At 34.7% G+C, this 279,432-nt stretch overlaps 22 protein-coding genes, 1 long non-coding RNA gene, 2 other non-coding genes and 1 pseudogene across 45 annotated transcripts; 13 read left to right on the plus strand and 13 right to left on the minus strand.

Annotated features, from left to right (window-relative positions):
- The first annotated feature begins 59,709 nt into the window (after positions 1–59,709).
- On the plus strand, positions 59,710–60,449 carry LOC140886459 (histone H2AX). The gene is made up of 2 exons (XM_073293039.1): positions 59,710–59,981; positions 60,081–60,449. Exons 1-2 carry the CDS (start codon positions 59,778–59,780, stop codon positions 60,300–60,302), a joined length of 426 nt encoding a protein of 141 aa, XP_073149140.1. The 5' UTR covers positions 59,710–59,777; the 3' UTR covers positions 60,303–60,449.
- Positions 60,450–61,543: 1,094 nt separating this feature from the next.
- Positions 61,544–61,616, plus strand: TRNAA-UGC (transfer RNA alanine (anticodon UGC)). Its single transcript has one exon. It is a non-coding gene; the product is annotated as a tRNA-Ala (tRNA).
- A 144-nt stretch (positions 61,617–61,760) lies between these two features.
- Positions 61,761–65,570, plus strand: LOC140875140 (uncharacterized). Of its 2 annotated transcripts, none has more exons than XM_073278699.1 (12): positions 61,761–61,838; positions 61,917–62,016; positions 62,094–62,202; positions 62,469–62,557; positions 62,712–62,768; positions 62,910–63,018; positions 63,091–63,192; positions 63,306–63,370; positions 63,723–63,826; positions 63,900–63,964; positions 64,319–64,373; positions 65,135–65,570. In XM_073278699.1, the coding sequence occupies exons 1-12, from the start codon at positions 61,781–61,783 to the stop codon at positions 65,248–65,250; spliced, it is 1,029 nt and encodes a 342-aa protein (XP_073134800.1). In that variant the 5' UTR covers positions 61,761–61,780; the 3' UTR covers positions 65,251–65,570. The 2 variants fall into 2 exon arrangements, with proteins under 2 accessions (XP_073134800.1, XP_073134799.1); XM_073278698.1 differs by having other exon boundaries at positions 65,140–65,570.
- A 1,565-nt stretch (positions 65,571–67,135) lies between these two features.
- Positions 67,136–76,958, plus strand: LOC140877934 (serine/threonine-protein phosphatase BSL1-like). Of its 4 annotated transcripts, none has more exons than XM_073281549.1 (21): positions 67,136–67,653; positions 67,791–67,851; positions 67,953–68,031; positions 68,122–68,201; positions 68,273–68,400; positions 69,084–69,183; positions 69,899–69,968; positions 70,633–70,734; positions 71,056–71,137; positions 71,311–71,478; positions 72,227–72,419; positions 72,504–72,702; positions 72,783–72,950; positions 73,056–73,294; positions 75,030–75,114; positions 75,220–75,318; positions 75,399–75,598; positions 75,673–75,748; positions 76,004–76,139; positions 76,234–76,373; positions 76,552–76,958. In XM_073281549.1, the coding sequence occupies exons 1-21, from the start codon at positions 67,452–67,454 to the stop codon at positions 76,633–76,635; spliced, it is 2,691 nt and encodes an 896-aa protein (XP_073137650.1). In that variant the 5' UTR covers positions 67,136–67,451; the 3' UTR covers positions 76,636–76,958. The 4 variants fall into 4 exon arrangements, with proteins under 4 accessions (XP_073137650.1, XP_073137688.1, XP_073137727.1 ...); XM_073281587.1 differs by having other exon boundaries at positions 68,306–68,400; XM_073281671.1 differs by lacking the exons at positions 67,136–67,653; positions 67,791–67,851; positions 67,953–68,031 and having other exon boundaries at positions 68,148–68,201; positions 68,306–68,400; positions 69,074–69,183.
- A 175-nt stretch (positions 76,959–77,133) lies between these two features.
- LOC140877719 (nodulin homeobox) lies at positions 77,134–86,219 on the minus strand. 5 transcript variants are annotated; one of them, XM_073281400.1, is made up of 19 exons: positions 85,993–86,219; positions 85,358–85,442; positions 84,776–84,901; positions 84,532–84,690; positions 83,896–83,979; positions 83,688–83,819; positions 82,991–83,209; positions 82,385–82,516; positions 82,161–82,256; positions 81,521–81,682; positions 81,342–81,442; positions 81,156–81,247; positions 80,945–81,067; positions 80,799–80,868; positions 80,525–80,588; positions 78,774–79,262; positions 78,627–78,661; positions 77,657–78,228; positions 77,134–77,587 (listed from the first exon to the last, which is right to left on the minus strand). In XM_073281400.1, the coding sequence occupies exons 2-18, from the start codon at positions 85,430–85,432 to the stop codon at positions 77,691–77,693; spliced, it is 2,697 nt and encodes an 898-aa protein (XP_073137501.1). In that variant the 5' UTR covers positions 85,433–85,442; positions 85,993–86,219; the 3' UTR covers positions 77,134–77,587; positions 77,657–77,690. The 5 variants fall into 5 exon arrangements, with proteins under 5 accessions (XP_073137501.1, XP_073137455.1, XP_073137406.1 ...); XM_073281354.1 differs by having other exon boundaries at positions 77,134–78,228; positions 86,002–86,219; XM_073281305.1 differs by having other exon boundaries at positions 77,134–78,228.
- Positions 86,220–92,388: 6,169 nt separating this feature from the next.
- On the plus strand, positions 92,389–94,966 carry LOC140874862 (rho GTPase-activating protein 2-like). The gene is made up of 4 exons (XM_073278317.1): positions 92,389–92,781; positions 93,431–93,551; positions 93,648–93,998; positions 94,212–94,966. The coding sequence occupies exons 1-4, from the start codon at positions 92,426–92,428 to the stop codon at positions 94,749–94,751; spliced, it is 1,368 nt and encodes a 455-aa protein (XP_073134418.1). The 5' UTR covers positions 92,389–92,425; the 3' UTR covers positions 94,752–94,966.
- Positions 94,967–95,873: 907 nt separating this feature from the next.
- On the plus strand, positions 95,874–99,100 carry LOC140863049 (U1 small nuclear ribonucleoprotein C). The gene is made up of 6 exons (XM_073266167.1): positions 95,874–95,978; positions 96,111–96,148; positions 96,249–96,291; positions 97,813–97,854; positions 97,949–98,186; positions 98,456–99,100. Exons 2-6 carry the CDS (start codon positions 96,141–96,143, stop codon positions 98,713–98,715), a joined length of 591 nt encoding a protein of 196 aa, XP_073122268.1. The 5' UTR covers positions 95,874–95,978; positions 96,111–96,140; the 3' UTR covers positions 98,716–99,100.
- Positions 99,101–100,738: 1,638 nt separating this feature from the next.
- On the plus strand, positions 100,739–101,167 carry LOC140874255 (classical arabinogalactan protein 26-like). The gene has a single exon (XM_073277531.1). The coding sequence runs from the start codon at positions 100,739–100,741 to the stop codon at positions 101,165–101,167; it is 429 nt and encodes a 142-aa protein (XP_073133632.1).
- A 507-nt stretch (positions 101,168–101,674) lies between these two features.
- On the minus strand, positions 101,675–104,210 carry LOC140875611 (protein NETWORKED 3C-like). Of its 3 annotated transcripts, none has more exons than XM_073279337.1 (3): positions 104,077–104,210; positions 103,278–103,389; positions 101,675–102,484 (listed from the first exon to the last, which is right to left on the minus strand). In XM_073279337.1, exons 2-3 carry the CDS (start codon positions 103,378–103,380, stop codon positions 101,802–101,804), a joined length of 786 nt encoding a protein of 261 aa, XP_073135438.1. In that variant the 5' UTR covers positions 103,381–103,389; positions 104,077–104,210; the 3' UTR covers positions 101,675–101,801. The 3 variants fall into 3 exon arrangements, with proteins under 3 accessions (XP_073135438.1, XP_073135437.1, XP_073135439.1); XM_073279336.1 differs by lacking the exon at positions 104,077–104,210 and adding an exon at positions 103,898–104,058; XM_073279338.1 differs by lacking the exon at positions 104,077–104,210 and adding an exon at positions 103,898–104,057 and having other exon boundaries at positions 103,278–103,385.
- Positions 104,211–106,936: 2,726 nt separating this feature from the next.
- On the plus strand, positions 106,937–110,446 carry LOC140863425 (tubby-like F-box protein 3). 2 transcript variants are annotated; one of them, XM_073266894.1, is made up of 6 exons: positions 106,937–107,990; positions 108,247–108,334; positions 108,551–108,680; positions 108,755–108,934; positions 109,170–109,661; positions 110,104–110,446. In XM_073266894.1, the coding sequence occupies exons 1-5, from the start codon at positions 107,640–107,642 to the stop codon at positions 109,645–109,647; spliced, it is 1,227 nt and encodes a 408-aa protein (XP_073122995.1). In that variant the 5' UTR covers positions 106,937–107,639; the 3' UTR covers positions 109,648–109,661; positions 110,104–110,446. The 2 variants fall into 2 exon arrangements, with proteins under 2 accessions (XP_073122995.1, XP_073123069.1); XM_073266968.1 differs by having other exon boundaries at positions 109,170–109,653.
- Positions 110,447–111,226: 780 nt separating this feature from the next.
- Positions 111,227–113,575, minus strand: LOC140875340 (membrane-anchored ubiquitin-fold protein 3-like). 3 transcript variants are annotated; one of them, XM_073279003.1, is made up of 6 exons: positions 113,435–113,571; positions 113,240–113,331; positions 112,956–113,086; positions 112,616–112,837; positions 111,927–112,097; positions 111,227–111,601 (listed from the first exon to the last, which is right to left on the minus strand). In XM_073279003.1, exons 4-6 carry the CDS (start codon positions 112,746–112,748, stop codon positions 111,546–111,548), a joined length of 360 nt encoding a protein of 119 aa, XP_073135104.1. In that variant the 5' UTR covers positions 112,749–112,837; positions 112,956–113,086; positions 113,240–113,331; positions 113,435–113,571; the 3' UTR covers positions 111,227–111,545. The 3 variants fall into 3 exon arrangements, with proteins under 3 accessions (XP_073135104.1, XP_073135103.1, XP_073135105.1); XM_073279002.1 differs by lacking the exon at positions 113,240–113,331 and having other exon boundaries at positions 113,435–113,575; XM_073279004.1 differs by lacking the exon at positions 113,240–113,331 and having other exon boundaries at positions 112,956–113,113; positions 113,435–113,561.
- A 5,198-nt stretch (positions 113,576–118,773) lies between these two features.
- Positions 118,774–119,357, minus strand: LOC140876017 (glutaredoxin-C11-like). The gene has a single exon (XM_073279861.1). The coding sequence runs from the start codon at positions 119,290–119,292 to the stop codon at positions 118,984–118,986; it is 309 nt and encodes a 102-aa protein (XP_073135962.1). The 5' UTR covers positions 119,293–119,357; the 3' UTR covers positions 118,774–118,983.
- Positions 119,358–120,826: 1,469 nt separating this feature from the next.
- Positions 120,827–124,757, minus strand: LOC140875501 (uncharacterized). 2 transcript variants are annotated; one of them, XM_073279203.1, is made up of 3 exons: positions 124,615–124,757; positions 122,447–122,692; positions 120,827–121,571 (listed from the first exon to the last, which is right to left on the minus strand). In XM_073279203.1, exons 1-2 carry the CDS (start codon positions 124,668–124,670, stop codon positions 122,491–122,493), a joined length of 258 nt encoding a protein of 85 aa, XP_073135304.1. In that variant the 5' UTR covers positions 124,671–124,757; the 3' UTR covers positions 120,827–121,571; positions 122,447–122,490. The 2 variants fall into 2 exon arrangements, with proteins under 2 accessions (XP_073135304.1, XP_073135303.1); XM_073279202.1 differs by having other exon boundaries at positions 121,111–121,571; positions 122,495–122,692.
- A 640-nt stretch (positions 124,758–125,397) lies between these two features.
- Positions 125,398–128,167, minus strand: LOC140890818 (transcription termination factor MTERF8, chloroplastic-like). 2 transcript variants are annotated; one of them, XR_012152330.1, is made up of 2 exons: positions 126,371–128,167; positions 125,398–126,146 (listed from the first exon to the last, which is right to left on the minus strand). XR_012152330.1 is itself a non-coding variant. In XM_073298924.1 (2 exons), exons 1-2 carry the CDS (start codon positions 127,959–127,961, stop codon positions 126,139–126,141), a joined length of 1,128 nt encoding a protein of 375 aa, XP_073155025.1. In that variant the 5' UTR covers positions 127,962–128,167; the 3' UTR covers positions 125,398–126,138. The 2 variants fall into 2 exon arrangements, 1 of the variants encoding a protein (XP_073155025.1); XM_073298924.1 differs by having other exon boundaries at positions 126,842–128,167.
- Positions 128,168–129,449: 1,282 nt separating this feature from the next.
- Positions 129,450–137,132, minus strand: LOC140874256 (transcription termination factor MTERF15, mitochondrial-like). The gene is made up of 3 exons (XM_073277532.1): positions 136,676–137,132; positions 129,891–130,170; positions 129,450–129,813 (listed from the first exon to the last, which is right to left on the minus strand). Exons 1-3 carry the CDS (start codon positions 137,130–137,132, stop codon positions 129,450–129,452), a joined length of 1,101 nt encoding a protein of 366 aa, XP_073133633.1.
- Positions 137,133–147,927: 10,795 nt separating this feature from the next.
- LOC140891350 (transcription termination factor MTERF8, chloroplastic-like) lies at positions 147,928–149,581 on the minus strand. The gene has a single exon (XM_073299808.1). It carries the CDS (start codon positions 149,446–149,448, stop codon positions 148,195–148,197), a length of 1,254 nt encoding a protein of 417 aa, XP_073155909.1. The 5' UTR covers positions 149,449–149,581; the 3' UTR covers positions 147,928–148,194.
- A 2,583-nt stretch (positions 149,582–152,164) lies between these two features.
- LOC140891358 (peptide chain release factor APG3, chloroplastic) lies at positions 152,165–157,310 on the minus strand. Of its 2 annotated transcripts, none has more exons than XM_073299825.1 (15): positions 157,121–157,310; positions 156,911–156,967; positions 156,467–156,547; positions 156,298–156,355; positions 156,080–156,183; positions 155,930–155,981; positions 155,530–155,579; positions 155,298–155,363; positions 155,050–155,118; positions 154,704–154,776; positions 154,409–154,541; positions 154,122–154,179; positions 153,855–153,902; positions 152,626–152,709; positions 152,165–152,545 (listed from the first exon to the last, which is right to left on the minus strand). In XM_073299825.1, the coding sequence occupies exons 1-15, from the start codon at positions 157,250–157,252 to the stop codon at positions 152,474–152,476; spliced, it is 1,137 nt and encodes a 378-aa protein (XP_073155926.1). In that variant the 5' UTR covers positions 157,253–157,310; the 3' UTR covers positions 152,165–152,473. The 2 variants fall into 2 exon arrangements, with proteins under 2 accessions (XP_073155926.1, XP_073155918.1); XM_073299817.1 differs by having other exon boundaries at positions 155,050–155,214.
- Positions 157,311–158,369: 1,059 nt separating this feature from the next.
- Positions 158,370–163,477, plus strand: LOC140879501 (metal tolerance protein 2). The gene is made up of 12 exons (XM_073283245.1): positions 158,370–158,818; positions 158,982–159,051; positions 160,119–160,216; positions 160,297–160,451; positions 160,661–160,776; positions 161,293–161,389; positions 161,861–161,945; positions 162,258–162,320; positions 162,450–162,555; positions 162,634–162,779; positions 163,010–163,101; positions 163,188–163,477. Exons 1-12 carry the CDS (start codon positions 158,441–158,443, stop codon positions 163,303–163,305), a joined length of 1,524 nt encoding a protein of 507 aa, XP_073139346.1. The 5' UTR covers positions 158,370–158,440; the 3' UTR covers positions 163,306–163,477.
- Positions 163,478–164,534: 1,057 nt separating this feature from the next.
- On the plus strand, positions 164,535–168,606 carry LOC140889053 (autophagy-related protein 18a-like). Its single transcript, XM_073296756.1, has 4 exons — positions 164,535–165,427; positions 167,331–167,538; positions 167,956–168,082; positions 168,298–168,606. Exons 1-4 carry the CDS (start codon positions 164,609–164,611, stop codon positions 168,386–168,388), a joined length of 1,245 nt encoding a protein of 414 aa, XP_073152857.1. The 5' UTR covers positions 164,535–164,608; the 3' UTR covers positions 168,389–168,606.
- On the minus strand, positions 165,899–167,319 carry LOC140889059 (uncharacterized). The gene is made up of 2 exons (XR_012152104.1): positions 167,035–167,319; positions 165,899–166,277 (listed from the first exon to the last, which is right to left on the minus strand). It is a non-coding gene; the product is annotated as an uncharacterized lncRNA (long non-coding RNA).
- A 2,561-nt stretch (positions 168,607–171,167) lies between the features above and the next one.
- Positions 171,168–171,238, minus strand: TRNAG-CCC (transfer RNA glycine (anticodon CCC)). Its single transcript has one exon. It is a non-coding gene; the product is annotated as a tRNA-Gly (tRNA).
- A 7,336-nt stretch (positions 171,239–178,574) lies between these two features.
- Positions 178,575–186,977, plus strand: LOC140875217 (dephospho-CoA kinase). 4 transcript variants are annotated; one of them, XM_073278831.1, is made up of 4 exons: positions 178,575–178,631; positions 179,040–179,231; positions 179,428–179,573; positions 186,388–186,977. In XM_073278831.1, exons 2-4 carry the CDS (start codon positions 179,124–179,126, stop codon positions 186,830–186,832), a joined length of 699 nt encoding a protein of 232 aa, XP_073134932.1. In that variant the 5' UTR covers positions 178,575–178,631; positions 179,040–179,123; the 3' UTR covers positions 186,833–186,977. The 4 variants fall into 4 exon arrangements, with proteins under 4 accessions (XP_073134932.1, XP_073134933.1, XP_073134931.1 ...); XM_073278832.1 differs by having other exon boundaries at positions 178,617–178,620; XM_073278830.1 differs by lacking the exon at positions 178,575–178,631 and adding an exon at positions 178,716–178,937.
- Positions 186,978–187,639: 662 nt separating this feature from the next.
- Positions 187,640–190,707, plus strand: LOC140893717 (protein LOW PSII ACCUMULATION 1, chloroplastic). 2 transcript variants are annotated; one of them, XM_073302732.1, is made up of 9 exons: positions 187,640–188,001; positions 188,322–188,425; positions 188,665–188,800; positions 188,903–189,134; positions 189,257–189,414; positions 189,655–189,843; positions 190,066–190,166; positions 190,286–190,382; positions 190,553–190,707. In XM_073302732.1, the coding sequence occupies exons 1-9, from the start codon at positions 187,714–187,716 to the stop codon at positions 190,625–190,627; spliced, it is 1,380 nt and encodes a 459-aa protein (XP_073158833.1). In that variant the 5' UTR covers positions 187,640–187,713; the 3' UTR covers positions 190,628–190,707. The 2 variants fall into 2 exon arrangements, with proteins under 2 accessions (XP_073158833.1, XP_073158831.1); XM_073302730.1 differs by having other exon boundaries at positions 188,665–189,134.
- Positions 190,708–219,777: 29,070 nt separating this feature from the next.
- Positions 219,778–227,535, minus strand: LOC140875869 (uncharacterized; annotated as a pseudogene).
- An 18,258-nt stretch (positions 227,536–245,793) lies between these two features.
- Positions 245,794–247,100, plus strand: LOC140865164 (translocator protein homolog). Its single transcript, XM_073269743.1, has 2 exons — positions 245,794–246,357; positions 246,704–247,100. Exon 1 carries the CDS (start codon positions 245,840–245,842, stop codon positions 246,335–246,337), a length of 498 nt encoding a protein of 165 aa, XP_073125844.1. The 5' UTR covers positions 245,794–245,839; the 3' UTR covers positions 246,338–246,357; positions 246,704–247,100.
- Positions 247,101–247,260: 160 nt separating this feature from the next.
- Positions 247,261–251,891, minus strand: LOC140865087 (translocase of chloroplast 159, chloroplastic). Its single transcript, XM_073269626.1, has one exon. The coding sequence runs from the start codon at positions 251,700–251,702 to the stop codon at positions 247,413–247,415; it is 4,290 nt and encodes a 1,429-aa protein (XP_073125727.1). The 5' UTR covers positions 251,703–251,891; the 3' UTR covers positions 247,261–247,412.
- Positions 251,892–279,432: the final 27,541 nt, after the last annotated feature.

Raw genomic sequence — 279,432 nt, forward strand, 5'->3', positions numbered from 1 at the left:
AAAAAATATCGTGTTGGAGATCAAACTATAAGTTTTGATGATAATAGATCAAATAAAACCAAGTACTGAAATAAGATCTTAAGGACAAACGATCAGATCAACCAAAATAAAAGGATACATACAGATCGAACTTAACAAAGCTGTCCAGATTGAGTTTCAGGCGAAATTGAAGTTCTGGATAAATCAAGAATTTGATCTAGGTTTTACTTGAACAGATCAAATGACCATATTCTAGAAGAAGAACCCACATCAGATCAAAGTATCGAATGGAAGCACCAGTTGCCGAAGTTGTTGAGCTAGAAGACAAACTTATTTAATGAAGATTTTAAACACTGGCTAGCTTTTTTCAAAGTCAAAGAATTGTGAGCTAATTTATGAGATATGTTGGCGTATCATTCTTAGAATATGTTTGCGGTTCACTGGCTAGTTTTTGAAGGTTATAAATACGTGATAATTCAAAGATTCAAGAAGCAGAGTGAACAACACAAAAATCTCGAATTCAAAGATTGTTTTCTAATTCATCCGAAAAGCCAAAAAGCCTTTACTCTATATTTTAAATCAGAAATTTATCTTACCAGATCAAAAGTTTCGAAACTCTGAGTTAGAGAATATTTCAAGATCGATCGAGCTCAAAGAAATATATATCACATCTAGAGCGATTCAGATCAAAGCCATTTATAGCTTTCCAGATCAAAGTCTCGAAGCACATTTTGTGGCTTCCCTTGTAACTCAAGCAGAGTGTTTGATCTGTTTCGAGAGAATGTGTTGCTAGGAGTTCTTGTCAAATGGTTGATTGGATTGGATTGGATTTGTACAAAGTGTTGTATAAATCAAAGTCTTCTAGAGAAATCCTTTTGAAAACAGAAGACGGGGTGACGTATGAGATTAAGCTCCGAACATCAATAAAAATCCTTTGTCCCTTTTACTTACTACACTTACGATATTTTATCGACCTTAGATTTTATAGTTCAAATCTGCAAGGAAGATTCTTTCGCCTGTCTTTATCAGATTTTTCGAGCAGAACAAAGTTTTAAGCAATCAAAACTTATGTCTGGTTTTCACAAATCAAATCGAAGTATCATTAAAATTTTAAAAAATAGTGTATTCATGTTGTGAAAATTCCTCGCAAGCGTACGAGTGTCAAGTTTTAATATAGTGAATAATTCAGATATCGATCCCATAGGGAGTAAAATGAAAATAATCAGTGCTTGTAATTAAAATAGTCTAAACTTTATCTAAAAAATAAAAATTTGAGAATTTTGCAGAATAATAAAATAATCAATGATTTTTGATTAGCACGCACACAACTTTCAGAAAAATCAATCAGAGAAAAATGGTCTAGAGGTATAGATTTCACCTGGTTTCAACAACAATCAATCCTAATTAATTTAGTTTCATGAATTCCAGTAAATTAATATCCAATAACACTTAAGTTTATTATTTCCCTCTTCCGAGCGACAAATAATGTTTATAAACTACAATTAAATTTCAATATCCCTATTAAGAATTTATCGCAGTGATCTATCACAAAACAATGTTCTTTTTAAAAGCTCTGTTAAAATTATACACTCTCCCGAGCTGTATAAATAATTAACAGTGTATTTTCCAATGGTCCTATTCAAAATCCCCTCTCCCGAGCAATGATTTCAAATAAATATAACAAATCAATTATTGATCAGATAATTGAAAATACAATCAATTCTAGAAAAAACAATTAATCTAGAAACAAAACTCAATTCAATAAAATCAAAAATTCATGAAAGTGTCTACACCATGTTCCATCCGACCTCTAGACTCTAAAAAATTAGTTCATAATAAAATTCTGAATAAAACAAAACATGTTCAAAAATCCAACATAAATTCAGAATTAAACAAAAGGATAAGAAACAAATCCGTCGTCGATGCCGTGTCCGGTCTATCGAACTCCGTCTTCGTTCTTCAATTAAGCTCCAGAATTCTTCCAAAGTTCACGATCAAACTCTCTCTCTGATATGTGTGTGTGATTGTGGCGGCTCTCCTAAATTGGTCTGATAAGAAATCCTTTTATATCGCATGAAAAAGCCCACTCCAAAGCCCAATAGAATAATTGCCCAAAATAATAAAAACATTCCAAACGGCAACGGAGAGGGCGCGCTATAGACGGCGCGGGCGCGCCTTTGTCTCGAAATTCTAATTCTCCCAGAAACATAGCAGCATCGCGATAGCTCTTATTTGAGCACTAAAAAGAAGCGCTGATGTTAAGGCCCATTAACAAAGCCCAACACTATTCCTCTTCTTTTCTTCTCTTCTCTGTACGTTTCTTTCCTTCTTTTCTTTTTTCCTTTCTTTTATTCTTTCCTCTTCTAAATTTCAAATAAATTCAATAATTCTTCTTTTCTCCACAAAATTCCATAATTCACTGTAAACACAAATACAACAAAATACCCACATAAATTCGCTCGAAACAAACAATTAATAATTAAAATCATATATAAATTAAGTGTATAAAATACACTTATCAAATACCCCCAAACTTAGACTTTTGCTAGTCCCGAGCAAAACTATTCAAAACAATAAATTCTAAAAACTCAAATCATCTAACCCATACGAATAGCCAAGAAATATTATGGAACAATGGCCTCAGCAATGATTTCAAAAAAATTTCAAATCCAATCATATCACACCCAACTAACACTTGAAAGTTTCAGTCAATAACAAAATAACCGCATAAACTCACAATCTCCGCAACTCACATTTCAAAACACTCTTATCCAAGTTCAATTCAAACATTCATAGATCATGAGGACTTTTCAAGGTAGCATGGGATCAAAATATAGGATATAAAATCAAAAACACTCACAAATAAGTAAATTCAAAGAATAATAGTGTGTGCGTATTTCGATTAAAATTCATAATCATTAAAAGTATCAATCAACAGTCCATAGGCTAAATTCTCGCAACTCTTCTCCACTAGTATATTGGGCAACTAAAACTCGGTCAATAGGACTTAGTCAGCTTGTAGTGTAAGGCCTGGCTTATGGCTACAAATGAAGGATAAGAATTCAAATATGGAGTAATTTATTTATGCTCAAATTACGACTCATTTTCATTCACAATTTCACATTCTTTTTTTTCACTTCATTGAATTTTTCAACTTTTCACACTTTCTTTCACAACTTTTTTCAACTCTTTCACAACTTTTTCAACCACATTTTTCAACTTTTTTTTTTCTACTACCTCTTTTCATATTTTCAATTCATCCACCACACCATTCCATTTTTCACAAATAAAACTAGGAGAATATAACATTTTAGCATTCAAATTACTCCCTTAAAGGTAGGAAATAGTGTATAAGCTATTCAGGTAGTCAATGTAGGACCTTGAAATAATGACAAATGGGGGTTTAATCACACGTTTACACGCATGCCATTCGATTTTCAATAAGCTCAAATAAGATAATAGGGATAACAAATAATTAGGTAGCTTGAAAGGCTCAAACGAATTCAAAAAAATCGCCTAAATCATTCCTAATCACAGTATTGCCCGTATTTCTCCTCGAAGAGTGTTCGAACTAGTTCTAGACAAGTCTCAATCCACAATTAATTCATACAAATATCCAATCAGTGCAGAAAAGAATAATCATCAGCAGTAAATGATGATTTTCACAAATTCAGATTTTTCGTACCTCACTGTACTCATATATACGTGTAGGCTCAAATGACAAATAAGGATAAATTAATTCAATGAAAATCAGGCCCAAAAATTCAAACAATGCCTCAATCATATCTATGTCTGTATGTCTCAAAAAATCAGATTCAAGTATTAATCATAGAGTATATAGGAAATTGTTCATTCAATTGATTCCATTTTTTCAAAAATATTTGTCAGATAGGTAGACAATCATGGACTTCAGTTATAGCACAAAATTTTTTTCTATCATCATTGGCCATGCATCCACTTCTTTCTTTCTTTCTTTTCAACTCAACTCTCAACTAACACAACAAATAAATTCAACAAAAATTTTATCTATGACGCACACAGTAAAACTCAACTATCAACCTCACAATTAATTCAACTAAACAACAAGATCAGGCACTGATTCACCCCCCAAACTTAATGTAATCATTGTCCCTAATGATTAAAAACAAGAAAACAGACAAATGACTCATACCTTCGACATCCATCGAGCATCAGTACTCGATGTGATTAAAATGTCCAGTAAAATAACTTGCAACCGCAACCGCAGCCATTGGAGAGAAGGTGGTGGAGATATACGAATTAGCATCCAATTCAACCTGGAAAGAAGACATGCACACGATTAAAACACAAACGTAAAGCCCAAAGCAAGCAAAATACAACTCGTAATGTATAGGGAAAAAGAGGAAGTGCGCATAGATGAGCCATGAGAGTCGATGGAGAGGTGTGATTGCTCATTAAAATGCATCAGCTGGGAGATCGTTGGCTCAAGGAGTTGCTGTTGTTGTAGAGCTGTATAATGAAGTGGAAGACGAGTAGTACTAAAATGGGTGCTCCCGTTAGCGCAAGGTATGAGCAGTATATATTCCAGAATAGCATCCGGCAGACGAGACTTAGTTTCACAAGGGTTTGCGCTGTTGGGATGCATGTGGAGCGCGTTAATGCTGGCTCGTTGTGCGGATTGGGGAGGCTGGGATGCGCGATAGCGCTTGGTGGTAGTGCAGAAGATTAGCGCGTTAGCGCTGGACTGAAGCGCAGATGGGGAGCGCAGATGAGGGGTGGGGAGCGCGATAGCACAAGGGTCTAACGCTGTTGATGGGTGGCTGCGCGATAGCGCGATGGTGAGCGTCGTTGATGAGCGCGATAGCGCAAGGAGTAGCGCAGTTCGTGCATCAGTGAAACGAAGGGTAGGCGCGGGCGCTCGAATGGAGTAGCGGGCGCGCCTATTGCTCGCAAATTTCTTCAGGGAATGGCGCGGGCGCTCCGATAAATGGGGCGGGCGCGCCGCTTGCTCGAATTTAAGATTTCTGGAGCTTGAAAAAAAATTGAAAATTAAGAAAAATTAAGCTCAAAAAATTAAAATAAAAAATACTTAAAACAATTAAATAACAAAAATTAAATAACTGAAAATAAAAGCAAATAAAATAAAAGAAAATAAAATGCTCGGGTTGCCTCCCGAGTAGCGCTTGGTTTAGAGTCGTCAGCCCGACTTTCACCGGTGTTAGATCTTCCCTTTCTCTTTAACTCGCCAAATCAATTCCAAGAACCGCCTTTTAAATTTTGCTTTCTTCTTCTTCGCGGTTTTTTTCGTCGATAAATTTGGCGCTTTACTCTTTGATTCAACCTCAACATTAGCTCTTGGACAGCTCTCCAACTTCACAACCGGTTCAATTAAGCACAATTCTTCAATGGGTGGAGTGGGTGCTTTCGTGAATAAGTTGAAGACCACTCGTTCGTACTCCACCCCCATCGATAATTCACCCTTCTTGACATCTATTTTGGCATCAGCAGTAGCCAAAAACGGGCGTCCAAAAATCAGCGGAGCACCATGATCCGCTTCAATATCCAAGATCACGAAATCCGCTGGGAAGATAAATTTATCCACCTTGACTAGAACATCTTCAACAATTCCTAGTGGATATGTAATGCTCCGATCCGCCAATTGCAATGAAATCTTAGTCGATTTCATGTCTCCCAACTCCAAGGCCCTGTAAATAGATAATGACATTAAGTTAATACTGGCCCCTAAATCACAAAGTGCATTATTAAAATGAGAACCACCAATAGAACAAGAAATAGTAAAACTCCCTGGATCCTTAAGCTTTTGTGGCATCTTCTTTTGAAGCACCGCACTGCACTCTTCATTCAAATTCACCACCTCGTTCTCTAGCAGTCTCCTTTTCTTAGACATCATCTCCTTGATGAATTTTTCATAATTTGGCATTTGCTCCAAAGCATCAGCAAAGGGGATGTTGATGTGAATTTTCTTGAAAATCTCCAAAAATTTGGAGAACTGCTCATCCAATGCTTTCTTCTTGAACCTCTGCGGGTAGGGAAGTGGAGGTTTGTACATCGGTTTTGGCTCAGGTTTAGACTCCTTCTCTTCGAATTTTTCCTCAGATTTCTCCTCTTCAACAACAAGTTCTTGGACTCCAACTTCTTTTCCCCTTCTCAACTCTATGGCATTGCACTTTTCCTTAGGATTCACCTCAGTATTGCTAGGGAACTGGCCGCGGTTGTTGTCTTTCAGTGCGTTTGCCAACTGCCCAATGCTAGTCTCCATGGATTGCAATACCGCGCCCATGTTGGTCATGTGCGTCTCCAAGCTGTCAAGGCGAGACTCAGTTCTGGCCATCCTCTTACCTGATTCCTGCACAAAAGTACTAACCACATCCTCCAAAGACGGCTTACCCTCACTCTTATTTGTCATGAACCCCGAAGGATTCAACACATTATTATTGTTAGCATAAGAAAAATTTTCATGATTTCGCAAGCTAGGATGGTAAGTATTAGGGACAGGGTTACCTCTATAAGCTCCATAACCTCGGTAGCCATTAGGAGTGATATAATTAACTTCCTCTAGGGCGTGTGATCCTTCAACTCCAGTTGAATCTGCAACATTAATCTTATTCAAAGAAGCTGCCTGTGTAGTCAGTGCAGATAATTGAGCGGTGATGGATGTGAGAGGATCCACTGCATACACTCCAGCTGGCTTCTTGACTCCCATACGCTCAGATGGTCATTGAAAACTATTAACCATCATCTGTTCCAGCATATCGTAGGCCTGTACGGGGTCCTTTGCAAAAATAGTTCCTCCAGAAGCAGAATCCACGTTCATCCTTGTAGGCGCATTCAGTCCGTTGTAAAACCACTCGATCTGTTCCCAATCTGCAAAATTGTGGTTAGGACAACGTCTAAGTAATTCTTTGTACCTTTCCCACGCCTCGTATAGATGTTAAGTGTCCAACTGCTGGAATATGCTGATCTCTATCTTCAGTTGGGTGGATTTGGCAGGTGGAAAATATTTCGCAAGAAATTTTTCTGTCATTCTCTCCCAAGTAGTGATGCTTCCTAGCGGCAGTGATTGCAACCAACTTCTGGCTTGATCCCTGAGAGAAAAAGGAAACAAGCGTAAGCGAATAATATCCTCAGACACACCATTAATTTTTATCGTATCAGTTATCTCCAAGAAGGTGCGTAGGTGTAGGTGAGGATCAGCAGTGGCGCTCCCATTAAATTGGTTCTGTTGAACCATGTTGATCAAAGCAGGTTTCAGCTCAAAATTGTTGGCGTTGATAGTTCCTCGAGCGATTCCAGAATAGTGAGCCTGGATCGTCGGCTTGAAGTGATCTCTAATTGGCACCAGGGGAGCTTGTTGTGCTTCTTGTTCAGCCATTCTCTCAATTTCTTCTCTTTCAATTCTTCTTAATGCACGTGCAGTGCGCTCGATCTCCGGATCAAAGAGTAGAGAATTCGCACTTTGAGATCGCCGCATATACTGCAATTAAAAATAAGAAGAAATTAATTAGTACTTAAAATAAAATAAAATAAAAACTCTAAATTAAAATCTAGACTAATTGGTAACAAGACTAAAAAATAATCAAAATTTACTTCCCCGGCAACGGCGCCAAAAACTTATTGTGAAAATTCCTCGCAAGCGTACGAGTGTCAAGTTTTAATATAGTGAATAATTCAGATATCGATCCCACAGGGAGTAAAATGAAAATAATCAGTGCTTGTAATTAAAATAGTCTAAACTTTATCTAGGAAATCAAAATTTGAGAATTTTGCAGAATAATAAAATAATCAATGAGTTTTGATTAGCACGCACACAACTTTCAGAAAAATCAATCAGAGAAAAATGGTCTAGAGGTATAGATTTCACCTGGTTTCAACAACAATCAATCCTAATTAATTTAGTTTCATGAATTCCAGCCAATTAATAGCCAATAACACTTAAGTTTATTATTTCCCTCTCCCGAGCAACAAATAATGTTTATCAACTACAATTAAATTCCAATATCCCTATTAAGAATTTATCGCAGTGATCTATCACAAAACAATGTTCTTTTTAAAAGCTCTGTTAAAATTATACACTCTCCCGAGCTGTATAAATAATTAACAGTGTATTTTCCAATGGTCCTATTCAAAATCCGCTCTCCCGGGCAATGATTTCAAATAAATATAACAAATCAATTATTGATCAGATAATTGAAAAGACAATCAATTCTAAAAAAAACAATTAATCTAGAAACAAAACTCAATTCAATAAAATCAAAAATTCATGAAAGTGTCTACACCAGGTTCCATCCGACCTCTATTCTCTAAAAAAATAGTTCATAAGAAAATTCTGAATAAAACAAAACATGTTCAAAAATCCAACATAAATTCAGAATTAAATAAAAGGATAAGAAACAAATCCGTCGTCGATGCCGCGTCCGGTCTATCGAACTCCGTCTTCGTTCTTCAATTAAGCACCAGAATTCTTCCAAAGTTCACGATCAAACTCTCTCTCTGATATGTGTGTGTGATTGTGGCGGCTCTCCTAATTGGTCTGATAAGAAATCCTTTTATATCGCATGAAAAAGCCCACTCCAAAGCCCAATAGAATAATTTCCCGAAATAATAAAAACATTCCAAACAGCAACGGAGCGGGCGCGCCTTTGTCTCGAAATTCCAATTCTCCCAGAAACATAGCAGCAGCGCGATAGCTCTTATTTGAGCGCTAAAAAGAAGCGCTGATGTTTAGGCCCATTAACAAAGCCCAACACTATTCCTCTTCTTTTCTTCTCTTCTCTGTACGTTTTTTTCCTTCTTTTCTTTTTTTCTTTCTTTTATTCTTTCCTCTTCCAAATAAATTCAATAATTATTCTTTTCTTCACAAAATTCCATAATTCACTGTAAACACAAATACAACAAAATACCCACATAAATCCGCTCGAAACAAACAATTAATAATTAAAATCATATATAAATTAAGTGTATAAAATACACTTATCAATTCACCCCCTCTACATATATTTAGATCCTAACATATCGCAACCAATAAAAATTATTATTTTAAATAAAATACTATATATAAAAATTTTAATAAGTATATATATTTTTTCTCAATTTATCAAAATAAATAACAAAATATGTGTATAGATTAATATTAATAATTTATAAGTTTACGTAACATAAATGCGCTTCAAATAATAGTTTTATGTTATAAAAAAAGTATGTTATCATAAGCAGATATACTATATAAAATACATAAAAATTATATAAACTAAAGAACAGTAATATTTTTAATTTTAAAAAAAATTGATAAATAAAATATGTGTACACTTTATTATTATTATTATTATTATTATTATTATTATTATTATTATTATTATTATTATTATTATTATTATTATTATTATTATTATTATTATTATTATTATTATTATTATTATTATTATTATTATTATCATCATCATCATCATCATCATCATCATCATCATCATCATCATCATCGGGGAGGGTTCGGAAATGGGAAAAGCATCCTCATACCAGTCCCAATATATTGAAAAATTTTTAAAAATCCACGAACCCGAACTCATACACAAATATTCATCCCCGATCCCGCCCCGTTTCAGGTTTTTTCCCCGGGGACCCGAACCCGCGAGAAAAATTGTCATCCCTAGCACTTACCGAATCAAATTATTCCAAGCACTGACTAATTGCTATTGTTGTAAATAAAAAGAGATATTGCACCGATCGAATGCAAGAGCTGAACAATATTTTGAGATTAATGTCAACCAATCACAAAACAAGATCCCGGTAGCATGTGTTTGCATGGAAGGACCCGGGCTACATGGGTATAGGTGGATTTAAGAAATGACTAGAAGACAACAAAAAACTGAAGAAAAAAAAAGTACACTACGACATGAAGATTTCTTAATTGAATTTGTTGTGTTTCTAAAAAATATATAAAGTAAAAGGAATAAAAATGCAATGAATTCCAATCATAAAACAAATCTTATAAATCAAGATACAAAAAAACATGATTAAGGCAGAACCTAATGCACTAAAATCTGTATGATACCGATATGACTTCCTCATTAGGTTGTCGGCGACTCCATAAACGAACGAGTGCTACACGAATAATTTTTTTTTCAGACATATGCAGCTCTTCAATGGATATCAATAATATAATAACAAAACATCATTTAACATTTACACACATATATGTCAAAAAAATATGTAAATACTTAAAATAACAAGACGTGAAATAGATTCCGAATCTTTCTGGTCTCTTCAGAAACCGTAGAAGAGAATTCACATAACAGAAGAATCACCTACGTTGACTTACAGTCCACCTAATTGTGTTTCTCCTAAATTTCAAGAGTAACATGTCTTATCGTCTTTTAATTCTTTTCGGTAATCTCAATGATTTCCTTGCTGGTTCTAAGAACGCTGCAAGTTTTCGAAATAATAAAATAAAATAAAACTTTGGTATGTAGAGAAAAAAACCAATTTAAAGGTACTTTACTACTTTCAACTGTGGGTTGCATATTCCTTCTTCTTAGAGCCATCAATATCTGGAAAAAAAAAAGAAGAAAAAGGAATCATTGGTGTAAATAAAAAGATATACTTAATGAATCCAAGTGTTGACTAATTTTCATTGTTGTAAATAAAAAGAAATATTCCACTTAATAGGGATGACAATGGGGCGGGGTGAGGACGGGGATGAGGATGCCTTTCCAATCCCCGTCCCTGAATTCAAACCCCGTCCCCATCCCCGTAGACCCGAAAATATATATTATTAAAAAAAGTTATAATATATATATATATAATAGTAAATTTTATTATACAAGAATAAAAAATTATTATATAATTTTATGATAAAATATATAAAATATTTTGGGTAAAAATTTTGAATAATATTATTTTATAAAATCAATCAAAATATTTTAAATAAAAAATATCGCAACCTATAAAAATAATTATTTTAAATAAAATACTATATATTAAAATTTTATTAAGTATATATTGTTTTAAAATTTATTAAAATAAAATAGAAAATATATGTATAGATTAATATTAATAATTTGTATGTTTACGTAACATGAATAAGATTCAAATAATATATTTATGTTATAAAATATGTTAATATAAGCGGATATACTATATATAATACATAAACATTATATAAACTAAAGAATAGTAATATTTTTAATTTTTATTTTTATAAAAAACTTGGTAAATAAAATATTTGTACACTTTATTATTATTATTGTTGTTATTATTATTATTATTATTATTATTATTATTATTATTATTATTATTATTATTATTATTATTATTATTATTATTATTATTATTATTATTATTATTATTATTATTATTATTATTATTATTATTATTATTATTATTATTTTTATTATTATTATCGGTGAGGATTCGGGGATGGAGATAGCAGCCTCATACTTGTCCCAATATATTGAGAAAATTTTTAAAAATTCCCGAACCCGAATATTCAGCCCCAATACCGCCCCGTTTCAGATTTTTCCCGCGGGAAAATTGTCATCCCTAGCACATAACGAATCAAATTATTCCAAGCACTGACTAATTGCTATTGTTGTAAATAAAAAGAGATACTGCACCGATCGAATGCAAGAACTTAACAATATTTTGAGATTAATGTCAGTCTCTCACAAAACAAGATCCAAATAGCATGTGTTTGCATGGAAGAACCCGGGATACATGGGTATCGATGGATTTAAGAAATGATGTGAAGACAACAAAAAACTGAGAAAAAAGTACACTACGACACAAAGATTGATTAATTGGATTTGTTCTGTGTCTAAAAAACATTAGAAAGTAAAAGAAATAAAAATGCAATGAATTCCAATCATAAAACAAATCTTATAGATCAAGATACCAAAAAATATGATTAAGACAGAACCTAATGCACTAAAATCTATATGATACCGATACGACTTCCTCATTATGTTGCCGACGACTCCATACACGAACGAGTTGTGGGGCCTCGGGTTGCTAATCTTAAATCTTAAGGGGCAATTAATGAATACGCATCATTAATCTAATAAGGAAAGAATAAGGATCAAGAAATTTTTATTATTTTTTTTTTCAAAAGTGGGTGGGCTCGGGCGGTCAAAAACTACCGCCCGGGCGTCCCTGATTTTTCCAAAACAGAAGGCTCGCGCTCGGGCTGCTAAAAACTGCAGCTCGGGCGCTTCCTGGGCAGAATTTCACCCTGTTTTTCAGCAGCCATTATTGATCCTTTCCATCCATTCCAAGCTATCAAATTCAAGTCTAAAACATGTTATAAAATCTAAAAACATGCATACATTCATATATCAAGTTCCTAACATCAAATCATGCATTTATTACATCAAATAAATAACTCAAAAGGCATGAAACTACAAGCTACACCAAGTCTCAAAAGTGAGCTTCTAAAACATAAGTTTCATGTCAAGTTTTTTAACTTAAAACCCGAGTCCACACTTGCTAAATCTCGCTCCGATCCCGAGCTATCAACGTCCTCTCAGACTAGCTCCTGCCCCATCTGTTGCAATGCACACATACAAAACAAAGCAACAACCGGATAAAATCCGGTGAGAAATCATCTCAGTATAAGCAACATATCAAAAGCGTTAAATAAATCATATCGACTCTATTTAACTCGACTCAACAAATAGAGTAAATAACGCTTCTTTCGATCGATCGAGAATTGATTCATTCAACTTCATTGCCATCAAGATTCGTATCCGATCTTGACATGAATATTCATCTAACGTAGACATTCTGGGCTAGAAAATAAGGTTAACCGCAACCTTGGCATAGAATCAATTCAATATAGTCTCGTATCATAATCATATCGACTCAAATCAAAGATCCACTACTTGGGATGGATCGACAACATCAAAATCAAATCAAAACAATAAATACGTATGTGATTTTGGCGGGATAACTCAAGAATAGTAGTTCTTGAGTTTCAAAGTCCCTGACTCGCGATGTCGTCATTATACCTTCGTATTTCTTCTGTTTTGAACGCTTCAAATCTCAACGTCTTCTTCTTCGATACAACTCGGAGCCGTGAGTCGTTAGCCTTCGAAACTCATCTGAAACTGAGAAATAAAAATGCTATATCATCGATAAAATTTCAAAGAAGGTCTTATCTCAGTCATTGGCTATCAAAACGGCTTCAAAACATCAATCGACGGCGTAGCGATTAAATATCGATAATCGACAAAATATCGAATTCGACGTTAACTTCTTTAATTTCATAAACGTGTGATATATCATCACTATAACCTCATACACCAGCATATTAAACACAACCAGCTGATATAACTCCTTATATACATGCTGGAAATCATGACAAGTTCATTCAACATCAAATCATCGATTCAGTTTCAATATCGGAATGAATGAACATGCATGAACACAAAACTAACATCAAGTTCTGATCTCTGCTCATAACTGATTTCGAAATCTATCAAACATATCATAATACTTACATAAAATTGAAGTTCTCGTCGCAAGGATTCCAGAACATCTTTCGGAATTGAAATCGGACGAGCGGATCAAAAGTTACGAGGATTTGAAAACAAGAACTCAAAAGAAAATGAAGAGGGTTCGGCCTCTGTTCGATTTTCTCCCTTTCCTTTTCTGAATTTCCTATGCTACAAACACGTTTCATGCTGATAATCTAATGTACAATCAGATATGTATTGCATATTTGCATTTTAGTCCCTCAAGTCTTCTTTAATTGCAATTCAGTCCTCGGCCTTCGTTTTAATTCAATTTCAATCCAAAATAATTTAAGAATATTAGAATTTAAACCAAAACTCTAAATATTCCCAAATTAAATATACTCGGATTAAAATTAAATAAATTCGGATTAAATCAATAATCTCGGCCTATTGCTCTTTAGTCCTCGAATCTTCAATATTCTCAAATCAGTCCCTGATTGGGTTGTATCTTCAAAATTAATCTTCTTTAATTCCCAAAATATGGAATTTAATCTTAAATTTCATAAATATTCAAATCGAATATTTATTCTTTTCATTTAAGAATTCTCGAAATTTAAATCTCAAAATCCGTAAATTCTCAAATTAAATATTTTCGGCTCGGAAATTAAATCTATCATTTCCATAACTTCTCAAATCAATATTAGCCCATAATATGGAATTTAATTCTCAAATCCCATAATTAATAATTTAATATTTTCGAGCCTTACAATTCCTCCCCTCTAAGAAATGATTTTGTCCTCGAAATCAAATTCAATCGAACTATTCAATCTAATAGACTGAATAATTATCTGAAGTTATCACTTCAATCATATAGCTCTGAACTTCGTATCTCATCTCTTCATCTCTTATCAGATTCTTTCTTCGAATCTGCTTCTAGTCTCTTGTATTCGATATCTATTCAGTTGTACTTTAAATAATTGAAAAGAAATCTTTCAGAGATGTCTTTTTCCCAAATCAAGGATATGTCGAATAATCGACTTAACTCAGAATCTTTTCAATATCTAACTAATCTGATTAAAGTACATGGGAAGAATCTAACTGACACTTCCGTATACTAGATACATGGAACAACCTGATCCTTCATATCAAATTGGAAAGAATAATTCATTCAATAAAATCATCAATTCTGTCCGACATCTCATTCAGTGAAATTCAGTTTCAGTGACGACTTGTTTCTTTTTCTATATCATTCTATGCTCTGCATAGAAGATATATCAAGTCTATACTGTCATTCTATTCATCGCTTCAAGATCAGTATTCAACTTCATATTCTGAATCTGTAAATTAACCTCTGCTCTTTCTCAATTCTGAATTGAATAATGTAGCAAGAATAACTTTTCCGCTTAACTAATCAGTTTCAGCTTCAAAAGTTATATCTATCTTTCAATTACTAATTCTGTCTTCTTCTCTGTTCTCACTTCGTACAGATTCATATTCATCATCTTTGTGTGTCTTAAATCAAATCTGATCTGATATTGATAAATCATGTCTGATCTGATGTCATATACTTCAGTAGTATCATTTCAACACAAAGAAAACGGATTTTATTTCATCATATCCTTATAGCATTATCTCAAAATCGGCTCAATAGCTGTTACAGGAATTAAATTCATCCAGTGGCAATACATCAATTCAATTAATACCGAATCAGGTATTAACGTTCTGAGAATATTCTCAACATCTGGAAAATCAACTCAGATAATCCATCAATCGAAGAATGGTATAATGTAATCACATATAACCAACTTTCAGAACATCAATCAATCAATCAATGCCACATTCTGTAGAATAAATCTAAAGTCTTAATCCTGACTATAGATTTTAATCATTCCTGTAATTTCATCATATCTCTATCTTCTTCACAGATCTGAATAGATAGCTGTTATTCACATCTCAGACAGTATATTCTGCAAAATCTGATTAGTCTATTCGGACTATTCATTAATCAAATTATAATCTGCTGTATCCACAGACTTCAAATTATTCAGAGTTGTTGATAATCGGTATCATGTCAGATAAAGTTCAGTCTCAAAAATTCGATTCATCTGCTCTGACTATTCTTTAATTCAAGAATAACATCTCGTACTTTTACATCCAAAAATTACTCAGAGCCTTCTGATTGTCTGCATTACAATTCACTAGTAAACCTAATGTCTCAACTGAAACAATAATTCTTGGCTTACTGTGACATCTCACACTGTTCTAATCACGGATCAGTGATTCATTCGTACAGACAAATCACCTTAGTCAGTAACTTCAGTCAATTTAATCATAACTACCACATGTTTACCTCATATATACTACTTCCTCATGGTAGTTTCACAAAATTATTCTTTCAAATCATAATCTCGTTTCAATTTCTGGAGTTTCTAAACTATCACTGAACTCATCTAGTCAATGATTTTCAACCTCTTCAGAAACTCTCTATACGTTTAACTTAGAAACGTACTAATTCTGTTACATCTGTTTGCTTTATCTTCTGATAAAACAATTAGTGAACAAATATTGAATTCATTGTTGTGCAATTCTTCAAATTCTGATATCTCTTTTCGAAAATATCAAGCACAATCAGATAATCAAGTATAATAAAATTCATCCATTCTGGTCTGAGACTTTAATTCATATCTCAATATGACATTTTTTACTGAATTCTCATCGCTTCAGTTTACTTTCTGTGTTTCTTTCATATTCTGAACAGTTCTGGCTTACTTCCAATAAAAAATCATTCTGATTGGTGATATATTCGTCTGAATATTCAAATCAGAATACACAGAAATCTGGAATCAATTCATCAAATGTCTATCTCATTCCTCATTCCTATTTCTCAATCGAATTCTAATCACGTGATTTCATCTCCATATGCTTTAATCTTTCCCAATCAATTCTAACTGAGCTTGAATTACAGTAATTCTTCTTGTGTAAGTATCTATCTCGACACTCAAGCACATAAATCAAAGATTAATCAATCAAATATTCATCTCGTCTCTTCGTTCTATTTTCCAATTCTTAGCAAATTATATCATCAACTCAAAATTTTTCCGATAATCAGAATTGGAAATTCTATCAGTTACGAGCCAAAACATCAAAATATACTGAATGTATACATCAAACAATCAACAATTCTTGAAATTCATAATCAAAGGAACTCACTCAAGTTAAGGTCATCCAAAGAACAATAGTATGAATGACAATCTGCTAAGTGAAAACAACTCACTAGCATCTCAACTCAAGACGAGTAAAACAAGTCAGACTCTACCAAAGAATAAGAGTTCATCAAAATCAATTGAGATCGAATACAAAACCTCAGAATCGATATCAAGAATTTCAAAATCATGATCTTATGATGTAATAACTTCAGTAATATCAGAAAAGACTCATTTGTAACTGATTTTTCATATCATCATCTATTCTATAAACCTCAAAAGCAGCATTCAATTCATCAATTCATCAAGTCGCTATACAATTCCAATTCACAACTTAAACTAAAGTCGAATTCTTATTGGAATATATCTGTCATCTCTATTCATTGACATATCTATCAATGCTGATTTAGATCTTGAACATATCTAGTGCATCGAATATACTGATTTTGGAATATTTCTGTAATCAAACATCATATATCAAACCGAAATCACAGAATCTTAATTCGAGATTCTATTTCATATCATCATATTCATATGCACATTATGTTCTTGCTGATCTAATTTTATAGCTTCTTATCCTCAATTCTTCTGCTCATCTGTATTCTATTAGTGCATCATCATCTATCATGCAGCATAAACAGATATTTCAATATGAACACAATCATGTTCAGTTTCAGTTCATCGAAGCAATAGTTCCATTCTTCAGTTCAATTCACAAATTCTCTTTTCTGATACAGAGATCATCATATAATAAGCTTTCCGCTATCATATATCTCTTACACCATTTAACATAAACAGGTTAAAACAAAATAAATCTGTTACCTGCAATTTCATTCTCAGGTGCATTTTCATTCTCTTACTCTGTATATTTCTGGAACTGTTCTTCATTCAAATCAACTTAAAACCTGATTTGCTTCAAATATAATCTACCACATCTGCTTGTCCAGATAACTCCCTCTACAATGTATGTTATCTGTATCGGTCTACTAGAGGTAAAGAACTACTTTCATATCTTTTGTGGAAGGAAAATTGCAGCCAATGGTGATTATCTCATACACTGTGGCATATCTACAATTTCATTCATTCTACTTCATCAGTCAATTTCAGTTCTCTTAGTCCTGTCTATGTCTTTCATAAAATGTTTCAGTTGTCAACATTTAATCAGACATAATCTTCAAATTCAAGCCATTAATTACTTCACTCAATCTTGAGCTTTTTCATCATTTACAATTCAAAGAATTATAGTAGGCTTGAAAATTCTAATAAAACATTCTTCAATATTCAAAATATTCAACTTCGAGATGGTATATTTTTCTTTCTCATCATTTCTATCTGTTGTGGCAAAGAACTATAAACAAAAATCATGTTCTAAGCACTTACCAACAAATTAATATACCTCTGTTCTTTCATCATTTTCTCCGTCAAAATCTATCAGCTGGTTGCTAGGTCTTGAAGTTGGTAGACAGTCGATCTGATACGTCATTCATCTGTATCTTTCAGGTATTTGATGTAACGCCCGGAATTATTTAATTTTGATCCAAGAATATTTAATTTGGGAATATTTGGAGTTTTGATTTAAATTCTAATATTCTTAAATTATTTAGGATTGAAATTGAATGAAATGAGAAGCTGAGGACCAAATTGCAATTTTTGAATAATTGAGGGGCCAAAGTGCAAAATCCTTATTTTGGTCTGGATACTTGTTATGGAAAATTGATATTCACGTGTGAAACAACACATATTCCTATCAGATATTAAGAGGAAGGAATCGAGAGAAAGGAACAAAGAACTCCAAGCTTCTTCTTTATTTTCAAATTGAGATATCTTGAGTTTCGGGTATCCGTTTTCGATTCCGAAAGATGTTCTGGAATCCTCGCAACAAAACCTTCAAATTGATGTAAGTTTTCTCTTAGTTCATCAAGGTTTGAGAATTCGAAATGGACAGATATCAGACTTGTGTTTGAATTGTTGTTGATGAGCTTCTATATCTTGTTTTATTAAAGTTGGGTTGAGGATTGATTGTTGTATCATGTTCTTATGATTTTCCAGCTATGATTCGACTTTTATACCTGCTGATATGTTGGGTTTGAGTTGATATACAACTGATATGAATGTTAGGAATGTTATAGATGTGTTCGGAATCGTCGAGTTATACCGATATGCCGTCGAACTCATGATTTGAAGTGATTTGCTATTGTTCTTGGACTAAGAAGTGGCTGAATTATTAGCTGATGATTCCTTGCTTGTTATGCTATGATTTCAGTGTGTAAACAGGGCATTTCAACTCATTGATCTTGACTCCAAAATCGATACAAGAACGCACAAGGTTGGTAGCATTTTGCTTTGACGTTTGGGTTGAAACTTGAGCAGATTTTGAGATAGGTTTGGTGGGTAACTTGTACAGATTTGTACAAGTTAAAAGACATCCTAAACATCACATTTGAAAGGTAAAATGGACTACTATTTGATTGGGATTACAACTCGAGATGGTTTGTATCGAGTTCCCCTAAATCACATACTTGTTTGCTTAATTGCTCTTATGTGCTTTCCTTTGAGTTGTTGAATAATTCTTGATGTTAATGAATGTGGTTTGAATGATATATATTGCATTCATCTTGTAAGACTTGTTCTTTGATTTCGAAATGAACGAAAATGTTCGAATAGACGATTTGAGGGATTGTATATGTATGGCCTGAGTGGTTGTTTAGTCTAGCGTCTGATTTACATATATAATGGCTTCAAAGTCTAGAGAAGTGAGATAAGTAGCCCCACCTCGATCGGGAGAGTCGGTGGATTATTTATGATATCTAATTCTCGGGATCCCAACCGATGAAGGAAGAGATGAACCTTGTTTTAAAACATGCATTGAAGTTATGTTCTTTATATCATGATCTTGATATATGTTTGGATGCATGTTTAGTTGCTTTTACTGGGAAATCTATTTCTCACCGGAATTATCCGGCTATTGTTTTGTTGTATGTGTCATTGCAATAGGAGGGAGTGGAACTGGGCAAAAGCGAACGTGAAGAACAAAGGATAAGAAGATAGCGTGATGATCCGAGTGTAGATGGTTGTGTGAGCTGTCATGATGTTAGAGTTGAATCCAAAACCATGAGCATGTCATAGCTACTTGTTCCAAGACTTGTAGTGGATCTAGTTGTTGTCTTGTTGATGTTTATAGGATTTGAGATGTATGTAAATCCTTGAGACAATATAATGTAGCTTGATCTTGAATATATAACATTGATTTTTGCATGCTTTGTGGGCTTTTTGATTATGTTTATAAGGCCTTGTGATGATTCAATTCTATCAATTATATCATGTTAGAATGCATGTTAGATGTGGCTATGGAATAAATCATGCATGACCTAAAGCTAGATGAACATACTTGAATGATCTTAGTTTGACAGCAAAATGCAGTTTCTGTTCTGCTTCTGAACCTGTGCTCGCTCGATCGGGCAATTCTTACCGATCGAGCGAGGCTTTAAAATCAGGAACAGAACCATGAATATGTTGGGCTCGCTCGATCGGTGATATACTGCGGATCGAGCGAGGCCAACATAAGTTGCACCCGAGAGTTTGAGCATTGTGCTCGCTCGATCGGTAGATGTTTACCGATCGAGCGAGGTGCTCCCATTTAAAAAAAAAAAAAAATTTATCTTGTTTCGACATTGATTATTGTCTATTCTATTTGATGATTTGATTATCGAGAGATTAGGACTCGGGTCGTCACATTTGAACAACTGGTCAAGTTCTTCAGGCCAACTTCTACCTGCAATAACATCTATTCATTCGCTGATATTTTGTTCTGTTCAATCAGAGATACTTCTTTCAGCTGAGCAATATTGTTCTGTTCAATCTGACCATACCAATCTGTTTCGTCTGGCCATACTATTCTGTCAGTCTGGGGTGCTTACGTCACCCAAAGAACAATGTTCTCTTCGATTCTGGGTGCTTACATCACCCAAGAAAAATCTTATAACAAAATCAGTAAGAAATTCAAAAATTTACAAATCAGTAAATCAGGCAGTTGAATTTCAAAGATAGATCACGCTCACATGCAATTTATCAAATCATTAAATCAAGTAATGCACAATCATGCAATACTATAAATGCATGTGACTCAATCTACCCCGCTCAGCTTCTATCTCAGTCCAAAAAACTTACGCTCTGATACCACCTGTTGTGGGGCCTCGGGTTGCTAATCTTAAATCTTAAGGGACAATTAATGAATACGCATCATTAATCTAATAAGGAAAGAATAAGGATCAAGAAATTTTTTTTTTTTTTCAAAAGTGGGTGGGCTCGGGCGGTCAAAAACTACCGCCCGGGCGCCCCTGATTTTTCCAAAACAGAAGGCTCGCGCTCGGGCTGCTAAAAACTGCAGCTCGGGCGCTTCCTGGGCAAAATTTCACCCTGTTTTTCAGCAGCCATTCTTGATCCTTTCCATCCATTCCAAGCTATCAAATTCAAGTCTAAAACATGTTATAAAATCTAAAAACATGCATACATTCATATATCAAGTTCCTAACATCAAATCATGCATTTATTACATCAAATAAATAACTCAAAAGGCATGAAACTACAAGCTACACCAAGTCTCAAAAGTGAGCTTCTAAAACATAAGTTTCATGTCAAGTTTTTCAACTTAAAACTCGAGTCCACACTTGCTAAATCTCGCTCCCGAGCTATCAACGTCCTCTCAGACTAGCTCCTGCCCCATCTGTTGCAATGCACACATACAAAACAAAGCAACAGCTGGATAAACTCCGGTGAGAAATCATCTCAGTATAAGCAACATATCAAAAGCGTTAAATAAATCATATCGATTCTATTTAACTCGACTCAACAAATAGAGTAAATAACGCTTCTTTCGATCGATCGAGAATTGATTCATTCAAATTCATTGCCATCAAGATTCGTATCCAATCTTGACATGAATATTCATCTAACGTAGCCATTCTGGGCTAGAAAATAAGGTTAACCTCAACCTTGACATAGAATCAATTCAATATAGTCTCATATCATAATCATATCGACTCAAATCAAAGATCCACTACCTGGGATGGATCGACAACATCAAAATCAAATCAAAACAATAAATACGTATGTGATTTTGGCGGGATAACTCAAGAATAGTCGTTCTTGAGTTTCAAAGTCCCTGACTCGCGATGTCGTCATTATACCTTCGTATTTCTTCTGTTTTGAACGCTTCAAATCTCAACGTCTTCTTCTTCGATACAACTCGGAGTCGTGAGTCGTTAGCCTTCGAAACTCATCTAAAACTGAGAAATAAAAATGCTATATCATCGATAACATTTCAAAGAAGGTCTTATCTCAGTCATTGGCTATCAAAACGGCTTCAAAACATCAATCGACGGCGTAGCGATTAAATATCGATAACCGACGAAATATCGAATTCGACGTTAACTTCTTTAATTTCATAAACGTGTGATATATCATCACTATAACCTCATACACCAGCATATTAAACACAATCAGCTGATATAACTCCTTATATACATTCTGGAAATCATGACAAGTTCATTCAACATCAAATCGTCGATTCGGTTTCAATATCGGAATGAATGAACATGCATGAACACAAAACTAACATCAAGTTCTGATCTCTGCTCATAACTGATTTCGAAATCTATCAAACATATCATAATACTTACATCAAATTGAAGTTCTCGTCGCAAGGATTCCAGAACATCTTTCGGAATTGAAATCGGACGAGCGGATCAAAAGTTACGAGGATTTGAAAACAAGAACTCAAAAGAAAATGAAGAGGGTTCGGCCTCTGTTCGATTTTCTCCCTTTCCTTTTCTGAATTTCCTATGCTACAAACACGTTTCATGCTGATAATCTAATGTACAATCAGATATGTATTACATATTTGCAATTTAGTCCCTCAAGTCTTTTTTAATTGCAATTCAGTCCTCGGCCTTCGTTTTAATTCAATTTCAATCCAAAATAATTTAAGAATATTAGAATTTAAACCGAAACTCTAAATATTCCCAAATTAAATATACTCGGATTAAAATTAAATAAATTTGGATTAAATCAATAATCCCGGCCTATTGCTCTTTAGTCCTCGAATCTTCGATATTCTCAAATCAATCTCTGATCGGGTTGTATCTTCAAAATTAATCTTCTTTAATTCCCGAAATATGGAATTTAATCTTAAATTCCATAAATATTCAAATCGAATATTTATTCTTTTCATTTAAGAATTCTCGGAATTTAAATCTCAAAATCCGTAAATTCTCAAATTAAATATTTTCGGCTCGGAAATTAAATCTATCATTTCCATAACTTCTCAAATCAATATTAGCCCATAATATGGATTTAATTCTTAAATCTCATAATTAATAATTTAATATTTCCGGGCCTTACACGAGTGCTACACGAATAATTTTTTTTTCAGACATATGCAGCTCTACAATGGATATCAATAATACAACAACAAAACATCATTTAACATTTACACACATATATGTCGAAAAAATATGTAAATACTTAAAATAACAAGACGTGAAATAGATTCATAATCTTTGTGGTCTCTTCAGAGACCGTAGAAGACAATTCACATGACAGAAGAATCACCTACGGTGACTTACCGTCCACCTAATTGTGTTTCTCCTAAATTTCGAGAGTAGCATGTCGTATCATCTTTTTATTCTTTTCGATAATCTCAATGATTTCCTTGTTGTTTTCTAAGAACGCTGAAGTTTTCGAAATAAAAAAATAAAATAAAATTTTGGTATGTAAGGAAAAAAACAAATTTAAAGGTACTTTACTACTTTCAACTAAAAACAAATTTAAAGGTACTTTACTACTTTCAACTGTGGGTTGCATATTCCTTCTTCTTAAAGCCATCAATATCTGAAAAAAGGAATCATTGATGTAAATAAAAAGATATACTTAACAAATACAAGTGTTGACTAATTTTATTGTTTTAAATAAAAAAAATATTCCACTTAATAGGGATGACAATGGGGCGGGACGGGGACGGGGATGGGGATGCATTCCCGATCCCCGTCCCTGAATTCAAACCCCGTCCCAATCCCCGTAGACCCGAAAATATATATTATTAATAAATTTTATAATATTTATATATATATCGATATATATATATTATATAATAGTAAATTTTATTATACAAGAATAAAAAACTATTATTCAATTTTATGATAAATACATAAAATATTTGGTAAAAATTTTGAATATAATATTATTTATATGTATAGATTAATATTAATAATTTATATATTTACGTAACATTAATGCGATTCAAATAATATATTTATGTTATAAAAAAATATTTTAACATAAGCGGATATACTATATATAATACATAAAAATTATATAAACTAAAGAATAGTAATATTTTTAATTTTTAATTTTATAAAAAATTGTTAAATAAAATATTTGTACACCTTATTATTATTATTATTATTAATTGTTAAATAAAATATTTGTACACCTTATTATTATTATTATTATTATTATTATTATTATTATTATTATTATTATTATTATTATTATTATTATTATTATTATTATTATTATTATTATTATTATTATTATTATAGAAGAGGATTCGGGGATGAGCATAGCAGCCTCATACCAGTCCCAATATATTGAGAAAGTTTTTAAAAATTCCCGAACCCGAATATTGATCCCCGATCCTGCCCGGTTTCAAGTTTTACCCGCGGGGACCAAAACCCGCGGGAAAAATTGTCATCCCTAGCACGTAACGAATAATATTATTCCAAACACAGACTAATTGCTATTGTTGTAAATAAAAAGAGATACTGCACCGATCGAATGCAAGAGCTGGACAATATTTTGATATTAATGCAAGTCTCTCACAAAACAAGATCCAAATAGCATGTGTTTGCATGGAAAAACCCGGGATACATGGGTATCGATGGATTTAAGAAATGACGTGAAGACAACAAAAAACTGAGAAAAACGTATACTACGACACGAAGATTTCTTAATTGAATTCGTTATGTGTCTAAAAAAAATTTAGAAAGTAAAATAAATAAAAATGAAATGAATTCCAATCATAAAACAAATCTTATAGATCAAGATGCCAAAAAATATGATTAAGGCAGAACCTAATACACTAAAATTCATATGACACCGATATGACATCCTCATTATGTTGTCGGCGACTCCATACACGAACGAGTGCTACACGTATTAATTTTTTTTCCACAGGCATATGAAAATCTACAATGGATTATGGATATCAATATTACAATAACAAAACCTCATTTAACATTTACACACATATATGTCGAAAAAATATGTAAAGACTTAAAATAACAAGACGTTAAATAGATTTCGAATCGTTTTGGTCTCTGCAGAGACCGTAGAAGACAATTTACATGACAGAAGAACCATCTCCGGTGACTTACAGTCCACCTAATTGTGTTTCTCCTAAATTTCAACATAAACATGTCGTATCGTCTTTTTTTATTTTAGGAAATCTCAATGATTTCCTCGCTGGTTTCTAAGAACACTACAAGTTTTTGGAATAAGAAAATAAAAAAAAAAATTTGGTTTGTAAGAGAAAAAAACAAATTTGAAGTTACTTTGCTACTTTCAACGTTGGGTTGCATATTCCCTCTAAAAAAAAGAATCATTGGTGTAAATAAAAAGATATACTTAACGAATCCAAGTGTTGACTAATTGTCATTGTTGTAAATAAAAAAAAATTCCACTCAATCAAATTATTTTAAATAAAAAATATCAAAACCAATAAAATTATTATTTTAAATAAAATACTATATATCACAAATTTATTAAGTATATATATTTTTCAAATTTGTCAAAATAAATAACAAAATATATGTATAGATTAATATTTATAATTTATATGTATACGTAAAATGAATGAGATTCAAATAATAGATTGATGTTATAAAAAAAAGTATGTTAACATAAGCGGATATACTATATATAATACATAAAAATTATATAAACTAAAGAATAGTAATATTTTTAATTTTTATTTTTATAAAACAATTGATAAATAAAATATATGTACTCTTTATTATTATTATTATTATTATTATTATTATTATTATTATTATTATTATTATTATTATTATTATTATTATTATTATTATTATTATTATTATTATTATTATTATTATTATTATTATTATTATTATTATCGGAGAGGATTCGGGGATGGGGATAGCAACCTCATACCCATCCCAACATATTGAGAAAATTTTTAAAAATCCCCGAACCCAAATATTCAGCCCCGATCCCGCATTGTTTCAGGTTTTCCCCACAGGGACTAGAACACGCGGGGAAAATTGTCACCCCTAACACTTAATGAATCAAATTATTTCAAGCACTGACTAATTGCGCGCTATTGTTGTAAATAAAAAGAGATATTGCACCGATCGAATGCAAGAGCTGAACAATATTTTGAGATTAATGTTAGTCTCTCACAAAACAAGATCCAGATAGCATGGGTTTGCATGAAAGAACTTGGGCAACATATATGGGTATCGATGGATTTAAGAAATGGCGTGAAGACAACAAAAAACTGAGAAAAAAGTACACTACGCACGAAGATTGTTTAATTGAATTCGTTCTGTTTCTAAAAAAAATTTATAAAGTGAAATGAATAAATGCAATGAATTCCAATCATAAAACAAATCTTATAGATCAAGATGCCAAAAAATATGATTAAAGCAGAATCTAATACACTAAAATCCGTATGATACCGATATGACTTCCTCATTATATTGTCGGCGACTCCATACACGAAGGTGTGCTACACGAATTAACTATTTTTTTGGAGGCATATGCAGCTCTACAATGGATATCAATAATACAATAACAAAATCTCATTTAACATTTACACACATATATATCGAAAAAATATGTAAATACTTAAAATAACAAGACGTGAAATAGATTACAAATCTTTCTAGTCTCTTTAGAGACCGTAGAAGATAATTCACATGGCAGAAGAACCATCTGCGGTGACTTACAGTCCACCTAATTGTGTTTCTCCTAAATTTCGACAGAAACATGTCGTACCGTCTTTTTTCTGTTAGATAATCTCAATGATTTCCTCGCTGGTTTCTAAGTACACTACAAGTTTTTGGAATAAAAAAATAAAATAAATATTTTGGTATGTAAGAAAAAAAAAACAATTTGAAGGTTTTTTACACCTTTCAACGTTGGGTTGCATATTCCCTCTAAAAAAAGAAATCATTGGTGTAAATAAAATGATATATTTAACGAATCCAAGTGTTGACTAATTGTCATTGTTGTAAATAAAAAAAAATATTCCACTTAATATGGATGACAATGGTGCGGGGAGGGTCCCGATCTCCGTCCCTGAATTCAAACCCCGTCCCCATCCCCGTATATCCGAAATTTTATAATATATATATATATATATATATATATATATATATATTAGTAAATTATATTATACAAAAATAAAAAATTATTATTCAATTTTATGATAAAATATATAAAAAATTTGGTAAAAAATTTTGATTATAATATTATCTTATAAAATCAATCAAAATATTTTAAATAAAAAATATCGCAACGAATAAAAATTATTATTTTAAATAAAAAACTATATATAAAAAATTTATTAAGTATATATTTTTTTCTAAATTTTTCAAAATAAATAACAAAATATATGTATCGATTAATATTAATAATTTGTATGTTTATGTAACATGAATGCGATTTAAATAATAGATTTATGTTATAAAAAAGTATGTTAACATAAGCGGATATACTATATATAATACATAAAAATTATATAAACTAAAGAATAGTAATATTTTTAATTTTTATTTTTATAAAAAATTGATAAATAAAATATTTTTACACCTTATTATTATTATTATTATTATTATTATTATTAATATTATTATTATTATTATTATTATTATTATTATTATTATTATTATTATTATTATTATAGAAGAGGATTCGGGGATGAGCATAGCCTCATACAAGTCCCAATATATTGAGAAAATTTTTAAAAATTCCCGAACCCGAATAATCAGCCCCGATCCCGCCCCGTTTCAGGTTTTCCCCGCGGAGACCAAAACCCCAGGGAAAATTGTCATCCATAGCACATAACGAATAATAGTATTCCAAGCACAGACTAATTGTTATTGTTGTAAATAAAAAGAGATATTGCACCGATCGAATGCAAAAGCTAAGCAATATTTTGAGATTAATGCAAGTCTCTCACAAAACAAGATCCAAATAGCATGTGTTTGCATGGAAGAACCCGGGATACATGGGTATCGATGGATTTAAGAAATGACGTGAAGACAACAAAAAACTGAGAATAAAGTACACTACGACACGAAGATTGCTTAATTGAATTCGTTCTATGTCTAAAAAAAATTAGAAAGTAAAAGAAATAAAAATGAAATGAATTCCAACCATAAAACAAATCTTATAGATCAAATGCCAAAAAATATGATTAAGGCAGAACCTAATACACTAAAATCCATATGACACCGATATGACTTCCTCATTATGTTGTCGGCGACTCCATACACGAACGAGTGCTACACATATTAATTTTTTTTCCCAGACATATGCAACTCTACAATGGATATCAATAATACAATAACAAAATCCCATTTAACATTTATACACATATATGTCAAAAAAAATATGTAAAGACTTAAAATAACAAGACGTGAAATAGATTCCGAATCGTTTTGGTCTCTTCAGAGACCGTAGAGGACAATTCACATGACATAAGAACCATATGCGGTGAATTACAGTCCACCTAATTGTGTTTCTCCTAAATTTCGATAGAAACATGTCATATCCTCTTTTTTTTCTTTTAGGTAATCTCAATGATTTCCTCGCTGGTTTCTAAGAACGCTACAAGTTTTTGGACTAAAAAAATAAAATAAAAATTTTGGTATGTATGAGAAAAAAACCAATTTGAAGGTACTTTACTACTTTCAATGTTGGGTTGCATATTCACTCTAAAAAAAGGAATCATTGGTTTAAATAAAAATATATACTTAACGAATCCAAGTGTTGACTAATTGTCATTGTTGTACATAAAAGAAATATTCCATTTAATATGGATGACATTGGGGCGCGGCGAGGACGGGGATGGGGATGCCTTCCTGATCCCCGTCCCTGAATTCAAACCCCGTCCCCATCCCCGTATACCCGAAAATATATATTATTAATAAATTTTATAATTTATATATATATATATATTATAATAGTAAATTTTATTATACAATAATAAAAAATTATTATTCAATTTTATGATAACATACATTAAATATTTTGGGTAAAAATTTTGATTATAATATTATCTTATAAAATCAATCAAATTATTTTAAATAAAAAATATCAAAAACAATAAAAATTATTATTTTAAATAAAATACTATATATAAAAAATTTATTAAGTATACATTTTTTTTCCTAAATTTGTCAAAATAAATAACAAAATATATGTATAGATTAATATTAAAAATTTATATGTTTACGTAACATGAATGCGATTCAAATAATAGATTTATGTTATAAAAAAAGTATGTTAACATATGCGGATATACTATATATAATACATAAAAATTATATAAACTAAATAAAATTAATATTTTTATTTTTATGTTTATAAAAAAATTGATAAATAAAATATTTGTACACCTTATTATTATTATTATTATTATTATTATTATTATTATTATTATTATTATTATTATTATTATTATTATTATCCGAGAGGCTCCGGGGATGGGGATAGCAGCCTCATACCAGTCCCAATATATTGAAAAAATTTTAAACATCCCCGAACCCGAATATTCAGCCCCGATCCCACACTGTTTCAGGTTTTCCCCGCGTGGACCAGAACCCGCGGGGAAAATTGTCACCCCTGGCACTTAACGAATCAAATTATTCCAAGAACTGACTAATTGCTATTGCTGTAAATAAAAAGAGATACTTCACCGATCGAATGCAAGAGCTGAACAATATTTTGAGATTAATGTCAGTCTCTCACAAAACAAGATCCAGATAGCATGTGTTTTCATGGAAGAACCCGAGCTACATGGTATCGATGGATTTAAGAAATGACGTGAAGACAACAAAAAATTGAGAAAAAATTACACTCGACACGAAGATTGCTTAATTGAATTCGTTATGTTTCTAAAAACAATTATAAAGTAAAAGGAATAAAAATGCAATAAATTTCAATCATAAAACAAATCTTATAGATCAAGATGCCAAAACATATGATTAAGGCAGAACCTAATACACTAAAATCCTTAAGATACCGATATGACTTCATCATTATGTTGTCGGCGACTCCTTACCCGAATGTGATACACGAATTAATTTTTTTTTTCCAGGCATATGCAGCTCTACAATGGATATCAATAATACAATAACAAAACCTCATTTAACATTTATACACATATATGTCAAAAAAATATGTAAAGACTTAAAATATCAAGGCGTGAAATAGATTCTTAATCTTTCTGGTCTCTTCAGAGATCATAGAGGACAATTCACATGACAGAAGAACCATCTGCGGTGACTTATAGTCCACCTAATTGTGTTTCTCCTAAATTTTTACAGAAACATGTTGTATCGTCTTTTTTTCTTTTAGGAAATCTCAATGATTTCCTCGCTGGTTACTAAAATGCTACAAGTTTTTGGAATAAAAAAATAAAATAAAAATTTTGGTATGTAAGAAAAAAAAACCAATTTGAAGGTGAAAGTAGCAAATATATATTATTAATAAATTTTATAATATATATACATAATATATTTGTAAATTTTATTATATAAAAATAAAAAAATATTGTTCAATTTTATGAGAAAATACATAAAATATATTGGGTAAAAATTTTGATTATAATATTATCTTATAAAATCAATCAAAATATTTTAAATAAAAAATATCGCAAACAATAAAAATTATTATTTTAAAGAAAATACTATATATCTAAAATTTATTGAGTATATATATATATATTTTAAATTTATCAAAATAAATAACAAAATATATGTATAGATTAATATTAATAATTTATATGTTTACGTAACATGATTGAGATTCAAATAATAGTTTTATATTATAAAAAAAGTATGTTATCATAAATGATATACTATATATAATACATAAAAATTATATAAACCAAAGAATAGTAATGTTTTTAATTTTTATTTTTATAACATTTTAAAATTAAAAAATTGATAAATAAAATATTTGTAGACTTTATTATTATTATTATTATTATTATTATTATTATTATTATTATTATTATTATTATTATTATTATTATTATGATTATTATTATTATTATTATTATTATTATTATCGGAGATGATTCGGAGATGGGGATAGCATCCTTATACCAGCCCCAATATATTGCAAAGATTTTTAAAAATCCCCGAACCCGAATATTTAGCCCCTATCCGGCCCCGTTTCAGGTTTTTTTCGCGGGGACCCAAACCCACGGAAAAAATTTTCATCCCTAGAACTTAACGAATCAAATTATTCCAAACACTGACTAATTGCTATTGTTGTAATAAAAAGAGATACTGCACCGATCGAATGTAAGAGCTGAACAATATTTTGAAATTAATGTCACTCTCTTACAAAACGAGATCCAGATAGCATGTGTTTGCATGGAAGGACCCGAGCTACATGGGTATCGATGGATTTAAGAAATGACGAGAAAAAAACAAAAAACTGAGAAAAAAGTACACTACGACACGAAGATTGCTTAATTGAATTCGTTATGTTTCTAAAAAAAATTATAATGTAAAAGGAATAAAAATGCAATGAATTCCAATCATAAAACAAATCTTATAGATCAAGATGCCAAAAAATATGATTAAGGCAGAACCTAATGCACTAAAATCCGTATGATACCGATATGACTTCCTCATTATGTTGTCGGCGACTCCATACACGAACGTGCTACACGAATTAATTTTTTTTTTCAAACATATGCAGCTCTACCATGGATATCAATAATGTAATAACAAAACATCATTTAAAATTTACACACATATGCCAAAAATATATGTTAAGACTTAAAATAACAAGGCGTGTAATAGATTCCTAATCTTTTTGGTCTCTTCAGAAACCGTATAAGACAATTCACATGACAGAAAAACCACTTGCGGTGACTTACAGTCCACCTAATTGTGTTTCTCCTAAATTTCGACAGAAACATGTTGTTAGAACCTAATGGGGGGGGGGGGGGGATTTAGGTTCTATTGGCAACTTTAGCAATTTAAAGCGATTATGCAAGTACGCAAGCGGAAGACTTAAGCAATCAAATAATAAGTGCGGTAAATAAATGCGTAATGTAAATAAAGCAGTAAAAGGGATAAGAGATGTTTATGGAAGTTCGACGATTAATCGTCTACGTCTCCCCTTCTTGGTTAAGTCGATTAACCAAGGATCCACTAGAACTTCGAACGTCTTGGTCTTGATGGCTCCAAGGATAGCCTTACAACTTGACACGATCACCGCGCCGATACAACTCAACACTCTTGGCCTTAAGGGCTCCAAGGATAGCCTCAACACTCGTAAAATACACTTGGCTTCACACACAAGTGTTTACAAAACCGAGCAACCAACTCACAAACAAACAACCCTCGATTTTACAACCCCGTATACAACTCGATATGTGAATATATTTTGAACACTCAAAAGGGGCTACAAATTTCTCAACAAATGGCTTGAATAATGCTTGAGAGGATTGAGAGACTTGAAGATGTTGGGATATGTTGAATGGCCTCGGAATGCCTCCTTTTATAGCTGAAAATTCGGCATCGATCGGAACTTCCGATCCCTGCATCGGAGCTTCCGAAATTTGAATTCTGAGACACGCGGGTGTACTGGATCGGAACGTCCGATCCACTTCGGAGCTTCCGATCGGCGCAATAAATGTGTTGTCGAGCAAAAGTCTTCCGGACAAGATTATCAGGCGGCCGTTCAAGATCGGAACGTCCGATCACGTTCGGTGCTTTCGATCTGCTTCACTTCGTTGCCTCCGATCTGCTTCCGAACAATATACTATTCTTAGAAAATGATCGGACCTTCCGATCATAGATCGGAGCTTCCTAACTTGTTCTTCGTAGCTTCCGTTCTTCATTCCAAACAATATAAAACTCCCTGAAATAGATCGGAGCTTCCGAACCCTGATCGGAGCTTCCGATCTACCCTTAGCTTTCGAAGACGCTTCTGATCATGATCGGAGGTTCCGATCTCCAATCGGAGCTTCCGATCCCATAGCAGTATACTTCTTCGAATTTTGTTTCTGATCTTGAGTATGAATTTAGTCTTAATTCATCTTGAAAATTTTAACTCTGTAATAAGCTCAATGTAAAGATTAGTAACATTTTAACCTAGTTTTGTTAATCATCAAAACATAAAGAAATAAGACTTGTTAATGCATTAAAAATATTAATCTCATAATTCGATATTTATATGCGTTTAAGGCGTAACAATCTCCCCCTTTTTGATGATCACAAAACTTGGTTAAAAACAGGAGATAAAATATACGATAATCATAAACAATTTTTTTTATAAGTAACAGAGTTTAACGGATAAACAAATTTTATCAGATAAACAAATTGTATCCCAATTAATATTTTAACCATTAATTCTTCCCCTTTGTGATAAGCAAAAAGTAATGAAACATAGAATTAAAAAATACGCAACAATTTCATTACAATAATAATTTTTTTAATACAAAGCAAGAGAAAAATTACAAATAAAAATAAAATAAAAATCTAAGAGTCATCATCATGCTGCGGAGGAGGATAGCGAGCGGCGAAGTCATCAAATCGAGTCTCCAGAGAGGCAACTCTAGCAGTCAACTCGGTAAAATGAGTGTGCATACTCATCTCAATGCGATGAAGAGTCTCGAAGAGTCGGTCGCTAGGAAATTGGTTTATTGGTGTAGGAGGAACCTCAGGAGCCTGGAAAGGAAGATCACCAATGGTAGATGCAAAGGCCTCAAAACTGGAAGAGGATGGAATATCAGTGTTGGGCAGACCAGTCGGAAAACCTTTGGTTTGGATAGAGTGAGGAAGAGAGGAAAAGTCTCGATGAAAATTAGAAATAGGAGAAAATCTAGAAAAAGCTCGACTAGGATCATCAACCCATCGAGAATACACAGGATTCCAAGATAAATCCATCCTGATAATAGACTGATGGTTGATGATATGACTCGGCTGGATTTCAAGAGAAGGGATCCCCTCAAAATCAATATCAAAACGACTCAAAATCCGGTTAATAAACCGGGCAAAAGGAAAGGAAACCTTTTTAGCCGTCATTGTCGTGTGATGCATAGTCTGCATAACAAGGCGCGGAAGGTTAAAAGGTCGAGAGGAGATGATATGAAAAAGGATATACAAATCCAGATATTTGCAAGTGGAGAGGTCTCCACTGCGGGGAACTATGGATGTGGTAATGAGTTTTTGAATGATTTGGAAATCAGGACAAAGACTCTTGAGATGGATTCGATCGTCAGCAGCAGTGGCTTGTCGACCGAGAATAGTAGTAAGAAAGAGATTACGATCAAAGTTTGGATCATTTTGTGGCCAAGTTTGGGAAAGTATTCAACGGGTCCATTCCTGGGAAGATCAAACCAGGAGGATAGATGAGCAGAAGAAAAGATGATATGCCTTCCTTGAACGATCGTGGCAATGGTGATATCACCATGCCCTAATTCGAGTTCAAGGTTTGCATAGAACTCGTGAATCAGTGGAGGAAAGATTCGGTCGGGGACAGATGGCTGAAAAAAGGATTCCCAATGTTGAGCATTGATTAAGTTCAACAGTAGTAGATGGGATTGGGCCAAGTAGGTAGTATCTAATATACGACCTGGATGAATATGACGATGCAAATAATCATCAAGAATGGGCCTAGAAACAGCTGGTTGGGTAGGATCGCGGATAATAATAGGGCGACTAGAACTCGCTTGATCGCGACGGCGTTTGACAGGAATTTTATAGGTTGGAATCGGATGAAATAGAGAAAAGAGAAGAAATTTAGGTGCAAGAAATCGGACTGAGCGATCTGATATTTATAGGGGTTGGAACGATCGGAAGCTCCGATCCAGATCGGTCGTTCCGATCGTGCGGTCCACTGAGGTAAGGCCACGTGTCGATCGGAAGCTCCGAACAGGCTTCGGACGTTCCGATCCTGAGGCGGTAATTAAAGATAAGGCGGTGAAAAGTAATTTGAAAAGACGGATCAGATGGGGATCGGACTTTTCGATCGTGATCGGTGGTTCCGATCCTCATCTTGGAGGGAAAATTTACCGCGCAAGTTGAAAATGGTGGGATACAGATCGGAAGTTCCGATCTGGATCGGTGGTTCCGATCTGCCTTAGGAAGAAAGCATGATTTCGACTCTTTAAAATTTATTTTATTTAACATTTAAGCAAATAATTCACATAAAAATGTGAGCTTCTTAATTTTGAATAAATACAATTGATTTGTATTATCCAAAATTAATTTGCTCGAATTTAATATTAAGCTCCCCCTTAATATGACATTAAATTTAATTTATGCCTACAAGTGATTACAACTCAATCATGCCAAGTTCACCACGCAAACGAATAAAAGTATTTTCATCTAGTGGTTTTGTAAAAATATCGGCAATTTGATTTGACGTGTCAACATATTGAAGTTCAACTTCATTTCGTTCGATGTGGTCACGAATAAAATGATGACGAATGTCAATATGTTTGGTGCGCGAATGCTGAATCGGATTCTTTGTAAGACAAATGGCGCTAGTGTTGTCACAAAAAATAGGGATTTTTGAAAAAGAGACGCCATAGTCGAGCAATTGATGCTTCATCCAAAGAATTTGCGCACAACAACTACCGGCAGCCATATATTCGGCTTCGATTGTTGACAACGCAACACAGTTTTGCTTTTTGGAAAACCAAGAAACTAAACAGTTTCTTAAAAAGAAACAGGTTCCACTAGTGCTTTTCCTGTCCACCTTATATCCACCAAAGTCGGCATCACAGTATGCTTTTAAATCAAAGAAAGAATTTTTTGAATACCACAAGCCGAGATTTGGAGTATTTGAAAGATATTTGAAAATGCGTTTTAAGGCGAACAAATGTGATTCCTTTGGACATGATTGAAATCGTGCACACAAGCAAACACTAAACATAATGTCCGGTCTACTAGCAGTAGCATAAAGTAAGGAGCCAATCATACTATGAAAGGAAGATTGATCTACAGTTTTACCATTTTCATCCTTGTCGAGTCTGATTGCTGTGCTCATCGGTGTAGATGATGATTTTGTGTTCTCCATTCCAAACTTCTTTAGAATCTCCTTGATGTATTTGCTTTGGTTCACAAAGAACCCATCCTTGCACTGTTTGATTTGTAATCCGAGGAAATAGTTAAGTTCCCTCATCATACTCATCTCGAAGTGTTCCTGCATCAACTTAGAGAATTCTTGACAAAGAGTTTCATTAGTAGAACCAAAAATTATGTCATCAACATAAATTTGCACAATTAATAAATCATCTTTGTCATGTTTGGTAAACAAAGTAATATCAATCTTTCCTCTTGAAAAATCATTTGAAATAAGGAAAGTTGATAGTTTTTCATACCAAGCTCGAGGAGCTTGTTTCAAACCATACAATGCTTTGTTTAGTCTAAGCACATGATCAGGCAAAGAAATATCAACAAAGCCATCAGGTTGCTCAATATAAACCTCTTCTTTCAATTCACCATTAAGAAAGGCACTTTTGACATCCATTTGAAATAACTTAAAATTTCTAGAGCAAGCAAAAGCAAGTAGCATGCGAATAGATTCTAGTCTAGCAACAGGCGCATAAGTTTCATCATAATCTATGCCTTCTTCTTGACTATATCCTTTAGCAACAAGCCTAGCTTTATTTCTAGTGATAGTGCCATGCTCGTCAAGTTTATTCCTAAACACCCATTTAGTACCAATGGTAGATCTATCATGCGGCCAAGGAACAAGAAACCAAACATCATTGCGTTTAAACTCATTCAACTCATCTTGCATCGCAATTATCCATGCATAATCTAACAAAGCATCATCTATGCATTTAGGTTCAACATGCGAAACAAAGGCAAGATGATTACAAATATTATTAAGAGAAGAACGAGTGGCTACTCCCTTAGAAGGACTTCCGATGATAAGATCCATTGGGTGATCTTTGTGAAGCGTCCAATCCTTCGGAAGTGGTGTTTTCTCAACGGAAACATCTATATCATTTAGGCTTGAGGAAGCCAACTCTTCTTCGAGTAGTTCTACATCATCAATGTTAGTGCGAACAATAGTAGACATAGATTCATCAAAAATAACATGCATAGATTCTTCAACAAGTAAAGTGCGTTTATTAAAAACTCTAAAGGCCTTACTTGAGGTAGAATATCCGAGAAAGATACCTTTGTCGGATTTGGCATCAAATTTGCCAAGGTTGTCCTTACCATTGTTATGTATGTAGCATTTGGAACCGAAAGCTTGAAAGTAAAAAATGTTAGGCTTTCTCCCTCTCTATAATTCATATGGAGTTTTCTTGAGAATTGGCCTTATTGATACGCGATTGATAATGTAACAGGCAGTGTTCATTGCTTCAGCCCAAAAATATTTTGGTAGAGAATGCTCACATATCATGGTCCTCGCAATCTCCACAAGTTTCCTATTTTTCCTCTCAACGACCCCGTTTTGTTGAGGAGTCCTAGGACAAGAAAAATTATGACCGATGCCTTTCTCTTCACAAAAGTTTGAAAAGCTCTCATTTTGAAATTCAGTTCCGTGGTCACTACGGATCTGCTTTATTGAAAGATTTTTCTCATTCTCAACACATTTCACAAAAGTTTTAAAATAATCAAAGGCATCATTTTTGTGGGCTAAAAACAATGTCCACGTGAATCGTGAGAAATCATCCGCAATGACAAATGCATAAAGCTTTCCTCCTATGCTAGTGTTCCTCAAGGGACCACATAGATCTAGGTGAAGAAGTTCAAGGGGCATAGAAGTTGATATAAAATTTTTGCTTTTAAAAGATTCCCTTGTATGTTTGCCAAGTTGACATGCATCACAAATATAATCTAATTTTAAATTGAGTTTTGGCATACCAACAACTAAATCAAGTTTAAAAAGTTTTTCTATGGTACTAGGACCAACATGACCTAGTCGTCTATGCCGAATGTTGTCATCAACATTCAAAGATACAAGGCTTTTAATATTTGATAAAGATAAATTATTTAAAGAAACCTTGTATACATTTTCACTTCTATAACCTTTGAAATTTATGGATTTGTCAGTCATGAGTGATATGGTGCAGTGTTGGGGAGTGAATTTGACTTCATAACCTCTATCGCACAATTGACTTATGCTTAGTAGATTATGTTTAAGCCCATTCACTAGGAGTACATCATCAATCAAGCAAGATTCAGATATACCTATTGAGCTGATTCCTTCGAAAACTCCTTTGTTGTTGTCTCCAAAGGTGACAGTTCCCTTCTCCTTTGGTTTGATGGATTGTAGAAGCTCCTTGTTTCCCGTCATATGTCTAGAACATCCACTGTCTAGATACCATATGCTAGGGAGAACATTTTTCCTATTTCCCTACAAAAAATTTATTTTGGTACCCTTTAGTTCTTTTGGGTCCACAGTGTTAGAAAAGAGAGATACAAAATAGACTTCTTAGAGTTCAGTCTCTCATAGCAACATCATCGCCACTTTCTAAGAGTGCTCCCAGTAGTAGGTAGGGCTATGCCTCTTTAAAAACCTATTTTCTTGGACAGAGCAGCATTCATCAGGAAGACCAGTCGCATCAAGGCAATTTAAACCGGTCTATGATGAACTCCCTTAGATCATGATCTCATAATGCCAACTAATGAGTTGTTAAGTACTCTTAGGCCTCCATTTCATATAGCTCTTTTGATTATATTGAAATCTTAAAGATCTACATTTATGTCTAACATGTCCTATTTTACAACAATAAGAGCATGTAGGGGGTAATCTCATTTTTGCCTTTGCAATTAGGCTAGTAAAGTCAATTGATTTCTTACCATACCCTATTCCACCTTTATCAAAACTACATTTCTGCATGCTAAGTAAGTTACTCAATTTATTACTACTAATATTGAACTTATCAAATAATTTTTCTAAGTGAGCTATGTCATCCTTTAATCTTAGGTTTTCATGCTTCTTAGAATCTAATTCATTTTTAAGAAGTTTATTTTCTTTTCTAAGGGTTTTAGCCATATCAAACATAAGTTTATATTCTTGAAGTATTTCATCATAAGATGGTACCTCATCATTGTCGTCGGAGGTGATGTCATCATCTTTGGCCATGAGACAAAGGTTGGCTTCCTCATCGTCGTCATCGCTATCGCTCCAAGTGGCTATGAGTGCTTTCTTCTTACCTTTGTCATATTTCTTCTTGAAAGGGCACTCATTTGCATAATGCCCTTGTTGTTGACAATTGTAGCAAGTAACTTCCTTATCCGTCTTCTTTTTGAAGTTGTTTCCTCGCATGAATTTTTTGAATTTTCTTGCGAAGAGAGCCATATCATCATCTTCTTCTTTGACTTGGGTGGATAAGGCAATCCCCTTTGCCTTGGTTTTCTCATCCTCCTTCTTTGACTCTTTTCTTGTAGCCACTTCCAACTCATGGGTTTTTAGTGTCCCATGTAGTTGATCAAGATCGTATGATGCGTTGTCACCTTTGTTGGACTCAATGATGGCCGTCCTCTTGGCATCCCACTCCTTGGATAGGGCGCGTAGAGCTCTTCTCCAAACTTGCTTGGATGGATACTTTTCTCCAAGTTGGGCTAACTCATTGATGATTTGAGTAAGCCTTCGGAACATTGTGTCGACGTCCTCATTGGTTTCCATCTCAAATGTTTCGTATTTGAGTTGGAGTAGATCGATCTTCGTCTCTTTGACTTGATTAGTCCCTTCATGGAATATCTCCAACTTGTCCCATATTTCTTTAGCAGATGAGCACATCGAGATCCGGTTGTACTCGTTCATATCTAAGGAACAATGAAGAATATTCATGGCTTTAGCATTTTGAGATATAAGTTTCATATCCTCCTTGGAAAAGTCGTCCATTCCCTTAGGAATTTTGACACCCTCAACCTCTTTAGTAGGTATGTAGGGACCTTTCACAGTAACCTTCCAAAGGTCATAGTCTACGGATTGGATATATAGGGACATTCGGTTTTTCCAATACCCGTAGTTTATGCCATTGAAAAGAGGAGGATGATTTGTTGATTGCCCTTGAGCATAGTCGCTCGCTAGATTTACCATAGAGCCTTTTTGAAAATATTTTGTAAAAAGGTGGCTCTGATACCACTTGTTAGAACCTAATGGGGGGGGGGGATTTAGGTTCTATTGGCAACTTTAGCAATTTAAAGCGATTATGCAAGTACGCAAGCGAAAGACTTAAGCAATCAAATAATAAGTGCGGTAAATAAATGCGTAATGTAAATAAAGCAGTAAAAGGGATAAGAGATGTTTATGGAAGTTCGACGATAAATCGTCTACGTCTCCCCTTCTTGGTTAAGTCGATTAACCAAGGATCCACTAGAACTTCGAACGTCTTGGTCTTGATGGCTCCAAGGATAGCCTTACAACTTGACACGATCACCGCGCCGATACAACTCAACACTCTTGGCCTTAAGGGCTCCAAGGATAGCCTCAACACTCGTAAAATACACTTGGCTTCACACACAAGTGTTTACAAAACCGAGCAACCAACTCACAAACAAACAACCCTCGATTTTACAACCCCGTATACAACTCGATATGTGAATATATTTTGAACACTCAAAAGGGGCTACAAATTGCTCAACAAATGGCTTGAATAATGCTTGAGAGGATTGAGAGACTTGAAGATGTTGGGATATGTTGAATGGCCTCGGAATGCCTCCTTTTATAGCTGAAAATTCGGCATCGATCGGAACTTCCGATCCCTGCATCGGAGCTTCCGAAATTTGAATTCTGAGACACGCGGGTGTACTGGATCGGAACGTCCGATCCACTTCGGAGCTTCCGATCGGCGCAATAAATGTGTTGTCGAGCAAAAGTCTTCCGGACAAGATTATCAGGCGGCCGTTCAAGATCGAAACGTCCGATCACGTTCGATGCTTCCGATCTGCTTCACTTTGTTGCCTCCGATCTGCTTCCGAACAATATAATATTCTTAGAAAATGATCGGACCTTCGATCATAGATCGGAGCTTCCGAACTTGTTCTTCGTAGCTTCCGTTCTTCATTCCGAATAATATAAAACTCCCTGAAATAGATCGGAGCTTCCGAACCCTGATCGGAGCTTCCGATCTACCCTTAGCTTCCGAAGACGCTTCTGATCATGATCGGAGGTTCCGATCTCCAATCGGAGCTTCCGATCCCATAGCAGTATACTTCTTCGAATTTTGTTTCTGATCTTGAGTATGAATTTAGTCTTAATTCATCTTGAAAATTTTAACTCTGTAATAAGCTCAATGTAAAGATTAGTAACATTTTAACCTAGTTTTGTTAATCATCAAAACATAGAGAAATAAGACTTGTTAATGCATTAAAAACATTAATCTCATAATTCGAGATTTATATGCGTTTAAGGCGTAACACATGTCGTATCTTCTTTTTTCTTTTAGGTAATATCAATGATTTCCTCACTGGTTTCTAAGAATGCTGCAAGTTTTTGGAATAAAAAAATAAAATAAAATTTTGGTATGTAAGAAAAAAAAACCAATTTGAAGGTACTTTCTACTTTCAACGTTGAGTTGTATATTCCCTCTAAAAAAAAGGAATCATTGGTGTAAATAAAAAGATATACTTAACAAATCCAAGTGTTGACTAATTGTCATTGTTGTAAATAAAAAGAATTATTCCACTTAATAGAGATGACAATGGGGCTGGGGCGGGGGCGGGGGCGGGGATGGGCATGTCTTCCCGATCCCCGTCCCTGAATTGAAACTCTGTCCCCATCTTCGTATACCCGTAAATATATATTATTAATAAATTTTATAATATATATATAAGATATTAGTAAATTTTATTATCTAAGAATAAAAAAAATATTATTCAATTTTATGATAAAAATAATAAAATATTTTGAGTAAAATTTTTGATTATAATATTATCTTATAAAATCAATCAAAATATTTTAAATAAAAAATATCGCAACCAATAAAAATTATAATTTTAAATAAAATACTATATATAAAAAAATTGTTAAGTATGTATTTTTTTTCTAAATTTATCAAAATTTATGTATAGATTAATATTAATAATTTATATGTTTACGTAACATGAATGCGATTCAAATAATAGTTTATGTTATAAAAAAATATGTTATCATAAGTGGATATAATATATATAATACATAAAAATTATATAAACTAAAGAATAGTAATATTTTTAATTTTAATTTTTATAAAATTTTTAAAATTAAAAAAATTGATAAATCATTATCGGAGAGAATTCGGGGATGGGATAGCATCCTTATACCAGCCCCAATATATTGCGAAATATTTTAAAAATACCCGAATCCGAACTCGAACCAAAATCCGAATATTCAGCCACGATCCCGCCCCGTTTCAGGTTTTTCCCGCAGAGACCCGAACACGCGGGGAAAATTGTCATCCCTAACACTTAACGAATAAAATTCCAAGCACTGACTAATTGTTATTGTTGTAAATAAAAAGAGATACTGCACCGATCGAATGCAAGAGCTGAACAATATTTTGAAATTAATGTCACTCTCTCACAAAACAAGATCCAGATAGCATGTGTTTGCATGGAAGGACCCGGGCTACATATATGGGTATCGATGGATTTAAAAAATGGCGAGAAGACAACAAAAAACTGAGAAAAAAGTACCCTAAGACATGAAGATTGCTTAATTGAATTCGTCGTGTTTCTAAAAATAAATTAAAAAGTAAAAAGGAATAAAATGCAATGAATTTCAATCATAAAAAAAATCTTGTAGATCAAGATGCCAAAAAATATGATTAAAGCATAACCTAATCCACTAAAATCAGTATGATACCGATATGACTTCCTCATTATGTTGTCGGCGACTCCATACACGAACGAGTGCTACACGAATTAATTTTTTTTTTCTATACAATGGATATCAATAATACAATAACAAAATATCATTTAACATTTACACACATATGTCAAAAAAATATGTAAAGACTAAAAAAGACAAGACGTGAAATAGATTCCTAATATTTCTTGTCTATTCAGAGACCGTAAAAGACAATTCACATGACAGAAGAACCACCTGTGGTGACTTACAGTCCACCTAATTGTGTTTCTCCTAAATTTTGACAGTAACATGTCGTATCGTCTTTTTTTTCTTTTCGGTCATCTCAATGATTTTCTCGCTGGTTTCCAAGAACGCTGCAAGTTTTCGGAATAAAAAAATAAAATAAAAATTTTGTTATCTAAGGAAAAAAATCAATTTGAAGGTATTTGCTACTTTCAACGGTGGGTTGCATATTCCCTCTTCTTAGAGCCATCAATATCTGAAAAAAGGAATCATTGTTGTAAATAAAAAGAAATATTCCACTTAATAGGGACGATAATGGGGCGGGGGTGAAGGCATCCCCGTCCCCGAATTCAAACCCGGTCTTCATCCCCGTATACCCGAGAATATATATTATTAAAAAATTATAATATATATATATAAGATATTCGTAAATTTTATTATATTTAAATAAAAATTATTATTCAATTTTTTGATAAAATACATAAAATATTTTGGGTAAAAATTTTGATTATAAAAATAACTTTTAAAATCAGTCAAAATATTTTAAATAACAAATATCGCTACCAATAAAAGTTATTATTTAAAATAAAATACTACATATAAAAAATTTATTAAGAATATATTTTTATCTAAATTTGTCAAAATAAATAACAAAATATATACAAAGATTAAAATTATTAATTTACATGTCTACGTAACACGAAAGAGATTCGAATAATATTTTTATTTTATAAAAAAAATGTTATCATAAGCGGATGTACTATATATAATACATAAAAATTATATATTTATAAAAATTTTAAGATTTAATAAAATTTGATAAATAAAATATGTGTACACTTTATTATTATTATTATTATTATTATTATTATTATTATTATTATTATTATTATTATTATTATTATTATTATTATTATTATTATTATCGGGGAGGGTTCGGGGCTGAGGATAGCATGCATCCTCATACCCGCCCAATATATTGCGAGGTTTTTTTAAAATCCCCGAACCCGAACCCATACCCGAACATTCAGCCCCGTTTTGTGTTTTTCCCACGGTAAAAATTGCAATTCCTAGCACTTAACGAATCAAACTATTCCAAACACTGACTAATTGTTATTGCTGTAAATAAAAAGATATACTGCACCGATCGGATCAAAATTTTCCCAATCATCTTCACAAATTAAGACTGCCAAGTAAAAATTCACAAATATAAAATTGTTTACCGATTTCAATAGTCGATTGCCGAATCTACGTAGTGAGTAGCAACTAGCGAGAGAGTCGGAGACGTGAGAACTTCCATCGACAACGACGATGGTGAATGTCTAGGGTTTCATTATTTGCGGGTGCCAACGAAGTGTGGCCCAAGCACAATAGTTGTGTACGGCCTTGATGGATGTCTATCGGATGAGATGAACGCTCGGCATTCGCTCTCTTCCAATTTAAAAAAGCACTTTTTAAAGTCAAAATTAGAGCTTTTTTAAAAGCCAAAATTTATAGCTTCAAAAAACACTTTTTTTTAAAAAAAAAATGTCTACCAAATTCAAACGGGGCCAAAGACTCAGAGAATGATAAGCAAGCAAAGCCAAAATAGTTTGTCCATCGGGTTTATTTATTATTATTTTTAGATATTAGGCTATATATAATCGATAAATTGCTAAAAAAATCTCATTCAAAAACATGAGTAATTGACCAGTCCATGTGTCAGTTTTTTTTTTCGGCAGTCCTCATTTACAAAGATTCTTTATTTTTAGCTCACTGATACAAGAAAATGACTAAAGTGACTTTTTTCACCATTTTCTTAACTATTTTCAACATTAAACCCATCAACGGTAAATGTATAAGATATATATGTGTTAAATCGATAATTATAAGTGATATTCATATTTTATATAAATATTTATTATTTATGAAATAAAAATTTATAATGATTTTTATATTTTTCTTTATTTACTTTTATTTTTGTGAGCCGACCTGCGAGCGGTCCACCTAACCCACAACACCTTGGATTGAGGATTTCCAGCCACCGGGATGTTGGGTCGGCTCGCTCCTTGTTCTCTCAAACAACGGATTTTTGGTGGGCCGTCACAACCCATCATGGGCTGGTCCGTTTGAAAGCTCTATATATGTGTAACGACATGATTGTGGAAAAGAAGCCCATCAGAAGACCAGTGAGAACATGAACTCAAATATGCATTTTTATTGGCAATCCTAGTTCCTAGGCTTTTCGGGAACCATGATTATCCTATGTTGGAACTACCGAGGACTCGGCCAGCCTCGAGCAGTTACTGCTCTATGTGAGTTGGTATAATACTAACAAAGTCGAGCCCTCTAAGATAAGGTCAATTGGATGTAGGATGTATATTCGAACCACTCTAAAATATCGGTGTTAATCCCTTGTTTAATTTCTTGATATTCTTGATTATGATTGTTGTTATTGTTTGTTGAGTTTGGCTAAAATTCTTATTGGTTCTTGCGTTTTATCACTACAAAAACATGACTTTCAAAGAATGGAAATGTCGTCTTCCAATGGGACTGATCAAAGAAGATGACAAGCAAGAGCTGAACAATATTTTGGGATTAATGCAGTCCCTCACAAAACAAGATCTAGATAGCATGTGTTTGCATGGAAGGACCCGAGCAACACGAGTATCGATGGATTTAAAAAAATGACAAGAAGACAACAAAAAAACTGAGAAAAATTACACCACGAAACGAAGATTGCTTGATCGAATTCATTGTGTTTCTAAAAAAAATTATAAAGCGAAGTGAATGAAAATGCAATGAATTCCAATCATAAAACAAATCTTATAGATCAAGATGCCAAAAAATATGATTAAGTCAGAACCTAATGCACTAAAATCTGTATGATACCGATATAACTACCTCATTATCTATCGGCGACTCCATACACGATCGAGTGCTACACGAATTAATTCTTTATTTCTAGACATATACAGCTCTTCAATGGATATCAATAATACAATAGCAAAACATAATTTAACATTTACACACCTATATGTTGAAATAATATGTAAATTCTTAAAATAACAAGACTTTAAATAACTACCTAATCTTTATGATCTCTTCGGAGACCGTAAAAGACAATTCGCATGACAGCAGAACCGTATGCGGTGACTTACAGTCCACCTAATTGTGTTTCTCCTAAATTTCAACTGTAACATATTGTATCACCTTTTTTTTATTTCGGTCATCTCAATGATTTTCTCGCAGGTTTCTAAGAATGCTGCAAATTGTTGATATAAAAATATAAAATGAAAATTTTGGTATGTAAGCAAAAAAAAAAAAACCAAATTGAAGGTACTTGACTACTTTCAACGGTGGGTTGCATATTCCCTCTTCTTAGAGTCATCAATATCTGGAAAACGAAATCATTGTTGTAAATAAAAATATATAATGCACTTAACGGATACAATGGGGCGGGCGGGACGGGGATACCTTCCCCGTCCCAGTCCCAGTCCCTATCTCCGTATACCCGATAATATATATTATTAATAAATTTTATAATATATATAAGATATTAGTAAATTTTATTATATAAGAATAAAAAATTATTATTAAATTTTATGATAAATAAATAAAATATTTTGGGTAAAATTTTTTATTATAATATTAACTTTTAAAATAAATAAAAATATTTTAAATAACAAATATCGCTACCAATAAAAATTATTATTTTAAATAGAATTCTATATATAAAAAATTTATTAAGAATATTTTTTTAAATTTATCAAAATAAATAACAAAATATATATATAGATTAATATTAATAATTTATATGTCTACAAAACATGAATGATATTCCAATAATATTTTAATTTTCTAAAAAAAATATTTTATCATAAGAGGATATATTATATACTATCATAAGAGGATATACTATCATAAGATTATCCTTGTGTTTCATGATTCTATTGGCATAGGGACTAATACAAGAGCGGAACTTTGTGACATTCTTAAGGGGCTGTATATCTGCAAGTTGTATAACTTGTTTTCTTTATGGCTTGAAGTTGATTCTATGGCTGCTCTAGCCATTATTGAGGTGGATAACTCTAGTTGGGCACTTAGCTCAATTTTGACGCAGATTCAAGTGATCTTACAGTCCTCGATGGTGCGGAAATCTCATGTCTTCAGGGAAGCTAATGTTGCGGCAGATGAACTAGCAAATATGGGATTGATTAAGGGATCGGCTATTTTAGGTCCGAATGATATTCTTGGACAACTTAAGGGGATTTGCAGATTAGATAGTTCTGGATTTCCTTATATTCGTATTTCTTATTAGTTTTCTTTGTTTTCGAATTTTTGATTGTTAATTTATTGCGATTATTCTTGTAACTTCTTGAGAAGTCTTGGCCTAGTCCCCCTCTCATGTAATTTCTTTTTTTTTTTCTAATAAACGGGTAGGGGTCCGCCTAACCCCCCACAAAAACAGGCGGCTTTTTTTTTTAAAAAAAAAGAGGATATACTATATATAATGCATAAAAATTATATAAACTAAAGAATAGTAATACTTTTAATTTTAATTTTTATAAAAAAATTTAGATTATTATTATAATTATTATCATCATGATCATCATCATCGGGGCGGGTTCAGGGATGTGGATAGCATCCCCATACCCGCCCCAATATATTGCGAGGATGAGATGAACGCTCGGCCATCGCCCTCTTCCAGCCTTTCTCACTGGATCTCCATTAAAAGTATTCATGGAAAAAGGAATGATGGGACAAAACAAAGACTCGGAGACTAATAAGCAAGCAAAGCCAAAATAGTCTGTCGTTAGGTTTATTTTTTTTATTTTAGATATTAAGCTATATATAATCGGTAAATGGCTAAAAAAATCTCTTTCTAAAACATTAGTTATTGACCAGTCCCTCTGTCAGTTTTTTTTAGTTGTCAATCCCCATTTACAAAGATTATTTAGTTTTAGCTCCCTGATACCAGGAAATTACTAAAGTGACATATTTTTCACCATTTTCTTAACTATTTTTGACATTCAACCCACCAACAGTAAATGTATAAGATATATATGTGTTAAATTGATAATTATAAATGTTATTCATATTTTTTTAATAAATATTTATTATTTATGAAATAAAATTTTATAATGACTTTTCTATTTTTATTTATTTACTTTTATTTTTGCGAAACAACCTGCGGGTTTGTCCACCTAACCCACAACACCTTGGATTGAGGATTTCCAGTCGCGGGGATGTTGTCACAGCTCGCTCCTCGTCCTCTCAAATGACAGATTTTTGGTGGACCGTCCCACGCCGTCATGGGTTGGTCCGTCTAACTGCTCTATATATGTGTAACGATGAAGGAAAAGAAGCCCATCAGAAGACCAGTAAGAACGTAAACCCAAATCTTCATTTTAATTGGAAATCCTAGTTCTTAGGCTTGTCGAGAACCATGATTATCCTAAGTTGGAATTACCAAGGGCTTGGCCAGCCTCGAGCAGGTCCTGTTCTATGTGAGTTGGTCTATACTAACAAAGTCGAGGTTTTTTTCCAACTGAAAATTTGGTTATTTTTGCTATAATTGAAGAAATAAGAGCAAGGCTTGGATTTTCTAGTGCTTTATCTGTAGATAGGGTGGACGCAACTGAGGTTTGGATTTCTTACGGCGACAGAAGGATATACTGTAGTACAAAAAACTTTTTCGAAAATCGTATCAATGTCGAAATTAATGAAGATGATCAACCACCTTGGAGACTCATAGGCTTTTATAGTTTTCGTGATACATGATGTAGAAGGGACTCATGGAATCTCACCATGACTACACATCTAATCTAATCTACCGTGGTGATGTATAGATGACTTTAATGGCATGTTAAGTCCTAAAGATAAAAGAGGAAGTGTAGATCATCCTTCATGGCTCATAAATGGTTTTCCAGAAATAGTTGTCACTTGTGGATTGTTTGATTTAGCTCTAGTAGGTTACCTCTATGCGTGGACAAAGAGCCAGGGAACCACAAACGTTGTCGAATAAAGAATTGACATGGCCCTTGTTAATACGAGTTGGGCCACTTTATTTCACCATGTCAGACTTTCTAAATACACTACACCAGTATCAGATCGTATTTCAATCCTCCTTGCTACTGAGAATGAAATTCAAATGGCGAAATGCAGAGAATTCTGATTTGAAAATAAATGGTTTTGTGATGGATGGCTCTCTGACCTAGTACGAGAAAGGTGGGAGAACTCCTCAGCCACTCTTCTTTATGATAAACTACAACATATTTTCTGAAAATCTGCGAAGGTGGGAAAAAGTGTTTTGAGAAAGTTCGGAATGATATTGATCGGTGGCAAAATAAAATAGAACAAATTCGTTTCAGAATAGATTTCAAATCAGTGCATCAAGTTTAAGAGCTAAACTCAGAACTAATTTCATCATTATCATGGGAGAAGACCTTGTTGAAGTAGTGCAAAAAAAATTTGTCTTAAGGATGGTTATAAGAACTCCAAAATTTTCCACAAGACAACCACAACTCACAGAGAGGCGAATAAGATGAAAAAACCAATGGATGAGAATGGTAATTCTTATGAGCACATAGAAGATTTATCCGATTTTTTTAAAACAATATTATGTTGATCTTTATTGTCTCATACTTTGGAAAATTGTGACTTGGTCATTTCAAAAGTCAATCCAGTGGTATCTGAATCTGAAAATAATGATCTCTTTGCACCTTTTCGGATCGTAGAAGTTAAAACTTACATACTTCAAATGAAAATATAACACATGCCATAATTATACAATAAAACATTATCATATTAGTATATGCAAAACATATTATTTAAAATTTCTATTCCACCAGTACATTGATCATTTTCAGATAAATCATTCAGAAAATCTGCAGCACAAAATGTTTTGAATCACTCAAACGGTCACTATGTTCAATGAAGTTGGTCTTTTTTTTTCCTTTATTTATTTCTTATAGAGCTTACAAAGGTGCTCAAGAGCTCGGCAAACACGAGACCAATGTCATTTAGTACCGCATTTAAAACAAGAACAATCAAATCGTTTTGAGTGATTTTCATTAATACTCATGTTCCATTTATGCCTCTTTAGTGGGTGGTTCGTGACGTCCTTTTGAGATGAGTTATAGAAGTAACTACCTCGATTGTTTTCAAAACCACGACCGCGACCATGACCATGACCACTTCTACATCCACATCCGCGTCCATGACCTCGAACTCAGTCACGACCAAAATCTTGTCTGCGAATTTGATTTTGGTTTCCAAGTTTAAATTCATTTTTACTTACGACTGTTGAAGTATGCTTCTATCAGATTGAATGGGAATAGAGAAGAGATCGGATCGAATAGAACAGATCAGATGAGCTCGGTGATCAGATGAGTTCATGGCCAGATCGTATACTGGGGTCAGATCGATGTGATGGTCAGACGAGTCTTCGGATGAGTTCATGCAGATAGATTTCTCGAGTATTGTGACTTGGTTAGGAGTCAGATGAAGTGTCCAAGAAGCTATACGCTTGCAGGGAGATCGATGCAGATCGAAATACAAGGGCAGATCAAACTGATGAATGAAGACTTATCGGGCTGGACCATGTTGATTTTATAATTGGGTCATAAGTTACTGTTGACCTAAAGCCCAAGATGAAAGTCGGTCTAATTCTCTATATAAGCAGATGGAAGCTGGCCGCAACGAGAATAACAGAAAATCAAAATTCTTCAGAATATATTGAGAGAGAAGAAGGAGAGATTTTGGAGGAGAAAACTAAGCGTAGATTGTGACGGGAAGATTCAAGAATCCATAGCTTGAATCGTGTCTGTATCTAGCTTGATAGTTTGTCTGAGTCCATCTCTGTAATAAGCTATGTTCTTGAGCTTGGGTTGTTCTGTTGGGTGATTAATAAAAGTGTTGTGTTGCTCTCCCATGGACGTAGGCAAATCTTTGTCGAACCACGTAAATACTTGTGTTGTTTAATCGCTTTCGCGTGAGTTGGTTGATTGATTTGTGTGCGTTGGTTTCATTTGCTTTCTGGGATTATTGTTCTTATCTGTGTTTCATTTTGCTTGGTGAATTTTCGATCTTCAAATTTTGGATTGATTCCTAACAAGTGGCGCCGTCTGTGGAAAACCAAGCAAAGATGGTGGGATCAATGAAGTTTGATATTGAGAAGTTTACGGGCAAGAACGATTTCTCACTCTGGAGGATTAAGATGTGTGCAATCTTGATACAACAAGGATTGGTGGAGGCTCTTAAGAAGAAGGAGGAGATGTCCGATGAGATAAAGAACAAGGATGAATTGCTCGAGAAAGCACACAGTGCAATTATTCTCTGTCTGGGAGATAGACCTCTTCGGGAGGTGGCCAGAGAAGAATCTGCAGCGGCGGTGTGGCTCAAACTCGAAAATTTATACATGACGAAATCACTGGCTAATCGTCTGTACATGAAACAGAGATTGAATTCCTTTGTGATTAAGGATGAGAAGAACCTTGAAGACCAGATCGAAGAATTCACCAAGATATTGGATGACTTGGAGAATATTGAAGTAAAGCTTGAGGATGAAGATCGAGCTTTGATACTTCTGAATGCTCTTCCTAAAGCATATGAAAACTTCAGGGATGCTTTGCTATATGGAAGAGAACAGACGATAACATTGGAAGAAGTTATGTCTGCTATTCAATCCAAGGAACTTCAGAGAAAATCGAACACAAATACTGAATCACATGGAGAAGGTCTTACGGCGAGGGGCAGAAGTGATAAGAGGACATCCAGTGGGAAATACAGGCCAAAGTCCAGATCGAAGAGTCAAGGAAGATACCAGAACAGAAACTTGGGTAATATGAAATGCTATGCCTGTCAGAAGGTTGGACATCTGCGAAGAGATTGTCCTGTAAAGAAAGGGAAGCAACAGGAAAAACCCAAGGATGATGGTACTCTGGCCATAGCTACAGATGGATATGACTCAGCAGAAGTATTGGTGGTTTCTAAAGGTGATCAAAACCACGAGTGGATACGATTCAGGATGCTCCTTTTACATGTGTCCTATAAGAACCTGGTTTGAAAAATTGGAGGAATCGGATCAGGGCATGGTACTGTTAGGGAATAATCAATCATGTAGGATAAAGGGCTCTGGAAATATCAGAATAAGGATGCATGATGGGATCGACAGAGTACTCACCAAGGTGAGGTATGTGCCCGAGTTGAAGAGAAACTTGATATCATTGGGAACGCTTGATGCTCAGGGATATTCATTCAAATCAGGAGCAGGCAGTATCTCAGTGTCTAAAGGATCTCTGATTGTGAAACCTCCTGTATGTACTACAAGGTAAAATGATTATTGAAAGTACAGCAAGTATTCAGGAACAGCAAGACAGAACCAAGCTATGGCATCTGAGGCTTGGACATGTAAGTGAGAATGGATTACATGAGCTGTCTAAACAGGGTTTGTTAGGTGGAGATAAGATTGAATCACTGGAGTTATGTGATAGTTGTGCTCTTGGGAAATCAAAAAGAGTATTGTTTGGTCAAGGAAGTCACACAACTGAGCAACCATTGGACTACATTCATTCAGATCTATGGGGTCCTTCTCGGACAGAAACTCATGGTGGAGGCAGATACTTCATGTCTTTGATAGATGATTACTCAAGGAGAGTATGGATATTCATCTTAAAGACTAAGGATGAAGCATATGACAAGTTCAGAGAATGGCTGCTGGCAGTTGAGAACAAGAGTGATCGAAGAGTTAAACACATGAGAACAGATAACGGGCTGGAATACTTATCAAATAAGTTTGTCAAGCTATGCAAGGAGAAAGGCATTACCAGACACATAACAGTGGCAGGAACGCCACAGCAAAATGGCCTGGCAGAGAGAATGAACAGAACTCTTCTGGAAAGGGTCAGATGTATGTTGATCAATGCTTCTCTACCTAAGTCCTTCTGGGGAGAAGCGTTATCTACTGCGTGCTACTTGGTCAATAGGTGTCCATCCAGTGCGATTGGTTTCAAGACACCAATGGAAAAGTGGAGTGGAACACCAGCAGACTACTCAAACTTGAGGGTATTCGGATGTCTAACATATGCTCATCTGAAACCGGACAAGTTGGAAGCAAGGGCAGTCAGATGTATATTCATTGGGTATCCGAATGGTGTGAAGGGTTATAAGGTTTGGAACCTGGAGTCAAGAGGTCCAAAGTGCTTCAACACCAGGGATGTGAAGTTTGATGAATCCAAACTGGGATATAAAATGAATACAGATGGAAAGGACAGTCAGATCAGTGTGAATGATAAACTACCGATTGAGGTGGAGTCTTCTGTGCCAGATGAAGAGGCAGATGAGATGCAAGATGATGATATGACAGCGAGTGATCCAAAAGAGTACTTAAGAACTTATAATCTTGCAAGGGACAGAACCAAAAGGGAGATCAGAGCTCCTAAGAGGTTTGGTGAAGCTGATCTGGCTTGGTATGCACTGACAGTAGCTGAGGAGGTGGAGTATTCAGAGCCAAATACTTATGATGAAGCTATGGCGAGTAAACAAAAAAACAAGTGGATTGAAGCTATGAATGAAGAGATGAACTCACTTGAGAAGAATCAAACCTGGAAGCTAGTAGACAGACCGAAGCATCAAAAGACATTGGGATGCAAGTGGATCTATAAACAAAAGGAAGGAACTCCTGGTACAGATCAGATCAAGTATAAAGCAAGATTGGTTGCAAAAGGGTTTTGGTCAAGTGGAAGGGATAGATTTTAATGAGGTCTATTCTCCAGTGGTCAAACATTGTTCCATCCAGATTATGTTAGCACTGGTGAACCAGCTCAACTTGGAGCTTGAGCAGATGGATGTGAAAACTGCGTTTCTACACAGTGACCTGGAAGAAACCATTTATATGGAACAACCAAAGGGCTTCATACATTAGAAAACCCAGAACAAAGTCTGCTTACTGAGAAAATCATTGTATGGGCTAAAGCAGAGTCCTAGGCAGTGGAACAAGAGGTTTGATGAGTTCATGATTGATATTGGTTTTGTGAGAAGCCAATATGACAGATGTGTCTATCTGAAGAAGGATGATGGGCAGGTTATCTTGTACCTACTGATTTACGTTGATGATATCTTGATTGCAAGTAAAAGTAGGACAGAGATATCATCCTTGAAACAACAGCTCAACACAGAGTTTGAGATGAAAGATCTAGGTGAAGCGAAGAGAATTCTGGGCATGGACATAGTGAGAAACAGGAAAAGACAGGAGATTCATCTGAGTCAGAAGAACTATTTGAAGAAGGTTGTTCTGCGGTATAATATGAATCATGCAAAATCTGTCTTGACCCCTCTGGGACAACATTTGAAGCTATCTGCGAATCAGTCACCTGAATGTGAGGAAGACAAGATGAAGATGGCTGGTATTCCATATGCTAGTGGAGTGGGGAGTCTCATTTATGGAATGGTGTGTAGTAGGCCTGATCTGGCATACGCAATCAGTGTAGTGTCAAGATTTATGGCTAATCCGGGAACATATCATTGGAAAGCTTTGAAGTGGATTCTCCGATATCTCATAAACACAACTGAGCTGGGATTGAAGTTTGAGAAACAGCAAGATGGGATTGATCCGGTAGTTGGATATGTGGATTCAGATTTTGCTGGGAACTTAGACACGAGAAAGTCGTTGAATGGTTATGTGTTCACCTTTTATGGCACAGCGATCACCTGGAAGTCTAATTTATAGTCAGTGGTTGCTCTTTCTACCACTGAGGCAGAATTCATAGCTGTGACTGAGGCCATAAAGGAAGGATTGTGGTTAAAAGGGATGATATCGGAGTTGGGTGTAAAACAAGATCAAGTTGTAGTACACTGTGACAATCAAAGTGCAATACACTTGACGAAACACCAAGTCTATCATGAACGATCGAAACACATAGACGTGAAAATGCATTTTGTGAGAGATGTAATTGAAAAAGGAGATGTGATCCTTGTGAAGATAGCATCAGAAGAAAACCCTGCAGATGCTATGACTAAGTCACTGCCGTATGCTAAGTTCAAGAAATGTTTGGACTTAGTTAATGCGGTGATTGGAAATTAGCCAAGACGGCTAGGATGGAGAGCAGCATTCCTTCTGAAAGAATCAAGGTGGAGATTGTTGAAGTATGCTTCTATCAGATTGAATGAAAATAGAGAAGAGATCGGATCGGATAGTACAGATCAGATGAGCTCGGTGATCAGATGAGTTCATGGCCAGATCGTATACTGGGGTCAGATCGATGTGATGGTCAGACGAGTCTTTGGATGAGTTCATTCAGATAGATTGCTCGAGTATTGTGACTTGGTTAGGAGTCAGATGAAGTGTCCAAGAAGCTATACGCTTGCAGGCAGATCGATGCAGATCGAAATACAAGGGCAGATCAAACTGATGAATGAAGACTTATCGGGCTGGACCATGTTGACTTTATAATTGGGTCATAAGTTACTGTTGACCTAAAGCCCAAGATGAAAGTCGGTCTAATTCTCTATATAAGCAGATGGAAGCTGGCCGCAACGAGAATAACAGAAAATCAAAATTCTTTAGAATATATTGAGAGAGAAGAAGGAGAGATTTCGGAGGAGAAAACTAAGCGTAGATTGTGACGGGAAGATTCAAGAATCCATAGCTTGAATCGTGTCTGTATCTAGTTTGATACTTTTTCTGAGTCCATCTCTGTAATAAGCTCTGTTCTTGAGCTTGGGTTGTTCTGTTGGGTGATTAATAAAAGTGTTGTGTTGCTCTTCCATGGACGTAGGCAAATCTTTGCCGAACCACGTAAATACTTGTGTTGTTTAATCGCTTTCGCGTGAGTTGGTTGATTGATTTGTGTGCATTGGTTTCATCTGCTTTTTGGGATTATTGTTTTTATCTGTGTTTCGTTTTGCTTGGTGAATTCTCGATCTTCAAATTTCGGATTGATTCCTAACAACGACATTTACTTTTGGAAATGTCGTTGATCCAGGAGGTCGAGATTGATGATTTCTCATTAGCAGCTCGTTGTTCTTTCCGCCATTAGAAGGCATGCTATAAGTTCAGAATATCTTGCAAATCCACCCACTCTATGTTGTTGTTGTAGAGTTATATTTGATGTGTGAAAAGTGAAAAATATTTTCTCAAGCATTTTCGATGCCGTAACCTCATGTCCACAAAATTTTAATTGCGAGATTATTTGATATATTGTCGAGTTATAATAATTGAATTACCTAAAATCTTGGAATCTTAACGTATTACATTCATCACGGGCGATCAGAAGTAGAATTTTCCTTATATATATGTTCAAATCTCTCCTTTAATCCTTTTCATTCAACCATGGGGTCTTCTTCAATGAGATATTCACATTTTAATCCTTCATCAAGATGTCGACGTAAGAATATTATAGCTTTTGATTTATCATGTGATGATGTGAGATATTATTATTTTTTAATGGTCTCATTTAGACCCAATGACTCAAGATGCATTTTTACATCGAGAGTTTATGACATATAATTTTTTTCCATAATGTCAAGCGCAACGAATTCAATCTTTCTCAAATTTGACATGGTGGTACTAGAAAAAATAACAATGCATTTTATTTGTTAAATTCTAAATCTATTAATATGACAATATAAAATAATGGATAAAATATAAGTACAAGCATATTTAAAAATAAAGAAAAAACGTGAGGCGAATATTCTCCAATAAATATAAGGCTAGTGAGTATAATAACCAAAATAATTATAAAAAAATAACCTTGAAAGAATATTATTATTATTATTATTATTATTATTATTATTATTCTTCTTCTTTATCTAGAGAGAGAAAAATTGATAAAGAATAATTTTTTGGGAGGAAGAGTAAGTTTGGAGTGATTGAATGTGTTTGAGAAATCATATTTATAGTGTAAAAACTTACCATTTTTATGACCGTTTATAATAGATACACATACAAAAGTTTATGATAGTTTAAAATTTAATTTGTTTATATTAAGTAAAAATTTACGGTAATAATACAATGCATATAATGTTAATCATAGTTAAATAATTATGTATATCACACCACATTATAAAAATGAGGTGTCAGTGACTCATTTTATATAAATAGTGATATGAATCCTTATATGTACGAAAAGCAAACACGATTATAAATGAATCGCACCCTCAATTCAATAACAAAAAAAAATCAAAGAACTTTTTCCGATCTTTGAAACAAGTAAAATTTGAATATTCACCTCTATTTTTGAAAAAAAAAACTAGCAATAAATAATCACGATAGAACAATTGTTATTCAAAGAAACTTTCAAAGAACTTGTCTTTGAGAATCCACGATGAAAACAATCGACAAACGCCACAAAATTAATAAACTTTGATAAGTTTGATTTGAAAAACAAAGCAAAGCTTTGGGTACATAAAATTCTAGAGAGAATTTTGGTTGATAAATGATAATAATCAATAATAATTTGAATTTCATTGAATAATGAATCATATAACGTTATATATTGTTTACAACTTTAAAAGGTAAAATACAATGCAAAAGATACTTTCCTAACGCCTTTCAAACTCTCAAAAATAGAAAAAATAGCAAAAATCCACAGAAACACACACAAACACGCCGAACTATATGTATGCACACATCTTGGATGAGGGTCCGGACATAAGTCTGTGTGTCCACGGCGATTCGACTTGAATTTTGACGATGACGTCCTCTCAAGGCACAGACCTCGTGTTGGGTCCATGCCAGGGTTCGTGCACCACACAGATATGGCACGGACCCTGGGCCTGGTTCCAGGCTCCTCCGCGAGCTGATTCCGGGCGGTTCCGAGCACACCTTCTCTTCTTGATCTTCATGCACTCGAATCATGTTAAAACATCTTCTAACTTGATTATCATGTTTTGCAACTCCTTCAAGACTCAGTACCACACTTGCAAACATTTCTTGAAGTGCTTCCTTGAATCACTTGCTTTGACCTCTAGTCATCGGCCCTTGTGGCAGGTCCAACGGATCCCTTGCGTGCTTAGCCACTTGATCATCATGCGAGCCAACTATGTTCGCATCAAACAATGTGACATTATACAGATAAGGTTAATAACTAGGAAAATATTGTATATCACATCACATTATTATAACGAGGTGACCGTGACTCCTTCTATACAATAGTGTGACATTATACAGATATATAATTATTATATAACACGATATTATATATTAAAATATATACATAATAAAAATATATAAACATTGATATATAATATAATTATATCACGTTATTATAATGAGGTGTCAGTGACTCATTTTATATAATAACATGATATTATATATTAAAATATATACACAATAAAAATATACAAACAGTAATATATAATATAATCATATTATTTTATTATAATGAGATGTCAGCGACTTTTTTTATATAATAATATGATATTATATTTTAAAATATATACACAGTAAATATATATAAACAGTAAAAAAAAATATTCTTATTTGTTGAATATTCTTACCATTTCCTTGTGTTTTGGAGCTTGGAAAATTATGGAGAACCTTAGAGTGATCGTGTCTTTTCTTGTGTTTTGGAGCTTGAAAAATTATGGAGAACCTTAGAGTGATCGTGCTGATAACGTGTTGTAAAAAAGTAAAAATTTACGGTTAAAAATAAAAATCTTAAAATATATCAAATTTCACACTTTATAAAAAAAAATTCACTCAATTGAGTCATTCTTCATAAATGAAGAGATCTATTTACATAACTGCAAATTGCTCAAAAATCATCAATGCAAACATGTTTTGCTCTGCACTCCCTAGCCACTTTTTTGTACCATAATTTTTGTTAATTTGTACCACATCTTGTATGGTTTTGTACCACATATTGTATTGTTTTGTACCACATTTTATGACTAGGGACCCCAAAGCAAAATATGTTTGCATATGAGGATTTTTGAGCAAATTGTCATTTATATAACCTTATTTGAGAAGAGTCTAAAAATACATATTTAATAATTTTACTATTTAATTTGACTTTTACTACACATGTTAATCATCACATACTTATTTTCAATATTTTCAGCTCTTATTTTAAACAATTTCAACATATTTGTTTGTTTTTTTCTCAAAGCCTGAATATCAATTATTTTCAAAAAATGATTGTACTTTTGAATCATATTCGAGATACCATCGTCATCATTCAAAATCACATGCATTTTTTTCGTGAAAATCTACGTTTTTTTTAAAAAAAAAAATTGCTTATAAATCCTCAATTAAGGATATAAAGTACAAAAAATGCTTATTATTTTTTAAAAAAATGTATTTTTACCGTTTTTAGTGTGTTTGGATTGATCTTGTAAAAAATTTAAAAACACATAATTAAACTAAATAAGTGTTTTTCCTAAAATCCAAATTTATAGTTTTTCAATCTTGTTCAAATACCTGAATTTTTTTTAAAAAATATATGTTTACATATTTATCTAACAGTAAAATTATTACAATTTTTACTAAAAAACTTTCAAAATAAAATCTCGTTATTTAATAGTTAATTCTTATAATTAAATCAATAAAAATGACTATTATATTATATATTTGTCAAATATAAAACTAGTCTGTATATTATATTCACGCGCGCCAAAAATTGTTCGATCGGCGCAAAAAATTCAAACCTTTTTGCCAAGTACGCTACTAGAATACCTCTGCCAGCGTGGCGATCCGAGTCTCGTTACATCAACCAATGGGATTCCATTATTCTGCTTTCCCCTCTTGTATATTTAAATCCCTTGTATCGCCAACAAATCCACCGCTTCGAATTTCTTCGCCTCCGAATCAGAACACAATTGTTGGGAAGTTTTAGGGTTCCTGAATCCGATGAGTTCTACGGCAGCAGCCACCAGCAAGGGCGGCCGGGGCAAGCCCAAGGCCTCCAAGTCCGTCTCCCGTTCATCGAAAGCCGGGCTCCAGTTCCCCGTCGGCAGAATCGCTAGGTTTCTCAAGGCTGGGAAGTACGCCGAGCGTGTCGGCGCCGGTGCTCCCGTTTATCTCTCCGCCGTGCTCGAATACCTAGCTGCTGAGGTAGCGATTTTGATTTCTATTCAATTTTTATAATTCATTTTGGTATTTGAGTTTGGTTTGTAGATCGATTGACGGATTTTGGTTTTCCTTTCGGTCTAGGTTTTGGAACTTGCGGGGAATGCAGCGAGGGACAACAAGAAGAATAGGATTGTTCCGAGGCACATACAATTGGCTGTCAGAAATGACGAGGAATTGAGCAAGCTTCTGGGGAGTGTGACCATTGCCAACGGCGGTGTTTTGCCCAATATTCATCAGAATCTCTTGCCGAAGAAGGCTGGAGGACGAGACAAAGAGATTGGGTCGGCGTCTCAAGAATTTTAGGGCTTTTTTTTTTTTTTTTGCGCATTAGGGTGTTTAAGAGTGGGATATACATTTCTTTATGTAATCTGGATCCATGGTTTTGTCTGTGAAATTGGGTCCATGCAGGGCCTCAACTTTTGTTTTGTTTTAATATAATGTTAATGCTATTCTGGGTATATGTGTCAATTTACTTTTGAATGGGATTTGTTGAAACTGGGTATCTGTTAATTTGCTTTTAAATTGAATTGGATTTGTTGAAAATATTTGTTTGATCTACCTTTCGTTGTGTGATTGTGAAGTTGGATGTTGGATGCCAGTATAAAATCTTTCAAATTGTAAGATAACTTGTTTTGAGTTATATAATTCAAATTTAAGATTTTTGATCGGAAAGTTTGTATTTTTTTCCAAGATTTAACCATGTTCGTATGAATTTTGTATAGCATTTGTGAAACTTGTTGATGGATGATGCCATGACATCTATTTTTGTCAAATTTAGTAGCCATTTGTTGCTGCTGCGTGGAACTATCCACTATTGTGCCGATACCGCATGAAATGGTTGTTTGAAATGTCCCATACATTGATGTGAAGACATACAGAAAACGAAGCTATTTTCAGTGAGATGATGATTTATGTTATTTGTGCATTGTAAGGGCTTGTGATTGTAATTTTTTACAACAAAACTGCTCAATTAGAACGAGATGATTTTGACTAATATGTAGTTAAATTCTGCATATTAGGAGTGTGAACTTGATATTCTGTTTACAAATCTAACGATTCAGAAATGTTTTACTTGGAACTTCAGTTAAAGTTTGCATCTTGAAAAAACATAACTGGTAGAATAACATGACAGAAAAGCACAGAGAAAACCAGTTAGTAAGGGTGGTGTGTGCGTAAGCAAGAGAAGCATTGTTACCAAAGAGGAACATATGTGGCTCATGAAAAGCTTCGATTGGAAATAGAGTCAGATGGACGGACACACATTGATAGGCTATTTGAACGAGAAAGTTCATCATGTATGACATTGTTCCATTTGTTTCCATCCATTTCAGTGTTCAGATTCAGATTCTTCGGTGTGAATAGTGATGAGAGGCAGTCGAGGAATTATAGCACTTTTGCACCATCGTAGGTAGCTCGTGGACTCGTGGTGTTGTATAGTCTACCATGATATGAGAAATAAGAATGGGTGTGTGGGCGTGTAGGTGTGTAACAATATCGGACTAAATTAGAAATAAATATAGTAGAAACAAACTTTAACTTCTAAAGGGGATGTAGCTCAAATGGTAGAGCGCTCGCTTTGCATGCGAGAGGCACGGGGTTCGATCCCCCGCATCTCCAAAGATAGCATTTTTCCCTTTTTCATTTTTTAAAATTTCAATCAAATTTCATAGTGACGCAATTCCTAAAAGCGCGAGTCCAAGAATGCGACTTTTACATAATATAAATCTCGAGTGATTATGATACAGTGGGGGTGGAGTGGAGAGCTTCAGAGAAGTCTATCAATGGCGGTTCCTCTTTTCAATCTAACTCCCGACTTGATTGTTTCCAGACTCTGCTTAGGTTTCGTATCATCTCAAAAATTCTGACTTGTTGCTTCCAAGAATTGTTTATATCTTCGTTTTTGTGGTGCTGCTTCAGGGACGATGACTTTTGGTGAGCAGAACTCATTGCCGCAGTCTTTTCAACTTCTGGACAAAGCCTTTCATTCTGGGATCAATTTCTTTGATTCAGCCGAAATGTACCTCTGCTTTCAATATTTCCACATTCGCACCTTTCCTGTTCGTTTACTGTTTCAATTGCCTTTCCTTGTCCAAGGTATCCGGTTCCGCAGCGGGCAGAAACTCAGGGGAGAAGTGAGGAATATCTCGGCCGTTGGATTCGAACCCGGAAAATCCCTCGCCATCAAGTTGTACTCGCCACAAAGGTTTCGTAACCCAATTTGCTGTTGGACCTCACTTTGTTTGATCAAATAGCTAAATGATTAAGATTATATGTGAAGAAAAACTCTTGTGATTAAGCTCAAATTTTGGATTGTGGGCTTCGTTCAAATGCTGATTTGGCTTTTTCAATGGGATGGTGCAAAATTCTGTGCTGATATTATTGATAAAATAAAAGTAACCAAATTGGTATATATCACTGAGTTTTGCTGCCTGGACAAACTTTGCTAAATATTGAACTGTGTGGAGACAGGTTAGCGGCCCATCAGGACAAATGACTTGGATTCGAGATGGACCAGCAAGTCTTGATAACTGGAATATAACTGAAGCCATTGACGGCAGGTCTCCCCGGATTCATCCTTTCATTTTTATTCCACTCCATCGTTAAATTTTAACCAAAATTTTTCTTTCGTCACCTCTGTACTTTTTCGTGCTGGCTTCATCTTGCACTTGAATGTTTAATGTTGTTGCCTGACAAGATAACGTGCTTTTACAGTTTGACACGCTTACAAAGTGACTACATTGATTTGTATCAAATTCATTGGCCTGATCGGTTAGTATATTAGCTCTATTTTATACTGTGATCCAAATTAAGATATGCCATGCCTTAACATGGAGCTTCTTTTCCACAAGAAACACAAAACCAATTTACTTATCAATTTTGTTGTCGTTGACACGATTTTTTTTTTTCCAGCTATGTGCCAATGTTTGGAGAAATTGAGTACGATCCCACTAGAAATTTTTCTTCTGTTAGTATAGAGGAACAACTTACTGCCCTACAAAAAGCTGTTGATGCTGGTAAGGTTGGTGGTTATGTTACCGCAAACCTTTTTGAAGCCATGTTCTTTTTAATGGAGTTAACATGTCACTTGCAGATAAGATATGTTGGGCTTAGCAATGAAACACCTTACGGTCTCATGAAGTTCCTTCATGTTGCTGAACGTATTTCTATCCGTGTTAGAATAGTATCTTTGCAGGTATTGTATGATTCAATAGCAGTGAGGATTATTTTCTTTTTTCTTCACCATTACCCCCTCCTCTTTCTCATATTTGATTGTAACTGAACAATCTAGGACATTTTTGTTTTCAGAACAGTTATAATCTTCTTTGCCGCAATTTTGATTCAGGGTTGGCAGAATGCTGTAGCCATGAAAGGTGTGTTCGCACAATTTGATGACAATTTAATCATACAGTTCATCCAAATATTTCTTTAGCTTGAAATAATCCATTTCCTTCAGTTCATTATTCTTATAACAAAGTATATGCTGTATATAGCTTCATGGTATTGGTACCACAATTTTTCATCAATAGTTCATGTGTAATGAGATTTTATCTTGGGATTGATTTCCTTTTGATTTCATCAAATTTTTATTTTTGAACCTCATGTTTGACCTCTGCAGATTCAGTACTATTTCGATATGCCACAAGAAACAAACATAATATAGCCTTATCAGAGATGGGGCAGTATTTAAAATGGTTAGCAATTTTTTTGTGACTTATTCTTTAGGGTATGCTTACTGGCATACAGCCCTTTGGCTATGGGCATTCTGTCTGGGAAGTATCTCTCTCTTGATGGAGGTCCAGCTGAAGCTCGTCTGAATCTTTTCAGAGGTTTGTTTCCTACCTTTTTTGTGGGATTGTGTAACTGATAATTTTTTTTCTGATAAAATTGTGTCTCACTTAGGGAGGTATGCCGAAGGGGAGTCAAGATACAGCCTTTCACATTCTTCTGTACAAAAAGCTACCGATGTGAGTAAAATTTGACAGATTGCTTCCTCATTCACATGGAAAAACACGAGCTAAAAAATATTTCCGCATTCATGCTACAAATTTGGCTGGGATTTCACTTCGTTTTCTGTCCACTTTCAAAAAATAAGAATCATCAAGGGTGGGGTTTTCTACAATGGGCTTGCAATTTTCATTATATTTTTCGGCAAATACTAAATGTTCAATAAATATCAAAAGGGTCGAACAGGGATACTGCAGGAGTTTCCTACAGACTTCATTGTAGAGCAATCATTATTTTCCTTAAATAGTCTTTTAATAGCGTCTGCAAAGATTTCCACGAGTCCCTACTGATTGAAATCTCGGACTGTGTCGCAGCGGTATGTCAACATCGCCAAGAAATATGGCATTCATCCTGTCTCTCTAGCAATAGGTAAGTAATATTATTAGTATGACACTATGACATTTGTATGGCATTTTATATGGTTCTTATAATTATCTCATTACTTGTACACTTAACACAATAACATTTACTCATTGTACTTCTTCCACCATTATATGTTGGCTTTTCTTGAATATAAGAACTATCATTGGCAGATGAATTTGCATCCTTTTGAGTTCCACAGATCTTTAATGTTATAACCAAGTGTCCTTTTTACTCTGTAAACGGTCGACTTGTTTGTTAGATTTTGATGTTAATGCTTAAAAACATAGAAGAACAGTTACGAGAACACTAGGGTAAGTGAGGGTCCTGATGGTAAACCATCAGGAGAAAAGGTAAATATAGTTGATGGAGTGAAACGTCGGGGATCAATTTTTGGGGCTTGGAAGCAATGAAAGTTGGTGCAAATAAATTTTTATTATTTTGGAAGGCAATTAAAATTTTTGTAGAACTGAACGCATACCCATATTTTAAAAATAGTACAACTGTTAATAACGTGTGAATTTAATATTTTTAACACAAGTATTTCCAATTTTTTTGCTGTGCAACATGTCTAGAGACTTTTCCAATTTATGGTGGAGAAACTGTACTCCCCAATTAATTCGAATTGAGTAGTCGTGTCAATATGCATGCTATGCACATACTAGCAGCTTGTTTCCTATTTCATTATTTGTTGATAAATGATAATCTTGTCCTAGAATCGTTGTAGACTTGTATACGCCCACACTGAATTCTAACGTTTAAAGAATCAGTGCAGCCTTTGTTTTGCGGCACCCTCTCGTGGGCAGCGCTGTATTTGGTGCCACTAAGCTCTGGCAACTCGAAGAAGTACTCGACGGTTGCAAGGTGGATCTTATTCCAGAAATAGTTACCGAAATCAACAGGGTTCATTCGGCATTTCCAAATCCATGTCCATGAAAGACGTCTAATCTTTTTTGGACCATCAACCCCATTTTTCGGATTTCCCCCACTTCCATCATCCATTGTCACATGGCCACGAAACGAGGGGAGAAAGATCTCCGAATTTCATTTAATGAGCCAAGACGACGAGTTGTTGGTGGCCGAATGCAATTATGCAAAGCAGGAATTTAATGCCTAGAGTCATCTTGTGTTCAAGTTTTAACAATACAGCGTTACTGCCAATAAAAGCTCGCAGTTATTGAAGGGATAACGTTTTGGTTACCTACAATCAACCAACCAACCAATATATATATATATATATATATATATATATATATATATATGAAGTTGTAATGATTTTCTAGCTATACAATACCCATTGAATTGATGGGTTCCTACTAGTGTGTTCTAAAAAACGGCAGGCGAGTTCTGCCTGGTTTTTCTAAGCCTAAATATTTAACTTGTTATTTTTTGTATATATTTGTATTAGTGGAATTTAAACTCAAAATTTATGACATATTTCTCATTTACATCCGCTATAAATTGATATACAAACAAGTCAAATATTAATTTTTATTTTAAAAAATAAATTATGTATTAATCAAGGTGGTTATAATGAATATCGGTTCGTGTACCATGGTCGATTTATACGTCGCATGGTGCAAAATATGCATAGTCAGATTCAAATTGTTGAATTATCGTAAATATGGATAATACTTAATAGAAATGATATATAGTAAACGACATAAAATGTAATTTCTTGGAATAAGATTGAGTTTTGAACAATTGGGTAGTTTTGTTGACTTTTCTATGTAGGGACTTATGACCCAAGTTGTTTATTTGACATGATTGAATTTCTGCAGTCAAATTCTTATATACGACTTGTAGACTCTTGACCATTCATTCTTTTCCATGACTCAAAACAGAAGAATTAGGAAATGATATTGGAATAGATCTAGAATTATTTCATCACAAGTTCAATTAATTCTCAAATATGTAGCAGTATACAATTTAGCTTTTAAACCTTATTGACTAAAATCTCCATTTTAAAGAAAAAAAAATATGTTTATGTAATTTTTCGTAATTGTTTAACAAGACAGTCTCCCATCTTAATTAATTTAATATTTGACATTTTGGCCGTGGCCATCTGAGGTGAGGCCGTTGACTATGGAAATATATTTTTTAAAATTAGTTTAAATCAAAATGTAAGGAAATGAATCTAGTCATTTAATATTCTTGGTTCGAACTTCGAAGCACATTTTGATGAGAAATTATATTAGAGATATTTAATTGGATATAAGAAAAGAATTTTGAAATGAATGCAAAGTAAATTCATAAGCTATGAAAAAATCTTTGGTAAAAGTTTTGTAAAAAAGTATAAAGATTCTCAAAAAGTTGGGTCACATAATAACATTAATTAATTTATTCTTTAAGATATTATTTTATTATGTTCTAAAGAAAACGTAAAAATGTCCCCACAAATTTATTGTTGGCAAATTTAAATTTATAGATCCCGAAATATATATTTGAAAGATTTCTCACAGTCTTATCCCATTTATTTATTTATTTAAAATAGCGAAGTCATTAATATTTTTGAATTTTATTATCTAATTTTGAACAATTTATTTTTTAAATAAGATTTTAGGTTCCACAATTCATTGGTTGAGCTCATCGAAAAGTATATAAAACTCAAGAACTTATAACTTATTATAATTTTTTTGTATTTGATAATTGTTCAAAAAATATATAGATAAAGTGTTTACTTAAAATAAATTTAGTTTGCAAATAAAATAAAATAAAATATTTTACAAGGACAATGGTTAGGTAGTTCTTACGAGGAAATGATTCATAAATTCACCAGTGGATATTCAAACAACCGTTTCTTTTCTTTGTTCAATGTAGAAATCATCCCAAGGTAAAAAAACCTCTGAAAAATCCCATTTTCATTTCCATTCTGGCATCCACTTCTGGAGCAGAAGGCTCCACCAACAGCTGAATCCCACTCTGTATTTCTTGGAAGAATCATTTCTGAGTTGTTTGGTTCCTTTTTCTCAAGTTTTTTTTAGTGTTTTTCATCGAAATCTCTGCCAATTTGGAGAAATTAAGGTCCTTTACTTGCAAGCGTTGTTGGGATTTCGAGCAAATTTTCTGTGAGTGGTGGGTTTTTGAATGGGATCCAAGCCGTGGCTGCATCCGGCTCCCATCTACCGACCCTTAGAAACTTACTGGGAGAGTGATGAAGACGCGCCTGGGCCGCGTTGTGGACACACGCTCACCGCTGTAGCTGCCACCAAGACTCATGGCCCGCGCCTCATCCTATTCGGAGGCGCTACCGCCGTCGAGGACGGCAATGGAGGCGCCGCTGGCATCCGTAATTCTATTTCTCCCTTTTGTTTTTGTTTGGTTTCTGTTCACTATTTAGGCAGTGTTTGGGAGAGCACTTCTCAGCTTTTCTGAATTTTGGATTTGATGACTGTGGTCTTTTTCTGATCATTTGGGTTTTTTCAGGATTAGCTGGAGTGACGAATTCCATTCATTCTTATGATGTTCTTACAAGAAAATGGACAAGGCATTTCTTCGGTCTCACAAATTCTACTGTTTGCCACTTTGATTCGATTGGTGAATGCTGATTACTTTGCTTTTAATTTCTTGTTACCATGGTTGGAGCAGACTTCGGCCAGCCGGAGAACCGCCGTCGCCTAGGGCTGCACATGCAGCTGCTGCCGTAGGCACAATGGTTGTGTTTCAGGTAATTAGTGTGTTCTCAAAATGGAATAAAGATTTGGTTTTTGTTGTTTTTAAGCAAGATCAATTAGATGGATGAATGCTGCTTTCCCAGGGTGGGATAGGCCCCGCTGGGCATTCAACCGATGACCTATACGTGCTGGATATGGCTAATGACAAGTTCAAGTGGCATCGGTATGCTCCTAGAAATTGCATTTGCACATCCTTGTTTCTTTTGTGGTTTCTATGATTTTGCTTAGTTTCAGCTTGGCTGTGTCTTTTTTTCTTTTGGAGCTCAGGGTTGTAGTTCAAGGGCAAGGTCCAGGGCCTAGATATGGCCATGCCATGGACTTAGTTGCACAAAGATATCTTGTTTCTGTTAGTGGCAATGATGGTGAGAGTAATTCTTAGAGCTCTTTCTTTCTTTCTTTCTTTTCTTTTTTTTTTTTAAAAAAAATAATAACGAAATGCTTTTATTTACAAGTGGGAGGTACCATGTGAAGTACTGTTTTGAAATTAATTGCTACATTGGTAGAATGTCACGGCCAAAGAAAGGGAAGTCTTGTGTAAGTTGAAAGAGTCAATAGAAGTCTTGATCACATTTGTGGCGTATACGATGCCAGCTGTAATAACTGGATGTGTTATATTTGCATGAAGGTAGTTTATGTGCCATGGCTTTCAATTTACGGTGTGAAATGGTTGTTTCTTCCTTAAACATTTTAACTTTTCCCCAGCCGTATCCTTTTTTTTTAATTTTATAAAATGAAGTTCTATGTGGAACAATTTGTTTTGTATTTGGGTCTTTGTTGGAGAGATGGTTTGGTTAATTGTATTTAAACTGAATTCTATAAGTAAACAGTGCTAACTCCCAAATGGCCCTTTTGTACTGTTGCAATAGCTTGATTTCCATTTTATCATAGAATACTGGTTTGTGTTGGAAGTTTTCTTAGCTGATTGCAGTAGCTGCTTTTCTGCCTCATCAGTACGACCGTGGGACTAGTTTTTATATAAATTCATATTCAATGATATCGGTGCCTTGTACTTGGCCCTACTTGAGAGGAAACTAGTTTTCTGCAGGTAAAAGAGTGCTATCAGATGCTTGGGCTTTGGATACTGCACAGAAACCGTATGCATGGCAGAAGCTTAATCCAGAAGGTGACAAACCTTCTGCTAGAATGTGAGCAACATTAACCATTTTAATTAGGATTGTTAGTTTTTTCGAGAATTACTTCCCATATTCACCAAGCAGAAGCATGTTCCCCATAGGGAACTCTTTTCTTTGTCGTTGAACTTCGTTTGTAGATAATGTAATAAGTATTATAGGAAAAATTATTAACTTTTTTTGTCCGTCATATCTTCTATGTTGAGTTCTTTCATCTTTCGCATGCAAGATGGAATCATTCTTGTTCTATAATGATGGCAACTATCTCATCACTTATGAGAGGCTGTATGCTTGTATTCAAGCTAATGTGCTATCATACTAATTAGTCAAAGTCAGTTGTTTCTATACTCCCAGTTCGTTAGACGAAGTAGTCGTTTAATTTTGTTGAATCATGAATTTTTCTTCGTGCGGGTAATTTATCTTTCAGATAGGTTCAAGTGGTCTACAGACCAGCCTCACTGCCTCACTCCCTGCCCCAAAATTTATCTTTTTGCTTTGTCCTTGTGTTGATGCATCTTTTCTCCTTGTCAGTGTAAGAACTTGATCGCTGATGGTGGTTTAATGATATCCCACGAATCTTACTTTAAATAATTTGCACTCGAATGCTCGAGTGCCCTTGAGAAAAACTCCGTCATGAAATTCATTGCTTGGAAGTCCTGAAATTTTGGGTCCATCAAAATTTTTGTTTGTTCATTACACATTGACGAGAAACGCGTTGTCATTTTTGCAGGTATGCAACAGCTAGTGCCCGGTCTGATGGCATGCTTTTGCTTTGTGGTGGAAGAGACACTTCAGGAACGGTATGATTTAACCTTTCTCGTAGAGTTCAAATATTCAAATAAGGCCCGCATTTCATGTAGCCATTGATCTTGTTATACAAAAGGGACTCCGATTGAGCTGCTAGATTCTACAAAGTGAAATGTTTCTTGCCAGTGGATGTACTGATTTGTTTCCCTCCTTAATTTGTTTTGGACTTGATTTTTGAAGTTGAGGATAAGATGCTTACCATTTGTTTCTAAAGTTCATAGAAAGTGAAGGTAATGATGCAAAAGATGCCATGATACGGGATATTTATGTAATAGGTTAAATTTATAAAACCATCGTCAAGAAAATGACCAATTCTCACAAGAAGAACGTCCCCTAGAGCAGAAAATATTCATCACAGAACATCTTCCCTCTCCCATAGCATTGGCTAGCAAATACCATCATAAAATTCAATAACTCCCCTAAATACTACTCCTACCCCATTTTATTATGAACACGTACAAAAGAACTCACCCTATTTGGATCTAGCCCACTATTACCCCTAAAACATAGCCCACTATTACTCATAAGTCCATGCCCGTAACAATTTGCAATTAATTATTTGCCTCGCCTTTTTTCACACGCTTTGAACTATTTCAATTGGGGCCTATCTTTAGGGAATGTCTGGTTAATGAAATTATTTGACGCTCCCTTCTGTAGCCACTAGCTGATGCCTATGGATTACTCATGCATCGGAATGGCCAGTGGGAATGGACTCTTGCACCAGGAGTGTCACCTTCACCAAGATATCAGCATGCTGCTGTAAGTGGTAGATTCAAAGATGGATTCCTTCCCCAGATGTTGCCTTTAATTTGTTTTCTTATCATACCTGTTAAGTAGTTGTGTTTTCTACACTTGATTGTTTTTCTTTGCATCCAAGCGTATATATTTAAATTATGATGGGGTTTTTTGAATTATCTTGTTAGTATTTGTTTTTATTATTGTATTGCCTCTCTGTAAAATGAATCTGGGACGTGAATAATAATGAAAATTTATTGTCTTATATTGGGGTTGGGACTCTTGGGAGTCTCATTTCTCGTTGCTGTGTACTCTTAAAGAATTTCAGCGTTTGTCATCTATCAGGTTTTTGTAGGCGCGAGATTGCATGTGACTGGGGGTGCAATTAGGGGTGGGAGAGCAATTGAAGCTGAAGGAGCAATTTCAGGTAGCTTCTACAGTTGTTTACCGGTTCAATATTTTGTATTCATCAAAGAATTTTCTTCCCCTTTTTTGTCTTTTTTGGCCTCTTGATGTACCCTGCATTGGATGTGATGGATTATACTTACCTTTTGAAATCAATATTCAAATAACACATTTTATGTTGTTTTCCTTTTTAAGTACTGGATACTGCGGCAGGAGTTTGGCTGGACAGAAATGGACTGGTTACTTCACGTGGCAACAAAGGGCAAACCGATTCTGATCTCTTTTTGGAGCCTATGCGTCGATGTCGTCATGCGGCTGCATCCGTCGGTGTCCGGATTTATATTTTTGGGGGTTTAAAAGGAGGTAAAATATTCATTACCATGCATAATCCTATCTTGTTTTCACTCCTTTAGCTTCATCAAGCCCGCCCAATTTTGACAATAATATACACTTGGATGGTATAAAGTTCTCATTGGGAGTTAATTTTCGCCATGACCGTGTCGTAGATTGCAATACATCTCTCTGAGAGATGGTTTTTGAATTCTTAGCTTCTCAAAAAATAAAATAATATGAAAGTTCTATTGAGCAAGTGAAAGACATGAAGTAATGAGAACCAGACAAAGTAGCACATAATTATCCACATTCGTATCTCCTCTGGCATACAATTTAATGCGTGGAGTATGTGAATATAACTATATCCTCTGGCATAAAATTTCTGTTTCTGGCCGGACTTACCTAAATCCATTCACACTATTTAAGTTTAAGATCACACTTGTTATTTTCTGCACTCTTCCCATGATTTAATGTTAATGCTTGAGAAAATTCTCAATTTGTCGTGTCTGCTAGCATACTTTCTGAAACTACTACTTATGCCCTTGAAGAGCTCATGATGACTGAATTATTCATGTCTAGCATCAATCATCCATCATACATCAAATCATTTCTGATATCCAAAAGCAAGCCTTTTGGGAGCTATTGAGTATCTGTCTGCTTATATCGGTCTAACAACATTATAAACTGAATACTCATAAAACCTGTTCGCAAATTTGAATATTCTGTTTTCTAATTTTTGTTGCTGCTACTCTCAAGGTCTAAACTTTTTGTGTTGCAGATTTTTTGTTAGATGACTTTTTGGTCGCAGAAAACTCTCAGTTTCAATCTGACATCAATTCTCAAGTTTCACCATCAGAGAGAGACTTTGCAATTCCTAGTCCAAGAACAAACACTTCTAATATGACATCATATTCTCCTACGTCACCATCAGATGGAGGACTTGAAACATCCTTATCTGCTGGTGGTTTAAGGTATGATACCTAGGCTTCTGTTTACTTATGTGTGCTTCATTGGCCATCGCTATATAATGATGAAATCATTTTTTCCCATTCTAGTATGGATAAAAAATCAATGGATAAACTCACTGAGGCATCTGCTGCTGAAGCTGAGGTTGCTAATGCTGTTTGGCAAGCAGCCCAAGCAGCATCGGCCATCCCGGAAGAAACATCAGTCTCAGATGATAATTCACAAGCTGCTGAGACTATTTCTGAGGGTAGTGACACAGAGGCGGATGTTCGACTTCACCCCAGAGCGGTGGAATTCTACTCCTTTGAGTTTGTGTATAGAACTTTGTATTAACTCGGTCATTTAAGATACTTATGTCCATATTACAGGTTGTAGTTGCAAGAGAGACTGTGGGGAGCTTGGGGGGAATGGTTAGGCAGTTGTCGTTGGATCAGTTCGAAAATGAGAGCAGACGAATGATTCCATTGCATAATGATCTCTCAAATCCGACAAAGAAGTTTACAAGGCAGAGATCTCCTCAAGGCTTGCATAAGAAGGTAAGTTTTTGTATATATTTTGTGTATATAAAGACGAAAAGAGGGGGTACTGGAAATTGGAGACTGGCATTTGGTTGGTTATGTCATTCTCTTTTTTGTGTGCAGATCATATCAACTTTGCTCAGGCCTCGAAATTGGAAGCCTCCTACCAACAGAAAATTCTTTCTGGATTCCTATGAAATTGGTGAGCTTTGTTATGCTGCTGAGCAGATCTTCATGCATGAGCCGACAGTTCTTCAACTTAAAGCACCTATAAAATTGTTTGGCGATCTTCATGGACAGTTTGGTGATCTGATGCGGCTGTTTGATGAGTATGGATATCCTTCCACTGCAGGAGACATAACGTAAGTTTGTCCCATCTTGTGAAATACGCTTAAAGTGCATTTTGGGCCTGTGTTTTTTATAAATGGCTAAAAACCTCCATAAGAAAATATGAATATGGTTAAAGCACTCTGTAATTTTAAAAATATTGGCAAAAACATCCTAAATCATTGACGGATAGGGGGTTTTAAACGTGCTAATTCATGGATAGATGAGGGGTTTTTACACTATTTGTTTTTCTTAGGAGGTTTTTAGATAATCCTCAGACAGATTTCACAAGTTTCTCTGATGTCTGCAGCCATGGCTGCATCTAAGGGCTCCCACAATAAATGAGACATTTCTCCCAAATATTTGTGGGCCCAGCATGCGACATCATCTATGTCCAGCGGCCAGTTCTCTATTAATTTACCTTCTTCTTTGCCTACTCCCATGAGAACTTTCCATCAGCTCAGCTGATATACGATGTTGTTGCAGTACCGTCATAAATAATGCTTCACCAGGATTAGGGGTGCAAACGAATCGAATCGAGCCGAATAATGGTAAAATTTTAAGGTTCGAATTCGGCTCGATAAGAGTATATCGAGCTCGATTCGAAGTTCGATAATTTCAAATATTTGGGCTCGAACTCGGCTCGAAATGAAGTTCGAGTTCGAGTTCGGTTCGAAATATTCTAATCTATTCGTGAACTATTCGAATATTATGGTTCGAAAAGCTCGAAATATATATATTTATTATATAATTATATTATATTAATTAAATATTAAGGTTCGCGAACTATCGAACAAAGTAATTTCCGCTCGAGCTCGGCTCGAAAAAAAGTTCGAACATGTTCGAATTCGGCTCGAGTTCGATAAGATCGAATACGAATCAAATATTTATCGAGCGGGCTCGTAAAGCTCACGAATATGTTCACTTCATTTGCACCCCTAACCAGGATCATCCGGTGTTGTATGGCGATTTGTTGTGGCTTCAGGAATATTTTCTGTGTAGGATTGACTAGGATTTTCAGACATTTTGAAACAAGTGAAATGTTTAGTGTGAGATGGAAGAGAGTAGATATGGACACCCGCTGCACATGCTCACGCGCGCGCGCATTATTGCTGCAGGCGTGCAGCTTAAAAAAACAAATATAAATTATTATCTTTTTAGTGTAATGTCCGAAAACAAATTTGTGTCCGGACATTACACATAGGCAAGAAATGTTCTACCCACGGGTGAAAATTTCTTGTCGGGGACATTTGGTGGGAAATGTCCCACCAAATGTCCCTGATTGTGGGTGCCCTAATGGGAGGCAGAGTGATTTGAGAAATAAATGCTTGATGGTGAAGTTTTGAATTTTAGAACCCGATGAATTGTTATGAAGGCAGTTTGACTTCTAGTTTTGCATAGATAGTGCTTTTGTGTTGTTTCTCATTTAGCCATTATTTGGTTTTGCTTGTGAGTATGGGTTCTATTTTAAAGAACTTCTCATGAGCAAACCAAATGAGTGTGTTGATTTTTCATCCGTTCTTAGAGGTCAGCATATGCCAGTGGAATGTTTGTATATATATGTTGCAGACCTTTACAAGTTAAGGAAGATATGAACCTGGTTCTGTCTTTATGGGTTCAGTTAAAGTTCTTATGCTTGGCAAGCAAGTGTAACCATGAATTTCTTTTGTGGGTGGTACCTCAATTAGCCTTCAACATTCTCGTCTTCAGATCTGCATGAACGAGTGTTGTGTTTCACAAGTCTTTTGACCCTTGTTTTTCTCATTTCAGTTACATTGACTATTTATTTCTGGGAGACTATGTCGATCGAGGACAGCACAGCTTAGAGACCATCACTTTACTTCTTGCTCTCAAGGCTAGCTTCTTAACTAATAGAACATTGCTTTTTTTTTTTCCTTCTTTTTTAATATAGACATGGCTTTCTATTTGTGCTGATAGTCTTTTTGATTGTGGACCTCAGATTGAGTACCCAGAGAATGTTCACTTGATACGTGGGAACCATGAAGCTGCTGATATCAATGCACTTTTTGGTTTTCGCATTGAATGCATTGAAAGAATGGTATTGGTTATTTAAGTAGGCAGATATAGTTATCTTCTCAAATTTCCGGGTTCCTAATGCAGGCATTAACATTCGCGCAGGGAGAAAATGATGGTATCTGGGCTTGGGCGCGTTTTAATCAGTTATTTAATTACCTTCCACTTGCTGCATTAATAGAAAAGAAAATCATCTGCATGCACGGTGGCATCGGGAGGTCGATAAATTCTGTAGAACAGATAGAGAAACTAGAGAGGCCCATAACAATGGATGCTGGATCGATTGTGCTGATGGATTTGTTATGGTGTGTCATATGTGTACTTCTGCAAGTTGACTCATATCCAATGCCTTCTTATCCCCTTAATGTTTTTTATTCAGGTCCGACCCAACTGAAAATGATAGTGTGGAGGGTTTGAGACCAAATGCTAGAGGGCCTGGCCTTGTCACTTTCGGGGTATGCATATCTTGAACCATTTCACATTATTAGGATTGAGATGATGGTTTCTGCTCTCAGATACTTGAAAAACAAATTGAAATTTTGCATAAAATATTTTCAAAAGCAAATTGAATTTTTTCCACTCAATGGTTCTTCAATCATATAACAAGTTACTGGACGTGTAACTAAATATTGGTCAGATCCTCTCCGAGCTTTGCCAAAGTAAAATGATGAGATTCCATGCATACTCACAGCATTGTTGTTTCCCTTCAGCCCGATCGGGTGACAGATTTCTGTAAGAGGAACAAACTGCAACTAATCATAAGAGCTCATGAATGTGTTATGGATGGATTTGAACGATTCGCACAGGGGCAGTTGATCACTCTTTTTTCCGCTACCAACTATTGTGGTATGGTGCATTTCAGGACTCCACTCTATCCACTTTCTTTTACCTATTTGGATTCAAATCTAATCAAGTTAAAGCACCCTTACATGCATTAAAGGAACCGCAAACAATGCCGGGGCAATATTGGTTGTTGGCAGAGGTTTGGTCATCGTTCCAAAACTGATCCATCCCCTGCCGCCTCCGATCCAATCTCCAGAGACTTCTCCTGAACGTGTGAAAGAGGAAACCTGGATGCAGGTAATATTGTACTTATTTTTCTGGCTCATACTCTTGAGGCGGATTCAGGCATAACTACATGTAATAAGTTTCCCACCACAAAAAATCATTTCTTGCCTCGACTCATCTTCCCATCATTCTTGAACAATTCCTTTGAATAATTCTTATACCGAATATCGTGTCTTTGTTTGTATTGTAGGAGCTCAACATTCAAAGACCACCTACTCCTACAAGGGGTCGCCCTCAACCCAACCATGATCGAAGTTCACTTGCCTACATATGATATGGATTTTCATCTGATAGGTAGTGTGCAGGATAATTCACCTTATGGTCTTCACAAGGGTTATTTTAGGTGTACACAGGTCGGTGATCCACGATCGGAAATGATTGAAGAGTGTCATCACAAGTGAAGAAGATTGTTGGAATTTGTGTTAAACGTAGAAAATTTTAGAGCAATTTTTAGTTCTGGTTATAGAAAGATCGATTCATATAGTTGTATAGAGTTTGTTTGTGTACTAATATGATAAATTAGAAAAGATGAGTTACCATATGCTATTTAGGGAAATATGTTACATTAATGGCGTGCTTTGAAACCATAATCTTTTCCAGCCTTTCCATCAGAAGTCACTTTTTTTATTAAAATATTTTACATTCAATATAATTTCTCAAAAAATTGAAATTATTCGGAAAAAGGTAAATTAAAACATGCCGAGAGAGCCCTTAAGCAATGGCTTGTTTTAATTAAAATTGTGGGAAAATAATCGATTGTAACTCACACATATACAACAGTATCAAAGGTGTTCTTCGTTCCACTTTTGGTAATAGCCATTTTGTTAAACAGCAGGTCTGGTCTGAACTGTTGAATTTGGATCTAAAGCATAAAAGTTACAATTGCATACGGTGTAATCGGAAAATCAGGGAAATCCAGAAAATGAGGGGAGAATCTACCATTTTATAACGCATGTAAGGGGAAAAAAATTAGACTTCAGCAGTCAATTTCTCACCATATTTTCGACCACGCCGATCCCTTGATAGTTCATCTGTAGCCTTCTACAACCTCAACCTCTTCCCAGCCACCATGTGAACTACACTACACGAACCACATTTCAGCTAGACTGTGTTCCAAGCAGGCACCAAATGCAAGTTGTGTCTAAAAGTTACATCAAATTCCGCATTCCGCTAGAGCAAATCATGTCTTCAATCGAGAAACCGTGCACTTAAGATTCAATCCGTGCCTTCAGAAAATGAAGCCAACAAATTAGACCAGTCAGGAGGGAATCTATCTTAAGGGGGAATTCTCTTACATTGCTGCTCCCAGATAGATTGTGCACAATATCTTCACGGAGTTGGATGCGGAAAAAGCTTCTTAAAATCCCAAAGAACCCGCATAGAGCCAAATCTTTTTTCAGCCTGATCAAAAGTAGTGCAGGTAATTTCCATCGGATGAAGAATCTTGGAAAACCTATCAACTGTTAGCTCAATTACGTCGATAACACACCCCCCGGATTCCTCCAAGTTCCATCCAAACCATTGGCCACCCATCTGAAACACTTTACCCTTCCCAATCTCCTCTGCTTTTTCACCCATGATTGTTACGTACTGCCCGAGCTCCAAAGGCGTACTTGGTAAGATAACATCCCTAGTAGCTGCAAGCGAAGTCCCAACGTGTTCGTCAATGCTGACTCTAGGCGTACAATCAATAACTTCACTGCCAAAATTCCCTCTGGAAGCAGATGGGACAAAAGAACTGTCGATGGGACTGTGAGGCGAGTGAAGCATAATTCCAGACCCACCTTGTTTGTCAAGATTGTCCCCTTCACATGGTGCACGACCATCTTTAGCAGCACGAGCAAGCTTCGCCTTTCGGTTATTGAGCCTGTCGACAATAGGGAACAAGGACAAAAAACGTCATGAACAGGTAGCAAGATGGTTTTGAAACCTTAACAACACTAAGTGATCAAAATTGATCAGCAGCTGACACCATTAATCAACTTCTTTATCAGCATTTTCTGTCTAATATATCAACTGGCCACAATGGAATGCTCGTGATCAAAGAGATGTGTACTTCTATACTTACCAGTTTAGTTCCTGTTTCCATTTCAATTATTTTATGGTTCCTCATGTTTAACATAATCGATCAACTTCTTTTATCAACATTTTCTCTCATAAATCAACAAAAAATTAATTTAACCATCAATATCTCCAATATCTCCCGACTTCAAATAGTGCTAACACCTGAAGAGAATAAAATATGAAAAATTACAGTTCTCTCACCAATTTTTGAGCCTTGAAGTAGTCACCTCCGCGCCCTAGAGAGGATACAAAAGGGAAAATTTGAAATTATAACTGAAAAACTCATGGATAATGCAGTTCATGTCGAACGTTCGATGAGAAAAAACCATATAAGAATCTGATACTCACATAAAAACTTAATTTTTCGGCCCAATGTTGTAACATAGCTGAATTACGATGCATGTCTGGTTCATCTACAATAGCAGACTCAATTAGTGTTATCTGTCTATCATTCATCACAGTTCGCTTGCGTTTCCTTTGCAGCTTCTCATCAGAATGTAGAGCTTCGACCTTTGAATCGTCCTGAGTTTCTCCAAACACACCTCCCTTGATCTGATCAACATCCATCTGATCCATATGATTTTTTCCTCGGGTGGGGCTAGAATCAGAACCACTTGTTTCAAATGTCCTACTGTCCCTTTCGACTTCTCCCAAATTTACAGAGATACCACTTGGTTTTCCCTGTTCTGTAATCCCACATTTCCTTTCCCCGTCAGTAGATTGTTCATTTCCATTCCCCTTGGCATCTATTCGGTCTACCTCTAGGGTTGTGACATTCTTCACCATGCATTCGTTCATGTCACTGCTACCATTGCCATGATTCAGAGACACTTTGCACTGTGAGAATAAAGAGCATATCATTGTTGTTTGAGCACCTTAGAGGAAACAAATGTAACATCAACCAATGGAGTGTTACGATTATAGACAAATGCACAGGCGAAATGGAACCAAGAAACAAGCCAGTGAAAGGGCAAGATCTATCAGATAGGGATCCTGGATTCCTATATTTCTAGAACTCTAGGTTGTTTCTGTTTTAATAAAAGATTTCCCATACTAATTATTATCCCACATGGGATAATCTCTAGGATTTAAAATTCTTCTTTGTAAGCTCTAGCATTTAGGGCAGAAAGGAATGAATAAAATCGTTATAAATATTCTCTCAACAAAAGAGTGAGAGACCCGAGGTTCTCTCTATAATTCAAGCCTCAAACAAAGTAATAACAAGGGACTGTAAAGGACCATATAATTGCCCTGACCTGAAACAATTGCCCTTAATTACCCCATAACAAGATCCAAAACCCAGGACCATATATCAATACCAGGTTGTTCCTATTAAATTATGAATAAACTGCACCAAGTGTACTGTGTCATATTGAGTGTACAACATTACAAAAATCCGAGACATGCTATACAAGTATGAAGTATCACACAAATCCTTGAAACATACCACCACAGAAGTCAAAACTCCATATTATTTTTTCTTCAAAATCTTAGACTAAGGTTACTTGATCCCATCTCTGTCCATTTTCATCTCACGTCTTTTACCACCATTTTCCCCTCACCTTACAAAATCTCATTTGAATCTCCAACCAAATCAATTCATCACTATCATTAATAATTTTTACAAATTTCAAATCCAAGCAAGAGAAGTTTGCTCCATAAAACCTTAAAAATCTGGTATGCATGATGTTTACTCAAATCAACCATGTTGCTGCTATTTGTGTGTTATTTTGGGTAAAACAAGGTGCCCCTGGACCCCCTTACTGTATCTTTCATTTTTGGATAAACTATGTGATGTTAAAGAATTTTATCACTTCCACAAACTGGCATCTGTATGTAGAAGAATACAACTTTAGGTTCCCATCTTCCCAAATAGATTAAACTAAACCAAAATTCACCTCAAGCCTATAACTAAGTTGCTGGTCCCAAGATACGGATTTGCAAGATTTGCTTCCCGAAATTTCTCCAGTTGACACAAAACAACAATTTTACCATGACTACTAAAGGAAGGGAAAACTTGTTTTCATTGCAAAGATTGTGTAAAAAAACTAGCAAAAAATGCTAAAAAAAATTAGTACACAAGGGAAGAAAGGTTTTACTTGGACCTGATTATCTTCACATGAAGCAGGAAGAATCAAAGATTCAAACTGACGGATAAAGAACCTACAAAAGATAATTTGACTCAGGATATAACCCCACAATAATTAGTCAGGGGATTCATGCATATTAACAGTGAAGCAAATAGCAGATTCAAAGACAGCAAAGTAAAATCTCAACAATCAGAACTGAGAACAATTTCAAGAAAAAATTCTGATAATTGAAATATGTCCCAAGAAACATAAAACATGAACATATCCATTCCATAAAAATCACCTTAAAAGCTGCACATCATCTTCATTTAAAAATCGAGGAACTAATGATTCTGCATGACTCAGCAGTGAACCTACATGCAAAACAATTGTTGGAGCACGGACGCATCTAATTCGATAAATTGTAGGGTATTGGCGATAGGTTGTTACATAAGTTCTTGGTGACAGTTGTAGTTTTTTCAGCATCAAATGCATATGAGCATCCATTGGATAGATTCTGGCTTTCCTTTTGAAAGAACTGAACAAACTTGTTGAGAAAGAGACCCTTCTCATCTGGAGATGACACAGAAAGTTTAATACTAATATATCAGTCAAACACGAAAGTTATCTGAATCAGATGTGAAATGAAATACATTTTTACCTTGACACACATCCGGAACATAACAATGAAGATTTGCGATCATTTTGATCAACAAGGATGTCCTCTGATGCGCATAAGATGCCCGAGGTACACTGAAAGGAATAAATGAAATTTGAAACCACTGAGTTTAACAAGTTTAAAGAGGAATAAATTCTTAACCATCCAGCAGCTGTAAACTAGACATACTCTAGAGTCACATCATCTTCACAAACTGGGAGATCAGATGAACACCAGCTAGATAAAAATTCTCCATGTGAGAATAAAAAGATTGCTGCCAATGCTTCAGTCTGAATAAACACGGTGTAAGAACTAAAGCAAGTAGATTGTGTAAAACACATATCAACTATATTTCAGAAGAGACTTACAAAGTTTATCATAATGAAAGATCGGAAATTTGAATCGTCGGAAAAGACATCTGCCAGGCGCATGGCATTCAGTTCCAGTTGCCCTTTCGGGTATATTTTCTCAGAGGAAACATTTGACTTATCATGATCAATACCAAATAATTTCTTCAGTAACTCAAGAACCTAAAAATTAAGTGCCCGACATCATTCAGTGAGGACCGAATCAGCCCACGGATTACCAAATAAGTATAATCACAAGCTAGATGACAAGAATAAACAAGGAGGAAGAATCAATTATAACTGAAATGTAGAAGAATAAAAAAAAATGACAACAGGTACATTTAATCCAAAATAAATAAAAATCCACCACTATTTGCTTCCACCAACCTCCAATGCAATTGAAACTCCATAAACTATTGAAGTGAACAAAAAATAAATAGGTTCAAATTAAGCCAGACAGAAATCAATGAAGTGGCAGCACTTTTTGTTAACATAAGCTCCAGTGATATTTCAACTTTCAAGGTAAGTCAGCAGAAGCTTATCATAAGTTGAATAATCATGCATGAAATATTCTGGAAATCTTCATTTTAAATGGACATGATAAATTATCCAAGATAAATAGCCAAGTTGTATAAGATAAGATTTTCCTCATGCAACTGACCTGTAATGCAATAGACTTCGCCAAATCCTGACTTCTAGGAGTGCTGGCAACCTCGTCCAGGTAAGACACACTTTCTGCTTCACAAAGGTGCAAGAGCTGGAAAAAAGTCACAACTATTTATTGAATAGCAATTTCACGCATGTGCTAACATACATATGCATTCGCTTCTCGAGGAGATCATGTGCTGCACCGTGCATTTAAGGAACCGTGACATTGTAACTTACAATAGATAGAGCTTTAGACTTCAAGCGAGAGACCGAAGTCATATAAGAGGAGAATGTGTCATACAATGATGATATGTTTAAGCTCATTACAGCCTGAGCTAGCACAAGAACACCTCCGTTGCCACATAACTCCTGGAGTTATTCAACAGAAAATGAAAAATATCAGGAAGAACGCAAATGCTAATACCAACAAGATTGATATTTCAATTTAATAAATAACAGGGATCATAAGGGAGAAAAAATACTAACGAAACTTCAATTTCCCCAAAATAAAACGTTTTATGGCAAGAAGACAAAAACAAGTATCTTCATGGGGAGAAAACCGAGCTTCTTTCTCAATTCAGTGTAAGTTTAAAGAATGGGGATGTCAACCGTATTACATAGAACTTTGATGATGTCCAGAGGAAATTCATAGAGCTTCAATACGGTATTCAAATGATTACCCTGAAACACATATTGCGACATGGCATTGTCGTTCACGAATATCCTTTTAACACAATGTTAAAGGGTATAATGATTTTTAGAACAGTCCAGTGTATAAATCTACAGTTGGTTGAAATCAAACACCTACTATTGCTTGATGTTCAAGTGATTAAGCTTACAAACCTTGTTCTTAACAAGGCGCTCGCGAAACAACTTTTGTTGACATAAAGACTGCAAAAATTGGAGAGAGGAGTCACACTGTTGGCAAAGATGATTCAATGTCTCTTCCGCTGTGGGGGAAGTGTTTGCAGAGGACTCAACATGTTCAGCAGACAGCCTGGACTGAAGAAATTTGACATCTTTATGAACTGCAGTAAATGTGGCTTCCATAAACACATCAACCTGCACAATGTACCATGATCAGAAACAAAAGTAAGGGAAACATATTAATATGTTGTCACAGTCTCAGATATGTTGGGCCTAGAAAGCCCATAAGATCCTAATTTTCCAAAATATTTTAAACTGGGTAACTGCTTGGAAGCGGGAAACAGGACACATATCAGATTAGAGTTGCTTAGAGGGGCATGGGCATTCAAGTTTTTTTTCCCTGCTTTGCCAGCTACCCTAGTAAGAGGAGAGCATTGTGTTGTCTCTCGTAAAGGAATTGTTTCCTTGGCTTGGTAGCACTAGCCAGATTGCGAATTGATCTATTTCAATCAAAATATTACAATGATTTTGTAGCCCTTCTTGTTGTTTTTTAAGTGTCCAGAAAATATAATCCTAACATATATGAACACCTCTGATTTAAATGAAATGATAGAGAAATCATCTAGATTTCAAAAAACCAAGATTCAATATACCGTAACACATCATAAACTACCTTGTAATATGAAGTCAAGACTTGAGCAACCTCTTGGTATTGTGGAGAAACTATCACTGTTAACAATTTCAAACTGCAAGCAACAAGGGCTGAGTGCAAGAGGACCATGTCATTGGGGGCGTCGCGATTGTCCTAAAAAGAAAATTCCTTCCTTTATGCACATCAACAAGAAAGAAAAATTGAGAAGTACAAAAAATGAGAACAGAACCTTTTTGTAAGCACCAAGGACAACTAGTAGATAAAAGACCAGATCAATTAGCTGTTCTGATACTTTCACATCGTCAAGCAGTATCTGCAACAAAAAATTAGAGAATATGAAAATATATATGTGATTATCACAACTGACAACACCACTGAGGGTGGAGGAGAGGGGAAGAATATTGTATCAAAAAATCGATGAAAGATGAAGAAATGAAATGTGTGGTGAAGAAGAGAATAGATTTCGTGTTAACAAAATGGTACAAACATGTGGTTCGTCAAATTCAACAAGTGTTTTTGATGTGACGGTTATAGGAGAGAGCTTGGCAATAGCTCCCACCCGCGAATGTGTAACTACATGCTTTATGGCTTCTACATGCTCAACTCGCCGAATTTGATCACCAAGCTTTATTTTTGTAGGATAAACGAAAATTACCTGGAGGAAAGTACACATAGCAGACTGGTTGTTCTAGGTTAAATTCAATAGGTACATATCTTCCATTTTCTTGGTTTTTCAAGGTTTCCTTGACGTGTTAATTAGCTCAATTATATATTTATAACCACCCCAAGCGCATGTCAATTGAAATAAAACATATTAGTATTTGTCGCTTGATAAAAAGAATCTCGTCATAAAACTTTGGTCAACCTGTTCAATCTTAGGCACTCGGGATGCAAGATCACACATGGAATGTAGCAGAAGAATACCACATAACAAGTACTTGAAAGTGGACTTGTCCCTTTCCCAAGCCATAATCACTGCAATAAGGTGCAAAGGAAGATATCTTGCAAATTTTTCCGCATCAATCTGCAGACCAAAGTAACACCAATCAAAGTTTCATGGCAGAAACTTAAGGTTAATAATAAAACATAACTTTGTAATTCCTTCTAACCTGAAACTGTGATCCATCTTCAGCAACATATCGGATAATACTGTTCCCGGAATCCTTTATCAGTTTGCTAAGCTGTTGAGCGCTAAGCTCGTGAAGTGTATTTACAGCAGCAACTAAATCAAGAACCTTTACAAAGATATACCATAGAAAATTATCATGCAAGTTGATGAAACTTTGCAACATATAACCATGCCTCAAAAATTATATGTTGAGAGAAAAATCAGCCTCCTCACGTTATTTTAGAGAAAACAAGTTTTGGAATGAAAAAATGGTAGTTTTGACTTGAATAAATGCATTGTTTTATCGCTTGAAAACAGAGTGTGGAGAAGAAAAAATGGATAGGCGATAAAAATTGCATCGAGCAAAAGTCCTGCAGTTCTCCATTCAAGGGTCAGTCAAATGAGGTCATCTACTGAAACTCTTGGGCTATGCTCAAGTTCTCCTAATGATAACTGGATAAAATGTAATATATATTAATGAAAAAAGCTGTATATAACCTGCACTTTCATGCATACACCATAAACAAGTAACAAAAAATGAAAAGCCTTGCAGATCATAACAAATTTCTGAGCACAAACTCACTGGCTCAGCTCGTCCTCTGGACGGAGTGTTTATCAGCTCAGTGCTGGTGGAAGCTTCATCCCTCGATGATCTCATGTTTAAATATCTGAAAAGAAGAAGAAATACAATTTTGAAATTTTCAACATATATTTTACATAGAAAAACTGGGAAAAAAAATTTAAATAATAACCACCACCAATATATCACATAAGAATGTGTGTCACGCACACACGCTCTTTCTTCAGCAAAATGTATAGAGATATTTCAAGAAAACATAAAAGGTATAACCAAAATATATCACTCATGAATACGTCACCAATCCATCACTCAAAATCTAAATAAAATTTATCGAGAAAAAAAATAAACGAACAAACATTCGGATAGAAAGTAAGCCGACACGTAGGAACAAACAAGGAAATAGAACATGAATAAACATGCACGCATGGTTAAAAATAACCATAAATGCACTCACTCCGCCCAAAAGCTCGTCTACGTGCAAGATTCCACGCGGTTCCAAGCTCTTGTTATGCACATGAAGATAAGCAGTATACACGATAGATAACGCAGAAAATCATACAAATCAAACCCCCCAAAGTAACCCTAAACAAACATCAAACTAAAATGAAAAACAGAGAATAAATGGAAACAAAAAGTACCGGAATTACCGCCTTCGAAACTGGAACAGGGTTGCAGGAATTTGAATTAAAAGGGAAAAGTGGAGGAAGAAATTGAGCAAGATTCAGACGAAGCAGAGAACAGTGCCAGACTCCTCGTTCGTATTTTATTTTATTTTATTTATTTTATTTTCTTGTGTGTGTTTTTTTTTTTCTGGTCTTAAATAGTGCTTCTGATTGGGGTCCTCAATGCTAATGTGCGCCGTAGGGGCGTTTTGAGGTCTCTTGCTCTTGCAACTAACCAGTGTTACTTAAAAAAACGCGATTATGATAAAATGTTTTATACGTCTATGCATGAAACGCGTTTTAAAAGTTTCGTTTTAGTCCAAAACGTGTTCAACTACATTAACATCAATCTGTTTTTTTTAAAAACGCAATTACGATTAAATGCGTCGAAGTATGAAACGTACTTTAAAAGTTTTGTTTTAGTAAAAAAACGAGTTCAATTACAGGCTTTACAGCACCACTAACTAGTATTCTAAAAAACGCAATTATAATTAAATGCATCGAGTTGTGAAACATACTTTGGAATGTTTTACTTTAGCTAAAAACGCGTTCAATTTTTTTGCAGATCTTGCAAATGTTGTCATGTATTTATTAAAATGTAAAATTTAGTTACGTGTGTTTAATCCAATTGATTGATGAGTTCAAACTTATGCGGGAAAAATCACTCGTTATGGACTTTTGATTTTTCCTGAGTTTAGCGAATCAATTAACATTTGATTTATATGTCTCTCTCTTAAAACTAATGCACGAACTCATTTTATTGTTTGCACATAGGATTTTCAATCGATGCATGCTCTTTCGCATGCAATACGTGAACACGTATTAAATTTAATTTTGTTTAAATAATTTTTGTATGAAAAGTTAGAGATTTGTTAAAATTAAAAAAGTAAAAATAATTTATTCTAAGATTTTTTTTATGTTTTGGATGATATGTTCATTTAAAAAAAACCCAAAATATAAACAAATTAAGATAAAATATTTTATTTGAATAAGGTATTTATATATGATATATAAATTTATCAAAATGAAATCGAGCTCTATTGTATGCTTAATTAGGAGTGAGCGTTAGTGTCGGGTATCGGATATCCGACCCGATCCGATCGGGTAAAACCCGATTGGGTCGGTTAATTTTAAAAAAATCGGGTTCGGGTTATTATGATTTTCGGGTTGGTGTCGGGTAGTAGAATTACTACCCCCGATCGGGTTTGGGTACCCGACAATTATTTTTATTTTTATTTTTTTTTGCAAATTCAATATATATTAGTATGTACTATCCAAGCTCATATCCTCTCTATTTTTATTCTATTGCTCTCAACAAAAATGACCGTTCATTTTTTTTTGGATTGGGTATACATACATCACTTGAGAAATGATGATTATTTTTTTACATATCTCGATTATTTAATTGTTTGATAGAGTTGATAAATTTCTTTTAAAACTTGTTAAAATAAGTAAATATCAAAGGGTTAAAGTAGCTCACAACCACAAATATATGGATTGATTTTAATTTTTACATTCAATGAATTTGCACAAAAAAAAAAAAAAAAAGGTACCCGCAGTCGGGTACCCGATCTTACCCGAAAAAATCGGGTACCCGACAGTCGGATACACGATTATTTCGGATCGGGACCCGACATGTCGGTTACCCGACTCGACAAAACTCAAACCCGGTAAAACCCGACTCGCGCCCACCCTTATGCTTAATGAGCCGAGTCGAGCCAAACTCGTTAAATTAATTTGATAAATTAGCTTTTAATGAACCGAATTCAAACTATTAATTGTGAACTTAATAATTTCAAAACAATTCAAACTCAAACCTCATGATAAAACTCGAATCGAGATCAAGCGTATATATAAATCTTAAATAAGTCGAGCTCGAATCTCGTACTCTTCATCGCGGTCCGCAGATTGATTCGTTTAAATCTCTGTTTGTCATTAATCAACGACATATATGCTCAATTTGTGGCCAAATCTAATTAACGCTTTTTAAAATTTTTCTATCGTTATTAACATAAAAATTAATCGTGTTCGTAATTTGTAAATAACCCTTTTTTTGTGGTGTATGCGCATGCATGATTAAAATTTGAGGTTTCAACAACTCAGAGCCAAGTTTGCAACGTTGACCAAAATTACTAATTATAGATTTCAACAAAAAATTATTAATTATAAATTTAAATTTTTTTTACTAATTATAGCATAAATCAGAGCGATATCAATTAATTTGCAAGTCTCATATATAACGGAACCAAAAACATGCGCGCGGGATTTCATATTAAAGTTTGCCTTCCGATCCTTTTTTTTTTTTTTCGATAAAAGCTTGTAACTTTATTTCATAGATCGCAAGTCATTAGTTACAAGTCCAGCCAGCCAGGAAGGCAAATTCCCAGGTACCCAAAAAACAGGTACAGGGGAAGAAATAACAAACTTTGCAATAGAATCAGCTACAACGTTAGCTGTTCACCTAACATGAAAAAAATCAACAATAGCTAAATCCGAAAGCAAGGATTTAATCTCTGAAGCCCATAAACCAGAATAACTCAAATCACTCAAAGGCTCAGTGACTGCTTGCACCGCCAAGAGTGAGTTTGAAGAAATAATTACTCTCTGAAATCCTTTTTCTTTAATAACCCGAAGTCCTTCCCAAATAGCCAACAATTCCCCAAGCACCACCGATTCCGTATTTGCCAATTGCTTTCCAAACGCAGCAACCACACGACCCTCATGATTTCGGATTACTCCTCCCACTCCACACATATTAACAGAACCATCAATTATCTATCCTTAATTTTAGTTTAATTTAAAAAATTAAAAAATAAAGTTATATTATACGTAACTTTATATCTTGTTCATAATTAATTATCTATGCTTAACATATATACTATGGGGGAAGTTCTATGCTGCTCTTGGAGTTGCTAACCCAATGACAGATCAATGGTCCAGATTGATCTGCAGATCAATTGATTTGATCTGCAAATCATCTAAGAACCATTGATTTAGGCAGATGAGCGCCAACATAGAACTTCTCATACGGTGGCTGCAACGGTAGCTTCTTTCCCAACTTAAAAGTTGGGAAAGAAGCTGAATCCGCAGGCTGCTGCGTTGCAGCTTGCAGATTTAATTTACGAAGCAGAAGTTGGCGTCTCAAATTGGACGTCAGCTTCAACATTCATTTTCTTATTAAAAATAAAAATAATTTTTTTTAAAATTTTATTTGTGGTTGAACGCACCCGTTTAAAATTTTATTTGTAAAATTAATACTTTATTTAAAACCCTATTATAATTTTTATTTTTTTTACTATTTGAAAAATTAAAATATTTTATTTTAAAAAACACGGAATTGTTTTAATTTTTTAAAGTTTTTATTTTACTTGTCTTTAATGTACATTAATTTGCTCTATTTTTATTATGATTGAAGTGATTTTAAGATTTGAGATTTTAGAGTTTTTGGTAGTCAATAATTTCATTATTTTTTTAAAATCAAGATTAATAAATTTTTGGTTTTTCTTAACATCAAAATTGGCTCAGTACCAATGTTTTCAAAACCTGACCGGAGTACCGACCGGTTCGACCGAGAACCGGTCACTGATCCGGTTCGGAACACCCCAAAAACCGTTTTAATGGTTCAACCGGTCAAGAACCGGTCAAAACCGGTCTAACCGGCCAAGAACCGGTCCCAAGAACCGGCCAAAAAACCGGTCGAACCGGTTTTTCGATTTTTTTTAAAAAAATTGTGTTTTTTAATTTTAAATTTTAAATTTAATTTATATATATATATATATACATGATTATTTGGAATTTGTACTTCATTAAAAATTTTATTTTAGTACAATTATAGTTTTTTTAATTTATTTATTTATTTTTAAAAATATATGTATAAATATAATTAATATTTTGAATATACTTATATAGTTATTTATTTTTTAAATTATGATAAATATAATTTTGTCTATTTATATACATCTTTTGGGTTTTTAAAATTTAAAAGATATTATTAATTATATTATATTATATAAACAGTTTTTCGATACGATCGTCCAGTTAAAAAGGTCGGACCGATTGGACCGTTTTTTTACGGTAGACCGGTTTGATCATCGGTCCGATTATGAAAACATTGCTCAGTACGTGATTGATAATTTTTTATTTAGTCACGTAACTTCTGTTAATTTTTCGTTTTTTTGTTTTGTATTATTATTAATTTTATTTATTTTTATTGACATCTTGATTGATGATCTTGTTTTTCTTGCAATTTGCAATATTCTTTTAATGAAAATTTACTCATCGACTTGCACCAAAAACAAATTCTTATCCGCTTGTGTCTCCAAAATTATATATATTATAAAATTTATGCATTATAATACTTTATGCATGCTTATTTGAATTAATGTTTTAGCATGTTATTTTTACGATCGAATCATATTTTAAATACGTTATTATTTTGAGATTGTATATTTTATAATTTCGAGTTGCATGTAAGAAGAGGTTCAGGTGTTCCTGTATACATTAGTATCATTTTGTTCAAAGAGATTTTAAACAAGTTTTGAGTCATATGATTTTTGACTCGTTGATTGAACCTAATTTTATGTGTGGTATTTTATACCTACGAACACAACACATTTTTTAGAAAATCAAAAAATTATTCCGCATTTCATATTTTCATAAGCATCAATCAAATATACGAGACATCACAATATTTATTTTTTTATTTACTGTATTCTTGTTATTGAAAGTTATATATTAACATATAATAATTATTTTTGATATTGTGTATACTGACACGGCCTCTCCTGATATAGCATCCTAGATCCGCCCCTAGCCAAGCTCTCAGGTCAACTAGACTCTCATGTCGGTTGGACTCCCAAGTTGACCCAATTCTCAGGCCGGCCACTCTCATATCGGCCGAGCTAGCTCTCAGGTCGGCCATACTCCAACATCCAGGGACGGAGCCAAAAATAAAGTAAGAGGTGGCTAAATTTTTTGAAATATCAATATATTTATAAAATTTATATAATATATCAAAAATAATAAATCAATATGAGCTGAGCTATAATCAATTTGGGGTAAAAACCTAAAAAAATTTGGTTTAAAAAACAAGATATATATCTACATGGGCCGAAGCAGGCTTGAGCTGTACACCTCCATAATTCGGCACATGAAAATATACTATATGTCAAAAACATTACTTTTCGCCATAAGTATGGAATGAAAAAATACACATCTCACGAATATAGATCCGTGAATGTGAAACCGTTTCATAGAAAACTTATTCATAAAAAAATATATCCAATCAGTTGCCACCGATTTTTTTTTCCATAAAAAGTATACCTGATTATTTATTCTCAATTATATTAACCAAAATATATTTATGTATATACCAATTTTTTTTTACTGGAAACTAAATATCAATCGACATTTGTGACAAAGAGCAAGCTAGATCTTCACGTTGTCTATTGTTATTGCATAAATAATAAATTTTGAAAGGTTAAATAATATATATTTATATTAACATCAAAAAATGTCATCTCAATCAGACTCAATGTCACAAAAAGCATTAAGTTTTTGGAGATCCAAACTTTTACCAACGGTCTTCTACCATTCAAATGCAGCTGTTATTCTCAAATTTACCCTTCAACTTTGTGCAAAAATCCAAATGTTTTGAAAAAAAATACTATGCTAATTTTTTTTTTTAAAAAAACATATCTACATATTTATGCGCATAAATTGTTAAAAAAAAAATCAAAAAATAGTAATTTTTTAATATATAAATAAAGCAAAATTAGAAAAAACTCCGAATCCATAATTAACTAAACACATATAGGAGATTAGGTAAACACGTGGAGTGGGCTAACCAACCACATCCACTTCATTAATTTAACAAGATATTTAAATTTTTAATGAAGGAATGATTTATCATATCAAAAAATAAATGAAATCTTTCTATTTCTAGAAAACATACTTATTTAAATTGTTCTGACTTGATTCGATAAAATATCTAAAATAATAAAAAAATTAATTTAAAAACTTATGTTCATACTATCATTTTCGAAATATATATTTAAAAAAAAAAAAAACAAAACATAATTTTCTTTGTTTTTGAAATGGCAAAAAAAAAAAAAAAAAAAACTAAGGTGGCCAAATTTGTAATTTTGTAGATTCGGTGAGTGGCAAAATGGAAATATTCACCCAAACGCAGGGCTCTTATGGTCATGTAAAAGGATAAAGCAGCAGCACAAAATTTGAAACGAGTGGCCGTTTGAATAAACAGTGATAAAAAAAATAATTTAATATTATTTTTTACTTCAAACTTCAAAAGCCCACCAGTTCTTGAATGCAATCACTCTAACAGCTCAAAATCTTGAGAGAGATTGAGAGAGAGCCAAGAAAATCTGAGCTCCTTATAGAGACAGATAACATGGTTGGAATGGTTATGGTGACGAGGGGCGGCGGCTGCGGCGGCGGAGGCGGTGGTGGGTACGGGAGGAGCTCGAAATCTGCATTGATATTGGAGGCGCAGGATGAGCAGCAAGAAGATCAGAACCACCAGCAGCTCTCCTTGATGGATTTCATCTTGGTAGCTCTGAGGAAATCCATGGTTTCTTGCCGTATGGACTGTAAATCCGAGGTAATCTCCGCCGTCCATCACATGGATATCGGTTTCCCAACGAATGTGCAGCACATAGCCCATGTGACATTCGATCGGTTCAATGGGTTTTCGGGGCTTCCCGTTGAGTTTGAGGTGGAGATTCCATGCAAGGTCCCCAGTGCAAGGTATGTAAAAGAAGTTGAAAAGTTTTAAGCTTTTTTCTTGCTTCGAATTCAACTTCTTCTTCTTTTGTGTTTCTTTTTCACCGTAAAGTAGTCGAAAAGGTATTTCATTTGTGGGTTCATTTCTTCCTTATTTTTGTTAAACATCTGATGCATATCTACCAAATATTGCTTCTTTTTATAAATCTTGTTTGAGATTTTGGAGTTAGATTAATGAACCATTGATTAGTGTAAAAAAATAAACTTTTCGTACTTGGTCGGAAGAATCTGGATTTACTCAACAAATTTTAAAGCCTAACATCGTTCATTTACTTGAAAAAGTCATTTATATGCCAACATTTATTACTTCTGTAGGAGTCACCTAAACGCAAAAACCTGGCTTGTCTCCAGATTGAGGGTATTTAAATGAAAAAGACTGCCATTTTTTTTCAAAATCTCTGGCATTTAGTGGATTGCAAGACTAAATTTTCTTAGAAGTTTCGAGGTTTGTTCGAAAATAAATCAAGTTTCGCCTTGAATTTTTGTCTTTTCTTTTACAAGATTAGATCTTGATCAGATTTAGTTACTTTTTTGTATCAAATAAATAAAAAAAATAAATTGCTACCTAGTTTTACAATGGATGTGACTGACATTTTCTTATGAATTATCAAAGTGTCAGCGTATTTGGCGTATCAGCAGATTCGATGCAGTGTTCCTACGACACAAGAGGCAATAGTGTCCCCACTATTCTGTTACTAATGCAGGAAAGATTATATGCTCAAGGTGGTCTAAAGGTGAGAAAGATTTGGCAATTGGCATCATTTTATATGTGCAAGAATTGGTGCCTTTGAGGCATCTCTCTTAACTCTATTCACCTGGTTTTTTGTTAGGCGGAAGGAATTTTTCGGATAAATCCCGAGAATAGTCAAGAAGAACAGGTAAGGGGACAGCTCAACAGCGGCGTTGTTCCAGATGACATTGATGTGCATTGCTTGGCAGGTCTGATCAAAGCATGGTTCCGTGAGCTCCCGTCTGGCGTGCTCGACGGGCTTCTACCCGAACAAGTGTTGCAGTGCAGCACCGAAGAGGAATCCGTCGAGCTAATCGATCAGCTGAAACCAACAGAGAGTGCGTTGCTCAATTGGGCCGTCAATCTAATGGCCGATGTTGTCGAGTATGAAGAATTCAACAAAATGAATCCCAGAAACATTGCTATGGTTTTCGCACCAAACATGACTCAGGTGAATTAGGACACTGCCATGTTTTCATCTATGATTTGGTGCCAATCAATGTTCAGAGCTATGGGGGTGATTCCTCCGAAGAAAGACTAAATTCTCCCCCCCCCCCTCCATAAAAAAAATCTATTCTTGAATGTTTATATCTTACCCTGGTGTTATTGTCATGATGTGATTCTTGGCTTAATGATGCTATCCGTTTTTTGCTGTTTGCGCTAGATGTCGGATCCGTTGACAGCCCTTATGCACGCCGTGCAAGTATTGAACTTATTGAAGACACTGATCACGAAAACGCTACGAGAACGTGATGAGGAGGAATCCAGAGGAGGGTATTCTCCCATTTCATCTGGTTCCTTCGACATACAATCTGATGAGGAATATGACAGCCAACAAGAGATGGATACTAGCTGCGAATCGACCGTATCTGCCTCGGATGATGATGATGATCAAGCACTAGGTGGTGGTAGTAGCCCTGTTGGCAAGGACAAATACGAGGTGGAGTCACTGAGTGAGATAGAACAATGCTTCTTAAGGCAACTGGATGAGAACGAGACTGCCAAAAACGACTTCCGGAAACAACTCGAGGGCATACTGTGCAGAGAACAACACGCTAGTAGCCCCAAAAGTAACCAAGATTCAGGTTTCCTGTTCTCCGATAGCAAGATGGGAAGTTCATGCCTCAGCACAAGCGATGGCGAGGACTCGGGAGCAAGTTTGGTGGCTCTAGGCCGTGAGATGGCGGAGAGTGTGGCGGTGTAGAGTCATCCATGAGCAAGCTTGAATGCTGCTGCAACCAATAGTAATGCAACCATCTAGGGGAAAAGAGTTTTATTTTGATTGTAATGCACTGTTCAGTTCAGGGCTGAACTTCTAGTGGCATATGGTTTGTTGTATCGGCTAAGTGATTCTAACTAGGAACAAACTTAGTTTCCCACGAAGGAAAGGGAAAGGAATTAGAAGAATCGCTCCTCTCTTCCTTTTCCTTGTGTGTAAGAATTGTTTGTTAGACGGAGACTTTCTAACAAAGATTTTAAAATTGTGTATTGGTTTCTTTTAATAATGTCTATTTTGATGTGTCCACAATAATGAAAATGAAGCCATTTTTTGGGATACATGAAGGTTTTTTTTTTTTTTTTAAAAAGAAAAATTAAATTTTTTTTTTTATATTGACAGTACAAATTAAACAAAAAAATACAAGAGCTAAACTAATGTTTCAAGAATGAGTTTTCTTGTTTTTCATTATTACTCACAAATTTGGCGGAATTTGGGTTTAACTCAAAAGGTTTTTTTGGAAAATTGCATTTTTGATATATTTTTTTCCCTTTACGATTTTAATTATTTATATTATATTGTCAAGTTTCAGGATTAATCGGTCGTCTTTGTTTTTCATATTTTTTTACGCGACACCGATACGACAATGGTCTCATTTGGTATCAAAAGTCATACCAAAAAAATATTTTTTTTTTAAAAAATGCTTTTTTAGCTAATAAAGTGTTTGGATGACCAAATAAGTGCTTAAAAAGCAATTTTTAAGTAGAAAAAAGAGTTTTTTCAGAAGCCAAAATTTATAGCTTAAAAAACACTTATTTTAAAAAATTACTACGAAATCCAAACAAGCTCAAAAACACGATATTGCCTGACTAAAATTATAAAAAACAATAACGGAAAATAACGAAACAAAAACTAAAATTTAAATACGCAACTGACAAAATCAAAAATAAACAAATATGTAACACCAAAATTCTAATTTTCTACTTCAATTTAGAAGTGCAGATTTGAAGCTATGTATAACTTGGATCCGACCCACGAACAGGTCCGAATTGGAACGGATATCCCCCAATATATATATATATTTTTGTAAAAGCGTTGTACAGTATCAACGCTTATTACTCCGTATATTCACACTCGACTCTCCAGATTCAATACCCCCTTAGGGTTTTTCTCTGCTTTGGTTTTTCCTCAGTTTCAACGAGCTGCAATTTGATTGTAAGCCTATATGATTTTCGCTCAGAATAGTTTAATGCGTGCATGAAAGCATTTTCTCTGGCTAATTTGAAGTTGTTTTCGTATGATCTAGGATTATATGTTAGTCTGACCATTTTGTTTGAATGATCGCAGGATTTAGTTTCGCTTTAGCTTAATCACGCAATGCCCAGGTAAATTTTTGGTCTAATTGTTCTTTTTTCCCCTCAAATTTGTTAAACATTGCCTCTGGATTTTTGTTCCAAATTTAGTTATATTTTTCCTGTTTCCCAGGTATTACTGTGACTACTGCGACACATACCTCACGCATGATTCTGTGGGTTACCTCTCTCCCTTCTTATGCAAACTATTTTCAGCTAATTTAAATGCTCTTTACTGCCAGTAGAATATTTTTTTTTATGGATAATTGAATTAGTTTGATACCAGTTGTACGATTGTGGACTTGACTAAGAATAATAGAATACATGTCAATAGTTAATTGGCTGCTTGGGTTCGTTGCTTTTACTCCCTTAGTTGGCAAACTGTTTTCATTAGCTGCAAAAGGTTAAGGAAATGGGAGAAATTTTGATGCCATATAACTATTAACTGTGATATTTGGGTTATCCATTATCAACAATGTTCTGTGAAGGCAATTTAACACAAACTCAAATCAATGTAATAAATATGTTGTAGCGTGAGTTGGGATCGTTCTACGAGAAGTATTGGATTTATTGTGCTAAAAATTTAAAATAATAAAAATGAAATAAGGAGGTTTTCTTAAAATTAGATTCCCAACAATAAAATAAAAATTATATTATAAAGTTTTGTCTTAAATCATGAAAAACTATGCGCGAACCTCAATCTCACAAGTTGTAGTAATTTCTAGGTTTTGTCAGTCTCAACCAAGAATTAAAATTTAGCCAAGCAAATCATAAAACTAAACTAGAATAAAAATAAGAAAGTGAGTACGAAAAAGAGAGAAAAGTGTTGCTCAAGCAGTCAAGCCCTAGCCGCGAGGGAGAGAAAAGAAAGTGCAAGAGTCCCCCTTGATAAAATAATATCTAGTATATATATTTTTCCTCAAAATCTGAAAATATAGCATTTTCCTTCTTTGAAATTTATTCAAATAACGTTAAATTTGGTGAAGAATTCTTCTTCCCGAAGTTTCCTAAGATCTCGAGACACAGCCAGATTTTGTAGGACACCGTGCTTTGATTTTCCTTTAATTATTGGACCATACTGGCATGCATAGCGCCGACCTTTCCTTATTGTTTTTTTTCGTGTGTCAGCTCTTTCAATTCCTATCACTTGCTATTGAATCCATCACCTCTTCTGTGCATCAACGAAATCCCTTGGTTTTTTTTATCCTTATTACGCCATGCCGCTTTCTTGTTTCTTCCTTTCTCTTAGTTCATCACATGACTTTTCTTTTGGTCCATGTTTCTTGCTCAATTGAAATTAGCATGACTCTTCACATCAAAGTCAAAGTATCATTTGATTTTATTTTTCTTCTTTCCGTTAGGTGCGACACTGAGGTGCTGAATATATCCGAATTCATATCTTCTTTCGCCGTTTTAACTCGTTTTTATCACTTTTTCCCAAATGCAATAATAAACCATGATTAAGAACTATAAAATAAATTTAACCATTAAAATTCTCCTAATCACTGTGAATCAACTCAAAGTCTTAATGTTTGCTGCTCATTTCTTGCTGGAAATTGGTGCACTAAAGGAAAGGTGAACTTAGTGTTTGTTTTTGTGTAATTAGTACTGCTGTTCAAAACAATTTGAAATGTTTTTCATGTTCTTTACATTCTCTTTTTTAATTTTTTATTGAACATTATTGGATGTCACTGCAGCCTTCAGTTAGAAAACAGCATAATGCTGGATACAAACACAAGGTATTTTTTCCCTTTTGTCTTCCTCTGTCTCTTGTTCTTTTCGTTAGGCTTGTAGGTAAATGTATGCGATAATTTCTACTTCTTACCTGAGCAGGCAAATGTGCGAAGTTATTATCAACAATATGAGGCACAACTAAACCAAAGTTTAATAGATCAAAAGGTAAAGGAACATCTTGGAGCGTTTAGGCCTCCTGTTGCTCCTTATCCTCCACTGAGGCCTGGCATGCCAATTCTACAAGCTCCACTTCCAGGCGGAATGTTGCCACCGGGTGCCCTGTTAGTTCCAGGAATGAGGCCTCCAGTTCTACCAAGACCAATGCCCGGTCCGCAAGGTATTTTAAACCCTACGGATACCATTCAATATTTTTTTCTTGCCAGAGTCTCTTTCTTACTTGCATGGTTGTCTTATATGTTTGGCGCACTGTTCCTTGGAATCAGGTCTTTAATGAGTCCTAGCTTTTCGGTCAGTTGGTGAGGTCCTATATTGTAGCACTAGTAAGATTGTGCGTTGTGAGCTAAGAAAAGCTATTCATTTCTCATTTATATTAAGTGATGCATGCTTAATCTTAGACTTTGATAATAACCGTTTCTAATGTTCCAGGTTATATGCAAGGTCCTCCGATGCCACAATTGATGTTTCCCACTGGTGCTCCATTGCCTGGTCAAGTGGATGGTCTCCAAAGGCCTTTGACTGCTCCTCCTCCTCCTCCTCCTCAATTGATTCCGGGAAGTGGTCCCCCTACTACTGGTGCCCCACCAATGTTTCAACCCCCGGTTTACCAAGGGAATGCTCCATTGCCGACCACAGGAGGCAATGAGGGTTCTAATACGAATGGTCCAGCATCTGAGGTCAATCATTAGTTCAACCAGTCCTGTATTATTTGTTACATTTTGTGGGTTGTGGGAGTATTTCTTGCTCTTTTTTTCTTGAGAGGGTTGTGGGAGTATTTCTGTGAGCAATTTTTTAGGCTTAGGATTTTCTTGTCCAGAAAGATTGCTTATGCTCTCTTGAAGCTAAGAAGCCAATTGCATGGTAGAGAGATTGTTTACTGGATGCGCCCTTCCCTTAAAATATTAGTGCTTCTGGATCTTTGCCCAAAAAAAGAAGAAAAAGAAAAAGTTCAATTAGACCAACCACTACAATTTTCGGAATATTCATGCATCTTGTAAAGGGGCGTCAAAATGTTATCAAAGGTTCAGGGGATGTAAATCGATCGAATCGAGTTCTTTTACACTAGTTTTTTCAGCTCAGTTATTTTTATGCATCTTAAAGTGTGAACTAAGTATGATGGGCTCGTGTTCTACTTGGAGGGTTCTCATATGAGTTCGATTCATTTGATTTGAATTTAGGTTTTGTTTGGATTCACGGCTTCAAACCCGGTTGAGTCGATGCTATGCTACCCGTATGGTAGTGTCCTGCGGGTGACGTGGCGGCTCATGATTGGTTAAAATCAGTGGGATCCACTTTTTTTGACCAATCATGGGGTTACATGGCACCCGCAGGGTAGTGCCCTGTGGGCGGCATGTATTAAACCTTCAAACCCATAAATTTCTAATATGGCCCATAAATTTCTAATATAGTGTTATTGTTTACGATGAAAAAGTAGTTTAACGTTTCAATTATTCACAAATTAGTGTCACAAAGTATAATAAATTGCAAATGATACTAGTATTTGGTGAAATTGAAATTCATTTTAATTAACATGAAAGGCTACAAAAACATGTAAAGAGGATTTGAAGTTCGTGTGGTCTTATTCTAAACAATAAAATTACATTTGGAATTCATGAAAAGCTATCTTAGTTAATTGACGAGCACTACTAAACAAATACTAAAAATATGCTTCAAAGTCGTGAGCTGAAATAATTTCGATCCAAATTTGGTTCGACATTATGTCCAAATGTATTTGGCTTATTCAATATTCATAGCCCTTGTGAACCTCAGGTCAATTTAGAAGCATTGGGATTTATGTATGTGACTAAGTTTTATGTAGTCAAAGTGCAATCACAAATGAGTTCCTGACAGTATGTCTGAGACAACCAGCCATTGTGTTATCATAAGCCAATCACTAAAAGTGGCCCAAACAATTTCCCTCGAGAGATAAAGCATCCAACCTAATGCCTACAAGACAATAAATTCCAAACAAATATGGAATATATTCTCATATTAATTTATTTTTCTTCCCCACCAAACTTATACTAAATTTCAACATAGTTGTTTTGCTTTTGTCCTCTTCAGATCTTAAAATTCAACTTGGTTGAATAATGTGCAACATTTAGTTTCTTGATTGAAAATTCTTCCAACGATTTTGGGAAATTTTGGTCTTTTTTTCAGGTGTTTTTCTGAATCACCATAGTTTTAGACACTTGCATTTGACATAAGACCATGTGATTGGAGTTGGTTTTTAACGCCAAGAAAGCCAAAAGAATTCTCCAAGTTAAATATATTTTAGTAGCAAGTAAGCCAAAAATTCTGCAAATTATTCCATTTAGAAATTTGCTTCACTAGCCAAGAATTTCACGGACATGTGAATGTCTGCATACAGCCATTTAGGAAAAGGACAGGAAGGACCAACCAATTCACTCTGCATGTGTTCCCACAAAAAAAAATGCATTTATCTACTCTTGTCCATTTCTCCCACATGTCTAGCTGTCCCCTCATGCGTCTCCCCCAATCACATCCCGCCACCTGTCACCCTTGGCCCTATAATCTACCCACTCTTTGAACACCTCTTCTGTGTGTGTGAGTGACATGGTTCCACCCCACAAATCATTCATCCATTCATTACATTTTCTTGATAAACACAACTGCATTTATTTCAGCAATCTTGGAAAAAGATTTGATCTTTGAGCCAAAGTGACACTGGGTTCCCTTATCATTACTTATATGGCTCACTCAATCACACAGTTCTTGATCATTCTTGCTCCCATTTTCATGGCATTTTCACCAATGTCATTTGCAGTACAGCAAGAACTGCCAGCCTCTACTATTTCTGCAGCACCAGCATTGTTGCCTGATCCCATTTCTCCAGTATCTGAGCCACCAGCATTATCTCCTGATATTACTCCTCTCTTCCCTTCACCTGGTGGCTCTGCACTTTCTCCAAGTGACTCTTCACTCCCTACCATACCCTCTAGTCCAAGCCCACCAAATCCTGATGCAATGGAGGCTTCCGGCCCCGGAGCGGCATTGGAGCCTATGGGGACTTTGCCAGATTCTTCGACAGTTCGGCTGAGTGTGCAAGGTTTCTTGAATTCAATTGCGGTTTTGTGTTTGGTGGCATTTGGGTTCTTGGCTAGTGTTTCTTGGTGGTGAGGCTTGAAGTTCCCTTTTTTTTATTTTTTATAACTCAATTGTGTAGATTTTGAATCGGTTTGTTGTTTTACTGTTTAGTAGTTGTTATATAGTTTGGTAGTGGAAATGGGGCATGGGATGTTCCCGTTTCACCGATGTGGAAAACATGAACAGATATCTGCAAGTTGGATTCTTTTTAGTATTTGTCCAATTTTACCCAGAAATCATGGCCAAGAGAAGCACAATTTTATACATTTTGGGTTAAATTTACTATATTTTTTTTCACACAATTTCACATGATATTTGAATGCCACCACATCAGTGTCAACTGGAGCTTAAAGAGTGTCAAACCAATTTAACTCGAGTCTGATTTCAAGGTCGGAGACTTTTGATAAGATCAAGGAATCAATCGGGGGTGATGAAGATCGACTTCTTGGCGCGCGGCTGCAACCAAACTTTATGAAACTTTATATAAGAATTATAACCTATCAAGAAATTCGAAGTGATGCTTCACTAGATGCAAAAAACAGGAATAATATGTAAATGAAATTCACACACAAAAGAATACATAAGGCATAGCAGTACATAGTTGATTGTAGTTCCAAAAGAATCCCTAATATCTTACATATTGGTGAACATACATATGTGGTGGACACTAAAGAGCGACTATAGCTGGTGTTTTGGCAATTCCACCGAACAATCTTCCAAGGAAATTGCCTTTCGGGTTCTTGAACTCGACGAGGCATTCTTTCTTGGGGGTCGTTTTAGCAGCAACAATCTTCCTCAACTTCAAATTATCCTCCCTCAGCAAATCTATAGCTAGACTTAGCTGCCTGATAACCTCCCTTTTCTCTTCATCCTTCTCAGTTAGTTGCTTGGTGTTCAACTCCTTCTCTTCTCTAAGTTTCTCCACTTCGGCCCGCAACCTCATCAGTTCCACCTCCACAGCAACACTTGAAACTACATCTGTGTCAGATTCAATGTTTTCTTGCACCATTTCTTCCTCTTCTTCTGGATCTTCAACCTCAGATTCGTCGGTTTCTTCAGGTCCATACACCTCAGAATAGCTATCATATGCTTTATCAGTTAGGCTCGATGATTTTTCTAGACGGTATTTGTTGAAACACAATGGAGATGACCATGGAGATTGGACACGAGTTCCACATTCAGATTTTATGGAATCATATCGCTCAGCCAGGGAACGATGGTTTCGATAGAAGTCCTCAACCATGCTGATGAGTTCAGGTCTTTTCTTGTAGTACATTTCTGCACGTTGGGCGAAAGAATCCGCATCTTCTTCAATTAGCTTCAGCATTTTTTTAGTTTTCTCATCGAGCTCTGCACGTTTAAAAAGAACAAAACATGTTGCTGAAAAATATAAAATGCTTCGAAAATGTGATGTCAAGAAAATTAGGAAGTTGATATCTATGAAGTATATTTATTTCTGGAAGTGCTCTGGAGTTTTTTCACTGTGAAGATTACCAGCAGGTACTTAGTGGATCACACATTCTGTCTGCAGTAATCGCGCATTCCATGACCTGAGCACGGGATTCACAATCGAGGCGACGTGCATTCTAATTCACTGGTTACACAGCTTATGAAACGAGGAAAAACACATGCATGCAGACACTCATATACATGAACTAAGGCATGTTCAACAAGGAACACTTATTTATAATAGCAGGCGGCACTCGTATACTTAACATCCTACTTTTTAATCTTCAACAGCCCTGAATCGATCAAACAGCAGAGAAAGATGGTAAAAGATGATGAGAGGAGAACAGGAATTCCACTGGTACCGCCGTGACTTTTATTCCGGGCGATAAACAATATTACAGCAGTCGGATTTAAGTACAGCAGAACAAACCAAACTTGTATCTACACCCAAAAGAAAGCTACTTTTTCTGCTCTTTAATGCAATCTCCTAGAGAGTAACCATGATAAAGCACAATCAAGAAGTTCAAAGCCCCCATTAGCCCATTTCAATTCAAGATTCTACCATCACCAAGTTCAAGTAATTAAAAAAAGCCTCAACTTTAAAGCTGAGTAAATCAACAGTACTGCTAAGTACTAACTTCATCTAAAAATCATATGGAACGAATACAAAAAGGAGAGTTGAGAGTGTTTCTACCCGAAAGTGTGGACTGAAGCCATGGGGACCGATTCGGATTAGTCTTGTTGTGACTGTCAAGCCACCACCAGTGCGACGATCCCTTGTTCTTCAACTCCACCATTTTACCTACCTTCGGAAGAAAAACCCGAAACTTCACAACCCAAAACAAAATTTTTCAACAGAATAAAACAAAGGGAAAAATTTAAACCACAAAAAAAAGCCCAGATTCAAATAAAATTTCTTCTATCCATAAACTACTTGTTACTTTAGCATATATGAAACTACATGAAACATTAATTTAACACCACATACAGTGAATTCTATATTCAGCAAAATAATACTACGAATTTGTGTCACATCTTCAAGAAATCCCACAAGAAGCTGCCGAATCCATTTCTTCCACGCAGTTACACATTCACTGCGTGCCAGGGAGAGAGATACATCGAGTGTATATACACACACACATACACAGAGAGCAGAACAACATGTACAAGCAAACAAAGTATATGTCTCCCATTTCGCATAATCTTTTATTTTCCCCAAAAAAAAGTTTGAATTTTTTATGTGTCAACTGGCTACCCACATCCACAAGAATCAAACGAAGGGAAGAAGACGAAGAACAAACATATGGGTCTCACCTGAGACTGCAAAACGACGCCGGAACACAAACGCCTTCGACCCTCTCTCTCTCTCACTCACTCACTCACTCACTCACCCACCCACACACACAGAGTCAGAGAGAAAAATGCATCTGTGATAATTCCGAAGAAGGCGGAGAGAATACCACACAAAAATTCAAACTCCTATATCCTCGAACCTTGTACTTTTGTCTCGCTCATCCGAGCATTCCACCAATAAGCCCCCGCCACGTGCTCCCACGTAGCTCGAGATTTTCAAATTTCTACCTCGGATCCTGCAGTGAAAAACAGCACATGGGAATTTCAAATTTTCGATTTTTAATTTGATTTGGAATCCATCCAGACCAGACAAGAAAATATAGCCGTGGTTTTATATAGTAGTCCACAGCAAAGGGGAGCGTATGCGTATCTTGTTCCCATGTAGTATGACCCAAAAATCAAAAGGTAATGTAACGGTCGAAAATTATAAAATTGGACCGAAACTTTTTTCTTTTTTTGATTACATTAGATTTTATTGGGAATATATGGTTTTTTAATCATTTGATTAAATAAGTCGAATCGTGCACGAACAATCTTGCTTGGAATCATTGGAACACTAAAAAATTGACTTGATCTATACAGCTCACTAGATTATTTAACTATTATTATTTACTACATGGTACGATATCGATTGTTTTGTAGATGGAGATAAATAAGAGTTACGTTTGGTGCGTGAGATTAGCTTCCGATTAGATTTTTACTCACACGTTTGACTTGTTCTTAAGAGAAGCTTTGATACCCCGTGATTATGGGGTAAATATATCTCAACTTCAATAAGATATTACGAGTCTAGTTTTCTGCAGTACAAGAGACAATGGCTACAAGCGTGAAGTGAAGCTGAAGAATCGCAAGCTACAATTTTTTCGGCTGTGCAATACAACGCTTGTGGATAGATGCTACCCGCAGGATAGTGCCCTGCGGGCGGCATGTACTAAACCCTCATTTAGATGCACGTGCAGACTAGCCAAGGGTATTTTGGGGAACAAAATGTTGTCCAACTTTTAATCTTGAACACAAAATATCATCCAAACAAAAAAAATTTATTTTATTTGAAATTATAAAAATCCCTACATAAACTATATTTATCTCATGTATAATCTTTTTACTAATAATCTCATCACATGTATCAAGCGTTGTCATAGTGTATGATGGATAACTATATTTAAAAATATATAAATAATTTGTGTAGTGAAATTTATTACTTCGTATTTGATGGAACTACCGAAATTATTCTAGCATCAATGTGTTTCTCCCTAATCAATCTTCTTCTCCCAACTACCTTCTTTTCTTCCCGCAACAACTCTCTTCTCTCAAGTAAAAATAGGAAATTTTAGCACCATTTTTTTCTCCTACAAAAATGTTTAAAATTATTCCACCAAAATCATGCAATACATAAATGATATCTCTTGGTTGTTGCGATTATTATCAAATTCAACATCATCGATCGTCTAAGTTACGTCTACAAGCACCCAAACTTATAGGTATTGAACTGTCAACTACAACAGTTGTAAGGTTATATGCAACGGACGAAGAAGCTCAAGCGATGAAGTGAGATTCTTTGTCCAATCGAAGGGCTAGAGAATCACTCGAAGAGATTTAATCTGGTCATTCTATAATTTAAAATTTTAAAAAGATTAAAAAAAAAATGTTACAAATTATAAATTAATGGTGGTGAGTAACGATAATGAATAGTTAACTGTGTATGATTTTTAATTATGCAAATTTTTTTAAATTTATGTGTGTTATTTTTAAAAAATTATGTGTAAACTTTTACATTTCAATTATTTGTAATTTTGTTATGTGTAATTTTATTTGTTTTTAAACATCCATTTATTTTATGATATAAAGAATGAATATTTCAACATCGGTTCTACAACATTATCTAACTCTCATGAAGATGAAGTTATCAACGTTGACATCAACATGCAATTAAGTTGTCAACTTTATCTCATCAATACATCATTGAACATGCTCTAAGCAAAAAAATCGAAAATGAACGTCTCTTCTTATGTTTTTTGAATACGAATTTGGTAGTATATATAATGTGTTTGTGGCAACTTGAACCAAATGAAGGATAATTGCTAGACTGGAAGTTAATTAACTTTAATATTATGTGCTGATCAATAGTATTTTTAGTCTTTTACACACGCGCACACATATATTTTAATGATATGAGAATCCGTAATCGTTATCGTTATCGTTGAATGTGTATCATTAAATTCTTTAATAAATGATTTAATCTCATACAATTGAAAATTTGATTATTTAAAAATATTATTCATATACAAAAATCTATTAGAACTATATGCATGACGATGACATCTCTAATAAACTGACACAGTCATACATCATAAAACTTTTCTAATACTCGATGTCGTTGCAATATATTAATTGATCATGTTTCTCTCATTCAGATTATATAATATATGTATGATTGAGAAAAAAATATTAAATATAGGAATATAGCTCGAGCCAATCGAGGTCCAGCTTTGTTTTGTTTTGTTTTTTTTTTAAATAATTTTTTTTTGGTATTTTTATTTTAAAAATTCGAAACTTTTCCAATTAATTTTTGATTCATTCAACATCATGTGCTTGATGTGGATTGATACTTGAGAAAATTCAATCTTCAAAGTATATTTCCTTCTTCGATCGAGTATAAGAAATATTCAATAATAATATAATGTCTCAACTTAAATAACGTTTTTTTTATGAAAGTAAAAACTATATCTTAAAAACTCAATACATTCTTTATTATTTAATCTGATACCAATATTTTAAATTTAATATTAGATTTCGAGTACGAGATTCAATTATAAAAACCAATTCTTTCTTTCACACAAAAAAATCTCGGCATAATGACCTAATCAAGCAAACAAATACATTATATGATAAGATCATCATAAAATAATAAATTAAAAATCTAGTTAAATAATATAATAGTAATAATTAAAATGAAAAATTGGGCCGATTAGCGACCCGACGAGGAATCAAGAACCGAAAGAGACATTTTGAGCGTTATTCCCTGTCGCGGAAAAAACCATGTGAGATAACCTGCTCAATTAATATGACGAAATTCGCCAAACCCTAATCATACCCCCCTTTTTTTCTCTTCGCCACACGATCTCCGATCAGTTAATTGAAGAGTTCTGATGAATCTGAAGATGGGTTTTACGCCTTAACTCCGCAATCGTTCTATTTTTCGTTCTGGGTCATCTCCTTTTTATTTCTCCAAGTATAAGTGTTTTTTGGTTGGTTAACTATGTGGAATCGTTTTCTGTCAGAGGAATCAATTGTGAGGGTTCGTGGTGGAATTGTCGATATTATGTGATCTGGGGTTTTCGTGATCGCTAAATTTATTTCGTGTGTATATTTGGTCGGCTCGACCTTAATTTTTTTGGTGTAAAGATTGGATTTTAGCTTTGAAATTTGTGTAAATGTTCTCGTCAGCTGCTGTTTATTTTTTCTGTTCCATTTGGAGAAAAGCTTGCTGTATTTATTGGTGTTCAAACAGAATTAGATGAAGGTGTTACCCCCGCAGCTTGATTTCTTGACGTTATAGGGTATACGTTTACTTAATAACATAACGGGGACTATGATTTTGATGATTGAAAGTTAAAAGATTTGTCTTTCTCTGGATAGGCGATTAGTTGTAATTGACAACAAAAAGAGAAAAGGTTGGTTTAGTATAATTCATTGGTTAATCATGTCATTTAAGAGTATAATCCAAGACATGAGAGGTGAGTTTGGGAGCATATCTAGGAAGGGTTTCGACGGGAGGTTTGGTCATGGGTTGAGGTCGAGGTCTCATCGAGTGACAGAGGATTCTTCAGTGATTGTTTTGGATGCTTTGAAGCAGAGCTGTTGGGCCAATATGCCACCTGAGCTCTTGAGGGATGTGCTGATAAGGATCGAGGAATCGGAGAGTGCATGGCCCTTGAGAAAGAATGTGATTGCTTGTGCTGGTGTTTGTAGGAGCTGGAGGGAAATAATGAAGGAAATTGTCAGAAACCTAGAAGTCTCTGGCAAAGTGACATTCCCCATTTCCCTGAAACAAGTATGTTTTCATCATTCTTTGGTGTCATTCTCCACCTTTACTGATATATTTAAGTTTATGTTTTATTACAACTTTAATCACTCAACGAGCCTCTGGAATTCTCGATATAGAAAATATTTTTGGAAATGTTTAAGAAACTGATGTAAATCAGACAGGTACTCAGCTGTCGAGCATACATGCATCAGCGAGCAATCTTGCTATTCTCTTATCCTCTCCTACACGTACTGAAAAAGTTTTTGCTGGTTGTTTTCTGCAGCCTGGTCCAAGAAATACCTTAATCAATTGTTTCATAAAGCGGAACCGTGGAACTCATACATATCTCCTTTACCTCAATTTGAATCAAGGCAAGTTCCCATAAGTTTGAAAGAGTGGTTTTCTTATTTGAAGCTTAACATTATTTATCATTGTTCGCTTTCATATTTATAGCCATGAATATGATTCCACATATCATTTTATCGTGTTCCAAATTTTAATGTCCCCAAGATGGTGGATGGATCCCTGCTTCAAAAACTTGCTTTATTGGTCCATTCACCATTGTTCATGCGTTTATCTTTTCACAGCTTCTAATGACGACGGGAAATTCCTACTTGCTGCTCGAAGATTCAGACGGCCTACATACACTGACTACATAATATCTCTCAATGCTGACGATATATTTAAAGGCAGCAACAACTATATTGGCAAGTTGAGGTATATTCTATTTCCAGTGCAACTGTGACTTCTAAAGATTGCCGACTGAAGTCACTCTTGTTTGGTGGTGGCAGGTCTAATTTTTTTGGGACCAAGTTTGTAATTTATGATGCCCAGCCACCAAATGCCAAATCGAAAGTTACGAAATCTTATTCCTCTAGGTTAGTTGGAATGAGACAAGTATCTCCAAGAGTCCCTGCAGGAAACTATACCGTTGCTCATGTTTCGTATGAGTTAAATGTCTTGGGATCGAGGTCAGAAATGTGTACATGTGTGTGTTTGCAATTTCTTATTTAAGTAGAAATTTAAGCTGAAGTGTATGGGATTGACTTGGTGAACTGACAAAATAGAACCACTTTATTGTTAACATTTTCTGAAGAACAATCTACTTTTCCAAGTTTTATTTATTGCTATGTATCAAAGATGACAATTGATAAGCTATGACATTGTTCACTTGCTTATGTTAATTGATATACACCACTAATGCAGGGGTCCAAGGCGAATGCAGTGCATCATGGATGCTATACCCGCTTCTGCAACTGATCCAGAAGGTGTTGCTCCCACACCAACTGAATTCTTGCCAGGAAACCTGGATTCCTTTCCTTCGCTCCCATTTTTTAGATCAAAATCATCTCGCATGGATAGTTTTCGATCTGGGTCGGGACCATTGTTGACACAGAAAGATGAAAAACTTGTTTTGAAAAACAAGACTCCGAGATGGCATGACCAACTCCAGTGCTGGTGTCTAAACTTCAATGGGCGTGTAACCGTGGCCTCAGTGAAGAACTTTCAACTGGTTGCATCTCTTGAGACTGGAACCGGTGTACAAGAACAGGAGAACGTCATTCTCCAGTTCGGGAAAGTGGGAAAGGATGTCTTCACCATGGACTACCAGTATCCAATCTCTGCTTTCCAGGCATTTGCCATTTGTCTCAGCAGCTTTGACACCAAGATTGCTTGTGAATGATATCAGGTTCTAAGGTTGTCTGACTTCAGCGATTTATTTTTATGTTTCCGCCCCATTAATGAATTATCAAAATATGTGGGGAAGATGAGATGGGTTTTTGTTTCATCAGCACTCTGAGAAGTATTGATCCAAATCTATCCAAAATGAGTAGTGCCTTGTTCAAGGGGTGGAACTAGGAAATCTATTTAACGAGGGCTGATGGATGGAATATGTTTTTTAGAAATATCACTATAAACTTTCAGCTTCTTTCACTTGAGGGTGGGACCGTCTCATGACACCCGACAGGGTCCTCTGAACATATGAGCGTTAACAATGTGCAAACAACTAGAAATGATACATGGCTGAATGGGTAGGTTCACAATAGTAATGCCTCAACTTGCCAGAACACAGTCAATAGTTCACCTTCTCTATCCATTTATTTAAGAAGATGCTCTCTCATTCGGTTAAACTTGGCAGGTGCAATTGGAGGATGCTGGGATGTTGCCACTAGTGTCTGCTCAAAAGAAGTCATTATAGAACTTGAATAAATTTGTTACCGGCTGCAGTTTGCACAAACCTTATCTGGTTTGTTTTTTTTCCCCCTATTTCGTGTACATAAATATCAGACGTCGTGATTCTGATCTAACATTTGGAGTCGTGTTACATTGGGTGACAACTTACAAATGATTCTAGAGTTTGAATCAATTTTTAACTTGTTTAGTTTGTGGATTTGGTGTCTATGTAACGGTAACCTTGTATAAATATTTTGGAGTTTTCTCATATCAGTCAAAGATATACGAAAACATGATCAAGTTTCTTACATCATCACCAGAAAAGAAGACGTTAAATTCCTTGATCTTATGTTGTATACCATGGCGATGAGGCTAGTGGTATAAACAAATTTAGCTCAAGTCGTCAAACAAATGAAGTTTCATGAGCTTGAGAAAGCAGCTGAGTTTGGTGGTCTCACATGCGATTGAACTTGATTTGAATTGGTCTTGTGAAGCTCAATTCAACCTACAAGTTTTAAGTCTAGCTATCTGACGTACAAGTTTTAAGAATGATGATTTCCTTCATACTATATATTTTTAAATTGCTCAAATATTGGAATTGATACGTGGAAACTCCTCAGCTACCTTATTAAGTGGTAGACCCATTGGTGTATCTTGTGATAAAACGAAATTTATAATAAAAATGTAAAATTTTGTCAAATAAAAACTGAAAAGTGGTTTCTAAAAACTCTTCCAAACACTACCAAAGACAGTTACGCTCGGTAAGGAAGTTTTTGTCGTCATTTATCAGTTTTGACACATCAATTCTCTAGGCAAACAAGATAAATACGTTTATGTTTTACGAACACCAGTTTCTTTTTTATTCATCCGTACATCCAAGTCAAACCACCATTCTTAAAACTCTAATCTGGGGTGACATGATACAAGATAAAAATTAGAGGTTGGAATCACTCGACATGTACCAAAATTCAAGATCGTAGATGTCATAAGAAATGGTCCATGTTTTATGTTTAAAATGGTTGAAGAAGAGTAATGACATGTTTCTAAAATGATTCTGAAAGTAATGAACATTTTCACTTCACGAGGGGAGATATCGAGCAGTTCAAAACAATGAATCATGGTGCAATGTTATCAATTATTAAAGCTGGAGAGAAAATAAGGGACAAAAAATATACATATCCAGTTCAGAAGCAAATATCACAATAATCACCAACACGAACAAATTGAGATCACAATTAAAAAAGGCAACCTTCCAAATCCTAGATGCCGATCAGATGTGCCGTTGTTTTTTTCTTTTTAAACAAAAACTTCATATCCTTTTTTGTGGACAAATGTTAAAAAAGAGGGAAATGCTCTGTGCATATGGCTGGCCTGATCACTGGAGACACTGGATCATGATTCTGAGATCTAAAGGATGGTGCACGAGCATAACATCTGATTTTGTTTATCAGCATTGTTTTTATCTGCATTGCACCCATCGACGACTGAGTTAGACCATTTTGTAAGATCAATTATATTTGCATCGAAAGAACAATGTCCACAGGCAATAAATAACACAGGAAGTAAATTAAATGTGGAGTCAATTTTTGTGCGGATTCCAGAGCAGCTAATTGCCTCTCTAGTTTCAGCAAAATAAACAAGTACAGGTCAGTAGCTTGGAACATGTCCCATAATGAAGCCAATAAAAAATGCAACAGGGTCTGAATGATATCATATGGATATGAGGTACAAGTCCAATACCTCATGTAGAGATTAATGTGTGTCTAAAGCCCTAAAAAAATAACATACCTGTTTTCCGTTTAGCAACAGGAGGCTGTACAACGACATGCATTGTAATAACTCCACCAGGAAGGTCACCAATATGTACTCTAGACTCAGCAAGTGTCTTTCCATTGTCCAAAACTTTTCCCGCATGTATTAGTTTCATATCATTCACAGACTTTGGTGCCACTGATTTATCTGAATGATAGCAGCGGAGTAATTAAAAAGAAGATACAAGGTTGAAAACCAATCAAAGATAAATTCAATAGAAGCAGTTCCTAAAATGGTCCAAATAACTTCCTCAATGATATACACATCATATCATACATGTTTTGGACATGTTAATCAATACAGGTGAACGTGAATTTGCTTATTTTGATTCTGCAAGACCAAAATCATATCTACAATTTTTTTCAAGCGAAAATATAGTAAGGAATAAGCCGTTGAAGCATGACATGTCCATGAAGCATCGATTGACTACTCATTTCTTTCAGGTTTCATGAGAATGAAATCTCAATGCAACTTACAACAGTAGAAACAAGGAAAAAAGGTCAATACCACATATTTTTTCTCCTTAAAAAGTCATAGCATAATCGCCACAGACCTCTTGGTCAAAGTGGCATCACCTCTCCCACATGTGGGAGAGGTCATGGGTCCTATGCCAACAATTCCCCACCCCTAAGTCCAACAAAAGAAAGTCATTGCATAATCACAACCTTGAGGCCACTCAGATAGGATCCTTTGCTTGAGAGTAGCAATATTTGTGGACGACGAGTAGGTTCTATGACCTATATCTGTCCCATCGAAAATTCTGAACTTAAGTTCGAGTTGTTCCTCTCCTTCAGCCATAGAAACCCTTCTTTCAAATATTTTCCAAACAACAAATCAACACCAATCTCAAGTCTTCGAGCAATAGAATCTGATTCACTGAAATTCACCTGCTCAACAAGAATTTCAGACCTATGGTAATCAGTTTCACAATTCATTATCAGCTAAAATGAAATGAAATTTCAAATATAATAAAAGATTCCCAAGTATAATCAAGGTTTTGCGCACCTCCGTCAATACAAAAAAACCATCAAGAAAATGCAACAGCAACTGTACATCTGAATTATCAACCAGGGGACCAGGGAACCACTTCATAAGATCCCAAAAGCTTCTCTTATCACATAAAATCCCAAAGTACCCTGTTCCAATAATCCAAAAGACACCTACTGAAAAAATTTACCAATCACAAATTAAATAGAAAAAGAAAATTTCCAGATACAGCTCCAAACAATTAAAATAATCCTTCAATTCACCTGAACATATTTGAAAAACCCAAATTGTTCTCAACATACCATATCTAAAACCAAATCTCGAATCCAATCAACTGAATAACTTTCCACTAAAACCAGCACTTGATTTCATTTCTTATCTTCTTCAATTGAATCTAACGATTGAAATATCAGGGGGAAAAAAAATCAAACTGCCAAAACCACAAACAAATCCACACACATACACAGCACTGAAGAACCAAACATAAAATTGTTTACCCAATCAAGATCAAGAATTCATTCCAGGAAAACGTCGAAGAACGATCAGGAGCACGCGACCACCGGAGAGAAAAGGCGCCGCCGATACGATGGAGAGAGAGAGAGAGAGAGAGAGAGAGAGGGTATAACGATTTGATCGTGTTAGCTTATCAGTCCCTTTCATATGTCCATAACGTTTTTAAGTAATAATTATAAATGAATAGCGACTTCAAACCAAATTACGATTTAGCAATTTAACAAAGTCAATTATAGAATTTTGATATTATGATATATATATATATATATAGACATGATTTTTTTAATACATAATTTTTTCGGTTAATTAATTTTCACGTTGTTTTTAAGTTTTACATGATAAATTGATTAAAAATGGTGGTTAATAGAAAATGAGGATTATTTGAGAGTATTCCGTAAAAAAAAATAGGATTGAAAATTAGTTAGTAAAGGGGGTAAATTAATTAAATAGTATATAAGATATATATAAAAATCCTTATACAATCCACATTTTAAAAAAAATTATTATTATCTGTGTATAATAAATCTATATTATCTGGTATTAAGAGCTAAATGGTAAATAAAATGTTAATTTTAAGGACATTGTCTCAAAATACATCTAAATATTGACATTTATCAGTACATGTTTAATGTCTTAAAGTTAAGATGAACTTTTTTGAGCTTTACAATATTTAAGAATTATATCCTTATTTTTGAGCTTGATGCATCTAGGTGATGCTTGGAATTTTTTCTTGGAAGCACTTTTGAGTTTTTTCTTTCATAAAATTAGAGATTTTATGAAAAAAAAATCTCAAAAATACTTTCTAAAAACAATCTCAAAAACTATTAATCAACTTATTTTATTATATTGATCTTTTTAATTGGATCGATGGAGTAAAATTTTGTATACCTATTATTTTAGTGGGTGTTTTGGTATAAATTAAAAAATATATTCAAAGTTGAAGTTATTTATGTTTGCGTAAGATATGTGCATACTTTTTAATATTAATGAAAGAAGAAGCTGAATGAAAGAATTAAAAATTATAGTTTTATGATTTCCATATAATGAAATAATCCATAAGTATTGGCATTTTTTTGAAAGGTCGTAAGTATTGTCATTTTTAATTATGTACCGCACCATATTATTTTATGTTATTAATTTAACATTTAGATAATGAATTTCGAGTGAGACAAACTGTTGCAAATAATTTAAAAGATTTAAATTGTATCATTAACATTTAATTTTTTATATATATAAATGAAAAATACTCTATCTTATACTTTGAATATCAAATGAAAACTGTTACACTGAAACACGATTTAGGTGTATTTATCCTTTAGATATTTATTTATTTAAAAGATACATGTTGATTTGACAACTTTCTGGAGGAAATATGAATTAATAAAAAGTTATTGATATAAAAAATTATAGTTTATATATACACGTAAACCAATTATTAATTAATTAGAAAGTGCAAGGATGCAACGCAAAAATAAACGAGTCAATCTCATTAATGAGAAGGATTAATGCGACCTCAATTAGAAGCTATAAAGTTATCATGAAAAAGATGAAAAAATATACGATCCTACGCAGTCAAAGGAAACCCAAGAAAAAGAAAAGGAAAATAATTCAAAAAGAAATATAATAAAGGGAAAATAATTTTGAAGTCCACTAAAATTTTCTATTTTGGGTTTAAAGCCATTAATTAAGTTCTCAAATTTCATTTTTGGTGCACCAAATTTGATTTTTTTTTTTAAACTTTCAGAATTATTTTGGTGAGTGTTGATGTGACACTGAATAGAGTAAAATTGATGTATATGCATTATATCTTCCATGGAGCAGGAGTATGCTAAATTCTAATCGGCTTTCCCAAGCTTTTCTAAAACGACAAAAACGCGTGTTGCATCGATTTTCATCTCGATGGATTCATTTTCTTTAAATTTAACATGCAGTCAAGTGATCTAGAATGCACTTCTAATTAATTAAAGCTCGTGCTCGGCCTCGGTTTGAGTTAAGATGTAAAGAACCAGCATCTTGAGTTGGGGTGCATGCGCACGAGGTCTCGGGGTCAATAACAGTGGGCTAAACTGGCTTAATCCTGGCTCAATTCGCACCACGAACCTAAACAAATTCTTATTTGCTATATTACACAATATAATTTGTCCATCCAAGTGGACCAAATAGAGCTCCGAATCTTCATTCACAACCACCGGAAGAAAATGTATGTGTAATTTTCTTTTGTTTGTTTGTGTTTCGAAAAGTTTGAACAAGTTCTGTTTACTGAATTCATTGGGGAGATGGAATAAATTTCAACTTGCAATAATAATCGGCTGGTTTTGTGTGGAAATGTGTGTCACGTGTATATGGAAAATGCCTATATTTCAAAGAGAGTTATGCTCCAGCAGCTTTTTGTAAAATGTCATATATATAATCAATTTTTTTTAATTTCCCAACAGTCACATTTCCCCTTATCAATTAAAATAAGCAGGAGAGATATGAAGTAAAGTGTTACGGTGTAATGTAATAATTGTATTAATTAAAAGAGCGATCAAACCGTGATACGACCGCTACAATAATACGGAAACGAATCTATTCAAACTTGCTCTTATAACCATAAACTCGATTGTCAATTTGTGTGATCTTGCTTAAATTGTGAAGCATATATATAAGTTATAACCCGTAAAATATATCTTCATTTCTCAATAGTATATGAATTGTTCGTCGAGCAAGACGAGATATATCGTTTTGTTTTACCCAACGTTTGACTAATTGTAATCTTGTTGCATTAAGGTATCATCTCGGAGAGACAAAAAATTGTAAAGATTTGGGAATAGATTCTTCCAATTGTTCCAGCTTACCTTCTCCCCTTGATATTTAATATTCTTTCCCAAGGAAAAGCTTTCGGCTCATGGTGAATCTTGGGTTGCCGCCGCCCACAATTAAATTATGTGCCAAGTAATAATGTAGGGCCAATCGCATTTTGATATTCCCATGAAGAAAGTAGAATTCTTTTTATTTCATCTCCTATGATATATATTCCCTTCGTTTTAATATAAAGACGATATTTTTTTCACTCGTCTCTAATATACTACTTAATCTAGTTTTCATAGTTAATATTATTCTCTTTATTATTTTACCAATTTATTATCGTCATTAAATATATTAACTATATACTTTCGATAATTTTTTCATCCTATTGAAACATTCATTGAATAAGAGTAAAACGAAAATTTTCATTGTAAACTTTTTTCCAACAATTTTCTTAATATACGTGAAAACACATATGCAAGTTTAAATATATGAATAGGTGGATTATGTAGATTCTAGTTTGAAAATTAAATGTAATTTATATATGAATATCATTTATTACATTTACATGATAAATTTTCTTCATTCCATCTTTGATTAAAAACTTAATAAACGAACACTTCGAAAAAATATCACTAGTAGTCTTCTCGAAATTTAATTCAATTAGAATTTAAAAAAAAATTAATTCAATTAGGTCTAATATTTAATTTTGTTTATTGCATAAAAAAAATTAGAGTTGACTCATCAAGTTGTAATAAGAATATATGGTGTTGATATTTCGAGCCGGACCGGCCGGTTCAACCTATTCGATCGGGAACCGGTCACTGATCCGATCTGGATTGCTCCTAAAAACCGTTTTAACGGTCAGAACCGATCAAAATCGGTCAAAAACCGGTCGAATCGGCTTCGAACCGGTCGAACCGGTAAAAAAACCGGCCCAAAACCGGTCAAGAACCGGTTCAACCGGTTTTTTTGAATTTTTTTATTTTTTTAAAAAATATATTTTTAATTTTAAAACCTTAATTTAATATTTTAATATATATATACAACATTATTTGGGATTTGTACTTCATTAAAAATATTATTTTAGTAATATTAGAATTCTTTAATTAATTAATTTATTTTTAAAAAATATATAACTAAAATTAATATTTTAAATATATTTATATGGTTATTTAATTTTCAAACTATGATAAATCTATATATTTTTCTATTTATATACATTTTCTAGGTTTTAAAAATTTAAAATATATTACTAATTATATTATATTATATAAATGGTTTTCTGGTCCGAGCGTCCGGTTAAAACGGTCCGACCAGTTGGAGCGTTTTTTTAAGATAAACCGGTTTGATCACCGGTCCGATTATGAAAACATTGATTTGAAGTACTTATTTTGTGCGATATCATAACACTATATTAATTTTTAAACACTATAAGAAATGCCAAATAATATTATTTTTCGGTTAGTAAATGGAGTACTTAATTTTAACAAAATTTTAGCATGATAAATATTAATTAATGATACACACGGGCCCGATGAGGCCTTAGCCATTAATTAGATTTTGACCATTAATTTGGTCTCAGATTCGATTTTCGTTGATTGCGGGTAGCTAGTTGTCCTAATTTATTTACCTAGATTTACCGTCGTCGGTTATGCTGATAGTTTCATTCTATAGTTGTATTTAAAATTGTATTTGTACTCTAAAAAAATTACACACCGATTTCATTATGTGGCCGTTAAATACATGCACGTCTATAAAATTATAAACCACCAATTTACCTGTTACTTCATAATTAGAGTTTACACTCAGATTATAAATGTAAAGATTGATGGTCAAAGAATTTTAACTAAGGGAAATAATTGGAAAAGTGTCTTGTATGTAAAACAAAAAAATTCTTCGATGATAGTTTCATTCAACATGATTTGGCTTACTCAGCTTTGTCGACCTGTTACTTCATGTTGATTTGGCTTATTCGTTCCACAAAGCGCCTTGTATGTAAAACAAAAAAAAACTTTGTTTCGTTAGTTAATTTTATGAGTTGGATAGTTTCTGATCCAATCGGTTCATGAACAAATTTTTTTTTTATGTCATAACTATTATTTTTCATAATATATATATAAATCAGGTCGACATGTCTTTTATTTATATATATATATATACATATATATATATATATATATATATATATATATATATTTGAGAAAATATCGACATGTCTTATAGATATATAATCGACTTACAATTAATATCTGTTTAATATAAAAATATGACCGTGATAGACATCTAACAACTTTGGGATTAAAACAATATCACGATGTATGACACAAACACAGTGTAGCACAATTATAATTATTTATTGGAGCGAGCTAGCATAAAAAAGAACTAAATTTATCTAAAATGCATGTAGACTAGAATATCATCAACAAATTAAATAGTTGCAATCGTGCATCTACAAACCCAAGCAATTTGAATAAGTACACCAAAAAGTTGGATATTGTCATTTTAGATAATTCTAATTATAAGTTTCAAACAAAAAGCAAATGTAAAACATGGGGCACAATCATTTTCACAAAGTCACAATCTTAGCAAAAGTCTCTAAAAATAGACTCGAGCCAAGAAAACATTACAACAATTTTTTAATTTTTTGTTTTTTTTTTGGAGTCACAATTAACCCAGTGGTCAATTAATCAGCTCCTAAACTCCCAAGACTTTAGGCCCTGAGTTCGAGTCATAAATCTTTGGCCTAAAACCAGATGGCCTTGGCATTGATCAACATTTGCTTTAAAGATCCATCAACATGAAGGGAGATGACATCTTTGGTCGAACCGACGAATTGTCCGCCGATGAATACAGAAGGGACAATCGGGTTGCAGCCTAATCCTCTCAAGGCCAACTCCATCTCCCTCCCGTTTTCAACTTGATCGAGCTCGTGTATGGCGGGGCTCGCGCCTAGATCGTAGAACAAAGCTTTGATACTGTGACACATGCAACACGAGCTCTTCGTGAAGATGACTGCAGCTTTCTGGGAAGCTAAATCCCTGATTTTGTCCATTATGTTATAAGTTTGTAAGGCTTCTGCCAAAACTTTGGTGGCCAATATTGTTAGGAACACAAAGAGTAATTGGTTTGAATTTTGAGGGTGTGTTGTTTGTGTTTGAGGCCTTATTTATAGAGTGCAGTTGACTGTTTTTGGATCATGTTTGTGAATCTTCATTGAAAATGTAGCTAGCATAAAATCCCCTTTTGAAGATACTTAATGTTTTGGATAAAGATAAATAAAGGGACGTTATAACGTCAACCGAATCAACTCCCAAGTCATATTTCAACTCCAAATTTATTATAAATTTCAAGATTCAACTAGCTTTCACGGTTTAGTTCGACCAATCATTGACCTCGAGGACATTATTCTAATGATCATCATCGTTTTATTTTTTATTTTTTCATGTGAGCTAGATTAGATATGACCACACATATTTTGATCAATGATAACCATTCAATCTACCATGAGGGTCATATTTCATCGTAAAATTTCATTAACCAGCTTTCACATGATTATCCGAAAGTAGCATGCATTATATTGATATTATTATATATTATCATGAAAACCCACATGTAAAAAACTACTCTTATTAGCTAGTCACTTTATAATATCTAGAAGTGGTAATGATAATTATAATATTGGTATTTAGTTATGCTACACCGGATGATCTGCATTGGATGAGATGGATCTTGTAATACCTTTTTCCCACCTAATGGATATAGTCGGTAGACCTTGTTAATACCTTTTTGCCTTCTAATATGGATGAAACTATATCGAGATCACAGTCATTATAAGAGCTTCTGCTTATTTCGACGTGATTCATTTAAAGATTATAAAGGTAGCTAGTGTTTGGAAAAGTTTTAACAAAATGTTTCTCAACTTTTCTTTCACAAAATTTTGAAATGATGTAAAGGAGAATATGAGAAGTGGTTCCAATAAGCTCTCCCAAACGCTACCAAAGAAGTATATGAGAAGCAAAAATGTTGGATGTTTGCAAAATTTTATTTTTAGTAAAATGACTACAGTGTATTTAACCTATATAACACCTGTCTCTTTTAATTTTCTAAAATTTTGTACTCCCACCGTCAATAATGTATTTATATAATTATTATATTTTGAATATTTTATATCAAAAATAATTTATCTTTTTATTACACGAATGCTTGAAATTTATATAAGATTAATACCAAAAAAAGAAAATAAAAACAAATGACACAATTTGTATAAATGAACAAAATATGTAAAACAAAAAAAGATTTCTATAAATGAAAATATAAAAAAAGATGCAAAATCTTTTTAGATCGAGGTGTGAATCCGAAAGAAAAGTAGGTAGAAAATAATTGAAGATCATCGTACTATATGATAAGTTTTTTAAATATACAAAAGCAGAAAAAAAAAACATATTAATTTGCATCTAGCTTTTTATTAAAATTTAAATAAGTTGAAGTCGGAAATCAATATTCACAAACAGTCCAAAACACTTCCTCCCAACTAGAATTCGTATTTTTTTTTCTAAAAAATCTCTCAAACATTTTCTAAATCTCTCAGTGCAGCATCTCCTTTACCTTTTGAAAAGGCGATGTTCATGACGATCTATCCTCCCAAAGGAAAGCCGCTTCTTCTATTGTGTCACATCAATATTATGCCATAGCCCCGAAAGATAAGCCAAATGCTAAAGCATCAGCCTTCTAGGTGGATAACCTTGCTAGCACATTAGCCTATTTATAATCTCTCATGAAAGTAACTTGAGATTACAACTAAACTCACATGTCTATATATGGTAAAGTTTCTAATACAAGTCTTGCTCGCATGCATGCGAGTCGTGTAACCTACGCAGCGACGATTGGTGCTCGTTGACATCTAGTTTCCGTACATTCGAATCATTATCACAACTAGATTTTAGATGGAAGAAAGAAGATATTATAATATTGAATGTGTGGAAGGGGCAGAAAGTTTGGGATATATATTCGGTATTCCTCACTGTTGTGGGAGAAATTCTATCTTTTGTAAACCAATGTTACCTAGTGTAGCACCAACCAGTTACCTCAGAATCAGTAAAGTTCACCCAAAAAATAAAATATTTTTAAGGAATATTCAGCAGTGTATATAAATTAGGACTTAACACAAAGAGATGGTGCTGCAATTTGAGTGTTTGGTACTTTATTCTTCTTCTGGTTTCTGCCGTTGGATGGATTCTTGGCTGATGTGTAAAAACTATCACGATAAGAACTTATCCAATTCATTGCAACTTTAGAATCTGACTCACGGATCATACCTTTTGCGTTATATCCCTGTTGAAAAAGAAACAAGAAATCTGAGCTAAAACGAAAACATTTTCAAGTGAATGCTTCTTATATTAGTCACGCAGAAAAGCAGAAAGAAATTAGCTGATAAAGTGATGATAACTATACCACAAGCTTCTGTAGTGATGACAATGTCCTAGAAGATGAAATTGACTCAGCTATATATGTGTCGAGTGCGCTGCCGCGGACTCGATGGGGCATGTAAAGGCTTGTCTTATCAACTAAAAAGCACTTGTAGATTAATGTGATTTTTGTAAAGAATGGAATGCACCCCCAAAAATTCCAAAGTTGAGCATATTATGTCATCTCTAGCATCACAACTCAGGTCGTTATCTTCTCGGGATTCCCATGCCCATCCACGCCAATCACGCGTGTCCGAAACAGGAAAACACGAGAAAGACAGATGCCAACCTTCGTTGTATTTTTAGGATCCTAGTCTCATAAATTTGCTATTTTTGGTCCTTATCCTTATTATGTTCACATGTTACCTTGATTCTTTCAACAATCAAACACTCGGATTCCAACAACCAGGGAGGTAATCGAGCTGAGCTGCTTGCAAGCAGAGCTCAACTTGAGCTCTAATGTCTCAGGCTAAAGTATTTGTTGAGCACACTTGAGTTTCGAGAAATTGTTATTTTTATTATTATTAATTTTTATTTGAACTTCTATTCTTTAAAAAATGGTAATAAATATCATAAATCACTTACTTTAACATCTATTCAAAATCAAGAAAATTTATCATGCATTTATCATGTAATTCTACTGCATCTGCAGCTAGGAATCTGATGTCATTCAACTAATCAACTTAAACAGAACCGTTCAACAAAAACAGAACCATGCTTACAAAATTGGGAGGCACATACAAGGTAAACCAATGCACAGAGGATTAAACAATTTTCTGGAGAAATTACATTCTGTCATGGGCTATGAAGTCTCTCAAGAAAGGGCTGTTCCGCTCAACATAAGCATTTCTTCGCCAGTTTTCCACTGCTCGGTTCACAATTGACTTTGCTTTGTTAATCTCCTCGGCAGTAAACTTGTGTTCTATAATTCCCAAAGGTCCAGGTTGCAACACCTTAACAACAGTTTCCATATCCTGCTCTAACTGCCTGCATAAAGAAGAAACAAAGAATGTATCACTTGTCCGAATATGAGGACTGAGAGCTTGTTGTTGTACCATAGGCCCTAGCTTAAAATTTGTGATAATCGTATAATTCAACTATTTCAAGTATTTCAAATCATATGACAATCAACCATTCGAGTGCCATACTTCAACCGTTGTGCCAACAATTGTCTTAACTTGCAATTTGTAGGAATCAAATATCTAATCATGGTTTTGATATTAATTATAGAACCTAACGTCTGCCCTTATACTAAAACTTATTATGACTGATAGTCATGGGTGCATCTCAAACCTTTTAATCTGTAATGCAACTCAAACACCATTTTTGATCGTTATGCCATATAGGCAACCATGCAGCAACATATAAAATATCAAGGAGTTTTTATTTCCTCTTGTTACTGAAATTTGCCGTGACGACGTTAGAAGAAAAATGACCTTTGGTTCTGCATGAGGATAAGACAACGAATGCCCCTCATGCATGTTTTGTTTCAAAATTTTTTGACTCCTCAAGCCCCGTGTATCTCAACATTATGGCAATTAACCACAAAGAACATCCAGGTGACTTTAGTTTCGGAAAATCATAGCACCTTCCCGGAAACATGGAGCCGAAGTACATATATGGCAATCTTTCTTCAACATAAAACACCAGCAACATGAAATATAGATGCTATACAGGAAAAATTTCCCCTTCAAGCATTTCACAGCCATGATTACAGTAGTACCAAAGAACTTAGTTGGTCAATCTCACAACTCTGTTTTTCTGAGCTTCAGAGGGAACATTTCTACTCAAAAGATCGGTAACACTTGTGCCCACAAACTTCCAAATTCAACTTCTGTAAAACTACTCGACCTCTGATACAACAAATCTAAAGTCCAAAAGGTATCGAACTCCTCCACCAATATCCTCAATCTCTCTAGAAAAATTACTTATAGATTTCAAAGTTTTTGCAATTTGACACACTATTGGCTGCTGTTGTCCCCTTGTTCAATCAAACAGTTGATGCATCTACACAGGGACGGACCATCTATGGAGCCCAGCCTAGCCCCTATCTAAATAGCCCATATATATATATTATCTTGGGCTTCAATTTAATATTTTATGAGCCCAGCCTAGCCTCAATCTAAATAGCCCATATATATATATTATCCGGTGCTTCAATTTAATATTTTATACATATGAACTATGTGATTATTTTAATGGATCTCAATATAATTTAATCCAACCCACATTGTTTATATTTTGGTCTTCAGTTTAAGATTTTTCAATACGGTCTCAATATGTTTTATTTTAGATTAGTTACATGGTGGCAAATTTAATGTTATTTAATTATTCTAATGTGAATACATATCAAGTACTAAATTAATTATTTGTTCACAATATACCTTGATGGATGTTTAAATCGATAAAATAGACAAATATTCATATACATGTTTCGAACAATGGATCAACTATTAATAATATATAAAATGAAAATTATTCTCTATATTATGAAAATACTATAATTAAATTAACTCTTAAAATTATACAGGATGAGCATAATAAAAGGGATATCTGAGTTTTTAATCACTAATTTTTTTCAAGTAAAATTAGCCCCCCAAAGTTAAATTTCTGGTTACGTCCCTGCATCTACAGTTCCATCCAAAAATCCCAATTTTCTACCAACCCTTTTAGCATGAACGTAGCCTACACAAGCATCATCCTTCTCTCAGTAACTATAAAATTGCTTACAAGATCTCAAAAGTACCAATATATCAAAAACAATGATCGCAAACTGAAAAAAAAGGGGGAAAAAGCCAGATAATAAACAAGATAAAATATTTAACCATCGACCACATAACCCACATAAATTCATGGAAGAAGAATACAGAAACCTCAATCACTTGCACAAAACTAACACATTATAGAACCTGAAGAATCTCGAGAATGGTAAAGATCGGCCCAGCCATGGTAGAGATGGAGGCATCACAATACACTCCCAACCCAAATTTCACACCAATTTGCACGCTCACTGCCTAAAGGACCCAAACCATTTCTTGGGGGAAAAAACGCGTTACATCTTATCTCCTCCCTTAATTAATGAAAGAGCGCTTTTAATTTTCTAATTCTTCACGAAATAAATAAAAGTTTTTAACCTGATTCCTTAATGTTTCCTTTAAAATAATTAAAATTATAATAAAAAATAAAACATTTTTTCACCTTTAAGCTCGTACTAAGTTCGCTTACGCTTGAAAATCTTCAAGTTTGACCTCAATGCTTCGATATACTTTACGCTTTTTAAAATGTTACTTTGTAATGCGAGAAGTGATCAATTTAAAGTAATTCACGGCTCAATCCCTCAATATATTCATGTGTTGATTTAATCCCAAAAGGTATTTATAATTAGCTTGAAATAGTCGGTTCAAACAAACGAATATCTCTAGTATAATTTTTAAGTAATCCATCCACTTGAGTTAAATTGTTGTAGCGTGGGAAGTGATCAATTTAAGTAATTCAAGGTTCATTCTCTCAGTATATTCATGTGTTAATTTAATCCCAAAAGTTTTATCATAGCTCGAAATAGTGTTAGATCCAAATATGAGGGCAATATCGAGTCTATTTACATGTTTCCTTGAAACTTACACAAAATGACACTTAACAAATGAGATAATATAAGGTAGTGTTTGCAACCTCTAAAAATAAGTGATTATGTAGATTCTCAAACAATATCTAAGAGTCAACGCTTCACAGAAACATCCTCGCCTGAAAACTATCAAAGTTCAGGCCAAGGAAATGGTATAAACGGTACAATCCAGTCAAATGAAAGAAAAATCCAGAGAATACAGAATTTAGAAATAAACTTTCTGGTAAAATCAAAATCAGTAATAACAAGTAGAACAACAGATGATGTCTGAATAATCTTCGTACAGGCAGGCCTTCGAGCACCAATCCGAGGACGAGAAATCACTAGCCCATCCTGCACCTGCACAACTGGAGAACCAGCTTCCCCAACTTCATCTCTAAGTGATCCATTACTGTTTCCATGCTGAGCAATGGTCTGCACTCATTCCTTGATGATTCTAACTCTTTAGCAAACATTCTCACAGAGCCACTGTTCTCCCGTTTGATAGTTCAGAGGAAATCCATAGGGTGAATGACCCTTGGCACCAACGTTCATCCATTCCCGAAAAATTTGTCTCACTCTTCAGCGTTCTATATCTCCCAAATCAGTAAATCACTAGATTGTCCTGATATAATACTGTCACTGTCTTCCAGATTCGTCTATGCATGTGTCGTTATTCCATGATTCTCAGTCTCATTGGCATAGTCAGAGGTATCATTCCCATTATCGCTCCCCTTGTCCAACAGAAGCTACCATACTTGTGCAGTTGGAATCTGAACCGTTGCTTCTCTGGTGCCTTTGTCTATAGGAAGGACTCACCACATGCTCATCCTCAAGCTCCTGCCACATTGTAACAGTCAGGATGCCCTAGTACTGGGCCTAACTTGGGTTCAACACCGAAGACTGGGACTCCACAAATAAAGAAGGGCCAAAAACGGACAGATTGTGCAATCTCGTGACAGCCATTTCTTGAGTTATACTACTTTTAACGAGAATAACTATCCCAACCATGATAACGTCTTTTACGTTCTCAATTTATAAAACTGTTCTAAGGTACACCTGACCTGAAAGCCATTTCATATCATCGCGTCCATGATTCCAATGGCACACAAGAATCAATGCATAGACCAATCAATGTCTGCAGAAGACTTTTAAAACATAAATCAGTCGATATGAATGAGATCTCAAGGCAAAATGCCAAACAATTCCTGCTGGATTCCACAACTATCTTTTTCCTTTTTAACAAGGAAATCTTATATACCTACAAAACTGAAACTTTAATAAAAACAAAAATAAAAAAAAGGTCGATCTTCAAGGCAAAGGCCAAATTATCGGGTTTTCATTTGGAGGAAACAGAGGGATTTGCCTAAGATAACATACACAAAAAGAATGCTTTTAACCAGATTTCTCAGGGATCATTACTTCCTCAAGGCCGATCTTGCCCTCGTAAACATCATAGAGCTCAGGCAGTTCCTTCTCATATTTAGTCACAAATTTCTCCAAGAAACGAGTCTCCGTAGGTTGCAAAAAGGTACCTGGTTTAACTTCTTTGGCAATCAAACCCCTGGATAACAAAACCTTCATGACAGTGCATCTGGGAATTATCCTATTTTCCAAACTATAAAGCAGAACTGCTGGGCAGCTCAGAAGCTTTCGGGACTCCCATCCCATCTTGTTAACAAGAAAATCCATGGTTCTAGAGATCTTATTTTGAGACATGATCATGCAATTAGGATGCTTCCTAAAGGCCGAGTAGATATCATCTTTTGACCATCCCCAGCTACTGTAAGTCTTGTAACACCGATCCCAAATCCCTCTGTTACCTTTTTCAGCGAAGACATGTAAAGCTAACACAAACATAGATTTCGACGGATCAAATCCTATTTCCAGTACTTTTTTCACAGACTCTTTAAAGTCATCGGTTTTCACCATGATTGTCTCAGGATAATGTGTCAACAACAACATGATACACGAATCTGGCACTTTAAGATCACTTAAAACTGAAACATTCGGGGCCATATTCTTGATTGGATTATGCCTAAAAAACCTCGGTAATTGCTTCATGGCAACAGCTGCTCTTTCATCAGTCAAAAGCACACTCTTGAAAAAATTATAAATAGGAATTAGTCGATGCTCCAAACTTCTACTCAACAAAGTAGGGTCTGCAGATAAGGCTGCAAGGTAAGTTCTTGGAGACCCAAAAGATTTTAAAAATTCGAGCTTGGGCAAAAGGGTCTCCTCGTTTGACAAAAGAATCCTGGGTCTCTTACGAACAATATCAGCAATCTGTTTTTGACTAAACCCATATTTTCTGAACATTTTTAAAACAAAATTAGGTTTGTCCGGATTTTCAAACCGCACTTTCTCAGAAGCAGAAACAGCCATTTCTGGAGACAACCCACATGAATTAATCAAGAAAGAAACCATGCAACATTTCTCGTTCTCCAATTTCTTTCCAGATTCACAACTCTTTCGCCCAGTTTTTGAGTCCACCTCTACGAGACTACACAGATTTACAAAACATTGAAATTTACAGCTTCTCAACAAAGCGGATTCATGAGGCAAACCATTTTTGTGCAGAAAATCAAGCGAAAAAGCTATTGAATCCGCCGCAGCAATCTTGATTTGGAATAATTTCCGGTAAGCAGAGAACATTGCGAAGTTTAATTACTTTAGGGGACAACACTCACTTGCATAATTCTGAACAGCCGCGAAACTTTGGGCAATAAATGTATTAATTATCATCACAGCTTCGTCTTCGTCTTTGATTCTACGCGGGCTTCAACACCATTTTTCAAGAGGTAACAAAAAGCAAGAGAATTTTTTCCAGCAGCTGTGAGAACAAAACGTTTTCTTCAAACCTTTTTCTTGAGCTTAATAAACTCATAAAGCGAGAAAATTTAGGGGAATAATATTATTTATATATAATTTAAGAAAATAATAATTGGCCCAAACATTTTCTTTCTTAAAAAAAAAACATATCAGATGACGACTCTTACTTTTGGATGACAATCAAACTACACATTTAAATGAACTGTATTGGACAGACTTTGTGCGACAAATTCAATTAAAAAAAATCTTGATACGAAGCATCGATCTTCTATCATTTGCCAATAACAGTAAAATTAAAATTCTTAAATTAGGGAAAAATAATCACATTTCTATGATATAATAAATATATAATTTCATAAAAATAATGTTTTTTGAAGTAACATATTATCCGTTTGGTTGAGAAGCTAGTGGATTTACATGCAAATTTTTATTTATCAAAATTACTGTCTTGGTTAAAAAAAATTCAAATACTTTTTTAGAACATATGATTTTTTGGTTCTTGACTTCGATTTCTACTTTAAAAAAAAACAAAATTATTTTTCAACTTCAAATCGCTTCTGCTTTTTAATAGAAATATTTTAAACAACTAGACTTGTTTCAGGTCAAGGAGCTTCACCTGACTGATTTGAAACAAGATGTTTTTCTTGTTTGGAAGTGGTTGGTACTAATCTCATGTGGATGAACGAGTTTAAGATTTGCAACAAGTGGATATAGCCAAGGGATGACTGAAGGGCATAGAATTTGAGTAGTATTTACATGTAAAAGTATAAAACTCGAATTTTTATAGCAAACACTTTCTCCATATATTCTCTTGGGTGATCATTCATTTTTGGCAAGTAGGAAATGATTAATGGGAATTTCTTTAGATCTTCAGATTTCTTTTCTCAAAAAAAAAAAAGAAAAAAGTGCAGGCAAAAAAATTTTCAAGAAAAAAAACATTTTGAAAGAAGAAATCGAGTTGCGTCCAACCATCTATTGAATAATCACCATGAACTTGCAGTTGGTGTGTTCTTCACATGTTCATTGTGAGTGACAATGGCATTTGAGTCGAACCCCGAAACTGTATCAATGCCAACTACTCATTCTGCAGTATAGAGTATGCACCATATTGTTCCAAATAACAAGCTTGAATCACATGCTGCAAGTTTTAAACTTATTCATACAGCAATAAGTCTGAGAGGAACTTCACTCTAGAGCCTCAGTTTTCACAACACTAGTAAACTAATGAAGAAACTCAGTTTAAATTAAATTTTGTCAGGTATTGTCCTAAACTTCAAAAAGATGCATGAGAAAGGAAAACCACTCCATGTCCTATACAACATCACTTGTCTCCCTTCTATAAATTTGACGAAGCTGAGGCAGTTCCTTTAAGTATCGAATCACGTAGTTTTCCAGGAATTTCTCCTCAGTGGGGCACATTACAGAAGTCAAGCTCCAGTTTTTCTTAACAAAACAATTCAAAAACAAGTGATGAAGAACAGAGCACCTTGGAATAATTCTCTTCTCCATACTGTAAAATATAATATATGGAACCCGTGCAATCGTTCTTGAATCACGCCCCATTTTGTTAGCAACAAAATCCAAGAACCTCGAGATTTTCTTCTCAGACAAGAGCATACAACTGGGATGCTTCCTAAATGCCATATATATGTCATCCTTCGACCAGCCCCAGTTACTATATGTTTCATAGCATCTTTCCCAGATATCTATGTTGCCCTTCCCAGTCCGGGTATGCATTGCAATAACAAATGCCGTTTTCCCATCCCTTCAATCTCGGAAACAATTTGCTTGAATGATTCATGCTTCCGGGTGACAACATCTGGATAATGAAACAGAGAAAACTCGATACAGCTTTGGGGCACTCCAAGCTCCCTCAACAGAGCTAAATTGTCGATGATTTTCTTATCAAGGCCATGATCGAAAATCCACGACCCTCGCCTCAGAAGAATACCAGCTTTTCTAGATCCAACTATACCCTGGACGTATTCATAGACAGGAGTCAACTTGTAGCGACCAATCCCGGATCCACTACCTAATCAGAGTTAAGAGCATAATTAAGCATGCATAAAATAAATCGTTGCGGAAGTCTTAAATACAAATAGACCGGCGGAATACAACCGGCTAAACCAACTTGATTTAAAGAACCCAATCGAATTAAATAAAAACCTACAGCTAATCCTGCTGTCTTCAAGGTCACTGGCCACTTCAGACTCCTGGTGCTCAATTCTGCACCTACACCTGCCCCGTCGAATAGGGTATCCAGATATACAGAAAATACCGGACGTGAGCTCTAAGCTCAATACGAAAGCACGGATAAACATACAAACATGATGCATGCAAATGACAGGATATCCATATCTGGGATAACTGTATACAAAACTGCTCAAACTGGCGCCTGAGATATAAGCTCGTCACATCGGGGTAGCTAACCACTGTGTGCGACCACTCATTCCCGAATACCGGACGCGGACCACGAAGTCCTCTGGATATCAGTACCTAAGGGCACTCGATATTGAACGTCCCAACAGGGCTGAGCAACCCTAACTGGCTCATCTCAAAAGATATACAGATGTACAGGCACAAGATGATATGCACATGCCGCATAACAATAATAACATGCAAACACATAAATGTAACATATAAGCATGCATATCCGCTGACAATCTCATTCAGTACTTACGTACCTTTCTAAGGCAGTTCTAATAGTCCCACTCTAGGTTCCAAGCCTATCATCAAGTCTACAATGCAAATACCCATGCATCATTCAATAAGCTCTAAAAGCCTTAACTAAGCTATTGCATACTCCTAAATAATTTAAGGAGACCATAGCTATACCTGCGTCCGTCATCAGCCCTTTGCTGTCGAGTGCCTCAAAACTAGGCCACAGCTCCGCTACGACTTCAGGATCGCTAAGCCACTTCCGGAACCCCCAAAGAATGTCTAGATCTCCCTAGATCTGAGTTAGAAGGCTTAGGAATCGAGAGAGAAAAGGTGGAAGGTGCATCTGAAAATGAAACTCGGCTCCCCTATTTATAGACCACGAACGGAACGTCCGTTCGGGAACGTTGCTTCCGTTCGGCCAATGAACGTTGCTTCCGTTCGGGAACGTTGCTTCCGTTCGTACCAGTGTCCCATCAAGTACGTAAGCAGTGACGTTTTTCCGATGGCATGAACGTTGCTTCTGTTCCCTTGAACGTTGCATCCGTTCTGCCTGACTCTCCGGACCATTTCTGATCATTCTGGGTCCAATTCTGGACTCCGTTAATCCATTAAGAGTTCTCTTAATCATGTTTATCGGATTAATCAACAGTAAATCACTAAAACTGGATACGGGCTACTACATTCTCCCCCACTTAAGATATTTCGTCCTCGAAATCAGATCTTAAGTACCGAATGTAAAACAGAATTCAGAAACATTCTTTATTCAAATCAAACGATTTCAAAGTTACAACTGAATACCACCCAAGAATCAAAACAAACTCAGGGTGTTCTGAACGCATCCTGCTCTCAAATTCCCAAGTAGCTTCCTAAGTGTCTCAATGTTGTCACTGAACTAAAATCAGAGGGATAAATTTATTACGTAAGACCTTATCCTTACGATCCAGGATACGAGTAGGTCTTTTCACGTAAGTCAAATCAGTATCCTCTTGAACGTCAGACGACTGCAGAATATGGGACTGATCCACCACGTACCGTCGCAACAGAGATACGTAAAATACGTCGTGAATACTGGACATATAAGGTGGTAAAGCTAGACGATACGCCAAATCGTCAATGCTCTCTAGATTTCAAACGGATCGATAAATCTAGGAGACAACTTGTCCCTAAGGCTAAATATGAAAACCCTACGAAAAGTGTGAAACTCTCAAAAACACTTTCTCCGCAACATCGAACTGCAAAGGCCTACGCTTCGTGTTAACATAGCTGGCCTGTCAATCCTGTGCAGTCTTACTCCATTTCTTGATCTGATCAACAACATCTACTGTCTGCTGGATTAATTCCAGTCCTTCAGCCCGTCTCTCCCCCACTTCTTCCCAGAAAGTGGAGCACAACAACGTCGTCCGTACAACGCCTCAAACGGTTCCATACCAATGCTAGTATTGTAGCTGTTGTTGTACGCGAACTCAATCAATGACAACTGATCCTGCCAGGCTGAACCAAAATCTATAACGCACGCTCGAAGCATATACTCCAAAGTAATGATTGTGCGCTCTGATTGATCATCTGTCTCCGGATGATAAGCAGTACTCAAACTGAGAGTAATACCCATCACACGTCGAACCCTCCCCCAGAATCTGGAAGTAAACCTGGGATCTCGATCGCTGACAATGCTTACAGGCACTCTTTGAAGTCAAACGATCTCCTGAATGTATACCCGAGCCATACGATCCACATTGTACTCTCGGCTACAGGAAGTGAAATGTGCTGACTTGGTGAGTCGGTCCACCACACCCAGATAGCGTCACAATTCCTCGAGAATATTGGAAATAGGGTCACAAAAGTCCACCGTGATAACCCCCATTTCCCACTCAGGAATAGGCAGACTGTGAAGCAAACTAATCATTCCGATTAACAGTCTTCAAAATTTGTCCACTGAAAATCCTTGGACAATCACTGAATCCTATTTCCACATGCTGGATCAATCATTGCTAACGCCAAGTAATGTTTAAATCAAAATCTATCACTGGTAATCTCAGCAATGCTGTCAACGAACTACGATCACAAGAGCCACCCTATGACCACTTTTGTGATCCATAGAATTCAAACAGCCTCGATTCCCACATTCCTGGGGATTCCTAACGACTTAAAAAAAATCCCTTAAATGCACTTGAATCGCTAAATAAAAGCATACCATACTTAAAGTACTATTTCCAGCACTTATTGATTCACCACATCCCAATCAGTACCGATTGGAATAATCTGATCAATCGAATTGATCTACCGTAGCTCTCGACATGCCTGACGATATCAACCCTTAATCAGGCAATCACTGATCAATGAAACTCTCATGGATGATCAATATCGATGATCTCACTGCCACACGTCCGCAGATCCCAAATACTTGGAAACAAAAGAATCACAGCTGATTCAATCACTCATCTTTAATAGAGTCAGTCAACAGTTACAAGTAGTCACTAGTGTCAAGTCTGCACTAGTCCAGACATACTATCCACTGTCTATATTCATTCAAGATGATCATAAGGACTTGTTCAACCCAAGCCGCAATATAAGTCCAAAAGATTCCAGCTATCGCTGAACATTTTCCTGGTAACCATATCTCTTGCTAAGATTGCAAAAAATCGAGACTGAGGTAACTTGCCATGATATCCCACCTGAAATCACCACCAATTGTACACTGGCATAAGTCACGCTTTCCTCACGCCTCAAATAGTCATGTACAATCCTTAGCATCAGATATAATCTATCACTGAAGAAAACTATCATTGCCGGAAAATACTCATCCCTGAGTCAAATGCTACAGGAAATTCACTAACACATCTCCTGAATAGCCCTTATCACAAGAGCATCCAAACACCGACTAGATCCACTAGTCTAGCAGTATCCAATAGGCTAAAAACTATCTGCTCAGAGTACACACTTGTCAAGAAAATCCCTCCAAGACTGGTTCTTATGACAAAACTAAAACAAATATCTCTGACGACAGTCCGACGATATCTAAACCGCGGATACTTAACCAGCCAATATCTCTGACGACAGCCAGACGATATCTAAACCACCGATACCTAACCAGGTATCTAATCCAAAGTCATACCCCGTTGTGACTGTTACCAAAACTCTAGACTAAGTAGCCTTTCCACCGCCAAATCCTGAAGCACGAAGGCTTTCAGGCATTCTCCGAAGTACGAAAGACTCCCAGAGTAACACTGGCATAGGGTCGCGCTCCATCATGTCTAGTCATGGTCATAGTCCACAACTCTCGGCATATACTAAACTGGACACTGATGAAATCCCATCATCACGAATTCCCAACCTATGAAGGTCAATCAAGCTACTGTTCTACGGAATCAACCTAGAACGAAACTCAAAATTCCAAACAAAATCAATATTTTCATGCTCCCAGATGAATCACCTCATCAATGGCACTAACCCAGTCAAACGACTAAATAGGTCAATCTTAGGAAAACGCCTAGACTAACCACATTTCAATCCGATACCGCTGGCTTACCCAAAATCCATGAGCTAACCTAGTTGATCACCAATCAACTAATTCCAAGCCAAACTTAATAAAATTACTTGCAATTAATCACGAATTGCTGAATAAATAAAACATGTATCATTACTTCAAATTATGTACAATTTCCTTTATTACAATCCCATGTAATATCATTACAGTATTTCGAAAATACAATAACATGTACATCCAATAACTTGATATGATACAACCAAATTCTGATGATATATTACAACTGAAATACTGTTTACAAAATACATCAATACAGTATTTAAAATCATCGAATTTTTCTTCGTCCCTTGAGCATGAAGCTTCCAATCGACACACGCATCGATACAAGCATACTCCCGTCCAAGTCTCTCTACATGTCCTCCTACGAAGAACTCCGGAGAAATGGCACGTGTTAGCTAACCAGCTATGCTCTGCATCAGTGCATGTCGGTCAACTTCTTTTGCTCGCGATCTACCATCAGCGTTTTTCTTGTATCCGAATCATGCTTTTGAACATGAAGTTTCTCGTATGCATACCAAAAGTATCGATGCAAGCATACCGGCAAAACCATGTTCTGCATGAGTTTACAGACCTTACGCTCGAAACCTGTCATGCTTTAGGCACTCGAGGTATTCCCTGGTGAAGGTCTATCTGACAATCTCTCCAATTACGAGTGGAGAATCTTCAAGGACTGGAACCACATGGATTACTAAACACTATTCGTTCCAAAAAGCCCTCGGAGGTATCTGACGTGATAATCTCGATCTTCACTTCCAGTCTTCCCTGGTTGGAATCCATATATTCTACAATCAACATCCCAATGCATCGGATGATGTACCGTCCTCAGCAGTCAATCTATCTATCGATATGCTAGTACTGGTGTTCTCATCACTGTTGCATCCTTGGCAATGAATAACCAAATCTCCTTTCGCTAGACCTCAATCAATCCTACAAGGATAATCAAGAAGTCTCATATCAATTTCTCAAGTCCCTTGCATGCAGCTCTGATACCATAAATGTAGCGACCCATCCCGGATCCACTACCTAATCAGAGTTAAGAGCATAATTAAACATGCATAAAATAAATCGCTACGGAAGTCTTAAATACAAATAGACCGGCGGAATACAACCGGCTAAACCAACTCGATTTAAACAACTCAATCGAATTAAATAAAAACCTACAGCTAATCCTGCTGTCTTCAAGGTCACTGGCCACTCCAGACTCCTGGTGCTCAATCCTGCACCTACACCTGCCCCGTCGAATAGGGTATCCAGATATACAGAAAATATCGGACGTGAGCTCTAAGCTCAATACGAAAGCATGGATAAACATACAAACATGATGCATGCAAATGACAGGGTATCCATATCTGGGATAACTGTATACAAAACTGCTCAAACTGGCGCCTGGGATATAAGCTCATCACATCGGGGTAGCTAACCACTGTGTGCGACCACTCATTCTCGAATACCGGACGCGGACCACGAAGTCCTCTGGATATCAGTACCTAAGGGCACTCGATATTGAATGTCCCAATAGGGCTGAGCAACCCTAACTGGCTCATCTCAAAAGATATACAGATGTACAAGTACAAGATGATATGCACATGCCGCATAACAATAATAACATGCAAACACATAAATGCAACATATAAGCATGCATATCCGCTGGCAATCTCATTCAGTACTTACGTACCTTTCTAAGGCAGTCCTAGTAGTCCCACTCTAGGTTCCAAGCCTATCATCAAGTCTACAATGCAAATACCCATGCATCATTCAATAAGCTCTAAAAGCCTTAACTAAGCTATTGCATAATCCTAAATAATTTAAGGAGACCATAGCTATACCTGCGTCCGTCGTCAGCCCTTTGCTGTCGAGTGCCTCAAAACTAGGTCACAGCTCCGCTACGACTTCAGGATCGCTAAGTCACTTCCGGAATCCTCAAAGGATGTCTAGATCTCCCTAGATCTGAGTTAGAAGGCTTAGGAATCGAGAGAGAAAAGGTGGAAGGTGCATCTGAAAATGAAACTCGACTCCCCTATTTATAGACCACGAACGGAACGTCCGTTCGGGAACGTTGCTTTCGTTCGGCCAACGAACGTTGCTTCCGTTCGGGAACGTTGCTTCCGTTCGTACCAGTGTCCCATCAAGTACGTAAGCAGTGACATTTTTCCGATGGCACGAACGTTGCATCCGTTCTGCCTGACTCTCCGGACCATTTCTGATCATTCTGGGTCCAATTCTGGACTCCGTTAATCCATTAAGAGTTCCCTTAATCATGTTTATCGGATTAATCAACAGTAAATCACTAAAACTGGATACGGGCTACTACACAACTGATTTTCCAGACTACTTGCCAAGTAGGCCGGGTGCTTTACAACGGATTCCACCATATCGAATTCAGAAAACCCCATAGAATGCAATAAAAATTCAATCTTTGGCAGAAAGGACTTTTCAGGATTAGCTAGCAGAAACTTGGGTCGTCTAGAAACCAGCTCTGCAATTTGCGTTTTGCTAAATCCATGTTTTTCAAGAAAATGCATAACAGCATTCGCTTTATCTGGGCTATCAAAATGCAGCTTACCTGACGTAGAAACAGCCCTTTCCAGATTCAGGCCGCAAGAGTCCACCAAATAGAAGATGACATTCTCCTTTCCAGGTGATACTTTTTTGGAGGAAACCGGTTCGCTTTTCGACGGAGAAATCCCAGCTCCTGAGTTCACGAGTGATCGTTTAAAATTTTCAAGACTGCAAAAATTGGCGGATAACTGGATCTTGCCGATTCTGGATAGAATCGGGCGACGAAACATATGATTCCTATGGGGTAATTGAAGCTAGAAAAGCTTATCATAGGAAAAATGTTTCAATTTGAGTGAAGGCTTCAATTACAAATCGAGTCTTGGCAAAAATGGCGTGAATGAATAGCTCAACTAGTGATAAACCCTAGCTCGGAGCAGACAATAAATCATAAATGCGATTGTTTGGGGAGAATGCAAATTTTTCTTAAATTATGCTTTAAAAAACGCAAAAAAAATAATTTTATTTGAGTCGATATGGTAAACATATATTTATAATATATGAATCATGAAATATTTCCTAAAAATAATATACCCCTTCTTAATTAAAAAAATATTGAATTCGATTTAGTGCGAAATAAAGAAATGGACATTAAATTTAACACAAAACTCCACTGAAACAATGTCGTATTGTCATTGATCAATTTTTTAAGATTGATATCCAATCTAACCAAGTTATAAAAAAATATTATGGTAAAAGTATGACATTTTACTATAAGTAAAGATCACGTCGATCCGCAACCGTCTCATGCCAGCTCTAAATTTAATTATGCGCTAACATTGAAAAAAAATTTAACGGTAAAACTTGTAAAATTTATTGATGCAAATCGTTCGTTACAAGTCTAACCAATCAATACGGAAATTCTTTATTCGCCCATTTGTATCATTCGTTACAAGCCTAACCAACCAAGATGAAAATTCTCCATTCACACATACATGTCATTTGATTTTATCCTTATTCATGAAAAACATTTTTTTTAAATTCAATTTATTAATTTTTATTTTAAAAAATAAATAATATTTATACTCAATAATTTTGGTTAATTAAAATAATTTACATGTTGATTAATAATAATGTACATTCTTCAGTAAAAATTACATCTTAATTTTATCAATACAAACTAGAAATAAGGTTATATATTACAATTAAAACAAAATTATAACTCGTCACTTAATCATAATATCAATCACAAAATTAATTCATCAAAGTAAACATGTGATTGCTTATCCATCATTATTCAACATCTTAATAGTCTTAAGGCCCCGTTTGGTAGGGGTATTAGGTCAGGATTACCACGTAGTCCGTCGTTTGACTCGTTTTTAGCTTCTCGGTTGATAACCTTGCGGCCCGGTATTACAAACCAAAGATGTGGGAAATCATTGTACAAAGAATCCACCGTCAATGCAAGGTATTGGAAATCTCACAAGCTACAGTTCTAAAGATTATGTGAGTAAATGTCCCTTTCACCCCTCTCCCTAATAAATTCTCTTTCATCTCTCTCCCACGCAACCCAAATGGAGAGCCTAATAAAAGCTTCCATTTGATCGCCATATTCGCGACGCTTTCAGAGTTCTCGATAAGAATGGTACTGGGTACGTCATGGTTTCGGATCTCAGGCATATCCTCATCAACATTGGGGAGAAGCTGGAGCCTGCTGAGTTCGATTAATAGATCTGTGAAGTGGATGTTGGGTCTGATGGCAAGATCCGGTACGAGGACTCCATTACCCGCATGGTCACACGCTTTTTTTTTTTGAGAAGGGTAAAGTAAGGTCACACACTTGCCAATAATCAACAACTTCCAGATCTACCGAAAAATGGTTCCAAGCGTGAGAAAAAATTGGACAGAGGAGAGTGATTGAAGGCAAGAAAAGGGTATTGGAATGTTACAAAGGGGTATTTGCAGACTACCGAGGGTACTTGATTGTAATAATTGATTGTAAATTTGTATGTGGTTAAAGGGTATATTTGTACAATTATGTATGTGAGTAAACCCTATCCCAACTTTTATAAAACGAACCAAACAACCATTGTATTGGATGTTGGTATTATATATCCTTTCATATTTTTTATTTATCCATTCTTCCTAATAATCTCATCACATTACCAACCGGACCCTTAGTACTATTTATCTATATATAATTAACCTAACTAAGTAAACACAACCTATGAGTTTTTTGAACAAAATATTACAAGATTTGAACAAATAAAAATGTAAAGAAAATTTTGGATTGACTGTTGCATATTATATGAATTTAATTTTTGAAAAAAATATATTTACCACATATTAATATGTTAGAATTTTCAAAACAAGAGTTTGATGAACTTATGAAACAAATATGTATGTATATCATTAATTAAATAATTAATTATATAATCTAATTAAACATTCTTGGTATATATTTGTATATATTATAACACACAAAATTTATATTATAAAATATTATTTTTTATTTCTATATTTTTTGTTAGGATATTGATTATTTTTTATACTAAATTATTATTTAGTGTATATTTAAATTTGATCGTCGAAGTCAAGCAAACAAATTTATTCAGTAAGATGAAAAAACATATGTAAGAAAAATTTGAATGTATTATTATGTATGACCAAGATGATTGAGAATCAAAGCAAGTCGAGCTACAACAATTGTCGTATGATTAACATGGTTTACCAGATAAAAAATAATACACAATTTATATTTAATTTATCAACAGAATCTCAACTTTCATCTCCAAATAAAGATTTAAATAAAGAAAAAATATTTTTTTGTTCACTAACTTATTTACTTTTAGGATTTGGTTCACTAAGTTTTCAAAATTTGTTTTTGGTACGCTAAATTTTAATTCTCGGCAATTTTTGGTCTAATTGGTAACATGACATTGAACATACTGATTTGTAAAAAAAATACTGACATGACGTAAAAATGCTAAGATCGAAAATTGTTGATTTGTCAAATATCACGTCAGAAATTTGACTAATAATAGTCAAAAATTAAATGTCATTGCACCAAAACAAAATTTGACACTTAAATAGACTAAAACTCAAATATGGACAAGTTAATGAATCAAAAAATCATTTCTCAAAAAGAAATTATTATTTTTTACTTAAAATTAATATAAGTAAAATTATCATTCAAACATAAATTATTCGTGATACTTGATATTTTGTATTGTTTAAAATATTTGAATCGTATTGTTATCATCAACTATAAATTTTGGTAAAGCGACAAGTGTTCGATCATACAATTAATATCGGAGTCAAGGTAATGTTTTCGATTCACATTGATTGAAAGCAAAATTATGGATAAGATGATTGTTTGGGTGCAACAATTGTCCTTCTTTGAGTTGATCAAATTGAAACATTTGTTTGTTTGAACTATTGTACGATTTAAAAGATTTGAGTTGCACAATTTCCACCAACTATAGCTTTTAATAAAAGACAAATCACTTGATCACACAATTTGTAACAAATATAAATAAATAAATAAATAAATATATATATATATATATATATATATATATATATTACGCTTTTGAATAAATATTTAACAGATGTTATTGCTTTAAAATTATTTGTTAAAAAGTAAATTAAACTCAAAGTATAAACATAAAATATAACTACAAAAAAATTGTCGATCAAGAATCGACAAATATTACAAAAAAAAAATTATAGACATAATATTCTCGTTTCACCAGCTAATTATATATTGAATCATAGTGACTGAAGTTTGAACTTATTCGTAAAAAATATAACACTTGATTTTAATAAAATTAAACATTCAAAATTTGATAATATCGGTCTCAATAAAACAAAATTATTGCTACGTGCAATGCACGTGTAATTTTTTAATTAATTAAAAATCACAGCCTAAAAAAACAAAATATAATTAAATATTGTTGAAAATATATTATATTATATTAGAATTGTTGAAAATTGAGTTGTATTGTTTTGAAAATTAGTGTGTGATGATGTAGATGATGATGATTTAATTTTTGGACTAATCTTCCATTGAGATCTATAAATAGGTCTCTTCATTTGTGTAGAAAAACACAATTTGAGAGAATAAATTTAAAGTGTGGAGTTTGAGAATATTTTGAGTTTTTGAGTTTTATAAATTTTACTTTTCACAACACGTTATCAGCACGATCGCTCGAAGGTTTTCTATAATTTCCGACGCTCCAAAATACAAGAAGAAGTCAAAAATATTCAACAAGTAAGAATTTTTATTTTACTGTTTATATATTTTTATTGTGTATATATTAATATATAATATCATGTTATGAATTTTTTTAAAAAAACTTGTTATAAATCCTGGGAGGATGTTAAGACGACATCCCACACTCCCGGTAAGGGATACGACAAGTATAAAAGCCTATAAGGTTTTTAAACATTATAATAATTTTTGTATAATGTCATGTTATTATATAAAAGGTTGTCTATGACACCGATCTTATAATAATGTGATATGATATACTATACCTGACTTTATACTAACTATATTGGTATAATTTCACAATATTATATAAAAGGATGTCTACGACACCGATCTTATAATAATGTGATATGATATACATAATTATTTAATTATGATTATCATTATATGCATTGTATCATTATCACAAATTTTTATTCAACACATACTCGATTTTTCTTTACCCCCAATGGTCACAAACGGCTAGTTTTTGACCTATAAATATTTTCACTCAAACTCATTTTCAATCACACCAAAATTCATTCTTCATCTCAAAACATTTTCTCCTCGGTTTTTTTCGAAAAAGAAGAAGATGGAGTTTTTGGCTTTTCTAAGGATATTTTTCATAACGATTATGATCATCATGCTCACGATTTTTGTACTCACCAGCGATTTTCCACCACATGCTTTTTCTCTATTTGTACACTTACTTGTACTCATCGTTTATCCATTATTTTGTATTGTCATATTAATGAAAATTAACTAATAAAATGCATTGTTATTTTTCTAGTACCACCATGTCAAACTTGACAAAGCTTGAATTCGTTGCACTCGATATCACTAAAAAAAATTATATGTCATGGACTCTTGATGTTGAGATGCATCTTGAGTCATTGGGTCTAAGTGAAAGCATTAAAGAAAATAATATATCAACCTCACAAGATAAATCAAAAACTATGATTTTCTTGCGCCGACATCTTGATGAAGGGTTGAAATGTGAGTATCTCACAGAAAAAGACCCAATGACTTTATGGAAAGGGCTGAAAGAAAGATTTGAGCATATAAGGGAAGTGATACTCCCGACCGCCCGTGATGAATGGAATACGTTGAGATTCCAAGACTTTAAAAAAGTCAGTGATTATAATTCTGTGATGTATCGAATAGTCTCGCAATTAAAATTCTGTGGACTTGAAGTCACAGAGATGGAAATGCTTGAGAAAACATTTTCCACTTTTCACGCATCGAATATAACTCTATAACAATAGTATAGAATGCGTGGATTTTCGAGATATTCCGAACTAATCGCATGTCTTCTTGTGGCGGAAAAGAACAACGAATTGTTAGTAAGAAATCATCAATCCCGACCCACTGGATCAACAACATTTTCTGAAGTAAATGTCGTAATGAAAAATGAAAACCAAAATCAAAGGAATAGACCAGATTTTGGTCGTGGACGAGGTCGAGGACGTGGGCGTGGACGTGGACGTAGAAATGACCGTGGTCGTGGACGCGGTCGTGGATATGAAAATAATCGAGATAATTTCAGTAACTCATCTCAAAAGAGCGTCACGCACCACCCACTAAAAAGGCAGCATGAAAACATGAGTGAAAATGAAAATCACTCAAAAAGAACCGAGAGTGTTTGTTATAGATGTGGCACTCCGGGATATTGGTCACGAACTTGTCGAGCCCCCGAGCACCTTTGTAAGCTCTATAAAGAATCGATAAAGGGGAAAGGAAAAGAGACCAATTTTGTTGAAAATAGTGACCATTTAATTGGTTCAACTAGTTTCAGTGCTGCAGATTTTTTGAATGATTTCGAAGACATTGATTAAAAGATTGGTGGGACTAGATTGTAACAAATTTGTATTTTTCATGCATTTTTGTATTATAAAGCATGTTATATTTGTATTGTACTTAATTTTTCTTTATTACATTTTTGTGAAGTTTGATATGGAAAATGCTATGAGCAAACATGGAAATAATATCATGGAAATTTGCATACCGGATAGTGGTACAACGCACACTATTCTGCGAGATGAAAGATATTTCTTGGAACTAAAACCAACAAAAACAATGGTGAATACAATATCAGGTCCTGTAGACTTGATTGAAGGTTTTGGTAAAGCAAAATTTTTGTTACCTAATGGTACAAAAGTTTTGATAAATGATGCTTTATATTCACCACGATCGAAAAGAAATTTGTTGAGTTTTAATGACATATATTCTTATGGGTATGATACTGAGATGATAACTGATGGAAATCAGAAATATATGTGTCTTACCACATATAAATCAGCAAAGAAATATGTGATTGAAAAATTATCAATGCTCCCTACTGGATTGCATTATACACATATAAGGCCAATCGAATCAAATATGGTGGTTAATAGTTCTTCAATATTAACAAATTGGCATGATCGATTGGGACATCCTGGTTCAATAATGATGCGAAGAATTATTGAAAATACGCATGGTCATCCATTGAAAGACCAGAAGATCTTTCAGAATAATAAGTTTCAATGTAAAGCATGTTTTCTTGGAAAACTTATTATAAGACCATCGCCGGCTAAAATCCAAACTGAATCACCCATATTTCTTGAACGTATTCATGGTGATATTTGTGGGCCAATTCATCCATCATGTGGACCATTTCGATACTTTATGGTATTGATCGATGCCTCTAGCAGATGGTCACATGTATGCTTATTGTCAACTCGGAATGTGGCATTTGCAAGATTGATGGCTCAAATAATAAAATTGCGAAATCAATTTCTCGATTATACAATCAAGAAAATAAGACTTGATAATGCTGGAGAATTTACATCCCAGACTTTCAATGATTATTGTATGTCAATGGGAATCACTGTTGAACATCCTGTAGCTCATGTTCATACGCAAAATAGATTAGCTGAATCATTGATTAAACGTCTACAACTGATTGCTAGACCAATGATTATGAAAACAAAACTCCCTATTTCTATATGGGGACATGCAATTTTACATGCTGCGGCATTAATTCGCATCAGACCAAGTGCATATCATAAATTCTCCCTATTGCAACTTGCATTTGGTAAAGAACCAAATATCTCTCATCTGAGAATTTTTGGATGTATGGTGTATGTGCCTATTGCACCACCTCAACGATCAAAAATGGGTCCACAAAGAAAAATCGGTATTTATATCGGTTATGATAGTCCATCAATCATTCGATATCTTGAGCCTCAGACAGGCGATGTGTTTACAGCACGCTTTACTGATTGTCATTTTAATGAAGAAATCTTTCCAGTGTTAGGGGGAGAAAAGAAACACATCGAAAAAGAAATCACATGGTATGTACCATCATTGTTACATTTGGATCCAAGGACCAAACAATGTGAGAAAGATGTACAGCAAATTGTGCACATGCAAAGAATTGCAAATCAAATGTCAGATGCATTTGCAGACACAAAAGGGGTAACAAAATCATATATACATGTTGTAAATGCCCCTGCTCGAATTGAAATTCCAAAGAAACAAATTGAAGACACTCATGATGTCATAAAACGCTTGAAGCGTGGAAGACCAGTCGGTTCCAAGGATAAAAATCGTCGGAAAAGAAAAGGTATAGAGAAGCACGATGATCATAAAATAGAAAATGGTGTTCCAGAAGAAACACCTGATGATGAAAATTTTCTGTCAGAACCACAAACTGACGAGAATCGTGAAATCTCTATCAATTATATTAATACTGGAAAAATATGGAACCGAAAAGACATAGAAGATATTGATGAAATATTTTCTTATAATATGGCTTGTGACATCATAAATGAAAATGAGGATCATGAACCAAAATCTTTTGGTGAATGTAAAACTCGTCATGATTGGACCAAATGGAAAGATGTCATCCAGGTTGAATTGGATTCGCTGAATAAACGTAATGTTTTTGGACCTATAGTCCTCACACCTGAAGGTGTAAAACCTGTTGGATACAAATGAGTTTTTATTCGAAAGCAAAATGAGAAAAATGAAATAGTAAGATATAAAGCTAGACTTGTTGCACAAGGTTTTTCTCAAAGGCCTAGAATTGATTATGAAGAAACGTATTCTCCTGTTATGGATGCAATTACGTTTCGATATTTGATTAGTTTGGCAGTGTCTGAAAATTTGGAAATGTGTCTTATGGATGTTGTTACAGCTTACTTATACGGATCACTTGATAGTGATATATACATGAAAATCCCTGAAGGATTTAAGATGCCTGAAGCACAAAGTTCAAAACCCAGAGAATTTTATTCTGTAAAATTGCAAAGATCATTATATGGGTTAAAGCAATCCGGCCGAATGTGGTATAATCGGCTAAGTGAGCACTTGATGAAAAAGGGATATGTAAATGATCCAATATGCCCTTGTGTTTTCATCAAGAAAACAACATCCGGATGTGTAATTATTGCTGTATATGTTGATGATTTAAACATCATTGGAACGAATAAAGAAATTCAAGAAGTTATGATGTACTTGAAGGAAGAATTCGAAATGAAGGATCTTGGAAAAACCAAGTACTGTCTAGGTTTGCAAATCGAACAAAAAGAATGTGGAATTTTTGTTCACCAGACAAATTATACAGAAAAGATCCTTAAACGTTTTAATATGGATAAATCAAATCCATTAAGTACTCCAATGGTTGTAAGATCATTAAACATAGAAAAGGATCTATTCCGTCCATGTGAGGATGATGAAGTTATTCTTGGTCCAGAAGTACCATATCTAAGTGCCATTGGTGCCCTTATGTATCTTGCAAATTGCACTAGACTTGATATATCTTTTGCTGTAAATTTATTGGCAAGATTCAGTTCATATCCAACAAAGAGGCACTGGAACGGAATTAAACATATATTCCGTTATCTACGAGGAACGACGGATTTGGGACTTTTGTACTCAAAAGACACCAATCAAAGTATCATTGGTTATGCTGATGCTGGATATTTATCTGATCCACATAAGGCACGTTCCCAAATCGGATATGTATTTACTCGTGGAGGCACCGCAATTTCTTGGCGTTCACAGAAACAAACACTCGTAACAACTTCATCAAATCACGCCGAGATTATTGCATTACATGAAGCAAGTCGTGAATGTGTGTGGTTAAAATCAATGACACAACATATCCAAACTTCTTGTGGATTATCAGAAGACAAGAAGTCTGTGACGTTGTATGAAGACAATGCTGCATGTATTTCTCAAATGAAAGAAGGATACATCAAAAGTGACAGAACCAAACATATCCCCCCAAAGTTCTTTGCCTACACTCAAGAGCTTGAGAAGAATAAAGATATTGATATCTGTTACATTCAATCAAGTGAGAACTCATCAGATCTCTTCACAAAGGCACTTCCCACGACGATATTCAGAAAACATATATACAATATTGGGATGCGCAATCTACGGAATATGTGAAGAATCACTCATATTAACATGAGGGGGAGTTTACGTGGCTGTACTCTTTTTTTCTTGCTATGATTTTTATCCCACTGGGTTTTTCCTAGTAAGGTTTTTAACGAGGCAGCATAAAACACGTAATAAAGACAATCATCATATGACGATTATCATCACAAGGGGGAGTGTTGAAAATATATTATATTATATTAGAATTGTTGAAAATTGAGTTGTATTATTTTGAAAATTAGTGTGTGATGATGTAGATGATGATGATTTAATTTTTGGACTAATCTCCCATTGAGATCTATAAATAGGTCTCTTCATTTGTGTAGAAAAACACAATTTGAGAGAATAAATTTAAAGTGTGGAGTTTGAGAATATTTTGAGTTTTTGAGTTTTATAAATTTTACTTTTCACAACAAATATAATAAAAAAAAAAGTAATTTTTCAAATATTAATCTAACACAACCCTAGCGTTGGCGGTTGGAGGAAGCTTCTGTTGTTCTCTACAGGATGCAAATCATAAATTCTACTTATATCAATAAGATGGTGAAATTTAATGGTTTGATTTAATTTTTTTGTTTTTCTTAAAAGTTTAATAATCAAAATATTACGTTTAAAAAGTTTAGTAAACTAAAAACATAACTATAACGATAAAGTTGAAATAAGTCCAAAAATTAATATTTTTTTTAAATTTATAGATCACGTATTAAGTTAGCTTTCAATAATAATTTTTTTGTGTCCATGAGTGTCACAATATAGATTTAGGACATGAATTAAACATTAACAATTAATTTACCTTTAATAAATAAATGGACACAAAAAATAATATGAATTAAATATTAACAATCAATTTACCTTTGAATAAATAAATTGACTAATATAAAAAAAAAACCTTGGAAATGACCAAAATATTAATTATTAAATAAAATAATGTATCAAAATTGTAAATTCAATAATTCATAATCAAAAGTGTCACAATATAAATTTAGAACATGAATTAAATATTAAAAATTAATTTACTTTGAATAAATAAATGGACACAAAAAATAATATAAATTAAATATTAACAATTAATTTAACTTGAATAAATAAATTGACTAATATATAAAATTTGGAAATGACAAAAATATTAATTATTAAATGAAATAATGATGAGAAAATTGTAACATAATCAAAAGTAACAATTTTATATATAGATAGATAGATATATAGATTAGTCCATACGATGAATGTTATTAATTTATAGAGGAGGTTTGGGCTCGAACGTGTGAAGGGATGAATTTGATTTGCAATAAAATATACTTTAAAGTGAACTAAATGGAATTGATGATAAACAGTAGATATGTCTCAAGATTTCTTAGAAACTAGTTAGAAATTAGAACTTGATTGAAAAGTAGACTAAAATATTTGGTTGATTCACTACAAATACAAGGATTGTTACAATTTTACTCTCACTATTCCAAATACAACGCTTACTTGAAACATCCAAACATGAAAAACAGTCAAAAGTAAAGAACCTACCGAACAAAATCTTAGGAATAAACTTTGTGGTAGAATCCAAAACTTGCAACATTTAGAACATCAGAAGTTTCCTGCAACTGGCAAAGCCTTGCAATGAATAAGATGAGTATTCCGAAAATCGCATGTGTAAGAGTCAGTCACAAAACCAACACAAAAAACTATCAAGTATGACCAAGATATCCCAGATCCTCAAGACAAATCCTTCCTTTGTAAACATCACAGAGTTGAGGAACCTCCTCCTCATGCTTAGTCACGAATTTCTCCAAGAAATGAGTCTCCGAAGGCATCAAAAAGACACTCAATTTAACTTCTTTGGAAATCAAACCCCTGGATGACAAAACACGAATGACATAGCACCTGGGAATTATCCTGTTTTCCAAATTAAACAGCAGAACTGCTGGGCAACTTAGAACGATCCGGGAGTCCCACCCCATCTTGTTAACAAGAAAATCCATAGTTCTAGAGATCTTATTTTGAGACAATATCATGCAATTAGGATGCCTCCTAAAGGCCAAGTACACATCATCTTTTGACCATCCCCAGCTCCGGTAAGTCTCAAAACACTGATCCCAAATCCTTCTATTAGTCTTCTCAGCAACGACGTGTAAAGCTAACACAAATGTCGATCTCAACGGATCAAACCCCATTCCCAACACTTTTTTCACAGCTTCCTTAAACTCATCGATTTCTTCCACAAGCGTCTCCGGATGATGTGTCAATAACAACACGATACACGATTCAGGCACCACAAGTTCCCTCAAAACTGCAACATTAGGAGCAATGTTCCTAGTCGGATTCTGCTGAGAAATCCTCCTTGACTGCTGCATAGCTATAGCTACCCTTTCATCAGTTAAAAGGACACTCTTGAGAAAGTTGTAACTTGGAATGAGCTGATTCTCCAAACTCCTACTAAAAAATGTAGGGTCTCTAGCGATGACGGTCGCAAGCCGAGCCATTGGAAAGCCAACAGATTGGAAAAATTCGAGCTTGGGCAAAAGGGTCTTCTTTTTGGACATAAGGATATTGGGTTTCTTGCGAACAATAACGGCAATCTGTTTTTGACTAAATCCATAGTCCTTTAACGTTGTCACAACAAAATTAGGTTTTTCAGAGTTATCAAACCGCACTTTCTCAGAGACAGAAACAGCCATTTCCGGAGACAACCCACACGAATCAATCAAGAAAGAAACCGTACAAGATTTCTCATTCTCTAATTGCTTTTCAGATTTACAATTCTTTCTTCCAGTTTTTGAGGACAACACGTCCACAAGACTACACAGATTAACAAAGCATTGGATTTTACAGCTTCTCGACAAAGTGGGTTCATGATTTTTGTGGAGAAGAGCAAGCGAAAAAGCGATTGAATCCGCCGCAGAAATTTTGATTGGCAAGAGTTTACGGAAAGCAGAAAACATTGCTAAAATCTAGGGGAAAAAAAACTCACATGTAATTCTTCGAAGCAGACTTGAATCGTCGAAGTGACAAATTCATCTCCATCTCGACTCCGCCCCGCCCAAAAACATTTTTCAGAGAGGTAAAAAAAAAAAAAAAAAAATAATAATAATAATAATAATAAAGAAAGAATTGGGAGCAAATAGCCATAGGTATTCGACATTTCATGTTAGTTTTCCAAATGTTGTTACATTTCATGTTAGTTTTGCAAAACGTTTTATGTAGAACTATGATATTATTTAATATATCAAACCATTTGACTTGCACTTCACTCGATTGATAAATTAAGTCCATGAAGAGTGAGTAACGCAAATTAAATTATAAATAAAATCGACTTAAAATAATTTATAATAGAACCAGGGTATAAACTATAAAGTCTGAAGAATTATTTTTATAAGCAAACTTTTGGTGCAAAATTAATTAGTTTTATGAGAGCTCAATATGTTGATAATAATTCATAACTAACATTCTAATAATTATTTATTTAGCTATCGAAATTAAATATCAACTAATCTCATCATAGATGTAGAGTAATGATGTGAGTACAAACAATAATTACCAGAATTACATTTTCGTTCTTGTACAAAGGATGAACGGTTATTGTTGAAAATTTGGTACGTACTTGGCTGTGAATAATTTTAATTTTTCCTATTTTTTTAGGCCTATCCTATCCTATCATCACTATCACTCGATCCCGGTCCCTTTGCTAGAACTTTCAGACTCACCATCTGATTCTGATACAGCTTTCCGCTCTTGCGTGATGAGTCGTGGCATGTTCTTGAGAAGTTTTATGTGCGATTCCAATGGAAGTGAACCTAGCTAGCGTTTTTTTGGAGTATCTTTGCGGAAAGATATATAGATGCAAAAAAATCTTGCATTGTGTACTCGCTGAGACGTTCATTGAGCAAGCGGATGGCAAGGTGCTCAGATAGTTCATGCAGACAAGTGTTGAAAATTTTGCAGCAAAAAATCAACATAAGACAGGCAAATTACAAATATATATATAACCACAAGTACTTCTTCACTTCTGTTTCTGTTTCTAGTTAGCTCTCTATATAAACCATCTGCACCCGATATTGCTAGTGTACCTTCGAGTTTTCAATTAAGTTGACAAAAACTACAAAACCTGCCTCTATTGGCCTACAAAAACACTACAAAACCTGCCTGTTGAGTGAAAATACAAAATGCATTACAAAAAAAATAAAATGCAAAGCGGCAATTGAACGACACAACATATCAATAATCAATAAAAAAATAAATATTTAAGATACTATAGCTAATAGCATACAATACTTTTTACCATCCAACAACACATTGTACACAAGCTACACTAACCAAATATCAGACAATATAAAGTCGCCAATTGTTAGTCCGGAACTTGCAGAAGCTAAAAATAAAACTAGGAGTGATGCAGATTCAGATTCAGATTCAGATTCTAGAGTAAAAATAAAAACGTAATATTTTTTTAAAAAAAAATCAAGATCCATAACAGAGCTAAAAAAAAAATCCGTAAAATGAACTTCCATGAAATGTGAGTTAACCAATAAAAGTGGCGGCTAGCACCAAAATTCTGTAATCCATCACAGAGCTGGAAATGACCATACACCATCAATTCCTGTATTTTCCAATCTGACCCTAATCCTATAACCCAACCCACCTAAAATAGGTGGGTTGAGTTGACATTTTTCTCAATCCGCCTAAATGGTGAGTCGCTCCGTAAGTTGTGACAAGTTGTGGCCGGAGGTCGTTTTCTTAAAAGATAAAAAAATTGACCGAGTTTTACTACATTTTTTTCGATCGAGGTATTAGAAAAACAATTGAAAAATTAATAATATGAACTTTAAAAAAAAACACTTGTTTTAGTTTAATAAAGTGTTTTTAAAGCAATGCTTTACAAAGAATTGAGATTTATCATTATGCAACCATATAATTCGTTTTTGTGAGGGATTAGTTCCTCCTTTTGTTTTGAAAATGCATATATATATTTTAAAACATAATCTACCTTCGTGTTTGGTTGAGATATAAAGAGTTACTTTTTATTATAAATTTGTAGCATTTTTCATAAGGTCGTGAAAAATAATAACTCATACAACCTCCATATAATAATCATAAAAGCATATTTTTTTAGGTTAATTAGGAAAGTGTTCATATGTTGCACGTGATTAATTATTAACCATTAAAAAATATGAGTAAGAAATTTAGATATAATATTTAAATTAATGGTAGACTATCAAAGAAGAAGATGAGTATAATGTGCATCACTTGTAGTTTGCAACAATTTCTATTTTTTCGTGTTCGGATAAAGCAATATTTTACAAATCAAGCTAACAAGATAAATTGCATTGAACAAACATTGTACCATAAACTTGTTCGAAAAAGTGTTGGTAGAGAAATCAAACCCATTACCATTGGTAAAAAAAAAAAAAGAAGTATACTTCCATATTATGGATTCCTTGTGATGTGCATGGGCTTGATAGTTCATGAGCCTGCATTAGGCTTAATCAGCCATCACACTAGTAATGCATGAAGTGTGAGCGACATAGATAATTTATATCTAAGATTGACTTAAATTATTATTTTTTATATAGTCTGGACTATGATATTTTGTTAAGCAAACTTTTGGCCCAAATTTAGCTGCATGAGACATGAGAGCTCAATATATGATAATAGGCTCATAGCTAACATATTAATTGACAATTGTCAATGTTTTATAAATTGACTAGAAGTATTCCAGACACGACATATTTTATAGGACGTACAGATTTTTGTTTCAACTAACACTGTAAAGTAACTACGAAAAGTACAAACAATTTCTGGAGATATTAAGACCAAATTCAGAAATACTAATATATATATATATTAGTATTTGAACAAAGAATGAAGACTTGGGGAATTTTCGGCCGTGTTGAGTCGAAAGATGCAAAAACGTGAACGTGCCACAGAACCCAACCTCATTCATGAGTACACCAGTGAGTTGCACATAAGGAACTAACCCGACATTGCACCCACAGACTCCGCAAGCTCTTCGAGTAACTCTTTCTGCTCCATAGTCACACAAGACTGTGGGAACAAGAAGTAAGATGGCATAAACAAGAGAAGAAGATGGCATACGTCCACTTCAAGAGAGAAACATCATATACCTGAATGGCCGTCTCAATGTCTCCATCAAGAAAGGATGTAAGCTCGAAATTCATTTTTAGTCGGTGATCCGTCACCCGATTGTCCTGCAGCGCACACAAAGTTAATATGAACGACAAATGTCGGATATTATACATGTTGAACCTAACAAGTATATTGATAGAAGATCTTTCATTCACTTTGATTGTCACAAATTAGTGGAAGCGGAGATAATTGGACATGAAGCCATGATAAAAAAATTGAAAGATTCTGCTCGGAAGTCGGAAGTTAAAGTTATTTAATTACCGGGCTTGTTTAATTATGAAAGCCTATTTTGTTAGTTTATGAGCTTCAATCTTGTATATTTATTTTAATTTTAAGACTTACTTGGTTAGTATAAGTTATGAGCTCAATGTAGACATCTCTCAAACCATAGAGCTATTTTAGGTAGATTTCCTTGTATAGATATTCAATGTAAGCGAGAATTATTAAAAAAAAAAGATCATATTTGAGTCTTCAATATCACATTGGAGATTCTTCTCTTGTGTTCATATTGAATATATCAAGATTCAATATTGTGGCGGCGCTTGAAGAAAATAACTTACCAAGGTGTGATCCTTGTCGCGTTCAAGTTATTGACTAATCGTTTCATTGTGCTTCACAAACATGTGGTGTAGCGTCTTGACAAATCCCTCTTCCACCAAGATCCATGCTTTTTCTAAGCATTGGGTCGAGGTTTTTTCCCATCAATTGATTCGAAACTCCGTGCCCGAAAGTCGATCTATCTTGTTTTTGTGTTTTCATTCTTAGTGTCATTTAAAAAAATCAACAGTTTTATTTGTTCATTCCACATTTTTGGTTGATTTTTAAGTTCTAGGCAAATAATCTTTTAAAATGTTATTTTCTCTCGTAGTTTGATGAATTTCACATATCAAAGATGTCAACTGAGGGTCGTATCAATTTCTGTAAACAAAACTTTGCAAATTTAGAAGTCAAGTTACCCTAAACAAATTTCTCCTAGGTCTGGCGGTAGACTATAAAAGAGTCCTCAGCTTATTTATCTTAATTTTGCTAACAAGAAAACCAGCTATAGAATTATCAGAATCAATTGAGGTAAAGTCTTTTAGGTGGGAGGATGGTGACATCAAGGCACAGGCCATAACAGTACTCAAAAGCCAGATTCAGAACAATGATTTCTATTTTTTCTAAGTTTGGGACCAATCAATCTCAAGACATTAAACACTACGCATACCTTGTAGTTGTAGGTTCTGATCTTTTCTGAACGAGCACCAGTACCAACCTGCCATAGTGGAAATATTTAGAGCCCAGTTTAGGTTTGTAGATGGAACTCAAGTTATTGCACCAATAATTTAAGAAATTCTTGCATCAATTACAAGAATGTGTGTGGGGAATCTGGTGTGGCTAAGTTGGCAATACATGCTACTTTTTTTAAGGAAGGAACTGGCCCATTACAAAGCAAAATTGCACGGAGCAGATGATGAGAGAGAACGCAATCCACCTGCGATTTTCGCTGGTTCCGTAGCATCTCTTGTTGTTCTCTTACTTTGATCTCATACCTGAGAACATATCACCAGCTAATGTTAGTATCAACTGTTCCTGAAACAGACAATCAATCAGGTATACCGTACACAAATGATGACAAGAATAGAGAGTAATCACAAATCCATAAAATAGCAGCACTGATGTTATATGATATCTTAATTACACATACAATTCTTACAAATATATATTCAATCTAGAAACATCAATCATCAATTACGGAGAATAGTAAACAATATTGCTCACAATTTGGCTCGCAGCAACTGGAGAGCGCGATTCTTATTCTTTAGCTGACTTCTTTCTTCTGTGCAAAATATTCGTATGCCAGTTGGTTTGTGAAATAGGTCAACAGCTGTTTCCACCTTGTTGACATTTTGCCCTGCAGTAGCAACTGATACATGAGAAAAAGAAGAGGAAAAGGGACAATTTTGTTTTAAAGGCAAAGCTAGGTATATTGTAGATCATACACAACAATTATTATTAATAAAGAGCTTATAAACACAGAAAAAATCATAACAAGCACATATTGAGTGTAGCATACCTCCAGCACCACCAGACCTCGCAGTTGTAAGTTCAATATCCTTTGGATCGATTTCCACATCCACTTCATCAGCCTAAAATCAGAAGTAGGATGAAAATGAAATCATTGTGGAAGAAATTCACAGATCCAAGTTGTAGCAAAGCGATATGAAAGGAAATTACGTGTAGGTAGATATCTACCCATAACAAAGGCATACGTCAATACATCAGATAGCACGTCTAGCGACTATACTCCGTAATTGCAGACAGCAGAAACATAGAACCCTGATAGTTTGAGGAAACGGGTACCATGCAGGGCAATAATGTAGAAAAAGATAATGTACTGATTACATTAGGAAAGGAGTTACCTCTGGCATGATAGCAATAGTTGCAGTAGATGTGTGAACACGACCTTGAGCCTCTGTTCGGGGAACACGCTGAACACGATGTACACCGGATTCGTATTTTAGTTTGCTATAAACACGTGTTCCTTTTATCTCCAATACACATGTCTTAAATCCTCCTTTTTCAGCCTTGAAATAGAAGAACAATAAGCTGTTTGTGAGAGAGCATGCATGTCTTAAATCTTTAAGCATTGTGGTAATATTCTTCTTACCTCAGAGCTTGAGACGAGGGCCGATTTCCATGAACTACGCTCACAATACCTCTGATACATTCTTACCTATAAGATGTTGAATAGAAACTGATATTTAATTTCACATATTGAAAAAAATCTTTTAGTTTTTGTACATAACACATTATTCATGGGACTGTACAAGAAAAGAAATTTGAAGTCTGTTCTGGTGAAAAAAACCATCTATCTCAAAGGAAAAAAAACATCTACCTACAAGATCACCAGCCCAAAGTCCAGCTTCATCCCCACCAGCACCAGCCCTCACTGCAAATAAATATCTTAAGCACTTAAGTAAGAGCAGTAAAGACTTTCCAGTGTTGAAACAAACTTCTATTAATTAAATATTAACACAGGGTAACACAACTTTTTTTTCTGTGTTTCTATGCTCAGTACACCAAGCCTTTATCATATCAATTGAAGATTAATGCAGTCACCCCTACAGGTTTTGTTTGCGCCTTCAAATCTCAAGTTAATCTTTTCAACTGGATTGACAAGGTGATAAAATAAAGGGGTGACTGCATTATTCATCAATTGATATATTATCATGATGCTCCTCTTAATATCCATGGTAAGTCTAGAGCTCAATACATAGTTATTAGTTAATCAAAACAAACCTTCAAGCATTATGTTTCTTGCATCAAGAGGATCTGTTGGAAGGAGCAAGACCTATTTTTATATATGAAAAGAGAAGAACTTTAGAGGGTGTGAGATTAAAAAGGGACGGCCATCGAATTCCACAAGAAAATATATACAATTTGTTAAACCTTTAGCCTCTCTTCAATATCCATAATCTGATAATTTAATGTCTCAATTTCAGAAGAAATCATTTCAACCATATCTTCATCAGCCGCCATTTCTTTTGCCAAAGCTGAGTGAAGTTAAAAGAAGACATCAAATACATGTACATGGTCATGAAGGGGAAACATTATAGCACTTTCCGAATTATCGTGTGCATTATATGAAATAAGAATAATAAAAAAACCTTTGGTTTCTTCTAGTTGCTTTTCACAGTCCCTGAATCTCCTAAAAGTTGACACAACCTACAAGCTCAGAGAGTTCATCGCTAGGTTTTAAAGAACAATTATAAAGTGTATGGGTGAGCAATTAAGTTCTCAAACAAGATAACTAACTTAACTTTGGATGAGCGGTACCTCATCAAGCTCCGCTATAGACTGAGCTAACTTCCGATATTCACTTGGATTTGAAGCAACATCCGGGTCAGCTAGTTTAACCTACCATGACGAGTCAGTAACATAAAAAATTCAGTCAAATTTTCAAAGTCACTTCCCTAATTCATGCTATAGAAGGGAAAAGCGAAGTACAAAATCGACCATTTAGAGAGCATGAATTGAGAGCAGTGAGGCATACATAATCGTTACAACAAAGGAAAATAAAAACTCCACTCATTATTAACCATCCATTGTAAAACTATTCCATCGAGCTATTATTTATAAACGATTCAATTAGGTCGCCAAAAAGACAGCCGACAAAATACAGAAACCATCAAACATCAGCCGCACTGAAATTCACGAGCACCCCGACACGAAAGGCAAAATAAAAAAAAAATCTGTAATACAGCACAATCTCGAGCGTACCGATAAATCTTTCCACGTTTTCTCAGCTGACTCCAGTTTGGTAATTAGATACGGTTCCTGCAGTTTACATCATTAACAATATCAGCTGCGTAACTATAATCAACGCAAAATCCAATAAAAAATCATCCTTGTTCACCAAATCTGCTTATGCTTCCCCTCAACCACTTCTTAATGAAACACCGAACAAAATGCTCAATAATCAGTACGAACCGCCGTGCAGACAAATCTTCTGTGATTCCGGTGGGTCGGAGGAGAGTGAATGAAAAGCGAACGATATCTCACGGGGAACTTCGCGGCGGAGTAGCAGAATTGCGGTGGGAGGCTAGCCGTTAGGCTGTTCATTGCTTACCACTGCTCTCTCTCTCTTTCTCGGGAGAGGGGATGACTGCTTTAGATAAAATCGTATACGCGGATGGCGCCTCTTTTGTTTTTTTTTTCCTTTTAATGACCTTTTTGTTTATAACTAAAATCGCATTTGATCGTAAAAAGAATTATACCAATATATAATATTACTAGAAATGATAATTAGAAAATTATTTTAAAGTATATATCTATCGGAATAAAATATATTAGACAATAACATATTGTTTATGGTAATAGGTAAATGATTTTTATTTATAATGATAGACTTGTAGTTAGGGGTTCAAACGAACCGAACCTGTTCGTGAGCTTTATGAGCCCGCTCGATAAATATTTGATTCGTATTCGAGCTTATCGAACTCGAGCCGAATTCGAACATGTTCGAACTTTTTTTTGAGTCGAGCTCGAGCCAAAATTATTCGGTTCGATAGTTTGCGATTAGTTCGCGAGCCTTAATATTTAATTAATATAATATAATTATATAATAAATATATATACATTTTGAACTTTTTCGAACATTTCGAGCTTTTCAAACCATAATATCCGAATAGTTCACGAATAGGTTCGAATATTTCGAGTCGAACTCGAACTTCATTTCGAGCCGAGCTCGAGCCAAAATATTTGAAATTATCGAACTTCGAATCGAGATCGAACTCAAATATACTCTTATCGAGCCGAATTCGAGCCTTAAAATTTTACCATTATTCGGCTCGATTCAGTTCGTTTGCACCCCTATTTGTAGTCGGCTAGTCGACATTCTTCGATGAATATTAAATTAATCTTAAATTAATGAATAATTATAAATCACGTAACACGTAAATGTGAATAATTTATAGATCTTTTGGCACGACAATTAATGATACATATTTTAAATCAACCATTTGTTAAATTTATTAATGACAATTTTATTTGAAATATATATCATTTAAGATAGTACTTAAACTTAATTGTAAAAATGTATGAACTCAAATATATATGTGTTAAATATATGTGTTTTTTTTTTAAGAAAAAAGAAGTTAGATATCTAAAATTTTTGAAAATTATTTATCAAATATGAATTAAATAGCTAATTTTTCAAGCTTACGGTGGAATCTGGAAGCTCATAATTTTACTTTGATCGCAGGGGTCCGAGGGTGTGACAGGCAGGAAGAAGAAGAAACCTTGAGAAAAATGGGGTTTAGTTTGTTGATGAAGCTCAGCCCACTTCACAAATCTTGCATATCAAGGATCTCATCATCGTCGCAGTCCTACAATTCCAACATTTTCAAGAAATGTGCTGCAGCTCAAGCTTCCGTGAATTCTGGGTTGTACGATCATTCGATTCCTTATGCGGAAAACCCAAGCTTTACGATTCATAAGCGGTGGCACGTGGGTCACACGCATCACCAGCATGAGGGACGGGATAGCCGCTCTGGTGAACAGGGTGAGAAGGTTTTCCGGCTTGGTCTTGCGGCGGATATTTTCTTGGCTGCCGGAAAATCTTTTACCGGGTACCTTTCTGGTAGTACTGCGATTATTGCTGATGCGGCCCATTCGGTTTCTGATGTGGTACAATCTATTCTCTTGTCTTATGTTGTTGATTAATTTGCTTTTGGAAATTTAATTTATTGTCTCCTTTTTTCTTTTTTTTTTTAATCTTCTTGAAAATTTCCCTCTTTAAGTTTTGTTTTTTAGTTTCTTGATTGAATTGAGCAAGTCTTTGATGGTGTAGGTATTGAGCGGGGTGGCATTGTTATCGTTCAAGGCTTCGAGAGTACCAAAGGACAAAGAACACCCATACGGTCGCATTTGATCTGTATCCTCACTCTACTTGTGTTCACCTCACATGTTCTAACTATACCTGCCGTTTTTTATATTTGGTTGGAAGTTGTCTAATCAAGATGTGGAATTGTTTACTAGAATCTCTTATGTCTTAAGTTACATTTCGTGGTATCTGATTAGATTAGTTTGTGCACAGCCAAACTGTCAGTTAGCGATTGCCCAAAATGATATATTCCGAATTTGTATCATGTGGGGCATTGCTTCGAGTGAGTATTCAACCCCAGAAGTTGAAGAAATATTAGGATAGATGATGGAGGGGGAAAGGGGAGTCTTTTGGGGGAAGAGATCAAGAGAAGATACCAAATCACATCTAATATCATTGTCTACTCCAGTGTTTATGATGGACTTGTGTTTATAAACACCAACAAAATGCAGAAATCCCAAGCAACATGGATGGCCACGAAATTTTGTCTGAATTCCTCAGTATTTCCGTCAACAGATTCATTTTCATAGCAAATTTTGGTTACTCAAGGCAGGATAAATTTCGAATTGAAGTTGAAAATCCTTGATGTCATTGAGAACATCGTTAGAGTTTATCTCTTTGGTGAATGATCACCATGGATTTGACATGAATTTGTATCATGTGACACGCTACTTTTAGTGAATATTATTCAATTTGAGAAATCCAAGAAGAATTAGGAAGGGAGACGACAAATGGGAAAGGGAGAGTCAAGGAAGAGAAAGAGGGAAACCAAATTTAATATTATTACTTGCTTAAGACGTTTATAGAGGACTCATATTTATGCAAATTAAATATAGGCCACTAACAAAAGCACATATGAGCAAATATCTAATATCTGGTAGATATTTGTGACTTCTTGGCTTCTCCTAAACATTTCCAGAGAGTTTTTTTTTTTTTGTTATTTCCTTCTTTTCATATTCTTATTCTTAGTCTCTTTCTAGGACAATTGATGTGGACTATTCTTTGTTGGATATATTATCACTGTTAGAAATTTTTGAGGTGTAAAGTTTTGATAGAATTCAATTTGCCTTCGCTCCCAGTTCATGATGGTCTTGCTTCTTTCAGGACACGGTAAATTTGAGACTTTAGGAGCCCTAACGATTTCTGGTGTGCTTTTGGCAACTGCTGGAGGCATTGCATGGCATGCTTTTGATGTCTTGTTGGTAAATCCTTGCACTATTTTCATTGTAGTTGCATAATTATATGTTTACTCTCCTTAGATAAAATTTTGTTTCATGTTTAGGAAATTTTTTCAGCTGCTCCTGAGATTGTTAATCAGTCCTTGGCTCATGATCACCTGCATGATAATCATCACCGTGGGCACCACCATGGAATCAACATGGACCACCCAATTCTTGCATTGAACATGACTCTGATATCTATAGCTGTTAAGGAAGGGTAAACATATCGTTATCATTAAGATAAAAGCATCACTTGGTGCCTAAAGTTTTAAAAACATTTATTTTCTTTAGTCGGTGTTTGTTTGCTTGATTTTAACTTTACTGGTGGTTTGTGGTTGAATTTCCCAAAATTCTGAAATGCAACCTTTTGAGATATCTCCTAACCTCCATCTTTATGTTGACTCTTTTGCACTTTGATTAAACCAGGCTATACTGGATAACAAAGATGGCAGGTGAGAGGACAGGCAGTGGCCTTATGAAAGCAAATGCTTGGCATCATCGTGCTGATGCTGTTTCATCAATAGTGGCTCTCGTTGGGGTTGGTAAATATACAGATCAATAGAATTGATAATTGATGAATTCTTAACATTATTATGCATATGAAGAGGTTCCATTTGTTTGAGATATACATTCTGTATTTCTGTTTGGTATATATAGTTTTTTATCTTTAAAACTTTTTAAATGACCTAACTTTGGATTCAGTCAGAGGTAGATCTGGTAGGGATCTGAAATGGGAAAATCTGACAATTCATGTTTAATTTTTTACAACTAACAGAAGTCATTAATTAAATTTAAGCACAAATTAAGGAGACGACACTCTTCCAGTCAATCGTACTAGAAAAGCCAAAAATAACTATCCTCAGCCCCCTTTCGCATTTTTGAATCAGCCCTTGGCTGCAATTTACACATGTGCGTTCCATTTTCTTCGCATTTCTGGATTCCCGAAGCAATTTTTACTCTCTATTTTTTATAAAAAAAAAATTCAGCTACTTACCGTATATTTTGTGTAATGGGGCTTTTCACTCACTGATGATATTTGTTGTTATTTGCAATATCAGGTGGATCTATTCTTGGGGTTAGGTTTCTGGATCCTCTTGCTGGACTTCTTGTCTCTGGGATGATTCTAAAAGCTGGAATTGAAAGTGGTTACCAGAGGTGTATTATTGTTTTATATTTTCTTTGCTTTAGAATGTACAGTTTTTTCTCTTTATATATGTGACAGTGCATGCTTCCGTTGAAACCAAATATCCTAAGTATGCTCAACTTGTAGTGAATTTTGAAGTCTCTTTCTCTGAACTCAGAAGTGGATTTCGTGGGGTGTGAGGGATGTGTTTGTATCCCATTATTTATTTTTCTCTAAGTTTTGTGTGTAATTGTTCAAAGAATTCAAGTTTCGCTTCCACCTAATCTTTGGAGTTGCCACCTTCTATCGCACCCAGTTTGTTTCCCTTCTTTAGTTCCTAGGTCCATGCCCTATCTGGAATGATCTACTTTTTCAGGAAAGGCATAGTTTTTCGAATTCTATGAAATCAAGAAAAAGTTCCCTTAGTTTTTGTTAACGTGATGAGGGACCGAAGGTAGAGTTTTAACATGGTGGTTTTTCGAATTGTTGCATGTCTAACTTAGTGTCTTGGAATTGGTGGATGCTGCTGTTCCATCTCAGCATCTGGAACTTTTTAAAGACACAATTCTGGCAGTCGAGGGAGTCAAGGCAAGTCAATTTTATGTTGTAGAATTCAGTTTTCTTTCTTGTAAGTTCATAATCTGAGTTTATTGATTTAGCTAACACTTGTGCTTTATACCCTCCCATCTTTCTACTTTATCACGACCAATCATAATTGTACATTATCCATTCTGAAGGTTTACGGACATCGATAACACACTTTTCATTATATCAATTTTAATTTTTGTTTCGCTTTGCAAACTTGATGCTGTAGACTTTCACATATCCAACTATCCTTGGCCACACCGAATTGGTATTGGATGTTAAAGCTCTCTCTATAACTATATTATGAAATTGTAGGGATACAACCACCTCAGAGGAAGACGAGCTGGTTCGTCCTTGTATCTTGATGTGGATATTGAGGTTGGTCAAGTCTCCTACTATTTTCCGATAATGTTACACATAAAATAGAAGTAAAATTCTCATTTGTCAAAGTTGTTTCATGTTTGTTAAGCATTCTGAAAGTATGTAACCAATATTTCCTTAATGTAGGTAGATCCTTTTTCTAGTGTTAGTGCTGCACATGATGTTGGAGAAAATGTACGTCGCCAAATTCAGCAATCCCATCCTGAAGTTTCTGAGGTCTTCATACATATAGGTATGAAGTATCTGAAGTATGATTTTTTCTTCCTGCTGGGGACATGAAATGTAGTATCTCTTCCTGATTTCCTTGTAGAGCCATCAACTTCACACATATCGGCCGACGTAATTAACAACCAAAGAAACTTCAAAAACTCGGAGCACCAGAGTGGCACAGTCACATTGGAGCAAACAGATGTCGAGGATAATGTTTCGAATATATTGTCCTCCAATTTCTCAGAGGTATACTCCTTTCAAATCGCTTTCTTCGTTACCAATACGCAGATGGGTTTGTATATCTACGAAGGAGTGTTTAGATTCATTTTCTTCTGGAGAAAATATGGGGTGGAACAGTGAAGAAGAATCTTTTTTGATTTATCCATGGCGCTGTGCCGTAACTGTTTTAAGATTCTTTTAAGCTTAGGCAAATGATTGTTCATCCATCCATGTGAACATATTCAAATGGGTTTCAGAATATGGTAGTCGAGCGCATCACCCGGCACATGCTGCAAGGACAGATATTTCTTGAAATCGAGGTTTCCATGCCACCCGAGATGTTGATCAGGTTAGACATCACCACCAAATGGTTAAATATTTTTCTTTTATGAAGTTTCTACTATACTGGAAGAATTTAATTCGGTCCGGATTCAGGGAGGCGGTAAAAGTTTCAGAAGAAGCAGAGAAGAGGATTCTGGAGGCTATGCCGAATATCATGCTAGTCTCCATTCAGCTGCGGCTTGGCCAGCCGATGCCCGAGTTGCAACAGTGATTCATGGGACAACCACCCTTTTCCAGGATATGCACATACTTTTCTTGTATCAAAAGTTGAAAGAGATCCTGCTGGACTAACATGACTGCAAAAGTATTTGTTTAGAGATTACTAAACATACAATCGATATCTATTGTCATTAATAAAAGAGTAAATTTTACTTGCATTGTTATGATATGTTATATATATTTTATATATGATCTGGTGAATTTACTAGGCAATGATAAACATAAGCAAATATATGTGATCTGGTGATTTTTTTTTTTTTTGAGAATTGATATGGTGAATTTACTCCTGAACTTTTCCCATGATATGATGGGATTTTTTCTGTCTCATTTGTGTTTGTTTGTTTTTGTTTTTTATTTTGATTATTATATTATCAAATTTCAGTTTTATTATGTTTTTTTGACATAAAGCTAATGCAATGCCGATGGTTTTTTTCGGCAATATTAATCTATTTTTCAACTTGACATACGACGGTGATATAGAACTAATGCATTGCTGATGTGACATTAATATGTACATGTCATATCGGCGCTCTTAATAAAAATGATTAAAATTGTTTAAAAAAAAAAAAAAATCACGGAATTAAAACTGAAATTTGATAAAATAAAAGACGTAAAGTGTCTAAAATTAGATTAAATAAAAAAAACTAAAATTGTCAAAAATAAATAAATAAATTGGTGGAGTAAAATTTGATAGAAATAGAAGATCAAAATTATTTGTGAGGCACGAGATTACAAGCACAGATATAAATGAACCAAGTTAACCGTGAACTATTTGAAGTTAGATTCAATAAAAACTCATTTGAGCTTGTTAAGATAAACGAACCAAACTCAAGCTTTACAATATTCGGATCGCTAACTCGTGATTGTGAACATGCTTGTTAGTAGACATGTGTATCAATCCTTAAATGAAAAGTAATAACTTTAATATTTGATTATAAATTTTACTCTTAGTCGTGACAAATATATAAAAATCAATTAGATTAAAAATTACAAATTTTAATAAAAAAATATTATTTTTTTTCTAAATATAAAATTCAATTTTTAATAAATTCAATAAATATTTAAATTTATATTTTATATTTAGTGAGTTTGTTTAAGTTATATTAAATTCATGAACTATGAATATATTCGATGAATAAAACTGAAATTCGATTTGATAATAATTTATTTATAATCAAATAAACTCGAGCTCGACTCGATACGATTGGTTTGACTCGATTAGGTTCCTGATCGTAAGCGCGAGAGCAATTGTCCCAAATATAATTTCATGTGTATTCCTTATTCTTTTCTTCACCATGGCTACTCTCTCCAGCTTCCCCTCTCACCCGAACCCGGACCCGAATCCCATGCTACATCCATACCTGGAGCAGCAGCAGCCATGGCCTCAATCCGACCCTCCCGATGATGATTACCCCGAAGATCTCCGATCTTCTAGTGCTGATTCCGCCGCCGCACCAAACCCTGCTGCGATCGATTGCCCGGCGAAGCTTCTGCACGTGTCCTTCAATCAGGATTACGGTTGCTTCGCCACAGGAACCGACGGAGGATTTAGAATCTACAACTGTGACCCCTTCCGCGAGATCTTCCGCCGTGATTTCGACTGCAACGGTGGCATTGGCGCTGTGGAGATGCTCTTTCGTTGCAATATCCTCGCTTTAGTTGGTGGCGGCGATGCGCCGCAGTATCCGGTGAACAAGGTCATGATCTGGGACGATCATCAGAGCCGGTGCATCGGGGAGCTTTCCTTTAGGTCTGAGGTTCGTGGGGTTCGATTACGAAGGGATAGAATTGTGGTTGTTCTGGAGCAGAAGATATTTGTCTATAATTTTTCGGATTTGAAGCTGTTGAATCAGATTGAAACGATCGCGAACCCCAAGGGTTTGTGTGCGGTGTCGCAGGTAGCAGGGTCGTTTGTGTTGGTTTGTCTGGGTTTGCAGAAGGGACAGGTTAGGGTGGAGCATTACGCATCCAAAAGGACTAAGTTTATTCTTGCTCATGATTCGAGGATCGCCTGCTTTACACTGTCTCAGGATGGCAATTTTCTTGCCACGGCAAGCAGTAAAGGAACCCTGGTTCGAATTTTCAATACTCATGATGGCTCTTTACTGCAGGAGGTAACTTGTTCGTCTTAATTCCTTTCTATTTTTATCCGTGATTATTGAATGCTCCATCTTTGAGTTTTTCGTTTGGCAAGATTTAACTTGTTCGTCTATTGCTCAAATGTACCATAATACTTGAAATTCTTTTCGATTGATGTATTGTTGGTTGCTGGAGTTGGTAATGTAATGGAAGCGTGGGAAGGGGATAGGGCGGGGTGATGCACAAAGTGTCATGGTGGTTGCTATTATAGTTATTACGAGCGTGAGGTGCAGTAACACTTCGAGGTACTGTAAAGCCTTTGTGTAAAGCAATATCCCCGGGTCTTAAAAGATAATATGTTAAGATGTAAATATTTGAAGAAAGTTTCGAATAATTGAAGAAAGTTTCATCAAATACAACTTACTGCTTTACGACTATTAAATGTCAATAAAATAAATATTGATAGTCGTTGATTTGTTAGTGAAATTGAATTATCATTATTTACAATTCGTCTTGAACTTTTATCTCTATTCATGGTGCACTGAAAAGGCATTTTTATGCTATGAAGGGGACCAAGTCGTCAAAACAAAACCAGGCTTCAGCCTTTATGGCTAAGACATGTGCGAATCAGTAGAATTTGGATAGCATTCCCACACCTGTCACCCTTGTTTTTTAGCAGAATGAAAAATTAAAATACTAGAATATGTGAGATGTTCAGTCATCAACATTTCATATAGAGTCAGTAGCGTTTATTTATGTTTAATTTGCTTCCGATTCTTATTTGAAGACCCTTGTTTGATACTGAAGGAATGATTGACATACTCAACCCAATGTCACAGTCAAACATGTTCTTTTGTTCAAGAAATGGAACATGTTCTACCTCCTCTAGTTCAGTAGTGTTCGGAAGTGCTTCCACTTTCCAACTTTTCATTCACAAAATTTCAAAATTTTGTTAAGGAAAACCCAGTGTTCTAAATTTCGCCCTAGGCGGCCGCCTGGGCACCGGCCGGTCGCCTCGAAAAAGGGCTAGTCGGTCACCCTAGGCGGCTTGGCGCCTAGGCGGTCCTGGGCGTCCCTAGGCGGCGACGGCAAGAGAGGTGAACGGTGGCGGCGGAGAAAAATGGGTTCGACGGGGCGAGCTCCAAACTTAGGAAAATAGGTATTGGAAGAAAGCCCTTGCCAAGAGGATTCCAAATCTATGCTCAAATCAATATTTCAAGCAACGAGGTGGCGTAGATCGGAACTTGAAGTTTCGAAATGGTGATGAGACGAGAGAAAAGATAGAATCTGCCGAGAGAAAATATGCGAGGAGAGAGAAGAGAGAAAATGCCTAGGGATTTAATATTTTTTATGGGCTTTTACTATGCATCTTTTATGGGGTTTAGGATTTTTTTTGGCTCATAAAAATAAAAGCCCAATTAAGTAGAAAATAAAATTTAAGGATGCTGCAGATTTGTATTGGGGTTTAAATCTTCGTCCAACGTTGAAATAAACCAATTTATGTTGATATCGTGGAATCCGCCTAGCGGCGCCTAGTCCCCGCCTAGGCGCTAGGCGCTGGTCCGGCGCCCGATTAGCGCCTAGCGAATTTTAGAACCTTGGGAAAAGGTGAGAAGTGCTTCCTAGAATCTCTTTCAAACACTACTTCATAGGGTAGCTTCAAAGATTACTTGCTGTGTGATTTGTGAATTAAGTGAACTTTCACCCTATAAATTATCTTTTATTACCCATTGTCTACTACCATAATATTTTTTACTGTTACTACTTTTATTTCCAGTTTTTGATAAATTTGAGCTCGGTTTAGGGTCAAATGAAATTTAACACTGACATATTGTGTGTTTCGATTCTGCATTTGTATGTCTTTGATTTATCGCACTGGTGAGTGTGAAAGCATAACTGTTTCTGAATGGAACAAATAGCTAACAAAATATGATGCAGGTACGGAGGGGTGCAGACAGAGCAGAAATATATAGCCTGGCATTCTCACCCACTGCTCAGTGGCTGGCTGTCTCAAGTGATAAGGACACTGTTCATGTTTTTAGCCTGAAAGTTAATCTTGGAAATGTTGGAAGTGAGAGGTCTAATAGTCCCCCTGATTCAAATACTGCTGTTAACACTTCTATTTCGTCTCTCTCTTTCATCAAAGGTATGGGTTTTGTTTAAATGCAGAACGAATATTATTTCCCTTTGTATGGATTTTAGAAGTTGATGACTTTGTTTTGGCCTATAATCAAGTTGAATTGGTGAAATTGTTGATTTTGTTGAGTGTATTCTGGCATTTATACTCCATCCATGGATGTCTTTGTGGTTTCATAAATTATTTACTTTGGTTTCCATTTGGTTTTGCTACCTTTTTTTTTCTTTTTTTTTTCCTGTTTCAAGAAGGTATCACTAGATTTGGTTTTGCTACTTTGTGGGTGTTAGATTATAGTAATAATGTTTCATGCACCTCATTCTTTCCTAAGAGTGAGTAATTGGCGTCCAAGAGTTTGTAGCGAACACTGACAGCCATTTGTTTTCTTTTACCTTTGGGCTGACCCTAAGTGAGACGTTCATTTGGCAGGAGTGCTCCCCAAGTACTTCAGTTCTGAGTGGTCGGTGGCTCAGTTTCGGTTGCCTGAAGGATCTCAACACATCGCAGCATTTGGTCACCAAAAGAATACAGTCGTAATTCTTGGCTTGGATGGAAGGTTCGTTAACAACTCTATACACAAGACTGCCATGATTAGGAAGGTCTCTCCATGCTATTTTAAATGTCATGGTTCTCTGGTCAAGGATGGACAAGCAGCGACAAACATGTCTTCAAGAAATCCATTGTTCTGCATATATACTGTCATGTGTTGCGGTTTTTCTCTTTTGGATTACTGTCTTTGAGAAATTATTGATTTGTGTGAATTTTATGCAGTTTTTACCGATGCAAGTTCGACCCAGCAATTGGTGGGGAAATGGCACAGTTGGAGTATCATAATTTTCTCAAGCCTGAAGAAGCCTTCTAGCCTATGATCTTCTGCATTTACGGGCATAATATTCTATGTCCTTTACTCGTCTTACCTTTCTGCTAATCAATGGATTCGTGATGTTGTAAATATCTGTACGTATATAACTAACTGTTTGAAACCGACTAATCAACTGTGAACAAAATATTTAAAAAAAATGTACGCCTGTGATTCTTGCTTGTATGAAAATCTTTCGTGGTGATTTTGAATATACTAAAGAAATATGCATAAGCCTCAGCTCTATTACGCAATCATTTTTCAGAATTCAAGATTTTATGCATTTATTTTTAATTAATATGTTTATATTTATTAGAAATGATATCATGCACACGGCACACTGTGTGCAATTAAGAGGGTGTTATAAACGGTTTGAAAGAAATTTTAAGCTTTGAATTTTTGTTTGGTAATTTTTTTTAAACATGGCTTATAAACTGTTTTTAAAAATATAAGGAGAGGTAATTTTTTCAAAAGGATTTTATTTTTTTGAAATATCCTTGAATTTTTTAATAAATCTTCATCATATATTTCATCCATTAACTATTAAATATTATTTTTAAAAAAATTTCAAATCACATAATTTTTTCTAAAGTAAAATATTAAAATAATTATCGTATATGTATACATCGAAACGTTATTTTCATATAATTATATTTTTTTTGGTAATTTTGACGATAAAAAGATTTTATAATATCAAACATATAACATCTTTAAGTTATTTAAAATAATTGTACCCAAACACTTTAACAACTTATTTTTAAAATAAGTTCTAACAGCTTATAAACTCGTAAAACAATTTTTAAACTCTAGGAACTTATAAGCTTTTTTTAGGGTTAATTGCATTAATCTCCCCTGTGAAAAGTCTAAAAATCATAAAACCCCCTAAGAAATAATAAAAGACTAATGCATCCCTCAGTTTTTTAAAATGCAGCACATTTTACCCTCATGTTATACGAACTCGGGCACATTTATACCCTCTCATAGAAGTTTTTATGCTAATTTTTTTAAAACATAGAGTCTAATATGCTATTAATTTTATACAAGATGTTTTATGTCTTTTAAACTTTTCACATGGGGTGTGGATGCAATTAGCCCGCTCTTTTTAATAAATTTAGAGCGTGTTTAGCTAAGCTTATTAAAAACAACTTATAATATCTTATTTTAAAAATAATTTGTTAAAGTGTTTTAATGAACTTATTTTAAACAACTTAAAGATGTTGATGTGTTTGATATTATAAGATTTTTTTATTGTCGAAATTATCAAAATAGATAAAATACTATGAAATTATTATAAATAGTAATATACATACAAAAATAGTTTTAAATTTATCATAAATTTCTTTTATTTATTGTTTGACGTACGATAATTAAAATTACATCAAAAATTGAAAATATTTTTTACTACTAGCCAAAAATATTAAATTGTTCATAATCTAAATATTAATTTAAATTAAAAAATTGTTCATAAAAAAAAAAACCAAATATGCATATACATGTAACGCATGCAATTACAAGCAATGTATTAAATTGTTCTCTCAAAATAATTCTTTTGTTTATTACGACCCTCCTAGCAACTGCTCAAATCTTCAAGCTAATAAATGGTGGAATACATTTGGAACTTATCAATCCCATGACCAAAAATATATAAGTGTTTTTGTGGTGATTGCTTCATGATATCACTTCCACGAACTCGAACCTGGCTGCTCACCATGTCCCTGTGCGAGAAATCTGTCATCTATGCTAGGAAGGGCGGGACTCTACCTGTCATGCGCTATTTTGGTGTCCCGGGATTAAATCATGCTATACAAGATTAAAAAACATATTTCAGTCGTACATTGTTGAGCTTATGGCTATACGCGAGGGGCTGCAGATTATTGAAGAAAAAGGAATATGTATTCATCTACTCTCCCGTGATTTTATTTTGGCGCTGCAAGCAGTCAATCACGTGTCCGAAAGAGGCTTTAGTTGTATTGGTGTGATGGCAAAATCAATTTGTCGTCTACTTAACACTAATCGAAATGTGAAGTTGTTTTATGATGTCCGTCGAACGGCTAATAAAGTGACAGATGCTATCGCTCATTTTGCTTTTTCTTCCCCTCTTCGTTTTAATGGGAACATGAGAATTTTTTTTTTTGGTCGGTGAATCTTGTAATAGAAGACTATTCTACTTCTCAATAAAATTACAAGCTTTTCCACAAAAAAAAAAAAAAAAAATCTTTTGTTACCATTATTTTATGAATGAAATAATTATGCAATGCAATAAACTAAAAATTCAAATATTAATTTTAAAAATTACTTTAATCTATTATCTTTCATATAAATATTTATTTTATACTACCGTACTTTCTACGGGTGTACATACATAAATTTTGTATGTTAATTATTAATTAATTAATTTTAATCTTATTTTTAATATGACATTTTGAATAAAATATTTAAAAATTTAAGAGTGATAACTATCTAATCTAAAAACTTTAATATATATATGATTGAATTTAAAGATTCAAAAAAATAAAGATGATATTAGGAGTGATAAATTATGTAATCTAAAATTTTAAAATATAGCTAAAAATAAAATTGAATTTAAGAATATAGATAAAAATAGTAATGAATATTTTAAAAAATATCGTATAAAAATAAAAAATAAGTTTTAAATTATTGAAAGAAGTAAAAATTATCGAAAAATATCAACTTTTTAAGTTAAAAAAATGTGCTTCACCAAATTATGCAGATTTTTAATAAGCTGGTGTTTTAAATATAAATTTGATAGAAAAAATTAAGTTGCGCATCCGGGGAATCGAACCCCGGTCAGTACCGTGGGAGGGTACTATGATACCACTACACTAGATGCGCTTGTTGTTTTATTCTCAAAACGTTTAATTATATATATAACTATATATTAATTTCTCAAACTAGTGAAACTACCTTCAAATCGGGGAGCTGCGGCCTGCAGCTAGAGCTGTCAGACGGGTCAACTTATGGCGGGGCTGGCCGGCCCACCAAAAAAATACTTTTTGGCGGGTCGAGGGCGGGCTGGAAATCCTCAACCCAACCTAACCCAACCCAAGCTGGGTTGCGGATTATGCGAGCCGGCCCGCGGGTTGGTTCATTAAAAATAAAAATACATAAAAATTATTATAATTAATTATAAATATCATAAATAAATAAATATTAATAGAAACGTATTAATAAAAATTTTAATTATTGATTTTATATATGTAAATTTTATATAAAATAATTAATACAAAAAAATTCACAACTTTTATTAAAAAAAATATATTTATCACAATAAAATTTAAAATAAAATATTAATTCTTTATGCCCGCGGGCCAACCCAAGCCCGTGGCGGGCTAACCCGCGCGGGTCACGGGCCTTGGCGGATTGGCCCATCTAGTCCCACTTTTTGTTGGGTTGAAAAATTTTAACCCAACCCACTTAAATTGTGTGGCGGGACGGGCCGACCCGGCGGGCCTAACCCAAATTGACGGCTCTACCTGCAGTTAGGGATGGGTTCGAGGCGGGTTTGGGCAAACCCGAGACCCGCTCCGCCATTCCGTGGACCAGACCCGACGGCAGGTCCAATCCGGATTAGAGAAGTTGGATCCGTCAAATTAAATATAATTTAAATTTTATTAAATAAAAAATTAAATAAGTTAAAAATTTAACAAATCATCATTAAATTTATATTAATAATATTTAGGACAAAAAAAATATTTCTACAAATTAAAATATATCATTTTTTTATTTAATTAATAATTAATAATAAAAGAAAATTCATAATAATATATTTTTATATTAAAAATATCATAATAAATTAAAATTATTTAAATCCAAAAATATTATAAACTTAAATTAGAGATAAAATATTGATTATGTAATATAAATAATATAATTATATATTATTAATATATATATATAAATATGTATATTTTATATTTATATTAAAGTATATTTAATATATATATTTTTGGCGGGGCAGGGCGGGTCCGGCCAATCTTGGACCCGCATGTGGATCCGCTTGGCGGGGTCGAGTTCAATGCGGGGCTGGGTTTAGACCCAATCCATTGCCTGCAGCAATTATTAATCGTCACTCTCATCTTATAGCACCCGGTAATTTTTATATGTAAATTCGCATGCATAATTAGGGAAAATAATTATCTAAAATTTTATATTTGGGTTAAATGACATTTATGTGTTATTATGTGAATTATATGCATGAGTTAAATTTATTTTAGCATTTAACTCGCAATTATTGTATTTTTAGATTTTTTTGGAATAAATAAGTTATTTTATCGTGTGGACGGACGAGATATTAATTTTCCATCCAAAATATTTTAGAAGACTTTTAGTGGCCAAAAATAATTATTTTTTAGTTTTTATTCCAAAAATTTATGGTATTTTATTTACATATTTTAGAAAACCCATTTTTATCCAAAATAAGTCATTTTAATAACTTTTATTAATTTTTAAAAATCCCTTAAATTAATATTTCGGGATTTATGTTTTTATATGAACAAATTTTAGGAGTTTAAAATTAGGGGTGGAATCGGGTCGGGACCCGTCCCGTAACCCCCTTATCCGATTCCCGTCCCGATAGGAATTGAGATATTTTTTTTCTCCCGATCCCGCACCCGAGATGTGTCGGGACCCGAATGTTCGGGATCCCGAACATTCGGGATCCCGTCGAGTCGGGAGAGGGTAATCCCGAATAATATTTTTTTAAAAAAAAATTCTATGAAAATATTTTTTTAAAAAAAATTTATGAAAAAAATCAAACAATTTCTTAATACATTAAAAATAAATTAAAAGTTCTTTATATATAACCATTAAAAAACTAAAACATTTTTTGTAGTACATTACAAATAAACTAAAACAACTACTTGATTAATAAAAAACATATAATTATTCATAATAATAAAAAAAACAAAATAAAAAATTATAACTCAATGTTAATATTAAAAAATATAAATATAAAAAAAGTTATATGGTATATAATTATAAAACATTAATATTAAAACATAAAATTAAAAAAAAATTAATTAAAAAATATTATTAAAAAATATTATTTTTATATTCGGATCGGGTCGGGAATCCCGTCGGGAAGGGTTGCCTATCCCGATCCCGATCCCGACATTGATCGGGTCGGAAAAAATCCCGAACACTCGGGTCGGGAAAAATTCGGGACGAAAAAAATTCGGGACGGGAACGGGTTGGGAATCGGGACGGGTCGGGATTTTTTAAAAATTTGCCACCCCTATTTAAAATTCATATTTTTATGGTATTAATTATATCTATCATAATTAAATTTTTTAAATCCAATTACTCCTAATTAAACTAATTATCCTATTCTACTCCCAAAAATATCTCCCAACCCTACGCTCAACTCGATCAGCCGCCTCCAACATTTTCTTCATCACTTTCTTCACGCCCCACAGCAGATATCAGACCCCCATAGCCGATCTTCAAGATTTTTCCTTCGAGTCTCCGCCGTTTGCCGTCCCGGAGCCGTACACGCGGTCTTAGTCTTTAAATTAGTTGTTTCAAGGCATGTTTAATTCTCTCCGTATAAGCTATGTATCATGTTTATATTCTGAAAGCATCACCTGTACCTTTGAATTTCATGAAGACTAGTTGGTTAGAATGTGAATAACTCAAGTTTTGCTTGGATTACTTGTTGCATACCCACGTTTTTAGGCATGGGGTTGGTCTCGGCTGTTGACCTATGGTTGGAGACGTATCTTAAGTTTCCTAGAGTTAAGCGTTGCTGGAGTTTGGGGCTGGAATGGGCTGTAGCCGTGGCATTCAAGATCTGGTGCACAGATCGCGCAGGTTTAGAGTTCCGGGAAAAAGAGTTCGTTCTCTTTGCTCGGGCCACGGTTTGATGTGAGGTTTGTTGGGTTAGAACCCCCTACGTGTTTAAAAAGTCTAGGAATTGATTTCACGGTGATTTATGGTTGGAGCAAGCGGCACGATCGAAAGTCCCGGCGTTACTCAGGTCTGCGCTCGATTCTAGGATAGGCCGACTTGCAGGGGTTGGTTCTCCTTTGTTAGGCCATGGTTTTGGCTGGTTTTTAGCTTGTTGGAAACGTCTTTGAATGTACTACGTTTGGACGGTGTTTTCACGGCCAAAGGTTGTCGGAGCAGGCGGCATGAACGAATCTCGTGGAACTGCTCAAGCTGGTGGCCGAGAAAGGGGTAGGGGGAGGAGTTTCGGGCTGGGCTGCTTTTTTTTCGGGCTGGGGCGGGCCGTGTCGGGTCCAGAAGGTGTCGGGTCGAGTTAGTTGGGTTCGGGTCCGGGTTTGGTTAGTTGGACTCGAGTATTTTTATTTTTAAGTTATTTATTAGTTTAAGTGTAATTTGAGTCTATTAATTTGTTTAAAAATTTAATTGGGCTTTTAATAATTTTATTAGGCCTTTAAATTATTTAATTAAGTAAACCCAATAATTTTCATGGGCTTGGGAGCCCATGAGAATTATTGGACCAGTCTGAAAATTTTTGAGCTTGTCAGGAAAATTATTTAAATATATATTTCGGACCAAATTTTAGTGCATGCATACATCAAATAATTTTATGATGAATGTTATGTTAATGTCGAGCATGAAAATATTTTATGGAAATTGAAGTGATGTGGCAGCATAGAGGTGGTTTACCACCGATCACAGAGGTAGTTTATTACCGTCATATAGGTGGTTTTACCACCGAGCACAGGGTAGTTTACTACCAGCATAGAGGCGAATTTATCCACCGCCACGTCCGATGGTTCTTAGACTGATCAGTCGCTCATGATTACGAACCACATTTATGGATATAATCTACACAGTTCTTTATGATTAAGACATGCTTATGTGTGTATTATATGATTTAGTACATGGACTTTATGTTATGATAAAAGTTATGGCATGCAAGAATTTACGGTGCATTATTTTAAAGCATGCATGCATACTCATGATGATTATATGTATTAGTATTATTATGTGCTTATGTGTGACTTTTAAACTTTGGTATTATGAGATAAAACATGTTGAGCACTCACTACGCTTATATGGTGCAGGTGAGCATGATGATTTCTATGTAACTCCTACCGGTGGCGAGGACGTATGAGTGAGCATGGCAGTTGCCCCGTGACCGTCGCATTGAGTCTTAGCATGTTTGAGTACTTTTGAGAATTTATAAAACATGTTTCGTATTTTCAGTTTCCAGTGGTTGAAAGAAATAATTTTATTATATTTCCGCATTCGAGGTTTATGGTTTTTTTTTACTTAGATATTATTATTATTATTATTTTAGCATGACGTAAGATTTTCAGTGGGTGAATGTTTATTATTTATTTAAGCTTTTGTTTTAAGAATTTTATTTATTAGCAGTATTTTAATGTTGATACATATATGTATGGGCATATATGTATAGATTTTATTTAAATTTTTTTTTTTTCACATTTTATTAGTAGTAGGCGTTCATTTGGTATCAGAGCGCGGTTCTTGGAGGGGTCTATCTACCACGTGAAGCTCAGAAATCCCACTGTCGGTCTGTAAGTTTTAAATGTTTTATTATGATTTATCAGGAGCATATGTTATGACTTAAGACTTTATGTTAGCAAAGTTTTAAAATACTTAGTTATGCATTGCGATTTACGTGAAAAATATGTGGTGATGCAGTATGCCCCAAGACATGTTATACGACAGGTTGACCACAAGGAATTTCGAATTTGGGAATTCGGTTTTATTTTGTTGAAACTAAGTTTGATATTTAGGATATATTAGAATGATTTCATTGGTAAATTATTGGGTTTGTGATGGTAAGAAGTAGCGGGTTTATCTAGGAAATTTTTATGAAGGTATAGCGAAAGATAGAACAATAAAGGTAAATTTCGATGAGAGGTATTAAGTTTATGTGATAGCAATAGAATTATTGCTTGAGGCGAGAGTAGGATTACTCGCAAGAATGATTAATCGAGGGTTGTATCATTTTTTTTCTTTAGTGAATTTAAAGTGTTACTTTATAGAGGCTAGTATATATTTTTGGGAATTAAGTCCGCATATGTCAAATTATGCTAGTGGGTTCACAGATATCATATTGTCATTCATTTAACTATTAAGGTTTTTTCCTTGACGAAAAAGTCATGATTTTCTTGGAGATAACACTTGACCATAAGGTTATAGTTGGATGGTTTGTGGTTTTAAGTTTGTACTCTTAATTATATGAGGTATAAATTGATGATAAGCATGTTTTGTATTAGGTTTTTGAATCTTTGAGAAGAAGAATAATCGTGGAGTTAGTTTGATAAAAAAATTGGATAATCTTTGATAAGACTTAAGGGTTCGCATGGTTGGTGTTACCAAGTAAATTGTATTGGGTTTGACGTTCAAGTCACTACATTTAAATAAATAGATTTGAAACTTGTCAGCCTGACTTATAGATGTTGTGATGACTGAATGATGAATGTGTAAATTTTTATAGGCTTGTGTAATTGGTCAGGTGTGGCGTAACACAATTGTTATAAGTTTTGGTTTCGATGTTAAGTATAATATAAGCTTTAGATATGGCCTAAGAGTGGACGATATATAGTCGTTTGAGAATTTGGGTTGTTGGTTCTACACACGTTTGGGTATTTGAAGCATTTGGAATAATCACGAGTCAACATAATGACTTGTTATTATAACTGTTATCTCGATACTTTCGTTTTACGTTGAGGTTAATTGTATATAAGTATTTGTATTGATGTTATTTCAATATTCTTGGGTTGTATAAACTTTACTTACGGGGTCATGTTATAGGAGTGTCTCCACCAAGATTTTTGTGATGCATGAGCAAAAAGGTACTAGTTGTGTTTTGACTATACATGAGACCAACATGTATTATTTGTGAGCGGATTATTCAGTTTATTCGGGGATTGACTTAGTATTTTGATTTTGAGGAGTTTAGATTCCATGGACTATAAGTAGAGGCAACTAGAAAATGATATTGAATTAACTACTGAATGTTATATGATTACGCTATTTAGAAACGATGACCTGTAAATACTGTTCGGGGAATTTCACTCCTCCAATAGGAGAATCTAGGTGCCTTAAGCCTAAACTAACCACAGAATCAAAATTCATATATTTTAAGCATATTCCTGACGTTAGGAGAATTTATGTTGTACATGATGTTTGACACTAAATTCACTTTTTGGGTTTCATGGATTTATAGCACTCGAGATTTAAGACTTTCAAGTGTTCAATTGTTGTAAGTGTAGTGGTAAATAGATAAGTTGAAGAAAATTGCGATGAATGACAGATGTTCGACTCAAAGATGTTTAACTTATAGAAGGCTAGGCTTATCGGGTTGGCCCGCTCCGCCATACAAAATAGGTCATAAGCTGCCTAAAAGGTGGCCCGGCCCGCCTAATGGTGGGATGGGGTTGGCCGATCCCGCCACCTAAAATCGGTGAGTTGGGTTGGTATCTTCTCAATCCGCCTAAAAGGTGGGCCGTCCGCCCCACCTAACGATGGGTTGCGACGGTTGTGGGTCAGCCCGTCCCATTAGCTCATTTTGACACCACTAGGGATGACAATTTTCTTCGAACCCGATGGGGAATCCGATATCCGACCCGAATGGAGGAGGGTATGGAGACGTGTTTTGGATCCGATTAAATAAATGGGTAAATGAGTATGGGGATCTCGTATATGGGGATGAAGGAGGATGTAGTAATATGCTAATTTAATTTTTTTGTTAAATTATGTTAGTTCGATGGAACAATGAAAATTATTCGTATAAATCTAATGCTATTTTGTAGGAGTTTTATTTTTTATATAATTCTTAGGTTGTAGATTTTCTTATATGTTTCATTTTTTTATTGTTCTCTTAAAAATTTTGGTATAAAAATCTAGTAAATAAGTATAGTTTTATCGAAATAATTCAAATTTGAAAAAATGTATTTGTATGAAGTAGATACGATAAATGAGTATATGGGTAGGGTATGGATATCCGATCCTCCGGCGGATATGGGGATATAGATGAAATTAAATACCCGATAAGTATGGGTATGAGTATGAGATGAATTTAATAAATGGATATGGGGAAGGAGACGCGATATCCTACCCATACCCGACACATTGCCATCCCTAAACACCACTACGTAATATACGACAACACCACTACGTAATATACGAAAATATACATTTGGTTTGTTGGGTTCTCACAACTTTGGTTCGGTGACAACACACTGGGGTGGAACCCTCGTGTTGGGAAACCTGTAAGAAACCTGTAAGTATTTCTCTTTTCTTGCTGTTTCTTTAATTATTGGTAAATCTGGATCTCTATGTTTCTTGGATTAATTTTTGTTATCGTCCTATATTTGTTCATTTTGCTCGTTCTTGAATTGGTTGTGGTTTCCAGTTTCTTGGATTAATTTCTGTAATCGTCCTATATTTTTTCATTTTGCTCGTTCTTGAATTGGTTGTGGTTTCCAGTTTCTTGAGTTTTGGTTATTATTATTGTTATTATAATTATATCTTGAATTTCCCTCTTTTATGGACAAAGAAAAAAGCCATTTTTTTAACTCAATCCAAGGTTTCTCCTCTTTAATCACAAATTTGTATAAAATACTTTTTCTTCTTTTGTGGGTTGAACTGATTTATAAACTTGTGAAATTTTTTTTCTCATGATCGACAGAATTCATTGTTAATTCAGTGGCGGGATTTGAAGATTCCGAAGGTTTACTGGCCATTCAGATCTCCAGTGATACTTACAACAGGCATGAGGATAGTGGGGTTGACCGGAGGAATCGGTTCCGGAAAGAGTACAATATCCAATCTTTTTAAAGCTCATGGTATTCCGGTTGTCGATGCTGACATAGTTGCTCGTGTATGCTTATGCCCTGATTTTCTCAAAGTTTATTTAAATTTTCAGCTCAAATTGTTTAATGTTCATGGAATTTGACTACCTCATCGGATTCAAGTTCATGTTTCCTGATCCCTCTTTTCAGACCTCCTAGTATTGACTATTTCCACTCATTGGATATGAACATGTTTTAATTGGTAATATTTCCTTTATATTTTAGAATGTATTGAAGAAAGGCACGAGTGGCTGGAGAAAAATTGTGGCGGCATTTGGGGACGAGATTTTACTGCCTAATGGAGAGGTGGATCGCCCAAAGCTTGGACAGATTGTATTCAACAACTCTTATATGCGACAGCTTCTTAATAGGTATTGTTTAAAATACCAAAAGAGATATGATTATGACGGAACCAGTTGTTACTTAAATTTTATATTTAAGGGCTTGTTGTACTTTAAATTTCTTGCTACCTTTTCTTCCCATTGATCAGCTCTTGATCTGTGAGAGGTGGGGTTATATGATGGCGAAAATTGGGTTTTTTGAGAGGCGAAAATTGGGATGTTTATGTCTAACTACAAAACACATTCCATTAAACCTTTTACTGAATAGTTGTTTTAGAGAGACAATTATTGTGTTATTATGTTGTATAAACTGTTAAACGTAAGTGGGGGCGTGGAAAAAATACACAAGTTTGAAGACACTGTTAAAGGAAGCAAAATGGCTAGGTCTTCTCGCAGGTGTTCTCACTCCTTGTTTAGCATGCGGTGAAAATAATCTCGTGCTATGTTTAATTACTTTCGATTCTTATGCTACTCGCTGTTGGGGAAAAATTCCCAATAAACTGAATCACAGAATCATCATGCTAAATTATTAAGATTAAATACTGTAAACTTAAGCGGAAGCGTACCTTAATTCTTAATAATTGACTGATGTAGATCTGCATGGTTTGGCCTTCCAGATCAACACGATTTGCCTTGAGAGTTCCTTCAGTTCTCTCACGCTCTCTATCTATCGATGGAAATAGAATAGAATGACTGTGTCGATGTAGACGTCGTGTGATCTGGGGACCATAACCCTTTATTTATATTTAGGACTTCTATTTAAGCCCATCAATCAAATAGAAAAGCCCACTAGTATCTACACATTAAAGGCCACACCCTATTAGATACATTAAAGCCCAAATAAACCGAAACCTTATTTAGATCACTTTTATGGGCTAACTTTATTGACAGTCCACAATACATAATTATTTATATATAAGTCAAACGTTGGATTTATGATCCAACAATCTCCCACTGGACTATATGTGAAACTTTATAATTATGTTTTGCAAAATAACCAAATGAGCTCAACTTCGCTGTCATTACCGAAATGTATCTACTGCTAATCCGGTCCATCAATCATACTAACATAGGATCAAAGAGGCTTTTGTCACATTCATCGTAACTCGACCCATCAATGGTCACATATGTCAGATAACTGAACGACATGGATTATGATGTGGATGTGTAGCATGGAAATTTCATGTAACGTGATCTTAACATGCCTATTTCCAACTGGTCCACCCTTAACTTTAGTGAGATCAACCAAAACAGAGTCAGAGTGTGAATAAACCAAAACCTTTATTTCTGCAGAAATAACTTTTCCTTATGTATCCATAAACCAAAAACCGAATCACTGAAATATGTCTATAAAAGAATTTAAAATTACAAACTCCCACAAAACTGAATATCTTTAATTGACTTAACACCCATATAAATAATGTGCACACAAAACCTTTTGGGTGATAGTCCCTTAGCAAATGAATCCACAAACATGGAGTTTGTACTGAAGTGCTTTATAGACAACTATTCACCCTGGACTCTTTCTTCAATAATCATAAACTTGATTGGATGCTTTATAACACACTATAAAATCTACTGTCATTACAAAAGAGACAATAACAAGTGACTTTTTAGTACTCTTTTGTGAGATAACACCTTTTGGCAGTAGTTTAAATAGTCCAACATAGTTTTCACACTATCTAGACATCCCTTAAATCAGAGTCAGTATACCAAATGATCTCAAAACCGATCTGACCTCTGATATGTGAGCATATAATTCCTTCTATTTTCTGTAAATTTCATAATACGTAATTGACTATTTTTCAATAGTCTACTCCTAAATTATTTGAATATTTGTCCAACATCCCATTCACGTATATAAAAGCTTTACGTGTATATACCTTAGTAATACATTAGATTCTCTACTGCTAAGTCATAAAGAATCTTTTGTATTTATTTTCTTTAAATCATTATTAAGGCAATGATTGAGACTAAATTGTCTCCCTCAACTTAGGGTATCAACTGGTTTACAATCTTGCATCCATATCGCTTTACAACTTTCTCGATATAGCTTTTCTGTGATAATCCAAGAATACATCGAGAGCGATCACAATGTATCTGGATACCCAGTACAAAAGATGCATCACCAAGATCTTTCGTATCAAAACTCTTAGCTAGAAATCTCTTGGTGTCATGCAACATATCTATATCGTTGTTAACGAGTAGGCTATCATCACATACAAAACCAGAAAAATATTTACTCCCACAGACCTTATGATATATACAATCATCGACCAAATTCATCTCAAAACCGAACGAGATGATCACATGATGAAATGTAAAAATATCATTTATTAATTGAAATCCAGTACTATGTCAATATATTCCTGAAGAATCTTTCAAAGAAACCAAAGAGAAAGATCTGTACAATTATATCATCTTACTGTGTAAAACCTCATTAATGACAAGACGAACCTTATATCTTTTCACACTACCTTTTGAGTACTCATGGTTTTAAATATCCATTTAGAACCAATGAACTTCACACTTTAGGCAATGAGACAAGATATCAAATGTCATTGTCTTTCATAGATTTTATCTCTTTATATTGACATCAATCCATTTCGAGAGTTAGAATTTTTATGACTTGATAGAAATTGATAAAATCATTTTCTATCATGTCAATGTTGACCTTATTTTCTTGGAGACATACAATCAAATTACCTAAGACTGTATTTCTTCTCTCTCGAGTAGAACTCCATAATGACAAGGTTATTGAGATGTAAGAGTTTGTTCTTTTAGAATATTTTTTGAATGAGAGATTTACCTAAATTGTCTTACCGTATTATGTTGTTGAACAAAGTCAAAAAACTAATTTTGATCAATGTCAATAACACTTGTAAGAATATTAAAATATTCTTTCTTAAAGACAATTTTCAAACTTTATCTCCCCCCACAAACTCGACATCCTCAAAAAACAAGCATTTTCCTAACTGAAAATCAAATTAATTGTGGGAACATAAAACTTTTACCCCTTAGATCTTTAAGAATCACTTTAATCAACTTTGTTAAGGATATATGCTGCAGTCATTAGTGTTTATCCATAAATGAGATATAAAAGTCATATCTAAAATAATTATCTATGAACGTTATAAATTATTGGGTCATTCCAAAAAGTCATATGGAAGACCCACTAATATCCATATTTATAAGTTCATAGACATCCAAATTCTTGTTGACTTCAGATCTCCTTTAATTTGTTTGTTTTCCCTTTATACATTTAACACAAATATCAAAATATGTTAAATTTAAAGGATTGAGAATTTCGTCATACATAAGTTTCTTTATTCTCCATCTGGAGATGACATAATATCTCATGTTACGACGTAACTGAATTCTCATTTACTGAAATTTTATCTTTGAGACTTTTAAATTTAATTGCAGGGACTCATTAAATGAAACAATTGTATCAACCGAAAAAAGATTATTGTAACGAGATGAAAAACCAGAGCCAACCAATTTTGAATCATGAAACAACCTAAATTTTCATTTCTAAATGAGCAAGATAAACCGAATTTGCCCAAAATAGAAATAAAAATTATTTCGCCTAAAAGTCGGTACAATAAATGTTTCATTCAGATTCAAATAAAACTCAGGTTTTAACAATAATCTAAAATTTTAAATTATTTCAACTTTAACTGTTTTGCCATTGTACACCGATGAATCTTTCATCATCATTTGAACTTTAGCAATAATAATAATAACCCCGCATAGACACACGGATGATAGCACCAAAATCTATCCATCATATGTGACATCAAAGATAAATTAACCTTAAAACAAACCAAATTTAGAAACTTTATTTTCATGAGCCTTTTAGCTCTACAAAAGAAACAATATTATTTTCCGATTAACTCGGTTTTTTTTGTTGTTTCTTTTGAAGTGCTATATCTGCAGCTTACTTTATCCTTAATCATTTATCTTTATACCTCATTGATAGTGAAGTTGTCAAGAACGTACAAAATTCACCCTTTCATTCTTGACAACCCTCATTTTCAATATTCTTAAGGTGATTCTTAACTGTAGTTATATCTCTTCGACATATTGCCCTAATGATTCTTAAATGACTACCTTAATGATCATCAAACATACAATTTAATTTCTCATATCTTTCTATCTCCCTCCTTTTAAAAGAGGTACTCTGATTCAAAAAAGGTATGCTTAAATAAATCTTTATTGCAATATCTTTGATCATTATTCCAAAAACTATCAAGATGTTTACTTTTTCATAACTGGAAGTAACGATAATCTTTGAAAGTCAGAATAATGTTGATGTGGACAATAAAACTAGCAGAAATATTCAAATAATAACTGAACAGAAAATTATCAGTAAATTAAATATGCTCACAAAAATGCCCCAAATAATTAGTATTAAATTCAAATAAAGGCAATCCCCATCTCAAGATACCGGGCACTCCATTAATATTTCATCTTTGGACAAAATATTAACTTGTAAATGATATCTTGGTGTAGTAATCAAATACTGATCATAAGAACATATCAAATAATAAACCTTCCTTTGGGCCGATTTATTATTCATATGTAAAACCAAATAATAATCACATATTTATTACCACAACTGCACATGTAATTCTATTAAATAATAACCTTCCTTTGGGCCGATTAATTATTTACATAAGTTACATGTACAAAACGTTTTATATTTCAAAACAAACTAATTTCCACAATAGAGGTCATTTTGGCGACATATTGCTTCAATCAATTTATCTCAAAATATATATACCTTAAATTTTCCTTTATTCAAATTTAATATCAAAGAAAATTGACCCTTTTCTTAAAAAATAAATTTTAAGTATTTTGGTCAAATTCAATTATTTAACCATTGATCGTACGATCAATGCCGACTGGTGGGCAAATCAGGCAATTTACTGGTCATGGGTGATCTTTTCGGGTTGAATTCCCGTATATTAAAAAATTAACTGACCCATGTATATTGACCCGATAAACTTAATCCATAGAAAATAATCAATTAATTCAAATAATGCAAACCTCATAAGGGATACCGAAAATTGATAGTAAATAAATGTCAAATAATAATCTTCCTTTAGGCCGATTATTATTCACATAAAAACTGAATAACTATCACAATTTTACCCTTATTTAAACACATATGTAATCATATTAAATATTAATCTTCCTTTGGGCCGATTAATACTAATAAAAATTACATATACAAAACTTTTTATATTTCAAATAAATTGATTTTAATCAACTCATTTTAAAATATATAAAAATAACATTATCATTATTTGAATAATTGAAAATTTAAATCTTTAAACCCAAAATAAAATATTGGGTTTATAACCAAATTAAACTTTATCAAAAAATGTGTGATGGGTTAGAAAATTTTCCTAAAATTTGTAATATTTTCGTTTCCTTAATTTTAAAATTTTTTTTTTTTTTTTTCGAAAATTTAAAAAATGGCCCAAAAAATGAAAAACCCTAACCCATCATCATCTTCATCCACGCCGCCACCGCCCCTTCCCGGACAAATTCCTACCGGCCAACGACAGCACACAGGGCGGCGACCACAACTGAACCAACACCGGCCCCGATTGCCCAGAGAACGGCCGGAATTTCGGCCCCGATTGCTCTGTTTCGCGCACAAATTCCAGGCGCAACTTCGGCATACAAATTCGATTACTTCGCGGCGTTTTCCGGCCAATAAACAGTACCATGTGAGGCGCCTTGACATGAGCAAAAAAACGCTTCATCATATGCCGCCGTAATCGGCCTGTAAGTCGGCCGATTTAAGCCAAATCCGGCGGCAATGAAACCCTAATCGGGAATTCGAATTTTTTTTTTTTTTAAATTTCGAAAATTAATCCGAAAATTAAAAAAAAATAATAATAATCTGGACTGAAAAAATTCGAATTCGATTTTCTATTTTCGATTAGACCAAATCGAATATAAACCGTATCTTAATGATTTAAACATGAGTGTCTCTGATACCACTTGTTAGGGAAAAATTCCCAATAAACTGAATCACAGAATCATCATGCTAAATCATTAAGATTAAATACTGTAAACTTAAGCGGAAGCGTACCTTAATTCTTAATAATTGACTGATGTAGATCTGCATGGTTTGGCCTTCCAGATCAACACGATTTGCCTTGAGAGTTCCTTCAGTTCTCTCACGCTCTCTATCTATCGATGGAAATAGAATAGAATGACTGTGTCGATGTAGACGTCGTGTGATCTGGGGACCATAACCCTTTATTTATATTTAGGACTTCTATTTAAGCCCATCAATCAAATAGAAAAGCCCACTAGTATCTACACATTAAAGGCCACACCCTATTAGATACATTAAAGCCCAAATAAACCGAAACCTTATTTAGATCACTTTTATGAGCTAACTTTATTGACAGTCCACAATACATAATTATTTACATATAAGTCCAACGTTGGATTTATGATCCAACACTCACCTCAATATTCAATTGTATCCATCAAGTATTTTTCAAAATCATTTGGTGGAAATAATTTTTTATTCTCTTTGTGTTGGTTGAGCATGCAGGCCACAAATTTCAATTGTTATTTTTGAAAGCTATTATTGTTGCCTCTAAAAATCACTTCTCAGCAACTGTTTCTTTATTATACTCAAATGGAACCACCATCTCGGTCCTTGTTATTCTACAACCTGAACACCACTGTGATAATTGGATATCACCGTCCCTTAATTATTTTCAACCGACACGTATGAAGCTGCTTGTCCTTTCTTCCCTATTTTCTGTGTTGTTATGTGAAACTTCAATTGATGTTTTGAATTCTTCAACAGGTTACTGGCACCTCACATTTCATCTGGGATTTTTCTTGAAGTGTTCAAGTTATGGTTGAGAGGTTGCAAGATTATCGTTCTCGACGTACCTCTCTTGTTTGAAGCGAAGATGGACAAGTGGACTAACCCCATTATTGTGGTTTGGGTTGATCCCGAGACTCAGCTTCGACGACTCACGGGAAGAGATGGGACAACAGTCGAAGAGGCCAGCAGTAGGATTGGTTCTCAGATGTCTCTAGATTTGAAAAAGACCAAGGCGGGTATTGTGATCGACAACACGGGAAGTATAGACCAACTGAATGACAATTTCAGGGAAGTGTTGATGCAGGTAAAGAGACCTTTAACATGGACGGAATTTGCACTCTCTAGAGATGGAGCTATCGTGGCTTTTGTTTCTATTCTTTTTGGTGTCATCGTATGTAGGAAAGTGTTTAAGGCCCTTTAATTTGTGGGATTCTGTCAAACAAAATGAAAAGAAATCTCAAATAGCACATTGGGCAGCAGATCTTCAGTGATCTGTTCCAAGTTTCATGTATTAATTTGATTACTCTTACATAGTTTAATCTTCTTGTTATCAACTTAAGTATGCATGTTTTTTAAAAACTACAATGTGTTTGGATGTCTGAAAAATGGAATTTGGATTGGATTTAATTTACATTTAGATTTGGATTTGGAATTAGAATTGAAATTTAAATTAATGAAATTTGAATTCCATTTCGGGGTGTGGCCAAAATTTAGAAATATTTTGGAATTTGATAGCATAAATTTTTTAAAAAATTAATTATTAAAATAATTTTATTGTTTTTATAAAATCAAATCCAATGAAATTCGAACTATTTTGTAAAGATTTTTACTAGTTAAATAAAATCTCATGAAATTTCGTTTTAAAATCTTACTTATCAAACGTTGAAATTGTATTATCAATTTCAAATCCCATCAAATTTCCTCTAATTTCATGATTCCAAACGCACCATAAATCTTCGATCAAAAAACATGTGGTGACATGGTTGCGTCAAATGGGAGTCTCATGTTTCAAAATGCAGTTCTTGAATAACATTGATTAGAAATATAACTTCAACGGATTTTGCAAGATTTAATCCAGACGTTATGTGTGGAAATTAATTATGAATTTTGGGAATAAAAAGGAATATATTGTTAGTTATTCAAATTTAAATTTAATTTAAATATATAAACAAAATGAAAGAAGTAATAAAATGAAATTAATAGTTAATGGGAAACAAAACAACAAAACAAGTGGCGACAATTGAATGCGAATGGTAATTGGATAAGATCGAGTTCGACTATGGCTCTTACTATGATTTCTCAATGGCCGCAGCAGCAGCTCTGGCGCCGCCCTACCACCGCCGGAGTCAATTGCCCTGCTTCCTGCCGCCGGATTCCATCGTCACCGTAATATCTAGAGCATGGTTTCTCAGGCGACAAACACCATTGTCCTCTTCCATTTGGACCTCATCAAAGCATACGAGAACTTCTCCCGACACACTGATCCATTGCTCTCCTTCTCCCACTCCTCCATCTACTTCAGAGGAATCGAGTGTGCCCACAGCTGAATCTTGTGTCAACTTGGGTCTCTCACTTTTCGCCAAAGGACGGGTACTTTGAAATTCAACGCCAATTTAAGACGAAAAAAGATGATTAATTTTGTCCTAATGCATTTGTGTAGCAAATTATTCTTCTTTGTATATGTTGTGTACAAAGATGGTCGCATTGTCTTTGGTGTTTATGCTTTCTCGTGAGAATTGATATAGCTATTTCAAGTGAAAATAATATCTTAAATTTCAATGTTTGAATGCAATTTCTCGTTGATTTTCTGGGATTCTGTTTGAATATGAAAAGTAGCACAGTTAAAACTTGTATGACAGATAAGTATATGAAGCTTTCTCCGTAGCAATCTTGTGTATTGTTCTTTCCAGGTTAAAGATGCACTCACACAATTTGACACTGCTCTCACTTTGAATCCAAACCTCGAGGAAGCTCAAGCTGCCCTGTACAATAAAGCCTGCTGCCTTGCTTACAGGTAATTCAAGAATTTGTTCCATTTGTGCATTTGCTGCACTGTAAGCAGTGGAGGCGTACATGAAATTTCGGAGGGCATTCTGGTTGTCCCGTAAGGATTGAGATGACTCGCTATCTAAACAAGTGCCCTCTCCTAATTCTTGTATGCAACAAGTCGTTTAGTTATAAGAATTCAACAAGTTACTATCTACAAGTGATGCATGTACTAAATCTTGTGTTCTTGTTTACTGTTTGAGTTAGGGGGGAAGGAAAGAAAGCTGCCGATTGTTTGCGAACTGCATTGAGAGAATACAATCTAAAGTTTGGAACCATTCTTAATGATCCTGATTTAGCATCATTTCGAGCATTGCCTGAATTCAAAGAATTGCAGGAAGAGGTTTGCTTCCCAAATATGTCAGCCACCCGCCCCCCCTTCGACCAATCTATTTTGTGTCTGGCATCCTGTATCTTGATCTTTTTGTCTAAATTTTGTTTACAGGCTAGACTAGGCGGAGAAGATATAGGCTATGGTTTCCGGAGGGATCTTAAACTCATAAGTGAGGTCCAAGCGCCATTTCGTGGGGTTCGCAGATTTTTTTATGTAGCATTTACGGCAGCGGCTGGAATTTCTTTGTTATTCACCATACCTAGGCTATTCCTTGCAATTCAAGGTGGTGATGGTGCTCCTGGCCTCTGGGAAACCTCGGGAAATGCAGCAATAAATATTGGCGGTAAACACTGTCATTTTTCTAGAAATTGAGTGGATGTAATGAGATGTAGATAGTTGTATTAACAAATGGAAGAAGACTTGTTACTTAGTTGTCAACTAAGTTCTCATCTCAGTGTGGTACAGGTATTGTTGTTCTTGTGGCTTTATTTTTGTGGGACAACAAGAAAGAGGAGGAACAGATCGCACAGATTACAAGAGATGAAACTCTATCAAGGCTGCCCCTGTGCCTTTCAACAAACAGGATCGTGGAACTTGTGCAGCTACGAGACACAGCAAGGCCCGTTAGTGAAACTTCTTCTCTTACCCTTCATATACAGTTCTTGAGTTGCACTCATCTCTTGCAAATAATCATCAAATGTGTTTTTTATTTTTAAGACAAAGCTATGGTTCATAACCACGGTTGAGTTACTTTCTATAATTCCTAAGAATTGTGTTTCTTGATTTTTCCCTTTTCTGATCTTTTCATGATTTTTTCCCTTTTCTGATATTTTCATGATATTATAGCTGCCTATGAGCTGTAGGTTATTTTGGCTGGCAATAAAGAAACTGTTGCTTTGGCATTGAAGAAGGCCGAAAGGTTCCGAACTGAGCTTCTGAGTCGAGGGGTTATTCTGGTTCCTGTCATATGGGGTGAAGGGAAAGAACCGAAAATTGCAAAGAAAGGCTTTGGTCTTTCTCCCAAGGCAGGTGCATCTCTTCCATCTATTGGGGTAAGGTGCACAAAATTTGTGTGTATAATTTTCGCAAACCGTGGCTAGAACTTCATAAAATTATCTTTGATTTATGTGAAATCAGATATGTATGCGTTTGTGTTACCACACTCTTGCTATTACTTGAGCATATCTTGTAGAACAAAACATATGGTTGCTCGGCTTGTCTTATATTTCACAATAACTCAAACTTGTTGGTACAATCTGCTGGTTTTTTGGCAGGAAGAATTTGATAACAGAACCCAATCCGTAGTAGCGAAATCAAAACTCAAAGCTGAGATTCGATTCAAGGCAGAAGTGGTATCACCGGTTGAATGGGAAAGGTTGATAGACGACATTGACCTTAAATTCATTTTCTTTATTTCCTATACACAAAAATGTATATATAAAGATTATAATTCGTCACCAGGATAAGGTTGCCTCTTTATTTTCTCATTACCAGGTGGATCAGAGATCAACAGAAATCTGAAGGCATAACTCCCGGTGAAGATGTTTACGTAGTTCTTCGTCTAGATGGACGTGTTCGAAAATCTGGACGGGTTAGATCATCCCTCTGTTGATTTTAACTTGAAAGAATTTGACTGATTCCACAATTACATAATTTCCATTTTTTTCTATTAATTCTACAAAGATCAAGCTAATATTGCCATCTTCTTACGAGATTAGACGACTCTGTGATGAGAATTGCCTCTCATTATTCTGTCTGCAGGGGATGCCTGATTGGCAAGAAATTGTGAAGGAGCTGCCACCCATGGAAGCATTTTTGAGCAAGATTGAAAGATAGAAGAGTGCTATTGAATTGAACTAAAGGATACTTTTCATTTGTTAGAATATTTATGCTTAATATCCATCTTTTTTTGGTTACCTCATCTGAATTTTTATAGCATGAAATAAAGTACAAATATAGTAGAGTGCTTGTGATCCGATGGATGTTTTTGAGACCAAAAGAGCCCAATGGAGATAAAGCCTTCTGAGAAACAGTTCATTATGAGTTAATTAATAGAATTAGAAAAATTATTTTAATTAAATAAATTTAATTTGATCTGAATTTGATAAATATATATATTTTAATTTTTTTTAAGAAATAAGTGGTGGGCCCAACCCGCCATAACCGACTTCAAAATATAACCTAAAAGTTTTTGGCTCAGCTTTCAAGTTGGGTGTGGGTGCATGGGTTGTTTATATAATTAACTGTTAGCCCAATAGATTAAATTCAACGTGAGATCATGCATTTTAGATAAACAAAAGATACCATTATTTATATTTAAAAAAATGTTATTAATAACATTCTAATTAAATTTAATGATTAGAAAGATCGCTTTATAAAACTTTCTTTGTATAATAAATTTTGGTATTATCTTTCAAATACATTGTAAATCAACAACTAAAATTTCAGTATTCTAAAAAAAAAATTACCAGGTTAAAAATAAAACAACAAAAAATTTATTTTGATTTTAATATATATAATTTATATGTTGCGCAAATTTTAGTAGTGTAGATATACGAAACAAAGTTGCATTGGGATATAAAAAATTTTTAAAAGCAAGAGTGACGTATGTGGGTTGGTTGAGCAGTATGTATCAACATAAACATTTTAGTAGTGTATATACTAGCTAGTAGTATATATATTACCGATCGAGAGAAGAATAAATGATGTGGTAAAATACAAAATGCACAAGAAACTCATAATTTTTTATGAACGTATAAAACACAGATAACATTATGCATATAATAATTAAAGAAATTAAGGAAGCTTCTACAAGCAACATGGAAGAAAAATAAAAAGGTACGTACGTAAAACATGTATATAATAATAATAATAATAATAAAAATAATAATAATAATAATAATAATAATAATAATAATAATAATAATAATAATTTAGTGCATGTATTACATTAGGTGATGATATATTCAAGTTTGAACTACCAAATTTCTTCCACATTTTGCATGGAAATAGTGACGGAAAACAAGCTAGGGAATCCGATTCCCTAAAAGATCATATTAAGACGTTATAATGATCTCATGCACGGAAATGGATGTGTACGTGCTTAATTAAATTGGTCTATAAAATTCACACAAGTCCCGGAGTTTCAAGTCATGAAAGGATGGAAAATTAAATAAAATGTAAAATTTTGAATGAGGAAAGTTGATTGTGACTTTAGACGTGCAATGTTAAGTCAAGGATGCCTCGGCTCACTTAACAAATCAGACGTGTAGTGTGTGGTCGGATAACATCTCGGCTTCCCTACCAAATCAAACGTGTAGTGTGTGGTTGGGAGACATCTCGGCTTTCCTACCAAATCAGAGTGGCAATGTGGAGCCAGAAGGACTCGGTTTTCTTTACTGCATAGTACTGTAGTCATTGATCGATAAAAAAAAGGGTCACAATCGAGAAATAAATTTAATTTGATCTGAAATTGATAAATATATATTTTAATTTTTTAAAAAAATAAGTGGCGGGCCCAACCCGCCATAACCGATTTCAAAATATAAACTAAAAGTTTTTGGCCCAGCTTTCAAGTTGGGTGTGGATGCATGGGTTGTTTGAATATTTAACCGTCAGCTAGATTAAACTCAATGTGAGATCTCAAATGAAAATATGAAACATGTCTTCTAGATAAACAAAAGATACCAGTATTTATATTTAAAAAAATATTAATAATAACATTCTAATTAAATTTAAAGATTAGAAAAATTTCTTTATAAATCCTTCTTGTATAATAAATTTTGGATTTATTTTTCAAATACACTATAAATCAACAACTAAAATTTTAGTATTCTAAAAAAAAATTTACTAGGAGATTGTATCAGTTAAAAATAAAACAACAAAAAATTTATTTTGATTTTAATATATATAATTTATATGTTGCGCAAATATTAGTAGTTTAGATATACGAAACAAAGTTGCATTGGGATAAAAAATTTTAAAATCAAGAGTGATGTACGTGGGTTTGTTGAGCAGTATGTATCAACATAAACATTTTAGTAGTGTATATACTAGCTAATAATATATATATTACTGATCGAGAGTAGAATAAATGATGTGCTAAAATAAAAAAATGCACAAGAAAATCATAATTTTTTATGAACATATAAAACACAGATAACATTTTGCATATAATAATTAAAGAAATTAAGGAAGCCTCTACAAGAAACATGCAAGAAAAATAAAAAGGTACGTACGTAAAACATATATATATTTATATATATAATAATTCAGTGCATGTGTTACATTAGGTGATGATATAATCAAGTTTGAACTACCAAATTTCTTCCACATTTTGGATGGAAATAATGACGGAAAACAAGCTAGGGAATCCGATTCCCTAAAAGATCAGATTAAGACGTTATAATGATCTCATGAATGGAAATGGAAGTGTACGTGATTAATTAAATTGGTCTATAAAATTCACACAAGTAATGGAGTTTCAAGTCATGAAAGGATGAAAATTTAAATTAAATATTAATTTTGAATGAGAAAAGTTGATTGTGACTTTAGACGTGCAATATTGGGTCGGGGGATGCCTCGGCTCACTTGACAAATCAGACGTGTAGTTTATGGTCGGGAGACATCTCGGCTTTCCTACCAAATCAAACATGTAGTGTGTGGTCGAAAGACATCTCGGATTCCCTACCAAATCAGAGTGGCAATGTGGAGCCATAAAGAACTCGGTTTCCTTGCCGGCATAATACTATTGATCGATCAAAACAAAAAGGGTCACAATCGAAAAATAAATTTAATTTGATTTGAAACTGATAAATATATATATTTTAATTTTTTAAGAAATAAGTGGCGGGCCCAACCCGCCACAACCGACTTCAAAATATAACCTAAAAATTTTTTGCCCAGCTTTCAAGTTGGGTATGGATGCATGAGTTATTTGTATAATTAACTGTCAGCCCAATAGATTAAACCCAATATAAGATCTCAAATGAGAATATGAAACATGCCTTCTAGATAAACAAAAGATACCAATATTTATATTTTAAAAAATGTTAATAATAACATTCTAATTAAATTTAAAGATTAGAAAGATCGCTTTATAAATATTTTGTGACGACCCGAGTTCTAATCTCTCAATAAACATTAATCAACAATAATAGACAACAATCAATGTCTAAACAAAAGAATAAAAATTTTTTTTTTTTTTTTAAAAATGAATTGCCCTGCGCACGCGCGGGCATCGCTCCTCGCGCGCGCGCCGGCCAATGAGCCCGAGGTCTCAAGGGCTGGCTCGCGCGCGCGCGAGTACTAGCTCGCCCGTGCGCAGGCTACTGCACCAGAAAAAAAAGTGCTCAGCTGCTGTCAAAAACTGTGTTCATGCATCCCTTTGATTTAAGATCATCTCCTACCAAGGTATAGACATGGTATAGTCAATAGCAACATCTATCATGCTATACAAGGAATACAATTAGATCACTCCAAGGCCTTAAAACATAACCAAGATGCATCAAGATACACAAGAAGCTATATACAATTCAAGTTCAAGATACATCATAATGTTTTCAAAGGATTTACAACATCTCACATGTTCTAAATACAATAACAAGATCATAATATCATCATCAACAAGTCTTGATACCATAATTATAACATGATTATGTTCAAGGCTCAAATATACATCATGACAGCTCATACAACTCATCTAACTCGGATCATCACGCTATATTCTCTCATCACTTGTTCTTCAATTTTGCTTTTGTCCGGATCCACTCCCTCCTATTGCAATGACACATAAAACAAAACAATAGCCGGATAACTCCGGTGAGAAATAGATTTCCCAGTAAAAGCGTCTAAACATGCATAACAAATATATATCAAAATCATGATATAAAGAAAAGCAATGCATGTTTTCAAAACAAGGTTCATTTCGTCATTCGTCGGTTGGGATCCCGAGAAGTAGATATCATAACTAATCCACCGACTCTCCCAATCGAGGTGGGGTTACTTATCTTGCTTCTCTAGACTTTGAAGCAATCATATATGCAAATCAGACGCTAGGCTAAAACAACCACCCAGGCCATACATATACGATTCCACAAATCGTCTATTCGAACGTTTCCGTTCATTTCAAATCAAGGAATAAGTCTTCAAGATGAATGCAACATATATCATCATCAAGGCATTCATAACATCAAAAACTTATTCAACAACTCAAATGAAAACACATAAGAGCAATTAAGCAAACAAGTATGTGATTTAGGGGAACTCGATACAAACCATCTCGAGTTGTAATCCCAATCAATTAATAGTCCACTTTTACCTTTCAAATATGGTGTTTAGGATGTCTTCGAACTTGTCAAAGTCTGTACAAGATCAATCACCAAAAACTCATCTCAAAATCTGCTCAAATTCAATCCAAACTTCAACAAGACTTCAAGGCAAACTCTACCAACCTTGTTCTATCTTCAATCGGTTTCGGAGTCAACGTTCTCGAGTTTACATGCCCTGTTTATGCGCCGAAAACATAGCATACAACCCAAGGAAGCATTAGCTAATAATCCAGCAACATCTAAGTTCAAGAACAATAGCAAATTGCTTCAAATCAAGAGTTCGACGGCATATCGGTATAACTCGGCGATTCCGAACATATCTACAACATTTCTAACATGTATATCAGCTGTTGAAGCTTCACAACCAACATATCAGCAGTTATAAGGATCAAATCATAGTTGGGAATGCATAAGAACATGATATACAAATCAATCTTCAACCCAACTTCAAGATTATCAAAGATAGAAGCTCAACAATCACAAATCATATACAACATCTGATATCTGCCATTTTCGAATGACCAAACCCTGATGAACAAAGAAGAAACTTACATCAAATTGAAGGTCATCTTGCAAGGATTCCAGAACATCTTTCGAAATCAAAATCGGATACTCGAGTCAAAAGATATGGCAATCGCAAGATGAAGAAATAAATTGGAAAGATCTTTGTTCTTGCCTCTCGGTTCCTTCTTTTTTTCCTTTTCTGAGAATTCTGATGAAACATAGTGAATCACACGTGCAATCCAATAAAATAACAAGTGTCCCACTAAAGTTCAAGATTTTGCACTTTGGCCCCTCAACTATGCAATAATTGCAATTCAGTCCTCAATTCCTCAATTTATTCAATTTCAATCCTAAATAATTTAAGAATATTGAAATTTAAATCAAAACTCCAAATATTCCCAAATTAAATATTCTCGGATCAAAATTAAATAATTCTGGGCGTTACAATTCTCCCCCACTAAGACACAATTTCGTCCTCGAAATCTCAAGTAATATCAACAGATCATATATCAAATATCAGATAACAGAAAATTAAAGAATACTCACATCAATGAAACATTTCTGGAAATCGCTGCTTCATATCTGATTCAGTCTCCCAAGTCGCTTCTTCAATACCATGACGACTCCATTGGACTTTCACAAGTGGAATAGTCTTCGTCCGTAGTTGCTTCTCTTTTCGATCAAAAATCTGAATTGGATTTTCAAAATAACTCAAGGTCTCGTCGAGTTCAGCCTCATCATATTGAAGCACATGAGATTCATCAGCAATATATTTTCGAAGCATCGATACATGAAAGACATCATGTATTCCAGATAACGATGGAGGAAGAGCTAATCGATAGGCAAGATTGCCTATTTTCTCCAGAATTTCATAAGGACCGATGTAGCGTGGAGACAACTTTCCTCGTTTTCCAAATCTGACAGTGCCTCTGAACGGAGAAATCTTCAAAAATACATGATCCCCCTGTTCAAAAGACAACGGTCGACGTCGAATGTTGGCATATTTCGTCTGTCTATCTTGAGCTGTCTTCATTCGTTTCTGAATAAGCTTCACCTGATCATTTATATCACGTATCATATCAGGACCAGTATCAGGTACTTCAGTAATATCATCCCAGTACAAAGGAGATCGACATTTTCTTCCGTATAAAGCTTCAAAAGGAGCCATTCCTATACTCGATTGATAGCTGTTGTTGTACGAGAATTCACATAGAGGTAGTGATTCTTGCCAACCAGTGCCAAAATCAAGCACTACAGCTCTCAACATGTCCTCCAATGTCTGAATAGTATGCTCTGACTGTCCATCAGTCTGTGGATGATAAGCTGTGCTCAAGTGTAACTGAGTACCCAAAGCACTCTGCAAGCTGTGCCAAAAATGTGATGTAAATCGAGGATCACGATCTGATACAATAGATTTCGGCACTCCATGCAATCTGAAAACTTCACGGACATAAATCTCTGTCATCTGGTCGTGTCTATATGTCATACGATAAGGAATAAAACACGCTGATTTCGTCAATCTGTCAATAATCACCCAGATAGCATCACAGCCTCTAGAAGATTGAGGTAATCTAGTCACAAAGTCCATGGAAATATGATCCCATTTTCATTCCGGTACAGACAAACTCTGTAATAAACCAGGCGGTCTCTTTCTCTCAGCCTTCACCTGTTGGCAATTCAAACATCGAGCTACAAAATCAGTGCTATCAGTCTTCATTTGCTTCCACCAATAATGAGCTTTCAGATCGTTATACATCTTCCTACCACCAGGATGAATACTGTAATGACTACAATGCGCCTCTTTCAGTAGTTGTTGACGTACATCAGAAATATCAGGCACTACTAGGCGATTGTGAACGTAAAGAAGATCATCTCGAACCCGATATTCAGATACATGCCCTGATCTAACTTTCTCAATCGAGTTCTGCACATTCTGATCAAGTTTCTGAGCATCTCGAATTCTTACCAATAAAGCTGGTTCAACTTGAATTTTATAGAGTCGTAATGGCTGATAGTTTGTATCAAATACTAATCCAGATAAACAACAGTTTTCAATCAAATTCGATACACCAATCGTCGATAAGGATAAAGAACATACCTTTCGACTCAATGCATCTGCTGCTGCATTCGATTTTCCTGGATAATATTTAATCTCGCAGTCAAAGTCTTTCAGCAAATCCAGCCATCTCCGCTGTCTCATATTCAGTTCTGACTGAGAAAACAGATATTTCAGACTCTTGTGATCAGAATAGATTTCAAATTGTTCCCCGTACAGATAATGTCGCCAAATCTTCAAAGCAAATACAATGGCGGCCAATTCAAGATCATGAATCGGATATCTGGTCTCATGAGGCTTCAATTGTCTCGAGGCATAAGCAATCACATGACCTCGTTGCATTAAAACACAACCTAAACCTCGGTGAGATGCATCACAATAAACAGTGAAACCACCAGTACCTGAAGGAATCGTCAAGACTGGTGCACTGGTCAATCGTTTCTTCAACTCCAGAAAACTGGATTCACAAGCATCAGACCAGATAAATGGAGCATTTTTCTGAGTCAACTGAGTAATCGGCTTCGCAATACTGGAAAAATCTTTGATGAATCGACGATAATACCCAGCCAATCCCATGAAACTACGAATCTCAGGAACAGATGTCGGTCTCGACCAACTGATCACTGCTTCGACTTTACTTGGATCCACAGAAATACCATTTCCAGATATAATATGTCCAAGAAAGACAACCTGTTTCAGCCAAAACTCACATTTCGACAGTTTAGCATACAGTTTCTCAGCTCTTAAAGTCTTCAATACTGTTCTCAGATGTTCAGAATGATCAATCAAATTCTTTGAATATATCAGAATATCATCAATAAAGATAATCACAAAATCATCGAGATACTTCTGAAATACACGGTTCATCAAAGCCATAAACACAGCTGGAGCATTCGTCAAACCAAACGGCATAACTATGAACTCATAATGACCATACCTGGTTCTGAACGCAGTCTTAGGAATATCAGAATCCCTAACTCTCAGCTGATGGTATCCAGATCTCAGATCGATCTTGGAATACACAGAAGAACTCTGCAACTGATCAAATAAATCATCAATACGAGGCAAAGGGTATTTGTTCTTTACCGTAGCCTTGTTCAGTTGCCGGTAGTCGATACATAATCTCATTGAACCGTCTTTCTTTCTAACAAACAGTACTGGAGCTCCCCAAGGAGAAACACTGGGTCGAATGTATCCCTTGGCCAGTAAATCTTCTAACTGTTCCTTCAATTCTTTCAGTTCAACTGGTGCCATTCGATAAGGTGCTTTCGAAATCGGTGCAGTTCCTGGCATCAGTTCTATGTTGAAATCAATTTCTCGATACGGAGGTAATCCTGGAATCTCATCAGGGAAAACGTCCGCAAACTCACTAACCACTGGCAAATCAGCCAGGTTCGGGCTAGTTTTCAACACATCAACTGCATAAACAAGAAATCCCTCTGCTCCTTTCTGCAAAAGTCGGGTCATAGATAATACAGAAATAAGAGGAATCTTGGCACGTGAACCCTTACCATAGAACTTCCATTCTCCAGCCATTTCAGGTCTGAATCTCACTATCTTCTGGAAACATTCTACGGTAGCTCTGTACTTATTCAGCATATCAATCCCCATAATACAATCGAAATCAGACATACCAAGTACGAAGCAATCTATCTCAATTTCATTACCCTCATACTGTAGTAAACAATTCTTAACTATCTGAATCGAGATAAGACCCCTCCCCAAAGGAGAAGAAACATATACTACAACAGGTAATGTTTCAACAGGCAAAGCATGCAATGCAACAAATTTGGCAGATATAAACGTATGGGATGCATCTGTATCAATCAAGACATATGCGGGATAACCATAAAGAGAACAGTTACCTGCAATCACGTCATCTGGTGCTCCCTGTGCCTGTTCCTCTGTCAGTGCATAGACATGAGCCTGCTGTCTCTGTGGCTGACTGCTTGCCTGACTTCCTCCTGGCCTCGACTGTTGCTGAGGTGGTGATGGTTGAAAGGAATGAACAGAGGAGGCTTGCCTCACGGGTTGAGCCACTGATCGTGATGACTCTGCACCTCGTGCCTGTCCAGCACCTCTCTGAGGACATACTCTCGCAAAATGGCCAGTCTGATGGCATATATGGCATCTCCCAGATACACCTCGACACTGATCAGTTGGATGTCCTCCACCACAAGTGTTACAGAATACCCCAGACTTCTGTTTCGTACCACTGGAACTTGAAGAACTGCTTCCAGATTTCTTAAATTGTTTTCCTCTAGTTTGCAAATATCCCTTCTTGCCACTGCTACTGCCACCACTGTCAAATCGAGACGACTGTTGCTGAGTTGAAGCTGAAGGTTGTGACTGTCTCGGAGACTGTGCAATATACGAAGCTCCTCGCTGCTATATCAAGCCAGCTTTTGCTCCTTTGACACTGTTCAAGGCATCAGCAAAATTATTCGGTCGCCTTGTATTCACCAGTGTAAAAACATCAGGATTCAGTCCATTAATGAACTGATCAGCCATAGCCTCGTCACTATCTGCAACATGTGGAGCAAAACGTAGCAATGTAGTGAATTTTGCAACATAGTCTTCAATATTCAAGTTCCCCTGCCTCAGGTTAGCAAATTCGGCACCCTTGTCCGATAAGATACCGGAAAGAAACGTTAATAAAACTCTGTCTTGAAGACATTCCAGGTCAGAACAGTTCCTCGACGCTCCAAAGCTCTTTTGGTTGTGAACCACCAGCTCTTCGCAACTTCATGCAGTTGGTGCCCAATCAATCTGACTCTCCGCTCATCCCCGTAGTCAAGAGAATCAAATAACATCTCCATGTCATCAAGCCATCCCTTACATTCAACTGCATTTTCTGTACCTTTCAGAGTTGGCGGCTTGTAGGATTGAAAACGTTTCAACAATGTTTCCATTGGAGTTGCAGTCATATCTGTCATATCTCGTGATGTACTGCCCTGTTCATTACTCGGAACTGCAGTTGCAGGCACTATCGGTGTGACAACTGTCGGTGGAGTCTAAACTGTCTGTTCTGGTAGAGAAATAGGAACATGAGGTCTCAGAGGAGGTCGTCCTGGTCTTCGAGACATATCTGATTATCAAAATGGTTAGGATACCAAATCATCAAATTATCTCAGTCCTCCTCTGATCATCTTACCTCTGATCAAGACTCGGTTCTGATTCAATCTTAAATAAATAATCACAATCTTCAAATAAAAAATGCTTCCCATCAATTCAGATAATCAGGTAGCATGTCATAATTCATCAGGATACATGCCTCTATCAGTTCAGATATTCCAATAAGCATGCATCTTTAATCATCGTAATCATACTTTCAAATAAAATAAATACAACATCTTGTAATAAAATACTTGAAAGTAAATCATGCTAGCATTTAAAACATGTAATTCAATCACGTAATTAAATCATAGCATGATAAAAAAAACATAAATAAGTAAGGCAGAAGACTCGATCTACCCCACTCACTATCTATCTAAGTCCAGAATGTTCTTGCTTTGATACCACCTGTTGTGACGACCCGAGTTCTAATCTCTCAATAAACATTAATCAACAATAATAGACAACAATCAATGTCTAAACAAAAGAATAAAAAAAAAATTTTTTTTTTTTAAAATGAATTGCCCTGCGCACGCGCGGGCATCGCTCCTCGCGCGCACGCCAGCCAATGAGCCCGAGGTCTCAAGAGCTGGCTCGCACGCGCACGAGTACTAGCTCGCCCGTGCGCAGGCTACTGCACCAGAAAAAAAAGTGCTCAGCTGCTGTCAAAAACTGTGTTCATGTATCCCTTTGATTTAAGATCATCTCCTACCAAGGTATAGACATGGTATATTCAATAGCAACATCTATCATGCTATACAAGGAATACAATTAGATCACTCCAAGGCCTTAAAACATAACCAAGATGCATCAAGATACACAAGAATCTATATACAATTCAAGTTCAAGATACATCATAATGTTTTCAAAGGATTTACAACATCTCACATGTTCTAAATACAATAACAAGATCATAATATCATCATCAACAAGTCTTGATACCATAATTATAACATGATTATGTTCAAGGCTCAAATATACATCATGACAGCTCATACAACTCATCTAACTCGGATCATCACGCTATATTCTCTCATCACTTGTTCTTCAATTTTGCTTTTGTCCGGATCCACTCCCTCCTATTGCAATGACACATAAAACAAAACAATAGCCGGATAACTCCGGTGAGAAATAGATTTCCCAGTAAAAGCGTCTAAACATGCATAACAAATATATATCAAAATCATGATATAAAGAAAAGCAATGCATGTTTTCAAAACAAGGTTCATTTCGTCATTCGTCGGTTGGGATCCCGAGAAGTAGATATCATAACTAATCCACCGACTTTCCCAATCGAGGTGGGGTTACTTATCTTGATTCTCTAGACTTTGAAGCAATCATATATGCAAATCAGACGCTAGGCTAAAACAACCACCCAGGCCATACATATACGATTCCACAAATTGTCTATTCGAACGTTTCCGTTCATTTCAAATCAAGGAATAAGTCTTCAAGATGAATGCGACATATATCATCATCAAGGCATTCATAACATCAAAAACTTATTCAACAACTCAAATGAAAACACATAAGAGCAATTAAGCAAACAAGTATGTGATTTAGGGGAAACTCGATACAAACCATCTCGAGTTGTAATCCCAATCAATTAATAGTCCACTTTTACCTTTCAAATATGGTGTTTATGATGTCTTCGAACTTGTCAAAGTCTGTACAAGATCAATCACCAAAAACTCATCTCAAAATCTGCTCAAATTCAATCCAAACTTCAACAAGACTTCAAGGCAAACTCTACCAACCTTGTTCTATCTTCAATCGGTTTCGGAGTCAACGTTCTCGAGTTTACATGCCCTGTTTATGCGCTGAAAACATAGCATACAACCCAAGGAATCATCAGCTAATAATCCAGCATGCAAAATCTAAGTTCAAGAACAATAGCAAATTGCTTCAAATCAAGAGTTCGACGGCATATCGGTATAACTCGGCGATTCCGAACATATCTACAACATTTCTAACATGTATATCAGCTGTTGAAGCTTCACAACCAACATATCAGCAGGTATAAGGATCAAATCATAGTTGGGAATGCATAAGAACATGATATACAAATCAATCTTCAACCCAACTTCAAGATTATCAAAGATAGAAGCTCAACAATCACAAATCATATACAACATCTGATATCTGCCATTTTCGAATGACCAAACCCTGATGAAAAAAGAAGAAACTTACATCAAATCGAAGGTCGTCTTGCAAGGATTCCAGAATATCTTTCGGAATCAAAATCGGATACACGAGTCAAAAGATATGGCAATCGCAAGATGAAGAAATAAATTGGAAAGATCTTTGTTCTTGCCTCTCGGTTCCTTCTTTTTTTACTTTTCTGAGAATTCTGATGAAACATAGTGAATCACACGTGCAATCCAATAAAATAACAAGTGTCCCACTAAAGTTCAAGATTTTGCACTTTGGCCCCTCAACTATGCAATAATTGCAATTCAGTCCTCAATTCTTCAATTTATTCAATTTCAATCCTAAATAATTTAAGAATATTAGAATTTAAATCAAAACTCCAAATATTCCCAAATTAAATATTCTCGGATCAAAATTAAATAATGCTGGGCGTTACATATTTTTTGAATAATAATTTTTGATTTATCTTTCAAATACATTGTAAATCAACAACTAAAATTTTGTATTCAAAAAAAATATTTACCAGGAGATTGTATCAGTTAAAAATAAAACAAAAAAAATTTATTTTGATTTTAATATATATAATTTATATGTTGCGCAAATTTTTGTAGTGTAGATATACGAAACAAAGTTGCATTGGAATATAAAAATTTTTAAAAGCATGATTGACGTACGTGGGTTGGTTGAGCAGTATGTATTAACATAAACATTTTAGTAGTGTATATACTAGCTATTAGTATATATAGTACCGATCGAGAGATTAATAAATGATGTGATAAAATATAAAATGCACAAGAAACTCATAATTTTTTATGAACGTATAAAACACAGATAACATTTTGCATATAATAATTAAAGGAATTAAGGAAGCCTCTACAAGCAACATGCAAGAAAAATAAAAAGGTACGTACGTAAAACATGTATATATTTATATATATAATAATTCAGTGCATGTGTTACATTATGTGATGATACAATCAAGTTTGAACTACCAATTCCTTCCACATTATGGATGGAAATAGTGACGGGAAACAATCTAGAGAATCTGATTCCCTAAAAGATCAGATTAAGACGTTATAATGATCTCATGAATGGAAATGGATGTGTACGTGATTAATTAAATTGGTCTATAAAATTCACACAAGTCCTGGAGTTTCAAGTCATGAAAGGATGGAAAGTTAAATTAAATGTCAATTTTGAATGAGGAAAGATGATTGTGACTTTAGACGTGAAATGCTGGGCCGGGGGATGCCTCGGCTCACTTGACAAATCAGACGTGTAGTTTGTGGTCGGGAGACATCTCGACTTACCTACCAAATCAAACGTATAGTGTTTGGTCGGAAGACATCTCGGATTTCCTACTAAATCAGAGTGGAAATGTGGAGCCAAGAAGAACTCGATTTCCTTTCCGGCATAATACTGTAGTCATTGATCAATCAAAACAAAAAAGGTAACAATCGAGAAATAAATTTAATTTGATCTGAAACTGATAAATATATATATATTTTAATTTTTTTAAGAAATAAGTGGCGGGCCCAACCCCCCATAACTTACTTCAAAATATAACCTAAAAGTTTTTGGCTCAGCTTTCAAATTGATGTGGATGCATTAGTTGTTTGTATAATTAACTGTCAGCCCAATAGATTAAACCCAATGTGAGATCTCAAATAAGAATATGAAACATGCATTATAGATAAACAAAAGATACCAGTATTTATATTTAAAAAAATGTTAATAATAGCATTCTAATTAAATTTAATGATTAGAAAGATCGCTTTATAAATCTTTCTTGTATAATAAATTTTAAATTTATCTTTCAAATACATTGTAAATCAACAACTAAACTTTCAGTATTCTAAAAAAAATTACGAGGAATTTTATCAGTTAAAAATAAAACAACAAAAAATTTATTTTGTTTTTAATACATAGAATTTATATGTTGCGCAAATTTTAGTAGTTTAGATATACGAAACAAATTTGCATTGGGATATAAAAAATTTTAAAAGCAAGAGTGTTGTACGTGGGTTGGTTGAGCAGTATGTATCAACATAAACATTTTAGTAGTGTATATACTAGCTAGTAGTATATATATTACCGATCGAGAGAAGAATAAATGATGTGGTCATATACAAAATGCACAAGAAACTTATATTTTTTTATGAACGTATAAAACACAGATAACATTATGCATATAATAATTAAAAGAATTAAGGAAGCCTCTACAAGAAACATGCAAAAAAAAAAATAAAAAGGTACGTATGTCAAACATGAATATATATATATATATATATAATTTAGTGCATGTGTTACATTAGATGATGATATATTCAAGTTTGAACTACCAAATTCCTTCCACATTTTGCATGGAAATAGTGACGGGAAACAAGCTAGGGTATCCGATTCCCTAAAAGATCAGATTAAGACGTTATAATGATCTCATGCATGGAAATGGATGTGTACGTGCTTAATTGAATTGGTCTATAAAATTCACACAAGTCCCGGAGTTTCAAGTCATGAAAGGATGAGAAGTTAAATTAAATGTAAAATTTTGAATGATGAAAGTTGATTGTGACTTTAGACGTGCAATGTTGGGTCGAGGGATGCATCGGCTCACTTATCAAATCAGATGTGTAGTGTGTGTTCAGGAGACATCTCGGCTTCCCTACCAAATCAGAGTGGCAATGTGGAGCCAAGAAAAACTCGATTTCCTTGCCGGCATAGTACTGTAGTCATTGATCGATAAAAAAGGTCACAATCGAGAAATAAATTTAATTTGATCTGAAATTGATAAATATATATTTTAATTTTTTTTAAGAAATAAGTGGCAGGCCCAACCCGCCATAACCAACTTCAAAATAGAATCTAAAATATTTTTGCCCTGCTTTCAAGTTGGGTGTGGATGCATGGGTTGTTTGAATAATTAACTGTCAGCCCAATAGATTAAACCCAATGTGAAATCTCAAATGAAAATATGAAACATGCATTCGATAAACAAAAGATACCAGTATTTAAATTTTAAAAAATGTTATTAATAACATTCTAATTAAATTTAAAGATTAGAAATATCGCTTTATAAATCTTTCATTTATAATAAATTTTGGATTTATCTTTCAAATACATTGTAAATCAACAACTAAAAATATTTTAGTATTCTAAAAAAAAATTACCAGGAGATTTTATCAGTTAAAAATAAATCAACAAAAATTTATTTTGATTTCAATATATATAATTTATATGTTGCGCAAATTTTAGTAGTGTAGATATATGATACAAAGTTGCATTGGGATATAAAATTTTTTAAAAGCAAGAGTGACGTACATGGGTTGGTTGAGCAGTATGTATCAACATAAACATTTTAGTAGTGTATATACAAGCTAGTAGTATATATATTACCAATCGAGAGAAGAATAAATGTTGTGGTAAAATAGAAAATGCACAAGAAACTCATAATTTTTTATGAACGTATATAACACGGATAACATTATGATTATAATAATTAAAGGAATTAAGGAAGCTTCTACATGCAACATGAAAGAAAAAAAAAAAGGTACGTACGTAAAAACATGTATATATTTATATATATAATAATTCAGTGTATGTGTTACATTAGGTGATGATATATTCAAGTTTGAACTACCAAATTTCTTCCACATTTTTCATGGAAATAGTGACGGGAAACAAGCTAGGAAATCCGATTCCCTAAAAGATCAGATTAATACGTTATAATGATCTCATGCATGGAAATGGATGTGTACGTGCTTAATTAAATTGGTCTATAAAATTCACACAAGTCCCGGAGTTTCATGTCATGAAAGGATGGAAAGTTAAATTAAATGTAAAATTTTGAATGATGAAAGTTGATTGTGACTTTAGACGTGCAATGTTGGGTCGGGGATGCCTCGGCTTACTTGACAAATCAGACGTGTAGTGTGTGGTCGAAAGACATCTCGGCTTCCCTACCAAATCAAACGTGCAGTGTGTGGTCTGGAGACATCTCGGCTTCCTTACCAAATCAGAGTGGCAATGTGGAGCCAAGAAGAACTCGGTTTCCTTGCCGGCATAGTACTGTAGTCATTGATCGATAAAAAAGGGGTCACAATTGAGAAATAAATTTAATTTTATCTGAAATTGATAAATATATATATATTAATTTTTTTAAGAAATAAGTGGCTGACCCAACCCGCCATAACCGAATTCAAAATATAACCTAAAAGTTTTTATCCCAGCTTTCAAGTTGGGTGTGGATGCATGAGTTGTTTGAATAATTAACTGTCAGCCCAATAGAATAAACCCAAGGTGAGATCTCAAATGAGAATATGAAACATGTATTCTAAATAAACAAAAGATACTAGTATTTATATTTAAAAAAATGTTAATAATACATTCTAATTAAATTTAAAGATTAAAAAGATCGCTTTATAAATCTTTCTTGTATAATAAATTTTGGATTTATCTTTCAAATACATTGTAAATCAACAACTAAAATTTTAGTATTCTAAAAAAAAATTACCAGGTGATTTTATCACTTAAAAATAAAACAACAAAAAAATTGTTTTGATTTTAATATATATAATTTATATGTTGCGCAAATTTTAGTATAGTAGATATAAGAAACAAAGTTGCATTGGGATATAAAAATTTTTAAAAGCAAGAGTGACGTACGTGGGTTGGTTGAGCAGCATTATAAACATAAACTTTTCAGTAGTGTATATACTAGCTAGTAGTATATATATTAACGATCGAGAGAAGAATAAATGATGTGGTAAAATACAAAATGCACAAGAAACCCATAATTTTTATGAACGTATAAAACACAGATAACATTTTGCATATAATAATTAAAGAAATTAAGGAAGCCTCTACAAGAAACATGAAAGAAAAATAAAAAGGTACGTACGTAAAATATGTATATATTTATATATATAATAATTCAGTGCATGTGTTACATTAGGTGATGATATAATCAAGTTTGAACTACCAATTTCCTTCCACATTATGCATGGAAATGGTGACGGGAAACAAGCTAGGGAATCTGATTACCTAAAAGATCAGATTAAGACGTTATAATGATCTCATGAATGGAAATGGATGTGTACGTGCTTAATTAAATTGGTCTATAAAATTTACACAAGTCCTGGAGTTTAAAGTCATGAAAGGGTGGAAAGTTAAATTAAATTTAAAATTTTGAATGAGAAAAGTTGATTGTGACTTTAGATGTGCAATGTTAGGTCGGGGGATGCCTTGACTCACTTGACAAATCAGACGTGTAGTGTGTGGTCGGGAGACATCTCGGCTTTCCTACCAAATCAAACCTGTAGTGTGTGGTCGGATGACATCTCGGATTCCCTACCAAATCAGAGTGGAAATCTGGAGCCAAGAAGAACTCGGTTTTCTTGTCGGCATAGTAATGTAGTCATTGATCGATCAAAACAAAAAGGGTCACAATCGAGAAATAAATTTAATTTGATCTGAAACTGATAAATATATATATTTTAATTTTTTTTAATAAATAAGTGACGGGCCCAACCCGCTATAACCGACTTCAAAATATAACATAAAAGTTTTGGCCCAGTTTTCAAGTTGGGTGTGGATGCATGAGTTGTTTGTATAATTAACTGCCAGCTCAATAGATTAAACCCAATGTGAGATCTCAAATATGAACATGAAACATGCATTCTAGATATACAAAAGATACCAGTATTTATATTTTAAAAAAATGTTAATAATAACATTCTAATTAAATTTAAAGATTAAAAAGATCGCTTTATAAATCTTTCTTGTATAATAAATTTTGGATTTATCTTTCAAATACATTGTAAATCAACTACTAAAATTTTAGTATTCTAAAAAAAAATTACGAGGAGATTTTATCAGTTAAAAATAAAAAAAAACAAAAAATTTATTTTGATTTTAATATATATAATTTATATGTTGCACAGATTTTAGCATTGTAGATATACGAAACAAAGTTGCATTGGGATATAAAATTTTAAAAGCAAGAATGACGTACGTGCGGGTTGTTTGATCTATATGTATCAACTTGAATATTTTAGTAGTGTATATATTAGCTAGTAGTACATATATTATCGATCGAGAGATGAATAAATGATGTGCTAAAATAAAAAATGCCCAAAAAACTCATAACTTTTTATGAACGTATAAACACAGATAACATTTTATATATAATAATTAAAGGAATTAAGAAAGCCTCTACAAGCAACATGCATGAAAAAGAAAAAAGTATAGTTGAAAATGAATATATATAATAGTTCAGTGCATGTGTTACATTAGGTGATGATATATTCAAGTTTGAACTACCAAATTCCTTCCACATTTTTCATGGAAATAGTGACGGGAAAGAATCAAGGGAATTCGATTCCCTAAAAGATCAGATTAAGACGTTATAATGATCTCATGCATGGAAATGGATGTGTATGTGCTTTATTAATTTGGTATATTAAATCCACACAAGTCCCGGAGTTTCAAGTCATGAAAAGATGAAAAGTTAAATTAAATGTAAAATTTTGAATGAGGAAAGTTGATTGTACTTTAGCCGTGCAATGTTGGGTCGGGGGATGCATTGGCTCATTTGCCAAACCAGATGTGTTGTGTGTGGTCGAGAGACATCTCGTCATCTCTACCAAATCAGACGTGTAATGTGTGGTTGGGAGACATCACGGCTTTCCTACCAAATCAGAGGGAAAATATGGAGCCGAGAAGAACTCGGTTTTTTTGTCGGCATAGTATTGTAGCCATTGATTGATCAAAACATAAAGGGTAACAATTTAGGATCTAAATTCACAAAGAAAAGTTAAAGTTAAAGTTTATGAAAGTTACTGAGAAAAGTTCCAAGTTACAATATAAAGGTGCGAGTAAATTTAAAGTTCAAGTGTGTGTAAAGTTAACGATTAAAAGCGTGAGTTTGAATAAAGTTGCGTGAGTTCTTTGTATGTGATTTCTTTACAGTTCCAAGTCTCATTTCTTATTAAAGTTATAAAATTTTATGTTTAAAGGCGTGAGTTCATTGCATACGACTTTCCTTTTTAGTTTTAGTCTCATATCCTTTTTATCTTTAGGACTTTTTTTGAGTAAGTTTTGAGGTATTATAAGTATTAGTATTTTAAGTATCATGCATGTATTTTGAACCCCTTACTACTTCATGGTTTATAGTTGTTGAGCTTTTAGGCTCTCTACTTTTCTTGGTGCAGGTTATACTCTCGTTGATATGGAGGGACATGATTCTCAAGTGGACTGTGATGCCGGCACGGCACATCCCTCCGACCTATGCTAGTATTCCGCAGAAGTTATTTAAATTAAATTTTCTAAAGTCTTTTATTTTGTTTATTGGGTAAATGTAAATGTAATAACTTCTAGATTTGTTTGTTGTCATGTAACTATCAAATAATTAAACTTTGCATGTATGTGATGTCGAACCTCTTCCTTTAGGTTCTTTTTCAATTTTTGGTCTAATTTATCTGTGGTGTTGGTTGCTTCTAAAGTGCGTTGTCTGAGACAGAAAGATTTTAACACTTACAGAAAGGTCATGCCGAAATTTTTTAAAAATCCGCATTTTCTATTTATTTTTATTTAAAGTAGAGGTTAGGATCGTTTCAAAAGGACTTGCTAAATTCCTTAAATTCACGGATTTCCCCCGGATGTTTTAGGTTAAACCACTGCTGTGGTGGTCCTATCAAGGTTGTGGGGAAGACCCGACACTTGACCGGGTTAGAATGTTTACGCAACAACGTGACATTCTCGAAGCGAGATAAATGTTCTTCCGGATCCCCTTTACCATCGTATGCCCATACATGAGGAAGTTTGAAATTCTTGGGGAGTTCTGCCTCCAATATCTCCGATGAGAAAGGGACATTCTGAGTTGTTGTGTCTAGCTACTCGGACTGCTTCTTCTTTAGGAGTTTCATCTCGTCCTTTATTCTCTTGATTTCCTCCAACTAGGCTTCTGATCGGGGAGGGGGGGATTGGTCCCCTTCCTTTCGGCAAGAACTTTTTCAACAGCAGCAACAATCAGTTATTCAATAAGTAGGTTTACTCGATTCTCCTCAGCCATCTCAACTCTTTCTTCTTCAATTTTCATAGATGGCACCAATTGATGATACCAAAATTTTACCTCGGGTTTGGTATAGTAGAATGGATATCCAAATTCCTCACAAGCAGGTCGGGTCGGGTAGTATCCTCCACATACAGAAACTAGGTTAGGGGATGCCGAAAGTATTTTCGACGTGACCCTTCGATGCCTAAGTCCGTGCTTAGAAGATTGAGAGAGCAATAAAGCGAGAGAGAAAGTAAGTGAGTATGTGAATAGAAGAAGTGAATTTAAATGTGTAAAACCATAAACAATACATGTATTAATTATAGGAGTTAAAGGGGTAGGTTACCTTGTTGAAGCAGAATCCTTGTGAGGTTAAAACTTTACCCAAGGTAGGAGACCAGAAGATAGGACTCAGTAACCATGGCGGCTAGGGCTTTTAAACGGCCTTCATATTTGATCATATCTCGAATTTATTATTAATTATCCTTATCTTTTAAAGATTCACAAATAATCAATATCTAAAACACCCTTACTGCGCCTAACTCGGGTCGAGCCTTTATGTTACATGATAAAGGCTTGGCCCAATGAGCTCTGCAGTTAGGGCTTGAGCCTTGGGCTCTTTCCCTTTGTATTGAACATGCCTTTTTAGCCTTAGGCATGTCTAAATACGATTCTGATTGAATTGGGCCTTAATATATATTGATGATTGATGTCTGTTGGATAACCCTTCTTGATCAAATTCGGTTAGGACCAGACACAAATATTTTTTGGGGTATCAATGTGTGTAATAACTATTTATGTATATGTCGTTTAAAAAAACTATTTATACATATATGCAACACATCGGCAGCATAATTTGCTTTTCCAGACTCATTTCCATATTGGTTATTTAATCACTAAAGAATATATTACAAATTTAAAAATATAAAATATATAGATAGAAAACATAATTGGGCTAGAATTTATTTTGTTAAGATACTAATATTTTTTTTTTTGAAAAAATTTAAGATACTAAATATTAGTATATAGGACAATCAACATATGGAAGCATTTTTGAGCAATATTGAGAGATGAACAAGTGTCATTGAATTAAACAAAATGATACTTTTCATTACCTTATCTGAATTCTCATGCATAAAATACATTACAAATATAGTAGAGTGCTTGTCATCCGAGGGATGTTTTAGAGACCAAAAGAGGCCAATGGAGAAAAATTCTTACGGAAAATAGTACAAAAATATTTCATTGAGTTAATTAATGGAATTAGAGCCGTTAGAACGGATTAAGAACGTCCAAGTGATCAAACACATAACCCGCCAATTTTTGTTCGGCCAGTTGTAAAAATCTGAAGCCAGAACGACCAAGCGATCAAACACATAACCCGCCAATTTTTGTTCGGCCAGTTGTAAAAATCTGAAGCCAATCCAAATTATCAACGGATAAATTATTTTAATTAAATAAATTTAATTTGATCTAAAATTGATAAATATATATATTTAAATTTTTTTAAGGAAATAAGTGGCGATCTCAACCCGCCATAACCGACTTCAAAATATAACCTAAAAGTTTTTGCCCCAACTTTCAAGTTGGGTGTAGATGCATGGGGTTGTTTGTTCAATTAGCTGTCAGCCCAATGGATTAAACTCAATGTGACATCTCAAATGAGAATATGAAACATGCATTCTAGATAAACAAAAGATACTAGTATTTATATTTCAAAAAAATGTTAATAATAACATTCTAATTAAATTTAAAGATTAGAAAGATTTCTTTATGCATACATCTTTCTTGTATAATAAATTTTGGATTTACCTTTCAAAAACATTGTAAATCAACAATTAAAATTTTAATATTCTAAAAAAAAATTTACCAAGAGATTTATCAGTTAAAAATAAAACAACAAAAAATTTATTTTGATTTTAATATATATAATTTATATGTTGCACAAATTTTAGTAGTGTAGATATACGAAACAAAGTTGCATTGGGATATACAAAATTTTAAAAGCAAGAGTGACGCATGTGATTGGTTGAGCAATATGTATCAACATGAACATTTTATTAGTGTATATACTAGCTAGTAGTATATATATTAACGATCGAGAGAAGAATAAATGTTGCGCTAAAATACAAAATGCACAAGAAATTCATAATTTTTTATGAACGTATAAAACACAGATAACATTTTGCATATAATAATTAAAGAAATTAAGGAAGCCTCTACAAGCAACATGCATGAAAAAGAAAAAGGTACGTACGTAAAACATGTATATATAATAATTCAGTGCATGTGTTACATTAGGTGATGATATATTTAAGTTCGAACTACCAAATTTCTTCCACATTTTGCATGGAAATAGTGACGGAAAACAAGCTAGAGAATCCGATTCCTTAAAAAATCAGATTAAGATGTTATAATGATCTCATGCATGAAAATTAATGTGTACATGCTTAATTAATTTGGTCTATAAAATCCACACAAATCCCAGAGTTTCAAGTCATGAAAATATGGAAAATTAAATTAAATGTAAAATTTTGAATGAGGAAAGTTGATTGTACTTTAGACGTGCAATGTTGGGTCGGGGGATGCCTCGGATCACTTGCCAAATCAGACGTGTGGTGTGTGGTCGGGATACATCTCGGCTTTCCTACCAAATCAAAGGGTCAATGTGGAGCCGAGAAGAACTCGGTTTCCTTGCCGGCATAGTACTGTAGCCATTGATCGATCAAAACAAAAAAATATCACAATCGAGGATCTAAATTCACAGAGGAAAGTTAAAGTTAAAGTTAAAGTTTATGAAAGTTACTGAGAAGTTCCAGGTTACAGTTTAAAGTTGTAAGTAAATTTAAAATTCAAGTGTGAGTAAAGTTAATGTTTAAAAGCGTGAGTTTGAGTAAAGTTGCGTGATTATTTGTATGTGATATCTTTATTGTTTCAAGTCTCATTTTCCATTAAAGTTATGAAATTTTACGTTTAAAGGCGTGAGTTCATTGCATGAGACTTTCCTTTTAGTTTCAGTCTCATATCGTTTTATCTTTAAAACTTTTTCCTAGTAAGTTTGGAGGTATTATAAATACTAGTATTTTAAGTATCGTGCATGTTTTTTTGAACCCCTTGCTACTTTATGGTTTATAGTTGTTGAGCTTTTAGGCTTAGTACTTTGCTTGATGCAGGTTAGACTCTCGTTTAGATCGAGAGACATGATTCTCGAGTGGACTGCAATGCTGGCATAGCACATCCCTCCGATATATGTTAGTATTCCGCAGAAGTTATTTAAAATTAAATTTTTGAAGTTTTTTATTTTGTTTATTGGGTAAATATAAATGTAATAACTTCTAGATTTTTTTGTTGTCATGTAACTATCAAATAATTAAACTTTGCATGTATGTGATGTCGAACCTCTTCCTTTAGGTTCTTTTTCAATTTTTGGTCAAATTTATCTATGTTTTTGGTTGCTTCTAAAGTGCGTTGTCTGAGGCAGAAGGATTTTAACACTTACATAAAGGTCATGTCGAAATTTTTGAAAAATCCGCATTTTCTATTTATTTTTATTTAAAGTAGAGGTTATGATCGTTTCAAAAGGACTTGATAAATTCCTTAAATTCACGGGTTTCCCCCGGATGTATTAGGTTAAACCACTGCTATGTTGGACCTATTAAGGTTGTGAGAAAGACCCAGCACTTGATCGGGTCAGAATATTTACGCAACAAAGCGACATTCTCGAAGCGAGATAGATGTTCTTCCGGTCCCTTTTACCATCGTATTCCCCTACATGAGGAAGCTTGAAATTCTTGGGGAGTTCCGCCTCCAATATCTTCGGGGAGAAAGGGATATTCCGAGTTGTTGTGTCTAGCTACCCAGACTGCTTCTTCTTCAGGAGTTCCATCTCGTCCTTCAATCTTTTGATTTTATCCAACTGGGCGTTTTGATTTGGGAGATCTTTCAACAGAGGCAACAATGAGTTGTTCAATATGTGGGTTTACTCCATTCTCCTTAGCCATCTCAACTCTTTATTGTTCAATTTTCCACAGACGACGCCAATTGATGATACCAAAATTTTACGAGTTCGGTCTGGTAGAGTGGTTCTCCAAATTCCTCAAAAGCGGGTCGGGTCGGGCACGGAAGTATCCTGCACAAACAGAAGCTAGGTTAGAGGACACTGAAAGTGTTTTTGACGTGACCCCTCCGATGCATAAGTCAGTACTCAGAAGATTGAGGAAGCAATAAAGTGAGAGAGAAAATAAGTGAGTGTGTGAATAGAAAAAGTGAATGTGAATGTGTAAAACCATAAACAATACCTGTATTTTTAGGAGTTAAACGGGTAAGTTAGGTTATTGAAGTAGAATCCTTGTGAGGGTAAAACTCTACCCAAGGTAGGAGATCAGAGTAGGTAGGACTTAGTAACCATAGCTGTTAGGGCTTTTAAACCGCCTTCATATTTGATAATATCTCGGATTTATCATGAATTATCCTCATATGTTAAAGATTCTCAAATAATCAATCTATAACACCCTTATTGGGCCTAACTCGGGTCGGGCCTTTATGTTACATAACCAAGGCTTGGCCCAATGGGCTCTGCAGTTAGGGCTTGAGCCTTGGGATCTTTCCTTTGTCTTGAACATGCCGTTTTAGCTTTAGGCATGTCTAAATACGCATCTGATTGAGTTGAGATTTAATATATAATGATGATTTATGTATGTTGGATAACCCTCCTTGTTCGGATTCGGGTAGGACTAGACCCAAATAGTTTTTGAGGTATCAATGTGTGAAATAACTATTTATGCATATTTCGTTTAAAAAAAACTATTATACATATATGCAACACATCGGCAGCTTAATTTGCTTTTCTGAACTCATTGCCATATTGGTTATTTAATCACTAAAGAATAAATTACAAATTTAAAACTATAAAATATATAGATAGAAAACATAATTTGGGTTAGAATTTATTTTTCTAAGAAACTAAATATTTTTTTTCTTTTGAACAAAGTTAAGATACTGAATATTAGTATATAGGACAATCAACATATGGAAGCATTTTTGAGCAAGATTGAAAGATGAACATGTGTCATTGAATTGAACAAAAGGATACTTTTCATTTGTTTGAATATTTATGTTTAATGTTCATTTTTTTTTTGGTTACCTTATCTGAATTATCATAGCATAAAATACAGTACAAATATAATAGAGTTCTTGTGATCCGAGGGATGTTTTAGAGACCAAAAGAGGTCAATGGAGATAAAGCCTTCCAAAAAACCGTTCAAAAATATTTCATTGAGTTAATTAATAGAATTAGAGCCGTCAAAACAGATTAAGAACGACCAAGCGATCAAACACATAACCCGCCAATTTTTGTTCGGCCAGTTGTAAAAATCTGAAGCCAATCCAAATTATCACCGGATTAAATAAATTTAATTTGATATGAAATTGATAAATATATATTATAATTTCATTTTTTTAAGAAATAAGTGGCGAGCCCAACCCATCATAACCGACTTCAAAATATAATCTAAAAGTTTTTGGCCCAACTTTCAAGTTGGGTGTAGATGCATGCTTGTTTGTACAATTAGCTGTCAGCCCAATGGATTAAACTCAATGTGAGATCTCAAATGAGAATATAAAACATGCATTCTAGATAAACAAAAGATACCAGTATTTATATTTCAAAAAAAATATTAATAATAACATTCTAATTAAATTTAAAGATTAGAACGATCGCTTTATACATCTTTCTTGTATAATAAATTTTAGATTTACCTTTCAAATACATTGTAAATCAACAATTAAAATTTTAGTATTCTAAAAAAAATTACCAGGAGATTTTATATTTAAAAATAAAATAACAAAAAATTTATTTTGATTTTAATATATATAATTTATTATTTATATGTTGTGTAAATTTTAGTAGTGTAAGGCTCAGTTTGGTACGAGTGATGTGATAAATAATATATAGATAAATAATGTAATGTAATAAAAAATAAATAAGAAAGGATAGTGGATATTTGATTTGATTTGATTGATATATTATAGTTTATTTGATTTGATTGATTAAATTTTATATAAAAATGGTAAATTACCATATTATCCTTTTAATAATAATATAAAATATAAATAATATTATTTATAAGGGGTAATATAGTAATTTCAATTCAATGATTTGATTGATGTAAAATTATAATTAATAGATGGATAAATAATACAATGAGAAGAACGTGTAATTAGACAGGATAATTTTATACATAGATTATTAATAACGGTAGCAAACGGAGCCTAGATATACGAAACAAAGTTGCATTGGGATATAAAAAATTTTAAAAGCAAGAGTGACGTACGTGCGGGTTGGTTGAGAAGTATGTATCAACATGAACATTTTAGTAGTGTATATACTAGCTAGTAGTATTTATATTGCCGATCGAGAGAATAATAAATGAAGTGCTAAAATACAAAATGCATAAGAAACTCATAATTTTTTTATGAACGTATAAAACACCGATAATATTTTGCATATAATAATTAAAGGAATTAAGGAAGCCTCTACAAGCAACATGCATGAAAAAGAAAAAGGTACGTACGTAAAACATGTAAATATAATAATTATAATAATTATAATAATAATAATTCAGTGCGTGCATGGATGCATGTGTTACATTAGGCGACGATACATTCAAGTTTGAACTACCAAATTCCTTTCACATTTTGCATGGAAATAGTGACGGGAAACAAGCTAGGGAATCCGATTATTCCTTAAAAGATGAGATTAGAACGTTATAATGATCGTCTCATGCATGGAAATGAATGTGTACGTGTTTGATTAATTTGGTCTATAAAATAAAATCCACACAAAAATGCATGCATTCGTATTTCCCAGCTTATAGCTTCCATCTCTTCGTATCTTCCTTAATTAATTTCCTGAGCGAGCAGGAACGATGGACGGCGACCTAGGTACTTTGATTTGTAATTGAGAACGTACGAAGCTCTTTTGCTTTCTTGACATTTCAAGAAAACATGCAGCTAGATCAGCAGTATATATAAAAAAAATATTTTTTTTTTTTTTTTTTGGCCTGATTCACAGCATCCTCCAGACTTGCATGCCTTTCCTACGTTCAGTAAGTTGAATATAATTTGCACACGTACACCATGACCATGTGTGTATATATATATATATATATATATATATATATATATATATATATATATATTTGTTTTAACATATATCTAGTTTAATTTGCTGATACACACAATATTGCATGTATTAATGTTTGGCCGGTTGGTTAACTAATTATAGGGAAAGATCGAATTTCTATGTCAAGAGGGTCGCCAACTTTATGTCATATATATATATATACGATGGCATGACATTCTGGGCTCACATATTGTTCAATTGTACGTTCTTTGATTTCACCTTTTGAGTTATATATTGATCGATAATTGATATTAAACATATATATATATATATATATGCGTGCCTCATTCCATTACGAAATTTTGTTATGTGGATGACCGGGAAGGACTTGGGATTCCGCCGAACCACGATGAGAATTACAATTAACCATATTAAAAGTGGATGGAGGTTTTGACACTACCACTTGCATGTTTATTTATTTATTACAACTAGTATCTAAAGTTAATTTTATACTCATCTCATATGTTATAATAATTAAATTCGAACAAGTATGCTTGCATGCCGGATTAAGTTGTTTATATGTATAATCATTACTTAGCTAGCTATTTATGGAACGAATCTAATTACGCTTATAAATTTTTTGGTGTAGGTAACGATGATTGAAGAGGTTCATGGCCGGGGAAATTAATTAAATCGGTAGCGCGCGGGCACTCACCCAAGCCAATTATATATTTCTGCTAGCTTATTATATATATTATGTTTGGATTTGCATGTGAATATAATTAATTATTTCGTATCGTACGTATGTACATTTTTTTTAAAAAAAATATTATGATAGGAGTACTTAATTTATGGTTTGGGGAACTATATGGAGTGTCAGTTACTCAGTTATTATAGATGCATATTGGGTTGATTTTATATGATTAATATATATATATATATATATATATTATATGATTAATATATATCTATATATATTTCGTTAGAATATTGATTATATATACATGTTTATTGTTTTAATTATGCGTTGGCTTGGGATTAATCCATGTTGGTAAAGCAAACTCAGAAATTAAATTATGTGTACGCTTATGTTTCAGGGGAAAATTATTTTTTTTAAAAAAATCCACAATTTAAAAGTATCCGTAAGTTACATTTAAGCCTCTTTTTATAGATGAATTCGAAAATTTGATGATTCAAATGATTTTGTGATATAGATTAATTTCATATATTAAGTTTCAAGAAATTCAGTTACTGAATAATAAGATAATTAATTAGCTCAATCAAATCCATTAACATTTAACATAACCTAGCTAGCTTCTTGTGATCTAATAATAGACATGCAAAATGTCGGAAGGGATATACACTAGTAATTAATATAGTTGCATCTTCAAGACGTACAATGAATCTATACTAATTTAATTATTTTTGTCCAAGTGCTGCCAAATTAAAATTATAGTTCTTCTAAAAAAATTACTCTTTCTAATTATAAATAATTGATTGTTGTAAAAAAAAAAAAATATCACAAATTACTTTGATCAACTTCAGTATATTTTAATTTATTAAGTTACTCGCACTTCGTGTATCATAAGTGAAGCATATTGCAGCATATGTCACGGAAAATAAAACGTATATACATTAACTAATATAATTGTTCTTTGAATAATCATGATTTTATCCCCTAATAATAATGTGGGTATATATATCTAATATATCTAAGCTGACAGCAGCTGTGAATAATCGTTAATTTTTCCTAGCTAGCTTTCTTCCTTCTCCGCCGAACATCACCACTATCAGATTCATCCTCTGATTCTGATCCAACTTTCTGCTGTTGCATCATCGACAGTCGTGGCATGTTCTTGAGATACTCTCGCAAGTTTACCGTGATTCCGCCGAGCCCAATGGCAGTGAAAAAGTTGATTGCGAATCTAGCGTTTTTGGGAGTATCTCGCGGGAAGATAGATTCAAAAGACTCTTGCATCTTTGGCTCACTGAGACGTTCATTAAGCAAGCGGATGCCAAGGTGCTCAGATAATTCCTGCAGTGACAAACAAGTGTGTTCATTAAGCAAAAGATCAAACATAAGATAAGATAAGATGCATACACAGGCAAACAAAACCATCTGAACGCGATATCAAAAGTGTTTTCAATCAAGTTAATAAAAACTACAAAACCTGCTGCCTACCTTTATCGGCCTATATCTTTCAATCATGACAGAAATACGGTGTCCAGGCCTTAGTCAGCAGATAATAAAATCAAACAGCATAAAAAAACGAAAAAAAAAAAAAAAAAAAAAAAAAAGGTGATAGCCTTACGAGAGAGATTAATGTAATCGCACCTGGAAGAGAATTTTAATGAAAATACGTGAAGAAGAAGAAGTGTCCTCTTCAGTCAACCGGATGTAGGATAGAACATGCCAAGGAAGCGCATCTGTGCCTAGTAAATGAGCAAACAACTTCGCCACATTCCGCAATTTATTGGTCTCCAGTCGATGAATCAATGAATACTGTTGAACAAAACACTTTTCAAAGTTTAACCTTGTTCATCATGCAAAACCTCTGCGCAAGAAGTCCGTGATTGCGTGCATATGTTCTTTCCTGACAGCAACACTCCAACAACATTTCGCACAATACCATCTGCGCAGAAGAAACCAACGACAAGAAAAGAAACCTATCAACGTGCAATACATGGAGCAGGTTAACAAGCAGTGCGAGATCATGACTCACCTCCTGCCCAGGCTCTAATTTTATTTTGAGTAGCTTGTGTCCAGCTTCTTCAAAATCAACAGTGGACATAATCGTCAAGTAGATAGTTCTTGACCAAATTAGTCTCTGTCTCATCATTTATTTTCATCTGCTTTTCGTCGTCTTCCTCAGATTCTTCAACATCTGAGTATGCTGTATTGGAATTAGCTTTATCCTCAGCTTCTTCACCAAGTATTTGCTTCTTTAATTCTTCGTATCGTCTCACATTCTCTGAGAATTGGGGATCCGGCTTGAAGATATCTGAAATTAAAATATAAAAAGCACTCAGGTTCACCATAAATGAAATTGAAAGAGTAACAGATGAAGAGCGGATTATCATCCAGATATACCTAAAGCAATCTCAGGATCAATTTCATCCCGTAGGGAGATCTCGTGCGTCAGTTAATCTTCATGCTCCACCAAATCCATTTCTGGTCGAATGGCTGGCAATCCCTGAATAATGTGTATCATGAAAGAGTCTCAACTCAAACAAATTTAACATTTAAAAGTACAGTAGATTAAAATATGATCTTCTTCAATCGATATGGAAAGCTCCGATTCCTTCAAAGGTTAAGGTGTGTTCTCTTGGGCCGCAATTCTGGGAAGGATACCGACTTGTGATATGATCGAAAAGAGGTTCACAAAATGTTTTCTTAATCCGAATTGGTGTGTGCTTTGCAAGCAAGAGGGTGAGTGTCAGGATCATATGTTGGTACATTGTCCATTCGCATCATCCTTATGGTGGTTAGCGTTGAAGGATTTGGGATTGTCATGGGTGACTCCGAAGGCTACGAAGGAATTGTTCGCAGCAGATTTAGGGAGCTATCTGGGCAAAAGGGGGAGAATTCTTTGGGCAACCATAACTCATTGCATTTGCTGGTTCGTTTGGCTAGAAAGAAATAGGATGATTTTTGAGGAAGAAGGGGCTTCGAGGGAAGAGAGTTTGGATAAGATTAAGTTGAGAGTAGCAGCTTGGTTACATAATTTACCTCTCTTCGAATCGTTTTCAGTTTTAGAGTTCTATAGGGATTGGAGTTTGGTTTTCATATAGTACTTTCCTAGATCTTGTATAGTGAATTTAGTGGACCACTGGTCCACCTTCCTATGTAACTATTACCAAGTTTTAATATTATATATGTTTCTTATTAAAAAAAAAAAAGCTCACCTGAAACTTCGCCTTTCGCAATGCAAAGAGACCTTCAATAATAAACTGGACCCTTTTATCAATTTCTCCTTCATGAAGAATACCACGTAGTCGCTCAAATATGCCTGCCTGTTGAGTGAAAATACAAAACGCATTACAAAACGTTGCACACCAGCATATGAACGTCACAACATATCAATAAAAATTAAATATTGAAGATGCTATTGAACACAATACTTTTGACAATCCAACAACACATTGGACAGAAGCTATAGACATCAAATATCAGACAATATAAAGTCACCAATGGTTAGTCGTGAACTTGCAGAAGCTAAAACAAAAACCAGGTGTGATGCAGATTAAGATTCCAGAATAAAAATAAAAACGCAATTTCATAAAATCAAGATCCATAAAAGATCCTAAAAAACCCAGTAAAATGAACTTCCATGAAATGTAGGTTAACCAGCAAAAATTTTCCAAATTAAATTATAGATATAGAACCATAGATCCGGCTAGTACCAAAATTCTGTGATCCATAACAGAGTTTTATATCCTTCGATGACCATCAAAACAAGACTGATTTTGGTTCATTTAAAGATGCAAATTGACAAGCTAGAAATGACTATACGCCACCAACTCCTGTATTATCCAATCTGAACATAATCCTATGATATAGGATCAATCAACATGAAAAAACTTGTCGGAGCAAATGACCAAACTTCTCAAAATACTTTAGACCAGGCAAAACATTATCTTCATGTCACAACCTCCTGCTTTAACAGTTCTTAAGGAAAACTAATTTCAAACACCATGTAAATTAAAGCACGGATATTGGATTTTCTTAGGACCTGTGAGGGTTTTAGACTTCTGGGTAATACAATATAGAATAAAAATTAAATTCTTAGACATGAGTCTGACCTATTTGCAACTATGGCTAAATATCGAATCATACCCCAACGGCTAAAATGAGACAGAAATGATTGACAAAAAAGAGCCCATAATAAGTTATCATCAGCACATAAAAAATCATACCAACAAAAAAAAAAAGAAAAAAAAAAGAAGCTACTATTTGATTATGAAAGTGACACATTGCATAAAACTAGAGTTGCTAGCACTCACCGTGCAAACCACGAGGAGAAAGGCCCTGCAGCATTGCACCACACTCGGTAACAAAGCCAACACCCACTTCAACGCTTTCATCCGTAGGTTTCTCTAGCAGGTGGTTCGCAGAAACGGTATCGGAACGGCCGTTCCGTAACCGGTTACGGAACGTAAGGAACCTTGACGAAGTTCCAATGCTTGAAGGTAGATGCTTTGGCTCGGCGTTTTCCGTGATGAGAACGGCGATTTAACGGCGGAACGGGCGATAGAACGGTGGAACGGATCGGGATCGGAACAAGGGGAACTTTGAAGATAAATTTCTGCCCATTTCCATGTATTAATATTTGGAAAATGGAAATCCAGCCTTTTCTGCGAGGCCCAGAAGGCAGAAGAAGATAAACATTTAGTAGAGGAAAATTATTGAGACATGACTATTGACTAGTGAAAATAAAAAAATTAAAACTAAGAAGAAAAAGAGACATTAGCATGCTGTGACTTGTGAGTCTTGTGACTCACTGACTATGTCCTATCTTATTGTTTTTAAATGATGAAAACTTTTTTTTTTTTGTTTTGTTTCGTAAAAAGTTGGATGTTTTTATTCAATAAACAGTTCGCCCGTGAATTATTCTTCCTCATCTTTTTATTTCGCTCTATATATCGGATCGATTTCTTCTCTCATTCTCATCATAATTCACGGCAAAACCAACCTCTTCCTATGCATTCTATTTCTCTCTATATATATTCGATCGATTTCTGCTCTTATTCTCAGTGTTATTCTTGTCTTCATTATTTCCTAAGAGATAAGTAATGTTTAAATTTCGATTATTATAATAATAATTTTTTGTTATAATGATATTTTTGTTTAGTTAGATTTTGATCTAATATTTTTTTATTACTCATCACAGTGTAATTTAATTAGTTCGTTGAACTCTGCTACGCATCTCTTGATCTTCTCGTGTTTTCTTCGTACATGTTAAAGGTAAGTATCATCTATGTTTAATTTTACTTTCCTGTAAATTATATTTTTGGTTAATTTTATTGAGATATAATATTGAAAATGAATTTAATTTAATTAAAAATTTTCCTTACGAATTTTGTGCTTAGATTAAAGATAATTATTGAATCTTAGATTATGTATTTTCGTACACCATTAACTTTACGTGCTAAAATAGTGTAGGAAAATCATACATATTTGCATACGTAAGGTTAATAGAAATTTTGTAAGATCACGTAAAGTTAATTTTTTTTTTTTTGACTTAATATAACTTTTAATTAAAGGCCACGGTTGTGAATTTATGGCAACAAAATTAAATATGGTGTCTATTTAATAGAAATTATATTTAATTTAAATTTGTAAACGTTAAAATTATAATTCTAAGATTAGATATGATTAATAAATTACTATTGAAAGAATTCAACGAAATTATAATATCATCATTTGATTTCTCTATCTTTTGTATTTACATTTCAAACTAGAATATAGTGTGAATCAGTAAACCTTTTTGAACAATGGCTCCAAAACTCGATATTGGTTGGGAGTTTGGTAAACCCATCGGAGATAATTGAAAAACAATACAATGCAAATTTTGTGGAAAAGTTGTAACGGATGGAATAACAAGATTAAAACAACATATTGCACATATTGCTGGAAATGTCACAACATCACACCTAGTGGTCAAAGTCATTCAAAGAAGACGAACAACGAGAGGAGCTCAAGATTATCAAAAGGCAAAGAAATCGTCTTAAGTGACAGGGATGAATCTGAAAATGATGACAGTGATGACAGTGATGCTAGTGGTGATGGAAACAATCAAGAAAGTGGTAAAAAAAATCAAGATGATGATCAAGAACGTCAAGATAATGAATATGATACTAGCATGTCATGGGCACGAGGGAAAGAGAATTATTATGCCACACAAGACACTGATCATGGGTATCGCCCTGGGATAGAGGCACAACGTCGCTTTTTAGCAAGTTTGACAGGGTTCTCGAGTGCCGAAGATGATGAAAATTTGAGTGGATCTTCACATTCATATATGGGTGTAGAAGAACAAGTAAAAAATCTTGGCTTGGGGGGTCACCATCAATATCAATCTGGAGATGATTCGAGAAACTACTATTGGAACTCTCAATCTTTTGGTCATAGTGCCAGCGGATATGATGAACCAGGATTTGGGTATTCTCATGGTTATAACACAAGACGGGATCATTTATCATCTCAAGCAAGGGGAATCGGAAATTATGGATTTGATGGGTCATCTAAATACACCAGTTCCGAAAATAATCAATTTGAAGAGTATTCTAGTAGTGGACAAAATACATATAATGATCATTAATCATTCGCAGCAACTGGTTTTAGACATGATGATCATAATTCGATATCTTCAAGTGGCGCTAGTAATTCTTTTGGGCATCAAGAATTTGGAGGCTATCACCGTCGTGACGACACATTATTAAATCCACGTTCATCACACAATACCAATTCGGTTTCAAATCCCCTATTCAGTCAATATCCAGGTGAACAATTGAACACTAGTTTATATCCACAAAGATATGATGGAGATCAATTTTCTCAACTTAATCCCGGTAGAGAGTACACTGATGATTTTGTTCCTCCACGCCATTCATCATGGTATTAATGTCGATGACATTACAGGTACTTTTCTATATAAATATTGTTAAAACAATTTATATGTAAATATATTAGTTTTTTTCGACTTATATTTCATTTAGCAGTGTCATTTTATTCTCATTTCATAAGTGTAATTTAGTATGTTTAACATTGATTTGACTAGGAACATTGGAAAGTAAAGAACAACAATCGATGTAAGATGGTGAATCTCAGTCTTCTTTCCGCTCATCCATCGACGAAAGATTAATAAAGAGGAGACCAAGAGTTAACTATTTCTATTGAGAAATTTTCATTAGAAAGTGTGATAAAAATAAACCAAGTTAATTCTAAAGTATTTCTATTTAAATTGATGTTTAATAGTTTGTAACACCATGTTATTTAAGATTTTATGCATAATATTAGTCTATCACGTTAAATTGATCTTAGTTATGATGAACATATAAATTTCCAACTGAAAAAATTTCAAAAATTCAAAGGGTTACATACTAAATTTTTTAAATAATATATTTAAATTTTGAAGAGTTGCGAATATTTTATATGTATTAATGATTTAAGTTGTGTTACATAAAATTTTATAAATTAAGTTAATTTCTTATTTACTTCAAATAATCTATTTTTATGATATTCATTTCAATTTGGTAGATCTAAATAATTTTATGAAATCTTCAGTTTTTAAATATTTATAATATTTAAAAATTAAAATCCGTTCCGCGACCGTTTCGCAAAATTTCATTGTAACTGGAAGGTGGTCTCCGCGACGATGTCCGCGACCGCGATTGCGAACCATGGTAGCAGCAATGTCAACAGCTCAAGAGCAATAAGCTCATGAACTACTTGCTGGTTCACCAGGTGTGCAATCAATTTGGCTGCAGCAACAAGTTGAGGCTGCCAGAAAATGTTAACAATATTAGAATCACGTATTGAAAGCATGATTGGCAAAAACCGTCGCGAAAAGGGTGGAACGGCCGTTCCGGAATGGCAGTATAACGCTGTTCTTCTTTAAAATATGAAACATTTTATGTAATTTTTTCAATTTTTTTGAATTAAAAATATTCCAAATTATATAATAATTTATATTTTTATTATTAAAATACTCTGCCACAACAACAGGACCAATATCAATGTAACTAAAATGGCAGCCTCGCTCCGCGATTGCGAACCATGATTGAAAGTGGAACCAAAGAAAGTGAAGCATGAACCTTATCATTGCGTTTCAATGCCCTCTGGAGCTGCAGAATAACCCTCTTCAACAAAAGATCACCAACTTGAGGGAACTTGGTATTAACCACAGCAACCAATCCAGCAAACACATCTGTGAAACCCGGAGAAGCCATTTGAGATTTCATACAAGAACGACAAAATAAACCCCTCCCTCTAACCAGATTCTCAGAAAACAACTCGGGAATAATATTCTTCAGATTAGTAGCATTCACGTTATTAACCAATCCATTAATACTCTTCTTCAGTGCATCCCATGTGATTCTCTGATATTCAAGGCTGCTTTTATCTTCGATATCCTTCATCATTCTCGCCAATTTAAATGGTGGTATATAAACTCCTCCACTCCTCTCTTCTTTTCTCCCGCTGATATCTCTTTCTTCCCTTTCCCTCTTTCTCTCTTTGCTACCATCCTCTCCACCTCTATGCCGCCGCCGCCTCCTATCAGACTCTAAATCCCTCCGCCGACCCCTAATCTCCTCTTTCTCAGAATCATGTCTCCGACCCATTGTTAACCCAATTTTGCAAAGCCAAATCAATCAATAAAAAACCGCAAATATACGAAACAACCAAACCCAATTTTATTATGTTAATAAATTTATTTATTTTCTTGAGATTTTATACTAAATTGGCGATTGATTGCATCAATGATCGAATAATAATTGTAATTAATGTTGAATAATGACATATATAAATTATTAGGAAAAATGGTCATTTTGGTCCTATAACTTGGATCATTTTTGGTTTCGATCTTATATATAGTTAAAATTTGGTAATAGTCCAATAACTTTTATTTTTTGGCTATTTTAGTCATATTATCACCGGAGAGTCTAATTTCACCGGATATCACTGACGAGGCATCGAAACAGAATGACTTGTCATTTACATTTGGTGATATTTGAATTTTTGGCAAACGTTGCCACATCATTTAACTACATATAATTAAATTCCAAAAAATAAAAGAAAAATAAAAACCAACAATCGAGTAATCCTCGGTTCTCTCTCATTCATTGCGCAAAATCCCTAATCTAATAAAAAAAGATTATTGAAACTCAAACTCCATTACCAAAAGTCACACTCAAAAACTCCATTATAATAACTCAAACTTCATTCCACCGAAGTTTTCTGGAGAAGTGTCAATAAAAATGAAGATTCCAGTCTTAGAGGAGATTGAGAAACCCTGAATACGGTTAGTTGTTATTCTCAGTAATAACAACGAGAGAGTTTTCCCTCCCATTTCTATTTATTGACCAGTCTTTTATTTTTATTTTTTTAAATTTAATTATGTGTAATTAAATGATGTGGCAAACGTTTGTCGAAAATTCAAATATAACCAAATGTAAATGACATGTCATTATATTCCGATGCATCATCAGCGATTTTCGGTGAAATTAGATTCTCCGATGGCAATAGGACTAAAATAGTCAAGAAATAAAAGTTATTGGACTATTACCAAACTTTTACTACTTATAAGACCAAAACAAAATATGGTCTAAGTTATATGACCAAAATGACCATTTTTCCTAAATTATTACCTTATCAATATCAACTAACATAATGATAATTAAACGGACACGTAAGTATATACTATTTCATAATACAAAAGGGTTAATAAGATCTCACAGTATGAGTATTTCAAAAAAAAAATAAAATCTCACAGTATGAATATTACCTAAATTACATGATGGTCAATATTTCTACCTATGAGCATAATTAATGAAATAATGTTGATATGAAAAATGAATGGATATTGGATTTATGGTTCGAATAAAATAGAGTCCAAAAGTCCAAAGAGTCAATGGACTTAGGCCCATAATTTTTGGGGCCCATAATTTTTTTAAAAAAAACCTATTATATAGATACAATAGTATTTAATTTGAATTTATTATACATCAACATTTTGCCAAAACAGAAGTGATGAGTAATGACTCAAATTTTACTATCTCCGGTAACCAGATTATCTGACTTCTACTACAAGTCTCCTACAAGATTACTCCGAAAACTCCTACTCTCGGTCATCTTGCTAACATGGCATGCCCGAGAGTGGGAGGCTTATGATGGGTTATTATCCAATTTGACTTTTTCTCGGGCCCAAGCCCAATGACTCAATCTATTTGGGTTTCATATTATTTAGTTATTTATTTAGGTACTTTATCAATGCCCATAAATTCCTAAAAACTCATAAAAAGCTCAAGCTCATGAAACTCTCCGACTATCTATAAATAGCTCAAGTTCTCTCATTCTTGAGGTACGCTTTTTATAGTCACACGCTCTAATTCTTTAAAACTTTTATTGGGCACACTGACTTGAGCGTCGGAGTGTTTTCACCGGAAACCCTCTCGGCTTCTCTAACTTTGTTTTGTGACGCAGGAACAATCCACTGAAAATCTCAACAGGACTTTGCGGAAGCAACATGTTGAATACAAGTAATTTTTGGCTACATCAATATAATTAAATGACTAATTTGAATGTTCACCCTAACTTCTTCTTTTTTTTTAAATAATTATGTATGTTTAATTAACGACTATTTATACATATATACAACACATCGGCAGCTTCGCTTTTCCGGACTCATTGTCATATTGGTTGCTTAATCATCAAATAATATATTACAAAATAGTATAAAATATGATAGAAAACTTAAGTTGTGGGCATATATATATATTTGATCACTCTTCATTGAACATTTAAATTAAAACACCAATACATTAATTTATATTTTCAATTATAATTATTTATGCAATTACTTTAATTAATTTTAATATTAATTTTATTTGAAAAATAATTAAACTTATTACTTAATTTAACGTAATGATATAATTTATAATTAAATTTAGCTTGATAACAAATATTAATATAAAATAGTTATATATAATTTTCATAGTTATTTAATTTAGATTTAATTATTTTATTAAATTAAATATAGAATTATAAAACAAAATTAATTTAGTTATTTATTTAAGTAGGGAAATTTTTGTCATTTCTTAGTTAAAAAGAGTTTGTATGCTACCGATAGAATCATAGGGGGTTAATAGTTTAAAAAATTTTCATAGCAGGTTATGAGTAAACTCGATATTTCACAGGAATCTGGATGATAGATGCAATTTTTTCAAAAAAAAAAAGTGTTTATTTAACAAAATATTTCAATTAATTATTGAGGCCACAATATATATATATATATATATATATATATATATAATTAAAGGAATTACGGAAGCCTCTGCAAGTAGGGATAGGCACGAGTCGGGTTTTGTCGGGTAGTCAAAATTACTACCTGAACCCGATCCGAAATAATCGGGTACCCGAAAATTGGGTACCCGATTTTTTTGGGTAGGGTCAGGTACCCGCAGTCGGGTACCCATTTTTTTTTTTGCAAATTCATTAAATGTAAGAATTAAAATCAATCCATATATTTGTGGTTGTGAGGTACTTCAATCCTTTGATATTTACTTATTTCTAACAAGTTTTATAAGAAATTTCTATACTATATCAAAGAAATAAATAATCGAGATATGTGAAAAAATAATCATTCTTTCTTAAGTGATATTGTATGTATACCCAATCCAAGAAAAAACGAACGGTCATTATAGTTGAGAGCAATAAAATAAAAATAGAGAGGATATGAGCTTGGATAATGCATACTAATATATATTGATTTTTCAAAAAAATTAAAAAAAAATGTCGGGTACCCGAACCCGATCGGATAGTAATTATACTACCCGATACCAACCCGAAAAGCATAATATCGAACCCAAACCCGATTTTTTTAAAAAAAATAACCGACCCGATCGGGTCAGGTCGGGTAACCGAAACCCGACACTAAATGCCCAACCCTATCTGCAAGCAACATGAAAAGAAAACGGTAAAACATATAAATATTTATTTTCTGTATTACGCTAGGTAATGATACATATGCCACTCAGATAGTGTTTGAAAAACTTTATATAAAATATTTCTCAGTTTTCTCAAAATTTTGTTAAATAAAAATGAGAAGTTTCTGTTATCTAACAAGCTTTAGTTTGTTATCTCATGCGATACATATGCCGCATGAGCCTTCAAGAAATTATGTAGTGTGACTGAAAAACTATTTAAATAGTATTTGAGAGATCTTATAAAAAACATTTTTCAATTTTTTTAAAATTTTGTTAAATAAAAACGAGAAGTGTTTGTTATCTCATGCGATGTGTGCTTTGGCCAAACTAATAATAATATAAAAGCAGAAAGCTAGCACGCACGCATTTGCATTCCTATTTCCCTTAATTCCGTATCTTCCTTGCGTATAAATCTTGGTTTAATTAATTTGTTCTTCTTTTTTCTTTCTTGAAACAAATTAAATAGAATAATAACTTTGATTTGTTGATTTTTTTTTATTTGCAGGGCCTGTTCAGTTAAATAGAATAATAAGCTTGTCAAAACCAATTTGTTCAGTTAATTTGGTTAATTTTAAAACCATAATTAATCGGTTCCGTTCGATCGATCGATCGATCGAGTGTGCCTCCTACGTAATTGGGTCTTTCTCTTTTCGCAAATCAAGGTTGGGTAATTAATTTGAAATCCAACGCCAATTAAGTCAAAAAAATATGATAATATATAATATATTTCGTTCTAATTGATTAGTGCACCAGATTATTCTTCATTTCTTTGTATATGACAAATGTATATGATGTGTAATGGTCGATCGGTCGAATATGGCTTTATTAATTACAGTGTTTATGCTTTCTAGTGAAATATTTGAATTTCAACATTTGAATGCATTAATATTTTAAGTGAAAATATATAATATCTTTAAAAAAAATTTATAATTACTTATTTTTAGAGGTTACAAACACTACTTAAATTAATTTTATGTTGTTGTTTACTATTGTTTGGGAACTGCATTATATTGAGAGAGATCGAATACAACCTAAACTTTGGCACATGATTTCGAGTTGCTGGCCTGAATGCAAGGTATTGCAAGAAGAGAGGTAATTTAATTTGCTTCCCAAATATATATTTCTGCAAAATTTACTCCTCGGCCCCTTAAAAATTAGATCTTTTTATTTTTTTTTTTGAGAAAAGAACTACAATAAAACTAGAAACCACAATCCAATTTTACAAGATCAGCAAGCCATTGAGGTATACACCCAATAGAATATTCAAAAGGAAGAACAGAACCACAGACTTTTTGCGCCAAAAAATGAGCAACACGATTAGCCGAGCGATGCATGTGCCTGATGGAAACAAACTTTGAAGACTCAAGAAGCGATCGGATTTCCATAGCAACCGCACCTTCCGGACCCAGATTCTCTGATTGAGTTTCCACTGCTCGAATAGCCAATAGGGAATCCGAAAAAATGCACACATTAGTAAATCCTTGTAGCGAACAAAAATCCATTCCAAACCGAATTGCTTCTAATTCGGCACTAACAACAGAACTTGGACAGCAAATAATCTTGGCTTTTGCTCCCCAAACGAACCCATTAATATCCCTCACCACAGCCCCAACACTAGAAAAATTATTCAAATGATTGAAGCTCGCATCCACATCTAATCTTAACTGCCCCGGAGAAGGAGGCCTCCAACTGGTTTCGCCGTGTATTCGAGCAGCAGTATTAGCCTGCAATCCACACTTTGTGTTTGCACAATGGAAAGAATTTAGAAGGGAGAACACCCAATCTATATTAATCTCAGTCCATTGGTTCAATTGATTATGAACTCTCTTACAAATTTCTTGCCAAATTGCCCAAGCCATCATAACAAATATCTCCAACTCACTTTTTGAATGAACCGTTGACAAGAAAGCACCACAATCCAGAAAAGAAGCCAAACTCCTACTTTTTAAATTCTGCCAATAAATGGAATTTTTCCATAAATCCAAACGTATGGGAGTAATAAAAAAAACAAAATAAATATATAGGAGTTGGACATATAATATATTATATCTATAAGTAGGAAGTGATGATTCCATCATGACTAGCATGTGTTTGTTCGCTTTTTTATTTTATTCATAATTCATTTAATTGTAGTGCTACCATTTGATCATTTTAAACTAGTTATGTAGTGATCCACCTCGTTTTGTTCGATTCAATCCATGTCAAGAGTCTGTATCAAATAAGTTTTCTATCCACGATTTGTGGTTGCACGACGAATTCGTCGGAGTACTACAATAGATCAATGGTCTAGAGTAATTGTTTGGTCACAAAACACGAATAGTGAACTTATTAATTTGGTATATGATGTTAACATGGATTGAATCGGCAAAAAAAATTGGGCCACTACCGAACTAGTTTGAAGTGATCAAATGGTAACACCAAAATTAAATGACTTGCGAATAAAATAAAAATAAAGAGCATGCAAATATGTGTTGTTGAATCATAGTTTTTCACTGTATTCATTTCCTATTTATACTTATAAGTATATAAATATCGCATGCCCAAATCCTTATATTTATTTCGTTTTTTTTATTACTCCCACGCCGTTTTGATTTGTTTTGAAATAAATATAAGACTTCTTGCAACATCTCCAATTGTTATTAGTTTGAAATTATCGCGTACCTTGTAGTTTATTTCTCAAAAAAATTCGAGTAATTAATTTACTTTATTGCTTAATCATGTGTAGGAAGGACCAGGGAATAATTCAAAGACATATATATAACTTGAAAATATATAGAAGCACGTCTAAAAATTTGATTGCATTCAATTGAATCCACTTTCTTTATGTCTCATAATTAAATTAAAATTAAAATCTAATGATCTTTTCTAAGAAAAATATTGTGATCCGATGAACTGTGCTTGCGACTAATTAAATGCAACCAAATATAAACAAATCTAATACATATGTGAGAACGCAAGTGAGTCCATAATTATCAAGAGTAGGAAAATACTCTAGAAACTATCACACAAATGAAGAGGGAAATATTGATATAATATGAGCCATTCATTATGAAGACGACTCTGTAAATAATATATTATAATAATTTGACATATATTTTATTCTCTTTTGTATAAGATATAGTTTATAATAATTTGAAATGTAATTGAGTATGTTTTATTCTCTCGTACTACAAGTCAATGAGATTTCTCTTTTGTACAAAAATTCTTGTAAAACTTAATCAGAGGCGGGTTTAGGATTTTCGGTTTGAAAAACTACATACAAGTGATGATTTTCGGCGATGTAAAAGTGACCAATTCTAATGGGGCCGTCGGTTTCGATCTTTCGGCTTTGTAATTTGTGAGTTAGTTTCCCAAAATCTGAAAACATGTATATCTCGGATTTATTATTTATTTATTTTTTAAAACTAAGTTCTATCAATAATTGTAGGGATAGGATTCTTTTTCCTTTTTTATTTTTTAAGAATAAGGGAATCGGATTCGCTTGTTAAATCAAGGAACACCCACCATTCCATGCAAAGCATTAAAATGCTGGAAATCGGGCTTCTGACTTTTAATTTTGTAAGGGGATGAGGGTTGCACATAAACAGTTTGAGATGTTGTCACAAGGTGTTGACAACACCTACAATAACACCTTGAGTAATTTGCAACGGAATATAATTTAGGCGTGAATAAATTAAACAAGTAAATACTCTTGCAGCACCTCAGGGCAAAACTTCACTAGAAAATTTTCAAAAAGTTTTACAACCCTAAAACTAGTGATTATTGTAAAAATCAATTTCTCAAAACAAGTGAGAAAATAAAGAGTAAAAGTTCCCCTAAAAATTCTATATAAAATAGAATAACAAAAACGAAGTAAGGAGAAGAATGTTGAAGCCAAAATCACACGAGCATCACACTTCTTGATCACCGATCTTCGAGTGTTCTTCAAGGCTTCAAGTTGTCACGACCTCAACTAAGCTTCAGAGAAATCTTCAGCTTTCTCACAATATACGTACGTAGGTTTTTATGGTCGATTCTCTCTGTATCTCGGTCGGTCTCCTTCCTCCAATATATATACTAGAATCTTTTTTTGTAGATGTTTCCTTGTAGACATAGGATTCTCTAGATTTGTTCATATCAAATCTACACAATATGAAAACGATATATTAGATAAGATATTATAATGAGCTTATCAAAATGTCAAATCAAGTTATTCAAGGAAATAAATAACTTATATAATATTACTTCATGTCCAAGAAAGGAAAAAGATATTAAATAAGATCTTTTCAGAATAGGATGATTTTAAGAAATAAAATATTCCTTTAATCTTCCATTTTTGCCTTTCTGGACAAAACACATTTAATTCACAAACAGATCAACTAAACTCCCCTTGAATAGATTCTCCCCCTAAGTAGAAACAGAGCTGTTGTCACGAGATGTTGGCAACATCTAGCTACGACACTTGAAATCAGAAAAACATAAGTGCAAGGAGAAATAGAAACAAGAATTCATATCAGAGCTGACATCACAAAAGAACAGTTTTGATTAGGATCAGAGCAAAAAGACACAAAACCTAAGACCAAAAGAAATTTAAACTATACTAGCAAAACCAAAATAAATAAACTATAAACAAACTAGAATTGATTGCTCTCAGATGAGCCATCAACATCTTCTTCTGTTTTACTTCCTTCTCCCCTTTTTTGTTCAGAAGGGTCAGCTCCACTTAATAAGGACTCATAGTGAGCCTTCATTCCTTCGTAATATATGAGATCAGCCTTCGCTTGGGTAATCTTCTGCTCAGCATGCAGCAATTGAGCTTGAAGAAAAGTTGGATCAATTTCTTGAGCAGCAGAAGGGGGTACAAAAATGGCAGTGGCAGAGGGGGTGTTGACAACACCTGCGGCAACATCTGACTCAGACTAAGGAAGGTCTATTTTCTTATTTCCTTTGAGTAATGCAGGTGCGATCTTTAGCAACTCCCTAGGCTCAGTAAGTAACTCATCATCATCATTCTCAATCTCTTGAGACAGCAACATAGAATAGATTAGGGATGGATAATGCAGCTTCAATGTTGGTTGAGCACAATCTGCAAAGGCCATGACTGTGTCAAACACAAGTCGGCCATAGTTGAATGCAATTCCAGTACCAATAGCATATAAGACAGGGGCTTGATGCTTGGTAACCACAGTAAAATTCCCGAAAGGGGTCCAGGTCTTCACATCAGTTTTGTGGAGAACAGAATATAATGAAGTCAGTTTGGCAGCCTGTAATTTCTTGGGGTGAGCTGGAAAAACAGTGACTTGTCCTCCTGTGATGACAGAAGTCATCTTATCCATGGTAGGCAGTGCAGCATCATCACTGGCAGGAGTCTGGAGAAATCCATTTATAATAGCAGGACTGAAAGAGAAAATCTGCCCACGCACATACACTTTCCCATACTTCATGTACCTTGGATCCTTCACAGCTTCAGTTAGATTGCAGTAGAACTCTCGCACAAGTTCTCTGCAGTAGGGACCAGTAGTAGTAACTGTAGAAAGTATGTTCCTTACCTCAAAAAATTTGATCATGTTCTGAGCTTCATAGCTCTCCACATCAATGTTGTGTTCCTCCAGAAACTCACGATCAGCATACTTATCCCAGCAGTCAGCAATCTCCTTGGAGTAAAAAGTAGATGAATAAGACGAGTTTATAACCCGGTATTCTTCACCCAAGGTATTGTCCAGGGTGTCGGCAACACCTTCCTCAGCACATTCTTCTTCTTCATCAGAGTCATTTGAAACTGACTCTTCTTCCAATTCCTTCTCAGCATCTGAACCTTCACTCGAATCAGAGCTGGAACTGTCAGAAGTTTGTGGGTGGTTATCAGCAAATTCCTTGAGCATCTCCTCATCTGGTTCTCCATCAGATTCATTTGCAGGCACTGCTGCTTTCTTACCCTTTGATTTCTTCATTCTAGCCATGAACTGGGCTATTGACATTTCCTCATCGTCTGAGAGAACACGAGGAACAACTGTGGCAGTCTCCTCAACAATAGGCACAGGTGCAGATGTATCTTCTTTAGTACCAACAGACGGGGTGTTTGATTTTGTGGCTTCATCATCAGACGATGAATCTTTCTTTGATGGTTCTTCTTTCTCAAACGGAACTGGGATGGTTGGAACAGAAGGTTCCATGACACTGGCTTTTCCCCTTTTTCTATGCACCAATTTGAAATCCTCATCAGAGCTTGAATCACCAGAAGAGAATTTGGTGTGCACAAGAGAAGGTCTGGAAGGTTGACCCTTCCCACGTAATCTTTTCGAAGCAGTGTAATCTGGGTTGTAGCCAGCTTGTCTCTTGGATCTACGGGTCAAGGGTTTCGAAGGAAACACCTTGTTCATTACGCTCATATCTGGCAAATTTTCCACATCAATGGCATTACCAGGCTCTCCTGGAGCGATGGAGTCCAGGGGCACAGGTTCTTCTGCAACAGGAATCAGAGCTTGCTCGTATAGAGGGTGTGGTGACAGAGGTGTTGTCACACTTTCAGCAACATCTTCTGTGTGGCCCATCTCCGATCGAATACCTTAGGGATCAAAACTCTTTCCTGCCATTTGAATATGTGAGGATGAAAAATTGAGAAAGGAATAGGGCAATAGTAATCAGAGAGTAATGAGAATAAAGGGATGCGGGACGAAACAAGGAAATAATATATTTTCATAAACAGATAAGAAATCAGATATATAATAATCCAAACCTTTTCCTATTCTAACTTAGTTTAAGTAGGCCCCCAACGGTAATAAAATCCCCAACGGTAACTCTCCATAAACGGTAACAAATCCGATTTAAATTAGGTAATAAATCCCTTGATTTCCACCGATAATCTAGGCCCAAATATTCACCAAATATTTCCAAATTTAACTCCTCATCAGACTATAACACCACTGAAATAAAATCCAATCCCATTCAAATTCAAAAAAATCAGTGAATAGGGCAAAAATCAAAACTTTTGTTTGATCAGAATTCATAACCTTTCGGGCAAAAATATTCACAAAAAAAATATGCATGTCCTAATTATGTCTAAAAACAGAGTGTTACAGAAATTAAAATGCAATCTTATGCACAAATATATGTTGACAAGTGAGGTGTTTTCCACGATGTTGGCAACATCTCCCAGCAACACTTCAGGATTCTGAAGAATTTTGATATCAATTTTATTATTTTTACAGAAGTGGTAGTCTGCACACTAAAGGAACGATCTTCAAATGGACCCCTTTAGGTAGTTTTTTCCATTTGCTTCTGATTATCAATCAAATTTGATGATTGACTCAATTCAAGCTTAATCATTTTTGTTCTTTTGTTATTCTGATTTTGCAAAGTCGCTTTTCATTTGAGACAGGATCATGGAATACACAAAAGTCCCTCCACTACTTCGTGACTTAGTCAAAAATCTTCTTCGATTAATCCAATTAAACTCAAAAATATTTTGCAAAGAATCCTGAGTGGAAACTAGTCAATGGTTACAAAGTATCCAACACATCACAAAACAGGATGAATGCATGAATGCAGTATGCCTAAGATCCTAAAAATGCACATGCATGAAAAGGTGTTGTTACAGGGTGTTGGCATCACTCATGACAACATCTATGTTCTGTTTATAATGCACACATACTGAGAGACTTTCTTAGACTGGAAAATCTCTCAAAATCCAAAGCTTTTGTGAATATATCAGCTAATTGGTTATTAGTTCCAACAAACTCAATTAAGATCATGTTTTTCTCGACCAAATCTCGAATGAAGTGATGTCTAATGTCAATGTGTTTAGTTCGAGAGTGTTGTACTGGATTTTTAAATATATCAATGGCACTAGAATTATCACAATACACAATAGGAGTATCACTCTTAACACCATAATCATTTAGCATTTGATTCATCCAAAGAAGTTGTGAGCAACAACTACCAACAGCAACATACTCTGGCTCGGTAGTAGACAGTGAGACACAGTTTTGTTTCTTACTATACCATGACACTAAGTTATTCCCTATGTAAAAACATTCTCCCGAAGTGCTCTTTCTCTCATCTAAATCCCCAGCCCAATCAGCATCACTAAACCCTACCAAATTCGAATTGGTTTCTTTAGTGTACCACAAACCCAAATTCAAAGTTCCTGCCACATATTTTAGTATACGTTTCACGGCCTTGAGGTGAGTAATTTTTGGGTTAGACTGGTATCTAGAACACAGACAAACACTATACATGATATCAGGTCTAGTAGCACTTAAACACAAAAGACTACCAATCATGCTTCTGTAGAGGGTGTTGTCAACACCTTCGACAGCATCTTCCCTAGACAGTTTTTCATTAGACCTCATAGGTGTGCGCATGTGTTTAGTGTTGTTATTCAGAAACTTCTTCACAAGATTTTTAGCATACTTGCTTTGACACAAAAATATATCATCATGCATTTGTTTCGCTTGCAAGCCCAAGAAATATATTAACTCACCAACCATGCTCATCTCAAATGTAGAAGACATGCACTTCACAAAATCATCAACAAGTTTATCATTTGAAGCACAAAAAATTATATCATCCACATAAATTTGGCAAATTAAGATATTACATTGAGACTTTTGTACAAACAAAGTCTTATCAACTTCACCTCTTTTGAATATTGAGCAAGTACTCAGTTAGTCTTCCATACCATGCACGTGGTGCTTGCTTCAATCCATACAATGCCTTTTTTAACTTATACACATAATCAAGATGATTTGGATCCTCAAACCCTTTAGGTTGTTTCACAAAAACTTCTTCATTTAGGATCCCATTCAAAAAAGCACTTTTGACATCCATTTGAAAAAGCTTCATCCCCATGTTACACGAAATTGCAAGCAAAAGTCGGACTGACTCAATACGGGCTACAGGAGCAAAGATTTCATCAAAATCCACCCCTTCAACCTGTGTATACCCTTGAGCTACCAACCTAGCTTTATTTCTAATGATGTTTCCCGACTCATCAGTTTTATTCTTGAAAATCCATTTAGTTCCTATGACATTACCATGATCAGGACACGGTACCAAGTACCAAACATCATTCCTAACAAATTGTTCTAAATCTTCATGCATAGCATTGACCCAAAATTCATTTTTTAAAGCCTCTTCAACCTTTTTTGGTTCAATGTTTGACACGAAACTAGAGAATCTTACATGAGAATACGTAGAACTCATGCACAACAAACCTGCCATCTTTCGATAATCCACTTTCTCTTTCTTTCGAGTTTGCAAGTCTCCATGCACATCTCCAATGACCTGTGAGTTTGGGTGATTCTTCTGAATTCTTCTTGGAACATTCTTTCCAGCTTCGTTTACCTCACTGTTCTCATCAGTATTCTCATCAGTAGGCTTTTCAACTTTTGATTCTGGATTTTCTGTGGGAGGTGTTGTCGGAGGTGTTGGCAACACTCTTTTGACAGCATCTAAATTTTCAGAATTATCCAGCAGATTATTAACTTCATCCTCAGCTGTTTTCTTCTTTAGATCTGCAAAGTCATCAAAAACAACATTAATTGACTCAAAAATAGTTTTTGTTCTTAAGTTATATATCCTATAGGCTTGGCTATTTGATGAATATCTCAAGAACATACACTTATCACTTTTTGCATCAAATTTAGCAAGATGATCTCTATCATTCAAAACGTGACATACACATCCAAAAACATGAAAATATTTAAGGTTTGGCCTCTTTCCGATGAGAATTTCATATGATGTCATAGTAGTACCATTCATCAAATAAACTCTATTTGAAATATGACATGCAGTATTCAAGGCTTCAGCCCAAAAATGTTTTGAAATATTTTTCGAACTCAGCATCACTCTTGTCATCTCTTGCAAAGTTTTATTTTTCCTTTCAGCAATTCCATTTTGTTGTGGGGTTTTAGGAGCAGGAAATTCATGAGAAATACCTTTCTTATCACACAAACTAGCAAAAGAAGAGTTTTCGAACTCCTTACCATGATCAGTGAGAATACGGATTACCTTCAGATTATGTAGATTCGTAATCTTAGTGAGCAGTTTTTTGAAGGCATCAAATGTGTCTGATTTTTCTCTCAGAAAATTTACCCAAGTATATCGTGAGAAATCATCCGCACAAACAAAAGAATATTTCTTACCTCCAAAGCTTTCAACATCCATTGGACCCATCAAGTCCATATGTAAAAGCTCAAGGCAGCGTGTTGTCACAAATATTGGCAACACCTCGTGTGACACCCTAGTCAGCTTCCCTTTCTGACACGCTTCACATACAAATGGAATACCATATTTTAAGTTAGGCGTACCTCTCACAGCATCTAACTTACTTAAGTTCTTTAATGTCTTGAAATTTGCATGACCCAATTTTTGATGTCATAGATCAAACTCATTAACTTTTGTGTGTCTACAAGCCATCTCTTTTTCGAGTTGATAGCAGTTGTCGGATGACCTAGTACCTATCATGACACAGAGATTTGAATCATCAAAAACTTTGCATAATTTCTTATCAAATTGCACATGAAAATTATCATCACAAAGTTGGCTTATGCTTATTAGATTGGCAGTAAGTCCTTCAAAATGAAGCACATTGCGAAGCTTAGGCAAACCAGCAACATTCAGAGTTCCCTTTCCAACAATGTTTTCCTTTGAACCTCCACCATAGGTTACTTTTCCACTTTTCTGTTCAACATAGTCAGTGAGAAACTTCTAGGAACCTGTCATATGACGTGAGCTACCGCTATCAAAGTACCAAGCACTTGAAACGTTAGTCCTTAAAGCACTATAAATCATATGATATTGAATATCACCTTTTGGTACCCAAACCTTCCTTACATAAGATCTGTTTCTGGAGATGTTGTGGGAAGGTGTTGGCAACACCTTCGATGCAGATCTATACATGTACTCTTCCTGCAACTTAAAATAGTACGGTTTGATGTGACCAGGTCTATGACAGTAGTGACAAATGTACTTATGTTTCCTTCTAGACATTGAAGGAGCAGCAGGCTTTGACTTTGGTTTTGGAGGGACAATTGATGAGGCCTTTTATATGAGCTTTTATTACTGCAACTTTTCTTGACAAACACAGGGCCTTTCGAACTTTTACCAACCTCAAATATGCTGTTTTCAAAACCTAAACCAGTCGTACCATCTCTTTCCATCATAAGTAGAGAATCAAGTTTGGAAGTACTTGAATTAAACTTGGCCAAAGTAGCATTTGCTTTTCCGAGTTCTTTCTTTACTTGACTTAATTCCATGTCTTTCTTACTCAGCATGACTTTCAGTCTTGACACATCAGCCTTTAGATCAAAATTTTCCTTTGAAAGAATATTATTCATCTTATTTTTTTCAACCCAATTAGTATGTAACTCTTCAAACATCATCCGAGCTTCTTCCATGGACATTGTCTCTTCACCTAGATCATTATCACACATATTATCAGTAATGAAAGAATTCAAACAAACTGACCTTTGGAAAATGTTGCGGCCAGATGTGGCAACACCTGCGGCAACACCTAAAGGATTGACTTGAAACTTTTTCTTGCTCTCCAGTAGTGCAGATAAGGTAGTATGGCTTTCTTCATCTTCCTGTTCTTCTTTTTCGGACTCTTCATCACTTAAAGACGTGTTCATCCCTTTCCTAAGTGTGTTGGCACACTCATTTGCATAGTGTCTAAAGCCTTGACAAGCATGACATTGAACAGTGTCCAAATTCTTTGAGACAAACTTCTTCTTCCATTCCAACATCAGTCGAGGCTTAGGAGTATCAACAGGTTTCCTTGGTGATTGTTCTGGTCCAGTAATCCTTAAAGGCATGTTAGAGAACATTGGAGCCTCGAGTTTTTTATCCGTCTTTCTGGACTCTTTCATCTTCTTCAGATAATCATTGAATTTCCTAGTCATGAGAGAGATCGAATCATATTCTAAATCAGATTGATGAACCTCTTGATGACATTGAACATACTCCTCGTATGAGGGTTTTGAGGCTTGAAGGGCTATTGATTTTCCTTTATCCTTCTCTTGTTCTATATTTTTCATCTCAAAAACTTGAATAATGCTAATCAGTTCAGTCATCTTCATCTTTGAAGTGTCTTTTATTTCTTCAAGCGCCCAAATCTTCCCATTGAATCTTTTAGGCAAGGATCGAAGAACCTTGTTCACCATAGTTTCACTAGCAATAGGTTCTCCAAGAGCATGCGCCTCTATAGCTATCTCCCTAAGTTTCTTATCATAATCAGCAATAGTCTCATTCTCATCCATCCTGATATTCTCAAATTTTGCGTTTAACAATCTCAATCTTGTTCTTCTCACGCTATCAGTTCCTTCACAGTGTTCTTGAAGAGCATCTCATGCATCCTTAGCAATAGTGCAGTCAGATATGATTCCATACATCCTCATATCCACAGTTGCAAAAATTGCATTAAGTGTTTTAGCATTGTAGCTTGAACTTTGTGTTTCCTCGGCAGTCCAAGTTTCTTTTTGCTTGATGATATAGTCTCCATCTTCATCTAGCGTCTTTGGAGGAGTCCAACCAGTCAAAATACTTTGCCAAGCATGAACATCCATAGATTTAATAGTATATCGCATCATATTCTTCCATAGTGCGTAATTCATGCCATCAAGGACCGGAGGTTTCGAGAACGAGTTCGCAACAGACGATGAGTTCATCTTATTCCCTATAATAAAATAAACAAACCAAGATCAGTTCTTAGTATATCAAAAAGATGGCTCTGATGCCACTTGTAAGGGAATGAGAGTTTCACATAAACAGTTTGAGGTGTTGTCACAAGGTGTTGACAACACCTACAATAACACCTTGAGTAATTTGCAGCGGAATATAATTTAGGCGTGAATAAATTAAACAAGCAACCAAATAAATAGACTCAAATGATTTAAGCAAGAGTATAAAATACTCTTGCAGTACCTCAGGGCAAAACTTCACTATAAAACTTTCAAAGAGTTTTACAACCCTAAAACTAGTGATTATTGTAAAAATCAATTTCTCAAAACAAGTGAGAAAATAAAGAGTAAAAGTTTCCCTGAAAATTCTATATGAAATAGAATAACAAAAACGAAGTAAGGAGAAGAATGTTGAAGTCAAAATCACACGAGCAGCACACTTCTTGATCACCGATCTTCGAGTGTTCTTCAAGGCTTCAAGTTGTCACGACCTCAACTAAGCTTCAGAGAAATCTTCAGCTTTCTCACAATATACGTACGTAGGTTCTTACGGTCGATTCTCTCTGTATCTCGGTCGGTCTCCTTCCTCCAATATATATACTAGAATCCTTCCTTGTAGATGTTTCCTTGTAGACATAGGATTCTCTAGATTTGTTCATATCAAATCTACACAATATGAAAACGATATATTAGATAAGATATTATGATGAGCTTATCAAAATCTCAAATCAAGTTATTCAAGAAAATAAATAACTTATATAATATTACTTCATGTCCAAAAAAGACAAAAGATATTAAATAAAATCTTTTCAAAATAGGATGATTTTAAGAAATAAAATATTACTTTCAAATTCTATTTTAGTATTTAGTCAATTCACCATTTAACATATATACATACATACAACTAAAACTCATGATATCAAGGATTTAAGTTTGAAACTCAATTATAATTTTTTCAATTGCAAAAAAAAAAACAAAAAAACAAAAAAATCTAACAATATTTTTTGCCAAAGTCCCTCTAACAAAACGAAAGTTATGATTCAGTACATATATAAATAATTAAAACAGGTACGAAGTCAGAAAAGTCAATTTAAAAATAAAAATAAATATTTCAAAACAATAACTATAAAAAATTATAAACAAGGCACGCGAAATATAGATGTTATATTTACCGATACATTCCATTTGTAACATATATATCCTATAGCAGTGAAGTTCCCAAAAAACTACCAAAGTCACTCTATATTTTTTAAATTGCATACTCGATCACGATTGCTGATATTTTCATTAATTAAAAAAAATTATATGTTACTTCTTATACTTTCAAATTTTGAGCAGACACTGCGTTTAGAAGTGCTCAATATTTAAAAACAACTCAAAGTTAATATTTTTCATAAAAAGTTATCTACATACGAGCATTTTTTAAATATTTTTTCCCAAGCAAAGTTCGGGATAATTTTATAACATCAAATCAAATGTGTACATGTTGCATTTTTTTCATCCAATTTTTGTTTCCCGAAGCGAGCACATTGATTAAAGCTGAAAAATCATTGCAGGGTGGTTTCAGTATATATTCATATAATTCTTGATTGAGGTAACGTATTCTTATAAATTAATTTGTGGGTGTGGGTGTTTTTCTTCTTAAATTTTCTACATGAATATATTGCTAATTTAAGTCATTTGTACAAAATATTAATTCTCTATGGAAATCTTTTGATGTTGTCATGTTGTAAATAGAGGATATCTATCCGCAAGTATCAGAAGTGCATATGGATTATATAATAAATATCGAGTTTTTAATTACCACCTTGTATTGCATGGATCTTCGATTTTGGATGAAATTTGGATTTAATTTGATCTTTGTCTTGTTTGATCAAATTTTATTAATAATAGTAATAATAATAATTTGACCCAATATATATATATATATATATATATATTGGGTCAAATTATTATTATTACTATTATTAATAAAATTTGATCAAACAAGACATTGATTGGGTCAAATTATTATTATTACTATTATTAATAAAATTTGATCAAACAAGACAAAGATCAAATTAAATCCATATATATATATATATATATTGGGTCAAATTATTATTATTACTATTATTAATAAAATTTGATCAAACAAGACAAAGATCAAATTAAATCCATATATATATATATATATATATATATATATATATATATATATATATATATATTTTGAATATGAAAATGGAGTTTGTATTGGTCATGCATGCATCCCACGTACCTTGTTCTCCACCTGTTTCGCCCACATACTCTCAATCCCCCAAATTAACACCACAAAAACCAGCCATGTCTTCCAACACACACCATAAGCAGATATGCAATACAGAAAACACAAGAGAACCGGCACGGCGGCGCGCGGCCTCCGCTCGCTGGCCATCGCCATCATCTTCCCTCTCTCCCTCACCGTCCTCGACATCGCCCTTTTCGGCTCCGGCAGCCGCTTTCGCTCCATGCAAAGCCACCCTTACTTTCCTCCCATGTGGGCTTTACACTCGGCGTGGTTGGTGGCCGTATTTCTTTCCGGCCTCTCCGCGTGGCTTGTTTGGGTGGACGGCGGCTTCCACCACCAACCCCGAGCTTTGTTCCTGTATCTGGGCCAGCTTGCGCTCAGCCTGGGATGGTACCCGATCGTGCTAGGGGCTGGGGCTATACGGGTCGGGTTGGTCTTGTGTGCCGTCTTGTTCGGATCGCTGATCGGGTGCTCTCGACTCTTCAAGAACGTGAACCCCATCGCGGGTGATTTGTTTAAGCCGTGCTTGCTTTGGGGGATGATTCTGGCTCTTGTAAATGTTAGGCTTGTGTACCAATGGTGATGATACATGGATCCGAGCTAGTGAGATATATATATATATACACGTCTTTTTGTTGAGTTTAATTTTATCGATTCATCTATAAAGATTAGCAAAGATCTGAGATTCAACATATCTTTTGTATTTTAATACATGTCATTTAATTTAAATTCATGATAGTAAAGATATACAGAGTTGATCACGTGATCAATTGTATATGTTATATTGAAATGTAGGGAGAATATTGTTAATTCAGGCCGTGTAGAATATTTGATGGATTTGAATGATTGAATCTCATGATATCAAATTCCTTTTGACAATTTAGGACATAGATTAAATTCAAGTAGATTTCAACTCCAATCTATGTTCACTATTCTGAACTCAAAACAGGTAAGATTTACAAATATTGGAGTGCGTGCAGTGAAGCGTACAGGTAAAGCTGGCTCGATCAAAGTTCGCTCAAATTGTCTCAAGTACGAGGCAAATATAGATAGAACCGAGCCGGCCGGGCGTGCAAGGCGGACGGATGACGTCAACCATGGTTGAGCAAATGTATTGTATTGTAGGGGGTTTGTTTCTTTACAAAGATCTGGTTTACATTTGAAATTTGCAGAACTGTGAGATAGCACATTAACTAAAGTTGAAAACAGTGAATGTATGAAGCATGCAGCAAAGACATGATTTCAAGCTCTAGAAGACAACCGTGAATAACACTCTTTTGCCACAAGAACAAAAAAATATCAAAATGAAGCTTTCTTACAGAAGGCACCAAATGGATCATGAAAATGGAGAAGCAGATCGAGTTCCCTCTTGAACAGCCGGGGCGAATCGGTATATATCCAATAGAGTGATTAGCACAGCTATCGTCCCATGTAGAAATGTGTAATTTTTTTCTAGAAAAATTCAAGTTTCTCTTCTAAAACACATGTTCTCTCAAAGATAACTAGATAGCAAAAATACTGATATAGGTGAGAACATTAAACCAAGTAGAATCAAACATGCCATGATTATTCAAAAAGAAGACACGGTAGCAATCACAGTCTTGCTTGGTGCTTGTAATCAAAACAAATAATGCAACAGCAAAAAAATAATGATAAAACTAATAGATTGAATACTTGTCATTGGCACCAGCCCAGAGTTTTTTGTAGATGGAAATGGCAGTAGGAATTATGGCTGCTAGTGCAAGAGAAATATGCTCCGAACTGCTTGTCCTCACAGTGACCTGACCACTGAGCTTGTTGTTGATTCCAGCTCGAACCGCCACCTTCGAGTTGCGACCCACAGAAAACTGAGCCAGTGTGTTGAAGCCGAGAGCTAAATCGCCTTTCCATTTAATGATAGACATGCTAAACGTGGACTGAACCTGCCCTATGGGGTAATCGTTCTCCCTGCGTTGCAGCTCGAAATTGGCACCATATGCCGTGTCATTCTGAGACCTGACAGCACCAGCTCCGCCTACTAAAACATATTGTTTTCCTAGGGTAATCTGATCTTCAACCTTGACACCAGGGACAACATTATCACCAAGAAATGTCACAGATAACCCTGCAGCAGCTTTATTCTTCTTCAACTTATTAAATTTAGTTTCGCCCCGTAGGATATAAGCGAGCTGCTTTCCCATACTCTGAATATCAAAGCCAGCCATGGTTGACATGCTGTTGTCATCTCCATGCTTGGCTGCAATAGAGGAATCTAAGCTGACGCTGAAATCCTTCTTGTCTTTGGTGATTTGGATGGTGTATACCGCTGGAAAACGATTAGCAATAGCAAAGCTGTGTTCAAGGTTGACACCATCATACCCACAGTCATGGTCCCAACCGTGAGTATCAAGAACAGGCCGTGCAAGAAACTGTGAAGTTGGTTCCAAGAAACGGTATCGGTGAGATGGATTATCACCATCAAATGAAGGTGGCAGAGCCATGTCTGGTAGGGGAACTGCCACAGGAGCTGCGGCTCCTGGATCAGTATCATCCTCAGCGCCAAAGCCAGTTGTAACATCCGTACCTTTCTTTTTAATCTCCCTCAATCTTTTCAACTCCTCTTTCCACTGCTTTTTTTGGAGAAGTTTTACTCGGTAATCATACTCTTCAAAGTATGCCTTCCGTTGTTCCTTGCTGAGCTTAGCCAACTGAGCTTTCTTGAGAGGCCTAAATGGTGGAAGCTGATCATACTCATCTTCTTCTTCATGGTCAGAATCAGATAACTCATCCAAGTCCACGTCAGAATCAACACTATCTCCACCCTGATCGGATGGAAGTTTTGGGTGTGCGCGAGACTGCAACATTGATGACAGCATGTATGGAAGAGGTGGTGCGCGACTACGAAAACCAAAAATCTTGCGATGGTCAAATGGGTCTTGAGGTTTTGACAGCGAGCTTGCTTCTGATAAAATTTTCATCGCATAGCATAACAGCAATAACTGAGGTCTCCAACTCTGACCATTAGGAAGTATTTTCTGGCCCTCCCTGTTTTTCCGACAAGAAGGATGGTTTTCCACGAGAGAAACCGGATTCATCAGACTTGGACTCATCATTCGTAGATCACCTACTGCATGCCCAATCGACTGCTGAACAATATGAGATCTCTGAGTGACAAAAACCTCATAGCTTAGAGGCGTACCAGAAGGTCCATCTGGTGGTGCCGAAGCAGCATGAGTGAGGGTCACAATGGCACTTCGCCAGATAGAAGGGCCAAGAGCACTTGTGATAGTCCTCAGGAGTGGGAGGTCATTAAGATCTCTAGTTTGTGCATCTAACCGATCCACGTAAAGCATGACATCTGGGGGACATTTCTTTGTGAACTTCTTTGCAGAAGACAATACGTTTCGGTTGGAAGCCTGTTCCATTGCCGAAGACTTGAGACCAGGTGTGTCAACTACACGAACCTTAACCCCATCAACAAATCCAGAGATCTCTTTCACGGAAGCTGTTCCCACTTCAAATGCATCAATTGGAGACATATCCTGCCCAAATATTGAATTTATGGTAGCACTTTTCCCCAGTCCAGATTTTCCAAGAACCAGAATATTAATGGAGAAATCCAAGCTATCTCTTTCATCTTCTTCTAGCTGCAACGCCATCCTCTTGGCAGCATCCAGGCTAAATGTTTGGCTGTTTTGCCTTCCCCCAAGAAGGGCAAGTCGATATAAAACCTGTGCAGCCACAGATTCCTCAGGAGAAACGCCTAATCTATGAACAAGCCTCAAAAACTTTACTCGGATTTTCTGTAAGTTTTCCAGTTTCTTTTTCTCTTCCTCACTCAGGTTGGCCTCAGATTCTCCTCCAGCTGTAAATGTTGAAGGACTGAAAAGATTGGGTTGGTTTGGTCTTGGAGCGAGAGCAGGGCCAGAGGCAGGTCTCAAAGACCGAAGTGAAGATCCCAGACCAGCAGGACGCTCAACAGAAAAATGCCTAGACCCATCTTGAGACGTGATTGTAATACTGCCACCATCTGTGTCAGCACCAGTTGCAGCCTTCAATAGCGCAGCCAAGGCAGCAGAATCAAATAACCCTTTGCCATCTCCTTCATCATCAGTATCAGCTTCTTCTTCAGAATCTGTAACAATTTGGCCATCAACCCTTTGAGATTGCTCAAATGAACTGTCAGCACCTGCATGAGAACCCATACCGGATTCTTGTTCTAATTCCTCGATGAACTTTCTGGCAGCTTCAGAGCTCCCAAAGATCATACCATCAGTATCTCCTTCTGACATTGAATCAACAGGCTCAACTTCTTCACCTTCCAATTCTGTAATTTCCTGGGGATGTACAGCTTTAGATTCAACAGCATTGGTCGCTTTTGATTCCTTGGATACTCCATCACCTAATTTATTAACACCAGAATCATGCTCACCATTGGTCTGCATGGCATCAGCATTGTTCTCAGTTGCAGGTTCGGAGCTCAAGCACTCCACACCAACTTCCCTAGTGCTGACTGTTTCCTTACCACCATTGCTACTCACAACCGGGGCATCCATTTCCTCGGTTTTTACATCTCCATTTTCTCCAACTACAGCGACTCCAGGACCTGCGGCATCGACCTGAATTGTATCAACGACGGAATCCCCTTCAGGGGTCAGTTTCACATCACCAGGACCAACCACCTTTGATTCTTCCGTTGGACCAACAGCAGGGGCATCCATTTCCTCTGTTTTTACTTCTCCATTTTCTTCCGTTTCTCCAACTACAGCGACTCCAGGACCTGCCGCATCAACCTGAATTGTATCAACAACAGAATCCCCTTCAGATGTCAGTTTCACATCACCTGGACCAACCACCTGCGATTCTTCCTTTGGATCAACAGCAGGGGCATCCATTTCCTTGGTTTTTACATTTCCATCATCTTCCGTCTCTCCAACTACAGAGACTCCAGGACCTGCCGCATCAACCTGAATTGTATCAACAACAGAATCCCCTTCAGTTGCGAGTTTCACATCACCAGGACCAACCAACTGCGATTCTTCCGCAACAGCAGGTGCATCCATTTCTGTGGTTTTTACATCTCCATCATCTTCCGTCTCTCCAACTACAACAACTCCAGGACCTGCATCATCAACCTGAATTGTATCAACAACAGAATCCCCTTCAGTTGTGAGTTTCACATCACCAGGACCAACCACCTGCGATTCTTCCGTTGGATCAACAGCAGGTGCTTCCATTTCCGTGGTTTTTCCATCTCCATCATCTTCCGTCTCTCCAACTACGACGACTCCAGGACCTGCAGCATCAATCTGAATTGTATCAACAACAGAATCCCCTTCAGATGTGAGTTTTACGTCACCAGGACCAACCAACTTCGATTCTTCCGTTTCAATATCGCCTTTCTCTTCGAACTCCTTCCCCAAATTGCCATCTTGAACCTCACCCCCACTCTTTACTCCACCCTTCCCCGCAGAACCCACAACCCCATTAAGCTCAGCACCATTAACATCATCAGCTGCAGCAGAAACAGATCCAGAATCTTGAACCAACGCTACCTCCTTCCCCTCCGCGGCCTTATTAACATTTTCGACATCATCTGCACCCACCAAAACCCCCGAAACCGGTAAAGTTTCAACCTTTTCATCAGATACCCCCAAAGCATCCACATAGGAGCCATGGGAATTCCCATCCCCAATAAACTTTCCATCATTCACTGCCCCATCTGGGCCATCCAAACCCGGATTCTCCAACCCCGCTTCAAACTCCTCTTTCCCACTCACGTAACCCCCCTCTTCCTCATCATCAAAAACGCTACTCCCACCAATTTTCTTACTTTTATCATCATTATCATCGTTAGCATCATTCTTTTTCTGTAAATTATCATTTTCAGTACTATAAGAAGATGAAGACAAAGAAGAACCTGAAGCAGCCTCCGAGCTGGGATTCGAGTTTCCTTCTTTCGAGTCCATGGTGTGCCAAAAAAGCAACAAAAAAACGAAGAATTTGAAAGGTGGGTGGATTAAAAGATGAGAATTTTGAAGGGTTTATGGATAAAAGAGGACGAGAGCGGACGAGAGGAGCTGTGAATGTGATTGTGTTGTGATAAGGTTTTTTGGGTTTTTGAGAGGGGAAAAGAGTTTGGCAGCCGCACGCAGGCGCTGCGTATTGTTTGATATTTTTTTCCGGGCTAATTACATTAATTTCTACGGTGAAAAATCTAAAAATTATAAAACCATCTAAGAAATATTAATAGGCTAATGCATCTCTCAGTTTTTTAAAATATAACACATTTCATTCCTATGTTATACAAACTCGGGCACATTTATACCCTCTCATAGAGGTTTTTATGCTAATTTTTGTAAAACATAGGGTCTAACATGCTATTAATTTTACACAATGTGTTTTATGTCTTTTAAACTATTCACAGAGTGTGTGGATGCAATTAGCTCATTCTTTTTCTCTACGAATTTTGTTTTTTAGGAATGAATAAATAAATACATTTCCTATTTTTTCCCTATTAGATGATGAAATGAAACATTCTAGAATAATAATATTTTTGCTAAATAAAATATATTTTAAATTTTATTTTGAACAATATAATCGTTTAAAATAATAATATTTTGCTAAATAAAATATATTTTAACTTTTATTTTGAACAATATAATCGTTATTTTTGATAATAAGAGAATAATATAAATTTTCCGATGACGGGAGAATTTGGAGTAGGTGTCATTGGGTAGATCTAAACATGTTGGCTATTAAATTGCATTAAGATAATCATATGTGACATATTCGTTCCAAAAAGTGTTAGTAATGAAAATCGAATCGAACTCATGATTATTTGTGAAATTTTCTCCTACTCCACCCAACTCCACATTCCTCAAATATTATAATAATATATTTTAGGTAATCCGGTATATAGTGACAGTATTTTGAAAAATTGATTGAATATTAATAAAAATATCATGGATGCTGATAATGTTTTGATCGATTTATAGATTAATATGCTTTCTTGTTTTTTTGAAAAATAATATTAGCCGATGGAATCCAACTTTTATGTTTATTTGGTTCAATATTGACGTATATAATTTGATTTCAAGTCTCGTTATTCAAATAAAATTTATTTTTCTCGCGATTTAGAAATAGATAATACAATAAATATATATATATATATATATATATATAATAATAATAATAATAATAATAAATGTTTTATCATAGTGATTTTCAAATTTATTTTTATTGGAAATTCGTGTATAAAAATATAGCTAACCTTCACGTTTTGATTAAATTATGATTTAAAAATCAAGTTAATCCAGGGAAATTTGAAAAAAAAAAATGATATGATTTTTGGATAACGTCTTGATTAAGCTTTTAGATTATATTTTTTCTGAATTATCTATACATTTATTTTGAATTTGTCTGTCGAAAACATACATTTTATATGTTTGAAAATAAAAACTATCTTACGTAAACATTCGAATAGCAGTATATAATGCTACGAATTAATTTTTTTTATTTTGCCAAAATGTCATACCCTAAATTATGTCCAAAATAAATAAATAACAAAGCAGCGAACACACTTACACACACATATATGTATATATAAAATTAAATGCAAAAGTTATGAGTGGCAACAACGTCTATTGGCTCCTTCTGCCTTCTGGTATAGGGTTAAATTAATGGTTTTTTTTTTTTTTTGAGCATAGGTTAAATGGTTATTACGGCTACTTTTCTTACATTAATTGAACATATAACATATTAATTATTACTCCACAACAATTTGATGACCTCTCAAAAAATGTACCACATTTATCACTTCTGAAAATGCAACGACATTAGTTCTTACCTCTTAATCGTATGAACGAATAGTTGTTGTTTTGCCAAAAAAAAATATAATTAATAATGATAATGAACTCAAATCTTTTAACTATATAACAGTAAAAGTCATATTTTGATTGCTCTCAAAATTGAGATAATTATTGCTTCCACCTATATACAACAAGCAATAAAGATATAAAAATTAGTTAAACCACTATGATCCCATAAATTTTATCATTAAATTTCTCATGTGAAATATTATACAAAGATTTTATCATTATATGTATGTATACTTCTTTTAGTAAATATATAATCCAATCAACAATGTTATATTAAATTAAATTTACTTTATTTAATTTAAGTTCACAAAGCGTAATCTTTGGGGGGGGGGGGGGGGGGGGGTGAAATAAAATAAATGCATTTTATGAAATTTGGTTTTTGGTTTCAAAAAACAGTACAACGACTTTCCAAGGTGAAATGAAAATTGCTATGGTTTTGATATACACGCATTTTATTAATGTCGCAAGAAAATCAAGTAATATTATTTGGAGCCTGATACATATTAGTTTAAGATTAATTAAATTAATTAAGATATGGATTGAGTGTAATAAATTGGTGTCAAGTTCTTTGAGTCCACGTGCTTAACCTAGAGGAATCCATACTTTGGAGGCACATGACCCATTTGACGAACTCTATAAAAAGAAATGGAGTGTAAATATCAACTGTCCTATTTTTTAGGAATCCACACTTTAGATACATATTTTACACATGAAGTGGAGTGTAGAAAACATAAAATGGAGTGTAAATATCAACTGCCCTATTTTTTAGGTAAATTCTCATTCTTTCAATTTATGCTTTAAGAGCTCTTTAATTTTTATGAGTACAAATTTTGAGTTAAGTTGATCGTTGACTTGACGATACTAATTTTACAGGATTGAATACATAAGAAGCATTTGGTTTCTTAAAATTGTTATTCACGCTAATTGACTGAGCACGTGGAGAATCTTTTTCAAAATAACAAGATTTCTTATGGCATCGGAGCCAAAAATATTATGGAGTTTATATTAATTTGAAAATTGAAGATTTGTTTGGTAGTGTGTGGAAAATAACATTTGTATTAGGTATTCTTTGTTTGTTTTCTTGATTTTTTTGGTTGGATTGTTTTGTTCATTCACTCCTCGTGTTTATCTCCAGATGGATGGATGGATGGCAAAAACTTTTCTTAATTCATTTACTGCAATTTTCTTGCAATTTGAAATGGCCATTTTTTGGAAGTTACCAACGTCCAACCATAGCAAGTTAGTTTCATGTAAATAAGATATGGTTTTTTTAATACAAAGGGGATGAAGGATTTTTTTCCCTAAACGTAAATTATTTAATTATCCACATAAGTAAGATTTAAACTCGAAATTTTATGATAGTCTCACCTTTGTTACTAGGTCAAGGGATCTTTGACGATGCCGTATGATTTTTTTTAAATAAGTTCAAGCTCATAGTTATTGGTTCGAAAAAAAAAACTCATTTTGAAGCTGAAAAAAAATATATAGATGAGCTTATTACCTTTTTAGGAAATATATCAATAAACTAAATATATGTGTGTGTGGTAAAAGTGTATAAACTTATAGCACATGCCACGTAATAATGTAATCCCATATTGAATTTAAATAAAACACGTTAATTTACACTCAAATGGGCTTAAAATGTTTGCAAATTAGCCGAATGCATTTCGTGAGATGGGTGGGTGGGGAGAGGTTGAATATGAGATTGAACACACACCTAGGTTCGATACACAATTATGGCAAATCTCTCTCTCAATTTAATACGCAAAATATAATAGTAATTTAAGGTTTAATTCGAGAGTTTGGAATTTGGATTCACTAAAAAAAACGGCGTTTGTTACGGTTTACTGAAACCGTCCGAAAAAGCATCGTGGCAAACGTTTGCCACGGTTAAAAAAATCTTGGCAATCTATTGCCACAGTTTACATAAATAGATTGCCACGGTTTACAAAAAAGCGTTTGCCACGCTTTTGTTCAACCGTGGTGAAAGGAATATTTTATTCCTTAAAATCATCCTATTTTGAAAAAGATTTTATTAAATATTTTTTTGTCTTTCTTGGACATGAAGTAATCTTTATTTGCGATATTGATAAGCTGATTAGTATATTTTATCATATCATATCTAATATTTATCTTTTTTTATTTGTGTGGATTTGATATGATCAAATAAAAGGAATCCTACGCCTACAAAAAAACATATTGAAGAAGGATTCTTGGTCTATTTATTTGAGATAGGCGTTCACAAGAAATAGAGATAGATAGAGAGAGACCGTGAGATTTCCCAAGAGCTTCATACACGTACATTGACGGAAGGATTGAAGATCTTTGAAAGCTCAAATCGGTCAAGGTTACTTGATGCTTGAAGAACACTTGAAGATCATTGATTGAAGAGTGTTTCGACTACACAAGTTTTTGGCATCAAGATTTTTAACTCCTTACTCTATTTTATTTATTCTATCTTGAATAGAATTTTTAGGAGTTATTTTTATGGTTTATTTTCTCACTTGTTTTGAGAAATTGAATTTTACAATAATCACTAGTTTTAGGGTTTGTAAAACTCTTTGAATTATTTTCTAGTGAAGTTTTGCCCTGAGGCGCTGCAAGAGTATTTTATACTCTTGCTTATTTATCTGAGTTTATTTATTTGGTTGCTTGTTTATTTTATTTACGCTTTAATTATATTCTGCTGCAAATTACTCAAGGTGTTATTGAAGGTGTTGTCAACACCTTGTGACAATACCTCAAACAGTTTATGTGCAACCCCCATTCCCTTACAAGTGGCATCAAAGCCATATTCTTGATACACTAAGAACTGATCTTGGTTTTTTTATTTTATTACAGGGAATAAGATGGACTCATCGTCTGTTGCGAACTCGTTCCTGAAACCTCCGGTCCTTGATGGCACAAATTACGCACTATGGAAGAATAGGATGCGATATACTATTAAGACTATGGATGTTTGTGCTTGGCAAAGTATTCTGACTGGTTGGACTCCTCCAAAGACGCTAGATGAAGATGGAGACTACATCATCAAGCAAGAAAAAACTTGGACTACCGAGGAAACACAAAGTTCAAGCTACAATGCTAAAGCACTCAATGCAATTTTTGCAACTGTTGATATGAGGATGTATGGAATCATAGCTGATTGCACTGTTGCTAAGGATGCATGGGATGCTCTTCAAGAACATTGTGAAGGAACTGATAGCGTGAGAAGAACAAGATTGAGATTGTTAAACACGAGATTTGAGAATATCAGGATGGATGAGAATGAATCTATTGCTGATTATGATAAGAAACTTAGGGAGATAGCTACAGAGGCACATGCTCTTGGAGGACCTATTGCTAGTGAAACTATGGTGAACAAGGTTCTTCGATCCTTGCCTAAAAGATTTAATGGGAAGATTTGGGCGCTTGAAGAAATTAAAGACACTTCAAAGATGAAGATGACTGAACTGATTAGCATCCTTCAAGTTTTTGAGATGAACAATTCAGAACAAGAGAAGGATAAAGGAAAATCAATAGCCCTTCAAGCCTCGAAACCCTCATACGAGGAGTATGTTCAATTTCATGAAGAAGTTCATCAATCTGACTTGGAAGATGATTCAATCTCTCTTATGACTAGAAAATTCAATGATTATCTGAAGAAGATGAAAGAGTCAAGAAAGACGGATAAAAAACTCAAGGTTCCAATGTTCTCTAACAAGCCTTTAAGGATTACTGGATCAGAACAATCACCAAAGAAACCTGTTGATACTCCTAAGCCTCGACTGATGTTGGAAGGGAAGAAGAAGTTTGTGTCAAAGAAGTTGGACGTTGTTCAATGTCATGCTTGTCAAAATTTTGGACACTATGAAAATGAGTGTGCCAACACGCTTAGGAAATGGATGAACACGTCCTTGAGTGATGGAGAGTCTGAAGAAGAAGAACAAGGAGATGAAGAAAGCCATACTGCCTTATCTGCCATACTGAAGAACAAGAAAAAGTTTCAAGTCAATCCTTTAGGTGTTGCCACACCTGACCGCAACATCTCCCAAAGGTCAGTTTGTTTGCATTCCTCCATTACTGATAACATGTGTGATAATGATACAGGTGAAGAGACAATGTCCATGGAAAAAGCTCGGATGATGTTTGAAGAACTTCATATTGATTGGGTTAAAAGGAATAAGATGAATACTATTCTTTCGAAGGAAAATTCTGATCTAAAGGCTGATGTGTCAAGACTGGAAGTCATGCTGAGTAAGAAAGACATGGAACTAAGCCAAGTAAAGAAAGAACTCGGAAAAGCAAATGCTACATTGGCCAATTTTAATTCAAGCACTTCCAAGCTTGATTTGTTACTTATGATGGGAAGAGATGATACGGCTGGTTTAGGTTTTGAAAACAGCATATTTGAGGTTGGTGAAATTTCGAAAGACCATGTGTTTGTCAAGGAAAGTAGCAGTGAAAAAAACTAAAGTAAAAAGGCCTCATCAAGTGATCCTCCAAAACCAAAGCCATAGCCTGCTGCCCCTTCAAAATCTATAAGGAAACGTAAGTACATCTGTCATTACTGTCATAGACCAGGTCATATCAAACCATATTGTTTTAAGCTGCAGGAAGACTACAGGTATAGATCTGCATCGAAGGTGTTGCCTAAGGTGTTGCCAACACCTCCTCACAACATCCGTAGAAACAGATCTTATGTAAGAAAGATTTGGGTACCAAAAGCTGATATTCAATGTCATATGATTTATACTGCTTTGAGAACTAATGTTTCAGGTGCATGGTACTTTGATAGCGGTAGCTCTCGTCACATGACAGGTTCCAAAAAGTTTTTCACTGACTATGTTGAACAGAAAAGTGGAAAAGTAACCTATGGTGGAGGTTCAAAGGGAAACATTGTTGGAAAGGGAACTCTGGATGTTGCTGGTCTGCCCAAGTTTCGCAATGTACTTCATGTTGAAGGATTAACCGCAAATCTAATAAGCATAAGCCAACTTTGTGATGATAATTTGCATGTGCAATTTGATAAGAAATTATGCAAAGTTTTTGATGATTCAAATTTGTGTGTCATGACAGGTACAAGGTCATCGGATAACTGCTATCAACTCGGAGAAGAGATGGCTTGTAGGCACACAAAATTGAATGAGTTTGATCTATGTCATCAAAAATTGGGTCATGCAAACTTCAAGACTTTAAAGAACTTAAATAAGTTAGATGATGTCAGAGGTATGTCTAACTTAAAATCTGGTATTTCATTTGTGTGTGAAGCGTGTCAGAAATGGAAGCAGACTAGGGTGTCACATGAGGTGTTGCCAACATCTGTGGCAACACGCTGCCTTGAGCTTTTACATATGGACTTGATGGGTCCAATGGATGTTGAAAGCTTTGGAGGTAAGAAATATTCTTTTGTTTGTGTGGATGACTTCTCACGATATACTTGGATAAATTTTCTGAGAAAAAAATCGGACACATTTGATGCCTTCAAGAAACTGCTCACTAAGATTACGAATCTACATAATCTGAAGGTAATCCGTATTCGCACTGATCATGGTAAGAAGTTCGAAAACTCTTCTTTTGCTAGTCTGTGTGATAAGAAAGGTATTTCTCATGAATTTTCTTCTCCTAAAACTCCACAACAAAATGGAATTGCTGAAAGGAAAAATAGGACTTTGCAAGAAATGGCAAGAGTGATGTTGATTTCAAAAAATATTTCAAAACGTTTTTGGGCTGAAGCCTTGAATACTGCATGTCATATTTCAAATAGAGTTTATTTAAGGAATGGTACTATTATGACATCCTACGAAATTCTCATGGGAAAGAGGACAAACCTTAAATATTTTCATGTTTTTGAATGTATATGTCACGTTTTGAATGATATGGATCATCTTGCTAAATTTGATGCAAAAAGTGATAAGTGTATGTTCTTGGGATATTCATCAAATAACCGAGCCTATAGGATGTATAACTTGAGAACAAGGACTATTTTTGAGTCAATTAATGTTGTTTTTGATGACTTTGCTGATCTAAAGAAGAAAACATCTGAGGATGAAGTTAATGATCTGCTTGAAAATTCTGGAAATTTAGATGCTGTCAAAGGAGTGTTGCCAACACCTCTGACAACACCTCCTACAGAAAATCCAGAATCAAAAGTTGAAAAACCTACTGATGAGAATATTGATGAGAACAGTGAGGTAAATGAAGCTGGAAAGAATGTTCCAAGCAGAATTCAGAAGAATCACCCAATCTCACAGGTCATTGGAGATGTGCATGGAGAATTGCAAACTCGAAGGAAAGAGAAAGTGGATTATCGAAAGATGGCAGGTTTATTGTGCATGAGTTCTACGTATTCTCAGGTTAGATTCTCTTGTTTCGTGTCAAACATTGAAACCAAAAAGGTTGAAGAGGCTTTAAGGGATGAATTTTGGGTCAATGCTATGCATGAAGAGTTAGAACAATTTGTTAGGAATGATGTTTGATACTTGGTACCGTGTCCTGCTCATGGTAATGTCATAGGAACTAAATGGATTTTTAAAAATAAAACTGATGAGTCGGGAAACATCATTAGAAATAAAGCTAGGTTGGTAGCTCAAGGGTACAAACATGTTGAAGGGGTGGATTTTGATTAAACTTTTGCTCCAGCCCTCATTGAGTCAGTCCAAATTTTGCTTGCTATTTCATGTAACATGGGAATGAATCTTTATCAAATGGATGTAAAAAGTGCCTTTTTGAATGGGATCATAAATGAAGAAGTCTACGTGAAACAACCTAAAAGGTTTGAGGATCCAAATCATATTGATTATGTGTATAAGTTAAAAAAGGCATTGTATGGATTGAAGCAAGCACCATATGCATGGTATGGAGACTTACTGAGTACTTGCTCAATATTGGCTTCAAAAGAGGTGAAGTTGATAAGACTTTGTTTGTGCAAAAGTTTTAAGGTAATATCTTAATTTGCCAAATTTATGTGGATGATATAATTTTTTGTGCTTCAAATGATAAACTTGTTGATGATTTTGTGAAGTGCATGTCGTCTACATTTGAGATGAGCATGGTTGGTGAGTTAACATATTTCTTGGGCTTGCAAGTGAAACAAATGCATGATGGTATATTTTTGTGTCAAAGCATGTATGCTAAAAATCTTGTAAAAAAGATTCTGAATGACAACACTAAACACATGCGCACACCTATGGGGTCTAATAAAAACTTTTCTAGGGAGGATGTTGCCGAAGGGGTTGACAATGCCCTCTACAGAAGCATGATTGGTAGTCTTTTATACTTAAGTGCTACTAGACCTGATATCATGTATAGTGTTTGTCTATGTGCTAGATACTAGTCTAACCCAAAAATTACTCACTTGAAGGCCGTAAAACGTATACTGAAATATGTGGCTGGAAATTTGAATTTGGGTTTGTGGTAAACTAAAGAAATCAATTCTAATTTGGTAGGGTTTAGTGATGCTAATTGGGCTGGGGATTTAGATGAGAGGAAGAGCACTTCGGGAGGATGTTTCTACTTAGGGAATAACTTAGTATCATGGTATAGTAAGAAACAAAATTGTGTCTCACTGTCTACTGCCGAGTCTGAGTATGTTGCTGTTGGTAGTTGTTGCCCACAACTCCTTTGGATGAATCAAATGCTAAATGATTATGGTGTTAAGAGTGATACTCCTATTGTGTACTGTGATAATTCTAGTGCCATTGATAAATCCAAAAATCCAGTACAACACTCTCGAAGCAAACACATTGACATTAGACATCACTTCATTCGAGATTTGATCGAGAAAAGCATGATCTTAATTGAGTTTGTTGGAACTAATAACCAATTAGCTGATATATTCACAAAAGCTTTGGATTTCGAGAGATTTTTCAGTCTAAGGAAGTCTCTCAGTATATATGTATTATAAATAAAACCAAAATGTTGTCAGGAATGTTACCAACACCCTGTGATAACACCTTTTCATTCATGTGCATTTTTAGGATCTTAGGCATACTGCATTCTTGCATTCATTCTGTTTTGTGATGTGGTTGATACTTTGTAATCATTGACTAGTTTTCACTCAGGATTCTTTGCAAATGTTTTACAGTTTAATTCGGATAAATTGAAGAAGAGTTCTGACTAAGTCACGAAGTAGTGGAGGGACGTTCGTGTATTCCATGATCTTGTCCCAAGTGAAAAATGACTTTGTAAATTCAAAATAACAAAAAAAAAAAAATGATGAAGCTTGAATTGAATCAATCATCAAATTTGATTGATAATCAGAAGCAAATGGAAAAAGCTACCTAAAGGGGTTCATTTGAAGATCGTTCCTTTAGTGTGCAGGCTACCACTTCTGCAAAAATAATGAATTGGATATAATACTTTTTTTGAATCCTGAAGTGTTGTTGGGAGATGTTGCCAACATCGTGGATAACACCTCACTTGTCAACATTTATTTGTGCATAAAATTGCATTTTATTTTTATGTCACACTCTGTTTTTAGACATAATTAGGGCATGCATATTTGTGAATATATTTGGCCAAAAGTTAAAAAAATTCTGATCGAACAAAATTTGTGATTTTTGCCCTATCCTCTGAATTTTTGAATTTGAATGTGATTGGATTTTGTTTCAGTGGTGTTATATTCTAATGAGGAGTTAAATTTGAAAATATTTGGCAAAATATTTGGGCCGAAATTATCGGAGAAAATCGAAGAGATTTATTGCCAAATTAAATCGGATTTGTTACTGTTCTCCTCATAGTTACCGTTGAAGATTTTGTTACCGTTGGGGCCTACTCAGAATTCGAGTTAGAATAGGAAAAGATTTGGTGCCTTATATATTTGTGTACTTATCTGTTTAAGGAAAGATATTATCTCCTTGATTTGTTTCGCACCATTGTATCCTCTGTACTCCATGTTTTTCCATTGCCTAAAATTTCTTCTTTGTTCACTCTTTCACATTCTAATGGCAGGAAAAGGTTTTGATTCACACGATATTCGTTTTGAGATGGGATATACGAAAGATGCTGCGGAAGGTGTCACAGCACCTACATCACCACACCCTGTGGTTGAGCAAGCAATCATTCCTGTTGCCGAGGAACCTATGCCTCTGGACTCCATCGCTCCAGGAGAGCCTGGCAATGCCATCAATGTGGAGAATTTACCAGAAATAAGCGTACTGAACAAGGTGTTTCCTTCGAAACCCTTAACCCGTAGATCAAAGAGACAAGCTGGTTACAACCCAGATTACACTGCTTCGAAAAGATTCTGTGGGAAGGGTCAACCATCCAGACCTTCTCTTGTGGACCCTGAATTCTCTTCTGGTGATGCAAGCTCCGATGAAGATTTTAAGTTGGTACATCGAAAAAGGGGAAAATCAAGTGCAATGGAACCCTCTGTTCCAACCATCCCCGTTCCGTTTGAACCTGTGGAAAAGTCAAAAGGGAATCATCAACTGATAGTGACTCCTCAGAGTCAGAAACCCCATCACATGTTGTTGATGAAGAGAAAGATGCATCTGCATCAATTCCTACTGTTGAGAAACCATCATCTACTGTTCCTCCTGTTCTGTCCGATGAAGAAGAAATGTCAATAGCCCAGTTCATGGCTAAAATGAAAAAGTCTAAAGGCAAGAAACCTACATCCACTGCTACTGCTCCTGTCCCAGAATCTGAAGATGAACCAGATGAGGAGATGCTCGCAGAATTTGCTGACAACCGCCCTCAACCTTCTGATAGTTCCAGCTCAGATTCGAGTGAAGATTCAGATGTTGAGAATGAGTTGGAAGAAGAGTCCAATTCTGATTACTCTGAACAAGAAGAGGAAGATGCTGAGGAAGGTGTTGCCGACACCCTGGACAACACCTTAGGCAAAGAATACCAGGTAAACTCATCCTATTCATCTGCTTTTTACTCCAAGGAGATTGCTGACTGCTGGGAGAATTATTCTAATCGAGAGTTTCTGGAGGAGCACACCATTGATGTTGAGAGCTGTGGAGCTCAGAACATGGTGAGATTTTTCGAGGTAAGGAACATGATGTCTACTGTTACTGCTGCTGGTCCTTATTGCAGAAAATTGGTGCGTGAGTTCTACTGCAATCTCACTGAAGCTGTGAAGGATCCTAGATACATGAAGTATGAGAAAGTTTATGTGTGTGGGCAGATCTTCTCCTTCAGCCCTGCCATTATAAATGGATTTTTTCAAACTCCTGCCTCTGATGATGCTGATCTGCCTACCTTGGATGAGATGACATCTGTCATTACTGGTAGACATGTCACTGTTTACCCAACTCATCCTAAGAAATTGCCAGCAGCCAAGCTCACTTCTTTTTACTCTGTCCTCCATAAAACTGCTGTGAAGACTTGGAGTCCATCCGGAAATTCCAGTGTGGTTACCAAGCATCAAGCCCCTGTCTTGTATGCTATTGGTACTGGAATTGCATTCAACTACGGCCGACTCATGTTTGACACAGTCATGGCTTTTGCAGATGGTGCTCAACCTACATTGAAGCTGTCTTATCCATCACTCATCTATTCTATGCTGCTATCTCAAGAGATCGAGAAGAATGATGATGAAGTACTTATTGCTCCAGGAGAGTTGCTAAAGATCGCACCTGCTTTGCTCAAAGGAAATCGAAAGATAGACCTTCCTTGGTCTGAGTCTGCTGATGTCGCAGGTGTTGTGGCAGGTGCTGCCAACACCTCCTCTGCCACTGCTATTTTTGTACCCCCCTCTACTGCTCATGATGTTGATCCTGCATTCATACAAGCTCAATTGGTGCATGCTGAGCAGAAGATTGCTCAAGAAAAGGCTGACCTAGCCTATTATAAAGGGTTAAAGGCTTACTATGAATCACTACTAAGCGGAGCTAGCCCTTCTGAACAAAAAGAGGGAGAAGAAAGTGAAGCAGAAGAAGCTGAATCTAAGAGCAATCAATTTTAATATTCGTTTTTAGTTTTTGTTGATTTTGCTAGTTTAATTTTTTTTTTGTTTATTTGTTTAGTATTGTTTTTGTTCTCTGATCCTAATCAAAACTGTCTTTTATGTGGTGTTAACTCTGATATGATTTCTTGATTGTGGTTCTCCTTGCTCTTATGGTTTCTGATTTAAGGTGTCATGGCTAGATGTTGCCAACATCTCGCGACAACACCTCTGGATATACTTAGGGGGAGAATCTATTCAGGGGGAGTTTTGATTAAGGGGGAGTTTTAGTTGATATGTTTATGAGTTAAATATGTTTTGTCCAGAAAGGCAAAAAGGGGGATATTGAAAGGAATATTTTATTCCTTAAAATCATCCTATTTTGAAAAAGATTTTATTAAATATCTTTTGTATTTCTTGAACATGAAGTAATCTTTATTTGCGATATTGATAAGCTGATTAGTATATTTTATCATATCATATCTAATATTTATTTTTTTTTATTTGTGTAGATTTGATATGATCAAATAAAAGGAATCCTACGCCTACAAGGAAACATATTAAAGAAGGATTCTTGGTCTATTTATTTGAGATAGGCGTTCACAAGAAATAGAGATAGATAGAGAGAGACCGTGAGATTTCCCAAGAGCTTCATACACGTACATTGACAGAAGGATTGAAGATCTTTGAAAGTTCAAATCGGTCAAGGTTACTTGATGCTTGAAGAACACTTGAAGATCATTGATTAAAGAGTGTTTCGACTATACAAGTTTTTGGCATCAAGATTTTTAACTCCTTATTATATTTTATTTATTCTATCTTGAATAGAATTTTTAGGAGTTATTTTTACGGTTTATTTTCTCACTTGTTTTGAGAAATTGAATTTTACAATAATCACTAGTTTTAGGGTTTGTAAAACTCTTTGAATTAATTTCTAGTGAAGTTTTGCCCTGAGGCGCTGCAAGAGTATTTTAAAAATACTCTTTTTTATTTATCTGATTTTATTTATTTGGTTGCTTGTTTATTTTATTTACGCTTTTATTATATTTCGCAGCAAATTACTCAAGGTGTTATTGAAGGTGTTGTCAACACCTTGTGACAACACCTCAAACAGTTTATGTGCAATCCCCATTCCCTTACACGTGGCAACTTTTGCCACGGTTAGGATTAAATCATGAAAAAAGTGGTCACGATTAAGCCTAACCATGGAAATATTTTAATGTTTTATATTAAAAATTTTTATTTATTTATATTATTAATCAATAATAAATATTTAATATTGGCAACGGCAGCGGCGTTATGACGGCGGGCGACGGCGACGACAAACAGCGGCGGGGCTACAAAAACATCTTACAAACTAAAAAAAAAACTCATTTAATTGATAAATCACCAAACACAAATTAATACATAAACAAATTTAAAAAATAAACCAACTCACCAGAAGCAACAACAGCGGCGTCCTGACGGCAGGCGGCGGTAGCGGGCGTCGGCTGCGGCAGCGGGTCGGCAGAGTTCACATGAAATTGGCAACGAAAAAATGAAAAAACTACAAGAAAATGAAACCTACAACACTTAGATTTCAAATATCATATTATTTTGAAGGATAAATCGATGGAAAGAGGCGGGGAGTGACGGCGGCGTGTAGGGTTTTGGCATAAATGGAGGGAGGAAGAAGAAGAGGAAGAAGAAAAGGGGGATCGGGCAAAGATATTATAAAATATTTTGCCACGGTTTTCCTAAAACCGTGACAATGTTGTCACGGTTATACTAAAACCATGGCAATATTGCTACGGTTTGACAAACCGTGACAAAATATAATTTAATTTATTATATTAAATAATTTAACGAATTATTTAATTTTGCCACGGTTAATTCTAACCGTGGAAATATTGCCACTGTTTTAGTAAAATCGTGGCAAATTTAATTAATTAATTATTATTATTCTTAAATCTGATGTAATTTTACTTTTGTTTTTTTAAAAGGAGATGTAATTTTATTACAGACACAAGATACGATATTTTACGGGACATATATCATAAACTAAATTTACATATAATTAATTTACAATTAAAATTTAACGAATTATTTAAAAGTATGAGTGTGGGAGAAAATGTATCTGATGTGATAAAAAATTCATTACCAAATAAGTGCAAAGATCTAGGTATGTTTACTATGCCTTGTGTTATTGGGAATTTGAATATTGAGCGTGTCATGTTAGATTTAGGTGCATCCATAAATGTCATGCCATATTTGATTTATTGTGCTCTAAATTTGGATCCTTTGAAAGAAACTAGAGTGGTGATTCAACTAGCTGATCGTTCTAATGCTTACCCGGAAGGGGTTGTTGAAGATGTCTTGGTGCAGGTTAAGGAATTGATATTTCCCGCAGATTTCTATATCTTGCGAATGGAAGAGGATTCCATGTCGAATTCACCTCCAATTATGTTGTGAAGGTCATTCATGAAGACAACTAGGACAAAGATTGACGTTGATGATGGTACCCTCTCCGCCGAATTTGATGGAGAGATTGTAAAATTCAATATTTTTGATGCTATGAAGTACCCAAGTGAAAATCATTCTATATGCTCTATTGATGTTGTTGATTCAATTGTGCAGGAAGTTTTTGAGGAAGAATGTGAGACTGAAAATTTTCAAATTTATGCACAATTGGATGTGGAAGAAGAATTAGCTGAAGCTTATGAAATTTCAGAACAAGAAATTGATCAAACGAGGGTAACAAATTCAAAGGTTGAAATTCCATTCTCTCATAAAAAATTGCTACCTTCTGTTTTGTAGGCACCCAAAATAGAGTTGAAGAGTTTGCCAGATCATTTGAAATATATATATCTGGGTGATGAAGAGACTTTACGAGTGATCATCTCAAATAAATTGATGGAGGACCAGGAAGAGAGGTTGGTCACAGTACTCAAGGAGCACAAAACTGCAATCGGGTGGACTATAGCTGATATCAAAGGCATAAGTCTGTCGATTTGCATGCATAGGATTCTTTTGGAGGATGATGCCAAACCGGTAAGAGAGTTCCAAAGGAAACTGAATCCAGTAATGAAGTAAGTGGTAATGAAATAAATATCAAGCTCTTAGATGAAGGCATAATCTATCCCATCTCGAATAGCAAATGGGTGAGCCCGATCCATGTTGTACCAAAAAAAACAGGCATTACTGTGGTAATAAATCAAAATGATGAGTTGGTACCAACACGGGTGCAGAATGGTTGGAGAATAGTTATTGATTTTCGAAGGCTGAACTTATCCACCATAAAAGATCACTTTCTCTTACCTTTTATTGATCAAACATTGGAAAGGCTAGCGGGAAAAACTTATTTTTTTTTCTTGATGGATTTTCAGGTTACTACCAGATAGTCATTGCTCAGGAAGATCAGGAGAAAACAACTTTCACGTGCCATTTTGGAACTTTCGCCTACAGATGCATGCCATTCGGACTTTTTAATGCCCCAGGTACGTTCCAAAGGTGTATGCTAAGTATATTTTCTGAATATATTGAGAATTGCATTGAAGTATTTATGGATGATTTCACTGTTTATGGAAAGTCATTTGAGATTTTCCTGGATCACTTATCCAAGATTTTGAGAAGATGCATGGAAACCAACTTGGTTTTGAATTATGAAAAATGTCACTTTATGGTAACTGAAGGTATTGTGTTGGGTCATGTTGTTTCATCCAGGGCCATAGAGGTTGATAAGGCAAAAATTGATTTAATCACAAACTTACCTTTCCCCACTAACGTTAAGGAAGTTCGAGCTTTTCTTGGGCATGCAGATTTTTATCGCAGGTTTATTATGGATTTTTAAAAGATTGTTTTGCCAATGTCCAAGTTATTGAAAAAGGATGTGCCCTTCGAGTTTGGAGAGAAATGCAAGGAAGCTTTTGACAAACTCAAGAACATGCTGACTACTGCACCTATAATCCAGCCTCCTGACTGGACCTTGCATTTTGAAATCATGTGTGATGCCAGTAACTATGCTGTGGGAGCTGTTTTAGGCCAACGGATTGTACAAAGAGTCATGTCATATATTATGCATCAAAGACGTTGGACCATGCACAGTGCAACTACACAACTATTGAAAAGAAGATTTTAGCAATTGTTTTTGCTTTAAATAAATTCAGATCATATTTACTTGGTTCTAAAGTGTTGGTGTATTCTGATCATGCAGCGCTAAAGTATCTATTGGCGAAAAAGGAGTCGAAACCGAGGTTGATACGGTGGATACTTCTGCTCCAAGAGTTTGACTTTGAAATCAAGGATCGGAAGGGAACTGAGAATCCAGTAGCCTATCACCTGAGCAGATTGGTAAAAGAAGAGGGATCCATGCCTATTTCTGAATTCTTTCCTGATGAACAATTATTCCAAGTTAAAGGTATGGTTCCTTGGTATGCGGATATAGTAAACTATTTGGTTAGTGGAATTTTTCCCTCTTCCCTTAGTAAATCCAGTAAGAATAAGATTCGATGTGAGGCAAAGTATTATGTGTGGGAGGAACCTGATTTATGGAAATTTTGTGTTGATCAAGTCATCAGGAGATGTGTGCCTGAAAATGAGTACAAGTCAGTTTTGCTTTTCTGTCATAATTATGCATGTGGTGGTCATTTTGGACCGAAAAGAACTGCTAGAAAAATTTTGGATAGTGGTTTGTACTGGGAAACTCTGTTTAAAGATGCTTATAGGTTTTGTAAAAATTGTGAAAAGTGCCAAAGAACGGGTTCTTTATCTCATAGAAATCAAATGCCCCAAACTCCTATTCTGGTTTGTGAAATTTTTGATATCTGGGGTATAGATTTCATGGGTCCGTTTTCTTCATCATGTGGTTATGTTTATATAATTTTGGCGGTTGATTATGTATCGAAGTGGGTGGAAGCAAAACCCACCAGGACTAACGATTCGCAGGTTGTTGTAGGTTTCCTCAGGACCTCAAGTCTAACATTTTCAGCAGGTTTGGAATCCCTAGAGCGCTAATCAGCGACCAAGGAACTCATTTTTGCAATAGAACTGTTGAGGCTTTACTGAAAAAATATGGAGTGTATCACAGGGTAGCCACCGCTTACCATCCGCAAACGAATGGTCAAGCAGAAGTTTCCAATAGGGAGATCAAGTCTATTCTTGCAAAAACGGTAAATCCAGGGAGGAAAGATTGGAGTATTCGTCTGGATGATGCACTTTGGGCTTACCGAACCGCATACAAAACTCCTATTGGGATGTCCTCTTACAGATTAGTGTTTTGGAAGGCGTGTCATCTGCCGGTTGAGATCGAGCATAAAGCATATTGGGCGGTGAAACACTATAACATGGACTTGGATAAGGCAGACGAGACTAGGAAGCTGCACCTGCAAGAGTCAGAGGAACTACGTTTAGAGGCTTATGAGAACTCAAGGATTTAAAAAGAGAAAACAAAGTTGTTTCATGATAACTCCATCTTGAGGAAGCAATTTACTGTTGGCCAAAAAGTACTGCTCTTTAATTCTCACTTGAAATTCATGTCAGGTAAGCTTCGTTCTCAATGGATTGGTCCATTTGTTGTTACTCATGTTTACCCTTATGGTGCAGTAGAAATTAAGAGTTTGGATACAGAGCAAATTTTCAAAGTGAATGGACATCGACTGAAGGTGTTTCTTGAAGATGAGAGTGTGTCGTACATGGAGATCGAGTTAACAAATCCTGATTATTTCACAACTTGAGGGGATTGGAACGTCGAGCATAACGATGCTAAAAAATTGCTCTTATGGGAGGCAACCCAACGTTTTATTATTATTATTATTATTATTATTATTATTATTATTATTATTATTATTATTGTTTATGCTTTCTTTTGAAAAAAAAATTCATAAAATATTTTTCTACAAGGCGTGCCCACGCCCTATGAAAAATCATTTTTTGTACAAAAAATCAAATTTTCTTCTTTAAATCTTTAAAATTTTCAGAAAATAGTTTTATACAAGGCGTGCCCACGCCCTATGAAAATTCATTTTCTGTTTTGAAAAGAAAAAAAAATTGAATTTGCTTAAGTTTTATTTAATTAATAATTAGGGTTTATCGCCTAAATTTTTTTTTCTTATTTCCCTACAGGGCCGCTCGTTCTCTTTTTCATCACGTTTCCCTCTCTTATCACTGCCATATTCAAGGCCTGCCGCCTCGTTCACCATCAACATCAGATCACCACCACGTCTGTTCTCCCTCTTCCCGCATCTACGACGCAATCTGTTATCTTCACAAGAGCCACCTGCACATCCCTTCATCTCCGTCGTCCGCTCTCACCACCATTACAGGCCGCCGCTGCGGTTTGTTTTTATCATCTTCTTCACAGCGCCGCCCGCACCACCGTCTCACCACGACTGCTCTCTTCTCTATTCTAACTCCGATCATGAACAACACCATTGCACCGCTGCTACCCATCTACGCCAGCCACCTTCGTTTCTTCGTTCGTTCATCACACCGAACGATCACCGGCTTCTTCGTTTTTTTCCACCGTCACCTACTGCTTTTTAATCTCGTCGGTCGCCGCTGACGAACACCACCATCCACACCAGATCAGCCGCTGCTTATTATCATCTCCGGAAAACCATCGCTGCTGTTCTCCTCCTTGCGCACACTCATCTCCATCTCCGCAAGCGAAGTCGTCTCTCATCACCATCATCTTCAAGCAAGCGGCCACATACATCTTCACCATATTTTCTCTGCAACACTAACAGCTGCCTCGCCATCTTCTCTGTAACACCATCACCATGCCACCATCCAGCCACCTTCGTGCCGCCATTGGTTCACAACACCAGGCGCCGCTGCTGTCCCTCTTCACGCTGCCAGTCGCCTACTGCCGCCAGCGACATATCGGTGATATCTTTACACTTTTTGTTTGATTAATATTTGAGTGTCCTGTGTTGTTGTGATATTGGTATTCATTGTTGCAAGATACTTTGTTGAAAAAAATATTTTTTTTATCATGGGTCAAGAGTTTAGTGCTATAAAAAAGAGAGTCGATGAATCTAGTTCGTCTCCTGCGTATAAAAAGGCTCGAATGGGAAAGGGAATGAATGTCTTACCGCCTTCTGAATCTGATTTGAACGTTAATTTAGTTTTTACTAAAAAGGCAGAAAAGGATAGGTACAAATTAATTTGTCAAAAATAGATAATTCCCTGTAAGATATTGATCACCCCACCTTGGAAACTTTAGATATTAAGGATAAAGTGTTCAAATTAATTCATAACATTGGGTGGGAGTCATATTTCTCTATATCATGTCCTGCATATATTGATTTGGTTCGAGAGTTTTATACTACTTTTGAATTTGTCAAACCTGAAAATTTTACACTCTCAAGCCCAGGAGTAGTTCGTTTTCGTTTGATGGGGCGCACTTTCAAATTATCAATCACTGAATTTAATCTGACCTTTGGTTTTATCACCGAAGAATTTGCTAACACTGATGATTATTTGACTAGTGCTTGTGAGTTGTGACTATGATGAAAAATTTACTCTCATTCTTGTTTATCGAGCTACTTCGAACCAAAAAGATTATGACCCACGTAAGTCCAAGGACTCATACCTTTATGATCCAGCTTGGAAATACATTCATAGGTTCTTGGATTTTAATTTTTTGGGTCGAAAAGATTCTGCAGGTGTGTTAACAAAATCCGAAATTTTCTTCCTTTGGTGCATGGAAGGCCAGAAAAAAGTGAATTTAGGTTATTGGTTGGTTTCACAATTTGCTAGTGTAGTAACAAATAAACTTCATTTGATTCTTAGTTTCTTGATTACTGCACTAGTTGTCAATGCCAAATTGCTTGATTTGAATGATAATAATTTGCATGTGGCTTGTCCTATGTATCATTTGGATTTGCGTTGTTTAGAGAGTATGTGACTCATGAAACAAGTGCAGGGAGTTTTTTCGTTTTGTCCACCAGGTCCTGCTCAATCGAAGTCCAACCAGAAAAATTTTGATCCTGATATCTCGCCCGAGCCACTGGACATTCGTCCACCATTACCGATTTCTACACCAACATCCGGTTCTCGACCGTCTACCAGGCGCTTCATCGAGGAAATTTCTGATCTCCGGCAGCAATTGACAAGAATGGAAAATAATCAGTTGGCATTTTATCGACACATGGGTTTTGATCCGCCGTTTTCCCCACCGCAGCAGTAGATTGCACTTTTGTCGATGCTCAAAACTGTCAGGGGAGTCCTCTAACTATCCTTGCACTTTTCATTTTTTTTATTTGAGCATTTATTTATGTCATTGAGGACAATGCCAGATTTAGGTGTGGGAGGGTCTAAGTTGTTTGTGTCATTCTTATAGGGGGATAATTATTGCTGTTATTTTTCATTCTTTTAATTCCATTTTGTGAGTTTCTGTCTAAGAGGTATTTAGTTCATGATTATTGTTTCTCTTTTCTGAATCCTGGATACTTCTGACACTGATCCTTTGAAAAAATGAAAAAATAAAAAATAAAATTTTGTATTCTCTTTGCTTCATTGTGGGTAGTTGCACTTGATAATTGGTTGAAAGGACAAATGTATGGGTCTAACACACATAGCCATCTTCTGTGGTGAGATTTGAGCCAATGAGCAGTCACTATATCATGCTTTGTTTTCTTGATGACGTGTTTGTCATGCATTGTTGATTTTTCTAGAACCATTGTTATGCATGTTCTCATTAACCCCTTTTGGTGGATTGAATGCATTGTTCAATAATTAAGGGCCCTAGGTTAAAACCAATTTTTTCATATGCTCCAGCTTTGAGCCTACCTTTATGCATATACCTTAGTGAGCCAATTTTGAGTCTGATCCTTTTCTTTGAAAAATACCCACACTACAAGCCATAAAAATCCTTTCTTTATTGATTATCCCATTTTTGAACCTTGAATTAAAAAATCATGTAAACTTTTCACATATGACACTATTTGAAGGAAAAGATGTGAAAAAATGTGGAGACTTAGTTACTCATGCTCCGAGTCTTATAATTCTTTTTTCTACATTTCAAATTCCCAAAAAAAATGATGAAAATACGGGAAAGAAAAAAAGAGAGTCAAAAGGGAAAGATATGAGAATGAAAAAAAAATGAAGAGTGATGAATGAGTTTATTGGATGTTAATATTTTAATGGATTGCAGAAGAATAATTGGGTGGATTGGTGTTTTGGAAGGTTTTATATGATTATTTCAATTCTATTAGTCATTTTATCCTTTTATCCTACCTTACCCCTAGCCCCGTTACAACCATTTTTATGTCCTTTGATCATGCATTTTAATTCATTCATTTGATGGAAAAGACGTGATATATTTGCAAGCTTATGGTAAAAAAATCTTATATGTTTTGACATGAGCGTTTTCTTTGATATATATATACACCAAAAACATTTTTGTTGAGTGCAATGAGTGAATCCCGTGTGGAGTTGTTGGACCTTATCCACTTTAATTTCAATACAATTGATTGAGTTGATTGTCTATGATGTTGGTGTGAGAATTTATTCTTTTGGCTTGTTTTGATGCATGAGATGCATGAATATTTGTTTGGGATTGACTGAGGAAGATAAAGGAGGATGATAAGTTGGGATGATGGCCGGATTGAACTATTATATGCTTGAGGACAAGCATGATTTAGGTGTGAGAGATTTTGATAGGTTCATAATATTTATATTTTTAGTATGATATTTCTCGGATTTTTATCTTTTGCATATGTTAATTGGTGCATTTTTATCGTGTTTTGTAGTTGGAGGAAGTTTGATGATCTTGGCAAAAATTTGGGCTAAAAAGTTGAATTCTATCATATTTAGAGTTGCCAAGAGAAATTTTGATAAATTGAGCAAACTAGAAGAGGTCCTGAAGCAAGGCGTGGGCGCGCTATGTTACTACGCTATTACTGTCTGGTGGGAATTGATGATTTCAGAATTTGAGAAGAAAATACCATATTTTAGGAATTCTAAATATGGTATTTAATTTATGAAAGATTTTTGGAAGAAAATATTTTATTTTGGATAAATATTGTTGGAGATTTGATTTTTATTTAAACAATTATTAAGATTATCTAGATAATCTTGTCTTTTTCCTAGATTTTATTTTATTTTCTCTTAGTATTTTTAGACGTTAGTTTAGGGATTGTGAGAATTACAGATTTTTGCTTCTGCGATCAGAACGTTCTTCATGGCTGGCCAAGACAGTGAATATTTTCTTTTTATTTTCTTTTTCATAATTTCTAGGTTTAATCTTTTGTATTTTTTTGAGATTATGAAGCCAATTATGCTTGGCTAAGTTTTTATTTCTGATTTAAGAAATATTTCTTGTATTTTAATTTATCACTATGAGGTTTTGAGTTTAAATTGATGTTCTTGCTTGTTTCTAGTATTTGTTGATTTATGATTTATTTTCATGAAAGTTGTAGGTCGATTAATCTGATAAATTAATTGATTTTACGTCTTTTGAATGCTATCCATGAATTCAGTGATCCGTAATTGTCATGAATGATTGCTATTTGAGTAGCGATAGATTATGTGTGTTGTGCTATCATAACATGTTTGATCTAAATAAATCAATGAAATTAGGTTTAACAATTGTAGATATCTCGATTGTTAGATTTTAGGATTAACTGTTTTCAAAAATCTAAAAGCTATTTTTAATCAATATGGAACGCTATCGTGCCCGGTTGATTATTGATAAGTTTTGACTGGATGCTGGATTTGGTCAATTAATATAGGAGAACACAAAAATCTTAGTGGCTATCCCTATAATTTTAAGGTTAATTGCTAGAACTGCATGAATAAATTATTTGTTAGCCAATGACCAGTGATATAATTGAAATACGAAAATCCCTTAAATCAGAGTTTGGTAAAATATTTGAATTTCTCATTTAATTATTTGCTCCTTTTTATTTATTAAATTCTCACATTATTTTTAATTTTTTATTTTTATTCAAAACCAAAAACCCCCCCTTTTAGTTATATTTACTTTAAAAAAATAAATATCTGTTCCCTGTGGATTCGACCCTGCTCACTATTATACTCGTTTTTGTTAAGGAGTAGGTATTTTAAGTTTGTTGGCTGACGACATGCCTATCAAGAAACATCATTCTCGAGTTTCGAATCCCTGACTCTCGATGTCATCTTATACCTGTCATTATGAATTCTGAAAGTGTTCCAAATATGAACATATCACAAAATTCTTCTCAAGTTCATCATCTCAAGTTCATCATCTAATCTTCAAGGTAGAATAACTTCAACCTTGAGCTATTCGATCTCGTTTCCAAAAGCTAAAGTCTCGAGTCTGAATCGCTTTTTTACAAATCTAAAATATAGCATATCAAGCTATTTATATCAGCTAATAACTCACATAAAAATCTGTTCAATCACATCTCAAACTTCAAGGCAAAACTAGTTGCAAACTTTGCTCAATTCTTGGCCGATTCGAAATTTAGCTTCTCGAACTCGAAACATTCAAATACAATCTAATATGAAGTTTAAATATGCTGCATATATCAACAATCAACTCCTATCTAACTCAGCTCAAGCAATCTAAACTCAAACTTGATCAAAGTCTTGAACCGACGGCATAACGATATAAAATCGGTAACCGAAACAATATCGAACTCGAATATCAATCTCATGTCACAATATATCACATAAAACCAGCAAGAATACATCCAAAATCTCAGTCTATCAGATGTACAAGAGTTCGAATTAATGCTGGAAATCATAACAATTGTAAACGACATCCAATCTCCGAACCGATTTCGATATAACACTATATAAAAACCCAAGAACAATTATTCCTAATCAATTCTGATTTCTCCAACTTCCAACTTTCAAAACATGCTGGAAAGAAGATAAAACTTACTCCAAATCGAAGCTCTTGTCGCAAGGATTCAGGAACTATGCTCGGTTGTGAAATCGGAAACGGATCAAAAGATACCAAAGATTTAAGATTGAAAAATGGGCTTGGAACCCTTCTCTTTCTCCTTACGGTTTCTTTGCTGAGTTTGGATAACAATTCTGATGAATTCCAAGATTCTTAAAAGTTTTTAAGGCTACTTTCAAGGAAATTGCACTTTAGTCCCTGAACTTTGGTCTATTTGCAAATTGATCCCTGCTCGGATTTCACCGTCGAATTAAATCCTCTTTCATTCTTGGAATTCAAAATAATTCAATTTCAATCCTAAATAATTTAAGAATACTAGAATTTAAATCTAAACTCCATATATTCTCAAATTAAGTAATCTCGGATCAAAATGAAATAATTTCGGACCTTATCGCATTTTAGTCCTTGAACTTCTTTATATTTGCAAATTGATCCCTGCTCGGATTTCACCGTCGAATTAAATCCTCTTTAATTTTCGGAACTCGAAATTTAATTCTTAAATTACAAAAATATTCAATTCAAATATTTCCATATTTTAATTTAAGAATCCCGGAATTTAAATCTCAAAATCCGTAAATTCTCAAATTAAATATTTCCATCTCGGAAATTAAATATCTAATTTTCATAAATTATCCAATTGATATTTTCCCAAATTCGAAATTTAAATCTCAATTCCATAATTAATAACTTAATCTTTTAAGGCCTTACAATTGCCAAATCTTGGATCTTATATAAATATTCTTCATGATTATCAGCAAATCTTAAATCTTTGATCAATATTTCTTTATAAATATTAATATATTTTGACATAGATCTATATCTTTCAATAATATTTATAAATCTTGGATATTATATCAGATATTCATTATGATTTTTTTAATTTTCGATATGCGAAATCATATATCATATATTTATCATGAATCCATTCAGATTCTCAATATATTACATCATAATCATGAATATATTTTGATATATCAAAATCGTAATCATGAATCTCTCAAAAGTCTCAATATATTATATAATGATCGTGAATTTCTTCAAATTTTCAATATAAAATCATGTTGTACTACTATATATCCATCAACCTATTCATGATATTTAATGGGCACCAATATATCAATTGTTTTCATTGTTCTATTTTTAGAGCACCAATTATTATCTATCATCAAATTGAGTATTGACAACACGTTGTGCTATTTCAATAGAATCAATAAAACGAGAATTATTTTTATTCTCTGTTGGTTACATCATCATGCTGATAATGTGTTATAAATAATGAAAAATAGAGAGATGAGTAGAGAGAATTAATGAGAGAAGAGAGAATTATATGAGTTAATACTAAGGTGCAGTTTTTATTGAACTCAATTAACTATTCCTCATTGAAATATTTGGGGGTATGCTCCGGGGGTTGGACCATGTTGTTCTCTCCCTTAAGTCTCTGCCTACTCATGCGCATCCCTCGATTTAACCCCCGCATAAGCCAATGTGCCTCTGAATCATGTGGGATGGGGTCCCCTTTGGGGTCAACCATTTTGTAGATTAAAAGATACAATTTTTTACGGATATTATCTTGACATATTTATCTTGGTCACAAATCTTCCAAATTTACATAGATAAATATAATTATATATAATAACAATATATTTATAACAGATTTAACTCAATTCGAAGAAAAATATTTTTGCCATAAAACCCTATTTTCAATTTATTTATTTTGTTATATAATTTTTTATTAATTTAAATTATATGGGTATAAATATAAATATTAATTTTATAAAATTAGTTGGGGACTCTCTCAAGGTAGAGCCCTCGATGATCTACCGGTAGAGCTGTTAGACAGACCAATCCACGGCGAAATGAACCGGTCAACCAAAAACCCATTGTTTAGCGGGTCGAGGGCGGACCGGCTCACCATCCCGACGAGCTGAAAATCCCCAACCCAACCCAACCCAACTTAAGGTAGGTTGCGGGTTAAGCGGGCCGGCCTGCGGGTTGCCTCATTATAAATAAAATATAAAATTATTATAATTAATTAAAAATTTCATTCCATGAATAAATATTAATATAAATATATTAATAAAATTTCTAATTATCACACGTGTAAATTTTATATAAAATAAATTAATATAATAGAAATCACAACTTTCATTTTAAAAATATATGTATATATCACCATAAAAGTAAAAAAAAAAAAAAAATCAGGCCCACCGTGGGTTGCCCCCCTTTAGTTGAGTTTTTCAACCCAACTTACTTAAATTATGTGGCGAGGCAGATCGACCCGAAAGACCTAACTCAAATAGACGGTTCTATCTACCAATCTGTCCTCGATGGCTAGTAGAGGTGTCAAAACGGCCAGCAGGCTGGGCCGGGCCACAACCCGTCGTAACCCACTATTAGGCGGGCCGACCCGGGCCGGCCCACCTTTTAGGCGGGTTGGAAAAACACCAACTCAACCCACCTATTTTAGGTGGCGGGGCGGGCTAATCCGATGGGCTTCCGTGTAAATTGACGGATTTTTACGGACCAACCCACAACCCCTGAACTCATCATTAGGCGGGACGGGTCGGCTTACCTTTTAGATGGGTTGAGAAATTGTCAACCAACCCACCAATTTTATATGGCGAGACGAGCCAACCCGATGGATCTAACCCATTTTGACACCTCTAATAGCTAGTATCTTATTAAAGAAAAATAGGGCTTTCAAAAACGGATTATATATGTGGTTTATAAAAAAACATACAAATTACATAGTTAATTCATTACACTTTAATGAAATTAAACTCCAAAAATAGTTATTTTTCTAAAAAAATTGTTCCCTCTTATATTTCAAAATACCGTTCCTCCCAACCGTCTATTTTTTAGAAACGCAAAGCGAGCACCGGTTACTAGTAATGATAAAAATACTTATATATATATATAAATTACTAACCTAACTTGGAATATTTACTAAAATATGAATCTACTATTTTTTTACTAAATTTAATTATATTGTTTTTATGCTATTAATGTATTATTAATCAATACAATAGATATTATTTAATTAATGAAAATAACTTATTACTTTTATAAAT

This window comes from Henckelia pumila, chromosome 1 (genome assembly GCF_033568475.1).
Source record: "Henckelia pumila isolate YLH828 chromosome 1, ASM3356847v2, whole genome shotgun sequence".
NCBI classification, from domain to species: Eukaryota; Viridiplantae; Streptophyta; class Magnoliopsida; order Lamiales; family Gesneriaceae; genus Henckelia; species Henckelia pumila.

Coding starts and splice junctions, on each gene's coding strand:
- LOC140865164 (XM_073269743.1), top strand. CDS start 245,840: ATGCAATACAGAAAACACAAGAGAACCGGCACGGCGGCGCGCGGCCTC.
- LOC140893717 (XM_073302730.1), top strand. CDS start 187,714: ATGGCCGCAGCAGCAGCTCTGGCGCCGCCCTACCACCGCCGGAGTCAA. Junction 188,426..188,664: donor GCCTGCTGCCTTGCTTACAG/GTAATTCAAGAA, acceptor TGTTTGAGTTAG/GGGGGAAGGAAAGAAAGCTG. Junction 190,383..190,552: donor GTGTTCGAAAATCTGGACGG/GTTAGATCATCC, acceptor TTCTGTCTGCAG/GGGATGCCTGATTGGCAAGA.
- LOC140875340 (XM_073279002.1), bottom strand. CDS start 112,748: ATGGCTGAAGGAGAGGAACAACTCGAACTTAAGTTCAGAATTTTCGAT. Junction 112,098..112,615: donor CCTATCTGAGTGGCCTCAAG/GTTGTGATTATG, acceptor GCTATCATTCAG/ATAAATCAGTGGCACCAAAG. Junction 111,602..111,926: donor TGTTGCTAAACGGAAAACAG/GTATGTTATTTT, acceptor GGTGCAATGCAG/ATAAAAACAATGCTGATAAA.
- LOC140874256 (XM_073277532.1), bottom strand. CDS start 137,132: ATGTTTCGTCGCCCGATTCTATCCAGAATCGGCAAGATCCAGTTATCC. Junction 130,171..136,675: donor GCACCCGGCCTACTTGGCAA/GTAGTCTGGAAA, acceptor AACTCTGATTAG/GTAGTGGATCCGGGATTGGT. Junction 129,814..129,890: donor ATTGAAGGGATGGGAAAACG/GCATTTGTTATT, acceptor TGAAACATATAG/TAACTGGGGCTGGTCGAAGG.
- LOC140863425 (XM_073266894.1), top strand. CDS start 107,640: ATGTCATTTAAGAGTATAATCCAAGACATGAGAGGTGAGTTTGGGAGC. Junction 107,991..108,246: donor TCCCCATTTCCCTGAAACAA/GTATGTTTTCAT, acceptor TGTTTTCTGCAG/CCTGGTCCAAGAAATACCTT. Junction 108,335..108,550: donor TTACCTCAATTTGAATCAAG/GCAAGTTCCCAT, acceptor ATCTTTTCACAG/CTTCTAATGACGACGGGAAA.
- LOC140863049 (XM_073266167.1), top strand. Junction 96,292..97,812: donor CATACCTCACGCATGATTCT/GTGGGTTACCTC, acceptor ATGTCACTGCAG/CCTTCAGTTAGAAAACAGCA. Junction 98,187..98,455: donor ACCAATGCCCGGTCCGCAAG/GTATTTTAAACC, acceptor CTAATGTTCCAG/GTTATATGCAAGGTCCTCCG.
- LOC140879501 (XM_073283245.1), top strand. CDS start 158,441: ATGGGGTTTAGTTTGTTGATGAAGCTCAGCCCACTTCACAAATCTTGC. Junction 158,819..158,981: donor CCCATTCGGTTTCTGATGTG/GTACAATCTATT, acceptor TTGATGGTGTAG/GTATTGAGCGGGGTGGCATT. Junction 161,946..162,257: donor TGGCAGTCGAGGGAGTCAAG/GCAAGTCAATTT, acceptor ATGAAATTGTAG/GGATACAACCACCTCAGAGG.
- LOC140874862 (XM_073278317.1), top strand. CDS start 92,426: ATGGTTGGAATGGTTATGGTGACGAGGGGCGGCGGCTGCGGCGGCGGA. Junction 93,552..93,647: donor ATGCTCAAGGTGGTCTAAAG/GTGAGAAAGATT, acceptor GTTTTTTGTTAG/GCGGAAGGAATTTTTCGGAT. Junction 93,999..94,211: donor TCGCACCAAACATGACTCAG/GTGAATTAGGAC, acceptor TGTTTGCGCTAG/ATGTCGGATCCGTTGACAGC.
- LOC140875501 (XM_073279202.1), bottom strand. CDS start 124,670: ATGCCTCCATCTCTACCATGGCTGGGCCGATCTTTACCATTCTCGAGA. Junction 122,693..124,614: donor CCATTCTCGAGATTCTTCAG/GTTCTATAATGT, acceptor TTCTTTATGCAG/GCAGTTAGAGCAGGATATGG. Junction 121,572..122,494: donor TTCATAGCCCATGACAGAAT/GTAATTTCTCCA, acceptor CTTTTTCAACAG/GGATATAACGCAAAAGGTAT.
- LOC140865087 (XM_073269626.1), bottom strand. CDS start 251,702: ATGGACTCGAAAGAAGGAAACTCGAATCCCAGCTCGGAGGCTGCTTCA.
- LOC140877934 (XM_073281549.1), top strand. CDS start 67,452: ATGGGATCCAAGCCGTGGCTGCATCCGGCTCCCATCTACCGACCCTTA. Junction 73,295..75,029: donor TCCACTGCAGGAGACATAAC/GTAAGTTTGTCC, acceptor TTCTCATTTCAG/TTACATTGACTATTTATTTC. Junction 75,115..75,219: donor CTTTACTTCTTGCTCTCAAG/GCTAGCTTCTTA, acceptor TGTGGACCTCAG/ATTGAGTACCCAGAGAATGT.
- LOC140876017 (XM_073279861.1), bottom strand. CDS start 119,292: ATGGACAAAATCAGGGATTTAGCTTCCCAGAAAGCTGCAGTCATCTTC.
- LOC140877719 (XM_073281354.1), bottom strand. CDS start 85,432: ATGAGATCATCGAGGGATGAAGCTTCCACCAGCACTGAGCTGATAAAC. Junction 81,443..81,520: donor CTTTCATTATGATAAACTTT/GTAAGTCTCTTC, acceptor GTGTTTATTCAG/ACTGAAGCATTGGCAGCAAT. Junction 80,589..80,798: donor GATGATGTGCAGCTTTTAAG/GTGATTTTTATG, acceptor TATCTTTTGTAG/GTTCTTTATCCGTCAGTTTG.
- LOC140875611 (XM_073279337.1), bottom strand. CDS start 103,380: ATGGTGGAGTTGAAGAACAAGGGATCGTCGCACTGGTGGTGGCTTGAC. Junction 102,485..103,277: donor GCTTCAGTCCACACTTTCGG/GTAGAAACACTC, acceptor TTAAACGTGCAG/AGCTCGATGAGAAAACTAAA.
- LOC140891358 (XM_073299817.1), bottom strand. CDS start 157,252: ATGAACAGCCTAACGGCTAGCCTCCCACCGCAATTCTGCTACTCCGCC. Junction 152,710..153,854: donor TCAGAACCTACAACTACAAG/GTATGCGTAGTG, acceptor TGTGCGCTGCAG/GACAATCGGGTGACGGATCA. Junction 152,546..152,625: donor ACATTGAGACGGCCATTCAG/GTATATGATGTT, acceptor TTGTTCCCACAG/TCTTGTGTGACTATGGAGCA.
- LOC140886459 (XM_073293039.1), top strand. CDS start 59,778: ATGAGTTCTACGGCAGCAGCCACCAGCAAGGGCGGCCGGGGCAAGCCC. Junction 59,982..60,080: donor TCGAATACCTAGCTGCTGAG/GTAGCGATTTTG, acceptor CTTTCGGTCTAG/GTTTTGGAACTTGCGGGGAA.
- LOC140875140 (XM_073278698.1), top strand. CDS start 61,781: ATGGCGGTTCCTCTTTTCAATCTAACTCCCGACTTGATTGTTTCCAGA. Junction 61,839..61,916: donor TGTTTCCAGACTCTGCTTAG/GTTTCGTATCAT, acceptor GTGCTGCTTCAG/GGACGATGACTTTTGGTGAG. Junction 63,193..63,305: donor TTAGAATAGTATCTTTGCAG/GTATTGTATGAT, acceptor TTTTGTTTTCAG/AACAGTTATAATCTTCTTTG.
- LOC140891350 (XM_073299808.1), bottom strand. CDS start 149,448: ATGTTTTCTGCTTTCCGTAAACTCTTGCCAATCAAAATTTCTGCGGCG.
- LOC140889053 (XM_073296756.1), top strand. CDS start 164,609: ATGGCTACTCTCTCCAGCTTCCCCTCTCACCCGAACCCGGACCCGAAT. Junction 167,539..167,955: donor GTCTCTCTCTTTCATCAAAG/GTATGGGTTTTG, acceptor TTCATTTGGCAG/GAGTGCTCCCCAAGTACTTC. Junction 168,083..168,297: donor ATTCTTGGCTTGGATGGAAG/GTTCGTTAACAA, acceptor AATTTTATGCAG/TTTTTACCGATGCAAGTTCG.
- LOC140874255 (XM_073277531.1), top strand. CDS start 100,739: ATGGCTCACTCAATCACACAGTTCTTGATCATTCTTGCTCCCATTTTC.
- LOC140875217 (XM_073278831.1), top strand. CDS start 179,124: ATGAGGATAGTGGGGTTGACCGGAGGAATCGGTTCCGGAAAGAGTACA. Junction 179,232..179,427: donor ATGCTGACATAGTTGCTCGT/GTATGCTTATGC, acceptor TTTATATTTTAG/AATGTATTGAAGAAAGGCAC. Junction 179,574..186,387: donor ATGCGACAGCTTCTTAATAG/GTATTGTTTAAA, acceptor ATTCTTCAACAG/GTTACTGGCACCTCACATTT.
- LOC140890818 (XM_073298924.1), bottom strand. CDS start 127,961: ATGTTCTCTGCTTACCGGAAATTATTCCAAATCAAGATTGCTGCGGCG.